General features: G+C 37.0%; 1 protein-coding gene across 6 annotated transcripts; it reads right to left on the bottom strand.

Moving 5' to 3' along the window:
• Window positions 1-931: 931 nt before the first annotated feature.
• On the bottom strand, window positions 932-168,205 carry NIPBL (NIPBL cohesin loading factor). Of its 6 annotated transcripts, XM_048932553.1 has the most exons (48): window positions 167,087-168,205; window positions 159,347-159,454; window positions 107,276-107,419; window positions 105,334-105,499; window positions 104,149-104,279; window positions 94,435-94,534; window positions 92,627-92,778; window positions 91,407-91,558; window positions 85,583-85,676; window positions 72,650-73,282; window positions 59,260-60,807; window positions 41,855-42,037; window positions 39,945-40,142; window positions 39,693-39,764; window positions 39,513-39,602; window positions 38,236-38,339; window positions 36,939-37,025; window positions 35,253-35,484; window positions 34,405-34,556; window positions 33,878-33,958; window positions 32,766-32,866; window positions 30,871-31,009; window positions 30,573-30,655; window positions 29,776-29,908; window positions 26,158-26,301; window positions 24,435-24,524; window positions 22,863-23,077; window positions 22,642-22,744; window positions 21,696-21,794; window positions 21,450-21,596; window positions 20,325-20,459; window positions 19,042-19,140; window positions 17,467-17,520; window positions 15,998-16,106; window positions 15,309-15,445; window positions 13,664-13,804; window positions 12,730-12,823; window positions 12,482-12,636; window positions 12,123-12,213; window positions 8,915-9,088; window positions 8,163-8,353; window positions 7,321-7,428; window positions 5,706-5,906; window positions 5,163-5,309; window positions 4,379-4,674; window positions 3,905-4,079; window positions 3,099-3,284; window positions 932-2,519 (listed from the first exon to the last, which is right to left on the bottom strand). In XM_048932553.1, exons 3-48 carry the CDS (start codon window positions 107,337-107,339, stop codon window positions 2,154-2,156), a joined length of 8,352 nt encoding a protein of 2,783 aa, XP_048788510.1. In that variant the 5' UTR covers window positions 107,340-107,419; window positions 159,347-159,454; window positions 167,087-168,205; the 3' UTR covers window positions 932-2,153. The 6 variants fall into 6 exon arrangements, with proteins under 6 accessions (XP_048788510.1, XP_048788509.1, XP_048788508.1 ...); XM_048932552.1 differs by lacking the exon at window positions 167,087-168,205 and having other exon boundaries at window positions 159,347-161,925; XM_048932551.1 differs by lacking the exons at window positions 159,347-159,454; window positions 167,087-168,205 and adding an exon at window positions 157,882-158,205.
• Window positions 168,206-217,448: the final 49,243 nt, after the last annotated feature.

The raw sequence follows: 217,448 nt of genomic DNA, 5'->3' as shown, positions 1-217,448 counted from the left end.
CTTTGGCATATCACACAAAATGGAACCAGTTCAAATCTTCTCGACTAAGACAAATTTAGACATCCGTTTTTTATAGTTTAATTATAATTATACCGATAATTTTATTCTAATAAATATCAAACAAATTAATATAAAGCAAAACGAAAAAATCCCCAAACAAATGAAAGCAACAAAACAAAAAATCCCCAAAAAACGAAAACTTCACAACTCTTTGCTATTGGGAAAGCCAGATGACCAGGAAAAAAAGAGAAAACAAAACTGTTAATGAACATGGAAATGCTTGTATTACATATGAAAAATGATGCTTTGATATAAACCAGAAATGCCTAACAGATGAGTGACAGATTTGAGGCTGCATCTGTGTAGCAGTTCTTGCTTCAATCACCAGGAGTTCACCCTTGCAAGTATTCTCAACTTTCTACTTAACAGGGAAGACAAAAGGCTGGGAAAACATTTCTGTTCCAGTGGTGGAACAGCAAACAGGAATTTCCCACAGGAACAGTTACTAACTAGATTCTGAGGAGTTATCAATCGTTTCAGCTTAACATCATTTCTGTCCTCGAGTGTATTTTGGAATGCTGTTACTATTCCTCACAAATTGGACAAAGCATTGAGAGTTCTGCAAACTAATTTCAATAAAAATATCCTACCACAAATGAAGTTTGCAGAAGGAAATACACAAAGAAATATTAACTTACTGAGAACACCTGTTTAGATGAACAGATCATGGAACGCAGCAGGGTTTAATACACTCTTTAGAAAGTTACTGTTTTAGATTAACTTCTTTGCAATCTTCTGCTTTTGTTGCAATCTAGAAAATCAAACTCATGAAAGGCTCGAGGCAATGCAATTGAAGCAAATGCTTCCAAAAGCTTTCAACAGTAATTTTTTTTTTTTTTTCAATTTACAAAATGTGAAAATTCAATTCATTAAAAAAAAAAAAAAGTCTAATATACAAACTTGAAAAAAAAATCATTTGTGAAGGAATGTAGCATAATTGCCCAGATCCATATCCATTCACTCCTCAGATACTGGTAGCTATTTCCTTTTTACACAACCTCTACTTTTCAACCCAAAGAGATTCATACATGGCCAGTTAGCCCAAGCAGAAGAGTCATTCAACTTTCCCAAAACTTAAACTATCATAAATTACCATTTGGACAGTATTAGAAAGAAATTGAAGCATACAAGGAATAAACTATAGTTTCTTTTTATATCAAAATGTACTCTTGAAAATGTGTTTGGCACAGTGCTAAATCATATAGTTAATACTAAATATTGCAGGATACAATCAAACCCTGGAGTTAACTTGTGTTTACACCCTTTAAGGGATAAAAATAAAAAGATACCAATTATTCAGAAGTCAGCCTATACAAACTGTATAAACAATATCTTATGTCTTGTTTTGAAAACCACTGCTATAGTAAATTTTACATAAAAGACTGCAAAATAATATAAATGGATTTAAACAGATCTTTACAATAAGAAATTCAAATGGAAACAGACAAGTAACAAAGAGAAGTAAAAAAATTTATTGCAGTATTCGTTCCACCAGATTTGCTGGGGATCCCTTTTCTTGTATTATTTCAGGGTGACCTAATACATCAAAATCTACATTTACAAAAAACTCCTCCTGCAGATAGGTCATAGATACTGCATGCTTTTTTTTTTTTTTTTTTTTTTCCTCTTTTTTCTTCAACAGAATAAATTATATATCCAGGAGATTCTGCCATTTTACAGCCTGGAAAAACAATGCTTCCCTGGAAACTGGGCTAAGCTAAAGAAAGCCATCCGCTGCTAGGTTAAACTCCAAGAACACTTTATTAAGAACATTAACAGACTAATTTCCAACATTCACTTGTTTATTTTTTTTTAAACAGAAAGTTTTTTTTTCAAGATATAAACAATTTTTTGTTAAACTATAATACAGTGGGAGTAAAAATGAACTGAGAAGTTTCTGCTGCACAACAGCGAAGGAAGCTCCCACAAAAATGTTTACCAAACATTTCCTTCTTTTTTTCCTGTGTCCCAGGTTCCATTCTTACTCTTCATTTAACTGATTTTTAATTTTTTTTTTTTTTTTGCCAGAAAGTTGATATTTCAAGTTTTTCTGTTATTTCAATTCATGTAAATTTGGCTGCATGTACAAATCATTAGCTTGAAGTTCCATCCTTGGCGGCATACAGCGATCGTAAAGTCTGAACAACTTTATTAGTCAGCTTATTAGCACTCGTTAGAGCAATTTTTTTGTAAATAATGTCTGACTCTTTAATAGTGTCTACCCAAGGCACCAGTTTGCGGCCATCACGGCGCTTAGCCTCAGTCCAGGAGCCACTGTAGGAGCCTGCCATCCACTGAACACTGAAGCCATTGCTGGTTTTCTGTACTACTCTTGCAATTTGTGGTCGATCTTTGTACTTTGGACAGCAAATAGCGATGACATCCATGACATCAACACTTTCATTCATCTGTGAAGCCAACTCCGTAGAGTCTGAATTTCGTTTTGACCTTCTCAATGACTAAAACATTGGGGGGAAAAAAGACCATGTGTTACACAAAAGAACTTTAGTGAAATTATTGCTTTTATTGCTTTTAATCCCTTGACGCCGGGAGTTGGGATTTCCCGGCACACATTCCATTGCCGGCAATGAGACGCACCGCGACCGCCAGCGCCAAGGGGTTAACATATCCTTGTAAAACCACATACTCTTAATTTGTACCCGTGTCTTTATCTCTTAATGATATATAAAATTATATATACACATGAATCATAAAGCTACATAAAAACTTGGCAACAATAAAAAGGATAACACACAGTACATTCCAAAGGAAATTAATAACTTTTTATACTGGATAAATCTCATTTTCTAGTTTGTTTGTTTTTTTTTTTGTTGGTTTTTTTTATTGTCTTTTCTGTTAAACTTTCTACAAAAGTTGTATAAACGGTTAAGTAGAGAATCTCTATCTACAAAATGCTTTCTTTCATGTGGATTACATTACTCGGTGTACATTTAATATAATAGACTGACATTTATAAGCACATAAAAATCATTTTACGTAATACGCTGCGAAATACGTTGACTCCTCCTCCGCCTCACCCCTGAAGTGCCTCCTCCTCTATCCTCCCCATCACTTTCATCGTCCTCTGTCTCAGCTGCATTGTTTTTAGGGCTGCCTCCTCCAAGCAGCGAGGTAATTGCTTTGTTCCGAGCATTTGTGCTAGCTGACACCTCTCCATCTTCTTCTTCTTCATCAGGATCCAAATGTTCCATAAGGAGCTTGAACTAAAAGAGACCACACAGGTCAGTCTACACTGTAACTTTTAAAATACATATTTATAAGATGCGACATTAAATAAAACCAAAAGGCAACATAAGAATGCAGTAAAACAAAAGGCAGCTTCAAACTTGAACAGCTCCTGTGGTCTCCTCTACACACTGCTTTCTGTCCTCTCATTTCCTACTGGATATCTAAAGCTTTCTTCCCAAGTTTCCATAACTTCCGAGTTTTCTCTAGTTAATATTTTAAAGAACTGCCAAGAAGAAAAAGAAAAGATAAATGTGCTGGATCTATTCTATTTTACTCTGATGGAAGCCACCAGGGTCAAAAAGAACAAATTACAAAGGAAAAGATATCAGAAATTCAAAAATACTTTGTAAAGATGAATATTGCTCAGCTGAAATTATTGTTTATTGTGTTTAAATTTATTAGGAGACTTCGAAAAATAACACAGCTAAGCATTCTGAAAAGAAGCTGTGTTATCATAATATTGCATAAGATTACCAGGAAAATAACATTTTGAAATTTGAAGTGTTCATCAATCCATGAGCATCTTCTTTCAAGTTTGTATTGTGTTAGCTAGTTTGGAAGAGTTTTAGATATCCTGCTGGGCAACTTTACTTACATCTAAGTACTGTTTTACTATACTCCTCTTCACTTCTTCAGTGATCTTGGAATTAGCCATATCACTCCGCAGAAAATCCAGAGTTTGTTTTGGATGAAAATGCACTCCTGTCTTCCTGTTTATCGCTTTATCATAAACTTTTGCAGATTCAGATGGAGAATATTTCTGAATTTTACTGTTTAATGAAAATAAGAGAGAAGCTTTTGCGGACGTTGCAAAAAATTTCAAAGAAAAGCTTTTAAAATCTTCAGCTTATGCAGATATATTTGCATTATTTCATATACAACAGACATCCTGATAAGAAATGAAGTCATTGCTTTTTCTAAGCTAACATTTCAGTTTCTTTGCATCGACCTATTACACCTACGCTTATTCCCTTATACAAAGCTGCTGATTACACTGAGTTACAATCAATTTTTTTTTAAATGTCCAGACTTAATCCTTAATAAAACTAGATTATCTAAGCATCCTTACCTATCAGAGAATCCACAAAGGTTCTTCAAATGCTGTTTCAGCATCAAAAGTAATAATATGCCTTGAGAGACATTTGCAAATTCGATTAAAGGAGCTGAGTTTTCTGGTAAACATTTCATCACAGCATTTATATCATTTTCTTCATCAGAATCTGAATCAGAATCTACTCGTTTTCGTAACCTCCGAGGCTTAGAAGCTTCCTCTTCACTTTCACTCTCACTGCCACTATTACTGTCACTCTCAGTCTCCTCATCTGATGAAGGCTTTCTTTCCTTTTTTTTGTCTTTCACCATAGACTGTGAAACAGAATTAACACACAATGCATAATTAGGGTAAAGTAGCACATTTCTAAAAAACTTTTCTAAAATCATCATTGGCTGAGATCAGCATGAATTCCCTGAACAACGTTATTAATTCATAAATTGAAAGATTAAAATTACTTATGGTGAAAAGATACTCAACTGTCCTTTGAAAATCAGCATTTTATAGTGATTCACATGACTTCTTATTTCTCAGAATTACTACAGAATTACAGGTATTTCATATTAGTGTCTCAAAAATCATCATTCTTTTTTAATAACATAAGCAGCATTGTAAGGAAAGTCTTAATTAGCATCTTCCAGATCCAGGCCAGAGCAGAAAGGGGTCGTTTATTTTTCAACTAATGATTATAAAGCAATGCTGCTTGCCCATATCATCATAATCATACTACACTCACTAAAAAGTGCTGAAATTATAGAAAAATTTATGTTTCCACTATGATAAATATATTAAAGGCACATACCTCTTTAAATGACTGCAGTAGGTTACTACCAGAAACTGATAGTGTAATGTCTATATGATGCATTATAAACAGTGGCTCTTCCTGTGTTTGATAAGGAAAACAGGCTAGATTGTCTGCTATGTACAAGAGCATATTCACCTCTGTTTTCTGGAAAATAAATTAAAAAATATAAGTGTACATATAAATACACACACAAATACATTAGACTCAAACACTTGCACGGTGCTCCTAGCAACCTCGAGCAAAAATAATGATCACAGATTTTATTCTAGGTACTTCCCATTCAACTTTAAAGAACATATGTTGAGATGAACATACATTATTTCTAAACAATCCAAACTGGGATATAGAAAGATACAGACGGATGCAAAATTAAGAAGCACATTCTGTTACACAGGTAAAAGCCTCATATTACAGAGTAAAACAAAACATACTAGGGAAGTAAATTATCAATAATTATGTCATAAAAATACATTGTGAAAGGAGAATTTAATCTTGTAATGCTATATCAAATTTCTTTTTGGAAGGAAAGACGATGCTTACTGCAGTATCATCAAAGAGATTGAGTAAAGAAATTAGAAATGCTCGTCTGTGCTGACGGTTCCCTCGGATCATAGAGTATAGGTGTGAACACAATGCACTGGATGATTCATCGTGTCTAAAGCCTCTTACGGGATCCTTTGGACAGGTATTGATTGCCTGTTGTACCTGGTAAGACATCTTCATACCAGCCACTGCTTTCATCTGAAATGAGAAAGTATTTATTTTATTTAAATTGCTTCTGGGGAGTAAAACTGAAATGTGAAATAATATAAATCTTGCCATGGGAAATTTTAAACAAATGTCGGTGAAAAGAAACCACTAGCATCTATATTAAGAAATAGCTTATTTCCTTTTAAGCAGCTGCTCACCTGAATTTTAGCTTTCAGACATTCTATGTAATGATACTCTCGAGTTCTTGATCTGCTCTTGATTTGCTCTTGTGTTGCTAAACAGGTTATAACAGAATTTGTGGTGGAGATCAAAATGTCTTGCAAAATGCTTTCACCACTTACCCATGTAAGACATTTACAGCTAATCTGCTTACCAACCGCAGCACGGTATTCCATTTAAGCTGCTTTCAAGAATAGATAAATGTTCATATATCTGTAGAATAATTTACCAAATATGTATGCTTATGTAAACTGTAGTGAAACCAAAGCTGAGCCCATATTAGTGGAAATTAACCATCAGAAAATGAGATTTTTTTTGCACATATAATAGAATTTCTTGCTGATTTTGCTTACTTCAGGGCTACTACTCTATTTTCAGAGCAAACTGAATCTTTAGGTAGGCTGCAGATACAACTCTCCTCATAAATCCTTTTCTTCATTTCAATATGATTATCTCCTCATGTATACAGTGTTTTATACCAGAACTGCCTACAAAGAAACACCATAGTTGGCCTTCACCTACTGCATTAAGTATATGTTTGGATACCATGAACAATACAGTGTTTCAATCTCAGTAGAAATACAGGTAGATTTTGGAACCTTCATAAAGCAGTACACAGGTTGAACCAAGAACGGGATCTTCTGCAATGAGGTAAAAGTTCTGCAACTCTGCTTCACATCTCAACCAGAACTAATGACACTATGCCACGAGTCGACAAGTCCGCAGACTCAGCCCTCAGATTTTCCTTTAGCAAGATCTCCCAGTTCTAAATACCTTTCTATGCTGCCAATGATCAGATTACATGTCAATAAAGTTTCAATGCTCTAAAAATTCAAACACAAACTACTCTAAGGACCTCTTCTTTGAGCAAGGTGTTCTGATCCTTTGTATACAGACATAGGTAAGTTACTGCTAAACTTACTGAAACAGCTATCCTTACCTTTTATAAAATAAATACTCTTACGTACTATCCAGTGCAGAAAATATTGTGAATTAGAAACTAAAGGAAATTATAAATTGAAACTGATGCTTCATATGGTTGTATTCTATTACACATTTCATGTTTTCAGGAACAAAAACCTTCAAGCAGGAGAAAGAGTTGGGATCTTCTTTACAATTGCTTATATTGATTGTTAGTTTACATTCTTCTTCTGCAGCTGTGGCACATTCAAGCTAAACCATCAACAAACAGTATGGTATAAAACTTTACATTAGAATTACTTACGTGAATGAAACCAGCATACTTTTTGTCTATTTCCACCAACTGCTGGTCAGCTTTGTTTCGCATAGAGGGCTCTGGATCTGTGCCCATAGCAATTAAGTATGGCACACACTTGAAAAACAAATGAAATGATTATTTGGTCATTATACTACCTCTTTCTCACTTTTTGTTCTTCCATTATACTGTTCTTGTATTCTGACTACTGCACAAATTAGAATAGTAAGCCCTCTGCAGCTTAACCTTCAGAGTATTTTTGCGAGTACAATATACAAGAAAGACCAGCATTAAAAGTGATGTTATAAGTTGTGCAAGGTCTCAGGTTGTGATCCTATTTTTCTCAAACTCTAAAAAATGCCATTTAAAAAAACTCATATCGCTTCTGACTGAACATGCACGATGGCTGCAGCATTAAAAACAATACAAATAAATATAATATAAATAAAAACATTGTGTAAGAATAATAGTGATTACAACTGAAGACAGTTCGGACAGTGGAGGATATGGATACTGATGTAGAGGCAAGCCGACGGAGTTTTCAGTGCAAAAAGTAGAAGAAAAAGACCTGGCAGTTTACAATAGAAAAGTAACATGATCCCGTGACAATCTGCACGTGCTCTTTAGTTACTGGCTAGACATCTTGATCCAAAGGCAAGAAAAAAACATTTGGAATCTCGCTGGCTAACCAGCTAACACATATTTAAAGTATGTTTCCTATAAAGTGCCTTTGCTGTAATAAGAAATCACTGTAATACAGCTAGAAGAGGAACACTGGAAGTTCACCTAGCAAGTGTAAAAACCTGTAACAATAACAACCCCATTCTCCCTATCAGAAAAGCCTACCATACCTGAACAGGATGGATGAGACCCTGGTTTAACGTCAGTGCAATGACATTTAGAGCAAAGTGGCGTACATTGGACTGGGTATGAAAGAAAGCCTCAAGGACCTGTTTGAGATACAGCTGCATGATGGAACTACTCATCCCTGAGGAAATATCACCCATTTCTTTCAGGTCTTCCTGTTTCGCTACTTTTTTCCCTGTAGAAAGGATAAAATAAACAGCACACTCACAACAGTATAATAACTTAGTTTGCCATTAATTGACACATAATTGATAATTAAGTTTTACTATGTACACAAACATTTCAGCTGTCTTAGAATGGGTTTTATGACCTCATGAATAACAGAACAATTGGAAGGTAGATATTCTTCAAGATAGATAACTAGAGATGTGAACTTAATTAAATTCTTGTTCCTTAGTAAATGCTTTTAAAAATTCCTTAATATTTCTCATTTTGTATCTACAGATTAACCTCAGATAAGATTTTGAAGGAAAGTATTACTATCATCACTATAGCAATTACATATTTTGGATTTGCTTCCAGGATTTATACATCTTGAAAGTTAATAATAAGCTACACTTCTCAATTTACCTATGGCACATAATAAATTCTGAAAATACCTCTAGGATACTTCATGGACAGTATTATTAATAAATAACAATTTCAAGTGATTCAGTTAACATATACAGTGATTGTACACAAGAAAGTTAGATTTCACACAGATGAAGTAATTATCACAGAAGAACTCAACACTTACAGTCTCTGTCTGCCTGCTGCATACGTGTGTCCTCCTCCTGCAAGTAGGTCTGCAGGTTTTTTAACACTTGGATTTTTAGGTTTACTGAACAGTTCTTATCTGAAAGAATGCTGTTGTACAGAGTCTTTACTTCCTGTTCAAACATTAAGCTTGGGTGTTGTATAAACGCAAATCCTAAGGGTGGAAAAATAGGACATATTCCACATTATTATAATATTGAAATTGTATTACTATTTTTTCAGTCTTGCTATAAAATAAAGGTGTGAAATGTATGTCCTCCCATTCCTACAACAGTATTGCTTTCCTAGTCCAAACAGAACTGCTTCTTCACATGGTCATCGTCCAAAACTTATAAGGAGTTCTATCAGCTACAGCAAAACACTTGCAATACACTTGATAAATACGGGATGCTGACCCAGGGCAGCTGCAGAAAGAAGAGTTACATGCATCCAGAAGCACATCCAGTGTGGTGGCCTGCACCTAAATGATTAGAAGCTCTCTAGAGAACAAGTGAAGAACATAACTATAAGTAGCCGGTTATAGAAAAACTGATAAAAATTACAAGCACTTAAAAATAAAATCTTAAAAGAAAATAACATAGTGATCAGAATAAAATAAAATTTATACCTCCTGCTATCATCAGTCACATACCTAGTAAGGACTCTTGAAAACTCTCTGTAAGTGCTTCCAAAACTACAACTTTCAGAAGATACACACTACAAAAGTGTTTTCAGAAGCAGCTTTACCCTTCAGAAAGAATTGGCTACTCTTAGTCCGAGAAGTCTTTATTTCATAAAATCTTAAATATAAATTAGTAGCTGTATGTATCATTATAGATTATGTGTGTATGTTTAGAAGTGCTGCTGACCACCCTTCACCGCTCCATAAAAAACAGCAATAGGAACACTATGTCTCTATTTTAACTACGTTTAACTACTGTTTTACTTTTTCTTTTAAGGCTGTTAAGGAAAAGTGGACATTAAATGACTTACAGGAAGCTAATACCCTCAATGAACAAAGAGACAACATAAAAAACTGAATGGGAAAAAAGTGACAGCAAAAATAATAATAATAAAAAATTATGCAAAGTATTAGAGTAGCTGTCATGAAAGGAAGACTAAGCTAGATTTTTAAAAATGACTCTGCAGACACAGTATGTATAATGGCTAAATCTAGGGCAAAACCTCAATGTGACTGACCTCATTTCAATCTCAAAATAAGGAGAGTACACAAGGCAGAGGCAGGGGAAAAAGGGAAAAAAGAAGAAAGATAGTGATGATGGTCTCTGAAGTATATAGTATAATTGTGTACTCAGTACAACTGTATAATAATATTTATAAGTTAATCACGTCTGAGCAAGTTCAATCCATTTTTCAGGTTAATTTAAAACAAAAACAAAAGCATAGCACATGTATGTATAACAGCCCATAATCCACTCCTTCCTTCAGTCACTCAAAGGAGTTTAAGAACACCAGTATTCTCAAAGAGATGCTTACATTCCATATTCTGTAAGTGGGGAAGAAATCTTACTTGGTATAATAATTTCTCATAGGGGATGAAACATAAACATCTGCTACGTTCATTCTGTTAAGAGTCAGCCTTGGCCAAGTAAGTCTCTACCTGTTAGATAGTTGTAGGCATAGCTATATTTACTACCTAAATTTTAAATCCTCAACCTGACTTGACTTCTTGGAAAAGAACCACAATTACTCTTCAAAAGACTTACAGTTATGCTGAATTCCTCAACTGGAGTGATACATACCAAAGCAAATGCTAAACCTGTTTAGTGCCCTCTCTGAAAGGTTTCACTAGCAACTACTGATAGGAAAGTACAAGTTCTTCATGTGAATCTTTAACTGCGTATGAATGTTAAAATTGCTTGTTAGTCCTTTCAATCTTGTGGTGCACAAATGTTGAATGACTTGACAACAGTTCAATTAACAGCCAGTAAGATGGAACTTTGTCCTGTATACCAAATCTGGACACTTGCAACAGCTAGTCCTCAAATAGAATGCAAACACAGATTAGACGCGCCACTTAAAACAGTTGTCAGAAGTTTAATTAAAATGAGGAACAAGGTGATTGCAGGCAGAGAGTAAAAAAAAGCCTATTCTACTTCTACTCCATCCCCCAAAACTGATCACAGTTCACATGAATTTAGCAACATTTTTGGCTAAGCAATATTGTCAGCACCTGTGAGTAAAGCAATCATGCCTACAGTTAGTCCGGTGGCCTCTGTCCTACATGCAGCATCCTGGGGAGAGCAATTAAAGTAGACTGAAATAGGTAGTGTTGTGCACCTTGGTGAAGTGCTTTGAAAAGCTAGTGCAGAACACTGTAGCACTACTCCCGCACCTGAACCTATTCCAAAGCAATTAGCCAAATCTACCTGTTTGAAATGGTTTCTCACAGAATATCACAACAAGAATAAGTCTTGGTTCTCAGTCATCTAAAAAGTGACCAAAACATCGGCATTAAGGAGACAAATTCCTTTCCATAGTGAAACTACAGCTCACGGCTAAATTATGGCAATCTCACATGCATGAGAACAGAACTGCTTGAGAAACCAAGGCCTATCTGCCCAAACAAGGTCCTCTCATAAGTATATAATATATTGAGCAGAGGATGAATATGATGCAGAACACTCAACAGCAGTTTAAATACTACTGCAAGTCACATACACCACACTGCTGCCTTCAGACAAAGCACCTACTTAAAATTGAAATACAGACGAAACCCTAGGGCAGAAATCTATATTTAGGCTATGGCATTATCTCAATGACCAGTGAAATCTCACAGAACGTCTCCCACGTGGTGTAAGTTGCAAGAGTTGCCATGACTCCTGCAGAAGACCCAGCTATATTCAGAATGCTCAGGACATTCCCAGCACTTTTTCTAGTTATTCCTTAATCATGCCTTGAGGACTGAAAAACTAGAACTGAAGCTACAACGTATCTGCCTGTGGGGGAAAAAATAACATCTCTACTACTTTAGAAATCCACTAGTTTTTAAAACTTAGACACACATCAAAAAGTATTCTCTGTCAAAACCCTGCAGCAGACACATACAGCTACCGTCCCTTTGACAACATTTGCCTAGCAATTTGTCAAATAAACACGCAGTGAAGTTTGATTTCATATAAATTCCCCTTTCATTACAGAAAAATGTGTGCTCCTGCAGAAAAATAAAAACTATTAGCATGTCTTACCCAGGCCAATAATGGCTTTTGTCTGTACTTCTTCATCTGAATGCTTTGTAAAATACATCAGCAGTTCAAGTACTTTATCCTTAATGTTAACCTAAGCAAATTAAAACAAAAAAATAACAGCTATTTGGAGATGAAACAGATGTTTTTAATCTCTCACAAAACCCATTAAAAGAAACAAAAAATAAAGGAGATACACAATATTAATGCACAGTCTTTACGTGGACTCACAAATCAAAAAATATTACTGTATGCATTATGAAAAAACATAGCTTTGAGCAGCAAGGAATGCTGTGCTTTTAAATAAAAGTAAAGCATTCAATATATGTGAGATTTGGAGAGTAAATATGAGTTACTTTTACCTTACTGTTGCCCTTAAAATCTTCATGGTCAAAATCAAAATGCCGACACAGTGCTCCAACAGTGAAAAGTGATCTAAGGAGTGCTGGTTTATTGGCAGTAAGTATTGTACTGTTGGGGTCTTCTTGGTGTTGACTTTTTAATTTTGAAAGTGCACCTACAGTAAAAGTTTTAATTACAGTGTTTAAACATGGTGCATCCCTAAGGCTTGTAATCAAAACTGAAAAAATAATGTTATAACTTTACTTACCATAGTATCTATTAAAACAGGCCCACACAAACTTGTAATTCTGGGTGACCTTGTTCACAACAGACCCAAGGCAGCTCACACAATGTTGAACAACCTAGGAGCAAGAAATAACAAATTAATCATGTAATTAGAATTTAAACTTGAAATTTTTATGGAATTATATATAATGAAAACAAATGCTCCAAAAGTCAGTCTCCTAGACTGCTTTGAAAACCTGCCCAAACTCATAATCATTTAAAGTATGTATGTCAAACTAAAAGTAATGCCTCCTAATTTATTTTCATGGAAACTACAACAGACACAAAGATAGACCAAATTCTCAGCTACAAAATTATTTTTCAATGTAGTCACCACCATCAGATAATTTGTGTGGATGAGCTGATCATGACATTCTTCATTTCATGGCTTGACAACTGTACATGGCCGTCTAGAATGTGGCTTATCTTTCATGTTATTGTCATCACTGCAGAAAAGCAACATCCACCCCCTCATAGTGCTCACTCTCACTGTTCAGTTTTCATAAACATTCAGCAAGCGTGGATGAATGGCAGTGATCACCATTTATTCTGCATAGAGGAATTCAACAACTCATCTTCACTTTATACATACTTCCATGTCAGGTGTGATTTTGTCAGGCTGCCCCACTGCTGGCATCTGTCACATGGCAACAAAATCTAATGGAATACTGGAGGAAGGTTTCAGCCTCTACTGCCATTCCACCAACACCCGCCTCTGACATTGTGAGCCAACATAATAAAATAGAAGGCATTACTTTCGGAGCAGACGTTGTATATCAGCAATACGTAAATCTCCATCAAACCAATAAATCCTTTTTTGTCTGACGTAAAAGCAACTTTATGATGAAGACAGACTTTCTTTAAATTAAAACAGTGAAACTGAATCAAAAACTGAATATCAGCAATTTAAAGCTTACTGTCATGCCATATTTGATGATGAGTTTCATGAGGTCCTCCTCAATAGTGGCTAGGAAAGTCTCACTTGGGTGCTCCATTAGCGGCACTACAAGCTCTAAGATTTTTGCAACATTGCAGATCACCATGAAATCATTCTGAGTCTGAAACAACAGCATTCACAGAGTTAATTAACAACATTTCTGATTGTTAATTATAAACTAAGTTTTATTTATATACACCGACAGCCAAAAATTCCAACATATGTATAATATGACTGAGGCATTTCGTAAACATTTAGAAGGCTATTTAAATAGTTTTAATCTGCTATCTGCTTATTATTTTGAAAGCTAGTTCTGTTTTTATGGAACCTCTGGAAAAAAATCTGTAGTACCATAACTTTATCTTTCATTTGGGCTGTATGGAGGCTTAAAATTTTTTCAGTTTTTTTATCATAGCATTATATTTAACTAATAGACTTTTCTTTTTTTTAAGAGCTCTATAACAAGATCACAGAACACTTCCTGATACATACACCAGGGATCACAACATTGGGTAACAAATGAAGTCACACTATGTCCTCAAATGTAAAAATTACAATTAAAATGATTAATAGCTTGAATAATCATCAGGATTGTAACTGAGAGATCTGCGGAAAACACTGCATATATTTAATATATGTCCTGGCAAAAATTGACTTTTTTGACAAATCAGGTGTACTAATCATGATAATTGCAATACACTATATCAAGCTATTTAATATATTCTACAATTAATCTCAACTTCTAAAAGTAAAAAACTGATGAAATCCATGAAGGAGATGTTACAGCAAATAATCTCTTTTTAATCCTCTGTTTAATCAGAAGCAGCTTTGAAAGTTTGTAATGTGCCTACAGAATACTCCAGAGCTAAAAATGCTAAGATACACCTATAAGCTCATCTGATAACAAACTTGCCCTTTCACAAGCAGCTAACATAAATGTAATTGCAGTGCTGCCAGCCACTCAGCCATTCTCTTCTTTTAACCATAGCAACATTATCTGCCCTGCTTCTTCTGGCAAATCCATGCTTTGTCAAAACCTTCACTGTGCAAATCAAAATGCCAGAGAGCTCCACAGTTTTTCAGAGCAGGTGGACAATTTTACTGGTCTGAGTGGTTTAGCATTGTATCTCTCTAACATTTTTCTAAACTAAATTGTCTCATAAAGAAACACAAAAAAACAAGGCTGGATAGGTGGATGGTAGAGAACTGAGAGGTTAAGTGTTGAAAAGAACAGAGGATAGTCCCTTTCTGTTATATTAGATACAGGTTAAGTCATCGTGCCACACAGAACCATACCTTTAGTTGCAATATTAATATGTTAAATCTTAACTAAAGACTCTGACTGTGAGACAGCAATTTTAAGAAATTATTATATAATAGGTGAATAGCTGGGTTTCAATCCTTAAAGAGGCAGAATAAGTTTCTGTTTCATTTGACTGTAAAATTTATTAGCTACACAGACAATCAAAAGAACCTAACATCTTCAGCTCATGAAATAGAAATGCTATTTAATTTCTCTTTTCCTATCTTCAATTCCAACAAGTATTTAAAACAGCCTCTAAATTCTTTGCTTATTATCTGGGGGGAAAAAAAACAAGGCTGATATTCAAAGTTTCTCTACTTACACTACATTTAGTGGCCAGATATGGCTGCATGGTCATGGCATGTTTGACCATTAACTGGGGCCTGATTTTGCTGAATAAGAACAGAGTGGTTATACAAGCAACCAAGCGACCAGAATTCACTCCTTTGTTGTCAGAATCTGCAAAAATGAGAAAACATACAATAATAGAGAAAACATTCTATATTAGATGTATTTATTGATCTATTAGAAACATATGACCTAAACATCGTAGGAGTATATTTTTCAAGACTTATCGTTCCATCTTTCAATGCTGAATATCCTTATACATTCTTCTTAGCTAAGAGCATTGGAAATGAGAACATAATTTGCTAATACTTGCATATAATCACAAAGTAAATGAAATAATAAGAACAGACATGATTCCTATTACAACTGTAGAACATATTAAGGCAAATAATATTTTTTTTTGCTTTTAGTGATCTAAAAATTTTAACAAATATTTTTCAAGTAGTACTGTTATTCTAGTTACATAGAGAAAATTAGGGAAGCTTTATCATTATACAGTGCTCAAAAGTACCTAAGGAGTTTACATGCAATAATTCACCACTGCTCACTTTTTAGTAGCAATTCTGTAAAAGTAACTTTTCATTAAAGTAATTTTAACTATCACTGTTGCAGTTTTATATAAAATTCAAAGCAGTTTAGATACTGGATTCTAAATAGACTTACCTGATAAAGACTCTTCATATTTAAGGATGTGCTCAACCAAATTGTCAACAAGTTGAGTACAAGCCTTCTTCACAGGTTTATATGAGGCATCCTCTTCTGACTTCAACAGCTATAGCAAATGAAACAGAAAATGATTTAACAGTGATTCATGTATGTATGCATACTGGATTTATCATAGAATCATACAATGGCTTAGATTGAAAGGGACCTCAAGGACCATCAAGCTCCAGCCTCTCTGCCACAGGCAGGACACCCAAGCTTCTGATCTAATACTAGATCAGGCTGCCCAGAGACCCATAATTACTGCAAGTAATCAAGGATTTTGCATTACTAAATAATTTCTTTATCTATTCCATAAAAGTTATGTGATGAATAAAATCTTAAATGAATTAGGAAATCAATTCAAAACACAAGAAAAGTTAAAAAAACAACAACAACAACAAAAAAAAAACCAAAAAAACAACACCCTACATCTAAAGGACATAAGAGAGTAATTCTGATGATGCTTGGACTGGAACAAAATCTAACATTAAGCTTCATGAAATTGTGAGGAAAACAATTATCCACTTATATTGGAAACAGTAACTAATAGAAGGTTAAAAATGTTCAGGAAAGAAAAAAAAAAGGGCAAAGAGAAAAGGAACATTTTTGACATAAAGCAAAAACATGAAAATAAGATGAAACAGTTTGAGCTTTCTTTTGTATGACTGAGGGTATTGAAATTATGCCCCTGAAATCCATTACTATTTAACAAGGATTGATCCTTTACAATAGCCTTTTCTCCATCCAAGCTTTCAGCCAGTTGATTTGGCAAGCTATTTTCATGGCACCCCAGACTAAAGTAAAGTATTTTGAGACCTTTAGTTCCTCTAATCATGCTTTTATACCTTGAAAATTAACCATACCTTGAAAATTAAAGCATATACAAAATAGATGAGAAAGATACCACAGCTAGCAGATCTAAACAAAGCATGCTTATTTCTCATAAAAATGAGTAAAATATAATGTAGAAGTAAGCAATACTCTAAATACTCACTGCTAACATTCAATACGTTAGATATGAAAATACACTTATATACAATTGAAGAAAAATAAACCAACATTACATCAGATACTCATTTCAGAATTAAGTTCCTTGCTGTGGACTTCACATTATGTTAGTCAATACTGAAGATAACATGAATTTAAAGAACAAAACAAAACAAAATCCTAAAAATTCCCAAAATGAAAATCAGTACATAGAACATTTCTAAAACAAATCATACAGAAATACAGAAACTAGCATAAAAAAAAAAAACTGCAGCAATAAAGCCAAAAAGCAAAACAAAGAAAGGTTGAGTTTAAAGAACATCAACTGAATTTACTTTAAAGGATTTCTCCTATAGTCTCCTTCCAATGTGTCTTAGTACCAAAAGAAATGTTAATATTCTTATAACAATAGTCTCATACCTTAAAATTGTAATACTCACATTTTGAAGAAGCTGCTCAAACCAATCATACCCTGTATCCCTACAAGCTGCCACCTAAAAGCAGTAGTGAAAATAAACCAATTAAAAGAGGAACCCGAAGAACTTCAATAACAGCGTACATATATTTTACTCGCTATGTAAACTGTATGTGATGAGGTTTTGGTAGCAAGGTGGCCATAGGGGAAACTACCAAAAGCAGAGCCCAGAAGCTCTGCTGACAGATCACAGGCAGCTTCAACTGCTCCAAATGGGATCTGCCACAGACAGGAACTGAAGCAATAATATTGGTTGTACCTTATTTAAAGGCAAAAACTGCTACAGAGCAGCAGCGACTGAGGGAAAAAATGTAAAAAAATTTTCGGAGTGAGAAAATGTAGATAGAAGCAGCCCTTCAGGAGCTAAGGTCAGTATAGAATAAGGGCAGGAGATGCTCCAAGCATGGAGCTGAATTTCTCTGCAGCCCTGGAGAGGCCCAAGGTGGAGCAGCCTGTCCCCTGCAGCCCATGGGCACCACACACAGCAGATTTGCACATGCAGCCATGGAGGAGACCATGGTGCAGCAGTAGATGAGGCCTGAAGGAGGCTGCAGCCCATGGAGAGCCCCCACAGGAGCAGTCTTAGGATAGGAGCTGCAGCCCATTGGGAGCAGCCCTTGGTGGGGCAGGTAGACTAGGAGTGCTGCTATCTGTGGGGAAAAGTCCTGGAGCAACGAGCTTCTGAAGGGTGAACCCCATAATAGAGAACTGTGTTGGGACAGCACTCATAGAGCTGCCACCTTGCAGAAGTCCACAAGGATCAGTTCAGGGAGGATGGCATTTCATGGGATCTCACACAGAAGAGGGGCACAGTGACTATGGAGAATTGGTAGAGAAGAAGAACTATGGGCTGCCATTCCCTGTTCCCTTGTTTCCTTCAAGGGGAGGATGCAGTTGAGAGTGGAGGGGGGGAAGGTGTTTTCAGTATGCTTTTAATCCTCACTGCTCTGGTCTGCTAGGAACAAGCAATAAATTGCTCTGATCTCCCTATGCTGAGTTTTCGCCCATGCTGAACCATCTCGCTGTCCTTATCGTGACACTTGAGCTCTCTTCCATTGTATTTTTCTCCTCCTCTTCCTTTGAGGTGGGGGAATCTGAGAATAGCTGTGGTGGATTTCAGCTGTCTGTCAGGGTGAAACTACCACATATGCACTGAGTGCAATGCTTTTGTATCTTCAGAGATTAGAAGTAATTTTATGCATTTGAAAATAGTTCTTATAATTTAAGCAGTTTCAGAATATATTACTGGCCATTGCAAATTTTGGTTTTGTAGAACATCTTGTACAAATCAAAGCCTGACATATCAAAAATGAAGTTGTATACATATACATTTTTTTATAAACAAACCAATCCTTAATCCTCATCATGCATTAACATCATCATGCAGGTGCTCTGAAGTATAATTATCAGAACTCAGTTAAGATGAAGTAAAAACCACCTGACAAGCCAATTTCATACTTTTTTGTTTCTAAAAGACTACAGATAATGCTTCTAATATACAAAAAACGAAATCAATTTAATTCAAATTTATACAGCATACCACATCAGTGATGTTCAGTATTTTCCTAGTCATTGCTTCTTTATCATGGTGTGGAGTTGGAGTAAACCACAGCTTCTGGAATGTCTCATTTACTAATTTCTGAAAGGAAAAAAAAAAAACCAAGTCTATCTTGGTACGTAACTATTCTATCCTATTAGGTTTGCCCATGACACGTGATTTCATAAGAAATTACTCAAAATAAATAAGACAATTGTAGAGTCTGAGGCAGACTCTTACCTCCTGGGAGTTACAATGGCTTCTAAACAAGGAAAAGTGCCAACTGATCGCTGAGAATTAATACTACATTCTGTACATACGATTACAAATTTTCTTCATTCATTTGCATTTTTTGGGAAAAGAACTGAACACAAGATTATGATTTCTACAGCAGAATTAGCACAGTGAAAGATTACTTTGGAGTTTTCAGAACAGTTGGGTAAGGTGGAGTAGAGAGACAACCCAAGTCAAATTTAGGAAGCAGGTTCTCTTCCAGTGTTTTTGATAGTGGAAAAGGTGGATTAGAATGGAAGTGAGATAAAATTATTCTTGCATTGCTTATACAGTTGTAAAATCTCTCCTGATCCACAGAGACATAAAAATATGTTGCACAGACACAGCCACACTTTTCTGAGGTTGTTGAAAAGCAGCAGACAGAATAAGGTCATCCTTCTTTTGTTGCAGAATCTTGGATTCAGCCTCCAGTACCTTGGATCCTACATCTTGATTAACAGTCTCTTCTGAATGCCACTCGACATTAATGAGTCTCAAGTGGTAAAAATACTTGCCATGACTGTAAAATTGAAGTTTTCTAATCCTACTGTATTTTTATGCAAAACTACTACAGGTGTATTCTTAATTACCCAGTTATTTTGAAAATTTTGTTGCCAAGTTAAACAAAAACATCAGTGTCAAGTTTGTGATTTATCATTTAATCTTAGTTTTCTGCTCTTCAGCATATACAATGCAGGAAGAGTAGAATGTGATCATATAAATCACATTTGAGGTTAAATAACAGATTTATTAAATGTTTAGAATAAATGCAAGATAAGCACATGCAAATATCTCAAAACGATTTATAAGCAGAACTTCCACATCTGGCATATTCTGATGTGAAGTAATTAATTTTGTCCTGAGCTTATTTTCTTTGCAGAAAGGATTTTTATATGTCAATTTCACTTGTTAGTAGCTCCCAAAAACCAGTTACAAGTACTAGGTACAATATTTACAAACAAAGCAATCTTTAGAAAACAATGTTCATTTTGAGGATTGTGCATTTATTCTACCTTAATGCCTTCTTCATCATTGACTCTCCGAATCATTTTGACACACATCTCTGTAATTTTGGGAAATGTTGGTTGTTCAATGCAGATATCCCTAAGTATCTTTATGACTCTTTTTCTGACACTGATACCAGTATCCTGTGAGGAGAAAAGCATTACTCTTGAAAACAAACCAGACAAATGAATTAATTTATGAGATAAATTAACAAATATTTGAACATTAAATAATTTGGAAAATGTATTTAGGAAAAGCAGCTAAAATATTTTAGAGTGTACTTATGTGAAAGGTCAGCATAAACTTCTACCACATTATTTGCAACAATTCTGAAGGGCTGGCTGACCACTCAGTATGCTGAAATGCTTCCTCCACTTACACACTCTGCTTTAAGAGCTCACAATGTTGCAAACACATAATTTCATTTCCATGGCTTGCAAGATAGATGCAGTGATGCTTTAACTATATTACTGGAAGACACAAGATGTTCTCATGCTTATAAGCATAAAGTCCCTCACAAACATTTCATGCCATATCTACAGCAAATGAGTTGTACTTGACTAAAAACTTGCCTGACATGGATACTAAAAGCTAATGTTATCTCACAGTTAAGTTAACATTCTATTTTATTTGAACATCTAGACAGAAGAAAGCAGTTTGTATAAAAACTGACACCTTTCAAAAAACACAGTACAGAAAAATAAAGCGGTTTTTCTTCCCTTTTTTTAAAAAATTTAATTACAAATGTCAACTTTAGATTACTGTGCTGTAGATCTTTTTTCACTGTCCCCCAAATGGCTTGCAGTGATCCACATCTCAGACTTCAGAGATATGGAATAATTCCTCATTATACCTAGCTTGTTCCTCATCAGTGGAATCAAAAGGAACATAGATCCTGGTTCTGCTGCAGTACAGCTTTCTGCACATATTACATTTTCTGATGTAAAAACGCCTCACCAGAAACAAGAATACATTTCACAAGGTTGGAAGTACCAGGATGATGCTACCCATTTAAAACAATACAATATAATTTATTTTTTTGGGATCAAAATTCTAAATTATTAAACATACAAACTCTGCTGAAAACAAGTTTCCCAATGTCATTTAATCACAAATATCAAAAGTCACCATACCAATATTCTTTCAATCAGCATGTCATAATACTGCTCAGCAAGCTGAGGACGACAGAGCACAAATCGGCCAAGCAGCTCCACAGCTGCTTCCCGTACACTAGTGGAGTTATCCATTAACCGTCCATGAACACCCCGCTGCATATCAGGCTAAGAACAACAGATAGAAGAAATACAAAATAAGAAATACAGATTTCTTTTAGGCATGACAGATTTTATGCATATGCATAATGGATATTTTATTTTTACCCTGGCTAGAATACTGGGATCTACAGCAACAACCTCAGACAAACACTTCATGGCTTTTGTTCGAACAGCAATCGCATTTTCACCAAGTACACGCAGAATCTAACAAGAGAACAAAAATAGTTTAAGTTGCTTTAGGAAGGCAGTAAACAATGCTTAACATAGGCAAAAATGAAGAAGAGTAACATGCAAACTATTCACTTAAAACAAGAATATCCGTCTACCAAAAATTGAATATATCTTCTCACAGGTGCATGTAAATGATGTTCCAAGGCATGAATTTTCGCCAGTGTCTGCTAAAACTAGTCCAAATAGGACAAGGGCAATATGTTTATTCTACATCCCTTTACTTTAAACTCTACTTTTGCCATTAATAAGCAGCTTTCACCATTTTCTTTAAAAACAGGAAAACTAGATTTAGACAATGTAACTACAGTTGTCTCCGTATGCAAATCAACATAAAGTAGTGCAACCTAAGCCATTGCTGAAGTTCAAGTATGTCACCATTACAACATGTCATTCCTCTTCTCTCAGAAAAAGGAAAGAAATCACCCTGGTCAGACAACTTCCAAAGTAATAACATGCCCATGTGCAAATAAATGACCAAATTGGCTTATATTTTCAAATCATATTATGATACATTTCATGAGTGTGCATTACCAAATGAAAGTGCATCTGACAGAAACTTTTACATTTCCACTGTGTATATTTAATATAATGATTTTGTTGTATTCATACACAAAATAACATATGCTCAGTATGACATATAACAAGCATGAAAGAAAAAGAAGCGCTTATGTCATCATTACAGAATGTGAAAGCATGTGATCAAGCTACGATAACTACCTGTACTCAACAATGAACAGGTATTACTCCACACTACTCTAAAATTGTTCAGCATCAGAAAGAAGCTATGTTTCAATGTACTAAGACTTCTGGCACAGTTTACCTGTGTTAAATAAATATCGAAGCTCTGGGCAAACGGCCTCATAGAGGCCAAGTAGCGAACAATCAAACATGCATCCTCGTAGTCCACAGTATCAGAATAAATCCTGCAACAAATTAAATGTGATAATTAGGATATGCTTATTAAAAATAATTTAAAACATCAAATGCATAAGATTTATGCACATAAAGGTTAATGAAGAAATCAGCAGTACTGAAACATACTTTAATGTACTGAACTGAGATGGAGCAGTTTTAATGATACTGCGAAGAAACTTCTTGCGACTTTCTGCTCTGTGCATGATTTGTCCTGTGGTCTCAACATCTTTTGCATGATGAGTTCCTTCAGATGAATCCTCATCCTTCTGAGATTTAATTGCCTTCTCTGTCTCCATAGTCGTATCCCGAAACCACTGAGCTATATAAAACTTCCGAGAAAACTGGATAGATAGAGAACACATAGAAATAAAAACAACAGATGGAAAAGAAGGAAATTAAAGATTCATAATAAGACTGAGTGAGTCTGATGCATCAACTATGTTCTGGAAAACACAATCAACAACAGATGTCACGGTAACAATTGAATTGAAGCACTAATAAGCATGACTAATATGCATACCTCTGGACAGGTATACCCTTCTTGGACAAGTGTACCCTTCTTCGGGTAAGAAACTGGCTACAGGGCTGTGCCCAATGGGTAGTGGTTAATGGAGTTAAGTCCAGCTGGTGACCCGTTTCAAGTGGTGTCCCCCAGGGCTCGGTACTGGGGCCCATCTTGTTTAATATCTTTATTGATGACCTAGATGAGGGGATTGAGTGTATCCTCAGTAAGTTTGCTGATGACACCAAGTTCGGAGGTAGTGTTGATCTGCCTGAGGGTAGGGAGGCCCTGCAGAGGGATCTAGACCTGGATCTCTATGCTGAGGCGAATGGGATGAGGTTCAACAAGGCCAAGTGTCGGGTCCTGCACTTTGGCCACAACAACCCATGCAGCGTTATAGGCTTGGGGATGAGTGGCTGGATGAGTGTGAAGAGGAAAGGGACCTGGGGGTGTTGGTTGATGCCCAGATGAGCATGAGCCGACAGTGTGCCCAGGTGGCCAAGAGGGCCAACGGCATCCTGGCCTGCATTAGAAATAGTGTGGCCAGCAGGAGCAGGGAGGTGATCATCCTCCTGTACTTAGCACTGGTGAGGCCGCACCTCGAGTACTGTGTTCAGATTTGGGCTCCTCACTACAAGAAAGACATTGAGGCCTTGGAATGTGTCCAGAGAAGGGCAATGAAACTGGTGAGGGGTCTGGAGCACAAGTCTTATGAGGAGCAGCTGAGGGAGCTGGGATTGTTCATTCTGGAGAAGAGGAGGCTCAGGGGAGACCTCATTGCACTCTAAAACTTCCTAAAGGGAGGCTGTGGTGAGGAGGGACTTGGCCTCATCTCCCAGGCAACAAGCAGGACATGGGGAAATGGCCGCAAGTTGTATCAGAGGAGGTTTAGGTTGGACATAAGGAAGAACTATTTCTCTCAGAGAGTGGTCAGGCAGTGCAATGGCTGCCCAGAGAGGTGGTGGAGTCACCGTCCCTGGCAGCTTTCAAAAGGCATGGATGAGGAGCTGCAAGATATGGTTTAGTTTGTGGTAGCATGGTAATGGGAGGACAGTTGGACTAGGTGATCTTGCAGGTCGTTTCCAACCTTGTGATTCTGATTCTATGATTCTATGACTGAAAGTCATAAGTCATTCAATAGATATTTAATTGAAATTATTTTTATATATACTCAACATCAGAAAACTGAAATTTACCACTAATGATGCATCAGTTTCAGTGTTCTCATCCAGATAATCCAATAAAGCCTTTTGTAGTTGTTGAATATCATCTTCTCCTCCTGAGGCCTGTCAGAAGAAAAAGTCAGCTATGAAACAGAGTATCAACTCAGAGGTAATAATTATCTGACAATTTACACATTCATCAATAAAATACAGTGAGGTTCATTGTTTTGATAATTGTCAAACATTAACAGCTTTTTAAGGAATTACCTGTAAACTGCATCCAAACTAAATCAAACAGTGAAGTCAAAGTCTAAAAGGGATTGAAAGCAGCATAGGACTGTTCTTAAAACAGATTGATTGATCCAATTAAATCTCATTTTGTAATCACATGTTAAGACTCCATCTCAGTGAGAAAAAAAAAAACACAACTGAAATAATACAGAGTAGATTGACACGAGTTTTAACCTTTAAACATCATCACCAACAATAAAATACAGAAACAGAACAGTGACATCTCAGATGAACAAGGCATTAAGGGCAAAAAGTCAAATAAAAAGAAACATGAAAACACAGATAATAATAAAAAACCAATACCAAAAGCCTGCAACAAGTCATACTCAAAATTGATAATAAAACTCTAAATAGAATAATTTCTTACACTTCTTTAGTTAGAAAACATTTTTTCTTCTTCAGCGATAAATCTCACAACTAAAAGCATCTTAAATTCAGCATGAAAAGCAGAGATTGAGAATTTTGTCATAACTGCAACACACAATATAGCATGCAAACATCAGCAAGTGGGAAAAGGCACAGTTACAAGTTCACAAGATCAACGCATAAGGAAATAAGCTAATGAAAAGCATCAACAAGTGTCATCAAACATGTCAAACTGATACATTTCAAAGAAAAGTATCTATTATTTAAAAACATCAAAAGAGAATAGATTTTCCCAAAGATCTAATTATATGACTGATGAGTCCAAACCACAGTAAACAGTCATAAGCATTCATCAGTCATTGTGGAATATCTTGAAAGACTGAGGGAGAGCTGGGTCTCTCTAGCTTGGAGAAGAAGGGACTGAAGGGTGACCTCATTGATGTTTATAAATATGTAATGGGGAGTGTCAGGAGGATGGAGCCAGACTCTTCTCAGTGACATCCAATGATAGGACAAGGGGCAGTGGGTGCAAGCTGGAACACAGGAGGTTCCACATCAATATGAGAAAAAACTTCTTCCATAGTAAGGTAAGAGAACACCAGAACAAGTTGCTCAGGGATGTTGTGGGGTCTCCTTCTCTGGAGACACTCAAAACCCAACTGGACACATTCCTGTGTGACCTGATCTAGGTGTTCCTGCTCCAGCAGGGGGATTGGACTACGTGATCTTTCAAGGCCCCTTCCAATCCCTGACATTCTGTGATAGTTTTAATGACTCTTAAGATAGAATTCAGCTGCTACTGTAGCTCCATTATTTACTCTCTATTGTTACAACACTGTAAATAACAGTCAATAGGGAGCTGATACAAGAAAGACACAAGAACTAAAAAAATGTGATTCTTATAAAGCAAACACATTTTGTTCAGATTCCTGAACAATAATGAAAGCTGATTCTTCACATGCCAGTTTTTTTATAAACTTTTTCTTTTCAGTTTTCTCTTTACTACTGTTATGTTAAACAAATCTTCATGGATTTCAAACATTTGAATAGATACACAGCAATCCAGTCCAGTCCACCTGGCATGGGACTTCTCACATACCTGTTTGAGGATTCTAGCTATAGATCCTTGATCCATTTTGCTAGTGACTGCATCTTTCCTCAGTCTTGCAGCTACAGTTCCAAGATAGTCAAGTGATGCAACTCTTAAAGCCATTTCTGTTGATTTATTACTGAACTGGTGAACCTAAGAAAAGCAGATTTAATAATAATTTATGACGCTGTGATTCTTCTCAGTATTCTGTGTGACCTCATTAAGAATTATACCTAACTTGCATACTCAATTATGTCAATTACTATCACACCACAGATACGCAACTCATTTTGTATTAATTTTTCCCTTTATTGTCTCTATCTAAAAATAATAACTGTTAGAATTTTTTAAATGTTATACTTTCATAAAATAAACTAGATATCCAACAGAGCAGATATCCTTTTCAATAGCATCTTAACCACCACAATACATCTTCATTATTCACACAAGTATAGTGAAAGTTACACTGTACTAGGAATGGGACCATAACATGTTTTTCAAAAAAAAACAGTTAAATCAGTTGCTAGCACAGGTGACAGAAGCAGTCAACAGATGCAGCTAGTTACAGAGCAGTTTTGGGCTTTTCTTTGGGAAACCTCAGGATTATCAACAAAAGGCTGACAGAAGGTAGCCAGCAGCTTTGTGAAGGAATGATGGACAGGATTACTGAACAAAAAGTATGGAGTGATGTGAAAAGAAAGGATCATAAAAATCAACCACATGAGTAATAACTGGGGCCACCTCCAACATATGCAGGCTAGCAAGGAAATGCCATACAAGGCAGCACTATAAAAAAATTTCCCAAACACCTTCTAAGAATATAACATGCTGAGGAACTCTTCTTAAGTCTCTGTACACCAATGTAAGGGAATAAAGGAGTTAGAGACATGCACCATTTCAGAGCTATGATCTCACTGGCATCAGAAATACAAGGTAAGATGGCTTCCCTGACTGGAGCAATGGAAGGACATGGGATCTTTAGGATGGACAGGTAGACAAGAGAAGGAAAAGGTTTTGCTTTCTTGTCAATGACCAGCTGGATGGAGTGCATGGAGCTCTGATTGCGGATGCACAAGGAACTTACTGACCATACAGGTTAGGATTAAAGGGAAGACAGAGTAATTAACACTACAGTTGGCTTATGCAACAAGCCACGTGACAAAGAAGAACAAGTGGATGAGGCCCTCTACAGACACAAAGGAGCATTCTTTTCATGATCATAAGCATTGTCCTCATGGGGGATTTTCAGCCACTCTGTTAACCAACAGGACAACATAGCAGGATCACCTTCTCCAAGTTCAGAAATGATGCATCCAAACAAAGAGGATGCCAGGAGTCCTGCATGGAAGAACAAAAATTGCTCCTGACCAAAATCAAGCACAAAACTGAAATCTATAGAGGGTGGAAGTAAGGACAGGTAATATGGCAGGAGTATAGATACACTGAACAGCCGCAGAGAGAGTTAAGAGTTGAATCTGGCTAAGGACATAAACAACAAGTAACTTAATGACAAAAGGAAGACTAGGGAAACTGTAGGCCCTCTGCTGAAGGAAACAGAAGACCTGCTTACCCAGGACAGCAAAAAAGCTGTGGTATGCAATGCCTTATTCAATGCCTTCAATATTTACACGTGAGAATGATCTTCAGATCCCCTGGACCCAGAGACCAGGGTGAAAAGCTCAAGTAAGATTTATTTCTGGCGATAGACAATCATGTGAGGGAATGCTTGAGCAAACTGGACAAATCCCTGAGCCCTGATGGGATGCATGTGAGGGGGCTGGCAGATACAATCACAAGAGCACTCTCAATAATCTTAATAATCTTATGGCAACTAGGAGAGGTGCCCAAAGACTGGCAGAATGGTTTGAGTTGGTGGTCACCTAAGATATCACCTTGTTCCAAACCCCCTGCTTTGGCAGGGTTGCTGCACACTAGATCAGGTTGTGCAGGGCCCCATCTAACCGGGCCTTGATCACCTCCAGGGTTGGGGGCACGCACAGCTTCTCTGTTCTTTTGCCTCAGAGTAAATAGAGATGATCCAGGAAATGACAGGCCAGTCAGCCTCACTAGGATTCATAGGAAGTGATGGAAGAGATAATTCCTGAAACTGTTTCCAGGCACATGAAGGAGAAGACAATCATCAGGAGTACTCACCATGGATTCACCAAAAGGAAATAACACTTTATTGACCTGAAAAACTTCTATAAAGAAATGAGCTGCCCAGTGGATGATGAGGGAGGACAAGATATTGTCTGCCCGGACTTACAATGACAAAGTCTTTTACACTGCCCTCCATGAGATTCTTATAGAGAAGCTGTTGAAGTGTGGGCTGGATGAACAGTGACACAGAGACACAGAGAAAACTGGGACTACTCAACATGGAGGAGGTTCACGGGCATCACACTGATGTCCATAAATACACGAAGGGATGGTGCAAAGAACACAGAATCAGACTCCCTTCAATGCTATCTTGTGCCAGGACAAGAGGCAGTGGGCACAAACTGGAAAATAAGGTTTCTTCTGAACAACAGGAAGTGCTTCTGTACTATGTGGACAATGAAGTACTGGCACAGGTTGTCCAGAGAGGTTGTGGAGTCTCCACTCTTGGAAATCTTTGAAAGCCGTTTGGATATGGTACTGAGTACAGTGCTCTGGTTGCCCCTGCTTGAGCTGGGTTATTATAGCCGATGACTTCTAGAGATACTTCAACACTAATTATTCAGTGAAATTACCATGTTAATTACATCATAAAACCAAAGAAGATCTTTGTAGAAACACGATAGCAAAAATATATGCGTTCCCCAAAATTTCATGTTCCGCAAGCAAATATACTGTTATTGGTATAAGAATTATCTACTTCATTAACAGTTTTCATGATCCACGCTAAACAAAAAATCAGGATGTTTAAAGTGAATATCTACAGCCATAAGTCTGATTTTACTCAAAATGAATATCTGCACTATCATCTAGATGTTATAGAGTATCTTTTTTAATGTGTAAAAAGTCATGGAATAGTAGAAGTGGACTTCGAGTACTGCATTTGGTTTTGGCCTCTCACTACAGGAAAGACACTGAGGCACTGGAATGTGTTCATAGAGTGGCAGTGAAGCTGGTGAGAGGTCTGGAGCACTTACGAGTCTTACAAGGTGCAGCTGAGGGAGCTGAAATTGTTTAATCTGGAGAAGAAGAGGCTCAGGGGTGGGAGTCAGCCTCAAGTTGTACGAGGGACGGTTGAGTTTGGACATTAGGAAATGTTTCTTCTCCAAGAAAGTGGTCAGGCACTGGAATGGACTCCCCAGAAAGGTGGTGGAGTCACTGTGCCTGGAGGTGTTCAAGAAATGTTCAAATATACTGAGGGATGTGGTTTACTGGGAAGTATAGGTCATAGGTAGAAAGTTGGACTGGATGATCTTGGAGGTCTTTTCCAACCCTGGTAATTCTATGATTCCATGACTCTTCCCAAGTTGTGTATCACTGATTTTCTGACCTAAATTTTATTATCTATAGCAACAAAAGAAAATCCTTGTATGTTGCATATACATCAACTATCAGAAAGCATTCCTGTAAATAACTGGAGCTGAAGTAAATACGTCCTGTGTTTACATATCATAGTCAAAAGCAACTTACCAATAATCTTCCTAGTAAGCTAAGCAGCAACTCTGCAGCTGGCCATTCTGGTTTATTGACAGTGGAAAGAAGATCTTGAATGAAGTTCTCAAACAGAGGCCTGTAATCTTCTTCTCCTTGTTTACTACCACATCTTTTTAAAAGAAAATGCATTATGTAACCAAATTTTAGAATCATCTTAGCTTTTCTCCCGATGTAAACATGAGTAATCCTATCATTAACTGGAAAAAGGAGTTTAATATGATTCTAAAAGTTAAAAAAAAAACCACTGGAATATTAGTAGAATTATGGAATAATTTTAGAAGTCAAGGATAAGTAAGAAGAAGCTGCCCAGAGAAGTTTCAATCCTCCTCCTCTGGAGGTTTTCAAAACCTGCCTGGATGCTTTCCTGTCAACCTACTCTAGAGAAAATCCCTTAGGGGGGTGATTGGACTGGATGATCTCCAATGATCTCCTTCAAAACTTACAATTCTCAGATTCTGTAAGTAAAAAAGATTTTAGTTTTTCTACATCTGCTTTCATCACTTGTATTTTTTCACTTTTGTGCTTCAGATGAGTAACAGACTGCTGATAGAGATCCTACATAAAATATCTGACAGATTCTTAAACATATTAAGAATTTCTGTGCTATAAGAAGTGTTGTTTAGAGAAGAAAATTTTTAAGGATTTATAAAGCACATTGTTGTAACCTCACTAGTAGGAATTTAGCGTTGCTAAGTAATTAGGTTTATCTCAAGGTGCGAGATTTCATTCAGAGCTGGTTTCATCAATATACTAAAGAATGTAACAGTACTTACTTCTTAAGAAAAATAGAAAGGAAATTTTGTGCTGTTCTCATGGCTGTTTCATATGAGTTAGTAATAAGCACATCTTGATCCACCTAAAAATAAGAAGACTTATTAATCTAGCACTTCAGCATAGACAGAAATATTAACATTATTCTCAGGTCAGATCTTTCATCTATCAAATTATTACTGCAGACAAAATTACACTCCCTAGTTACTGGACCACCATCACAGAATATAATATCCATAAATACACAATTATTCCTGCACCAAATAAAATTATGGAGTTTTTTGAAAATAACTTCCTTACTTTTTTGTTCAATTCCTCATCCGAATTAGAATCTTTTTCTGCTGATGGTAAGTGCACAACACATTGAATGAGTTGTAGAACTAGTGCTGTTACCATCTGAATATACATAGGCTCTCCATCTGTGTCACTGCTATTCAACCTGTTAATACGACAAACAAAGCATTAACACTAAAATAAAACAAAACTATTATTTTTTGTTCATAAACAATTTTAAGATTTCTAAAATTTTTCACCACCATTCAAAATCTGTATACTATAAATTAAACTAGTCACTTGCTTCTGTCTTAAGAAGTGAAAGATTGAGTCTAGCACTATTCTCAAGTAGGAGAGAGAAGCTGAAACAGCACAAATGACTATCAGAATATCTGTGAAGCTCAGTAACTAAAAATCTGCAGAATTTGAAATGTATAAAATCAAACACCTACCATTCTACTTTTTAATAGGCTTACTGTGTATAATAAACAAGAATATCTATTTCCAATAAAGTATTAAAAAAAAAACATATCAGACTGTAGCTCTAATTCGCTACTTCTGTATTATTTAATATAAATAGAATGTGCAGGAGAAAATAGTGACTATGGGCTGGATTGACTTCTAGAAGAGTTACAATCATGGTACTTACTCCCAGGTAGCATAACAAACTATAGAATTAAAAATTCAATGGTGTCTTTATGTTTGTATGACCAACGTGAATACAATCCACCTCACATTTCTCCCCTTCTAAGTGATTTAATCTGACAAATGTTATACTGTTCATCTACCCATACATCAACACTTTTAAGCAATATGAAATGGTCATACTCTGATATCATTCTTTCCAAATTATCAAAATAATAACTGAGCCCAAAACAAACTGCAGTTATTCTTTGTTATTTATGAGTACATATGGAGAAAAGATTTTTTCATACAAAATTTTCGTAAGCTGCTCCCTTCATGACTTTAAGAACAGATAGGAAATGCCCTTTAATGGATCCTGCTAAAGTTCTACAGATAGCACAGTCACTTGAGATGATGACTTCCTTCTGGCAAGGACCCCAGTTGAACAAGCTATCAACCAATTATGGTCCCATTCTTACTGAGCATTTAATAGATGTCTTTGATGACTATAACAAAAACAACATGAATACTAGGCGTAAGCACTGACTCACATTTGAGTGACTCAAATGAACTTCAAAGTTTCACTGCATTTGATTTTCCTGACCCTGCTAATCTACCCTGGATGAGCCAACCTATTTCATGGACAACTTGTCTCCAGAGGAAAGATGTATGCAAGCAAGGTAATACGTTATTTTTCTAATTATTGGTCTGATAGGCAAGCAAGAAAGATGGATGGCAATCCAAACAGCAAATATTTTAGAATGGTTTAAAGTATCCATCAATTTAAACTGAAATTCTGTTCAGATTGAACGTGAACATATTATTTAGAAGATATACAGTAGAAGTGAGCTGAGCAATTCCTAAATGAAAACTCATTCAAAGCTGTATCAGTGTGAAATCCTGCTCTGAGTATGACCTTGAAAAAGTTCACCCAACATTCTCCTGTTAAGTTCTAGCAATTAAGAAATTAAATACCTCCATATAAATAGAATCAAATATTTTTGAATCAAAATCCCCCTTGAATGCACACCAATATTGCACTTGTTTACATTCTTAGTGAGAAGACTAATAAATATTTCAATTATTTCAGTATCCAAGCATAAATACAGTGGCACAAGAAACAATGACTATTACATGACAGATTAGTCAGAAAACTCTGCTCTCTATGTAGAGATTTTGAAATATCAATATCTAAGAAACTGTAGCTTGTTAAGTTGCAGATTTTTAAAGACATGTTTATTCTGAAGTGTAAAATCATACATATACAAAACTGTAAATGTTCCCATGTCAGAAATTACCTGAAGTTTCTCAAACTCCTCTTGCTAGTTGGTAGTCTTGCAAGGGAAGTGAAAATTTCTTCTAGTATTAGTTGTCTATGTTTTTCATATCTGGAGAAGACCTATTTAACAGTTACACCACTGTTAAAATATTACTGTTACATAAAATATGTAGTAATGTCCATTTGAAATGCATCTGAATGCATACCATGTTTTTAAGGCATTTCTTTATCTTTTCAAACCAAGCATGTCTTTGTAAAATATTACATCTTTTTCAAATAAAGATTTTTAAAACCATCTAAAAACATGAACGTCTAATAACTGCTCTTCTAAGTACCATATGCTTTAAAGATTTTTGCTAACAGTAGAAAGGCACTGTGTAGGAAAGTAAGATAGTGTAATAAAAAGTTTTCAGATCCCAGCATACAACAGAAGTTGAACACATACACAATTTTAGAACATATTTGACAAACCAGTTTTACTTTGTATCTCAGTTTTTAGTATTTGCCCAATATTAGATATTATTTCTATTTATGGTCAAGATTACTGAGTTTGCTCTCCTTTTGTTCATTCAGAATTCCATTTAAAAATTCTGGTGAATGTGATCCTTACAAAGATAAGATACTCCTACTTGAACATACATATATACATAACATACATACTGCATTTTTTCTGAAACAACATTTGATTTGTTCTAAGAATTTTTCATGTGTCCATCTCTTCCAAGGAATATGAACTTAAAAAAGTATCCTGTTCTCTAGCTTATCTCACTTCACAAATTCAAATCTTAACAAAAGAAATGAGACATACCATATTGCTAAGATTTCTTAGCAAGAGAGGACAAGAAAGACATCGGGGTTTGTGTTCACACTTTTAACCATTTAACAACTTAAGAAAGTTCTTTGCTGAAGTAGGAAACTTATTCTATAGGAAGAAGTCGCTACTCTACAAATAGCAGCAGCCCAGGTGAATTTAATACTGTTCCTAAATTGTAATACCAAACTCTAAAACTGTGAAAAAGTAAAATCAGTTTGAAGCTCTACTTCTATGCCAGCAAAAATACAGATGATGTAAACATCCTAATAACTGCTAGATGTACAGGGACATGTAAGAACAAATAAAAAATTACTTACTGCAGTCACTAATTTGATGGCACATAGCTGTAGTTCACTGACATTTTCTACAAAGAAAGGCGTTATCCCCATAGATGATACCTATCAATGTAAATTATAATTATAATTTATTATTACATTATTAGTATTATAAGTGTATTATTATATTATTAGTATTATAAGTGTATTTGGCTGGGAAACTGATCTACATGCAACTTTACAAGCAACTTATTCATTCAGCAGATAAGGGATTCAATAGCAAATATTACTTTATAGTTGCAAAAAGAACACAATCACATTAAGCTTTTCGTATTTTTTTTTCAATAAAAGCCAATAAAAAGGTAAACATTAAATGTTCTTTTTCTGCAGAACAGAGCAAGAAGGTAACACACTACACAAAAGATTATTCAGTTTAATATAATCAATTAATTAAAATATTATTTCATATTTCATGTCATTTACATAGCTATACTTCACACTCTCTCTAAGCAAAGAAAAAACTAAAAAACAACAAAACCCCCACAACAGACTCTTCTGATAAAGCTTACCTGAAGAATTGTTGTATCAGTAAGAAGTTGTATCTCTAGCAACTCTGACAAACTGCTGACAATATCACAAACTTTGTTATATAACATCACTATAACTCTTTGCTTGTGGGTGGAACACTTGGCACGTTTTGCTTTTGAACTTAAAAGACCACCTAAAAAAATCAGAAATATTTTCATTAATTTTCCAGTGTTTCAGTTGTGTCAAATATTAGAAAGATAACTGTTTTCTCAAGAAAACAAAGTTGCCCAAACAGCTTGGTGAATGAAATCATTTGCAGAAGAAAGAATATTTAGCAGCAGCAGTTGGAATTTCAAATGACATTTGATTTTCATAATAGTTCTGAATTATGGTGCAAGATTTTTAAAACAGTTCTTGATGTTGGATCTCCATATCTGAGAATATGAATATAACAACAAACTGCTTTAATTTTTATGATTTAATTTTCATTAAATTAAATCATTCTATCAAGATTATGACTACAAAATGACTTATTCATCCACACAGAAACAATTTGCAAAAGACTAACTTTGGACTAATTTCTCAATACTTTTGTCTAAGAAGTAATACTAACACTATAGCTATTGCAATAAACTTGAATAAATACAACTAAGTTATTTGGGGAACACAAAAAATTGTTATTTTACATTTCATCATCATTAAAATAACACCATATATTAATCCAGATGATGTATGCCATATGAAAGAACTACCAATAGAGCAGTTACATATAAAAATCTTCAGGGAACTGTATTACTGTAATCATCATACAGTAGATAGGAAAAAAAAAAAAAAAAAAAAAAGCAAGAATAATGTGAAAAGGCTTCTAAAAATCTTTCATCATACTAACCACCAAGAGGATCCACTCTATACACAGGGTCATACTGAGGATAGAGAGTGTTCTGCAAATGAAATTTTGTGTACTGAATAACTCTTTCTATTACATCCTCAATATAGACAGCTTTAGGCATATTTGGTGATGTCATAATATTGATAGCAGTAAGACAAGCATCTGCAGATTTTGTTACTCTCTCCATTATAAGATCTCTCCATAACCTCTCCTCATCTTCAGTGTCATTGTTCTGCAGTATACAAGAAAAACAGTTCAGAGAGAAGAAAAAGTTGAATTGCTTTACAGTACTTGGTAAGGATAAAATTGCCATTTTAATATACTTTCATACAAGCACATTCCTCTGTGATACAAAAAAACTGTCTTACAATCAACTACAATTTGTTTTACTAGCAACATGTTTTCAATCATACTTCTTCCTAAGTTAGAATTCTACAATAACCCACCATATTGTTCTGGTAAAATACAAAGAAGTTTTGTATTTTAGGGAAGCTCTATGAAGGAATACCGCATACTGTCTGCTTAAGACTGATGTGCCTTAAGCAAAAACGACTCAGTTTTGCTTCATGTTTACACACACAGCTTCCTGCTCTGACTCTGCTCTGTTTTTTACCACTAGAGGGAACTGTCACACAGCAAGACTGTTCTGATTCACAGAAACTGGTGAGAACAAGACTTTCCTCAGAGATAGGCTCAACTGTTATCATGATCTTTTATCATTGGGTTCAGCTTCATCTCATCAAACATACCCATTTAGTTTTAGCACTGGGCACACAATTCCTGTATGTTGGTTTTTGTACAAACTATAATACCAAATGATCAACAGGGTATTTACAAACTACAAGCATTACTGAAATATTGTTTATCACATTATCAGTTGGAAAATCAGAGAGAATTTCTAATACACTATGCCTGCTACATATACAGCCATACAAACTACAGCTCTCTAACAGCAGTTCAACATTGGCTTTCCTTATTTTTACAAAGAAAAACTGTTGGCGAAACAACAGTTTCTAGTCGTATCAGCTTTCTCCCTTTGAGGTAAGAAAATCTAGAAGTATTGCATTATGTATGTGTTACAAGTATTTAAAGAAAAGAACCACAAACGAGGAGATCCCTTTAAATTTCTCACATGGAATAGTTTTAAGCCACGTGTTGCTTGAAGGATGTTTTTTTTATTAAAAAAGATGGTCCCTTCCAGCTCTAGATGTTCTATGGTTCTATGATTTAAAATACGTGCTTAGTTTTTAATGCTTAAGGGGAAATACATTCTAAATATTGCTGTACTTTCCTCCACTGTGTTAAGGAAGGTTTATGAACCACTAACAAAGACATTTCCACAATACATATTTACCATATATATAATTACCAGAAGCATTTCAGATAGAAACTTTAGTACTTTAAATTAAGTAAAAAGACAACTCAATTGCTCTCAACACATCTGTTTTTAATAGAACTACAGTAAAACTACTAGTATTGAAAGAATATCATCAAATGAACTTTATTTCAAATCATAAAACTTGACAATCTGTTTATCACGAATATCTAAAATAAAAAATTCCATTCAAGCATTCAAACACACACATAAACAAATCCCAGGCATTTGAAGTTATCAAATAAACAGAACCCAAGTAAAGAAAATCTGGTGCTGAAGAGTGCTGTGAAATGATGCAATTTGAAACTCACGTGGTTAAGTAACGTAGAAAGCTTTGATCCATCTTGAATATTCTTCTCCAAAATATTCAGGACCTTTACTATTTTGTCTGTTGAGAGCTGTAACAAGAAAGCAAATATATCAAGGAGCCGTGGTATGAGCCACATATTCTAGCTAACCATATACAGATTTATTAGAAGATCCAGACCTTGCAGAAATAAATTTCCTTGGTATTTGAGAGCTAATACATAGGAAATGTATTCTTACTAATTTTAATAACATTGAAAAATTAGCATGCTGAAAAACTTAACACAAATTCTCTTACTGATATCTTACAGCATTAAATTAACTGTAGAACACACAGATAAAAATACAGCAACTCCAGAAAAATCTCTTTTACTCATCCAGATAATACTGGTGATCCTTTCCAGAAGTAACAGAATTCTGATTTTACACATACATGCATGCACATATGTATTAAAAAAAAAAAAAGTAGGAGAGGTTAAGGGTGAGAAGTATGAAGTAGACAAAATGCTCAGGGTGAAAACATTCTACAGATAAAGATATGGAGGAATGAAGAAAAGGCAAAGAAGTATATCTGAGTCTTGGTTTAAGGAAGGTCTTTCAGTGACTTGCACTTGTCACTTAACAGACAACTCGTAAACACAGAGGGTGATCAAGAGCATGCAGACTAAGAGCATAACATAAGACTGCCCAAAACCAAGAGTTTTACATTAGGAAAGCAAGAAAATTATTTCTAAAAGTGCTATACCAACACAACATCACAGAACATTCTTTCAAGGCAGGAAGAGTATAGTAAACAACCCAGCACAGACAGTCTACAGAAACTGAATCTTGTCACCAGAGACATTAAATATTTTGAGAGGCTTTTCTGGAGACATAGGAAGAACTAGGTAATTCAATATGATGGACATCTGCATATTCACAGTGTACTGACAGCTTATATTAGAAAGAGTGGATGTCCTATTTCACTGGGTTTGCTCAAAACTAGATGCAAGGAGCAGACAATAGATCAGTGTTCTTTTGTGAAAGTAAATTAATTTACATTTTCTGCTCAGGCATATGTGTTACATATTAGTACACAGTGCTTAGTTGTCACAAACACAAAAATACCTCAGCATCAGAGAAACTAGCAGTTGATATGCGGTAACTATTTAAGTACTTCAGTTAAGTTCAGTGTAAGCATTACTGTTCACAGTAAGTCACATGCTCTAATGAAGGGATTGAAATGTCATCACAGTGAACACATTTTTTGCAGGTGTGATGAAACTGAATGATCAGGAAGAGGTAAAGACTATGAAGATGTACCTTGTCCATGATACCCATTGCCTTGATTTTTGCAGATTCACTACCCAACTCATTAAGCTGATGTTTTCCCAGAAGCAATTCCTGTGGAATCTCATCATCATCACCTTGGGAAAAAAAAAAAGAAAAAAAAAGTAAACAGTCATATTTTTCATAACACTTCAAAGAATGCAGTACTGACAGCCAGTGAGAAAAAGCAAAAGCAAGAAAATCTGTTAAAGAACTGCTTCACAAATAGCTAGGATCTAATAGTTCCAACTAATGATGACAACGTTAGGTTTTTATAAAACAACAACTTGCTCAATGTGTCTGATTACATGCTCTGGAATTTCATTTAACAGCCTAACATGAGACATCTATTTTTCTTATACAGCAACACATTTATTGCAGTACTACCCTCATTTGGCAAAACAAATCACAAATGATCATAGTTATAATTCTAAAGTTCAAATCTCAGTCAGAACAACAGTTGGAAAAATGTATACTATACCTAAGGATGCACAGAAAAAATGGCATGTATTGACATTTGTCAACATTTCTGAAGACCAATCAGTGGATGTGAGCATAATGGGGCAGTGGGTGGTGTGTTTCAGCAGTGATGCCTGCAATATGAAACATAAGCCACGTTCTGTACAGCCATGAAGTTATTTATGAAAGTGGCATGCAGGTTTTTGTCCACGGTTTGCAAAATTGCATTGCTAACGGTGGTGACTATGCAGATGAATAGTGTTTTTCTTTTGTAGTGTTTGAGAATTTGCTCTACCAAATAGTGCTCTTGAGCTTTTTTTATCTGTTACAGTTTCTAAGGAAATGAAGAGGAGGCATTACTTATGGAACAACCTACTTGCATAGAAAGAATGACAGTTTTAAATCCAGGGGTATAGACAAGACTGCTTTAAAAACCATAGTGATTTGTTTACTGCATCTCTCTCCTCATTCTAATCCTGTGATAGTAAAAAGTGTGTTAAGCGCTCAGCCACTTGACAAGAACAGTAAAGCAGCAGATACATTCCAGTAGACTATTATTTGTTTCATTATGATTTATAAATCTTTTGGATTCTGCAAGGAAAGGAAGAAGTTCTGCCTCCAGTGGCAAGTGAAATTGAAAAGGTAAAGATACCCACTCAAGGTGGAAGCCATACGAACACTATTTATTCTAGCAAGTATCAGAGGAAATTAAATTAGAAAGAAGAAAGCCTGAAAATACTAGAAATGCAATTTGTTTGTCATTTCTTGTGTCTAACTGGGGGGAAGCACTTTGAAAATTTCTGACATATTACCCAAGGTTGTAAAATCCATGTCTTCCAGATTTTCCAAAATGTTTTCTATTGAAGCAATAAATCTTTTGAAGGTTGAAGAATCCATCATTTCTGGTGGGAAACAAACAAACAAATAAATAAATGAATATTTTATATACAATGTAGAAAATAAAAACTGAAGAATATAAATCCAAAAATTACCTTCAGGTGTTAGTTTAGGTTCATAAGCTCTTCTCTTCTTTTGTTTTTCTTTTTTCTTCATTTTTCTTGCCACTAATAAGAGAGCAAAGAATGAAGCTAACAGTTTGTCAAAATGAAATAAAGGAATAGTTACATTTCTTACGTTTGCATTAAACACTACATGTAAAAATGTTTATTTCACAATTTTCAACTTGTCCTTTAAAAATGCACTTGTATCATGAAAGAAAATGAATTTTTATAACGATGAGTTACCCTCACTGAGGCTAGGAGGAGGAGAATAATCATCCATATCAGAGTCATCAGGACTGCGATTACGGTAACGGCCACTACCAGAAGTCCTTCTTCCTTCATGATAATGACCACTTCTCCTGTGGTCACCAGAACCTCTTCTGTCATGTTCTTCATACTCCCAAGCTTCGTCTCTATCCTTTTTATGTCTTTTTCGAGAAGCTAGAAATGAAATGCATTTTCATTCTAAGTATAAAACATCCAATTTTAATATCTCAAGATTATAGGTTTACAAACAAAACGTAACCATATAACTGCTTCATAAAACAAGTGAATGCTCCAAACCATTATATAAAATTCACTTATGGCACCAACCTAACAATTCATTTTGAATTACATGAAAAACAAGCATGAAATCAAAGATGCCCAGCAAATACTTAAAAGCATGAATGTGAAGGAGACTTGCCCTTTTAAACAAAGGAGAATGAACAAAACAACTTTAATTTTCTCCTTTCTTAAAAAAAAAAAAAAAATTAGATATTCTTCACTTACATAATTGTGGCTATTATAAAGTGCAACTCATTGTTCATTTTGCCCATCTAATAGAGGAAATTCGAATTACAGTCGATTTTGCCAAGAAATCAAAAAACTTGTCTTGATATATATTGCACATAATTCATTGTAAAGGAGAAACAATTCTGGACTAAACAGTCAGTATTTACCACTTGTGGCTTTTATAACCACTTTCCAGTCAATACCAAAAAGAACAGCAGAACTAAATGCTGAAATCAGGATGAGTGTTTTTATCAGAAACAAAGATTTGGTGAAAATACAATTTTCAGAGAAAGGGAATGGAGATTTCTCTGTTATTTTTGAAGACAGTCTTGTACATCTTTGAGAAGAAAAGGTGCTAAGATGTAATAGAAAGAGGATATTTCGTAGTTTCCTCCATGAAACTTTCCATTACCTAATGTAAGACGGTGACTGGGCTAACAAAAAGATATAGAAGCTTTGAAGATCAAAATGGTTTCAAAACATTGCACTCTAGACTACCAAAGTTTACTGCTCTCATGAAGCAGTACTGAACAGCCTTTACATTTGTACATGTTTCTGTCAAACTCTCCTGACATTTAAAAATGTATGACTGTATACTGAATTGCTTTAGAGAAGAATGTCTCCAAGGATTTATACAGAACTGGAACAGAACTGACAAATTACTTCTACAATTCCAGTTTCTTGATAAGCATAGGAAAGAAAACATTATTCATATCAAAATATAGCCAATAAGCAGACCAGTCACAGGCATTATGAATAAAGAACTATTGAATATGAGGTGATACCACACTGCACCCTAGACAGTTTCCATTTCTGAAAACACAGTATGAAATTTCTGCCAACAGGTGGTTTAATACTTTAATAACTTTGATCAGGCTTTGAGCTGTACTACTTCTGGATCAGAACTGCTTCTGGAGGCAGTAGAGTCATGCTCATGATGCCTGAGATACAGTTCCTGTTCTAAATGGCTGAGAGTTAACTGCAACTGAACCTGTGCTATCTGAACAGAATGCACTGGATAGAGAAATAAACGTCTTATGGAAATGGATTTTCTACATTTGGTTCTCTTCTTTTTCCTCATGAGACAGTATTTTGCATAAATGTTGCACAGCATAACTAAAAAAAATCTGGAGAATGGCTTCCCATAAGGTAAGTACAGAAACAAATTTAAAGGGTAGCTGCTTTTCATCTTGAGTTACAAATTCAAATGGAGTAATTACTCTTTCTTTTATAAAGTAAAAAACAAAATTTTCAGACAAATTGTTGCCTGTATAGCAAACTTGTTTTCATTTAGACTAGCCAACTTAAAAAGAAACCTTTCTGAGAAAGCAAAGTATTAGCCTTGTTTTGCCATAGGAACAGAATTATGTACTACTTACATTCAAAAGCTTCTTCACTGTCATTGTCTTCATCAGAACTGATTTCAGCATATTTTGGTTTCTCATTAACTGTGCTACGTTTGCGTTTGTTCATTTTCACACGTTCGCAAAGAGGCATGGTGGATTCAATTTCTGCCAGGAGCTCAGGAGGCAACTCCTTTAACACTGACTGATCTATGCTACCTATTAATGAAAGTAAGGAGAGTCAATTTGAACCCAAAGATAAAAAAAAAAAAAAAAAAAAAAAGGAAAAAAAGAAAAAATAAAAATAAAAAAAAGTGCCCAACACTACAATTATTTTTCAGAAACCACTTACAGAATATCCACTAGCAATACCACAGTTAGAAGTTAGATATATCTGGAGGTATTTGACAGGCCTTTCTAGAACTTTATACATTGTTCACACTGCAAATGAAAATTAACATAATAAATAGCATAAATATTTCCACTGTGTTAAACATGAAAATAAAAACAAATTCAAACTGGTGAATTACATTTGTAAAACGATACTTCTGCTGTTTCCACAAAACAGTCTATTTTTTGTTCATCCTCTGAATTTAACAAGTTCTTTTGAAAGTGTAGGTAAATGAATGATTCATTGTGCTTTACCATAATTTGGATTAGACAGATTAGTTCATCTGCATGTACCACCAGATGAATGGAGGCCAGCCAGATCTAATCTGGAGATTATACAATTCTGTTTACAGCTATTCAGCATTTAGAAAGAGGCAGCTTCCACCCAACTCTAAAAGAGAAATTTGCATGTAGGTATTTTGGCATAATTTCCACAGGTACAGACTATTCACTAAAGAGTCTTAGATCCTGATTCCCTGAAACATACACTCAATTTTATGTACTGTGGGTAAATACACTGAAATCAGTAGAAGCATTCATAGAGCATAAAAAACTATAGAACATTTGGTCAAATGAATGCCTTGCAAAAAACAGCCAAAAGTAAAGGAACAAAAGCTGAATACAGATTCATACAGATGTTTAAAAGCTACATCCACATACATCAGCAGGATTATTTTCTACAAATATATATTTAAGCCTTTCTCAGCCTACTAGGAAAAGTATATTTAAAACAGAATGATTATTAGAATACTTGGAGAAGAAAGAAATCAGTAATATACTGTATATTCTCTGGCACTTGTTCTCAGGCAAAGAAACATACACACGTTTCAAAATTCATGATGTAATATTAAGTTTGCGATTACTGTTTTGAGAAACTATTAGAACTGATTTTGTTCTTCATTTTGCTTACATTGTACACAACAAGTGTCTTGGTAAGATGAAAAGTGATGCATTTTAAGTAAGAAAACACTTAAGATTAAAAAAAACAAAACAACCAACCATGCCAAAACAATAAATAAAACCCACAATGCCCACATTGTGTTTGAAATGGACTACAGTCATCAGCGTTCTTCAGACATCACTTAAACACACTCTCAAAGTTGCCACAGCCATTACAACAAAACAAAACAAAACAATAGGAAAACCACCAGAAAGTACCACCGTAACCAGACCTTTTCTCTACTCACACTGGTGAAACTGAAGGGCAAATCATAGAACAGCTGTAAAACAATTCATCCTAAAGAGCTGCAAGCATAAATAGCCATTTCTTCTTCAGTGCTTGTCCAAATCTAACTGTTCATGACTTGCATACTAGTTGATTGCTGAAGGAAGAATGTATTGCTGTTCTTGTTTGATCACTGAGATCCAGAAGTTTCTTACAGAAGATATTCAAGAACCTTCAGAAGTTACTGAATATCTACTGACTGTAAAAATATTTGTCTCTCACCAGCAATTCTTGACAAAATATAATGCAGATAAAAACAAACCAGAGAGTCTTAGCTAACAATGAATTAATCCAGAATCTACTCCCCACATTTTGGAAACTTTTCTTCGAAGTGTGGTTTTGCCACATATAGTTGAAAGGTTTACAAATACTTGAGTTAATACAATAGGAACAATCAACAACAGCTTTCTTTAAATACATGTAGGTTGCTCTGAAAGTAATGCCTTCAACTTTTTCTTCATGGAAATTACAACAGATATGAAGAACACAATAACTGTACTTGAATGAGCAAAATCACAGCTACAGTACTATTTTTCACATAGACACCACCATAAGCTATGCATTTTCACCAATGACAAACAACAGCCTGCATACTGTGCTCATAAATCTATACCAGTACAGGTGAGCCACTGTTGCTGTTGCCATTGTTGAGACACACCACTCACTGCGCTCACCATTTACTGCCTGGTCTTCATAAATGTTCCACTGTCATTTTTTCTGCAGGGAGCAATTCAGTGACATACATTTGCTTCCTACATACTTCCATGTCTGACATCACTTTGTAAGGCTGTCCCTCTGCTGCCACCTGTCACACAGCAACAACATGTAACAGGATACTGGTGGGAAAGTTCAATCCCTAGTGCCATATCACCAACCCAGATGTCATGAGCTAATATTATAAAATAGGCGGTGTTACTTTCAGAGCAGTCCTCAGAGTTGCTTCGTGCTAAACAGCACAAAGCTAAATCAGGGAAGTGTCATGTTAGGGGTTAGGAAAAAGCTCTTCACCGGAGGGTGATCATACATGGAACAGGCTCCCAAGGGCAGTGGGCACAGCCCTGAACTGTTGGAGTTCAAGGAGTGTTTGGACAATGCTCTCAGACATAGGGTTCAAATTTTGGGTGTTGTCGTGTGGAGCTAGGGGTTGAATTCAGTGACCCTTCTGAGAGAAAGGACTGATTGAATGACTGTGTGATGCCTAGCTGCCTGCTGAGTTAAACCACAAAAATTTTCATTTGGTAGATTTCATATCTTGAATGATACAGATTGTTTCTATTTTTCTTAATTTCACAAGAAAGTAAGGCTTGTGATTCAAGCTGTCTCTGCTCATCATCTTGTCCCTGCAGTTGTTCTCTGCAGTGCCTTTTGAAAATATGGACTACTTTAAACCAAATTTGACAAATAAACTGTGTATTAAGTAGGCTTAGAACATGTCTATACATTACTCACATTGTGATTCTTGGATGTGGTTTTGCCTTAGATATTGTAACAGTATTTAGATACTGGGTAGATTTCTAGGCCTAGCTGGTGAGATTCTGTCTGCTTGACCATATATAAATTTTGTCAAACTACTTAGTTGCTTTACAATGATCTAAAACTGCAAAAAGAGATAAAAGTTTTTGCTATGGAGTTTCACAGCAAGCCATATTCTGCCAGAAACAATTTAGGTAAAACTATTTTCTTGATACTATTTAAAATGGCAATAACAATATCAAACTATGCAAACCTGCTTGAATGGTAAATAATGTCACCAATCACACTCTGAAGACCTCAGAAACTTCTGCTATCAGTTGTAATGCATTATTACTTTCTTATTTGGCCAAAATATAAAGAGGACATAAAACTTAGTATGTGCTGAAAGGTGGGCTACAATGATGTTGAAGAGTCTGGAGAGCAAGATGGATGAGGAGCGGCTGAGAACTTCCAGTTTGCTGGGCCCAGAGCAGAGGAGCTGAGGGGGGCCTGATGGCAGCTGCAGCTCCTCACAGGGAGCGGAGGGAGGGCAGCGCCGAGCTCTGCTCTGTGTAACAGCAACAGGGCCCGAGGGAACAGCATGGAGCTGTGCCAGGGGAGGGCCGGGGGTGAGGGAAAAGCTTTGCACCAGAGGGTGGTGGGCATGGAACAGCCTGCCCAGGGCAGCGGGCACGGCACTGAGCTGCTGGAGCTCAAGAAGTGTATGGACAACACTCAGACATAGGGTTTAAATTTTGGGTGAGTTTCTGTTGGAGTTCAATGCTCCTTCAGTCCCTTCCAACTTGGACTATTCCATGATTCTACGACTCTGTATTCATGATGTCTAAATAGTTTGTGAGTACGAATACTGTGGCAAGTGAACAAGTACTTGAGAAAAGCTGCCCCAAGGTTCATTTTGAAAGTGAGGTTTACAATTATGAAGTGTTCAGCATAAGCTGGCTTCCCATATATATTGTATTTCCAAGTCTGATGTGCTAATATGTTGTAAGAAGGAAAAATTAATGAAATTAATCAAATTTTGTATTTTCAATCTCAGAATGTACCCTGTATTTTAAAAAGTAATCTTTCCAAACATTAACACTTGAAGTGAAAAACCACAGAAAGGTGGAAGACGGAAAAGGACTGCTTGTTTATGGTGGAGATATTTACCTTAAGTTTGCATTTCTCAGTGTTCAGAAGTTTAAATTTAGTCACTCTCCACATTAGGAAACTTGTACTGAGTACTTGTCATACACTTTCTTTTTGACATTACAAATGAAAACACTGTCCTGGTTTCTAAGGCAGTGTTCATATCACAACAATGTTTTGGATGCTCCCGAGATATGTGCAGTTGGCCACTCAGACGAGAAGAGCTGCAGCCTTTACTGAAAAGCAGCAGTGATGGAGTGAAGGCCAGGGGCCCTGAAATGAGCAAGGGGGTAGTTCCATATTATGTGACATCATGCAAAAGCCCATAAAGGCTGTGGGGAGCTGGCTGGTGGCAGGCTACTGCTCAGCCATTGGCTGGCTGACAGCAGGTGGAGAGATGTTGCTAATGGAACATCCGAATTAGAAAGAAGTAAGTAGATCCCTACTGTAAAAAGATGTTCCGAAAATAAATGTATTTTTTAAATACTTAAGTACTACTATGGTTCAGCAGTCAGGTACTACAGTGCAGAGAGTTAAATAACTGTATGTATGTGACAAAAAGCTTAATTGTTAAAACTGTGAAATTCCAAATATCAGTGCACAAATTAAAAATATGCTTTGAACTGTTCTTTTCTTCAAAGAACATTAAGAACATTTTCTTTAAAGAACACTTAAAAAAGTGTTCCATGGCATGCTAAATCTTGGGGATCCTAGTCCTGTGCCCATGTGAACCTCTACAGAAATAGATTTAGAGGGAGAGAAAAGTACGTCCTTTATCATTCCATACAATCTGCTTGAACACATCTTTCAAATTTTCTTTTCTTCATCTGCCCTAGTGAAAGTTCCAGCAGTATGGCTTACAAAAAGAGAGACTGAGACTCTAGAACTCAGCTCTGGCTTTGAGAAAAGGAACCCATAAAAGTTGGGCAGAGAATCTGGACACAGCCAATGAGTAATTCTACAACGCTGTGGAAGTCATCACTGCCCACAGAAAAGCAGCAGATATTCAAGAAGGATTTTATAAAAACATAGGATACTCTCAGAAGCAAGAAGTATTTTTTGGTGGAAAGGAAGACTTCCAAGGAGCCTTATGAAAGATCTAGGCAAAGAACAGAAAATACAAACAACATAATCTGTGAAAACTGCTGAAAATCAACAGGACTTCCACTGAATCGGTGACAGCAATTGAACTACAGGGGTAGTATAAGTTATTTATTCCCTACTGCTAGGAGTTCTCATTCTTACAAACTGATAAAAGGACACTGGTGAGGTCTAGTTTCGAAATACATTTTACAAGTACAGCATTAGTAAGAATAACATGGAGCTACACAAAACAGCTGAGATAAAAGCACTGTTGCAAGATGAACCTCAATTTTTTGAATGAGTTCTCAGGAAAACACCATATCTGACATATCAATATCTACATTACCAACTGTCCATTTTTTCTTGTCACTCCTACCTAGAAGATGAGCACCTAAATGACTTTTGAGCTTGACAAATCAAACTGTTTCCAGTAGTGCTAGAACTCAAACATAAAATGTTGTGTCACACAAAAGCAACAGAATTTGACATTGCTATAAACTACCAGAGTAAAATAAGAGTCACTGTAGGCTCAAAGAAAAACCACACAGGTGTAGAAGGGAAATCTAGCTGCACTGTTGTAACTCTAAAACATGAAGACGACCAAAGTGCAGCGCAGCGAAACCTTTAGTTCCTTATGTAAGACTATGCGTGAAGCACACCTTTGAAGAAAGGGAAAATCTGCACTGAAATTTCAGGTGTGCTGGTGGAGAATTTAGTGTGTTTAGAAGACTGATATTGAGCAACCAAGTTTGTGTTTACACAAGTCTTGAATAGATAATGAAGTCCCGTAATAGCCATCTACACACTGAAGGAGTGGGAACGGGCATTAGAATTTTTTAAAACAAACTTTTAGAGATTATATTTGAAGATCCAAATGGCATTTCTGCACAAGTCTTAAAAACGCTCTCATTTGTCCTAAACTAAAACTTGCATTACATACACCATGCTTGTTTTGGAAAGAGAGTCTTTCACACACAGCGAACCACAGACGCTGCCTTACGCTGGCAGTTAGTTTCTCTTACGGAACATATCCTATTGTGCTTTAATAAAGTAAATCTTGCTCTGAATACAGTAACTAAGAAACTGTTCACATAGCTGATCAGTATGGCTCAAGGAAGTAGCGTAGAAGGCATTTGCTGAAGCCGGGTAAAGAAAGCATGGCACACATGACCTCACAATCTCAATATTGAAGGGAATAGTTCCAAAGTGCTCCCACAACACATTTCAGAACATACAGAATAGAAGGCATTCACAAATGTTAAAACCAGAGTGTTCATTCTGACCTGCTGAAAGGAGGCTACAGTAAGACCCCTCACAAGCACACAAACAAACGAACAACTCTTTGAAAAGAAGCTCCATAACTTTCCTCTGAGAACAGACTACATCTTCCCAAAAAAATAAAATAAAAAAAAAAGCTGAAAGATCAGAAGAGAGAAAAACATTGTTTCTTTCCTGCAAATGCCAGAACTGACCATCAGGATGATTCAAGAAGATTCAAGTGTAACAGTCCTGTGCTACAGCTACTCCTTCCCTTCATTCAGTAACTTACAGATCTACAAACTTGTCAGCAAAATCCAACAAAAATGTCTGTCTTTTCACACAACAACAAAGGCTTATACACAGGCACAACAACGGCACAATTTTGAAATTCAAGATTTATTAAAATTTGTATAGATTGCAAAGATGTGACAAAACATTTAGCCCATTTGAGGCAGAATTATTCCTTGAGACAGAATGACCACCTAAATGGTGTTTTCAACTAGGTGAACTCACTCTATTTCAAACCAAACAGCAGTGATCCATTAAGGCTGGAATAAGATATTTTCTTGGGGGAGGGATGGAAGACAATGGAAAAAAATAAAGGACAAGAAATATGAGCACGTAAAAATAGAGAATTCAAAATGTTCTCAGCTACATGAAATAAGAGGGATGGAAGAAGAAATGGATCAGTGATGCTAAGGGCAACATTAGAAAAGATGTGCTACACAATCTACTAAGAAGTGTAGGATGAATCAAATAAAGGATGCTTATGAAAATCACGTTTCAGTGGCATTAAAATGTTTATAACTGAAAACGGCCCTGAGTAACACAGCAAACACTATTTCTCTAAATTAGAGTGATGACACTGGAAATCACGCAAATACTTTTTGTGTTAGTTTAAAAATATCAACCAGTTGTTTTCTGGTTCCTTTCCTCTTGCCACTTAAGACAGACAGAAACGTCTACGCTCCTCTGAAGACAGCACCTTAAAACAGTTTATTGTCAAAAGACCTAAAGTGTGCAGGCTCCCCAGAAGTGATGCACCTGTGGTGTAAATGCTGATGGCATTTTGTAACCCTGTTCTTGCTTGTGTTGCGTTAATACATCTCCAGAAAAAGACACATTTCAGTCTAGTAATTAAAGACACAGAAGAATCTTGGGGCTTGTCTAAGTAGCAGCTTCCAGCGCTCCAGCTACGCTGGTTTATACAGACACACCACTTTAGGTCACGCATATACCAGTTATGTTTATCTACATACATACCCAGATGAAGTACAGTCTGAAACCACCTAAGACTTCCTACATTAGGTACTTGCAACAGAATACATCTTTTCACTTACACTTGGGCAAAACATCCAGAAACAAGTCGTTAGATGAGTTTCACTTTGATTTCTAATATCACTGTATAAGCAAGCAGGCATATGAACAATCAAGCTTTTAGGTTTACTTTCCTACCCAGGAGCAGCAAATCTAAAAGAAAGTCAGAGGACAAAATACAGTGCAATTAACAAAAATAATCTTACCTTTATTAGATTTGGACGACTTGTTCTTGTTAGGTTTAAAACAAGAGCCCCTTGATTTGTCTTCTCTATCCTTAATAAATTTCTGTACGTCATCCAAAGAAAGCTTCTGAAGGACAACTACAGGCTTAGCTCCTTTATTCAGGTCTTCAACTAGCCCAATCTTCTCTACTTTGTCCTTCTGTTCACCTTTAAATTCAGTTTTCCTTGACTCCTGAGTGACATTGCCATCTTTGTCACGCTTGATTTTTGGAATGACAAAATGTTTCAGTGCACCAGATCTTGCCCCCAACAAATAACTGGGAAACTCTGCTTTATTGTCAGGATGTGCTTTATTACTCTCAACTTTACTCTTACTACTGTCTGTCCTTCGTTCATCCTTGCTGTTGGGTGACCTAAAACCAGGTTTATCAGCTCTTGATTTGCTAGAATCTCCTTTGCCATCCTGTTTTACACAAGGGCTGTCAGGTCTTCTGATTCTCAGAAGAAAGCCTTTCTCTCCATTCATCAATCTCGTGTCTGAGTTTCCTATCAAATATTTTATGTTTTGAACCATCAGATTTAATACCATACTCAGAATCATCTTCATTTCTATGTGAGGATCTCAAAAATTCAGTCCTTCTAATCTTTGATGGATCTCCTCTGTCTCTTTCTGACTCCCTGTCCACAGATATGTGCGTAAGGTTATCTGTAATTCCTAAATCTGCAAATAGACAAAGCACTGTATTTCTGTTGAACAAACATATAAAGAAACAGGTGAGCTTTGTAGAATATATTGCTTTTTTTCAAGGATTGAATATGCAATATCTACGTTTCACTATTGTTACCCAGAGAAGTGTTAGGAATAACTATGAGAGCAAGAATCAGAGCATCTACCTTAATGGCAAAGACAAGGGTAGGAAATAACTCCATCCGCCTCCAGACAAAGTAACGCACTGAAAAATTCTCCTTTTTCACAGGTAAACTACCAACAGAAATAAAAGCTGCATCATGTAACTGCTGAATTTTCCCAACATTTATTTATGAAAAGTTGAAACAAAAAATGAAGGCCTCAGAGACTACATGATTCCAACACATATTTCACCATACCTTTTGGGAAAGGATGGATATATATTGCCAAAAAACACCTGCAAATAGAAATGACCCATTCTGGTGCAAAGCATGCTAAATAACTGCAAGTTTTCTAGACTATCGGAATTAACTCATTATATACATTTGGTTTTAGTTTTTGATGAAACTGTACCTAGCGTATTTTCAAAATGCAACCTTGTTCACTACGAGAAAAAAAAGACTAACGGCTGAATGAAAAAAAGTATATATTAAAATGGATCTTCTACAAATCCAGTGTATTTATAAATGCCATAACGGAAGCCTTCTGGTCCAGTTAAGCTGAAAAGAGGTAGTCATTAATAGACACCAGGGGAGCTGGAACTAGATGATCTTTAACATCCCTTCCAATCCAAGCAATTATGTGATTCTATGACAACAGAAAGAGAGAAAGGCTGTACATTTCTTGCAAAAGAGACAGGTTTTTTTTTTCCTGTATGTACAGACACATTTAGAGTTTACAATAAGTCTTCAGTCCAAAAGAATCATAAGAAGTCCCTTTCTGTAAAGCATAAAATGTCCTTTGTTTCTCTGAAATGCCGTGTAATTTTCAAGTAAACATTCAATGAAAATTATAATTTGCTCAGTGCAACTGGCAGTGTATGCAACTTGGAAGATGCTTAGTGGGCTACTATTTCTCCATTTACACCTGCAAATGCAGCTTCTCTTGGAAATTCCAGACAGTGATCTGAAAATTTAGGCCTGTGGAATCAAAAACTTTTACAATTGTACCCTTTACAAAAGTACAATCTGTACTGTAGTAAGGAAGCTGCATCACAATTGATAACTTTCAAAAGTAAATATCCTTTGACTGCAGTGCTTCATTGCCACACTGATTTCAGTGTGCTCATTTACGATAAAAAAATTAGTTCTGTAAATAAGCTTGAGTGAAATTTGTTTTCTTCAAGTATTAATATCCACAAGCTGTTTTTTCAAAAGGTTGGACAATCTATTCCTTACGTAAGCCCTATACATGAGGGATTTAAACAAATGCTCAAGAATCATACACCCTTTTTCTCTATTGTTTTCATATATACAAGAGAATACAGTTGAGAAGCCCTGCCAAACTGCCCAGAAAACTGAGGTTTGAGTTTGCTCAAACAGCCAACACAATGTGGATGCAGTTTGTTATCCGAGAATATTTCCTTTCTTGTCACTCCTACCTAGAAGATGAGCACCTAAATGACTTTTGAGCTTGACAAATCAAACTGTTTCCAGTAGTGCTAGAACTCAAACATAAAATGTTGTGTCACACAAAAGCAACAGAATTTGACATTGCTATAAACTACCAGAGTAAAATAAGAGTCACTGTAGGCTCAAAGAAAAACCACACAGGTGTAGAAGGGAAATCTAGCTGCACTGTTGTAACTCTAAAACATGAAGACGACCAAAGTGCAGCGCAGCGAAACCTTTAGTTCCTTATGTAAGACTATGCGTGAAGCACACCTTTGAAGAAAGGGAAAATCTGCACTGAAATTTCAGGTGTGCTGGTGGAGAATTTAGTGTGTTTAGAAGACTGATATTGAGCAACCAAGTTTGTGTTTACACAAGTCTTGAATAGATAATGAAGTCCCGTAATAGCCATCTACACACTGAAGGAGTGGGAACGGGCATTAGAATTTTTTAAAACAAACTTTTAGAGATTATATTTGAAGATCCAAATGGCATTTCTGCACAAGTCTTAAAAACGCTCTCATTTGTCCTAAACTAAAACTTGCATTACATACACCATGCTTGTTTTGGAAAGAGAGTCTTTCACACACAGCGAACCACAGACGCTGCCTTACGCTGGCAGTTAGTTTCTCTTACGGAACATATCCTATTGTGCTTTAATAAAGTAAATCTCGCTCTGAATACAGTAACTAAGAAACTGTTCACATAGCTGATCAGTATGGCTCAAGGAAGTAGCGTAGAAGGCATTTGCTGAAGCCGGGTAAAGAAAGCATGGCACACATGACCTCACAATCTCAATATTGAAGGGAATAATTCCAAAGTGCTCCCACAACACATTTCAGAACATACAGAATAGAAGGCATTCACAAATGTTAAAACCAGAGTGTTCATTCTGACCTGCTGAAAGGAGGCTACAGTAAGACCCCTCACAAGCACACAAACAAACGAACAACTCTTTGAAAAGAAGCTCCATAACTTTCCTCTGAGAACAGACTACATCTTCCCAAAAAAATAAAATAAAAAAAAAAGCTGAAAGATCAGAAGAGAGAAAAACATTGTTTCTTTCCTGCAAATGCCAGAACTGACCATCAGGATGATTCAAGAAGATTCAAGTGTAACAGTCCTGTGCTACAGCTACTCCTTCCCTTCATTCAGTAACTTACAGATCTACAAACTTGTCAGCAAAATCCAACAAAAATGTCTGTCTTTTCACACAACAACAAAGGCTTATACACAGGCACAACAACGGCACAATTTTGAAATTCAAGATTTATTAAAATTTGTATAGATTGCAAAGATGTGACAAAACATTTAGCCCATTTGAGGCAGAATTATTCCTTGAGACAGAATGACCACCTAAATGGTGTTTTCAACTAGGTGAACTCACTCTATTTCAAACCAAACAGCAGTGATCCATTAAGGCTGGAATAAGATATTTTCTTGGGGGAGGGATGGAAGACAATGGAAAAAAATAAAGGACAAGAAATATGAGCACGTAAAAATAGAGAATTCAAAATGTTCTCAGCTACATGAAATAAGAGGGATGGAAGAAGAAATGGATCAGTGATGCTAAGGGCAACATTAGAAAAGATGTGCTACACAATCTACTAGGAAGTGTAGGATGAATCAAATAAAGGATGCTTATGAAAATCACGTTTCAGTGGCATTAAAATGTTTATAACTGAAAACGGCCCTGAGTAACACAGCAAACACTATTTCTCTAAATTAGAGTGATGACACTGGAAATCACGCAAATACTTTTTGTGTTAGTTTAAAAATATCAACCAGTTGTTTTCTGGTTCCTTTCCTCTTGCCACTTAAGACAGACAGAAATGTCTACGCTCCTCCGAAGACAGCACCTTAAAACAGTTTATTGTCAAAAGACCTAAAGTGTGCAGGCTCCCCAGAAGTGATGCACCTGTGGTGTAAATGCTGATGGCATTTTGTAACCCTGTTCTTGCTTGTGTTGCGTTAATACATCTCCAGAAAAAGACACATTTCAGTCTAGTAATTAAAGACACAGAAGAATCTTGGGGCTTGTCTAAGTAGCAGCTTCCAGCGCTCCAGCTACGCTGGTTTATACAGACACACCACTTTAGGTCACGCATATACCAGTTATGTTTATCTACATACATACCCAGATGAAGTACAGTCTGAAACCACCTAAGACTTCCTACATTAGGTACTTGCAACAGAATACATCTTTTCACTTACACTTGGGCAAAACATCCAGAAACAAGTCGTTAGATGAGTTTCACTTTGATTTCTAATATCACTGTATAAGCAAGCAGGCATATGAACAATCAAGCTTTTAGGTTTACTTTCCTACCCAGGAGCAGCAAATCTAAAAGAAAGTCAGAGGACAAAATACAGTGCAATTAACAAAAATAATCTTACCTTTATTAGATTTGGACGACTTGTTCTTGTTAGGTTTAAAACAAGAGCCCCTTGATTTGTCTTCTCTATCCTTAATAAATTTCTGTACGTCATCCAAAGAAAGCTTCTGAAGGACAACTACAGGCTTAGCTCCTTTATTCAGGTCTTCAACTAGCCCAATCTTCTCTACTTTGTCCTTCTGTTCACCTTTAAATTCAGTTTTCCTTGACTCCTGAGTGACATTGCCATCTTTGTCACGCTTGATTTTTGGAATGACAAAATGTTTCAGTGCACCAGATCTTGCCCCCAACAAATAACTGGGAAACTCTGCTTTATTGTCAGGATGTGCTTTATTACTCTCAACTTTACTCTTACTACTGTCTGTCCTTCGTTCATCCTTGCTGTTGGGTGACCTAAAACCAGGTTTATCAGCTCTTGATTTGCTAGAATCTCCTTTGCCATCCTGTTTTACACAAGGGCTGTCAGGTCTTCTGATTCTCAGAAGAAAGCCTTTCTCTCCATTCATCAATCTCGTGTCTGAGTTTCCTATCAAATATTTTATGTTTTGAACCATCAGATTTAATACCATACTCAGAATCATCTTCATTTCTATTTGAGGATCTCAAAAATTCAGTCCTTCTAATCTTTGATGGATCTCCTCTGTCTCTTTCTGACTCCCTGTCCACAGATATCTGCGTAAGGTTATCTGTAATTCCTAAATCTGCAAATAGACAAAGCACTGTATTTCTGTTGAACAAACATATAAAGAAACAGGTGAGCTTTGTAGAATATATTGCTTTTTTTCAAGGATTGAATATGCAATATCTACGTTTCACTCTTGTTACCCAGAGAAGTGTTAGGAATAACTATGAGAGCAAGAATCAGAGCATCTACCTTAATGGCAAAGACAAGGGTAGGAAATAACTCCATCCGCCTCCAGACAAAGTAACGCACTGAAAAATTCTCCTTTTTCACAGGTAAACTACCAACAGAAATAAAAGCTGCATCATGTAACTGCTGAATTTTCCCAACATTTATTTATGAAAAGTTGAAACAAAAAATGAAGGCCTCAGAGACTACATGATTCCAACACATATTTCACCATACCTTTTGGGAAAGGATGGATATATATTGCCAAAGAACACCTGCAAATAGAAATGACCCATTCTGGTGCAAAGCATGCTAAATAACTGCAAGTTTTCTAGACTATTGGAATTAACTCATTATATACATTTGGTTTTAGTTTTTGATGAAACTGTACCTAGCGTATTTTCAAAATGCAACCTTGTTCACTACGAGAAAAAAAAGACTAACGGCTGAATGAAAAAAAGTATATATTAAAATGGATCTTCTACAAATCCAGTGTATTTATAAATGCCATAAGGGAAGCCTTCTGGTCCAGTTAAGCTGAAAAGAGGTAGTCATTAATAGACACCAGGGGAGCTGGAACTAGATGATCTTTAACATCCTTTCCAATCCAAGCAATTATGTGATTCTATGACAACAGAAAGAGAGAAAGGCTGTACATTTCTTGCAAAAGAGACAGGTTTTTTTTTTCCTGTATGTACAGACACATTTAGAGTTTACAATAAGTCTTCAGTCCAAAAGAATCATAAGAAGTCCCTTTCTGTAAAGCATAAAATGTCCTTTGTTTCTCTGAAATGCCGTGTAATTTTCAAGTAAACATTCAATGAAAATTATAATTTGCTCAGTGCAACTGGCAGTGTATGCAACTTGGAAGATGCTTAGTGGGCTACTATTTCTCCATTTACACCTGCAAATGCAGCTTCTCTTGGAAATTCCAGACAGTGATCTGAAAATTTAGGCCTGTGGAATCAAAAACTTTTACAATTGTACCCTTTACAAAAGTACAATCTGTACTGTAGTAAGGAAGCTGCATCACAATTGATAACTTTCAAAAGTAAATATCCTTTGACTGCAGTGCTTCATTGCCACACTGATTTCAGTGTGCTCATTTACGATAAAAAAATTAGTTCTGTAAATAAGCTTGAGTGAAATTTGTTTTCTTCAAGTATTAATATCCACAAGCTGTTTTTTCAAAAGGTTGGACAATCTATTCCTTACGTAAGCCCTATACATGAGGGATTTAAACAAATGCTCAAGAATCATACACCCTTTTTCTCTATTGTTTTCATATATACAAGAGAATACAGTTGAGAAGCCCTGCCAAACTGCCCAGAAAACTGAGGTTTGAGTTTGCTCAAACAGCCAACACAATGTGGATGCAGTTTGTTATCCGAGAATATTTCCTTTCTTGTCACTCCTAACTAGAAGGTGAGCACCTAAATGACTTTTGAGCTTGACAAATCAAACTGTTTCCAGTAGTGCTAGAACTCAAACATAAAATGTTGTGTCACACAAAAGCAACAGAATTTGACATTGCTATAAACTACCAGAGTAAAATAAGAGTCACTGTAGGCTCAAAGAAAAACCACACAGGTGTAGAAGGGAAATCTAGCTGCACTGTTGTAACTCTAAAACATGAAGACGACCAAAGTGCAGCGCAGCGAAACCTTTAGTTCCTTATGTAAGACTATGCGTGAAGCACACCTTTGAAGAAAGGGAAAATCTGCACTGAAATTTCAGGTGTGCTGGTGGAGAATTTAGTGTGTTTAGAAGACTGATATTGAGCAACCAAGTTTGTGTTTACACAAGTCTTGAATAGATAATGAAGTCCCGTAATAGCCATCTACACACTGAAGGAGTGGGAACGGGCATTAGAATTTTTTAAAACAAACTTTTAGAGATTATATTTGAAGATCCAAATGGCATTTCTGCACAAGTCTTAAAAACGCTCTCATTTGTCCTAAACTAAAACTTGCATTACATACACCATGCTTGTTTTGGAAAGAGAGTCTTTCACACACAGCGAACCACAGACGCTGCCTTACGCTGGCAGTTAGTTTCTCTTACGGAACATATCCTATTGTGCTTTAATAAAGTAAATCTTGCTCTGAATACAGTAACTAAGAAACTGTTCACATAGCTGATCAGTATGGCTCAAGGAAGTAGCGTAGAAGGCATTTGCTGAAGCCGGGTAAAGAAAGCATGGCACACATGACCTCACAATCTCAATATTGAAGGGAATAGTTCCAAAGTGCTCCCACAACACATTTCAGAACATACAGAATAGAAGGCATTCACAAATGTTAAAACCATGTTAAAACCAGAGTGTTCATTCTGACCTGCTGAAAGGAGGCTACAGTAAGACCCCTCACAAGCACACAAACAAACGAACAACTCTTTGAAAAGAAGCTCCATAACTTTCCTCTGAGAACAGACTACATCTTCCCAAAAAAATAAAATAAAAAAAAAAGCTGAAAGATCAGAAGAGAGAAAAACATTGTTTCTTTCCTGCAAATGCCAGAACTGACCATCAGGATGATTCAAGAAGATTCAAGTGTAACAGTCCTGTGCTACAGCTACTCCTTCCCTTCATTCAGTAACTTACAGATCTACAAACTTGTCAGCAAAATCCAACAAAAATGTCTGTCTTTTCACACAACAACAAAGGCTTATACACAGGCACAACAACGGCACAATTTTGAAATTCAAGATTTATTAAAATTTGTATAGATTGCAAAGATGTGACAAAACATTTAGCCCATTTGAGGCAGAATTATTCCTTGAGACAGAATGACCACCTAAATGGTGTTTTCAACTAGGTGAACTCACTCTATTTCAAACCAAACAGCAGTGATCCATTAAGGCTGGAATAAGATATTTTCTTGGGGGAGGGATGGAAGACAATGGAAAAAAATAAAGGACAAGAAATATGAGCACGTAAAAATAGAGAATTCAAAATGTTCTCAGCTACATGAAATAAGAGGGATGGAAGAAGAAATGGATCAGTGATGCTAAGGGCAACATTAGAAAAGATGTGCTACACAATCTACTAAGAAGTGTAGGATGAATCAAATAAAGGATGCTTATGAAAATCACGTTTCAGTGGCATTAAAATGTTTATAACTGAAAACGGCCCTGAGTAACACAGCAAACACTATTTCTCTAAATTAGAGTGATGACACTGGAAATCACGCAAATACTTTTTGTGTTAGTTTAAAAATATCAACCAGTTGTTTTCTGGTTCCTTTCCTCTTGCCACTTAAGACAGACAGAAACGTCTACGCTCCTCTGAAGACAGCACCTTAAAACAGTTTATTGTCAAAAGACCTAAAGTGTGCAGGCTCCCCAGAAGTGATGCACCTGTGGTGTAAATGCTGATGGCATTTTGTAACCCTGTTCTTGCTTGTGTTGCGTTAATACATCTCCAGAAAAAGACACATTTCAGTCTAGTAATTAAAGACACAGAAGAATCTTGGGGCTTGTCTAAGTAGCAGCTTCCAGCGCTCCAGCTACGCTGGTTTATACAGACACACCACTTTAGGTCACGCATATACCAGTTATGTTTATCTACATACATACCCAGATGAAGTACAGTCTGAAACCACCTAAGACTTCCTACATTAGGTACTTGCAACAGAATACATCTTTTCACTTACACTTGGGCAAAACATCCAGAAACAAGTCGCTAGATGAGTTTCACTTTGATTTCTAATATCACTGTATAAGCAAGCAGGCATATGAACAATCAAGCTTTTAGGTTTACTTTCCTACCCAGGAGCAGCAAATCTAAAAGAAAGTCAGAGGACAAAATACAGTGCAATTAACAAAAATAATCTTACCTTTATTAGATTTGGACGACTTGTTCTTGTTAGGTTTAAAACAAGAGCCCCTTGATTTGTCTTCTCTATCCTTAATAAATTTCTGTACGTCATCCAAAGAAAGCTTCTGAAGGACAACTACAGGCTTAGCTCCTTTATTCAGGTCTTCAACTAGCCCAATCTTCTCTACTTTGTCCTTCTGTTCACCTTTAAATTCAGTTTTCCTTGACTCCTGAGTGACATTGCCATCTTTGTCACGCTTGATTTTTGGAATGACAAAATGTTTCAGTGCACCAGATCTTGCCCCCAACAAATAACTGGGAAACTCTGCTTTATTGTCAGGATGTGCTTTATTACTCTCAACTTTACTCTTACTACTGTCTGTCCTTCGTTCATCCTTGCTGTTGGGTGACCTAAAACCAGGTTTATCAGCTCTTGATTTGCTAGAATCTCCTTTGCCATCCTGTTTTACACGAGGGCTGTCAGGTCTTGACTTCTGGTCCGACTTCTGATCCCCAGAAGAAAATCTTTCTCTCGATTCACCAGAGTCATGTCTGTGTTTCCTTTCAAATTTCTCAGGTTTTGAACCATCAGATTTAATACCATACTTAGAATCATGTTCATTTCTGTTCGAGGATCTCAAAAATTCAGTCCTTCTAATCTTTGATGGATCTCCTCTGTATCTTTCTGATTCCCTGTCCTCAGATCTCTGTTTAAGGCTATCGTGGTCACGTCTCTGAGCATCAGAAACTGAACGCCCCTCAGGCCTTTGCTTCACTGGATCTGATCTACTATCAGGTTTTAGCTTTGAAGTATCAGATTTCATATCAGGTTTATGCCTAGATAATTCAATTTTCTTTTCTGACAATGGTTTACTGGAATCCCTCCTGTTATCATGTCTATGTTTTGGTGTTTCAGGCCTGACTTCACTCTTCTGCTTGGGTGTTTCAGGCCTGCCTTCACTCTTCTGCTTTGGTGTTTCAGGCCTCTGTCTTATTTCTTGTTTACCATTATTTTGTTTTCCCTCATTTTGTTTCATCTCCATTTGTCTGCTCTCATTCTGTTTTGACTCTGCCTGTCTGTTCTCATTTTGTTTCATCTCCACTTGTCTGCTATCATGCTTGATTTCATACTTAGCGTCTACCTGTTTACTGTCATTGTATTTAATTTCCAACCTTCTGCTCTCATTTTGCTGAAACTCCATTTGTCTGTTCTCATTTTGCTGGATATCTGTCTTTTGAACCTCAAATTCTGACTTTTTCCTGAAAATCTCAGGGTGGTTTTCAGGTTTAAGTTTAAGAACTCCAACAGTCTCTTCTTGGGGAATACACACAAATCCATCATTATACTGCTTAATCTCTTCAGGTTTTTTGATAGCCTCAAGTTCCTGAGTTATTGTTGCCTGAGAGTCTGCTCTTCCTGCTTGCTGAAGATCAATACTAACCATCAGCGCTGGCCTTGCCCCATTTCCTGCAGAACCTGTCTCCTGAGAAGCTGGCCTATTTCCTCCAGCAGCACCCCCAGCCTCCTGTGGTTTGTTTTCTTGTTTTCGCTTCTTCAGAGGCTTATCTGCAAATTAACAGAGAAAAATAACAAATGATATATATAGAAAAAGGTTAATTGTATAAGCAATAATATCTTCCTGGCCATTCTCAGCATGTATGATCATATATAAGAAAAGTCATTGAATTTAAAAGCAAGAATAGATCTTCTCTAGCTAACACTTTTTAATGCATTCATAGACTATTGTTCACTGCCAGCCAAACAGAGATTCCAATTATTCATTAGAAAACCTCAAAACACATGAAATCAAGGCTCCTGTAAAACTTGCATGAGAACAACCTAACAAAGCAGTCACAATAAATAATGACAAGACAAGCAAGCAAACAAAAATACTTAATGTTGAAGCAAAAGTCTGCTAAGACAAGCTTAAAGTGCACCTTCACATCTACTCTTTGATGAATACTACTACTGTAAAAGATTCTCATTTGCAAATACAGCCTGCTTCATTATACACAAAATTAGTAAGGATCTGCCATGATTAAATCAGAGGCTCTCCCTGCATGGTTCTGTTCATTAGTTGGATTTCATGGATATTAATGACATGAGTAGAGGAACAATGTGCAAAAATGATTAAAATAACTCCAACACTCTGTGCTTCTCTTTGAAACAAAGCAGTATGCCAAGAGTTGGAGCCTACACAATAACATGTATACTAATTAGGGGGCAGCTATACAATTACAAGATTGAGTAATTTTCCTTCAGAACCATAGCACTTTGCATAGATGAAATAAAAAGTTAAGTGATAATTTTACATAGTGTAAAGAGCTTGAGTCTTCAACAGTCCTTCCACTTTATATAAAAAAGTTACCAAGAGTAGAATACAGAAAAATAAAAAGCGAGCCAACCATACACTTTGTAATTTGACAGAAGTCACAGAAATGAATAGCACATGGAAATATCAAAATGAATGTGTTTTGTACAGCTATTACAAGCTATTTATTTTACCAACGTGGTATATAAAGTAAAATTAATTAATGACATTAAAACTGTAAGTCCTACCTGTGCTCATTTGTGAACTACCATCATGTAATTTATTGAATAATAATAATAATAATAATAATAATAATAATAATTTAAAAAGCAATTACCTTCTCAATAATCAAGGAATATAGTTTTAAGTTTAAGGAATGACTAAATATAGGTCAGAAACTGTTCTGTAGATCTATGGTCAGTCCATACTACAAACACAATATAAGAAAAATAATTTATTTGGTGCCTACATTTGTGGTGTCTTAGCTCTCTTTTAGAGAGCAGGGGAAAGTTAAGAAGGATGCAATCAAAGATACCCCTGAAACTGTATAGATTGTAAACCAAAATGACAACATATGTCTTATAATTTCATCTGTTTTAGAAGATTCTTTTTCAAAACAGTGAAAACTTGGAAGAATCATCTTCAAAATTAAAATCAGAACAAAGGAACAAGGAGAATCACAGAATCACAGAACTGTAGGGGCTGCAAGCACTCTCCAGAAATCAACAAGTCCAGCCCCACTGCACAGCAGGTTAATTTCAGTAATGTGGACAGGCTTTTTTACCCCATCATTTTCATTCTCATATCTATTTGTGCACTTCTATTTCCTATAATTTTAAAATTATATCCAGCCTTTAATGGTTGGTCGGCAGTGAAGACATAGATTAAACTCCATGCAGAGAATCATGAACTCATGGATTCTGAATTGAATCTCATGAATTCATGGAACTGAAAACAAGGAATTTTTCAAAATTCTAAACAAAATCCTGTAGGAAAGTCTGCCATAGTTATTATAGACATGCTACCTAGAAATTTATGATAAAATTGCCACTTAGAATATGCAGCTTTTCAGTACAGATGTATTTTTTTGTAGAACATATCAATTTCCTTAAACTACTAATTAAATATATATATATACATATATATAAAATTTTCATAGAGTGACAAAAATTCTTTTTCTCTCTGTGACTTTGAGGCCTTTGAACTTTGACCTCAATGAACTTCATGGTAGGTTTCCAGAATAGTCAGGAAGTGGAAGCCTCCAAAATGAGAGCTGATAAGTTTCAAATTTGCTTTTTCTTTTCTTTTCTTTTTAAATTTAAGTATACACACATATACACACTACCTTCTCAACTGAAAACTCCATTTGAAACACTAATTAAGAAAATTTTGCTCTTAAGAAAAAGTCAGTCAGCTTCTTCATTTTAACCCAGAAATATCAGCCATACGAAAAAAGTTTCTATAGCTCTAATCTAACTGTAGCCTTTAAGACACTATTGCTACCACTTAACTGCCCCATTCCTTTAAGTGAGTTTATCATCTGTAGCAGAAGGGAACAAACATTCACATTTCCACAAGTGTGTTTCTTTGTCCAGTGCATCAGCTTAAGGCACTAGTGAAGATGATTTGCATTAACCTATCAGACTGAATAAGTCAGCTAAGAGTCAAGCAAATGTTTCCTTCTGCTACCCCTACTGGCAAGCAAGGCTGATGGCTAAGAGCTGTGATGCCTTAAACTGCTTTAGCTGGATCAACCAAAACTCACCTTTCAGAGCCCTCATGCTGAGGGCTCCAAGATTAAACAACCAAAACAATTCAGGTAGGACCAATTTTCACTCTTGAACTTCTGTAACTGACCAGGCTCAAAATGCTGTTCATCTTCATCATCCAAAATGTCAACTTGTTAATTGTTCTTTGTTCTAATTCAAAATGTCAATGTAAATTGAGAACTTATAAATAGAAGATCACATCATGATTTGGCACATTCTCTCTAAACACAGAGCAATTTTGATGGATCTTCATTTCTCTTGACAACTGAATACTGATGTTTGTCACAATCACAACCTGTTGTGTTCTTATCTGAGAAGAAGATGCCTTCAGAGTTTTCTTTCCCTAAAGGGCAAGGTGGCTGTAGACAGAGTTAAAGATTACTCATATATTTTTTCATATTTCCAGGGCATCTTCATGGCCATCTTCAGAACTAGATTTGATCATTACGGTTCTTCCTCTAAGAGATTTGTGGATCTAGGACAAAAAAGTTGGCCCAAGTATACGAAAATACCAGATTTAACAAGGGCATCCAACATAGGTAGGATGAATACATAGACCACTATCTTCATCGCAAATAAGTGAAAAAAAAATCCACTGAATCAGCACAAAAGCTTTTTAAGATGTCATGATGGCTCAGAAGTGTGGAAGGTGAAAAACACCCCTAGGCTTCAAGAACTAGATCAAATCTTAATTGCACTTTGAATTATATGAGCTTAATCAACAGATTATTGAGCAAAGAATAGTTAACTTCTGCAAGCAGATGTCTTGAAATCTCCTCTTTTACAAGAAGATATATGAAAATTTACATAAATTTACTTTGTTAAGGAATGAGTTCAAGGACCCCTCATGAATCGTGATGAATAAATAAACTTAAGGACTTTAAAAATGTCCATTCAAATGCACTTCATATACTTCAAGGCATCAATATCCAATCTTCATCCACTTCAGCCCAGAGACACTGGAATTTCTTTTTGTTATCAGGATCTAGGATTTTATCTAAACATCAGACAAATGTTTTTCTTTCAAATTCCACAGACCTACATTCAAAACTTGCCAGAATTCTGAACAGGTAGGCTGAGAAGCTGGAGACTAGTAAAGTGCGATTTCTTTTGCTCACTCCGTAACAGTTTTCGTAACAAAATGTACATGTTGTTAAAACAGCTTTCTGACTGTGTTGGAGCCTGGGCATCCAAGTTCGTCTTCAGATTCTTCTATTTCTAGAAAAATTATTCTCTTTCTCTATCTTTATATCACAAATGTAGATACATCCAAAATGATTTCTTGAACAAACTTATGACAATTTATGACATGGATATTCTCTTAACATAGCAGCACACTCACCATTTTGTAATAGTTTAGTACCCATAAGCTACCTCATTCTACATATATACATGTACATATATTACATATATACAATATATGTAATATATACAATAGAGATGATGTACCAAATTAAATGCCATTGTAGTTTAAGAAACTAAACATTACAGGAACTACAAGTTTGAGGAAAAAAAAAGAGGCTATGTCTCACCTGTCCTGTTATCAATAGTATTCTCAAAAGCAGGTGTGGCTTTCTTCTTGGAAATGTCTGTGTGTCAAAATGATGAGTACTTTCAGATTTAGAAATTATTTAATTACTGTGGAACTTTAGTGCAAAATCAAATTGCACTGAAATAACTACAGATACCTCCAAATACATTTCTGCTGAAAGGATAAGTCAATCACATGAAGAATCATCATCCTGAAAACAGATGTGTTTGGAAGGTGAGCAAATGTTAGGGACAGAGACTGGATATGGGGAGCTGGATTAAAGAAATATCTCAATTTTTCCATTTAACCTGAAATTTTTCCAAAGCAGCAGCCAGAATATCACTAATGCTGAAATCTCCAATATTACTGCTTTCATGAAAATCCTATAATTGCCTTAGATATCACATTAAACTCACTCAGCAAATGAATAAAATAGGGCTGTAGCCTAAAAAATGCATGGTCTAGCAAACAAAAATGGGTCTTTTAAAAATATATGAGAAAAAGTAACATCTCAAAAAGAAATACAAGATTGCAGAGCTTTGTTATAGCAGAGTTGTAATATTCCAGACTTAATGCTGCTTCACAGACACTAAAATCCAGAAAATTCTGAACGATCATGAATGATCTCGAATAATCAACAGTAAAGTTATTTCTTCCTCATTTACATCTGTAAAGAATTAAGTTGGAGACTTCAGATCTGAGATGGTTAAATGTGTAGGTGCTCCTCTTTAGAACTGCAAAGACAGTTCTAAAGTAGCAAGACGGACCCTCAATACTGAATTCTGGATCAAGATCTGGATCAAGCAGAATGGATTCCCACAGCACAAACTCCTTGCAGGAGAGACTGAGCAAACAAAGCTCAGCAACTTCAGTCTGACAGTTTGCTCCTTTACAAAAAGAAAATGGCAATGATAATTCTGGTACAGGAAAACTTTTAGAACTGAACGTAATTCCAAATATTCCATAAACAAGTAGACTGGAGGGCTAATTTTTAGCAACCTGTCAAAAGAATTTAACAAACTTGTCTGCCTTGTAAAAAACAAAGCCAACTAGAAGAGATTTGCAAACTCACTCAGGACAAATCACAAAAAGAGTAAAGCAGGCTCTGACATTCCTTGGAGTGTAGCAGACTTCAGAAGCTTCATTTTTGTAAGTTCCACTCATTTTCTTAAATGCAACAATAATGTAATCAACATTGCTAGAGTATAAAATATGATCTTAAGAATCATTCTAATTAGAAAATGTCTTGCAACTCCTTATTCCCTGCCGACTACAATACTACAGAAGAAATAATACACTGGGGATAACAGGAACTGAACTACGGAACAATATAATCAAGCATCTATGCTTTTTGTTTAGAGATTGGAAGCCATTGCTAAAATTCCCTGAATTTAATAATATTCCCTAAAAAAACAAGTATTTCAATTCATTTATAATACAATTTTTTTCTGACATGGATGCTGCCTTTATCTATGTGAGAATTACAGAAGAATTATTGTGAACAATTACCGTTGCCTAAACTCAGTTGTTAAAAAACTGAGCAAAAACCTGAAGTGCAATTACTTTTAACATGCAGAGTACAGCAGCTGATTTCACAAGACAGCAAAAACATTAGGCTTAATGAATGCTACTTATTTCATGTGTCACATATTAACATATCCAATTATTTTTATTCATTTCCATGAACGGTAAACCAAAGGATTTTAACATTTATTGGTGAATACTTTTAATTTCCTTTTCAGATAACTACATTTTGAAATCTTAACTTACATTCAAAAATGCCTTCAACTGACTAGATATAGTAACATTCATATAGTATGAAAATGTAAAAAGATCTGCATCATTTTAGGATGATGTCAGAGTGAACTCAGTGACTATCATCTATAGAAAAGCTGGGCTTAAACTTTCAATAAGATTTATTAATTAACACGCCATTTCTTTATCAAGATTTAAGTCCATCACAGAAAAGTGACTGGGTAAGTAATATTATAGATCCTCCCATTTACCATGTACAACCAAGGGGATATGGCATACACATTATATTTAACTTTGTCATCTTTCTTCGTGCTACAGACAAAAATCAAAATGGACTTCCTATATGATAAATTCGCTTCCATGTTGAAGAAAGTACAAGTTACTTAAAAAGCATTTCTTTTTTATATAAATGAGTGAATGCATTTTTAATGCAATCAATATTTTTTTAAAATAATTTTTCCCAGACAGATGAAAATTTACAACACTTTATTGTAATTTCTCTAGATAGAAAAAGAATTTCTATTTTTTCTTAAATGTGTCTGAACACAAAAGAAGTCTCTCACCCATAGAAACTGAATATTGCAAAACCATTTTTTCTCGGGACAGCTACATAAAGTGCCAGCTTGATCTACTACAAAACATTGCTGAATTCAGACCTTCTTAAATTTTATATGCACAAAAGGAATACCTAATTCTTACATTTTCCTTCTACACAGAGACATAACAATTTAGATTTTACACTGTTTCTTCTTATCTTGTATTAGCGACTCTCATCTTCTTGCAAATTACTATACGAATGCCTACGCTTGTGTCTTCACTGATAAGGAAATAAAATCCCTATAATATTCCCCAGTGTAAGGTATATTTGGAAATCAAGGGTAATAGTGAATGATTATAACTACATATTCTGTCATTTCCTTCATTGGCTACATAATATTAGACTTAAAATATTAATTCTTAACAGTGTTCTACTGAATTCCTCTACAAGAGAATTTGGGAAAGATGGGGTAAAGGGAGAAAGGGAGAGGAGCTGCATAAGAACTTAAAAGGTTAGAGGAAAAGCTTACTTACCTATAACTGTAGTTTTGATAGTTTTGCTCCTGCAGATTCACACTCTTGTGATGTGTGTCTCTGCTGCTATGGGCTAGGAATGAACTTAAAACAGAAGGGCCCGTAGCAGGCATCCAAATGCCCCCTAACTGATCCACTTAGTGGAAATAAAATTATTACAGCTTTATTTCTTCCTAATTTAAAGCATCTAAATTAAGATCCCAAAGAAGTGGGTATAATGAATCCTCAGATGTAAATCATACACAGAAAAGAACCATAGATATGAGTATGTCTTATTTTAAAGAATGTTTCTAATTCTCTCAACTCCTTTCAAAAACCACCATGCACTAGCCTCTCCAGTAAAACAGTTAGCAATTAACATTTTACTTAGTCTCTTATGAATGTTGCATTATAGAAACACTTCTTGGAACTGGCCTAAAAATCTAACAGTGAACAGAAAATACCATGTATGGAATAGCTTAAATTAAAAGTAAACAAATCTGAAATTTAAAAAATCTAGTGCAATTGAAGAAAGAGTCTACGAAAAAAGATGGGCTCCTCTCTGCATATTTTTCCAAGTAATTTTCAAGACTATTTTCCCTTTTTGAAAGATTCAGGGCTCCTTTTAGCACTACTATCTTACAAATTCTACACAATGTTGGTTTGCAGTATGTGATTTAAAAAAAAAAAAAAAAAAAAAAGCATGAAAGCTTTGGAGGTAGAAACTTTGAACATGAAAATTAATTCAGGAATAGGTCTAAATCTTGAAGAACATGAAGAGCTTAATGTAATGTTCTGGGAAAAGTTTAGATTATCAGCTTTGAATCTGCTTGAATATACACAAAAATAATCCATTTGTATCTGAACAGCTCCAAAAGACAAGTTCATACCGAGGTTACCAAAACAAAGTTTCTCATTGAATGCCACCCTTCTTGTCTGCAAAGAAATATTACCAAGAAGCACAAAAATTATTGGGAAAGAAGTTTCTAAAAATCTGTTGGATTTCCTGTACTCTCTTAGTGTTGTCAATTTCAGAATCCGAATTATTTATAACTGTAGATGTGTGAACAACATGGATTCAAGAACAGGGATCTCCACTCTTTTTTAGAAGCATTCAAAAGCAAAAAGTACTGCAGGAAATGTGGCCACTAACGGTGATTACAAGAGAAGGATATCTTGTTGTACCTAAGCAGAGGATGGTTAACTTCTTGTTTACTGTTGTGGAAAAAGATAATACTCTTATAAGATTATTAGCGCTTCAGAATCACCCAAACTATGGCTAGTTAGATAATCCAAGTCTTGATAAACAGCACCTGGATCAACCATGATACTATATACCTTTTCAAAACAGAAGATATGACCTAGATTTACTGACAACTTGTATCTGATGGGGATATAGAGGCCATTATGAGAAGGGCAAAAGGAACTAAAGACCTGAGCAGTTATTACTTTGTTCTAAAGCAGCTAGGCATAACAAGCATATTAGAATGAAACTTCTGGTGTTTCCCTGATATTCAAAATTTCCAATTAGTCCTTTCATTAACTATACATACAACTTGCTTGCAAAATTAGTCCGTACCAAGAGAATTCTTTGGAAGTAGAAGGAAGATGTGTAATCTTGTCCTTCCACACAGAGGAAAAGGACAAAATGAATCTTCCAAACTTTGTACCCTTTTACTGTGATAAAACCAATTAAACCACTCAAATTCAAGAAATCAAATACACTGAAAGGATAGAACTGTAAAAACAAGAGTACTGAAAAGCACTCATATATGGAGACAAGAGTTCTATCTTGTATTACCTGTCCTTATGCGTACCTGATAGACATTAAGAAAAATCAGCCAGATTTTGCATAAGTGATTTCTGCTCTTTTTCAGAAAGCAAAAGCATGAGAATCAGGCTCCAGAAAAAAAGTATGCTGATTTTTATAAAAGAAGGCACTTCCGCAAAACGTAGTGTTCCCTCTATGGCCTCCCATTTTGAGAGACTTCGGCTAAAAATTTCTGATGTTTTTATTTAGATATGGGGGGGAATGAGTAAGGGGTTATACTGCAGAAGGTACTATAATTTCCAAAGAGCCCTAAATCCCTATTTTCCAAATATTAAAAGTCCTCTTTTAGTGCTAAGGTCCTTATGTAACATTGCCTTAATCAAGAGTAGAGGTTGTGTAATTTTTAACAAGAACTCCCAGAAAACCATCTCTGCTTCTTGCCTAGAATAGTTCCACCACACTGCCAGTTCCAAACCTCAGAAAAAAAAAAATGGCATTCCATCTAAAACCTTATTGTTTTAAAAAGAAGCATCTGATATCTTTGATGAAGCACTGCACTATAGAGATTTCATGTCTAAACAGTGGACAGAAGAGATCACTGATTTGCTACCAGAACTTGAGAGAGTACAATTCTACTCAAAGTACTTACGAAAGGCAACAAAGACTGCATACACAGAAAGTGTAACATGACTGTAGTATGTATTCCCATGTGTCAATCACAAAAGCATCAAAGACACTTCCATGCAGATTTCTGAATGTGCTAATATCTACAATAAAAGCACTAGAGGGATGCTTGCTTGCTATGTACAGTATCACTTATGCTATGCCATCCTGCTGTACTTAGTCCAAACACATGCTACACTCGCTTGTTTTCTGGACATAATACGATCTGAATTAGTAATAAATGCTCTAAAGTGCACAAATGTGAGGTTTTTTGCATCAACACAGTAAGCAGCTTCTCAAAACTTCACAACAAATTTAGGAGGTACAGGACATATTTTGAACAGACAAATTTTGATAGGAGCCATAGAACTTTCTTGATCTCACACCAAACCAAACAAATAAAGTATTGAACAATCCCTGAGCATACCAACTTGTAGGGATAGGACCAACTTAGCAACAACAAAAATGCAAAAACGTTACAAAAAAAAAAAAGAACTGTATTTCTCTAAGGTAAGAGGCTTTCAAGTAACCTGCCATGAAACTGGTAAAAATCTTTGTACTCTGTACTTACTTTAATTGTGACTAAAACTCTGGCAGTCAGGGAGAAAAGAGTTTCTATCTGGACTGAAGCACCTTAAGACCAGTGAATAAATGGTGATTATTTATCCCAAAATAAGGCAGTAACTCCTCTACCTGATCCATAACAATTGCAGGAATTCTGGAAGAACTGAGATCTAGCAGAGGATGCAGGTACAAGTGAAGCATAAAGTTGGAACACTTATTTCGTGAGATAGTTATCAAGCACTGGCGAAGGAGAGAGACTGCATCATACAAAAAACTCATTTCCCCAAAGAGAAACAAATCAGTCTACCTGTGGCTATGTAATAATGGTATGCAAACTTCACAAGTTAAGTATATAATTTCTTGAAAGCCAGAAAAAAGAAAGAGTTTTAGTCTTGTTTGATTGTTTTGAAGGCTACAGTACACCATAAAAAATACACTGCATTTTTCCAGATGTTTCTTGTCCAAAGCATGTTCAATCTACCTACCACTACAAAAGTAAAAGTAACTTTAGTGGAAAAAATGTTAGGAGACAGACCCCAAGCTCTCCATGAATAAATTTAAAATTACTGATCACAAGATGATATAAACAGAGCACAAAAATGATCAATTTCATTGAAACAAAATTAAATGCAGTAAAGATCTCTTGAAGTGAGCACAGATTTTCTACATAGATTGACAAACATTTTCTAACAAGACTTGAATTAGTTACCAAATGACGAATATCTGAAGTTAAAAATTTTAATAACCTCAGCAATTATATTTATATACACACTCTCTCTCTTTACTGATACCTATGAAATAGAATAACAAACAAAAACAAAAACAAAAAAAACACCCTGGGAGGGGAGAAAACATGCTATCTCTGCTGGCTAAAACCCAAACTCTATATAAAAATAGTTGCATCCTTGCAAGTACGTCCAAAATCAGCCATTTCCAACTACAAGCTTCTCAAATTAGAATTTGCTCAATTTACACATCTGCAAAATTGTTCCTGAAATTATCTAGTAAATTTGCATTATATTATTATACCTGATTTTTTTTTTTTCTCGGAAGTTAAACACAGTGTAGAGGAAGCTTTTGAGAAATACTCACATTAACATATAGCTATCTCATTTATAAAATAAATCTTAATTTGAAGATTTACATATGTATCTTGAATCCACTTTGAGATTTTTGAAGCCTAAAGACCATCAAACCACCACACAAAAGCAAAAAAATAAAATAGATTCAAATGAAGTCAGTTACGTCAAAAAGTATAGCCACTGAAATGAAAACATTTCAAAGGCTCATCTGAGAGATCAGAGTATCAGAGAGATCATGCAGATATGGCATTCCTCTAAAAATTATAATACCTGCATAATAATGAATAATAACAACAAAAATCCAGGTGAACACTGGATACAACATGGTATGTTTTAATCAATCATTACAGTGGCTTGAAAAGAGTAGATGTGATTGTAATCTAATATCTCCTTCAGATTAGGTTTAAATGGGAGTATCAATAGATGGGAGTACAGTTTTTTCTGTATTTTCTTATAGTAGGTAACATCGGCATGAATAATTCAGCTATCATAACTTACTGCTAATTTTGAGTTATGGTACTGCTGGGATTTTAGAAACTTTATAAACGATGTTAATCATACTTCATTCAGTCCCATGGTTCAAGTAAGAATAGGTTAGAAAGAATTTTGAAACATAAGAACTTCACTTTCCACACAGTAAGACCCCAAATAAAGAAAATCGGCTACTAAAAATATGCATATATGAGAGATTACAGTTCATTGCTGGAGGGGAATGGAGATGAATGTTGTATAAGAACCTACACTGAGTAAACAGAATTGAACTATGTGACAATGAAAGGAAGTTGTTTTGTTTTTTGTTTTTTGTTTTTAATATATATATATATATATATGAGTTTTGCAGGCATATATATATATATCTATTTATATATACTGGTATAATATATAGTGTATACACACACACAATCCTTTTACCTTTATCTTGCACTTCTTTTGAAAATCGCTCCCTTTCAATAGCTGATTCACGTTCTATCCGCTCAATTTCAGCCAATGCATCCAATTCTACTTCATCATATGACGTTATAGTTCCTTGTTGCGAAACCTGTTGCTGTGTCTGTACCACAGGAGTTTGAGGTTGTTTTGCAGCAACTGAAGTGTTCTGTTGTAAAACAGGCACTTGTTGTGCCTGAAGGAAAGCTGTCTGTTCATGCTGCGGCAAACACTGAGCAGCGTTTAGTGGGCGGTTAACATCCTGTGGAGTAACGGGTGTTTTAGAAGTCTGTCCTGGGTACTGCACATTAAAAGGAATATCACCCTCTGACACACTGCTGTTTTCCAAACCAGAAAGCATATCATCCTGCTGGTCCAAATCCGAAGATCTTACACGAGAGAGTCTTAATGTAAGCTTAGTGGAGTCCTTGGAAGGAGAACTAATGATATCATACATTGCAGCTTTTTCAGTCTGGTCTTTTTCATCCTTGCCTAACTTCATTTTCTTTTGTTTCTTTTGCTTTCTTTCTGGAGAATCTAACAATATGTCTGGGGGAACATCTCTAGGTGATGAATAAGGTGGAGGCTGAGATTGTAGGATTAAAGGTGGTCTTGATCCTAGAATAATAATTCAGAAAAACTGAACAGTTATGTTGTTTCATGTTTATATAAAAACACACTAAATATAACCTACATATTTTTAATGTGTATTTGTAAATATATCTGTGTTCACAAAAGATCTAAATGAGATTGGTAGGAAGCACATTATTCCTAGATCAAGATGTAATCCAGATAGTAGCACTCTACTTCCTAGGAATTTTTGGCAACTGCAGGTGGAGAAGGGATCATTTCAGAGAAAAAGAAACAAAAAACCCACAACCACACACACACAAAATAGTACCTGCAGATTTAGAATATCATCTATTAAAAATAGTGGATGTAAGCAAATTGACTGCAGAAAAAGAAAAGATAAAAAAGAATCTTCATAGGGTCCAATGATGAAGGATCAGTGGATAGATACTAGTCATTTCAGACATATATTTTTAAACAATTATTTTAAAAAAGAAAGACAAAAAAAAGAAAAAAAGAAAAGAACAAAACAAATGTAGTTTAGGGGTGTTCCCCTACCTTACAGTTCCATAGAAAGGTGAAAATACAAACCATATTAAAAGATCAATGTGCCTCTCCTTCTTGCTTGACTCTGACACTTTTTTTTTTTTTTTTTGTAAGCTCACTCTACCCCCTTCCCATTTCCCCATTAATACCTACAAAATACTAATTGTCTTAAGGCATTATTTTACCATTCTCTGCAATACCTCACCTCTTTTTTTTTTTTATTTTTTCTCATTTTTTTAAATGTACAAATTTTTACTTCTACATGTGGTAATTCCAGACTTTGAGCATATCTACAAAAAATTTAAAAAGTGGACATTTTTCATTAAAAACATTCTTCAATTCAGCACATTTAATTTTTTCTTTCCTCAAATTAAAACAGCTCCCCATAACTATTAGCCCAGAAAAAACTTTGAAAGGCAAGTAACTTACACTTAAAAAAAGAAAAAAGAAAATTAAAAAGAAAAAAGAAAGAAAGAAAGAAAGAAAGAAAGAAAGAAAGAAAGAAAGAAAGAAAGAAAGAAAGAAAGAAAGAAAGAAAGAAAGAAAGAAAGAAAGAAAGAAAGAAAGAAAGAAAGAAAGAAAGAAAGAAAGAAAGAAAGAAAGGAAAAGAAACCAAGAGAAAAAAAAGAAAGAAAAACAAAAAGAGGATGGACCAACAGGCTCCAGCCTGCTTTTGTTTAAACAAAGGAAACATTTCTCTGATCCCATTCACCCACTAGGAAATACTGATCTTCAGAAAGAGGTGACTGAGGTATTGTTAGCCATTCTGTTTTAGATCATCGTAAGTCAGTACTTCTAAAAACATTCAAAAATTTATTGGAAGACAGGACCCCCATATGCTTCATTCAAGAAACACTACTAAATAAGTGAGCAGATTTATTCTGCAGCTTAAATGTATAGTAGATATTTTAAGAAATATTAATTATTAAACAATGTACTGGTCTGTAAATGAAAGAAATAATGGTAAATCCTGCAAAGCTTCAGTTCAAATGAAAGTTGTTTCCTTACTGACAACTTTGCAGACTGCTATACATTAGTTCCTCTCTCTAACAGTATATTCTGCGGGATGCGTATGTAATGCTGGGTATCTTACACAGTTCTCCTTGACCATGAGAAACAAACTATTTTCTGCCAATATCTACAATGTTGGAAAGCCCTGTTTTGATTTATCCTGATTCTCAACACTTTTCTGCTGCTTCATTTTACCTCCTCAAATTAGATGCAAAATACCAAAGTCCTGGCTGCATCCTACAAAGCTCTCTCACTTGCCTTCCACCAGATTTCTGTTCTGGATATGCATGTAGATGTGCGCACACACACATATCCTAATTACCATCTCTTTAGACAATAACTTACAAGACTGTCTCAGCATAGCAGAAATTGTTAGCGATTTACTTCCTTTAAGGTAATGAATACCACTAGGTGGAAACAGAGGCTGCATTTTGTCTACAAATATTAGAGGCAGCTCAAAACTTTTCAAAGAGGATTTACTGACATCTTTACTCTTGAATAACTTAAATGAATATCTCTGAAACTGAAATATTGAAATGCTTATTGTTCTATTGTTCTCTATTGTTCAAAGATGGACAAAGATATGATTCTTCCCTGCCTAAACTTTTAAATAAATATGACAAGATCATTCTGATTTGGTATTATTTTTTTCATGCTGAAAAATAACACTGCAGCACCAGATGAGTGCAGATGAGGTTGTTTTGTTTTTTTTTTTGGTTTTTTTGTTTTGTTTTGTTTTTTTGTCTTAATCTTGTTTAATCTTTGAGTTGACTTGGAGTTGGAGGTCAGAAGGATTTCAGTACATTACATTCAGCATTCTTAGAAAAGGAAGAAATAAAGTACAGTCTTCCCTCTGCTAGGCAGCACTACGAATAGCTATCTTCCCCCTGAAGGTATTGAAGGTAAAGTCTATAAGCTGCATTTTAAATGTGTATGTTCTAAGATATTCAAAGATATCTAAAAATGATGTTAAGCCTTTGGCAATAAATGGATGTAGGTAGTACAATACCTAGATTTTGAAGCAATTAGGGGAAAAAACGTGTATTCTGGATGAGTTTAATTGTACCACAGATGTTAATAGCTTTGAATACGTATCACACAGTGAACACATACCACACTGTTGGATGCTTAGACTTTAGACAAAACATCATTCATTAGACAGAAAAATTTTGTCTACTGCTACTGAAGTAAGCCTGGAATATTTCCTATCGGCACAGACTTAAGCATTATACATCTGAGAACAAAGCTCTCACGAGACTTTTTGACAATAAAAAAAATGTTTTTATGGAAAGAATAGACAGACAGATATGATATGTTAGCTGAAACAGTCAAGATTGCAAAGCTGAGAAGGTAAATGATGTCAGTATAGTGAAACATATGATGATCATTGGAAGTGACCTCTGTGAATGACTCCACTGCCATAATATTCTTTTAGAATAAAGAAATATATAAGTAGCTTTCCAGTCTAAATGTAGAGCTGTGTACTAATTCGTGAGGGAAAAAAAACAACTGACTTTCTGTTGTTGAACTTCCACGGTAACAGTAAAAGAACCTTGATCAAATTTCATGTATGACAAGAACATACAAAGGTTGTGAGATAAAAAGACACTTTCCTCTGAAGGTCATTCTATCATTACTGACCAATGATGATTCAGATAATGCCAAATATAAATGACAAGTAGGTAACACCAAGTGAATTAAAGACTCTACGAAGAACAAATAGACCCATAAACAATACGTCCATAGATTCTCTTTTATAAAGTCATCCTGACCACTCATGATAACCTAAGGATTGGTTATATTAGTTTTCTTAGTGATAGAAGGCACTGAGTATAGAATAAGTTTTTACAAACTGTGTTAGCACTTTTAACACCTTTTTTTCCTTTCCTTTCAAATGATTTTTTTCATATCCTTTGTAATGCAAGCAACTACAAAATGCATTACATTAACACTGACTTAGTCACCTTAAGAATTTTAAGTTTCAAAAATACTTTCCCTCCCTCTACTCCCCCATGTGAAATGGTTTCACTTGCTCACTGTACAACTATAATTTGGGTAGCAAAGAAATAAGCTTCTGTTCAGGAGGTTACACACATCACTAATATCTAAATCTTACAGTTTTTGGACTGCATACTTTCTAATTATGTCATAGTACTTGCAGCTTACCTAACCTTTCATGATACTCTCTCTGATCATCATGGAGCCTTTCTAGAACTAGCTGCCTGTCAAAGTTGGTGCACCAAGTCCCATCACTAATCACATTGTTGGTTGTAACCCACGTGATTAAAAAACAATTCTGCAGGTGATCAGGAACATAGAACTCATATTTGGAAGAATTACTAGCTTTTCAGTCACATAACAACAACTACAAAAGATTCACTCCAAACAGTATCTTCATCTTCCTTTAAATCGCTTTCAGGTAAAGGTTCCCAGATGTTCAAAGAAAATCTTTCACCAATCCTACATGCTCATTTGCTGTTATGCATCAAGACCAGAAAAAAAAAAATACTAGTGAACAAACAAAGACTAATGTATAATCCTTGCTACATAGTTTGCTTCTGGAGAGAAACACAAGTTTTCAAAATGCTATGCCTTTTAAAATTCATTATAATGTGATTCTCCAGACATTACCACAGAACATTACCATAAGGAAGCGTGCTGCCTCCCTGTAATATTTCTAGGAAACTTGCTAGTCTGATTCACTCCTCTGATTATTATCCTTTACTGTCAATTCAGGCCAGCGCTGAGAGAACCTGAGGATTACCAAAAAGGACTTCTGGGGACTGGGACAGTTAGTGACAAAGAGGGAGCAGATGTAGAGGTGTTATTTTCCTCTATCCCTACAGTGGCAGGAAGGGATATTTGAGAGGACCAGGAAAACTCCATCTCATAAATGCATGGCTGAGAGGCTGGTGCAATAGCAAGAACTTAGGTTTTTTTGACCATGGGATGGTTTAGTCAGTGCCTGGCCTGATGGCTGCTGATGTCTCAAAGGAGGAAATGGATCCTAGCCCAGGACCTGGCAGAGTTTGTTGAGATGGCTTTAAACAAGATAAAGGGTGCAGGGGATAAAACCAGGCCCACTAGAGATAAGCCTAGACAAACAATGATGGGTTTGGGGATGAGATAAGGAATTCAGATGAAGTGCAACTATGCCATTGCACACAGCACGGGCAACAAACAGAAAGAGTTGGAAGCCATCATGTAACAGGCATACTGTAGCTTAGCTGTCATTACTGAAACATGGTGTAATCCTCCCACAGCTAGAGTAAAGTAATGGATGGATATAAGCTCTTCAGAAGGGATAGGCAAGGAAGGAACAGTGGTGGTGTGGCTCTCCACACTAGAGAGTTTTGATGTTAAGCTCAGGGCTGGGAATGATAAGGTTGAGTCTCTAAGGGTAAGGATCAACGGAAGGGCTGACAGGGCACACGTCCAGGTGGAAGTCTGTTACAGACTGCCTAACCAGGATGAAGAGACAGATGAGGCATTCTACAAAGAGCAAGCAGAAGCTGTTATCTCATAGGCGATTTAAACACCCCTGATTTATGTTGGAAATATAATACAGTGCAGAGGCAGCAGTCTAGGAGATTTCTAGAGTGTATGGAAGATGACTTCCTGATGCAGCTGGTGAGAGAGACAACCAGGGGAGATGTCCTGCTAGGCCTGCTGTTCACAACTAGAAAAGGATTGGTGGGAGATTTGGAGGTCAGGAGCTGTCTTGCACAGAGTGACCATGAAATGGTAGAGTTCTCGATTCTTGTTTAAGTAGGAGGGAAGTCCGAGGTAGCAAAACTGCTACCTCGGACTTCCCGAGAGAGGACTTTGAATTGTTCAGGATACTGTTAGGGAGGGTCCCTTGGGATTTAGTCCTGAAGGGTAAAGGGGTCTAGAAAGGCAGGTCACTCCTCAAGAGGGAAGTCTTGAAGGAGTAGGAGCAGGCTGTCCCCTTGTGCTGCAAGATGGCTGGCGTGGAAGAAGATTGAATTGAGTGAACAAGGAGTTTTTCCTGAGGCCCCAAGAGACAAAGAGAATCTGCTTCCTGGGGAAGAAGAGATGGCAAATCATGGAGAGTACAAAGAAGTTGCTAGGACATGCAGGAAGAAAATTAGAAAGGCAAAAGTCCAGTTTGAATTCAGGTTGGGCACTGCAGTAGAAGAAAACAAAAAACTGTTTTACAAATATATTAACCGTGAGAAGAGGGCTAAGGATAATCTCCATGCTTTACTGGATGCAGTGGGGAACTGAGGATGAGGAAGAGGCTGAGGTTCTCAATACCTTCTTTACACCTATCTTTAAAAGTCAGATCAGTTACCTTCCAGCTACTCTCCCCTGACTTGGAAGTCTCGGATGGGGAGTAGAATAAACCCCCATGATTCAGGTAGAAACAGTTGGAGATCTACTACTCCACCTGGACTGCCACAAGTCCATGGGGCTGGATGGGGTCAACGTGGGGGTACTGAAGGAGCTGGCAGAGGTGATATCCAAGCCATTTTCCAACATCTTTCTGGTCCCAGCATCTCTGGTCCCACAAGGCTGGAAGCTTGCCAGCGCGACTCTTATCTACAAGGAGGGTCATAAGGATGATGCAGGCAACTAGAGGCCCATCAGCCTGTCCTCAGTGCCAGGAAAGGTTATGGAGCTGATCATCTTGAGGGAGATGTGCGGAACATGCAGGACAACTGGGGAACTGAGTCGATCCAGCATGGGTTCATGAAAGGCAGGTCCTGCTTAATCAACCTGATTTCATTCTGTGATCGAGTGATCCGCCTGGTGGATGAGGGAAAAGCTTTTGATATAGTTTGCCTAGACTTGAACAAAGCCTTTGACACTGTCTCTCACAGTATTCTACTGGAGAAGCCGGCAGACCATGGCCTGGACAGATGTACCCATCACTAGGCAGAAATCTGGCTGGAGGGCCAGGCCCTGAGAGTGGTGGTGAGTGGAATTAAATCCAGCTGGAGTCTGGTCACAACTGGTGTTACCAAGGAGTTGGTACTGGGGCCTGTTCTGTTCAATATCTTCACTGATGACCTGGATTAGTGCACCCTCACTAAGTTTGCAGATAACACCAAGTTGGGAGAAAGTGATGATCTGCTTGGGGACAGGAAAGCCCCACAGAACAATCCAAACAGGCTGGATAGCTGGGCAGAGGCCAGTGGGATCAAGTTCAACAAGACCAAATGCCAAGTCCTGCACTTTGGCCACAACAACCCCAGGCAACACTACAGGCTTGGGGCAGAGTGACTGGAAGGCTGTGTAGAGAAAACAGACTGATGCTCAGTTACACATGAGCCAGCAGGTGGCTAAGAAGGCCAGTGACATTAGAAACAGTGCTGCCAGCAGGAGCAGGAGCTCACCGTCTATACTATACTGATGTTTGTCTGATGGAAAGGCTCATAAGCTGTTGCTGACAGAGTCTGAGGAACACTCACAACTTACTGCCAGAAGATCTTAAGAAGCAGCAATTACACTGAACAAATGAGAAGAACAAAATATTTTTTTTATTTAATATGATCTTATCACCTTCACATAAATTGAACTTTTTCATTATAATAGAATCAGACAAATTCTCCCTGTAAATCTATCTAAAACAATCTCACAATCAGTAATAATAATTTGAGCCTCCACCCCTCTGAAAGTGAAAACACAGACTCTTCAAAAGACCAGTAAAGTACTGTCTAGTATATTATGCACAGCCTGTATAATTTCAGCACATTCTAGAACAATTTCTCTGGAAGAATTGAGAGAATAATTAAGAGGTAATATTCCAGGGTGAGTTTGCTAAGAATAAATCAAAATCAAAATAATTTGATTTTATGAAGTGGTGGGCTTTGAGAAATAAAGAGAAGTTAATGCCACATTTGGACTTAAACAAGTTCAAGACTGGTCCAAGAAATTAAGTCTAAGAAATTAAGACTTTCTAAACAATTTATCATAGCAAGTTCACAAATAGCTGAGGAAAGTATGGGCAAAAGAATCATAAGACTGCAGTACACCATACTGGAAAAATGTTTTCAAAGAAAGAGTATCAAGTTTATGGTAAAAATGGATGAACAGAATGTGGGCAAACCAGTGCAGAGCACAGTCCTAAGAGTAGCAATAATAAAATATTTGTCAACGTCAACTTTTCAACTAATAGAATTAAAGATTACCTTCGCTAATCTAATGATTATACTGAACTTTTCGGTGAGTTTTTTGGTTGAGACCTGCACCTGTTTTTAAAGAAAGAAAGAAAATTACAATTATCTTTCTACTGAAACAAAATGAATGGAGTAAGAAAAAGCACAAACTTTACTCATCTGAGAAAGAGCAACTGTAATAACAAGACGGGAAGATGGAGAAACTCCACACAAAGGCAGCAGTATGTTTATAGCAGCTTGCAAAAAGAATCTAATTTGTTACCAAAGAGCAGCTATTTTCTCATACGTAGCAGGAATAAAATACAAGATGTCATTTTCTAACTACTCCTCCTTCTAAATCTTCAAGGTGTTATATGCACAACTTAGGGCAGTACAACATCAAGACAAATAGACAAAATAGAATTCAAATAACACAAAAGACATTTAGAGGCTTAGAAATGTTGACTTATGTAAAGATGATAGAAAGAAGCAGCTATGTTCAATAAGTAGATTAGATGGTGGAAGATGTTGTAGCAGTCTTTGATATGTGCATGAATGTTATATGAAAAAAGGGACATAAATTGTTTTTCCTTGATCTCTGGAAAGAAATCAAGAAGTGTTATTCCTAACTCCAACAAAAATGTTTCATGTAAAACATTAGGAAAAGTGCTTCCTAGCAGTGTGAATTAGAACAGATTGCAAGAGAAAATAAACCACTGGTGATATTTTAGCAGAAAACTAGATGGAAATTATTGGGAATGACACTACTACAGCTCATTCAGGGTGAAAGTAAGAAGATAGGAAGCCCTCAGTTCCTTTTGTGCTTTATTTTCTGAAATCTCAGAGTCTTTCTCTGGGAATCTTCCCAAAATTTGTACTATATTTTATATATATAGTACTAGATATATATATATATATATGTATGTATGTATGTATGTATGTGTATATATATATATACACATACAGTGTGTATATATATACGTATACATATATATATACACACACACATTTATTTTGATTAACAAACTATGCTAATGTCTATTTTTAAACAGTGTAACTTCATTTAGAATTCAGACTTAAACGGATAGTATACTAGACACATAACGCAGATTTGGGAGTTTTCTTGGAAAATATTCATTTTGCACATACTCTTTTAAATAAACTTCAGAGAAGAATCCCTCCACTTTCTCCACAGTTCGAAAATAAATGAATGTATGAAAAAAAATCAGGCTGTTCCAGCTTAGAACTCCTGCATTTGGAAGCATCCTTGTGTAAAAAGTTAAAACTTGAAGAAGTAAGAATGAACACTTCTTTTGGCCCTGTCAGAAAACACTTCAGAATGAATTTCTTCCACTTTTCGAAGGAGAGAGGAAGAGATTATATTCTTTCATAAGTATCTTTGGCAGCACTGAAGTCTGCAACAGAGATTTGAAAACATTTGTAATTCTCTTTACAATCCATTATATACAGAGACCAAATAGAAAAGAATCTTCTCTGGAGAAGTCTTAAATAAAAGTGATCGTGCCAAATTATTCAGAAAATAATCAAGTACCCACGCTACTTTGTTAGACAGCAGCTTCTAAAAATATTTTTGGGTATGACTGTAATTCTCACTGTCTTATAAAATGTTGAAAGATTATGTTGAATTATTTCCTCTATGACAAATAGTAACAATTTCTGGAGGAAATGCAAGTTATTTCTGGGGGGAAAAACAAGGTGCCAAGGTTTAGTTCAGCATGGGTTGCTATTATTTCCTACAAATGTTTCCCTGGGATTTCCCGAAATTATATGGAAACAGGACTGTAAAAATAAGAACTCTTCTCTTTGGAAAGCAGTGGTTTAAACCTCAAGGAAGACTTTCCTTTATATAAATCTTTAAAAGTTGTCTTTAAATATGTATATGTATATACATATTTATATACATATATATATATTTATATTTTATATATATATTTATATATATATATATATATATATATATATTTTTTTCTCTGAAGTTCAAGAGTGGTAGGAAAGTAGAACAAACAGACAAAGGACTTTGATAAGAAATCCATTTTGGATAATGCATTCCACAAAATATATTATGAGAAGAAGGAAAAAAAAAAAAAAAAAAAAAGGAAAAACAGAAGGAAATTTCTTCTTCACAGAAGAATCATAGGAATGAATTTTCAATGATAGTTGATAAGGCAGTAGACAACAGCAGAAAGTAGAGCCAAAACTCTGTTTTCGTACTGAGAAGACTAAAATTTATACTAACAAAGAAGGATAAAGTCCAACCTAAAACCTTCTGCATAAAACTCCAGCTGCTCTGGTACCTTTACTGAAGCAAAAGAAATGAAGCAGAAATTTCTGCATCAGGGAAACTGTACTCCATTTAGTAAGTGAACAACCAACCCAAAGAACAAACATAACTTGTCCCCTCTCAAATATTTTCTTGAGTTACAAACCAAACTTATTCCTCATTCAATTTCTGTCAATTAGACAGCTATCATTCAGTTTTGAAATGATCCAAGACTTTGCAACCACAGTCTCCAAATCACCATACGCCTTTGCTATTTCCATGTCAAAAATACAGAAATGTCTTGCAGCCTTTTATCTTCAATAATTCCCTCACATTTCTATACTACATAAGAAAGTATAGATATTGTAATACCCTTCCCTGAGATCTATTTCTTGGCTCACATCTAGTGCCATTCTTTCTGTCCTCCCACACAATTACATATTTTGCTGATTTTCTTTATCACGGTTTGCAACATGTCAACCAAACTTTCAAAGGCTACTGACAGCAGCAATGAAAATTTCACAAATTTATAAGCACAATCAACAACCTTCACTTCAAATCAAGACAAAAACTCACTGGAATTACATACTCTAAACAGTACTGTTATTATCTAGATGTCTTCAGGACATTTATAAAATTAGATTGGCAGAAGTAAATGCAAGGTTCTTGGAGCATCAAGAACTCATTCTCTTAATCAGGATTCGTTAATCTCAAGGAAAGAACAGTGGTACCACCACTAGTAAAGTATTTCAGTTATGCGCTTTATCATCGAGAAAAATAAATCTTACAGGTAAGTAAATAAAAAAATACCTCTTGAACTTTTTCAGTACCCATAATGCTGAAACATTACAACATGAACAGCAGAATCAGACTCTTTTCAAGAAGAAAAAAAGAGAGATCTCTTCAAAATGGGTTCTGAGACAGCCAATTTAAACAGCTGCAATTTAACAAAAAATAATTTAAATATTCTGGCTGAGTAGTTATCACATATCTAAATGGAAGAAGCTTAGTTTCACAGTGTTGTGAATGTTCTACAAACATGGATTTTGTGTAATTAGTTTAAGAAAAACAAGCACGTTTAGTCTTTGGCATTTATATATGTCTTACAAGTCCTTTAGCACAAGATCTCCTAAAATAATGATGCCACTGGCACGCTATACAAAATTCTTTTGTCTTGCATTTGAGTCACATTTTTTTTTACATCACTGCCAATATACATATATATTAGATGAACCACAGCGATCATTTAGCAGTCACAGAATCAAAGAATAATTCAATTAAGACCTCAGAAGGTCTATAGTCCATCTGTTGGCTCAAACTGGGGTGAGCTAAGTCAAATCATTATGCGTGATTTTATCCTTGAAAACCTCCTGGAATGGAGAATGCACAGACTCTCTGGACAGCCTTGATTGACTATCCTGATAATTAAAAAGGTTTTCCCTATATTCAGACAAAACCTTCCATTTCAATTTATGTTCGTTTTAGCTCATCCTTTTTCCAAACCGCTCTGAAGAGCCTCTTCATAGGTTTGGGAAGGCTGCTCTCCCTGACTCTGAGGACTTGATTTATCCAAGCTGAAAAAGCCTAACAACCTCACCTTCTCTGCAGTCACTCCCTTCTCCTTATCAACCTAATCTGAGTATCCAGAAATAATCAATTGTGTTCCAGGGTTAAAAGGGAACGACGAACTCTTGTATCTTTCTACTATTTCTATACAACACATAAGCACTAAAAACCTCTGCTATCAAAAATACATTCAAACCCCTGCTTCACTAAGTCTCATGCATCTCCATAACTGCTTTTTAACAATAACATTATCAATAGTGGTATGCTTTCTAGATTTTAGCATAAAGAATTATTTTGAGCAGATTTTTTCTGTTCCATTTCAACTGACATTTTGCCCTATTCCTTCTCCATAGCTAAGGTGTTCAGGCCTCATTTATGCTACGTGTATTGTGTTCATTGAACTACTTTCAATTTCATGATCTTTCAATTTGATGATTGCAATTACGAAAAAAGTTGCATGTTAAAACACTTTCAAGGTGGTCAAGAGTTCAATACTCGTAATGCTGCCTTGAAACTACTTGTTATGCAGAGCAACTGAATCCATTCTTATAAACAATTCAAATCCTCACTTTAGAAAGGATTTTGAATCCTTCTGTCCTCCATTAATTTAAGATATGTTTTGAAGTACCATTTGTCAATTTTTGGACCTCCAGAAATTTCTCCTGGATGAGGGCTCAAAATAATTTTGTTACTGAAATCTAATTACATACTCCTTAATTCTACTGGAAAACAGAATTCAGAAGGACTAACTAAATACCTCTTTAAACTCTCTGTTCCTTTAAATTAAGAAAAATACATTGATACATATGACTGCTAGACTACCTTTAGGGGTTCCATCACTTCCAGCTGGAGAACAGACTGACTGTGGTGACCTCAAGGAAAAAGATGCAGCATTTCTTATTGAAGGATCGCCATCCTAAAGTGACAATAATAAAAAATACCATTATAAGCATGAATATTTCATAAAATAAAGTAAAATTAGTACATACATTGATAAAATCAACTACCTGAAAAACCAGACAATAAATATTATAAAAATATTTATTTATATAAAAATTTTTACAATTTAGGCTGTCATAAAGTAATGTTCCAGAGCACAAGAGCTCTTAGAAGAAACAATCACCAGAATATGCTCAGAAAAATACATTCATATGCAAAACTTTCTTGTTACAACCAGTTATAGCAGAATAAGCAAAGTATGAACTCTATATAATAACAACGAGAATTGAGCATAAAAATTAGAATTTTAAAACACATTAAACAGTTTTTCCACTTAGCCTACCCCTAAAGCATATCTAGAATACAACCACAGTTTTACATTTAAGCAATAATAATATTTTCCTTAAATCGCTGTCATGGAGCCCTCTGCTGGCCAAGAATATATATATCCAGTCAATGAAATAGATTTAAACTTTGATAGAACAGTATTTCCTATCATAAGCATTGTTTTTTAAACAACAATAGGATTGCTGGGGGGGGGGGAGGGGGAGGAACACAAACAAATCAGCAACCTTTTTAACTATGAGAAAATAATTTCTGTAGTATAAATAAATTGCAAAAAGTCAATTCTTTTAAATTAAATCTTTTAAAGATTTCATTCATATAAATCCTTATATGAAAGATTCCTTTCATAGAACTCCTTTTTATCTCTTTCCTTTTTTTTTTTTTTTGAATCTGAATTTTCTGTCCCTTATCATTATAGCCAATTTCAACTCAATTAATAGAACATTAGTTGGTTCAACTGTAAGTTTCTACATGCTTCTACCAAAAAAAAAAAAAAAAAAAAAAAAAAAAAAAAAAAAAAAGATAAATAAAAAGAAAAACATCAGTAAGTCAGAAAGCTAAACTGGCATTTGAAGGAGATAGAAGCCTACATAGATGGGCAACTGCACACTCCCTTTAGTAATGGCTAATGGCTAAACAGACAGTTCTCCAATGCATACTAGCAGATGAGCTACAATACATATTATGTCACACAGAGGAATAGTTCATGCTATCAGATCAAAAGAAAGAGCTTTTCACCTGACAGTAATTATAATTGAAATAAAAGTGCAAGTTTACACTGTTTACAAGAGCCATAGAACATATTGAGCTGGAATCCATGACGATTGCCAACTCCTGACTTGAAAGAAGGCAACCCAATAGCACTGTCCAAATGCTTCTTGAACACTAACAAACCTGTAGTCATGACCCTGGGGTACAGTATCTGAACCCCCTGCCAGGGAACAACTTAATATATAATCTGAACTTTATCTGACACAGCTCTAAGGCATCACATCCTACCACTGGTTCCCAGAGAAAAAGGATCAGCACCTCCTTCTCTGCTCACCTTCGAGAGGAAATAGACAGCAGCCATCTCTCAATTTCCTGTGAGATGCACAAAACAAAATTTCTCAGCTGTTGCTCATACGTTACGCCTCCTAGTCCTTATAGCATCTCTGCTGCTCTTGTTTGGACACATTCTAATGATTTTATACCATCTTTATATTGCAGACTCTCTGCAATAAAACAGCATTCATTATTTAGGATAAGGCCATTCTGATGCTGAGTCTAATGGAGCAACCACTTCTTTCAGCTGGCTAGTTATACTGAGCTTAATGTACCCCTAAAAAATGGCTGGCTCTTATGGCCAGTGAGGTAGATTGTTCACTCATATTGAGCTTATCACAAACAAACAAAAACTAGTGATTGCCTCATGCTCAGATCTATGAATATATCACTGCAAGGCCTATCTACTCTCAAGGGAATATATCATTCTTCCTCCTCCCAATTTAGAACTGCCTGCAAACTTAGTGTGCACTCATCTCCTGTGTCCAGGTCACAGATTAAAATTTGGAAGAAGACTGGCCTAAAATTGAGTCATGGGGAACATGACAAGTGCCTTGCCACCAGTATGATGTTACTCTATTTACTACAACTCCTTGAGCGCAACTCTTCTCTCAGTTGTTCACTCATAATATTGTATACATATGTACAGTATCTGGCTGTACGTTGGATATTTTGTTGAAGATATTATAAGAGACACTACCAAAAACCTTGCTAAAATCCAAAAAAATTCATTTGCATGCACTGCTTTTCCTTTGTTAACTGGGTGAATAACCTTGTCATACTGGAATATTAAGTAACTAAGTCATGACTTTCTCTTCATGAATCCATGTTGCTTTAGAATTACTGCCAACTCTTTCATATGTTCTTCAACAAGTCCCAGAATAATGTCCATAGTTTTACTAAGCACCAAAGTTAGAGTAACAGTACCGTCACTACCAGGATATTCTTTCTTACCCTTTTTGAAAATTGGAATAACATCTGCAAGCTTCCAAACAGCTGTGAACTCTCCAAATTCCAAAGACCATTGATAAGTAACTGAGAGAGGTTTGGTAATAATTTCATCTATTTCCTTCAGTATCTTGAGATGAATTCCACTGAGTCCTGTAGACTTATGTGCATTTAGCTGCAGCAGCAAATCCCATACATGTTCAGTGTCAACTGCAAGCTTATCACTCTCACAAACACAGGACCCCAAGAGTTTCAGGACCCACCAGTGGCATTAAAAACAGATGCAAAAAAAAAAAAAAAGTCTCACTCTCTCTTCATCCCAATTTGTAACGTGACCAATTGTCAAGTAATGGACCAATGCCTTTTTTAGATTTCCTTTTGATGTTAACATACTTTAGAAAACCATCTTAGTTATCCATTACAGCACTGGCCAACTTCAACTCTAACTGAGCTTTGGCTGAATCAATTTTCTCCCTATAGTGACGAAGAGTTTCCAAAGTCCATACTATTTCTTTTTCCCACCTTTGTTCCTGAAGGAGAAAACTGTTCAGCCAAGCCAGCCTTCAGCCCTCATCATGGCTAAGTGATCTACCGTAGACTCACATTAACAATACCTGCTTAATTAGTTTTTATCCTAAATCCTTACAGAGACTTTCAGCCCTGGCAGCAAGCACTGTACAATCCAGCACTTTCTTTACACGCAGCATTATCTGTCCACCACACCTTTTCATGCCTGTTTCTTCAGTATCATTCCCTACAGCTGGAAAGACAAAGAATAGTATTTGCATTTCTGATTCCTTCACCAATTTCCTCAGTGCCATGAAGTCTCTTCTGATTGTCCTTGGACTTCTCAAAAAAGCAATTGTAGATGATAACCTAAGGTGACATACAAGCCTGTATGCAGGGGAGTTTTCTGATCCTATAGAGCTCAATGTTGATAATGCTAAAATTGGATCCTTATAAGTAAGGATCAGAGGAAGGCCAACAAGGCAAATAAAGTGACAGGCATCTGTTACAGATCATCCAGCCAGGAAAAAGTGACAGAAGTAGTATTTTATAAGTAGCTGGCAAAAACCACACAGTCACTTGCCCTTGCTCTTGTGAGGAACTTCAACTTATCAGACATTTGCTGGAAATATAAGTACAATCCATCAGAGAGGAAACAGTCTAGGATGCTTGTGGAGTGTGTGGAAGATGACTTCCTGACACAGCTGTAAGAGAGTCTATCAGGGGAGCTGCCTCACTAGACCTGCTGTTTATGAACAGAGAAGGCATGATGGGAGATGTGGTCAGAAACCCTTTTGGGCATAGTGACCACAAAGTGATAGGTTTTCAATTCTTGGTGAAGTCAGGAGGAAGGCCAGCAAAACCATGGACTTCTGGAGGACAGACCTTGGACTGTTTAGGACATTGGTTGAAGAAGTCCCTTGGGAGATAGTTCTGAAGAGCAAAGGTGTCCAGGAAGGCTGGATGCTTTCTCAAGGACATCTTAATGGCATAAGAACAGGGCATCACCCTGTGCTGCAAGATGAGCTGTCACAACAACTGCAAGCAATGCTACAGGTTTTGGGCAGAATGGTTGGAAAACTGTATTGCAGAAATGGATCTGGAGGTATTAGTCAACAGCCAGCTAAACACGAGCCAGCAGTGTGCCCACGTGGATATCCTGGCTTGTATCAGAAATAGTGTGGCCATCTAAGGAGATGACTGTGCTCCTGTACTCAGCACCGGTGAGGCCATTCCTTGAGTGCGATCTATTCTGGGCCCTTTACTACAAAAGAAAAACACCAAGGAGCTGGAACGTGTCGAAAGAAGGGTGATGGAACTGGTGAAGGGTGTGAGGAGTATCTGAGGGAACTGAGATTGTTTAGCCTGGAGAAGAGGAGGCTCAGGGGAGATCTTATCATTCTCTACAACTATCTGAAATATAGATGTAGTGAGGTGGGAATACATCTCACAGATAACTAGCAATAGAATAAGAAGTAATGGCCTCACATTGTGCCAATGGTGGTACAGGTTGGATATTAGTAAAAATTCCTTCTCTGAAAAGAGTGATCAAGCATTGGACCAGGCTGCCTAAGGAAATGGTGGAGTCACTGTCCCTGGAGGTGTTCAAGAAACACGGAGATGTGGCACTGAGGGACATAGTTTAGTGGGCACAATGGTGATGGACTGACAGCTGGAATTTTTGGCCTTAGAGATCTTTTCCAACATTAACAATTCTATGATTCTTTGAAGTAACCTGGAAACATCCTTAATCCAATACCCAGGGAGTCAGCAAAATTTGCTAAATGACTAGTTGGCAGATCAGGCCCCCTGCTCCCATCTGAAGAAAGTCATGCATGCAATAAACCACACTTTTTTCTTTATGGAGATGGTCACGATGCTGGTAATCAGTTGACCTAACCCTTGTTTCTCCTATACCACAGATGGGTCCTCAACCATATATCTTTATGGGTCCTCCACCATGTCATTATGTCCCTGTCCTTCCAATTCCAGAGACTCACAGTTGTTGTGAAAGAACACCTGAGAAGGCAAAACAGACCAGCAACTAGCTTCTGATGAAATTTTGTAACTACTGTTACACTGTTACATTGCAGGCATCAATACTTACAGTACAGTAAGTACTCACAGTTCAAAGATCTAGTAAAAAAAATACTATTGGAAACAGGTACTCTCTCTCAAGAGCTGTTAAGAGACTGTGTTGAGCTTTTAAGGAACCTCCATCAAACTACATCTGCATGATTAAGATGAAAAATAATCAATAATTTAGAAAAAAAATCACCACAGACAAAAACTGGGGGGAACTTCGTTCAGATATTAGAGTTCAAGATATCAGAAAGAATTACTACCACATAAACTAAAGCCACGAGGATAAAATGTCTTGAAAAGAAACCAAACCATAATACACATGTAAATCAGTAAGAAAAACTGTCTATGTGACTTCTTGCCTTTGGCAATACTATCATGCTACTGGATACGTTGCTCAAATATGTCAATTCTAATTGAGAAGTATGAGTATTTAGAGAGACAAGTTAATCCTACACCTACTTAGAATCTAGTATTGTTAGCATCAATATACTGATGTAATTACTGCAGTGACACTTTACCATTTTATTAACATAAACTTGTGAATAAGTAAAATTTTTTGCTTATCATAATTTCAACAGAGTGCTACAAACTGTTGAAAAGGAAAGAGGTATCTTCTACAAGAACTGAAACCTCACATGTTAGAGTTGCACAGTTGAGTGAATATGTCTGAAACTTAGATGTTTTCAAGTGGTTTTATAAATCAACAACAATATAGTAAAACATCTGTCTTACAAGGCAACTAAATATGTTTTATGATAAATTGATTTAGGTAACATACATCACTACTTAATCTGTGCACCATCTGTAGGTAGTCTTCATTTGATCCATGTCTAGAATTATCAGCATGATGATTAGCTGAATTTCCCGACAACTGACTTGAAACTTTATTTTCATGGAGATTCCTCATCCCTGCTGTGACAATAGGACAAGCTGAAATGCAAAAACAAAACAAAACAAAAAAGTAAATAATTGTACTGATATATATATATATGTATATACACTCCTTAGCTCTTAAAGTTTCATGAATATTACCATAAAAGAGGAAATCGCTAAGCTGTATACAAGAGGTCTGGAATCTGAACAAGAATAGGGTTGTTTTTTTTGTATTTTGTTTTTTTTTTTTTTAATTGTATCCTTTAGCCACAAGTACCCTGAATAAAATCAGGTGTGTAAGATTTGAATTTTCAAGATTTACAATCCAAGTTCCATGTACATTAGACAAGCTCTTTCCACACCTACTCTGGGTCACCTTAGTATTAGTCTCATTTACACTACAAAGGTTTATTAAAGTGAGGTAACCTCATAGCAAAACTTAGTTACGCAGGAAAAAATGAATTTTTTTGTCTGGTACAGATAAATGATGGCCATCAAATAAAAGCCTTAGGGTTTGCTTTTTAGTTGCTATATATGTGTGATAACTATGCAAAATAGGTGTACACTGGGAAGAAATGTCACGTGAAGAGGCATTTTACATTTTTTTCCTTTTTCTTTTTTTTTTCCTTTTTTTTTTTTTTTTAATACTGTAACTTTTGGAGGAGGTTGAAGGGAGGCCTCATGGCAGCCAACAACTTCCTAAAGAGAAAAAGTAGGTAACCAGGTGCTGATCGCTTCTCTCTGGTGACAGCTACAGGACCCAACGAATGGCATGGAGCTGTGTCAGAGAAGGGTTAGGCTGTGTGTTAGGAAAAGGCTCTTCACCATATGGTGATCAGCCCCTGGAACAGGCTCCCTGGTCATGGCTCAAATTTGCCAGAGTTCAAACAGTGTTTAGGCAATAGTCTTAGAGATAGGGTTTGATTTTTGTGTGGTCCTGTGTGGAGTTTGATTCTTGTGGAAACCTTACAACTTGGAATATTCTATTATTCTGTGATGTTCTGCAGTTAGGTAAACAAAGATAAATATAACAACAAAAAAATTCTATCAGTACAAAGACTCACATTAAGCTTGTGACTCAAGAGCCATGAAACGTGCACATGAAAGCAAACATCACAGACTTACCTTGCTGCAGCTGAGGATGCGGTGTGTAACTTGGAGGATGTGAATATGGCATGTATCCTGCAGGGCTTTGAGGAGCATATGGACTAGGCACTGGACTGTTCTGTTGTGCCAAAAATCTGTTACCAGAGCTTGTCTGTGGTGGCACAAACCGGCTAAAAATAAAATTTTAAAGGATTTGAGAAGTTGTAAAAATAAATTTAGACAATGTTGTTATTCCTTTTGAAATAGTATATATCTGGAACATTTTAACTTCTGGAAAAGACATTATTCTAACGCGATGAAGAAACCTCTTCAAAAGCAGCATTTAAATCCATCAATGCCGTCTCAATTTCAATTACTACTTAGGAGTCAGAAAGAGGGTACTGTATTAGTAAAAAGATAGAAAGCATTCCATCTAGTGAAAGCAAACAATAACAGAAGTTATAGATATTTACCATAATAAGGCAATTTTCAATAGTTGTATCTTATTAGAAGTTTATTGGAATCTTTAATGAAAACGACAGCTAAGGTCTTACTATCAAATAACCACAAGCTCCCTAGAACTGACAAAGTAGTAATCTTATTTAAATATGACTTTTCCAATAAGATTTCAAATAACTTTATCTAACACAACTATACTGCTAAAATATAGGAATATAGGCAGTTAGGCAGGACCTGATGTAAAGGTTACTGAATATAATTTATTCTTTCATTGGATTTATCCTGGACTGATCCTAGAGATAGAATGTTATAAAAATCAAACAGGCTTGTGATGATAATGTATACTATAGCTTACATTCTTTCATCAGTTTTGTGTTGCTTTTTAAAATAAAAATAAAACAAAAACCACAAAAACCATTCACAGCTCTGTTTTAGACAGTAGCTCTATGGAGATAAGCTTCCACAGAAAGTCACAGCAAAATATTTAAAACAACAATTTTGCAAGGATCTGAGAAGACATAGCACACTGTAACATTCTCAATTCATAAAACCTTCTTCATTACCACTTTTCAATATAAAACCAACAAATAAAATAAAACCACTACTCTTGACAGTGTAGTGGGTTTTGTAGAGATAGAAAGCATTCTGTTTGTCAAAATAAATACTTCACTAATTTGAAATGAAGTGTGAAATAACAGTTAATTTTAATATTGATGTTTAATATCTGCTGATTCAGTTTCAACCCAGCAGCCCCAGCTAGTGAAACTGCATGCGGAACTTCCTCCTCTATTCTAAGGTACTTTCTTATTTTTAGAAAGACCTAAAAGCCTAAAAGCCTAAAGGCACATCTTGCCTGAAGGAGTCTGAAAAAGTACAAAAAAGTTGAAGAGGAAGCCAATGGCCAAACAAGTGGACCTATCTTCCTATGAGTGGCCCTTTGTGTAACAGTTAGAGTAGTATTCTGTGCTTTAATAAGACCTTTTTTTCCACTCTTCCACCATACTAGTACTGCTACCCATGCTGGAACACTCATTCTCTTCTCCTTTATGTTCTGATACAGAAAGAAAACAACTGGAGGGGTAGGAGAAGGTAGGAGGATTCCTTAAGAAAGAAAATCTGCGAAAACTATCTATGCAAGAGAACAGAGACTGGAGAATTCTGACTTGTCCTTACAACACAGGATTAATGCACATGCATAAAGCGAGTAAATGCTAAATTCGATTTTTTCAGCAGCAGAAACTCATCCTGCTGTCAAACAAATTCAGGGTTAATCTTGACATTGATCTTCTAACTTCTACTCATTTACTTACAACTGGAACTGAATGTAACTGTAGGAAGCATTTTAACTTTGCTGCCCCCTCCCTCCCTCATTTAAAATATAGCATTACCTGGAAGGGCTATGTGAAATAGTGGTTTGTTGATAATTGGAAGATGCTGGACTACCACGCATAGAATTCTGAGAAATACTAAACTGTGGAATCATCATCCCTATTGAAAAGAAGACAGCAGTATTAAATATATGCATTTCATTTCAGAAAGACTATATACCAAGAGATCTATAACTTTATAGGCAGAAAATGTTACGTCTGCAACTGTTAGAAAACATTAAATAACATTCATTCTGTGTAAGAATCTATTTTACATTGCAAAATAGAAAAGCATTCCTAAAGGAATTCAGTTACAGATTTCAACAGGACTTATTTCCTTTTACGTTCTTCAAACTTTGCAATCCAAAATCTGCTAGTAGATAGAAACATTTTAAAACAAACATACACTCACACTCCAGTGTGTACAGTATTTAGTGTGCTAATGACTAAAAGATTCAGGAACTTCACAAACCAGAAGACTCATTAAATTTATATCCTATTTTTTTAGCAAGTAGAGGTAACAATCACCTCATACAGAAAGGTGTGAGACTCCTTTGGTAATACCTAACAGCTTCCTTTCTAATACTTACTATAACATCTTTCTGTTCTGTCTCTAGTACACTTATAAAATGTATCAGTGTGCTGAAATATTTTGGACTGCAAAGCAGAGCCAATTTCCCGAATTGCAGATTCCCACAGTTTGTACAGTTCAGACCCATGTTTTGGACATTCAGAAGCTGAACTATCTATCAGGTCACAAGTACCACAGTGCTTGAAACTAACAAGCATCTTTACCAGTGAGATTTTAAATCAATCTTTTTTCCTTTTTACAGTACCATCATAAAGAATTTGCTAACAACCACATGACACTGGAAGTTAAAACAGTGAAAGCACATTAAAACTTTTATGATCTTTAATCACGTGATTTTAATGACAGAATAAAGTATCTCATATTTAAACAGAATCAGAATCCATGTACAAACTAAGGTTTAGGAAGCCATAACAAGTGACTCACAGAAATGGGTGAAAGCATGTCAGTGTTGCAATATTTTATACTATTGCTATTTTATACTATATTCTATTTCATAGAATGCTTAGATTCTATCTTATCAATCCTCCAAGTACTGTCACAGAATCAGAGAATCTTAGAAGCCTTAGAGTTGGAAAGGACCCTTAAAGGTCATATACTCCAAATCCCTGGCAATGAAGGGACATCCGAAGCTAGATCTGGTTGCTCAGAGCCTGGTTTAGATTGGCCATCCAGCCCACTATCACTGATTTCAATGACTGCAATATTTACAGAAGAAAAGCTTTTTTCAGAAATCTTCCCTCTCAACCTTTTTCCTTTCTTTTTTTCCCAACAGAGATGAGATGTGATAATCCCTCAAGAATGCAGCTGTTATCACCTTCCCAGTAGGTGTGAAGTGCTGCATTCCAACCAAATTAACACATTTAAACTAGCCTAGATTAGGAGTGAAAATCCCTAGTTGTGCTGAAAAAAATCAGATATCTTCATACTTCAGTAGAAATGTTATTTCATTATCCTGAGTAACAGCAGAGAATGCCTCAACTCCTGCAAAGCTTGCTTCAGTGAACACTGGCTGTCTCTTACAGAGGAGATGAGAAATAAACTCCTGTCCACAGGTACAAACCACAGAAAGGAATGTGCGAAATATTCCCTGGGCATTTCCTGTACAGTGATTTTCTGTTTGAGGAAGATCCCTCAGTGCCCAGTTCATGTATTGAAGACACTAACAAAGATATACTAGTCACCAGGTAGTTATAATTTTTCTCTCTTTTTTTTTTTTTTGCCAAACTATTTGAACTGTGAGGGTGGTGAGGTACTGGACCAGGCTACCAAGAGAAGCAGTGGATGCCCCATCCCCGGAGGTACTCAAGGCCAGGTTGAGCACTGCGCAACCCAACCACTAAGTCAGGGCAAGCATAACCATGGCTGGGTCATGAGAATCAGATGGATTTAAAGGTCCCTCCCAAACTGAACCATTCTGTGATTCTGTGACAGAGAAATCCAGAAAGATACATAAAAAAATCAAGTCTTGTCACCAATTAAGTTGAAACATGCAGGACCAAACCTAGAATTTTAAACTTCTTTTATAAGAATATTAGCAAGCCATGCAGGTAAGTAAGAATTAATTTGCCTTATTCTGAGAACAGTAAATTGATTGTATGATTAGTTACCAACATACGGAAAGATGACAGAACACGCCCATATTAAAACTATACAAATGCCATGCAATTTTATATGAACTATACAGAAAAGATTTCATTTTGTGTTTAAAGCAGAGATAGCATTTCAAAAATACTTCTATCCTCAAATTTAAACTAAACTAAACTAAAATTGATCCACAGATGTGGTAGGTTTTAGTTTAACAGAATAAATTATTTTTTCAATGATTTTTTTAAAAATATAATTCAAAAATCTTTAGCTTGTTTTGTGGCAGACAGCTCTCACAGCTCTATTTATATTGAGAAGGGCAAGAAGAGAAAAAGATGGCATAGAAAGAAGAGAGTGGCAGCATGTTGGAGGGATGCAATCTATATCCTGCAGAGTAAAACTGTATCTCAAAAGTTTTCAAGTCTTCATGATAATGAAATAACAAGAAAAACAAGGAAGGGATAAAAATAAGACTGCATTTAGACTGCAAAGGAACTGAACGTAGTTTGAGGTCACCAACTCTAAAATATCTTGTACAATGTTGTCATATCACAGCAGATTTATGGCTCCATTATGTATTTCCAGATCTTAAACATCTAAGAATTTTTTAAGTGCAACTTTAATTTTGACATTTAAGTCTGGAAAAAACTGCGAAGGGATTTTATCAATGCTTATAAATAGCTAAGGGGTGGATGTTAAGTGCATGGGGCCAGGTTCTTTTTGGTGATGTCCAATGACAGGACAAGGGATACAAACTGGAACACAGGAAGTTTTCCATCTGAACATGAGAAAAATCTTTATTTTAAGAGTGACAGACCACTGGAAAAGGCTGACCAGAGAGGTTGTGGAGTCTTCTCTGGAGATATTAAAAAAGCCTGCTTGGATGCTTTCATGTGCAACCTGCTCTAGGGAACCTGCTTTAGCAGAGGGTGGATGAGATGATCTCCTGAGGTCTCTTCCAAACTCTATGATTCTGTGGATTTGGTAGCATGTAGTACTGAGAAACTATCATCCCAATAATAACATTCTTATAAGAAGTTTCTTTAACATACACTTCTGATTGTGACTACTTTTTTTGCTTAGAGAAAAGTAATAAAAATAATTTCAATTTTTGCACTTCAAGTAACTGTCAAAGAATATACTACACAAAGAAGTGGCTCACATAAAATGCTTGTTAACTATGACTAAACTGTTTTATAGCATCATGCATGTTTAATCTGTGAATGCTGACCTACTGGTGATTTTTCAGTAAGACGGACACTCAATTGATAACATTCCTCTGCAATGTTTTCCTACATGCACCTCTGCTTGCTTTATTGTATAAATGGAAAAAAAAAATCTAATCAACACAAACTTTTTGAAAGACATAAATATTTTAAGCCCTCAAAAATGAACAAGTTATATTATGAATTTTAAGACCTTTAGAAGCTTAAGCTGTGCTAAGGATACCAGCCTTCAGCAAAACACTAATTCAGCTTCCAAATATCTGTCAAAATGCACAAAGAACTGAGAGGGAAAAGAGGATAAGGAAAAAAAAAAAAAAAAGGTGTCCACATACTACATACTATCTCATTCTTGCATTCTTAAAATAACAGAATGGTTGAGGTGGAAAGGGACTTTCTAGCCCAAGTCCCAAGCCCTGCTCAAGCAGGGACACCCAGAGAAGGGTGCCATACCTAGGACCAGGTCCAGGCAGCCTTGAAGATCCCCAGGGAAGCTCCCTCAACCTCTCTGGGCTAGAGTTCAGTCACTCACACAGTGTTGTGATACTTAGAAGGAAATTCTGTTCCAGTTTGTGCCTACTGCCTCTTATCCTGACACAAGACACACTGAAAGGAGCCTGGTTCTGTCTTCTTTGAACGTTCCTTTCAAGTCTTTATTTAACACTGATGAGATCCCCTGGGCTTGCTCTACTCTGGACTGAAGAGTTCAGCTCTCCAAGCCTCTTCTCACGGGAGAGATGCTGCAGTTCCTTAATCATCTTAGTAGCCTTCTGTTGGACACTTTCCAGTGTGTCCATGTTTCTTTTGCACTAGGGTTCCAAGATTCAACAGAGGACTCCAAATGCGGTCTCACTGTACTGAGCAGAGAGGAAGGATCACTCTGCTGACTGAGTGATCTCTCAACTAAGATATTTTGCCTATTGCAGCTAAGAGTACTTAAGTACTAAGGAAGTACAGCCTTCCTTAGGAGCAAGAACACACTGCTGACTCCTGTTCAACTCAATGTCCACCAGGATTGCTAGGCCCCTTTCGGTAGAGCTGCCTTTGATTCAGATTTCCACAGCATGCACTGGCACCTGCGGTTGTTTCTTCTCAGCTACAGGATGTTGCATTTCTCCCTATTGAATTCCATAACACTTGTCAGCCCACCTCTCCAGCCTGTCCAGGTCTCTCCAGATGGCAGCAGGGCCCTCTGATGAGTCAGCCACTCCAATGAGTCTCATGTCATCTGTGAATATGCTGAGAGTGCACTTTACCCCATCGTCCACACTGTTAACGAAGATGTTAGTCAGGACTACAACCACTTTTAACTATTGGGGTACTCCACTCCTAACAGATCTCTAAACTGACTTTTCACCACTGACGATTACACTATGGGCCCAGATCTCAATCCACTTTACTGTTTGTTCATCCAGCCCATAGTTCATCAGCTTTTCTGTGAGAATCTGATGGGGGCAATGTGTCAAAAGCCTTACTGAAGTTCAGGAAGATAATATCCTGTACTCCGCCCTTATCCACCATGCTGGTCAATTCCGTATAGATTTTTATCAGGTTGATGAAGTGTGGCTTCCTTTTGGTGAATCCACACTGAGTACTCCTGATAATTTTCTTCTCCTTCAGGTGCCTGTTCCCATCATCTTCCTGAAGACCTTGGTGAGCCTATAGTTTCCTGGATCATCCTTCCTGCTTTTTTTGAAGATAGAAGTGACACTTGCTTTCCTCCTGTCTTCAGGCTTCTATCTCTGTTGCCACATCATATTTGTTAATCACAACGAATATCATTTCTAGCTCTAGACTTGTTGAACTACAGATGAAAATGAATTTTGGGGGGAAAAAAAGAAAAACAGCAAAAAATGTGCTTTAGCTTGTATTTATGGAAACTGAAAACCTGTCTAGCTTTCTGGAGCCTTTGCTTTCTTTGAAAAATTGTACTGAACCGATAATTTTACTACATGTTTTAGCCACATGGTTTTTCTGTTCCTAAATAAGAAAAGAAGGTGGGAACAAATTAACTTGAGTTCACTTTGTCTATGCTAATGATGAATCTGACTGAAGTGAACAAAGAGCTGAGGCCACCCTAAGACTGAAGGTAATCCAGATGTCGGGGTGTCCCCCTTTGTTCACTTTTTCTCAATTGCATGCACTACAAATGCTGGGTCGCAGCACCTAGCACTGATTTTTCTGCACACTGGATTCAACAGAAGGTAGAAAGACAGTATTTAAAAAGAAGACTGAAGAAATTACAATAGATGAGCTTGAAATATTAGAAAATATTGGAGGTTGGAGGCTGTCTTGGACAGAGTGACCATGAAATGATAGATTTCTCGATTCATGGTGGAGACTGGAGGGGGAATAGTAAAATTGCTACCTTGGACTTCAGGAGGGCGAACTTTGAATTGTTCAAGGGACTAATAGGGGGAGTCCCCTGGCATTCAGTCTTAGCGAGTAAAGGGGTCCAAGAGAGCTGGTTGCTCTTCAAGAAGGAAGTCTTAAGGGCGCAGGAGCAGGCAGTCCCCCTGAGCTGCAAAATGAGCTGGCGGGGAAGGCCGGCGGGGATGAACAGGGAGCTATTCCTGAGGCTCCGGGAGAAAAAGAGAATCTACCGCCTGTGGAAAGAGGGACAGGCCACTCAAAATGAATACAGGGAAGTTGTTAGGATGTGTAGAGGTGAAATCAGAAAGGCAAAAGCCCAGCTTGAATTTAACCTAGCCGCTGGAGTGAAAAGGAATAAGAAACTCTTTTATAAATACATTAACAGTAAGAGGAGGACAAAGGAGAATATCCACTCTTTGTTGGATGAGGCTGGGAATGTGACCACTGAGGATAAGGAAAAGGCAGAGGTTCTGAATGCCTTCTTTATGTCTGTCTTTAAAAGTCAGACCAGTTATCCTCAGGATACTCCTCTCTCTGACCTGGTAATCTTGGCTGGGGAGCACACTAACCCCCCTGTGATTCTGGAAGAAACAGTCAGAGACCTGCTACTCCAACCAGACTGCCACAGGTCAATGGGGCCAGATGAGATCCACCCAAGAGTGCTGAGGGAACTGGCGGAGGTGATAGCTGAGCCGCTTTCCATCATCTGTCAGCACTCCCTGTTGAATGGTGAGGTCCCAGAAGAACGGAGGCCTGCCAATGTGACTCCCATTTACAAGAAAGGTCATAAGGAGGATCCGGGGAACTACAGGCCTGTTAGCCTGACCTTGGTGCCAGGAAAGGTTATGGAGCAGATTGTCTTGAGGGAGATCATGCGGCATGTGCGGGATGAGCCGGGGATCAGGCCTAGCCAGCATGGGCTCAGAAGGGCAGGTCCTGTTTGACCAACCTGATCTCCTTCTATGATCTAGTGACCCATCTGGTGGATGAGGCTGTTGCTGTGGTCTACCTAGACTTCAGCAAAACCTTTGACACTGTCTCCCACAGCATTCTCCTGCAGAAGCTGGCAGCCCGAGGCTTGGATGGGTACACTCTTGGCTGGGTAAGGAGCTGGCTGGAGGGCCAGGCACAGAGAGTGGTGGTGAATGGAGTCAAATCCAGCTGGCGACCGGTCACAAGTGGTGTTCCCCAGGGGTCAGTGCTGTGGCCTGTCCTCTTCAGTATCTTTATTGATGACCTCGATGAGGGCATCGAGTGCACCCTCAGTAAATTCGCAGATGACACCAAATTGGCTGGAAGTGTGGATCTGCCTGGGGGTAGCGAGGCCATACAGATGGATCTGGACAGGCTGAAGAGCTGGGCTGAAGCCAATGGGATGAGTTTCAACAAGGCCAAATGCCGGGTCCTGCACTTCGGCTACAACAACCCCAGGCGACGCTACAGGCTTGGGGCGGTGTGGCTGGAGGACTGTATAGAGGAAATGGACCTGGAGGTATTGATTGATGCTCGGCTGAATATGAGCCGACAGTGTGCCCAGGTGGCCAAGAAGGCCAAGGGCATCCTGGCTTGCATCAAAAACAGTGTTGCAAGCAGGAGCAGAGAGGTGATTGTTCCCCTATATTCAGCACTCATGAGGCCACACCTCGAGTACTGTGTCCAGTTTTGGGCCCCTCACTGCAAGAAAGATATTGAGGCCCTGGAACGTGTTCAAAGGAGGGCAACAAAGCTGGTGAGGGGTCTGGAACACAGGCCATATGAGGAGAGGCTGAAGGAGCTGGGAATGTTCAGCCTGGAGAAGAGGAGGCTCAGGGGAGACCTTATTGCTCTCTATAACTTCCTGAAGGGAGGCTGTAGTGAGCTGGGGGTCGGCCTCTTCTCTCGTGTCATTAGTGATAGGACTGGAGGGAATGGCTTCAAGCTACGGCAGGGGAGATTCAGGCTGGACATGAGGAAGTATTACTTTTCAGAAAGGGTGGTCAGGCACTGGAATGGACTGCCCAGGGAGGTGGTGGAATCACCGAGCCTGGGGGTGTTCAAGGAAAGGCTGGATGTTGTGTTGAGGAACATGGTTTAGTGGGAGCTATTGGGAATAGGTGAACGGTTGGACTGGATGATCTTTTAGGTCTTTTCCAACCTTGGTGATTCTATGATTCTATGATTCTATGAAAAAAAAATAAGGTCTTCTAGCTGAAAAAAAAAAGCATTCCACAAAATCTCTACCAAATTCTTCTACAAACTTTGAATAGAGATTACAAAACCTGCACACAAAACAGAAGAAAAGCAAATCTTTCCTGACCCAATAAAACTATATCAAGCACTTTCACCTTGGATATCTGAATGGGATATATTAACACTTAATAAGACTATCAAAATTTTCCTGAACTTATCTTAAAGACCCACATATTTCAAGATAAGAGAGTACCCCTTCCCACTGAAACTGATGTAACGCTTTGTCCATCTTTTTCAAACATTCCTCCCAAGATCATCTTCATCTCAAAATAGCTTTTTTACAGGTATGCTTCACTTTCTTCCTTCTTTCTCTCTAGTTTTCCAGTTTCACACTTAAGACTTCAATGCTTCAAATAATAAATGAATTCAAAGTATGTAATACAATGGAATGATCTAGAATTTTTCAGGTCTGGTCTCTTCTGGTTCTTTGAAACATTGTGTTAACTATATTAAATAGCATCACCTGTTCTTTTGTATTTCATTTTACATCATTTTTAATTCTGTATCAATACCTTCCTTCTGAACAACACCATTAGCAAAATTTAGAAGGAAAGTATCTGAGTTTGTTTTCTTTCTTTCAAAATCTTCTTGTGGAAGAAAGAATTCCAAAACTATTATCTTACTTTTCCACTGGAAAAAATTTATTTTACCATACAAAACTGGTGCAAAACACTGAGGCAGAGTCTCTTTGTGGAACCAGTCTGTAAATGGGTAGGACAATTTCAACAATTCACACAGCTGGAAGAATCATTCTACCACATTTACCACTGAACACAGCATACAGTAATTGCTATCGGACCTTAAATTTCAGGACCAGTGAAGTTTTAAATATTTAGAATCAGGCCTATTTTTCATTCTATAAAATTTCTCCATTCTCTAGTGTTCTGTCCTACACAAGTCCTTTCCAAATCTTATGTGGCTTTTTATTCATCTAAGTGAATGAACTTAATCATTTAACATTTTTTCCTTTCCAAAATACCTCACACTTTCCATCTTCTGTAGACTCTTATGACACTTCCATCAGTATTTCTAAAATGCTAGCAATATTTGCATACTGCAAAAAATGGAAATTCTCCTAATCAATATATAGTTCGCTACTCAAAGAACAGACTTCAAGTGCAAGAGAAAAAGTCTTCAGATCTAAATCTAGAACCTGTCTCCTTTGCTTGGTGTCTCCTCCAATCTTTGCTATTTACCAATACAAATTTCAGAAGAGAGTCTGCTTAAAAGATAGTAAGACCTGTATGGCAACAGAAAATGCTGAGAAGAACAGTAGCAGAGAAAAGCTTTTACATATGGTTCACTTACCCTTATTCTTTAAACCTGAACTACTGAAGAACCATTGGTATTAAAGACTAACTGTAAGTGTACAGATCTTCAGTAAAATCAAGGTGTATTTTTCCAACTTCAGTTATTTACTAAGATAGATATACAAACTTAGCCAGAAAAAAATTCAAATAAATTATTTTAAAATCAAATCCAATCAAGTATACCACAGCTTAGCTTTCAGCAGGGAAATAAAACATTATTTTCCAAAATTCCCAATAGTTATTTCACTGCTTACATTAATACAGTCTCTTTTAGAAGATGTCAAGATACATAACTCACTATTATTATCAAACACATAGTAAGGCATAGATACCACAGATGTAGTCCATATGTGTTTGTTGCTAGTATTAGGCCCTTAAATATATAGAACACAAATACAATCAGTAAATAATAGAAAATTCTTACCACTTTGTACCCCATATCTGTTTTGCATGCTTTTCTCCCTGAAAACATTAGGATTCCTTGCCAGGATAGCTTGCAGCAAAACTGGTGTATCACCCTCTGGGTCATCACTGCCAAGGTTATCTTTCAGTTCTCTGTGATTGTGGAAGAAAGCAAATTAAGAATGCAACGTATTTTCAAATTTTAAAAAATGATTGTCAGATTTTAAAAAAATATGCTAAAATGAAAGAAAAAAATGTATTGCTAAAATAAAGAACGAAGAAACCAAGTCTGCAGAGCACTGTCCCTCCCTGTCTTAATTACTATTATTATTTTTTTATCTCTTTGTTAAACATCAGAAGAAACACTAGCTGTAGGCTCTTCAAAATTAATACACATATATCCATGGTTGCCAGTTTCAAACACTTATGAAACTATCTTAGGCCTTAGACTTTCATATCTTGATCTTCCCCACTGATGAAGAACTCTTTGGGTAATAACAAGAAAGGAGTCTAAGAGTGAAAATAAGGTATGCGTGAAAGCATAACATTCAGGTTATATATTTTATTTTAAAAAGGGAAAATGGCATATCAATTCCCTCTGAACTATTGAAAACGTAATACATTTTCTGTAAATACATCCGTGATTTTATTCTTTGTTTTGAAGACTTTTAATAGCTACTTCCATTTGATCAAGATAACTTGGAATATGTAGGAAAAAACCAATGCTGTCAACAGAAAGCAATTCAAAGGACATATTGCAAAAAGAGACAAAATACTCATAAACAAAAAGCAGACATTTGCTGATTCTTTTAATGTCAAAGTTTTCATAACTAAATCAGAATTCACATGGATCTTACATGGTCATCACCAAAACTCTTCTTTGGGTAATGTCAGGTATATAATTTATACATTTTACATTATTCAGCTAACTGGAACATAAGTAAGTCAAGAACAGTCAAAACCATCAAATTTGAACTCACAACCAGCTCAACCAGATCAAAAAGAAAAACAACAAAAAAGAACGAAGTTATATTTCAGAGTTACATGAAACAATTGAGTCTTACACAGTAGTGATCTGCTAAACAAACCTAATAAAAAATTTCCCAATTCCATTGCTCAGATTCTCACATCCTTCTCAACCTTAGTTCATTTTAATCTCAAGGAACAAGGACAGTGATGGCATAAAACTGAAGTACAAAATACATACATGTGATCTGTTGACACCTGATTGAGACTGTGGATGAGCTGTGAAACCAGATTTTCATCCCTGCAAGCCAGAAGGCAGTTCACTTCTTCAGCTATTCGTCCATTGAAAAGCAGGCTCTTTGTTGTTGTGGCAGGTAAAGGTGATGGAAGAGGCAGCTGGTTCAAAACTGTTATCAGAGGAGTGAAAGAAGTTCAGAAACATTGCGCAGAACACAGTCACACAAATATTACTACCTCATATAATTAAGAAAACAAACAATCCTGACAAATACATTTAAAATATAGAGCCATTATTACATTCTCAGTTTATTCTTCTGTTGTATTAATTTCTATATAAGTTATCTTCTCAAGAGAAGGCAAGTGACATTGGTTGGTATGACTAGGGTAATTCACTGAAAATATCTATTCACAAGCATGGGAAAAAGGATTGAACTTATTGAATTTTATTGAATTTCATGTAAAACATCAATGTTTCAATTGGATTACAAATAAGCATAGAACATTTACAGGGGCATTCTTACATCTATATGTCAAAGAAAGAAGTACATCAAACCATAGGCCATGACCAGGTGATTGGTACAAGAAGAATAAGCCAAAAAGAACAAAAAATTCTCAAATGGGTCCAAGAAAACAAGCTGAACCTGACTACTCAAACTTATTAAAGCTCCAGGATGAAGGTTTCAACTGATCAATTAGAAATAGCTTCAAAAAAGAACAACGTAAATCAAATACATTCTTTCAGGTCCTCTATTTTATACTTGGAAATTCTGAAGAAAAAAAAAGGGGGGGGGAGATGCCAGTTGTTTATGTTATTTTATTTTTCCAATATAACATATATAATCACTGTATGTGATTCCAGCTGCTTCTTTCCACAAGAGGGAAAAAAAAAGGGTTGGGGGAGAGTAGTCACAAGTTATCGTTTTTTACCTTCTCCTAAGTCTCTAAACTTTACATGAAAATTACAGATAAAAAGCATAAACACACCTAAGCACAGGGTCTAATACCATCTAAACTAGTTCAGTGTTTCAAAACCCCTTGTGTGAAGAAGTTTGAGCAGTGATTTCTACCAGTTACATATATTGACTTTTCTTAGAATCTTGTGTGTAAAGACTTAACTCTAGAAAATTTTCCATAGTTTGGAAACTCATGATTTGCAACCTGATGGTCCACTATTTAGCTTGCATAAACAAATACATATACACATAGATTTATATAAGTAGCATCTTTCAATTTGATATTTTCGAACAGAAAAACACAAAAAATATTTCAAGATTTTTTTTACTCAAATATATCAGTTTTGGTTTGTGTTGTCCATTGTTTGTTTGCTTTTAAGCTAGGAAATTAAATTCAATTTTGGGGTAAACTTTAGTTGCTCTTAGAAAGTTTTTCCAAATTTCAACAGTATCACAATAATCCATTTCCTTTACATGGTATACAATCAAGAAAGAGGCCTCATAGGTCAAGCTGCTTATTTTCATTAGCATCTAAATTTTAGAGCAACTCTAACATAATTGAAGGAATATTCACACGCACAGCGTATTTCACATTTCTTTTTTGATGAATGTATGATTTAAAGACGTCTTACTTTCTTCTTTATTTTTATGTTACCCATATATGTTTATGATGCATTAATTTAATTCTGAATTATTTAAGTGCCAGGTTTACTTCAGATTGCATTGTTTTGTTTTTAACTTACATTTTATTAAATGTTAGAATTAGCGTTATTTTATTTGAAAATACTCTATTTACAAGTTAAGTTAAAAATTTAAGTTGCAACAAAACAAAAGTAATCTTTTAAATGCCAAACCTAATTTAAATCAGATTTTTTTTTTTCTTTTTTAGTAAGTAGCGTTTCATATTTTTATAGTTTGAAAATACAAATATTCACCAAAAAGGTAAAAAGCAATATATTAAAGACCAAAAAAAAAACGAAGAGTACTTACGGTCAGTAAGACTAGCAATCCCTGCAAGAGTAGTGATGGGAACATGAGGCATATCCCCATTCATCCTGAAGTTCTGGGATGGTAGTGCCTACACAGATATCTTAGTTCAGGTGCCAGCTATCATTACTTCCCATCTCCCAAGCACTGAAAAAAATGAAAAAGAAAAAAACCAAGAAATTACAATGTTAGGTTTACTTTCAGCAATATAAATGAAGTGCAGGCCATAACCTCAGTTACATACTAAATAAAATTTGTCAAGAGTAGGTAGAACAATGTTAATGTAAACACTAAATGGCATAAAGCAGTCAAAAATCTGATGTCAAAAGCAAAGCCCTTCAGCAAAAACACTGCAAAATAAGGCAAGCAAAACATTCTATCGGGTTATACAGTACCAATACTCAATATCTGACTATTAGAAGTACAAAATATTAAAAGAAGTAATGAATTTTACATCTTATTTTGAAAGAAAATTGGTAGCAAAATTTCCATTGCATTTTAGTACAGTGGTGAGCACATAATCCATAACCAGCTTAAGGGATGAGCTGCTACATTCACTTCTCAATTTTAGAAAAGAAACTATTTTTCATAGACTGGGTGGCTGCCAAAAATAAAATCAATAATATACAGACATAAAAATGAAAAAAAAACAGTGAAAATTATTCTTTTTATGTCATACCAACAGCAATATATTGGACAGTCTTACTAACAAATACATGGAGATTCCAAGCAAGAGATGAAAACACGATATGAAGTTGTCATGAACCATGGCAGTTAACTTTTCAGTTTCCCTACCTACACATAACTGAATTATTTAAAAACAAACGAACAAAAAAAAGCCAACAATAAGGTTAAAGAGACTTATTTCATTTGCAGCACTTGCCACAATCTTATTATTACCAACAAGTTATATCTGTTTATTAAAAATATAGTTTATTAGAGGTGTGAAATCAAGCTAAAGAAATGGTTGCAGATGCATATACTGGATAGTCTGAATTTTTAGGTTATTCTGGTTTGCTTTAACTAGAAAGAAAAACAGCCTTTGTGAACAAAACAGCCTTTGTTCACCCAGTATAGTTTCAAATACGTACTTCAAACACCTGAAACTAACACCAACATATGCAGAATTTCAGTGGTTTCTTAGTTCCATAATAAAATTTTCTTTAAAGAACAAAACTACAACCTTACTTATACCATGATGAGTCTGCAACAGCAAACCCACAAGTACTACTAATACTTATAGTATTTAGCCATGTCAATATTGTTGGAAATTCAGTGAGCAACACTGAAGCAAGAAAAAAAAAAATGTTATCACTTTCACCTCCTGATTGCCTGTATAAGGTGTAAACATCAGAGGCAGCCACTATCAGTAAGTGTTCTTTCCTGGCATTACTGCCACAATAATTGAATTAGATGAATGGGAAGAATTCATCCAGACCATTAAATTAGAAACTTTCTCCATAGCTATGCAATTTAAAATGAGAACTGGTAAAGTAGCAAGCTTAGGATGGTCAGTGGAGGAGGAAACTTTCATTCTAAGAGAGCTGAAGGAGTTAGTTTGTTTAGCTAACAAAACAAAGGTTAAGAGGGAATGTGGTTTCTTTCTAGCAGATAAATAAGGTTGAAAAGGAAGAATGCTAAAAAACAATGTTGATATAATAATAAACAGAGGCATGAATACTAGCAAGCAAGGTAGGTTATCAGAGCTGCCCACCAGCAAAGCAGCCACTTTCTGAAACAGCCTTCTCCTTGGAGAAGTAATAGACTTAATCAACATCTTTAATTTAAGATGGATCAAGCAGATGTTAGAGAAGGGACAGGATGTGGTTGCCTGCATCAGCAAGCAACTAAGCACGGTGACTCAAGAAGACACTTAGAGTGCTATGTTTTTGTAAGTATGATGATGTGAGTAAACAGAGCAGAGTAGGAAAAAAGACAAAAAAATTGGGGTTAAGTGATGATACTAATTTATACTACAAACATAATGTGAAGAAACTACATGGGAATATCTGAGTCCAAATATTGCATTTGTTATGTTAAGTGCAAAATTGAATCTTACACTTTTTTCTTTTTTTTTTTTTTAAATGGGAAAAAAAAAAAAAAAAAAAGCTAAAACTCAATTCCAGAACTGGAGACTCGGGTCCATTGAAATTATAATTGCAATTTGTGGAAAAAAAAAATGAGGAATGTTAGTAAAATCACTCATTTAGGGAATTTAAAATATCAATCAGTTAGGGTAGAAAAACTGACAACTCAAGAACAGGCTCTTGCCTTCAAACCACCAGAACATGCAAGGATTAATGGTTTGACAGATGGACATGGTTGTATTGTTGCTTTTTCTTCCATGCCTGAACAACAAGAAGTAAAAAGCAATAAATTGTAGCAACTCACTATTAGTCAAGGAGAATCAAAACGTATTAATTTTTAGATAGTACCTTACATTATCATCTTTGTAGAGTAGCTACTATTGAAGCTACAGAATTCCTACCTCCAGATTGAAAAAAAATGAAAGTATATTGTCTGAGTTATGGAAATTAATGAACTGCTGCATTATTTAGCTTCTAAACAATGAATAAGAGTGTAGCAGTTCAAACAGAGAAGTGCACATCCAATTTACATATACGCAAAGCACATCTTGCATGTTCAGAATACACTTAATTATTCTTGCTCTCTCTTGGAAACAGAGAATATGTAAAACTTATTCCAGGGAGAAAAAAACTGCGGAACACAATGGAAGTGATACAAAGAACCCCTTAGTGAGGAAAAACAGTGAAAGGACGACATATGTTAAGAATAATATAGGAAAAGACATCATCATAAGACATAGCAAAAAGTGCAGTCACGACAAACATTAAAAGTGATATTAAAAGAAAAAGTTTATCCTATTAATAATGTTTTTTAACTACCCTTTTTAAGTACTACTTTAATATGTTGGTTTTTACCTTCATTTTTTGTCAGTTATATATATATCCTCCTTTACTGTAAAATAAACATTCCAAAGAAAATTTCTAACAGAAAGATAATTTTTTAAAGCTGATTGCTTATTTGTTCTTAAAAGGGATGATAAAGTTAATACCTGGTTGATAGAATAGTTCACAAATAGAAAATACTGACTGCCTTCAGTACTGACTGTGCTGCACTGAAGGGGGGTGGAGGGGTGGGAGCGGGAGAAAAAAGGGAGGGAGGAAGGGAGGGAGGAAAGAAACGAGCTGAGTTTGTTCTGTTTTCATTCTTATTTTTCTTCCTCTTCCCAAACACTGCACCATCTGACTTTCAAATAAAATTGCAGTACTCTGACTACTGATTAGCACACATAAAGTTGAAATTCTGCATTTATTAAATGCTCCTCCTTGTTGAAATAGTTCTGATCTCCCTTAACAAAAATAAGTTTTTTTTCCATTGCTTAACTTTGTTCATGCATGAGCTTGTACACAGTAACACACATGTTCAGTAAGTCAGTATGTACCGTCAGCTTTGTAACCAAACTCAGGATTCAGAAATTAAACATACATGCTAATATGTTTAAACATTTCACTCCTCATACTACAGAGTTTGCTTTAACTTTTAAACTAACTTTTCTTTAACTTTTAAATCTCTAGACTTAAAAATCAAAATAACAACAACAAAATACTTATATATGACTGACCTAATATGCTCCTGAAAAGATTAAAATTAAATTGCAAGAATGACTATGGTATTACTTCTCTATTTTTTTAAATCATTCAACTAAAAAAAATATTTTAAATACATCACATTCCAATTAGTGCAATTATCAAATCTTTTAAATATTCTCACTCAAACTAAAAAGCAGTTTTCATTTCTTATGGAGCTGAACAGTATTGGTATAACCACAGTACCATGATTAAAGCTGATGTCTGCAACTGCACCTCAAAGTAAATCAGCACAACTCATGTATCAGCTATCTTTAATTTAAATGAGCAGTGAAGTTTTTCTTATCTTCACAAAATCATCAAATATACAATAAACCATAAATTGTTTAAACTTCCATATTTGGCAATAAATTGCTTTTCTCATTAGATACTATGTTTATATGAATCTCTTCCAGCTATCAGTCTGTAAAGTAGTGCCTGAGGAAAAAAATATCACTTCAGAAATGAAGCGAGCCAAAAGGATCATGAATTAACACCCTCTAATTCTCACTTGCACAAGACAGTCAGAATAAATAACAATGCATATCCACAAGAGGGCAGACTTCTGGCTTTCAAACCAGAGCTACAGTTTAATACAACTACACGAAGTCTGCTCCAAGTTTCCTGATCTAAATTCTTCCCCGATCAGTGCTTCATATTAAGAAACGAGTGAAGGTTCTTAGCACTAAATCTGTCCTTGGAAAGTCAGCATCAAAAGTGAACAGTAATTAATCTGTAATTAATTCTATAATTTCACCTATGGAAGGGAAAAAAAGCGAGTAGGGGAAATTAAATTTGAAAATACATATGTGGAAATCCCAGAAGCAAAGAATCAGATGAAATTCAGTGTTCTAGTGAAAGCTGTGTTTGATTCATAAAATGATCAACTGGTGGAATGTGAGGGATGTTGATAAACCAAGTGAAAGACTAAAGATTTCCAAATCAGCGTAACAGTATCTTCCTAAAACAATTCCAGCAATAGCTCTTCAAATCACTAAATAACTACTACGAAAACAGCTGTAGGGACATGGAGTGTACTGAGCCAAGCGTAGGTTCTTCCTGGACATAGAACTATTTCAGCAAAAGCATTAAAGCGATCAGCTTCTTCCTCTGTGACTGCAACCACCATCCTTTGCTCTGATGCCTTGTGCAGCCCAATTGTTACTAGCTACAGTAACACCACTGTACATGACAAGAAACACCAGTAAAGATGGAGGAACCATCTGCTCTACAAAATATCTGTGGATTCAAGGACAGAGTCCTTAAAGCAAGGGTGTATGTATAAGTTGTTTTTTTTTACCAGGGTAAACAAACAAAAGACTTAATTGTGCTTTACATCTATAACCACCCTTCTTGGCATGGGAGGGAAGGGGAATTAACACAGTCAAACAAACAAAAATAATTACATCACCAAAAACCAGACAAAGTCATGAGGACAAATTCTGCAGGTAATCTGCAGCATCTGTGATCTACACCACATGAATGTATAGAAGGAAATGTTGACCATTCATTACCACTTTGCAATTAAAAAGAGTAAAAATTCATAAGAACAGTTTCCTGAAAAGAAGGAGCAAGTCCCCAAACAGTATTAGGACCTTTTCTGTTAAAGCCATTTCCTTCTTTTACACACAGGAAACTTTTCCCATTCGTTCATTTTAATTTACATAAAAATTAAAAAAAAAAAACAAACAAACAAAAAACAAAAAAACAAAAAAACAAAAAAACCCACACATTCAAAAAAAAAAAAAAAAAAAAAAAAAAGGCACACATACAAAGCATTCTACACCTCAAAGCAACAATTTAATATTTAATTCACACTTGTTCAAACTAAGAACTCTTGAAAGGGAGCAAATACTGAATCCTCCTATATTAAAATTTAAAAACTAATTAAAAGCCTATTCATTTGGCAAGATGATATTTCAAAAAAATTGTAGAAAAAACAAATTATATTTATGAAGTGTTGTGACGATCAACGTGTGAAGCCTATTGCAGCAAAATAAGAAAACAGAAGTTCTGCAAGCATTAATTTTCATGGAAAATGCCAAATGCACTGATCAAGCTTAATAACCAAGAACACTGCTCCATATTTCCTGCTATTCATTAGAGAAGTGAGGCAAGATGAGCCTTTTTGAAGACCAATTGCTGTTAGGTAGATCAGCTGTCTGAGAATTAAAAATCTAAGTGAATGGGACAAAAATCTTGCACCTGGATGCAAAACAAGATGCTACTGGTTACTCCATATGAGAGAACTCATGCAAGATAGAGTCTCGCAGATAATCCACACCTAACCCAATATCTGATATGCTTTAAAAACTGTTATAACAACAACAACAATAATAATAATAAATAAAAGTACAACATTTTTTTTCAGGCATAATTACTTAAAGAGCTATTAGACATGAAATATGTCAGTTACGTTCACCAGTTCTGCAAAACAAAGCTGAAATTCTTTTAAGGAAGAATTCATTTATTTAGGGAGTTTAGCACTGGTCCTTTGATATCTTTTCAAACTCTATGAATATCCTCTTCAAGAGCCTCTCCCTTCATGTGGAAGATTCAGACATCGCTGAGAGCTATTATTTTTGTCCTTCACAAGCAAACACAGAATTAAGATGTTAAAAAAAACCACTTCTTTACTTGGAAGCACTCATGATATCAAGCATAGCTGAGAAATTTGCAAAGGGAAGATCTCAAAACACTTCAGTAGTTCATACATTTTATTTCCCTTCTACACCACATATTCCTCATGCAATTTTTATTGCAGCTAACAACACTTGTACTTGTTTAAGTGAGCACAGCACTTTCTCTTCCTCAGAAAATAAGCAACAGCTGATATTAGGTACAGTTCATAGATGTGCATAACGGTAAGATAAATCAAAATGTTTCTGTAAGCCAGTACTATCCAAAGGAGAGTACTTTAGACTAGAGAACACATATTTGTTACTGAAATACTTGTGACAGAGAGAGGATGTACTTCAGTTGCTGCAAAAGTAATGCCTTCTGGTTATTTCCACGAGAACTACGACAGATACAAACAGCACAATAATGTTATTTGATAGAGAGAACTCTTAGCTAAAAAAACACTATTTTTCAACATCTTCAATGCCATTATCTGCATTTTCACTACTGATGAACCTGCATGCTGTGCTTGTAAAAATCTGCACCAGCAGAGGTGACCCGCTGCTGCTGTCACCACTGCTGAAATCCAGCACTCGCCGCCTCACTCTGTCAACATCCACTGTTCAGTCTCCATAAACACACGGTGGAAAGCTTAATGAAACACTGGTGGAAAGGTTCAGCCTCTACTGCCGTTACCACCAGCACCTGCCTCAATGTTGTGGACCAACATCATAAAACAGGAGGTATCTTTCAGAGATGTCCCAGTAATAACTTGTTTTTTCAATCTTTTCCTAAACATCTCATTTGTTAGCTGGCCATAATGCTGCCCTTTTCTAAAAAATGCTGTGTACTTAGTTTATTTATATTTTACAGACTTTTACAGACTTTCTTTAATTATGCTGGATATTCAACCAGGAATGGTTGGCAACAAAGCGATCAAAACTAACTTAACTAACTTAATTATGGAGTTTTTTCTAACTTCTATTCTTAAATTCCTGTCCTTGAATTACCTCAGATGATTCAAAGACTTTACTAAACAATACTGGGGAGCAATAAGCCTGCTGAGGCAGTAGTTAATTTTGCACAAGTTTTGCAGTCTGTTTATTTTTGCCTCTTTTTCAGATTTAGAAAACAAAATACCTATGAACTTTTTTACGCACTAAGAAAACAGCTGTACAACTACAATATTCTTTACACAACCACAATATCAACAAAAAGAAATATTTATAAATATACTTAGTGTAGTACATTTCAAAAGTAACTCACTGTTTTCATACTGGAATTAATACTGACCGTTAACATATTCTCCTTTTGCCCCAGTACTCATCTTGTTACCTATTCTTCCGCTCAAGCTCCATACATATCTAGGATAGATGTTCTACAACACTGGGGATGGTAGGATGACTTTTATTTTTGAAGTGGTATGATAGTTACCTTCACTGTCTTTGAAACTTCCACCCCTTGTAAAAGTATAACTGGAATGCACCAAGACTTTCCAAAATTCTTTGAGTGTGGCACTTACAGAGAAACAAATGCAATGACCATTTGGCAAAAGATGATTAAACAAATTGGTATTTTTGCTAATTATGTGCAGAACAAAGCAAAACAAAACAAAAATCAACAGGACAGTGCAATTACTAGTAAAGCAAATAGCTTTTATAGCTATACAGTATTCACAATGCAAAATTTGCTGTTTGATTCATTTTACAAGGGGTATATTCCTCATCTAACATACAGATTAAAAAAATGGAAACTAAGAAAAAATACATTTTCTAACATTTAAAAAAAAATCACAAAAATGTCCGTGGAATTTAATATTTTAATTAAAATTGCTAACATATTGCAAAAACACATCACTCTGAAAGACTGAACACAAGAGCAAAAGTAACCTTCTGAAAAAACAAATGCAATGTTAGCATTTAATAAATAAAATAAATGTATTAAGACTTCAAACATGTGCTGGGTACTGCATTTGGGCACAACAACCCCAGGCAATGCTAAAGGTTTGGGGCAGTTGCCAGAAGACAGTGTAGAAGAAATGGAGCTGGGGGTGCTTGTCAGCTCTTGGCTATCCATGAGCCAGTGGCATGCTCAGGTGGCCAAGAAGGTCAATGGCATCCTAGTTTATAAAATAAATGGTGCAGCCAGCAGGAGCAGGGAGGTGATCATCCCTTGTAGTCAGCTCTGGTGAGGCCACACCTCAAGTACTGTGTCCAGTTTTGGGCCCCTCACTGCAAGAAAGACATTGAGGCCCTGGAACGTGATCAGAAAAGAGCAACAAAGCTGGTGAGGGGTCTGGAGCACAAGGGAGTGGTTGAAGGAACTTGCATTACTCAGTCTGGATGAAGCTCAGGGGGGACTCTACTATTCTCTACAATTACCTAAAAGGATGTTGTGACAAGGGTGAGGTTCTTCCATGTAAATAGCAATAGGACTAGTGGGGATGGCCTCCAGTTGCACCAGGTAAGGTTCAGGTTGGATATTAGGAATTTTTTTTTCTCTGAAAGAGTGGTCAGGAGTGGAACAGACAGCCTCAGGGAGGTGGTTGGATTTTGAGGGACATGGTTTAGTGGGAAAACTTGGTGGTAGGTGGATGGCTGGACTCGATAATCTTGAAGGTCTTTTCCAAACTTGGTGCTTCCATGACTATCAAATTTCATCTCAATAACTGACTTTGATGTTCATATTGTAAAGTTGATTATTATACATAAACTTTTTCTGGCACATACTACCCAATTTACCAAGCCTAAAAATGTAAAGCTCCATGACTGTGATAACAAAAGGCTGGTTAGTGTCAGGACGTTTTTCTTTTCCCTCCAAGAATAAAAGCAAAAACCAAACCAGAACCCTCCAGAGGTTGTCAACAAGCATGTAAAACAATAATCACTGGTCAGCCAAGATACCCTTTTTTTTCCAGCTGTGCAGACAGTGTAGTGACTAAACGCTTCTCTTCATAGAAACATGATGGTAGCCTAAACTTTTGGAGCTCAGTGAACTCAAAGACATAGCAGAGAAAACAAATGAAGTCTACAGTTGGGAAAGCACATACATATTCAAAGTTATTAGTGTGCCCTGATGCATGCACGTAGACCTATTCTGTTGAAGTTACTGTTAAATCAAGCAGATGATTACCAGCTCACCAGGAACACCTGGAGCTAGATAGTAACAAACTATCTCTCAAGAGGTAGGAATATTATTATATTAGGGTATGGCCTTTGTCAGTGTTAGGAAGGATTCGAGAAGCTCCTTAGGAAAGTGTCCTACATCCCACTGAAATTCAACTGCTATGCTCGTTTTCTTACATCTGCAGCTCAAAGGTGAAAGAAGCTTCTAAAGTTCACAAACAATGCTGAAAGGAGGGATGCAGTTCCAAGAAAAAAAATTCTCTAAAGCAATGTCTCTTTCACCTTTCTGATCACCTCTGTATCCTAGTCTCAATAGGCTGTAGATATCACAAATCTCAAAACAAAGAGATCAATTGTGGCATTTATCTCCAAGCTGGTCACAGGCTATGCACTCTTCAGTCAAGTTTATACTTTCTAACTTCCATATTTTCCTAAATTTACAATGTCACAGCATAAACAAATACTCCATCTGTAAATATCAGGTGGCATCTGAAAATTACAATGCTCACACACAAAAATATATGGGGACTTTCGACGTCTGACCTCAACATGTCACAGCTCTCAGCTCAGCTCCACTGGGTATGGCAGGAATAATTTTACAAGTTATCAAGTTTAGCAGCAGTACAAAAGAACACAGAGTAGTTGTCAAGAGCAAAAGCACATCTGCAGAAGTAAAAACGTGCAGCAAAATAACGACTAAATGTTTGTCTGGGTAGGACTATCACATCCTAGCTAGTATTGAACAAGCATAAGAAAGAATACTATTATGAAGAAAATCTCCTTATCCATAAAATTCCTGGAGACACTAATCTGATGTATTTATTTGTTCATAAAAGAGATTCAACTACCCCAAAATAGTCTGGAAATTTTCTTCAAACTTAAATAGTGTTCATTTGATGAAACTTAATTTTTTACTTTACTTTACAGTAAAGTAAAAACAATTGAATTCAAACAATTCATTTTGAATGAAAACATAAACTCTGTTCTTAATGCAGTCCAACTAATCCACTAAAAATAATCTATTGCGTTAATTTACATTAGAAGACTTCTTAAAGTCTTGATGAAGACAAGGCTTGTGTAATGCCTTTACTTTTTGGACAAAATTAATTTATACATCTTCAAATAGATCAGCCGAATAAAAACATATCGCTTATCTGTGATCTATTTTCAACTAGAAAAAATGTAAGCTCCACACTGTGGACTGTAACCATAACTTCTATAACTTCTACTGTTAATGTTAACAGGATAAAAATGCACAGAACAAATAGAAGATTCACTGTGACTTTTCAGCATTGAATCACTATTAATCTTGAGGGGAAAAAGTGTCAAAACCAAGGCATGTCACTGGAGACCAAGTAAAACACAGGTCATACAGATTAGACTGCAGGTTTTCCATAGTAAATGCACTTCATTTTTATTTTTTTCTCCACATACAAGAGCAATGCATAGCCATAACACAGGGCACACAAAATAATTGAGAAACTACCCCTCTGAGAAACTGTGCTAAAAGTATAAGCGCTGATGCCAAGCATATGCTGCTTCAAAAGTAATGCCTCGTATTTTATGATGTTGGTTCACAGTGTCAGAGGCAGATGTTGGCAGTAGAGGCTGAACCTTTCCATCACTATCCCATTCCATTTTGTTGCTGTGTGACAGATGACAGCAGATGGGCTGCCTGGCAGAAAGCCATGTGACATGGAAGAACGGATGAAGCAAAGGTGTGTCACTGAATTCCTCCATAAGAAAAAAACAGTACCCACGGATATTCACTGACACTTGCTGAATGTTTACAGAGACTAAACAGTGAATGTCAGCACAGTGAAGTGCGGGTGCTGTATTTCAGTAATGGCAACAAGAATATGAAAGAAAAGCCATGTTCTGAATGATCATGCACAGCACAAAATGGAAAGCATTTTTAGGTGTCTTAAAGAATAACAGGCAACCTTACTGTTTTCTGACCTGTCTCCTCCCTACTCTGAATGCTTACTATTTTCACTGTGTCCATGATGTATGCATTAATCCCCTTCCTCCAAAATGTGGTCTGCATTCAAGCAGGTATTTCTGCAGAGCTCTCCTTTTCAGTACGCAACATGAGGAACAGCAGAAAACAAGTCACCTAAACTTGACAAGACTAAAAATTATCATCAAGCTGTGTTGTAACTACTCTTCACTACATTAAATGCCTTTCAGTACCAAGTAGGTACATTGTCAATGCCAATAAACATTACAAAAGCACTGCAAATACTTGTTCTTCCTTCACTCTCTTCTCCCTGTCCCATTAAAACCCCTGAATGGAAAAGAAGGAATAAATAACTACTAGTGTGTTCACAAATCCTCAAGTTTGTATATGTTTTTCTAAAAAAAATCAGGGTATTGTTGAGATTGGAAGAGAATTCTGGGGCCACCTTGTTCAATCAACTGCTCAAGAAAGGACTCCAAGAGTACGCTGTCTAGACACTTGGAAAAAAAATAAAAATTAAATTATTAAATTTGTATAAAACAATAATGCAGTTGAATAGACTACATAATTTATTTTCTTGAGCAGTAATCCTCATGTATGATACATAGCAACCTGACTTTCTCAGTAACAACATAAATCTAGAGACAATTCAGCCACTTAGACAACATATTTGATAAAAGTAAGGAAGGAAGTATTTTCTAAAATCTAAGGCTACATATTCCAAAGATGAAATATGTAAATAAACATTGAGGAATATCAGGTGCAACTTAGTATTTTCAGCATTTCCAGAATACTGTTTTATTTTCCCACAGTAAAAGAACAAGTATGTTCCCTAAAGTTCATCACTAATCCATAAGAAGCAAATCCATATGGAAAACAAGATAATATGCATTATCACAGAAACACAGAATGCCCTGAGCTTCTTTATGAACAGTAAGAGAAACGAAAAGCTAAAGTAAGATTAGATTGAATCATTTCCATTAAAGCTGTGCTGCTGGATAAAAATCTGTAAGATCTCCCCTTTTCAGGTAATCTTTCTCCAAGATTCGTGGCTGTCAGGTGAGGTCCCGGATGACTGGAGGAAGGGTCACGTCACTCCCATATACAAGAAGGGGAGCAGGGAGGACCCGGGGAACTACAGACCGGTGAGTCTCACCTCCGTGCCTGGGAAGATCATGGAACAGATCCTCCTGGACAACATGCTCTATCACATAAAGAATGAGCATGTGATCCGAGACAGCCAGCATGGCTTCACCAAAGGAAGGTCATGCCTAACTAATCTTGTGGCCTTCTATGATGGAGTGACGGCATTGGTGGACGAAGGGAAGGCGACCGATGTCATTTACCTGGACCTGAGCAAGGCCTTTGACATGGTCCCCCACCACATCCTTATCTCCAAATTGGAAGGAAGTGGATTTGATGGGTGGACGACCCGATGGATAAGCAATTGGTTGAAAGGCCGCAGACAGAGGGTGGTGGTCAATGGCTCTATGTCCAGGTGGAGGCCGGTAACAAGTGGTGTCCCCCAAGGGTCTGTCTTGGGACCGGTGCTCTTTAACATCTTTATTAATGACATCGATGAGGGAATTGAGTGCACCCTCAGCAAGTTTGCTGACGACACCAAACTGAGTGGTGCGGTTGATACGGTGGAAGGAAGGGATGCCATTCAGAGGGACCTCGACAGGCTGGAGGGCTGGGCTCGGGTGAACCTAATGAAGTTCAACACGGCAAAGTGCAAGGTTTTGTATTTGGGCCGGAAGAACCCCAGGCACCTGTACAGGCTGGGAGGAGTGGTCCTTGAGAGCAGCTCGGCAGAGAAGGACCTGGGGGTCCTGATGGACGAGAGACTGAACATGAGCCAGCAGTGCGCTCTGGCAGCTCGAAAGGCAAATGGGATCCTGGGCTCCATCAGGAGAGGGGTGGCCAGCAGGGACAGGGAGGTGATTGTCCCTCTCTACTCGGCTCTTGTGAGGCCCCACCTGGAGTACTGTGTCCAGGTGTGGAGCCAAGAGAATTTGGAAAGGGTCCAGATGAGGGCGACTAAGATGATCAGGGGGCTGGAGCACCTCCCCTATGAGGACAGGCTGAGGGAGTTGGGCTTGTTCAGCCTGGAGAAGAGAAGGCTGCGGGGTGACCTCATTGCAGCCTTTCAGTACCTGAAGGGAACCTACACCCAGGAGGGGAGTAAACTCTTCAAAAGGGCTGACAATAGCAGGACTAGGGGAAATGGATCCAAGTTGAAGGAGGGAAGATTTAGGTTGGATGTTAGGGGAAAGTTCTTTACAAGGAGAGTGGTTAGGCCCTGGAACGGGCTGCCCAGGGAGGTTGTGGATGCCCCGTCCTTGGATGTGTTTAAGGCCAGGTTGGACGGGGTCCTGGGCAACCTGATCTACATGTGTATGTTTGGTGGCCCTGCCAGGCAGGGGAGTTGGAACTACATGATCCTTGAGGTCCCTTCCAACCCGGGTGATTCTGTGATTCTGTGATCACAAACTATAATGCCTTTGATCTGCTGAACTAACCATTATTAGCAGAGAATGTATAGATTCTCATACAAATGGTTTGCTTCTGAAGTCAAAATTTAACAAAATGTTTTGGTCAGTTGCCCAATTCTTTCAAAGTAACTTTTATAGTGTGAAAGTGACACACCTGATTTTTTTGGCTTGTTTGTTTCAAAGCAACGGTCACAACCCTTGCATATAATTTAAAAATGCATATGGCTGCTCATAACAACCATCTGGCTTCCCTCAATTCAATTCAGCCTGCCAGGAAGACTTTGCAAGTCAGCATCTTCTCCTCAAGGTGTTGTTCCTTCAAAGCCTGTCCTACGATTAAAAAATAAAACAAAACAACACAGAAATAAAATTAGCTTTTTAAAATACTGGTTCTCAGAAATGCTGTTACCAGACTTTGGTACTTCTCAGAAAAAACAAAGTCCTTTGGAATCACCCTTTTGCATAGATTTTGAAACTTGATGGGAAAGGAACTAGGGCTTGCTATATTCCTTGAGCTTTCTCCAAGGTCCTCATTTCAGGAGGCAGTTTTGGTATTTAGCCTTCATAAAGCATCCAACGCCCCATATAAATTATATTTCACAAACAATATTATATGAGATGTGCACTTTTGGAAAGCTGTAAAAAATCACTGCCACAAAATTTCCATTATGTTTTTCTATCTCTTTAGAGGTAAATTTAACAAGAAATACTTCACTGCTCATTAATACATGATAGACAGAAAGGTATTTTAATATTAAAGGAAAGTTAAATTCCACTACATATCATACAAAAATAAAGTTTAGCTGGTAGCCAATTCAAGGGGATAATTTGAGGAAACTGGACACATTCACAGCACTAGTCTACAGACTGATAGCTTTCTCTGTAGTCACCTAGGGCATGGCTCAATTATAAACAGCATTTAGCAGAACTATTTTTCCCCTCCAGATTAAGATTGAAAACAGAAGACAATAAGTCACAGGTACATTTACAGATGGTTTTACGAGTAAAGGCATTATATCAGTAAGTACAAAAGTTGGAGAGCATAGCCACTTACAGTGCAGAATTTTTATGAAAAGTTAAGCTCCAATGACATATAACAAAATCAAAGATACAGTTCAAAGGCAAGCAACTCTCTTTGGTTTCCATGGTATGTCAGTATCACTTTTTATAATCATGTCTTGTCCTCTCAGAATTGATACATCTACTTTCACACTGAGATCCAGAAAAAGCCTAAGTCCAGTTTCTCATCACCATGTCTGTTCCTTACTATGAAGTGTCAACTCAAACTGCATAAGGATAGTAGTGTATGGTCTTTAAGCTCAAAGCAATGCTCTTACATGGGAGAAAGTTGCCTTCACAATTTCCAGTAACACAAGGAAGATATTTTAGATGGTTTAAATCAAAATTCTGTTAATAAACTTGCTCTAGATGCCATTGAACCAGAAGAATCCAGTGGAAATTGATGGTCAGTGGCAATTCAGTTAGTGGTTTGTATCTTTGCAATGCACATTTAGTCTCAAAGCAGAAACACTGAAAAAATGAGCACATAATAACTTACTGAATAATTGGTGGCTTTCCAAGGAAAAAGAAGGGTGAAAAAAATACTTTTAATTAATAAAATTAGCAGATATGAAAAAATATCGTTAAAAATTGTCATATGCCATAAGGCTTCTTATTTTTCCTAATGTAAGTAAAAAGTTGATGAAGTATCTAAGCAATAAATTGCCATTTCTAAAGAACATGTGAAGCAAGAAGCATTTCCTGGCAAAAAAAAATATACGTGAAAGGTAAGATACTGAAATCAGAAAGTGATGCTACAAAAAAATTCTATAATAGATAGCTAACACTTGACAGCTCTAATGACCTGCACAACATGAGTAAATGTTCCGTCTTCAGAGAATTTGTCCTGATTTGAGCCAAAATAGTTAATAGCACACTGATGTTAGAGTAATGGGAGCACATCCATAGCTAGGCTAGTCAGTGGGGAAGAGCCGTTGCCTTAAAAGTGCAGTGGCAGGAAGTGGGGGCGAAGGACAGGGTTGAGTAAGAGGCTATTCCATATCATGTGACCAGAAAGCTGTGGGAAGTCTGGGGGACTTTGTGCATGAGTTGGCACTGGGGTGGAAGTGGAAGCTGTGGAGGGGAGAGACACAATCTGGTATTTGTGTTTGACATTGCAGTCATCTTCGTACTTCAGATACCATATCTTGGAAATGATTAATAATAAATGATTAATTTCTAGTCTTCATTTTGTCTCTCTGAGAAGCCAGGCTACGGGGACACAAACAGGAATGTAGAATGTTCAAACCAGCATGTTCCTACTGCTATGCCTACTGAATGTATTTCAGGTTTTGTTTACGGTTAAACTGCTGTATACAAATAACCCCCACAGATCTTCCCCAAGCCTGGATAGTTACGAGTGGCAGGGAGAGTGGGATGGTATAGAAGGAAACCTGGAACAGTGGGCATCTCCAGATTTGGAACTTCATGTCTGAAAAACAGAAGAATCTTGAGAAACTAGGGAAATATTTGGAGAAGGTGTGCTGTCATCACGGCAATTCTTGAGAGCCACAAATCACTGCAAAGATCCAGTACACCTGGAATTGACTGCTCTATGAGTTGAAACAGCTCTACCACTTGCCATAGGCTGATCCAGAAGGCACTGGAACAGGGGCAGAGACCCTCGGTTGCTGGCAGGCCATGAGGCTGTTATATTGCTGCTGGGCATCAGTCAGCAGGTGGCAAGCAACTGCATTGCATCTATCACTGTGGTTTTGTTTCCATTTTCCTCTTCTGTCTCAGTAAATAGTTTTTATCTTAACACACAAGTTTTATTTTGTTTCCAGTTCCCTCCTCATCCCTCTTTGGGATGGGTGGGGGGGAAGTGACCAAATGGCTGTGTGGTGTTTAGCTGCTTACCTTGTTCAACCACAACAGAATTATATCAAAGAGAAGAAATCAGAGAATGGTAGGTTTAGAAGTACCCTCTGGAGATGAAGAACTGAAAGTGGGCTGCTAATGCGTTTGCAGTCCAGAAAGCCAGTTGCATGTTGGGCTGCCTAAGAAGCCAGTCAAGGGAGGTGACTGTACTCCTCTACTTCACTCCCATGTACTGGAGCATCATGTTCGGCTCTGAGGCTTTCTGCACAAAAAGTATATGGACTTTTTGGAGCAGGTCAAGAAGAGATGATGCACCTCTCCCTATGCATATGGGTTGTTCAGCCTGGAGAAGGATTTGGGGAGACTTCATTACAGCCTTCCAGTACTTAAAGGGGGCCTACAATAAGGCTAGGAAAGAGACTGTTCATCAGGTACTGTAGTGATAAGAGAAGAAGTAATGGTTAAATATTAAAAGAGGGTAGATTTAAATTAAGTATTAGGAAGAAATTCTTAACCATGAAGGCAGTGAAGCCCTGAAACAGGGTGCAAGGAACAGACTGTGGCTGTCCCATCTCTTGAAGTGGCCAGATTAGATGGGAGCAGGCCAATATGATCCAGTAGAAGGAGGCCCTGCCCATGGTATGGGGTTGGAGCAGAAATAGCAGAAAGGTCTCCATGATTACCTGAATTTTACATCATCACTAGAGCAGAGCTATTTCTCCCTTATTACCACGTTTTATGTTCAAATATCATCCAAAACATGAGCTGCTTCAAGTAAAGTGATTGAGTTACTAAGCACAAGTAGCTACAGTATAAATTTGAGATCTGTGACAAGACAAAATGATACTGCATGCCTGCAAAGAACAGTAATTATTTTGTTAATTTTAATGTAAAACATTATTTATTTTCAATGCTAAGCCTGCATAAAACTGTCAAAGAAAATTAGTATACATAGATTCCTGTTAGAGAATAAATACATTAAAAATTAATATTAAGGGAAAAAAAAAGATAAAAAGAACATGTATACTATGTTTATATACATATATTGGGCTGTGCATACACATTAGCCTATATATAGCCAGTATTAGCTACACAAATCCTGGCATTTAAATTTTCAAGTGGCAACTATGACATCTGAGAAAAAACTAGACAAACATACATAAAAAGTTTTTCAAGTCTATCAAAGGTTGAAAGTGCTGAATTTATGTAATACCTGCAGACAATGCAGAAAAAACAAACAAACACCTACAAACAACAACGCATGTAGAAGAGTATTTCAGAAGCTTTCAAGTACTAAACATATAAAGGATAACTATTTTTCAACCATTTTACATTTTATTTACCGTAAGTGACTAGGATTTGGTGGCATTCAACCAACAGTTTTGAAGGGATTGAAGATCAAACTACAAATTGAGAAGAGGTTCAAAAACACATCTCTCAAGGGATGTATAGAAGGTACAAGCATACAGCTCTTTCAGTAAGGCACTAGATGTGGTTTATACACCAGTAAACTACTAAGTCCTAATTTTGATATCTGAAAAAGCAGTGTATATGCCCACTAAAAACTAATAAACACACAGCTATGAAACTGAGAAACCAAATTCCACAGTTCATAAAGACTTAAAACTATGACTGTTAAAATAATTATGTAAACATGATAACTATGTGTACAGATGGTGATTGTGAATAAGTAATTTACATACAACCTATTTCAGGTTGTTTCTAGAGTAAGGAAAGAGATTTAGCAATAGTCTGGTGACCAAAGGAAAGAAAAGAAGGCAAATAAATTACAATGTGATTACAGCACAAAAACTAAAGCAGTGAGAAGAAAATGATCAGATCTTTACACAGAAGATTATCAGGTACTTGACAATGCTTTTAAAGGTGTTATCAAAATCTGTGACACATTGTTTCCTTATCTGGTTTTAACTACACCATTCAGTATTAAATGTCTTTCCCAAACTAGACAACTAGCTAAATGACAGCTGAAGAGCAGTACAAAAGAATAACAGTAAATCAGGAAGAATCATATGTAATTTACACCAACTAATGATCAAGGGAATAAAGTCAGGAAATAGCCTGCTCTTCATTGCTAATATCTTGCAAAGACTCTCTTTTTCATGGTCCAGTATTAAAGGGCACAGAACTTTCCAGGTTGCCTTTAACTAGAACAACTAACTACAAAATAAGGAAAGAGACATCACTATGAAATATCTAAAGACAAAAAAAAAACAAAAACAAAACAAAAAAAACAAAAAAAAACCATCACATTTTTCCTCTCATTAGTAGTTCATTCTCACTCTGCATAAGATTTAAAAATCATAGTTCCTTAGTTTAATAAGTTGGTAAGATCACATTTTTATATATTTTACATCAACTTACTGAAAGAAATGACACAGCAACGAAAGTTACACATCTACTAGGACTACCAAGAAAACATCACAAACACATACTAAATGTGTCTGCAAATTTCTAGTGTATAGTTATATCTTAATAAACTATATGACTTGGGTGTCCTGATGGACAACAGGTTGGCTATGAGCCAGCAGTGTGCCCCTGTACTCAAGAAAGCCAATGGCATCCAGGAGTGCATTAAAAAGATCACCTCCCTCAGCCTGCTGACCTCTCAACATGCTCCTCCCACATCTACTTTGCCCTGGTGAGACAACATCCGGAGTACTGTATTCTGGTCTCCCCGGTTTAAGAAAGTCAGTGAACTTCTGCAGAGAGTCCAGCAGAGGGCTACAGAGATGATGATAGGCCTCAGAACTCCCTTCTGAGGAAAGGCTGAGAGACCTGGGGCTGTTCAGCCCGGACGAGAAGACAGAGTGGATCTCATCAATAGTTATAAATATCTAAAAGGCAAGTGTCCAGGGGATGGTGTCAGGCTGTTTTTGGTAGCATTCGACAATAGGACAAGGGGCAATGAGCACAACAAACCGGTACACAGGAAGTTCCATCTGAACATGAGGAAAAAAATTATTTACTCTGAGCACAGGAACAGGCTGCCCCTAAGAAGCTGTGGAGTTTCCTTCTCTGGAGATACTCAGAACCTGCTTGGGCACTGCTCTGTACAAGCTACTGTAGGGAACCTGCTTTAGCAGGGGGTCGGATTAGATGATATCCAGAAGTTCCTTCCAACCCCCATGATGATTCTGCAATTGTTATAAACAGTCATTAGTTGCTGTTCATGTTTTACAACTGTCCTCTATGAAGGACATGTTTTCCTGTCTCAAAATAAGTTCTCTCTGTTCTCTTCCTCCTGAGTCAGTGATTCATCTGCTGGGTTAAGATCTTCTTAATTGAAAACTTCACATTGAAGTATCAGTTGCTTGAGAAATTGACTACTCACTTGGCAAGAAAAATTTCATAATCAGTACCTGCAACCAGAAACTCTGTATACCTTGCTCTGCTGAAATTATCATATGGCACATTTGTTGCACAATGTGTTACTCATACAGGAAAGCAAGAAGTAGGAAGGAAAAGGACAGCTAGATTAGGAAAGGGTAAAAAGGTATCAAATCTTACAGATCTCAGGCTTTGATCTCTTTGTTCTCCATCTTATTTTGTATACCTTCCACTAAATTTCTATAACCAATATCCGCTCAGCTCTGAAATAAATAAATAAATAAATAAATAAATAAATAGTACTGTCAACAGGACAGTGCTGTAGAATAAAAAATGATGAAACAAATTGAAATTGTACATTGATTGAACTTAGGTTCTTCTTCTGAGAAGGATATGCACAGTATCACCATAATTTCTTAGAGAAATTACAGAAATTGAAATATATTTTTCCTTGACTATTAAACCAAAACCAAACTGAAATGTTAAAGTTAACTTTAAGATTGTATTTCAGTCATCTGCCTTTACTAAAGCAACATAAACTTCAAGCACGAAATTATGAAATTTACTTGTGTACTGTATAATAAGGATTTTCCAAGAATTTATAAGGAGAGAAAAAGGATAATGAGTGATGACAGCAGTGTAGCAATATTATGCAGTGCAAAAGATCATGATGAACAGTGCTGCAGCATGGACTAGGCTATGTTCAGAACAGCCTAGGATGCTGTGAGGGTACTGCTGGCTACATGCTTTGGGACAACAGTAATAAATTCAATATTTCCATGTTGTGTGCTAAACATGCATGAAAATCATACTCGCACTTTCAAAAATGTTTTTTCAACTTGCATTTAAAAGGTCTGCATCACAGAACTGAAAATATATATAGAGAGAGAGAGCTAGAATAAGTGAAATGACATTCCCTTTATATAAGTTGATAACTTTAGATGTTCTCTTAACTTACAGCACAGGACGATTTATGATGGAGCGGTAGAAGGTTTCACCCATACATTAACACTTTAGACCAGCACTTAAACTGGAGTTTGTGTCCCACTGTATCTGTATCCTGACTACTGAAGAATAGAAGCTTATCGCATCTCCCTCATATCATATTTACACGTTTTTCATAGTCAAAGGATTCATTTTGCAGGAAGATAAATTGAAAAAAAAAAAATTATAGGGACCCAAAGGTCCTGTGACTCCTCAGACTAAGTAATTCACCTGAACAGAAGCTTATGGAGGTTCAACTTCCAGCCAACAAGTTAAATACCTCATCTAAATTGCTGAAAGTTTTGTCTCTTCTGTGAATTTAAAAACAATCAACAATTAAAAAAACCCCAACCCTCAAACCTAAGAGCTAAAAAAAGAAACTGTTGGAATAGTTAACATTCTAAATGGTCAAAACAAATCTTTTACAGAAAGAAAGCACTCAGTGTGTGAAACAGAATCTCTCTGCAACTAAACGACTCTTTCTGAGAAAATACTTGAGAAACACAGTTTAAAACACTGTTACAACACCAGTTCAGACTTTCTAATGTAGGAGTTGGTGAATAGCCTCAAACTGCCTTGACTTCACTGTTGATTAAGATGGTTTTTAGTGGCTACAGAACTGATTATAGAAACAGACTAGGGTATAAGGAGATAGTGATGATTCTGTACAGGATGGTGCACGTGCCAATTATTATTAATTTTTAATTTAGCTTAAGTTAACAGGAAGGAAACAACATGATTTCAGTATTACTCTCCCAACTGTTCTGCAATCCAACATTAGGTAAAACTAAAATATGCAAATAAACAAAGTTTGCCAAACATGCACAATCTAAACGTGCTTTACTTAACTACACTGAATTCTTTGATGGTCAAGAAGAACAGGGGGAAAAAAAAACACACTTCTTCGCAGATACAGCTAGCAGGTCATCAAAATACACCACTTCATAGGCTGAAGTAAGCCTAATAAAAAGGTCCCTACAAAAGTAACATCCTCTAGCAGCTACCATTCCTTCAGTGTACCTGTACAATCTATATATCACAGTATAATTCACATGTACCTTTCACAATGCTGATCCAGAAAACTTACTGTCTATAATGGATTTCTAATTTTTTTAAAACTATTTTAAAAGTAAGACTTAAAACAATGTGACAAGCGGAAAAAGGCAGTGGGAAACTGCAGGAAAGCAATTTGTCTCCTAAGTGAGTTAAGGTGTCTTCAAATGCACATAACAAGTCTTCCAAAACAAGAGAATACATCTCATGACAAGATTTTCATTCTCTGCTGAAAGTTCACAAAATTCTACTTGACTTCAAAGCCCTGAATTTTATTTTTTTACGTTGACATCATAGTTCTACATATTAATTATGGGCCACAATCCTGAGGGACTCAGGCTCAATATTCTAAACAGGCAAGCAACAATGCAAGCTCCAAGACAATTAAGCTATATACAAAAACAACACACATTGAGCACAAAAACTATCTACAAAGGCTTAACATAAGGAAGACATGGAAAAAAACAGGAATCAAAGCTACTACTTTCAACATCCATCCCTATTTGCTTGACCTAAAATAACAGCCTTGGCATAAACACAGCAGAACTGATACTTATGCAGTATATTATGCACTTCAAATTCTTAATCATTTAACAAAATTTAATGGGCAATCTGAAAAAGAGTGCTAACAGTAATTTTTTAAAGATCATTTGAAAAAATGCAGAAATCCACTGTTAAATGTAATCTGATTAAACAAAACAAAACAAAAAAAAACCTCTGAAACACACATTAGTTAGTTATATGCCACTTTTATGTTTTTAAAGCACCAAAGATGAAACAATGAAAACAACTGTAACAGAAATGAGAACTTCTAACACACAAAAACCTTTATAAATATATAAAGAAGCATTTGACTGATAATACTGATTCAATAATACCAACGTGCTTTTCAAAAAGTATCTCTCAGAGCTTATTCAATTTCACAAATTACAATATAAAATTATTTTGTCAAATGCTTTGTGCCCATTCTTGCATAATATATTCCAATCTGCAGAAATGCAACTTCTTTTGTAATTATGGCTGGATGGGGCCCTGGGCAGCCTGGTCTAGTATTAAATGTGGAGGTTGGTGGCCCTGAGTGCCACAGGAAGGTTGGAGCTTGATGATCCCTGAGGTCCCTTCCAACCCAAGCCATTCTATGATTCTATAGTTGGACAAGTAAGGCATATAAAAATCTGGGGTAATATTTAGTACCCTTCTGAAAGGTAAAACACAATTAGTAACAATCATAAAGAGTCAGAATCTCAGTGTAAAATTTCCTTAGAGCTGTTGAACTGTTTACCATAACTTTCAAGGCAAATAAAACCTTGTCTTTAAAAACTTCTATGAAGTTAATGACAGATCCTTTTTTATTATCTACCTAAGTTCAATTTACTACCAAAGTACTGATTGATTTCTTATCTATCTTGATATTTAAAAAAAAAAAAAAAAAAAAAAAAAAAAAAAAAAAAAGTCTTGTAAGAGGGAAATCAAGCATCTGCTCAGGTTTGATGCATCTTTCAGGTTCAGTTATCTAAGGATAAACAAAATATTGAATCCTTCCATCATCTAAAGACATAATTCCCAGGAATCTTGTATTAAAAAACAACTGTTCTAAAAATCACATTACTGCCTCCTTCTCAGAACATGGTTAAAAACACCAGATACATTCTAAATAGATACATTCAGATATCCACTTACGGAAGCATTTAAACTTCGGAAGCAGCCAAAATAAAAACTATGTGTAAGTCTTTCACATTTATTCTACACACTTTCTACTAGTTTCTGTCAGAACCTCAGAAAGCTAAACACTCACTCCTGCAAAACAGGGCCATGTGATAGATAAAAACAGATTTACCACAGAACTAACTACCAGTAATCCAAGATTCAATTTCAAATGCTTCTGGATGCAAAGAATTAAACTGCCAACTTTGTGATTTCTGATGTTCTACCTCTACTAATACTGACATTTTAAGTTTTTCTTCTTCACTAGATTAGTAAGGGCTAAATAAAAAACAGGTTCTTGCAAATTAAATATTCTATGAGAATTGTTTCAAAAGTAATATCTTCTGTTTTATTATGTTGGCCCATGACATCGGAGGCAGATGTTGGCAGATGTTGAACCTTCCAACCAATATCCCATTACATTTTGTTGCTGGGTGGCAGATGGCAGCATAGTCATCTGCTGACATGGAAGTGCATGTGAAGCAAAGGTGTGTCATGGAATTCCTCCATGTAGAAAAAATGGCACCCACTGACACTCATTGATGCTTGAACAGTGCACGTGAGCACAGTGAGGTGATGGGTGGTGTTTTTCAGCAGCAGCAGCACCACCAATGTTGTTTTGCTCTCTTTATCACCGATTTTTCTATCGAAATAAATAGGCGGTATTACTTTCATACCAACATAGCAAAACTAAAAAGGGTTTCAAGAATACAGTACAGCTTTATCATGCTGGAATTGCAAACACAACACAGCTTTTATTCAGGCTGTGCTGGGAAGTATTTTAAAAACTGCAAAAACTTGAAGCTCTGTTTTTTTGTTTTGGTTTGGTTTTTTTTGCAACAAAACTTACATACACAGAGTAGGAGAAAAAGATAGGCAAGTCATTCTACCTTATAAATTACCTTTTGCCAACCATAAAAACTGTCAACAGTTGCTTCTACATGTGTAAAGGAGAATTTTATTTATTTACTTTTTTTTTTTTTACTATTGTACGACACTCTGAAGTTTAATGCAAAAAGAAACTCATCAAGTTGAGTAGAACTGTACATGTGAAAAAGTAACCAGAAATGTGGAAATGAATTTCTTAATAATTCAGGCCAGAAATATTTCTTCATACAAATTCTATTTTATCACAGTCTATGAGACATTTTATTATTTTAGAAAGATAGCCTGTGGGGATTTTTGCAAAACTGCTTCAGATCAGGTGCAGCAGGGGAAGAAAACATTTAGCTCTGGGAGTTTACCTCCTAGTAACAAAGTAGCCTAAAAATGTGACACTTACTGTCTCAAAGCAGAGTTTTTGTACTTCCACAACAGTTCTAAACAACTGCTCTTGCTCAAACTTGTAATCTGAGAACTCTGGCACACTTCATCATAAAATGCAAATATTTTGCCAGGGATGGAAGGAAGTATTGTCATCATACATTCTAGATATGATACAAGACACTTTCTCCATTTCCCTCCCTGGTGATAGGGATGAAGATAAAACCAAGTTGTTACACACAGCGTCACAGATAAGCTCTCCAAGGCTTCACTTCATCCCACTGGCCTCAGCCTAGAAATCCAGCCTGTCCAGATCCCTCTGTAGGGCTTTCCTACCCTCGGGCAGGTTGACACTTCCTCCCAACTTGATATCATTAGCAAACTTACTGAGCATGCACTTTATCTTCTCATCCATGTCATCAGTCAGAACTTGTTTTATACAGATTCCTACATATACTAACTTGAACTTCACCCTCTAACCTCGTTGTAGGTGCACTACATATAGATATACAACATAGATATATCTCTCGTGACTAACTCAATGCTACATAGATGCTGGTCAGTGCTATAAAGTTATGACTCAGTTATGTATAAGTTTACTCTAGCATAACATTGCAGGGGAGGACTATTTAGAACTTTTATCACATTAAGCCAAGACAGTGCTCATGAAGCCTGCAATAACAAATTGTTTTTAAAAGTTAAGAATGTCACTCCTCTTCCAGATACAGCTGATATTGGCAAAAAAGGAAAACAAAACAAAACAGAACTCCTTCAGAATTTGATACAATCATTTATTTCCATAACAAATCAAGATAAAGAATCAGATTTGTCGGTGGATGAGGAAATTCTACAGAGAGTTACACAAAACATTCAGCAAGTTGAATATGCCAGCAATTTAACTCTGAGTTAGAAGTGACTCATGATATCCCTGATTCGAAAGAACAGGGTTCAGTGATGAAATACTGTTGTAATTTGACATGTCAGGAAATGAAGGTGGTATGACCAGGTGTTACTTAGAACATAAACGCAATACAATCAAAGTCTCATCTGAACAACTCGTTTGTTGCTTTACTTCAGTGATACAATTCAACCTGCGTATATAAACGAATTATTTCAAAGCTTGAAATTTTGGCAAGTTTCACAATAATATTATGAACTTTAAGAACTTTAAATGTTTATCTTTCTTTAAGTGCTACAAACTCAGAAATCTTCTTTGCTTGTTTTTGTATTTTTTTTCCCTCATTGCCACTTCTAAATCATTCTGAACTAATAGAAATAATAATAAAAAAACTTCAGGAGAAAAAAAAAAAAGAAAGAAAGAAAAAGAAGAAGAAGGAAAAAAAAAGATTAGAACCAATTAATACTTTAAAAGTTGAGTCGGCGATTTCATCTATCTGGACTTCAGTAAGACATTTGACACTGTACCCCACAACATCCTTCTCTCCAAATTGGAAAGATATGGATTCGATGGGTGGGCTGTTTGATGGATGAAGAACTGGCTGTAGGATCAAGTCCAGAGAGGTGGTCAATGGCCACCCAAAGGGACCTAGACAGACTTGAGCTGTGGGCCCAGGAGAACCTGATGAGGCTCAATAAAACCAACGGTAAGGTCTTCCACTTGGGCCGACGCAACCCTCACTACTAATACAAGCTAGGGGATGAAGGGATTGAGCACAGCTCTGCTGAAACGGACCTGGGGGTGCTTGTGGATGGGAAGCTGGTCATGAGCCAACAGTGTGCTCTCACAGCCTACAAAGCAAACTATACCCTGGGTTGCATCAAAAGAAGCATGGCTGGCAGGCGGAGGGATATGACCCTGCCCCTCTGCTCTGTGCTGAGGAGGCCCCACCAGGAGTTTGGATGTGGAGTCCTCAGCACAGGAGAGACATGGACCCATTGGAGCATGTCCAGAGGCCACAGAAACGATCCAAGGGATGAAACACCTTTCCTACAAGGACAGGCTGAGAGAGCTGAGGCTGTTCAGCCTGGAGAAGAGAAAGCTCTGGGGGTACTTTATAGTGGCCTTCCAGTACCTGAAGGGGGCCTACAGAAAAGTTGGGGAGGGGCTTTTTATAAGGGCATGTAATAACAGGATGAGAGGAAATGGCTTTAAACTGACAGAGGGTAGATTTAGACTAGATATTAGAAAGACATTCTTTACAGTGAGTGTGGCGATACACTGCAACAAGTTGTCCAAAGAGGTGGTAGATGTCCCCTCCCTGGAAGCATACAAAGCCAGGCTGGATGGAGCTTTAAGCAACGTGGTGTAAAGGCAGGTGTCCCTGCCTATAGCAAGGGGTTGGAATTAGGCGAGCTCAAAGGTCCTTTTCAACACAAACATTTCTATGATCCAATTACCCTCCTGATTATAAGTTCCCTTCAATTACTGGAATGGCTGCAATTTGGTTTTCCCAAAGTTTCCTTCTCTCCAGGCTAAACAAGCACATCTTCTTGAGCCTGTTTCCAGGTAAGAGGCACTCCAGTCCTCAGATCATCTTTGTGACCTTCCTCCATACCTAACCTAACAACTCCCCACATGCTGGGGGATCCAGGACTGGACACAGTACTCCACTCCTCTTCTGATGCAGCGCAGGATACTGTTGGCTTTCCAGGCTTCAAGTGCACACTGCTGATTCATGTTAAGATTTTCATCAGCCAGAACTACCAAGGACTTCTCAGCTGGCCTACTCTCAAGGAGTTCTTCTCCCAGTTTATATATATATATCCGGGACTGCCTTGACCCAAGTGCACAACCTTGCATTTGGCCTTCTTGAATTTCATGTTCACATGGGCCAACTTTTCGAACCTGTCCAGGTTCCTCTCGATGGCAGCTCTTCCTTCTACCATATCAACTGCACAACTTTGCTTTGCATGGCCTGCAAACCTACTGACAGTACACTCAATCTCACTGTCTATGTTGTTGATAAAGATGATGAAGAGCACAGGTCCAAGGACAGATCCCTGGGGGACAGAAATCATCAGTAGCTTCCACCTGGACATAGAGCTGTTGACCACAATCGCCTGGCTGTGACAATCCATCCAAGTCTTTATCCACATCACTGTCCACCCTTTGAACCCATATCTCTCCAAATTAGAGATAAAGATGTGGTATGGGACCACGTCAAAGGTCTTGCAGAAGTCCAGGCAGATGACATCAGTTGTGCTTCCTTTGTCCCACATCATGTTCCATTCCAGCTCATTCAGGCTGTTAGTAAGGTAAGCTCCCTCTACTATTTGTCATTTTCACAGTAAATTCCAAATGCTTTGTTCAGCCATCTGTATACAAAGTAGATTTCTTAGATTCATTTTTATTATTTTGCCATCTCCACCCAAAAATTTCTCATGAACAAAGTTCTCTTTAGAAAGCAGTGCTGACTGTCATAAACAAGGTGCAACTAATACACCTTGTTCATACAAACTCTTAAACATAACTGTATTTATCTAGTCTATATGCCCACAATTTATCCCAAATTTCCTCAGACTGAAAACTGATCACTACATGCCATTTTAGAAGGTAGCTGCAAAGCTTAGGTAATGTGCTACTCTTTCACCCCTTTTTAAAACTGCTTATTTCAGGAATTAATATTATTATTTTCCTGATGAATTTCTGAATGAGTTTTAATGTAGTTCAGTGCAAGAACTGTGGACAGCACGTTACGTAGAAATCTAGCCCAGGGCTGTTCTTCAGCTCAGTGTTCATCAGCTGACCTATGAGAACTGCCTGTGACTTTCTACAGCTTTCAAACTGAATACAGTGAAAGAGCAAACATTCCTATCAATATATGTAAGTATGCTGCCATGCCTTGACACGCAAAATTTAGCCCTTGAAAATTTCTTTTATACATCAGGTAGAATTTGGTATCACTTTTTTTTTCTTTAGCATGGTCATTTTCTCAATAAGTATTTCATAATTTAAATTTGGATTAAAGAAAAGACAAGCAAGAAAAAGTCTGAATCACTCCACTGCTGTTCATGTTTTTAATTGAGAACATTCACTATATAAATTAATTGAAATTGTTTGATGTCTTCTGTAAAGGAAGATTAGAGCAAGCAGTAGAATGATCAACTAACATATGTTAGTACCATTACATTTTCTAAATGAATGCATCAGTAAAAAAGAAAAAACAGAAATGGATGTTAAAAAAAAAAAAAAAAAAAAAAAAAGATGAATAAAGAACAGCCTGAAAATCAGAGAAGACAGGTGAAAGTAGTAGCACTAAAGGCACTCACAATGTGCAAGATGAAATTCCATGCAACCACTAAACTGTTTCAGTGGCTTACTGACACTGAAAGCTACTGTTTCTCACAGGACTGTTGCCAATTCATTATTCACTTAAAAGTGAAAGTAAGATGCAGAACACAAATAGGAGAGTAAGAATGAGATGAACTAATTTTATACTTATAATTTTACTATATATACTTATAATTCATATATATATATATTTACTCCAAAACTTTTTATTTTCTAATCGTAGAATGGCTAGGGTTGGAAGGGACCCCAAGAATCAAGTTCCAAACCCCCTGCCACAGGTAGGGCTGCCAGCCACTAGATCAAGAACTAGATCAGATTGTCCGTGGCCTTATCCAACCTGGTCTTAAACATCTCCAGGTACGGAGTATCCACAGCCTCTCTGAGCACCCTGTTCCAACACCTCGCCATTCTTTCAGTAAAAAACTTACCCTTGAAATCTAATCTAAATATTCCTTCCTTTAGTTTAAAACCACTTCCTTTTGTCCTCTTGCTATCTACCCAAATAAAAAAATGGCTTCCCTCATGTTTATAAGCTCCCTTTAATTACTGGAAGGCCATAATGAGGAAACCATGCAACCTTTTCTAATCCGGACTGAACAAATCCAGTTTCTTCAGCTTACCTTCATAAGAGAGGTGTTCCAGCACTTTAGTCATCTGTGTGACCCTCCTCCAACAGCTCTACATCTTTCCTGTGTTGTGTGCCCTAAAATTGAACGTTGTACTCCAGCAGGGGCTTCACAAGGGCAGAGAAGAGGGGGACAATCACCTCTCTCATCCTGCTGTCCACTCCTCTTTTGATGCCACTCAGGATACTGTTGGCCTTTCGAGCTGCAAGTGCACACTGATGGCTCATGTTACAATTTTCATCAACCAGGACCCCTAAGTCCTTCTCAGCAGAGCTACTCTCAAGGAGTTCATTGCCCAGTTTGTATACATATCATGGATTATAACGACCCAACCGCAAAACCTGGTACTTTGCTTTGTTTAATCTCATTACATTCACATGGGCCCACTTCTTGAGTTTATCAGGGTCCCTCAGATGACGTCTCCTCCTTCTGCTTTATCAGCTTGGTGTCATCAGCAAACTTGCTGAGGGTGCACTCAATTCATAATCCACGTCACTGATAAAGACATTATAGAGTACTGGACCCAAGATGGACTCCTAGGGGACATAGAGCCATTGACCACAACTCTCTGGCTGCAACCTCCCAACCAATTCCTTATCCATCAAATACTCCATCCTTCAAATGTGTATCTTTCCAATTTAGAGAAAAGGATGTGGTGGGAAATCGTGTCAAAGATCTTGCAGAAGTCCAAGTAGACAACGTCAGTTGCCTTCCTTTCGTCCATCAGTGCCATCACTCCATCATAGAAGGCCACCACATTGGTCATGCACAACTTTCCCTTGGTAAACCCTGGCAAAGGCAAGCTGGCCAGCAAAGGCAAGCTGGCTGTTTCAGATTACCTGCTCATCCCTCATGCGTCTTAACATATCTTCCAGAAGGATGTCCCATTACCTTCCCAGACACAGAATGAGGCACACCAGCCTGTAGTTCCCCGGTTCTCTTTCCTCACTTTCTTGTAAATGGGAGTGGTGGTTCCTTTTATCCCGTTCCCAGGAAGTTGCCTCCCAGACACAACTTTTCAAATATGATGGAGAGTGGGTCAGCAACCACATTGGCCAGTACCTTAGGATGTTGGGATGCATGCTGACTGGCCCCATGGACTTGTACACATTCAATCTCATGAGTCAGCCTCAGACTCACTCCATCTTAGCAGTTAGGGGGCAAGGGAGTTTGCTCCCCCAATTTCCACCTACAGTTTCAGGGATGTGAGGTTCAGGGACATAAGAATCCTGGCTGTCAGTGAGGACTGAGGCAAAGAATTCACTGAGTACTTCAACCTTCTCCGTATCTGTTGTAGCAAGTTCTCCAACAGGTCAATGCTACTCCTGCACTGAGGACTCCACATTTGGATACAGTATTCCAGGTGAGGTCTCACAGAGGAGGGCAGACCAGCAGGATCACCTCCCTCAATCTGCCGGCCACAGTACTTTTGATGCAGCTCAATATTCAGTAGGGTTTCTGGGCACAATGATAGCTCATGCTCAGCCCGCCACCTTCCAGTACCCCCTAAGTCCTTTCAGCACAGCTATGCTTTTGATCCCCAGCTTGTATTGAGAGTGGGAGTTGCCACAACCCAGGTTTAAGACCATGCACCTGTCTTTGCTGAATTTCATGGGGTTCTCATTGACTCACTACTTGAGCCTGTCTAAATCTCTCTGAATGTGATCCTCTCCCTCAGGTTTGCACAATACAGCTTGGTGTCATTCTCAAACTAGCTAATGGTTTGCTCAATCCCACCGTCAGTATCATTGGTGAAGATATTAATAGAGCACATGGTAATAATTTAAACTTGAAAATAATTTAAACTTGAGCCCTAGAAACATCTAGGAGTATCTAGCCCTAGAAACAAAGGGACAAAAAGCTACAGAGGAAAGAAAAAAGGGGGTTGAAAAAGACGTAAGACCTTTGTTGTCAGTGACGAAAATGAAACTCTAGTGAAATGCCCCTCATCTCCAAGTACCACCAAGACTGTTAGCACCTAAAGCAGTTTGTTTGTTTGTTTTTCACTAGCCAAGAGCTAGTCTACACAATGAAACAGGTAAATTTTAATACTCAAATCCAAATGTTCATTTCACTGTCAAATCCCTACTAGTCCCAAACACCAGACAAAGCAGCTGTTCTAACACAACCCTAGCACTGTTAGTACTTCTCCGATGACTATTATGCAATGGTAAGCATCATTACATGAAAAACCGCATGCAAGAAAAGAATGAAATAAGCTGGAATTAAAATAGCACCAAATGATATGTCCATATCAAAAAAAAACAAACAAGACATACAATCACTATACCATCAACTATTCAAATGAACGTAAGTCACCAAAGAATCTCTAATGGGCTGTTCTGCAGAATCCAGGAATCCTTACAACTTCTGCAATACAGAAGCTTAATAGCACTGGCAAACTGGCTTTTTCCTAACAAATATTGGGAAAAATGTCTAAGCATTATCTAAGTTATTTCTTCTGCAGACTAGAAGTCAGCAAAATTGGCACAGCTATTTTTATACTGTACAACAATTACCCACGTTGGCCTCTGGAAAACACTTCTAACAAACAGAAACTCCAGCTGACATTTTACTTGCCAACAAACCCATAGCAGTTCATTGGAAGGAATGAACTACCCATCTACTGAATAGATTGACTGAAAGCAACTCACAGCTGATTTCAGCAACATCTGTGTATATGCAGACAGTTAACCTGCTGCGTAACATTGCGTAGACAGCACATATTTAACATACAGCATACTTAATTTAATCCCCACTGTCTACTGAAAATGGCTCATTTTGTAAAGGTATGGATTTCAGATATCAAGAGCAAGCTTTCTCTATCATGAATTATGTTAAGAGTATGCACACAACCCTTCAAAGTAGAAAGTGATTTGGGGAGAAATTTCAGGAATACTTTGGCAGTGTCTCTGACATTGCCAGGCTTCTTCAAAAAGCCTAATGATCCAAGATGCTTACAAAATTATTTCTGATCCACAAATAGCAGTAATAGTAAATACTAGAAAATAACTAACACTCTAATGAAGAGGCAAGTAAAACCTAGATTTGAGTAGCAGTATTTTTTAGAAGCATTTATGTGGCCTGCAGGCATGTTCACTGGCTTGCCAAGGAGTAAATAGCTGTTTAAGTTTCAAGAGGCTGTAGCCAAATAAGTATGATTAATACAAAATGTTGTGGAAGAGGCATCTATTAATTAAACTGTAGGTAGCTTTTTTTCCATGGAAGAGGCATCTATTAATTAAACTGTAGGTAGCTTTTTTCCAGCTATTAGCAAAAGTGAACTGTGTTCAAATTATGAGAACACAACATTACACAATATTACACAACATTAGCATTCTTAAATCTCTCTCTTCCATTCATTTGTTCAGAAATTAACGTAAAATACTATTGGAAAAACATATAATACTAAAATATGAAAAGAAACCTTTGACTCTTATTGTTCAGGAAAAAAGAAAGCAGAGAAAAATATTGTAAATGAAAATGTATGGTGTTAAAAAATTCCAAGTTCATCTGGGAAGAGCAAAATAATGGAAACAATTCTTCAGGCAAGGTTTACTTGTCTTATATCTCCTATCTCTGTCCTTAGAATTCACAAGATCAAGCCTACAGAGCTTTCCATGTGACTAAGGAACTGTAGAAACAACTCGCTTGCACAGGTAATACATAACTTCCAGCAATGTGAGTTTCTGCAGTGAACTAATACTGTGGCAGCTTCCATCCCATACCAAAGTCTGAACTACACTTCCTCCATCATACTAGAATCATGATGTATCAGTTGTACACTGGTGTACATCTTTTTGCTTCCACTTCCTCCACCTCACAGGAAATCCTCCCGATAAAATACAACACTATCTCTATTAGGAAAGAAATAAAACAAAAATAAACAAACAAACAAGATGCAAATTTAAAAATAATAATGACAGGAAAAATAATGACTAGGGAAAACTTCTGAAGAATGATCGTAGATTTGTCAGTTTTCTCTGTATTATATATAGACAGAGAGACATACAACACAAGTATGATTGACGCTATCAAGTTGATCATGAAGATTTCTGGCCAGTAACATCTCTGCTATAACAGTATCTGAATTAACAATCTATTTTATTTTATGAAAATTAAAGCTGTAACTAAACTAAAACTGTAAGTTATAGGATTAACTGAACAGATAATATCAAAATGATGTTTAAGAGAAAAAACACTGCAAAACTAGGAAATCATTAGGGAACTTCAGGTTATGTGAGTATTTTTCTCAGTCGAACATATGATGATCTATTTGTTAACATAATATATAAACAAACAACAACAACAAAAAAAATCACTAAATTTTCCACCTAAAATACAAACTCTGGTGAGGGGGAAATAAATAATCTAGAACAGACTCAAGTCGATATATAACAATTGCATCCAATGGTACTATACTTGATTGTCCAAACTATATTCTATTTTTCAATCTTTCATTTTCAAGTATAAATTTAACTAAAGTATTAAAAAGGATTCTGAACACAAAAAGTAAATACAACTTGATGAAGCCACTTCATCCATCTATTTTTATACGAATTTTCCTTAATTTTCCGTTCTTAGAATCAGAACAACATGGCTATGTAAATCAACTTCTCAATACAACTCAACAGTTCTGAATAAACTAGATTTACACAATTCTACTAGCTTCCAAACTCTTTTACTGTGGAAAAAGCATTTCTGTTCAAGTAATCAGACTGACCAAATATAGTATCAAATAACTTAGGATGACTAAACATGGTTGTTCATAATAAACCCCTACACTCCGGAAACATATTAACTTAATTTCAAATAATTCACAAAAATTATATCATGTTCTCCAAGTACTACACCTGTACAACAAATCCACCAATCTGGAGAAAGTACTTCTCTTCAATTCTCAGTTTCCTAAATTCACACTTGGTAAACAGAACTTTTTTTTTGCTAAAAAAAAAAAAAAAAAATAGGGAAAAAATCCATATTAGCACTAACAGAATTGAATCTATTCCAAAAGTTCCATCCACCTACTATAAGAATTTAGTATACTGACCTACTTAGCCAAATTTTAAAATCAGGCATGATACTAAAGCTGTCTAAAGCCCTTTGAGATGGGCTGTGATAGATCCAGAAAATGGCAAAAAAAAATCAACTAGCAATTCCACTATGTGTAAGATATCCTACAGGTATTATTTTAAGCATGTATGAAAAAGAAATCATTTAACAGGAAGAGGTTTAAGAATATTACCCAGACTACATAGTAACATGTGAGCGGTAAATAAAGTACAGGGGAGAAACAGTGAAAATACTATTTTCCTCACAATAGGAAGATAGGAGGGATCTAAACAGATCCTTTTTCCCAGAAAGTTGCCCATTAAATTGATTGGGGAAAAAAAAAAAAAAAAAAAAAAAAAAGAGTTGAATATTTCACTAAGAAGCAAGTCCTAGTCCAGGGACATACTTCAAAGATATTGACTAACTACCATGCTGTCCATAGAATCATAGAATGGCCCGGGTTGAAAAGGACCACAAAGATCATCCAGTTTCAATCCCCCTGCTATGTGCAGGGTCACCAACCACCAGACCAGGCTAGCCAGAGCCACATGCAGCCTGGCCTTGAATGCCTCCAGATTGTGGGGCATCCACAACCTCCTTGGGCAACCTGTTCCAGTGAGTCACCACCCTCCGTGTGAAAAACTTTCTCCTATTACCTTATCTAATTCTCCTGTCTCAGTTTAAAACCATTCCCCTAGTCCTATCACTCTCCACCCTTGTAAACAGTCTTTCCCATCCTGTTTACACGCTCACTTCAAGTACTGGAAGGCCACAATGAGGTCTTCCCAGAGCCTTCTCTTCTCCAAGCTAAACGAGCCCAGTTCCTTAAACCCTTCCTCATAGGAGAGGTGCTCCAGCCCTTCGATCATCTTAGTGGCCCTCTTCTGGACCCATTCCAGGAGCTCTGTGTCTTTCTTGTGCTGGAGGCCCCAGGCCGGGATGCAGTCCTCCTCACAAGAGCCGAGTAGAGCAGGACAATCACCTCCCTCTCTCTGCTGACCACCTTTTTTTATACAACCTACACAGTTGGCCTTCTGAGCTGCAAGTGCACACTGTTGTCTCATGTCCAGCTTCCCTTCCACCAGGACCCTTCTCCACAGGGCTGCTCTAAAGGGGTTCTTTGAGGAGTCTGTATGGATTGCCCTGGCCAAAGTGCAGCACCTTGCACTTGGCCATGCTGAACCTCATTAGGTTCTCATGGGCTCACTCCTCCAGCCAGTCCAGGCCTTCCTGGATGGCTTCCCTTCTTCCCATAGTATTGACTGCACCACTCAGCTTGGTGCTTGGATCTGCAAACTTGCTGAGGGTGCACTCGATTCCATCATCTATATCACTGATAAAGATGTTGAAGAGCACCGGTCCCAAGATCGACCCTTGAGGGGCACAGCTCGTGACTGGCCTCCACCCTGACATAGAACCACTGATCACAACCCTTTGGCAGCTACCAGCCAATCAATTCTTAACCCACTGAACAGTCTGTACCTCTCCAATTTAGAGAGAAGGATGTGGTGAAGGACATCTTCCAAATCCATACTTCTTCAATTTAGAGAGAAGGATGTGATGAGAGACCATGTCAGAGGCTTTGCAGAAGTCCAGGTAGATGAAACATGCCCTTCCCCTGTCTACTGATACCATCACTCCATCACAGAAGGCCACCAGACTGATCAGGCAAGATCAGTCCTTGTTGAAGCCGTGCTGGCTGTCTCAGATCTGGGAAGATCCATGATCTTCCCAGGCACAGAGTTGAGGCTCATCCCTGGGACATCCTTTCTCCCTTTCTTAAAAATGGAAGTAATATTTCCCTTTTCCCAGTCACCAGGGACTTCACCTGACAGCCATTTGTGCAGGAGCTGCTCCATTAAGGTTAGGTCTGGCCTCACAGGATCAAGCCAAGGCAATCCATACCTTTCCATCTCTTCTTGTAACCAACACATATTACCTATGTACTTTATTCTTCAGACACTTTACTCAAATGATGACCATCTTCTACATTCTTCTTTCTTTAAGGATCTTAAAGTCACTGGAACACAGGAACAGAGAACTAATTATAGCCCTTAATTTCTCTAACGCATTACTATAAAGCTTCCCACTCCAGCACTGAGACAACACCATTGTCTTATTTTTTACCTGACTTTCGGTAATGCAAAGGTGAACTGTGGTCCATATACTACAGAGACAGATAGCCATAACTGGCAATGCAGATAAATCACAAATTAAATTGAAGACTAGGTTACTCAGACATGCCTAACTTATAACAGAATGTCCACAATTCCATGCTGAGAAGTTTATTTATGTAACTTTCAATTGCAGTAATTTGCAACAAAGTATTCCTACTTTTCTATGGCAGGGATGGATTTTAAAATATTTTTTATATGTTGTGTAATGTTTTATGCATGATGGAAAAAAAGTAAAATGCCACTGATTATCAGCACTGTATCTTTCAATTATCTAAAAATCAAATATTTGAAAATATATTAAAACAGTTATGTATTTCTGGTTATAAGAAAGATACAGTTATTTGCCTGCCATCATTCACTGACGAATGAAAATGCATATGTGCATGTAAGACACACTACGATACACATGCCTATATACAAATGCCAGTAAAGGAAAGCTAAAAACAACCAGCTGTACTCTACAGGTGATACACACCTAACTTTTAGAAAGGTAGCTTAGTCTTTCTCATGTGAGGCATCAATTTTATTTCATAAGAGTCACTGATCCATTTTAAAGAAGATGCTGTCCACTGCAGCCTTGCTATTGCAGAAGGAATAGGATCAATTTGCTTTTTTCCAAACTGGAAATTGCCTTAGCACAAACGAGACCTGAGACTATACATCCATAAGAGAAAACTTTGACAACACAGAAACATTTGAAAGGAAGCACGGTACTCTTCCAGCTTTATTCAGGTCATCCAAAAACAGACCAGAAGGAGCTGAAATGGATCAGGCCTCAACTCCTTGAAACTAGCATCAGCATGTATACTCTTTTATATATATATATATATATATATATGTATATGTATATATATATATATGTATATGCATATATATATATATATATATATATATATATATACACTCACATATATTATTACTTATATATATTGCTATTTAAGTAACAATAAGGAGTAGTTATTAACAGTTTCTTGTCTTCCCTTTTTACACTAGATACTCAAGTACTTTACATTGGTAGGAACGATTCTATTTGCTAGCCATTTATCTAGGGTTTCAGCTACTGAGTTACTGCCCTCTTTCTTAGTAATGTTGAAACTACCACCAACCTCTGCAGTAAAACATACAACTATGAGGAGCACAGATAAGAATGAGAAACAAAAAGATCTGTTCCTGTGAAAACAAAGAGGGCCAGCACCATTCACTCTCTTCAAACAAACAAACAAATTGGAACCAAAAAAAACAAAGCAAAACTTTAAACTCACAGGGTATGATCCAGGGACAAATCTCAATTCATAATCCTTTTCTTTCTCTAAGCTGCCAGAGGAGACCATAAACTAAGGCTTACAGGCCACGTGTTTAACATGACTGCCTGCATACTTTGGCACACACGATAATATTTATACCTAAGACATAAGATCATATTGGCAATAGTATTGCGTATAGTAGTAACTTGCAATCACACATCATTCAATACTCATTTACATGCATGTTTTCCAGCTTCATATTACATTTAACTTGAGCACCCTTCATTGATAATTATTCCTAACATATAGAAAACACCCTCTTCTAAATCTTCTATGGTGATGGTGTATTTTAAGTTTATTTTTCAGTTCCCAAAAGACTTTACGGCAAGTTTTTGAAGATGATGCTGTCTTTTTCTACTGAAAAGTATATGTAATTATATACAGAACCATACTACAACTCTGACAGAATCATTAGTGTTGGTCTTAATGGGTAAATCTATAAAATGATTACAGATTAGCTAAAGAAAAACAAAAGCACTTCTTACAGAGTCTCATGTGCCAATTTATAATTACTGAGCTCAGTGATCAAATATTTATTCTGTTGGAATACCCTAAGATTTAGGAACTAGCCTAGTTAAAGTCTGGTTGACGATTCTAACTTATTTCAGGAAGTGAATGTTGCTATGTTCCTGTTTCAAGTAATCCCATATGTGTAAACCTACTGAGGGCAATGCATTTGTATGAGTAACATTTTAAAGCACTGACATGCAACCCCACTAATAAGTTCATGCCCAACTTATTTACAGATATTTAATTCACTGCATTATGTACATGAATCTAAACTGAATTCTGTCAAGATGTCATTTTTCTAATGAAACCTCTATGTCTTCTACATTGAAACCAAAGCATACTCATCTTCTGATTTTTGTTTCTTTTTTTGTTGCAAAACAGTGTAAGCATGTAAGTTTAATGATCATAAAACAGATGATGTTTTCCTGTTCTTGCCTACAATAATGACATTTATATATCTATAAAAGAGTTTTATGATATCTTCTGACAGGATTTCAAAAATCAATGCATCTTAAAATGAGGTAATTTTTCCATTTTTGCTATCATTCTCTAGTTCAAATTTACACCTGTATATGTAACTAGGAGTAGATAGAAGACCTTCAATAGTTTTGATTCTGACAAACACTGTTCTCTCCCCACATTTCACATTTCGGGGTCTCATACTCAATGAATTGTAGGCACATTCAGGTAAGTTCATTAGCCTACTCTTAGAAGTTATTTTTTATCACATGACTTCCAACAATTGCACATAGATACTTAAACTGTGAAAAATGCAAACTAATTCAACCCAACCTTAGCCATCAATGAAAGAGTGCTAAATTAAATCAAGTTAAAGAGGTATTGCTACAAGTTACATATCTACAATTTAACATTTACTGCAGCTGAACACGCAATAAGTTAAAATTACCAGGACTTAACAAGTTACATGGAATCTTCAAGAGTTCATCTAAAAAGCTGTTTTGTAAAACTTTATTGGCTAATTAATTACCAAGATGTGCTTAAGAACTTAATACAGTAACATCATAAGCCTACTCTGAGCTTGAAAAAGGGTTTGACAGAAATAGGCACGAACATTTAAAGAAAGAAAACTCCTGTTCTGAAGCCTACTAATTCAATATAATTTCTTAACAGGGTACTAAATTAAATAAGTAGTTTTCATTATTCTTCCTTCAGGTTGCAGGATAATATTACAATGTGATGTGAAAACTTAGAATGTCTACCTTGTGGAATTATGATGGCTTGATCATGTGATGATATTCAGAGTATTACAGACAAAACAGCCTTTAAACCAAACTGTTTTTATTGCAATTCCTCAAATATTTTAATGATATTTTCCACGGTAAAAATAAATTATCTACTTCTGTAAATAACATGACTAAACTTTACATCATACTAGAAGAACCAGAGCGAATTACTCTAGTGAGTAAAAATGCAGAGCCATAACTCTAAATAATATTTTATAATAGTGACCCTGGAGTGCACAGTATGTTCCCACAATTCTACATCAAAGCCACTAGTCACCTAATTTATTGTTGCTATCACCTACAGCTTTGTTTCATCGTATGCCAGAACTACCACTATTTTGCAGAATTAAACAACTCAACATCCGTTTTGCACCTAAGCATGAGCAAGATCCTTACAGCAGGAGAAGTCCAGTTAAATACATGTCTCAAATATGCCTTACACACAAAAAAATAACTACTTTGCATCACAACACCTTCACCTCCATCCCCTCACTCAAAATGTCATCAGGATAGAAGAGCACTTGCTCAGGATATCAGAAACTGATATTCTAACATCCTCCCCAGTAGCAATTGGTTCAAACATACATCTGCCACATCCTTCAGAATCACTTACTGCAATTGGTTCAAACATACATCTGTCACATCCTTCAGAATCACTTACTGTCTCTACGATTATAAGGAGCAATAAGCTTTCCCTTCTCCTGTTGAAGGAGTAGTGCACCACAGTGCAAGGACAATTTAGAAGGAGGAAAGAGCCTAAAAGAGAGAGTATGGATGTCAGATAAATTTAAACTCTTTTAGGAGGTAAAATTTTATTCAGTGTTTTCTATTGACTAACCTAGCTATTTGGACCCCTTACTAAGCACCATAGTCCAATTTTACATGCTCACACATCTCTGACTTGTGATTGACACTCATGGGCTAATCTGTTCAACAGCAGAACCACAGCTAAAACCCATTTTTACTTCATTTTAACTCCTTTTTATGATGCAGAAATCAAGATTACAATTCTACCTACTAATCTGTGACAGCTGTACAAGGCCATGCTTAAAAACCAACATATTAATTACATTCCTATACATCAGAGTTCATAATGTTAAAAATGTTGAAGATGTAACTTTAAAAAACCCTCTAAAGCAGAACATTCAACACAGAATTCAGCCTTCACATCAACAGATTCTCAAACATTCAATTTTCTGTGCATCAACACAAAGCCTTCTAGACCTCTACCAGGAAATCCCACACCCCCAGACTAAAAGATCGGTCAATCAAAAGTTAATAAATGTCCCCTGCACTCAGGAATTCTGACACAGTCTTTTATTATTATTATTATATAAGCATGTAACATTCCTCTCCCACCCACAGGCCCAATCTCCATTCACTGTACAGAAGGGACCTGATCTGGAAATGAATCAGAAGCTATTCATAAGACTGTAAGGTCTGTTGCATACATGGCTATCCAACTTCAAGTCAAAGTGAAAGAGAAATGTGAAGAAAAGGAGATGAGAGATCAGCCTTCTAGAAGAAGAAAAATGCCACTCGTAGGAATCTGATTCCATTTCTAATAGAGATTATAAATTTTTCTGTGTTCCTTTGTTCCTGCATTCTCCAAAACCTAACTTAAAGAACTTTTCATTAATCATGCTATAATCAAATTAATGAAATCTGCTCTAATATTACCATATATGTTACGATAAAAAAGAAAAAGTCAGACTAACTTAAATGTCAGGTCCAGTTGGAATTACAAAGTTACAAAGACAGCGACCAACTTCTGCATCTCAGTTTCTAACTTGTAAGATCGTGCACTCTCCTCAAAAACATTTTAAAACCAAATCTGTGAAGCATTCCAGTAATACAGTACATAGCACATAAATGCCTGTGAGAATTCTATCTCTGGAGCAAGGTTTAACGATGTACAGCAATTAAGATAAAAGACTATATACACTGAGCACCAAAGAGAAAATAAAAGCTAGGACTGGAAGCAAACTTGAGAGTTCATCTGGAAAGCAGAACACAGGAAGTTCCATCTGAATATGAGAGAGAACTTCTCTATTTTGAGCGTCACAGAGCACCGGAACAGTGCCCAGAGAGGCTGCAGAGTCTCTTTCCCTGCAGATATTCAAAACTCAGCTGGACACTTTCTTGAGTAACCTACTGTAGAGAACCTGCCTTAGCAGGAGAGTTTGACTAGATATGATCTCCAGAAGTCCAGAAGAAAGGATACCCATCACCATTCCTAGAAGATATCAACATACTATCAGTTTTTTGTTTTTGCTTTCAATCTCTATAAAGGAAATCACTTTCATTCTACATAGCCACTAAATAGGCACTGAAATTACCGTAGAAAAAGTTACAAAAAATTAAGACTACCTACCAGAGTGCATTCACAAAAATGACAAATGCAGACTACACATATCTAAACTACAGAATTTCCTCCTATTTTCTCTTATTAGATGTATTCCATATTTCTGAGGTTTTTCTTTTCATTATATGCTCTTCTTAGTTAATAACAAAAGAAATAAACAAACAACAGACAGACAACTCAACAAATTTCTGCATGTGAAGTATCACTTATCTGACTAGCTAATTCTTGTTTTGTAGTTTTGGCTTCTCAAGACTCTCTCAATAGATACTTCTCACATACTTTCACCTCTGTAGAGATTCCCTTGACTGTATACCTAACTCCAGTCCACCCCTTTACCTTGGTTTCTTGCCAAAACCATACTACAGGTCTTTCTGTACCTTTACAGGTCTATCTGTATCTTTACTCAGGACATCAGTATCTATCTCACAAGCTTTTCTATTCAGTTCCAATCAATTATCATTTTCTTAGCAACTTCCTCCATCCCAACTTCTTGAACATAAAACTCCCATTCCTTCCCCATCTGTCTAAGTTCAGTGCCAATCCACCACCCTTCTCCTCTACATGTTCACCCTTCCAAACATCTGCAACCTCAGTCCTTCTCTATTCCACATTTGAACAAATCAACACTACGTATAAGCAGTGAGTGGATACCAGGAAACTACGTAGGCTGCTCCAAAGTAACGTCTCCTAGGAATTTCCATGAAAAGTATGACAGCTACAAAGAGAAAAATTTGGTAAATTAAACTCTTGGTCACAAAACACTGTTTTTCAACAGTTTAGTCACCACCATTACCTATGCACTTTCACCAGCAATCAACAAGAGCCTGCATGCTGTGTTCATAAAATTCTGCACCAGTGGAGGCAACCTATTACTATGGTCACCACTGCTGAACCACACGACCCATCAACTCACTGTGCTCACGTCTACTGTTTGGTCTCTGTAAATGCTCAGTGGGCATCAGTGAATGTCAGTGGGTGTCATTTTTTCCACGTGGAAGAATACAGTGACACACCTTTGTTACATTTACATTTCTGTATCAGATGCTGTTCTGTCAGACTGCCCCCTCTGCTGTCATCTGTCACATGGCAACAACAAGTAAGAGAATACTGGTGGTAAGGTTTACCCCCTTCTACCATACCACTGATATCTGCCTCTGATATCAAGGGCCAACACCATAAAATAGATGGCATTACTTTCAGCATAGTCCTTGTAGGATCCATAGCATATCTCACTACAACAAACTATACTTATTTTTTTGCCTTTAAAGCCTATGGTAGGAGAGATGAGATAATTTGGAGATACCTATAATTCGCCCAATTTTTCACAATTTTCAGGTGGCAACAAGATGTACATCCCAACAGCAGAATTCACTTCATGCTCAAATGCTAATATCCTCTCTCAGAGAATGGAGATGTTCAACTGATTTGAAGAAAAGGTCAGAAATTATTTTTGAACACTGCTTTCTCTAACCTGACCCTTTGAAGCCAGAAAAACATTTCAGCCTTTCAGTACTCAAAGAGAGCTTATAGATAATATATCTGCCTGAATGGAAGAAAAAAATGCAAGAAGCGGGACTTTGAAATTTAGACTGAAAACAAAATTTTTGAGACAAAGTACTTCTAAACGTATCCTTTCTGAATATGTGGTCAACACAAAGGTGAGCTTGTAGCTCAGACATAATAGATAGAAGCTGCAGTGTCATAGACACATGTCTACATTCCCAGAGTTTGAAAAGTTACATTATGAAAAAAAAAAGAAAAAAAGAACAAGAAAAAAAAGAAAAGTTTTGTACTATAAAGCTAAACATGAAAGTATTAAGAAATGTCAGAATTGACAGAATTGACTTACACTTATATCAAAATGCACTAAGGACTGAATTGTCTTCATGAAATGATCATATACTGCTTTTGCCACCCACAGCATCTCTGCTTTATGTATGGCACGTGACAGACGATGGTCATGAAACAAATCATAGTTGCATAGTAAAAGGAGCTTTGTTCTGTGAGATGTCACATCTTTTTACTGTGAAATTTGAACAGAATACAGTTAATTGAAAAAAAAAATCTCCCCAAAACAGAGGTGATGTGCTGGAAACTGCCAGTTTGTCAAAAACAATTACTGTCTGCAAAAATAGTAATAAAAAATAATAATAATAAAAAAAAAAACAGAATAAAACCAAACAACAATAACAACAACAAAAAACCCACAAACCCTTATAAACTCAGAACTACTTGTTCTACCTGTTCTATAATATATCTTGAGCCTCTGGGTCATGATTAGAGCAGATAATTAGATTATAAAAAGCTGTATGGAGGAAGAAAAACTCATGAACAACTCTGATACAAATTGAACACGGGAGTTTCTACATCCCAAGGAAAGCTCTGGCCAGGAACACACATGTGATACCTCAAAACAGTCCTGCTTTCCTAACACGGACACACAGTTTACAATAAATACTAATTGGATGACTGAATGGCATTGCAGTGAAATGGTCTGACCACTAGGTTGCAAGGATTTTCACTCAACCAGTTCACATGAACTGCAACAACTACCACTTTCAAGGGGCAGAGTCACACCCCAATGGTTCACCAAGGAAGGCTTAAGACCTTCTCCATGCTTGCTATTTCAGCATGCTGTTCAAAGTGTGTTTTGAGAATCTTAAATACAGCAAGCAAGTTATTTAATCATTTGAAGATTTGGTGTTACGCTACAGTTGCTGTCTCTGATCTTTTGTTTCTACATGTTTTGGAGGGAGATTCTTTTTAATTTTTCAGGACAGGAAATCTATTTTTGTCTAGTTCCTGGCATAATCAAGACAGCTAACACTGAAAAGATGTTCAAGGCCATCAGTGAAAACCCACTCCACATTTTTTATGGGTGCAGCAAGGAAATAGCAGGCCTGATACGTTGAAGTGTGAGACACCACAATAACAAACAAAATAAAATAAAAACAAATTACAAATTCATTCCATGTTGTGAAGTAACTCTAAAGATCTCAAGAATAAAACATGTCAAATAACATACTCAGGATTTATAAGCACTTTTAAAACACAATTTTGATTTAGTTTCAGTTTTCTGTCTGTAAAATGGAATATTCTATGGACATACCAAAGAACTTCTCTAACATTGGTGATACAAGTATGTATTTTTATGATAATTCCTACAAATGAATAGATGAAAACACTTCAACATTCATTAAAGATGTGGATGTAATACAGCAGGTAATAAGTCAGGAGGCTGCACGCTACATAACAAAGCCAAGCAAATATATAAAGTAGGTTATAACAGTATACTGGTCAGCTATCATTTCCCATGCATTGTAGGAAGCACTGAATTGGTAAGGAGAAAATACAATAATGTAGTTGATGATCCAGTGTACAGAGAAGGGGGCTAGTTTATGCTTGTTTCTTAAGTCTTTTTCTGTTTCCTTATCTGAGCCTCTGACTTTACAGTCTAATGTTTTAAACTTCCTGTAAAATGCATCACAGGTCTACACATTCACACTGCTGAAAAGACAAAAAAGAAAAAGAAAAAAAAATCACCACCACAGAAGTTCTTTATATCTACCATAGCAATAATTTGAAAAATTGGAATATCTAATTACATAAAGAACTACTATGAGCCCCCTGATAGTAAGAATACAGTCTTCTGGAATCTGGTCTGACTGAAAGACTTTAACATGAAAAATGTTCTTCAATGTTTATGTTTTTTATTTCTATAAGCCATGTAGTCACCTTCAAGAACAGCACCAACAACTACATTTAAGTTGCCTTTTAGTTCCTACATACAGCTTGGCCAAAATTCTTTCTCTCCTCCCTGTTGTTAGTGAAATTTTCCACAGTGAACAGTTGGGACAGGAAGCGAGACACAAATCATAGTTTCTGCACAATCTCCTCTAACACTATTGCCTCACTCCTGGGGTGCAGCAGACAGCAATATAAAGCACCTCTCTCACTTGTACTTTGCAGGTCAGGAACATCTACTAAATATGCTTATAACCCTAATGAAATAAAAGCACAAATATAGATAAATTGTATTAAAAGGTTTTATAACAATGACATGACAAAAGGAATTCTTTTCTTTTCCTATTAGAGATGATCACCTTTAAATAGGATTATTACCAATAATATACAGGTACCACCAATTTCAAGCACTTCCTTATAGGTTGATACCACTGATTATTGAAAATCAGAAGCTAACCTAATTTGTATTACGTCTAATGAGGGCATATGAAAAGGAAGACTGAAAATAAGTTGCATCATACTGAATGGCCCTATTTTTCGAATGTTGAATATTTCTAACAAAACAATCTGCGACTGTAAATAGCTGTTCTAACACTGGATGATACACCTCATGCCTACCAAACATCAAACTCTAAAGTTAAAATGACTTATATTTTTCCAATTACATACATTCATAATTGCTATCAAAATGTACACAAACTGACGAACATACAATAAATTCTTTTAGAATAATAACTAGAAAGCATAAAGTTATGAATTTGAAAACAATCTCTTTCTTAGGTCTACATACTCAGAAAAGAACCCTAATTTCTTTTTCCAGTTAGTAGCAGTTGTCCACTAAACTTGTCTAACATTTATGAAGTCAATATTAATTTATATTAAATAGGATGACTTTTGCACTTCATAATGTACTACACACAAAAAAGTACATTTACTACTGAAAGCACAGACAATTGCATTAGGAAACTTACTGTACCAATCTCTGGCTGAAATCAACCTACACTACTGTTTCATTTAATATCCTCCAGAATATGGTTTGTTTATATTACAGAGAGAAATATATACATGAACCATTGGAGATTAAGGCTGCATTATGTCTAACATCATACAAATAACAAAAACATGGTTCCAGCCCAAAGACATTGCTACATATTGTGTAGATTCTGCAAGAAGAGGAACACTATTGTCAATGGACTCCCAAATATGTAATGAGGTTGCACCCAGATTCATGTACCCTTCTTTAAAACTGCAAATGGTTTTAGCTGCATAATTTTGCTTCCCTGCTTATTCTTCATTTTTCTCCCAAATGAAAATATAAGCATTCCAAACGTAGAAAATTAATGTTTGGATTTTTTCGTGTCACATGCCTGTTTCTATGTCTTTATAATATATATATATTATATACATACATATAGATATATATGTACACACAGACTTAAAAAAAAAAAAAAATCAACTTTACAAGATAGCAAAAGCTTCAGGGATATTTATTTATTTGTTGGAATAACTTCAGATAAAACATTTAAGAAGTTCACCCAAAAAGAAAAAATTGAACTTGTACATAAGCGAAAAATTCAAAACATACAAGGTAGCCAAAGTACAAAGTAAAAGACAGCCAGAAGAAAAAAGTGTTCCTTTCTCCTCTTTCAGTTAAAATAATTTTTAAAACTAACAACTCAAGAATAATTGATTTTCTACCATAACATCAATAAAATAACTAAATCCTTAGGCTGTTGTGAAAAGGAAAAGACCTCTTAATGCTATGGAAAATGAAGTATGAAGGTGAAATACACAATTCTATATGTTATAAACATAATCTTTAAAAAAAAAAAAAAAGTCACCTTACATTCTTACATTTCTTCATTAAATAATTCTACCTAAAATTTACAACATAAACTGCAATAAAGCAGGTAAATGAGATTTAGCCATCTATTGCTCAAAAGAACAAAAACTCATTACAAACCATCATAAGCAGGCACCATTATAATGTTCCCTCCATAACTATGCCTAGTTTTGATATCAGAGAAGAGCATGCTGATTTAAAAAAAAAAAAAAAAAAAAAAAAAAAAAAAAAAAAGCTGTAAACACAACCCTGGAGAGATAAACTTGACAGGAACTACATAACTACAGTAGCTCATTTCCTGTCCATATCTCATATATTTAAAACAAACCCCCTTAAATTAAAAGTCAGTCAAATAAATTCCTCGTGTTAACTCAGCAAGCACATTTCTTTGTTAAAGAAAGAGTTGTTTGAAACAACAAAATAAATGTTTCGGTTAACGTCACTTCCTAATGATCAAAACTACCCAAGAACTACAAGCACTTCTGCACAGTCCTTTCTTTCCTGTGAAGCAAAGTTGCACTCGGCCCCTACGCATGCTACAGACCAAAAGAAAACAGCAATTCAGCTACGCGCAGAGATAGAGACAGTTAAGAGACAACTAGCGGCTCCCTCTGCAATTCGTGAAGTTTAAAAATAAAAAGCTGATTTTTCGAAGAGTAAATGGTTCCTCTCCAGGCACGTAGGCCTGAGGCCCTGTTGCAAACAGCGTCTAACAGGACCAGGCAGCACAAAGACAGGAATGGGAGATTAGTGGGAGGGAGGGAGGCCGGGATTGGGGCTCAGCAGGATCTTCAGGCTTTTTAAAATTCAAACTGCTCCCTGACCAATACAAATCACGGACACGCTACTGACTACTACACGGATTTACAGCATTAAAAACACGCCTTCTACGTGACAGCTATATTAACTTCACCCTTCTAAACATGTATCAGAGCACTCAAAGCCATCATAGCACACTTTTTACAACTCTAAACACGATGCTCCAGAAAGTTACTTTATTAGATACAATAACCACTTACTATTACAACAGATCTGCCTAAGCAACTCGAAAAACTATTTGAAAATTTAGAAAGTATTAGTTGCTTGTCATCTATTAATTTTCTGACTAAATGAAAAGTGAAACTCATTATCTTAAACTTTCCACCAATTATGTAATTTCTGAAGGAGTACTTTTATTAGTTTGGAGGATGTTTGTTTTAAAATCTACCTCAATTTATAATAACACTCTCAACCATACTATATAGAAAGTGCAAAATTTATTTAACTGAAAATTAGCTGCCATTTATTTATTTATATACCATTTATTTATAAAGATCTGACACTTAATCAACAGTCATTTACAAAACACACTTGACCTGTTAAAGTGACACCTAATTACATATTCAAACATCATGGACACAAACAGCCAATAACAACCTCAGGTTCTCAAAGTGATATGGCCTGACAAGAAAGGATGGCACTTTTAAAACATTCTTCACTTTTTCACTTAATTAAAATCATGTTTGTTTCTCACAAACTTAAGGTAAAATCTTACCTTCACCTTGGGCCATGAGGTGTCATAAATGTACCACTTTACTCTTAAGCCCTTCCCAATTATTATTATTATTTTCTTCTAAGAAAGCACAAAATAGTATTTCTCCTGAATTTAGTACATATTTCCATAGTGCCTACAGCACTGAGACTCTGTGGAATACCCAACACAATACGCTTCCCTATGTTTTTCCTAGGTCTGCAGGTGTCCATATTGTGTCAATCTGTCCACAAGATCTAGTTATGCTATAAATACACAAATTGATTAACACCCTAATCAATCGCTTTATTATTTAGAGATCAAACCCTTAAAGGTTATAAATTCACGTCCACTCGAACTTTGAGAATGGAGTTTGTTAGAAGATCAGAGCAGCGAAGACAGATATTTTTGTTTCCGTATATTTACATTGTCTCTCTTCCCCTGTCCCTCCACTTACTCCTTCCTCAGTTCAGAGGGCTGTCTGCGCCGGGACCTGGCTCCCTCGCTCTGGCGAAGTTGTAAATATGGCACAGGATCAGCGCACATTTGCGGCTAATGGTATTGTTTCCTCCTCCTCTCTGGGCTGAGGCCTGTCACCGAGAAGCCGCTTCGCCTTTCTAATCCCCGAGCTGGAGTAAAGGCGCTGGCCGGCGGGCCTGCGCTCTCCACCAGGCCTAGGCCTCCCAGCAGCCTGGGAAGAGCCGATCTCCTCCGCCAAACCCGAGCGAGCAAGAAGGGGGGGACGCGAAACAAACACCTCCTGTGCCACCTACTCCCCCGGACCCCGGATAAGAGCTAATCTCCTCCGCTCTCGGCAGCGCCGGGCCGCCCCGGCTCGGAGGCCCGGCCCGGCTGATAGAGAGGGCAGGGAGGGGAAGGGGAGACAAGGAGGGGGGATTACCTGAGCAAATCGGCGTCTGAATCCAACGAGAATCCGAGAGGGGGAGAGAAATCCGCCCCCCTCCCTCCTCAGAGGAGCCGCCGCCGCCGCTGGGCCGCCGCCGCCGCCGCCGCGGAGCAGGAGGAGGAGGGGAGATAATATAACAACAATAATCCGGGCCGGGAGGGGGGCTGGCTCCTCTTCCGTCTCCTCCTCAGTGCAGCGAACATGTAGAGCCGGGGGTGAGCGGCACGGACGAATCCCTTCCCCCTGAGCCTGCTTCACAACATCGACACGGGCCGCGCCGGGCCGAACCGGTTCCGAGACGCGGCCCGAACAGCGGGGGGGAGGGGGGGGGAAGTCGGGGGCGGGGGGGGCGGAGGGGGGACAGAGCTGCCGAAGGGCCGCCGCTCCCTCCGTGTGAGCGAGCGCGGGAGGGCGGAGGAGGGGGCGGCCCAGGCACGGCGAGCCGGTACCGAGCGGAGGGGTGGGGGGAGGAGGAGGAGAAGGAGGGGGGAAGGATCCTGTGCGCGTCGCTCTCGCTCCCTCTCAGAACAAAATGCCGACCGGAAGTGCAGCTGCAGGAATGACTCCCTCCACCGGCGCCAAACACCAACAGCCTCCCCCTTCCCTTCGCCGCCGCCTCCTCGCCCGCTCGCTCAGCCGGCGCCGCTTCCGCCGCCGCTCCGCGCCGCTCCCTGCTAGAGCCGCCGAACAGCGCCTGGTGGCGGGCGCGGCCGTCCGCGTGCGTGGCTCTCCCCTTCCCCAGCCCTCTGCCCGCCGCCGGGGCTCTTCGTTTCCTTTTCCTTTCCCTGCCGGTGTGCGGTACGAGCCCGGAGTTCGCGCGCAGGCCTGCGCTGAGAGGAAGGCACCCAGCGATTTGCGAAGAAGTGGCGGTTGAAAATAATATTAATAATAATAATGTACATACACATGTTTTGGGTTTCTTTTTCGCTTTCCTTACGGATGGTGGGGAGGACTGCAAGTGACCGCAAAACGCCAACTCGCCGGAGGCAGACGTAGAAAGGAGCCGTGCGAGGAGCCCGCGAGGCGGCAGCTCCCCCTGCCCCAGGGCGGGACGCGGCAGACCTGGACACCGATGGAGTTACTGTTACCGTGACTCGGCGTTCGTAAAGAGACTGTGTCGCAGGAACTGAAACACCGAATGCCGAAAGCGTCGCCGGTGCCAGGGATTTCCAGGCGGACTTCGCGAAACGGAGTGGCTTTGTAAACAACGATTTTAGACGAGCGTGAGGACAACTACAGATGTTAAGGTGAAGGGTCTTTCGCTGGAAGGTGTTGCTCCCCACCCTCCTCCAGGTTTACTGGAGATATTTTAACGGGGGATTGCAAAGGACAGGCTTGGAATGTATCCTCCTCTGAGAGACTTTTTGTTTTTCTCTACACAGGTAACACTGAGTAAACATTCACAGAATAATAGAAGCACTTACGTCTAATGAATCCACCGTATTTTTTTCATACTCACTTCTTTTATGAACTTCTCAGTACTTGGACAAAAATCCTTCTCTATTCTTGCTCATCTATGGAATGCAGGATTCAGCCATACACTTGGACACAGCAAGATGTAAAAGTCCTGTGACATACAAACACACCCTTTCAATTCTGGATGGATATTATTTGCACAAAGATATTATATCTTACACCAAGCTACTTGAATCTCTCCAAGACTTAACAATTTCCTGAGCAATGCTCTATATTTAAGGCAGATTTCAAGCCTGGCTCTCAAGCTTAACTGTTACATTCATTATATTGGATTAATCAAAGTTTGCTTTACAAGTGTATTTGTTTGAAAGTACACAAGTGAAGACGGCACTGGAGAACACCGTAATTCAGTACTTCTATCTAATGGGCTTAAAGGAAACAAAGTAAACCAGATTCTGAAAGAAATGTATTGCGTGCCTTTGTTATATGTCAGTTTAAAAGGCCCCAACCCTACAACTGTTTAGGCATTTATAATTTCAAATTATCCATTTCAAATAATTAGTGTAGCAGATGAAGCACGTTCATAAATCTTCATGCTTTATTTAATACAGTGCAACTCTGCAAGATAAGGGGGGAATTATCTCTTTTTTTTTTTTTTTTTTTTTCTGTGAATTAAAACTGAATTTTAAAATTGCCTATTTCAAGGCAGCATATGTGTATTATGTCAACTTACCTCTGAGTTCAAAAGAAAATTTGATTCTAAAAGGACAAGGCTGCAGGAATGTTATTCCAGTCTACTTCCAACTTACTTAAATAATTCATGTTGTTGGGCTGTTTCTGTGATTTTATTAATTCATAAAATGATTTTTTTCTTAATTGATTTACCATATAAATAAAACGTAAATACTCATTGTTTTCAAATGCCAAGTGTCTTCCATATCAAATGTGTTTTAGGCAGTAGAAATGTCATGTAAGACACACCTACTTGACTATTCTGCTTCTGCCAGAATTTTCCAGTGAGAACATCACTAGCAATACTTTAGGCTTTTATGATCCTTTTTAAATAAAGGAATTTTTGGAAGCACCTGTTTTGTTTAAACACTATGATGTTACTACCTGCACAAGAAACCAACTAATTTATTATTTGTTTTAGAAAGTGTTACTGTAACACATGTGAGTAATTTTTTTTCCTTAAGGAATGAAACTGTTAAATATGTTCTAGTCTATTAGACGTTACTGTAGTTCACTTTTTAAAATGATTCTTCAGCTGCATTCAGACAAGGATTCCTGTATCCCTTTTGTCTTCACAGGTCTACTCACAACAAATTATTGTTTAATGAAAGCTCACTAGTTCCTAAAAATATTTTAGTACATATGAGTTATATCTCTTTTTACGTGAAATGGACACAAAATGGGGTAAAAACAAGTACTTCTAAATATTATCAGAAAGCATAGCAAAAGATACTTCAAGCCTTATTTCTGCTCCAGGCCTTAGTCATGGGGTGGAGGTAGTCCTAATCGGTATGGGAGGAGTTCTGCAGTCACACAACCGTGACTGTGGCACATTAAGGAATGTACACTTCACTAAACAAAGCTGGTGGCAGTGTAGAGCAGGGCAAGGCTCTTCAAATTCCTGTGAGAAGTCCACACCTATATAGTTGTGAAAATGAACTGCAAATTTCAGGGTACAGCTACCACCTAATCTGCTCCCTTTGAAGTCAAGAGAGAACGTGTTTTATTTTTTTCTCTAAACAAATGATCGGGCTCCCATAAGTATGAAGTATTTGCACAGCCAGTTATTCTGAGACTTATTTCTTGTTCTTTAAAGAGAACATATTATTCAGTAATTTTAATGTAACTTTAAAAGGCAGGAATTCTCAAACACTTTCCACCAAAACACGTACCATTCTTGCTGCTTTTTACAGCTTTCTGCTTGCAAGGCCATTACCATTATGTGCATGTACACTGTTTAAAACAGGGAAAGGACTCTTCTCTCTTCATTTGATGTAAATGTTCCTGACAGCTACATGTTTCTATTCAGCTTCATAAATCATAGACAGTAAAAACACACCTAGAACCAATGTTTTCTTAACAATCGCTTGTTGACATTTAATTTATTTTTCTCTAGAATGAATGAAAAGCGTATTGTACTTCTCCACATTATGCTTTCTTTACAGGCTAGTTAACATACAGCTGCATGCCATTTCAAGTAATTAATGGAATGCACAAATATTATTATGTTGTTAGTAATTTGCAAATAGTATGTATTTCTGTGCAGAATTTTTTTTTTTAATTAAAGTTTTTATTGTTGTTCTTGTTTTGTTGTTTTTTAATAAGTGGCCTTGAACAACCTGATCTAGTGAAAGGTGTCCCTGCTTATGGCAAGGATTGGAACTAGGGGGTTCTTTAAAACTAAGCCATTCCATGCCTCCGTGATTCTATGACTGAATTTCTCAGGTAGTTGAAAGAAACTTTCCCTCCTAATGTTGTTAACTCATTATATGAATTATATGAATATGTTTGCTGTCATCCTAAACTCAAGTACTCAAATTTTTGGAAAAATGCTATTAAGACTGTACTACAACACTGAGTGGGATTAATGTAACTACAAATGCAGCATGTGAAGTAACACAAAGTTACATTCTTTGCATTAACTTTAGTTCACAGGAGCAAATAATATTAGCACTAAATTTATTCACTGGGGAATATTCATCTTCAGAAGTAAGCAGTCTGAATGTCAGATAATGACTTCAGTGATACAGGTAAGATAAAAAGCAAGCATGTAGACTAAGGTGTAAAATCTTCACACAATTAGTTGCTGCAAGTTTACTAAATGGTCACTGCTTTTTTTTTGCTTTCCCCCACCCCCCTCCACCCCTTTTTGGCAAGCCAGACAGAGATAACCATTTCTTACCCTCACTCCAAATATCTAGCATAAATTCTTAACAAGAGTGTCATGACATGAAGTAATACTACCACTTTTTTTTTTCTAAGTTAAAAAATTGCACAGTCTGTACTATATTAATGTGCTTTAGACTGTATAGGGATCAGATATGAATCTTATGGCATACATTTTGAAACATACTTGCTAAAAAATAGTTCTCTTTGAAGGAAAAGTATAGAAGATGTAACCCTAGTATTTTCATTTGAACGTTATGGTCAGTTTCTGATTGTTCAAAGCACTTGAGATTCTGAATAATTTAGTTATTATTAAATACAGATAGTGGATAATATGTAATTTAGACTACAAAATGTAAGAATAAAAGATACAATAAAATAGTAATGGAGATCAGCGATGGATAACTCTGCTAAATTAGTTTTCTATCCCAGAATTGCTGTATAAAGGTTATAAGAACAAACAAAAGCTGATTTTTTAAAGATGGTTAGTTACTGTACGTTGTCGTTGTAAGAAATCTGAAACCTGGAGAAAGAGGTTCCTTTGGTACTTTCCTCTGGATACACATCACCATACATAAACTTCAGAAAGGAAGAAGGTACCATTCCTACTATAACCTCCCGAACTTCCTAGAACTTCTTTAAAATTATTTGCAGATTCAGTGAAGGCCAATATGAAGTACTTTTAGAGAAAAAAATAAAAACACTCAAGCAAGCTTTTTTTTTTTTTCTTTTTTTTTTTCTTTTTTTTAAAAAAAAAAAGATTTAAAGGTGAGCCAATATAGCTTCATGACCAGCAAGTGAATGTGGACATTCATCCTCTTGCAAAGGACGGTATTTAAAAATTGGCCTAAAGGTCTGTTGTGTTCAGCACAAGCTGAAAGCCACACTTGCATGGATTAAAGAAATGTGAGAACATCATATCATGCTTAAAATGCCTTACCACTCCCTTTTTAATGAACTTGCCAGTAAAAAGAAGATTTAAAAGAGATTATTATCTAAATCACATATTCTAAAAAAGTCCTTGGGCTTAGGCCTCTATGAGCTGCTCCTTCAAAACAATGGAGAAATTTCTATTCCTCAGATAGTGAAGCGCTAACAATCTCAGCCAACGCATTCAATGGATACACATAAACTAATAGGTTAAACATGCCTGGGACTGTTGTCTGGTATTAAGGCTACTAACTGCATAATGTCTCATGCCTACATTATTAAACTCCTAATGATTCAAAATAATATAGTCACATGCATCTACTGCCCATTGGTGATGGTTCCTGACTCACACAAACTTCCAAATTGTGCCAAGAATTGTCTGGGAGAGTGCTGGGAAGCTAGTATGCTTTTAGCCTGTGCCAAAGTCTGTTCAAACACTAACATACAATTTTTAGACAAATTATTTCCAGAGTTTCTGAATATTTTGTGGCAGTTTCATTTACATAACATTTTAGAGACAGAGCTAATGCAGTCTCTTTGGAGTGACAAACCCGAATACAGGCAAGTAACTGTGGTCCCCCACCTATCGATAAATCACCTTCATATTTCCAATTAATTCCTAATTGAAACAATCATCCAATGTTTTATCAGCAAAACGTTGTAAAGGAAAGTTGATTGGAATTTGACAATCATGTTAGATACTATTTCATGCGAAGATGTCTTAAACAGTCCTGTATGGTGGCTAAAAAGCCTTCTAAGCTGAAGCACATCCCTTTTTCAGATATCTTGCACCTTTTAGTAAGGGATATCACAGAATGGAAGGAGAAAGCACAAACTGTGCAATAAAGTAAAAGAATTTCTGCATGTCTTTAAATTGTGGATGTTAACATCAATTTGAAATGAAAAATAACTTATAAAATGTAATTGTTGTTTTTAAGTGAAACACAGAAAAGGAATACAGATAAATAAAGCATCACTGGGTATTTTCTGAATTCTGACTATTCCTCTTATAAATTTTTTTTTCAAGACAGGAAAAAAAAAAAAGAAAAAAAGATTACTCAATTTTGTAACTGGACATATACAAGCAACTTGATTCCCAGTGTAGCCACAGGGACAAACATTGGTTCATCTGCTCTGTCACCACTTCAAAAGACATGTGGGTGCTCTATTAGTGGCCCAGAAAGCAGTATTAGTTTGTCACAGATTTAATTTCTTGCAGACTTCCAACATTGTATATTCTAAAGCGGAAAGTCTTTGTTTAGTGTTTGTTTCAATTTTTTATAGATGGTCCTGAAAGCTGAATTAATGACTTGGACAAGCTGCCTAGACTTTTACCTACAATAAATGCCTCTGCCTAAGCAATGCAACTCTGCTGCAGGAAAAAAAAAAAAAAGAAAAAAAAAAAAAAAAAAAAAAAAGATAACTGTGTGAAGAATGTATTTTTTAGAAATGGTTAACATGAAAATTTCAAATACACATAGCTTAAAAATCTAGTAACAATAATCTAGTTATGGAAAAAAAAATACACTTTTTTTGCATAAGGATGTACTTAAATTCCAATTTTCAATGTAAATAATTTTGCTTCTGTCCTCCCACTGCTTTAAAATATCTACAAGACTTCCTTTAAGTTTCCTAAACATCATTCATATCCTTCCTTGTAGGTAAGAACAGAATAGAAAATCTTGGCATAAGAGATACATGTTACAAGAAATAAGAAGATGAGCATGTGTGGTTATCTTAAAGGTTACAGATAAGTGGAAATTGTTTACAAATCTTAACTACAGTGAAAGAGCATCAGTATGTACAGCATTGTTAATTATGTTAATTCATAGTTTTAAGTTACTATTGAACATTTTGAAAACTTGTCTACTTCCTCAGCTGAATTCCTCATAAAGATTCTGTGTAAGTAGCAATCCTGTGTAAGTAGTGTACTCATATAAAAAAGACAATCTGGCCATTCTAAGGGGCTGTAAAATATATCCTTTTGCTTGGGTATTTCCATATAGACTTTAATCCATTAAGATACTTGTTATCCTAATACTATTATTAGATAAAACATATTACAGCTAATGGTCACAGATAGTGCTTTTTAAAATCAGTATTAGAAGCAGTTAAACTTTCACAAACAAGAATAGCCTCCACCAAAACATGCGTATATGTCACCATACAGAATAAGGACATGTACAGGTGGCATGTTTTGTTGAATATTAATTTGAGGATATGCACATGTGAGAAAAAAAGATGTAAAACAGATTCAGACACAGAACCTTACACCATGATCAAACACCAAGAGTGTAGCTCTGAGTAAATGGAGAGAGATTCAAGATGACTGTCAACCAAAAACAACTTGAGATTTTGAGAAAAATTCTCCATCAGTTCTTGAGGACAGGAGCATAGGTACAATCTGTGTAAACAGTATGCAGCAAAATATCTGATGCCACCATATATTTCATCTGACAATCAACTAATCAAAGACTGTACCAACAGACTTCCAGCTTTAATCACAGCTGACTTCTAAATAGATCCATAAATTATAGTAGCCTGTCAGCATTCAAAATAAGAATTTTCCCAACAAGAAAATATATACACATGCCCCATAAAAAAAAACTTGCTGTATTTTCATCCACTAGATATTTTCCTGAAGTTATTAATTACTTTCTGTGGTTCAGTAACTGCTTCCCTTCGTTTCCAGAATGAAGTCAATCCTTTGCTTTACTTTAGGATACTCCAGTGACCATTCTCTTCTGGTCAAAGTGCTGGTTTCTCCTGTATTTCCTTACACGATGCTTATCTTTTCCTTGCCATCAGACTGTATTATCCCAAACGTATTGGAGTGTTTCCTCTCTCTAGCTCCCAAGAACAGAGGCAACATATAAAAGCCTTTATTCACCTTCTTTCTCTATTTCAACTTTTTTTCATTTGCAAAAATAATCCAAAATCTAGATTGCTCCTTATTTCTCTTAGAGAATCCACTGGCTTAAGGCAGATTATTTTTTTTCTGTAAGTAATCATTTTACTGCTTTTACTTGTTCTGCTAGTTATGTTTGTGGTCTAGTTAAGTACCCATACAGACAAAAGAATAGTGTACCCTTTGAGTTCATTTCAGTGGATATGCCACTTTGATTCCATTTTGCCTTGCAGATTTTATACAGAAAATAATATGTTAAAATAATGTTCGGATTAACATATCAGTTAAATAAGGGATAATCTTTTGTAAAGAGATTAAATGTAAAACTTACATTAGAAAAATAATATTTAAAGTATAGCATAGCATAAAAAGTACTTACATGAAAACAATCAGAAAAATTGATACAAATGTGTATTTAAAAATATGGTCTTTCTATTTACAATTTTTTTCACACCTTTAAGTTACAGAATCCTCATTTAAATTACCCAGTGTAAATGTTTCACTTTTTTTTTATTTAAAATGTAAATGTTGTGCTATGTTTACAGTTTTCTGTGATGATCTTAACATGTTACTTATACTACAGAAACATCTGTGTTTCTATGGAATCTTCAGAAGTACTCGAGTTGATTGTGCAGACTAGAGGCATATTAAATAGAGACATACAGGATAATTTTGGTCACTTTATTTCCTAAATCTTCTCATTTATACCACATAGAACTTGAAAAGATAAGAAACCCTATTCCTATATTGTTGATAATTAACCCAAGAACATAATATGAGTTAAAGGAGATGTGCCATATAAGCATTTTATGGTCTACCCCTAAGGCTTTTGTTTCATTATTGGAAGTAATGATGAACTTCTAGAATGTGAATTTAGTATAAAACTGCAAAATTCATCAAACATTCAAGACCTAACAATCCAATTACCCTTAGCAGTTACTTACATTTTTTCTTGTGTATGTGTGTGTGTTTCTCAGTTCTTATTTAATAATCTTCCCTCCCAAAACTAATAACAAATGTGTACATTTAAATGAAGGTTTTTCTTACCAGGCCTCTACCAGTTTTGCCCTCTTCTAAAAGCAGTTCAGAGATGTCTACGTGAGACTTCTGTATGGATGGGGCTCTTCACGTGTAATAGATATAATTTGTCCAGTTCCCCAAAATGTCACTGAAAATGCTACATACTGATGCCAAAATGCCTGAAATAGAAAATTTCACATGTAATTTAAGGGAAGTTACAGAGCAGTAATAATCTGGTAATAGAAATAAAATTACACGCCTAGGTAGCTGTAGAATAATAGCTGGTTCCTGGTTTTAGGAATGTTTTCTTCTCATTGGCAAAGATTTAAAGGCTGGGTTCTTGCAGCTCAATATGTGCCAAGGAAAAGGTTACTGTACAATTAATCTAATACCTTTTCTTCAGTATATACATTTGACTTTGATTACAAAAATATACTGCAGCCTTTTTCTTAATTAAATTCTATTCTTGGTTGCCTGTTAATTAAGAGCTCAAGAAAGGTTCTGAATTGCCAGTGTAGCAGACTGAAATCCACTTATCCATAAAAGCAAACAGAGCAAGAACAATGATTAATGCAGACTTCCCCATGCTGCTTTGCTGTTATGCCCCAAAGGGACCGCCGTTACAGTTATAATGCACTCCAATCCCTTGTATGTGGACTCCATGCACTTAGCATGTTACGATGGCATTACTGCTTACACTACTCAGCTGGCACATAAAACTGGATAGACAAGACATACTCTTGTTAACCATGTAACTATGCAGAGAAAATAAAATCAAGCTAAAAAAAGAAAAGTCAGGGGAAGGAGGAGGTCCTTCTCAAAGAGTAGATCCCTCCCATTCATCTAATTCTAGGCTCCCAGTTTGTTTATTCTGTGTGGTTTTGATTCACTTTTAAGGTTCAGAGATTCTCAGAGGAAGTGGTCTCGGCATTTTATAGCTGCCTGGGAAGCAGTGCACATCCCCATGGTCTTACAGAATCACTTTCCGTATGACGGAAACTCTCACGTTTATCACTAATAGCTACTCTTACAGCAGCTTCACGACCATTTTAAGCGCCCTCCTCTTCTTTCTATTTATGCGCAGATCAAATGACACGGTTCCTTACTTTCTTGAGAAATTCTTATTATGGGCCTCCGAATCAAAAGCTCCACGGTAAAACCGCTTAGAAGTCAGAAGCATTTCGTGTACAGGCTGGCGTTTCAAACAGACCCCAAAGCACACCACCAGCCTTTCTAACCCACTCCGCATGTGCTCGCCCGCGCGCAGGATGCCCGGCGCAGAGCACGGCTGGGGCGCTGCCCGCGGCGGCTGGCAATGCACGGCGGCTCCCGCCGCTCAGAGCGGCAGCCGGTCTGGTGACTCCCATCCAGTTTCAGGACTCCACAAAGCCCAGCCGGTTTGTTACACTGCTGCCGCTGAACAGCTGGCGGCTCAATACACCACGTTACCGTATTTTCACCACAGAAAGCCGCGAGGCTGCTGGCAGAGAGGCACCCCGGGCTGCCCCGTGGTGGCCGCTGCCGCCCTTTTGTCACTTCAAGCCCCGCTCCCACCACCGCACCCCTGCCCTCCCTTTCTCCTCTCCTCCGAGTGCCACTCAGGTAACCGGGCCGGTTACGAGAAGCGGGTAAGGAGGGAAGCTCTGTCGATGCTGGAGGAAGACATCAAAGCCGATCTAAAAGCTCCTAAAACGCCCTGCCAGCCCCAAACACGCTACCGAGTACCGCCGCGCCGCCTCCCTCAAACCGGGCTGCGACACGGCACGGCGGCGGAGCGGGACGTGCCCACGCACTGGAGAGCAGAGAGGAGACCTGAGAATTTCACTTCAGTGTCACAGGTTTTAGTTCACAGATCTCCTCCTCGTGATTTATATTGCCCATTTTCCCCTCTTCTACTGAAATTTTACGGTGAATTTTACAGTAAATAACAAAGAATGTGGAAGCAGGATCCTCCCCTGCGCGGGTAATGGAACAGCCCGATGGGTTCCTCCGCGCCGACGCTGCAACTTAACTCCTTCTTTGCCAAATCAACCGCCTTGCGTGAAGGTTTAATTCTTCCAAAGAAATAGTCCGAGTCTTGCCTCTGTCATACTTCAGCGCCTCAGAGAGGTTGTAAGAGCCCTGTCCCGTGGACAGGGTGCAGTGCGGAAGATGACTGCGCGCTCTTCAGATGGACTTGAATGCCACCAGATAAAGACACTGGCTGCGTTTTCTTCTCACAAGCTTTTGCAGAAATAAGCAGCGATGTTTAAATACTGGGTGGCTAGGCAGATTTTTAAATTTTTTTTTCACATGTTGTGGGGTAAATTTCCATAGACTCTACTTGGTGTCCACCTTTCACCCTTAGTGATTCCCCTCACCAGAGGACACATGAAAGACTCCTCTCAGGTGGGCTCACCCACTCATCTTCTAGAAACATTTTGCCTCTTGATACATAGCTGGAGAAGTGGAGATGTCCCAGCCTGGGACCTGTGCTGCAGTTCTCAATTTAAGCAGCTGAATGTCCATGGTAAGGTGGTGCAGATTTTTATATTGTCTTTTGCAATGACCGTTTCTGAGGAATTACAAAAAATTATACTAAACACACTTACATTTTAAAGTAATGCATTGTGAGAGGTCGCTTATATCAGATTTCTGTTTCTTCAGCGATTGTTCCATTTCTCTATTTCTGCTTCCCCTCAACTTCAAGAGTCAATTCAATTCTTCAAAAAGCTTCAGCTATACCAAATAAAGCATCTGAAAAACCTATTGACTCCTTTCCTGCCCTCAGTCTCTTCAGTTTCTTGGCTATATTCAACACTAGAAGCCCCATCTCCACTCCTCAGCCTCTCCTCTAGGGGCCTGAGCACCATCTCTCTCTTGTATTTTCCCTGATTTTAATGACTGCAATTCAGTGTTTCACTCTTGCTATTTTCCTTCTCTGACATCTTTTTTTCTGGATCAGAGTTTCTTCAGTAGAACACTCTATTTTCCATTTCATTACCTAATTCCTACATGATACTATTCTCAATCATACTTTTTTTTATGAAAAAAAAAAAAAAAAAAAAAAGGCACATAGCTTGAAGTAAGTGAAAAAGAAAATTTTACATTTACTCCAGGTTATTAAGTTTATTAGGCACGTCTTGGCAGTGGTGAACATGCAAAAAGAGGTTCTGGTAAAGGAACTTCTGCAAGTCCATGTCTCCGACACTCTGTGGGAGAACTTTTTCCAGAAGTTTCCAGAGCTGTATCAGTGAAACTATATATTGCAGCTCCCAGAGTGCATAAGGCCGAGCAGGGTTAGTTACTTGTACTGCTGTCTGACACTTCATGAATACTTCATCTTATTTCCTATAACAAACTAAGTATTAGAATATTTAAATTTACTACAGCTTTTTTACTTTGCACATTTGGTTTATATTTTACTATTTGGCCTAGTATTCTAATCTAGAAAGCACACATGGTACACAACAGCAACCACAGCCCTTAATATAAAAAAAAAAAAGAAGGAAACAATTTTGCTGAATAACTTCAATAAATTGCAAGACTTTGATCAATGCAGTGCATATGAGAAATGTCTGCTTTTGCTTAGAAAACCTGAGCAAGTTTCTTTAAAAAGTGCAATCAAGAGTGTTGTATTCACTCACAATTTCATTGTTTGTGTCTGTTCAGTCAAATTTTGGCCTTTTTCTTTCCATATGAAGAAGACTTAGGAGCACTGGGAACTCCTGAGGTTGTGAAGTTATGGCCAATTCTGTTGCACTCCCAATTTCCCTCCCCCCCCCCCCCCCCCCCAGTGAGACTCCAGAGAGGACCTCTTCTCTCTCCTATTACAGTCTCACAGATGTTGTGATCTGTAGTCTATTTTTCTTTCTTTTTCTGGATTCAGTCTGAAAAGAACAGACATAAATTCCCTATAGCAGGCAACTTGATGTCTTTTTTATTGCTATTTCAGGGATAGCTATTTCAGGGTCTCTATACCAGTGCTTAAAACCAAATGTCCCTCACAGTATCTGTCAGCTTCTGTCTTGTTCTGACATCAAGAAATCCAGTATTAGAACTGTATTTGCATAAATAAGAAATTTATCTAGATATGGAAATACATATGTCTACAAGAGGATAGAAGTCTACCTTATTAAGAGCCAAGGAAGAAATAACATGCTTTAGTAGTTCAGTTCTGGTCTGGAAAATACCTGAAAATACCCTAGCCACAGTAAATTTTTCTGAATTACCTCATCCCTTTAATGTCCCAGAAAGTATCAGTAAAACTTTTAAATTTTAGCTCTATTTGATGTAAAATTTATCCTGCAAATCATTTCCCCCCCTTTCATTACTTTGATAGGGCTATTGTTTTACAGTTGTAATAAGAGGGTTTTTTTGTTTTTTTTTTTTTTTTTTTTTTTTTTCTGTAAGAACGTGTTTTTCCACAGTGTTTGTCTTTTTTTTTCAGGGTTTGAGAAAATTATATCCAATTGTTTGATTTTCCTAAAATAATCATGTTTGCATTCAATGCTATTCACAGGAGCAGAATCAACAGAAAGCAGCCACCCTGACTGCTGGTCCACAGCCACTGCTCTGTTCTCAATGATTCATGTTTCCTTCCCACTAGATGGTGATGTTGGAAAAGCTCTGGCTCCCACTCTTGAAGGACAGCGGCTTGGTTTCCTACGAGCTAAAAGAAAGCAATACATTCCTCTTTCATAGTCTTTTAGACATATGTGAGCAATTAAAAATATTCTTCAACAGAGTTTTTCTCCTGTTTCGTAGACAGCACAGTGTATGGTATGATTAGGAAGAAAAAGGAAGAAAACTGAACTTAGGAGAGTTTGAGTCTGAATTATTCACGTGTAAATATACTTGGCGATACTAATGAGCAAAAATTATAACAACAAATAGGAAGAATATTTCGGAAAATTATTTTAGAAAATTATCTAGAAAGCTGTTTTAGAAATGTGACGTTCTGAGCTGCCTCAGTCAACACCTTTTGTCTAACTGAGAAGAATGATTTCTTTCCATACGTAGCCATCATATAGCACGAATGGCTGTGAAAGGCTTCAGTGGTAATTGGAAAGAATAGAGGCTGGAACTACTTGAGTTTCAGGGACTTCAGTACACAAAGACTGAAGCAGAAACTGAAGCTGTGAACACATTTAGAAAAACAGGGGTTTGTGACAAGAAATACAAGGTATATCACTAGGCCACTAGGGGTTACATAGTTGTGCAAAAGTAACAATATATACTGAAAATAACTGGTAATGATTCAAAACCTTACACTTCTTACATGTGGAACATCTTTCTCTTCAATGTAGAAGGCTTAAAAACTCATTCACTTTAAAGGTTTGAAAGTGTGGGTTGGATACAAAAGGTTTACTTCACAGCTCTCCCTCCCTAATAGTCTTCCTACTTCCTCATTCTCTGCATGTTATTTAAGTGCTTATTCTCAGGCTTGGTACATCTAAAAGGGTGAGGGTAATCCAAGTTGCAGCCTACTCTCAGGAAAGTATAAAATAGAGTATATTAAAACATTGAACTGTAAGATGAGAATGGAAAGTTTAGGGGGGTTTTCTGGAGGGGAGGGGTGAGGCACGGAAGGACCTTCTCACATCTAAGTAAATCAACTAAATAGAGGAAAAAACACTAAATGCAATCTGACATTGAAACTATCATAGTAAAAAAAGTATTTTTTAAGTATTCCTCTCTGACACCTGGATATCATTCACAGTATTTTCTAAAAAAACAAATATGATCGCAAGAACAGTTGAGAACCTTCTCAGAAGTAGTTCAGTGTCTCTAAAACGGGGGGGTCAGGATTCATTCCCTCTTTGATTGAAAAGGAAATCTGAATCCTGCCAACCACAGAAGAAGAACATTAATTTCCTTCATGTTTCTTAAGGCTTCATGAATAGCTAATACTTATACTATCACTTCACAGGTTAAATAATAATTTTATTTATAATATTGTTAGAGAAAAGTAGATACTAAATTTACAAATTAGTTGGAGAAAGAGCTAAATGTTTTAACATCTTTGTAATAGCCAACTGATTTCAAAATGTTGAACTTCAAATATTAAAAGTAGAGACTAAAGAAACTAAAGAAAAGTAAACATCAAATTTGTATTTTTATAGTATTGCAATCACTTAGAATTAGACTTGCCTGAACGACTTTCATTTTCATAGATCTCATATTACTAGAGATTTCATTATCTTGCCTACAGAAAAAATTAAAAAAGATCTGAAAATGCTGCATAGAAGACTTCAATTTTTAATATACTGGTGTCTGAAAATCAGTGGATTTCTCACTCAACTATTAGATATACACACAAAAATACTGTTAAATTTTAACTAATGTTTTCTACAGATCACAGAGCTTGTATAGATTTCTATAGTTACTGTTAACCAGATTTTAAAAGGTTTATTAATCAGTGATAAGTTAGATATTTTTACAGAGAGAAAAAATCAATTGCTTAGAGTGGGTTTTAATCAAACAGTAGCTTCTCTGACTGCATTGAAAATTTTAAATTGAGCTTTGCTATTTCGTTTATCAGCATCTTGTTGTTTGTTTTGTTTTGTTTTGTTTTGTTTTGTTTTGTTTCTTTCTTTGTTTTAAACATAAGCGTATGTTGAAAATGTTCCAGTACAAGTTGTTGCTATTAGAAATAGACAGGAGGGGAGACATTTTAGGAGGGAAGACGTTTTCCTGTATGGCTGATTTTGTTATTAGTATGAATATTTACATCAGATGCCAAGACAATCTGTCTGAGCCTTAGCACTTTGAGCCTTCCCTTTGATTTCCTTGAGAGTATCTTATTTATACGTCGTTACATTCTACCATATCTTTTATGACTGCAAAAATGTCCTCTTCACAACAAAGGTAATTATCTTTAAGGTATGTCTTTCAAGGGAAATTTATAAGCATTTTTCTTTAATATTATTGCCCTGAGTGGGACCAGGTGATTATACCTGCATCCTTCCTACACTGTACTTACCACTGTTATAAATATCATTATATCTGCTTTAGTGCAAGGAAAGCAACAACAACAATAACAAAAACAACAACTCTATGCAGACATTTCTTTAAGACTGTGCATACATTTAGTAGAATTTCTAAACTCTATTTCATTCTATCTTACGTTGACTGAGACAAGTTTTCAGAAATCAGCTACTGCAGAATGGCACTGTTCACCTTGCTCTTGGAATTCAAGTATTTTCAGCACATTTTTGTAATGCCTCACTTGGCTCCCTAATTGCAGATTCGAATCCAAAGTTGCTGCCTTCATCTTTATGGCATATCATAGTTTTGCATTTGAGAAAGACAGCTAGATACCCTCTATGTAATACATTATCATTCCACAGTCTTATCACTGTTGTAAGTGATTTTTGGAACTATGGTTATGGATACTATATTTCCAAATTTGAAACAGACAAACTTAACATAGGAATAAAGAAGTGTAGCAGTAATTGTATATCAGGGAAGTTAAAGCATTAAAGCATCAGCATTATAAAAGTAGACAGTGCTGAGCAAAGTGATTTTTTTCCAGCTTTTGATCATGTGTTCCAGCTACCACCAAGTCTGGGCTTGTGCCAGTAGCCAACTGAAATGTGCAAATATATTTGCTTCATGGAATAATACAAAAAAGGGTATAGAAGCATTCTGAGCAAGGCTGAGATGAGATTTGATAATGCTATATGTAATAGAAAAATGAAGAACTGAGATACACCTAGAGTGGCCCAAAAGATCTGTTAAATGTGGTTTGCCTCTAAAGAACCAAGTTCATGCTTCTTCTTACACCATTATTTATCCACATGTTCATTATTTTTGTATTTTATTGTAATTCCTACTGGTTTGTTTGGGAGGAACTGCAGACTTTCTAGGTTGTGGTCTAGTAGCAGTGGGAAAATAATTACAACAATCTTATTTGATGATGACTGTGTTGTGAGTGTAGGAGCTTTATAAGATGAAAAAAGAAGAAAAACATCTTACAATTCTATCTTGAAATAAAACAAGTAATACTATTGCAATTAAAGAGGTAGAAATAATGACTTTAGACAAAAATTTACAGAAAGGAACAGAGAATCAAGTCTTAGTCAACCACATTTAGTGCTGAATTTATTAAGACAATGTTTAAAACTCTAGTTGTGTATCATAACAGATATGCATAGTAAATACTGACACTCAGAACTAACAACTTGTTAATGACCTTCTGCAGTGTGATTTCAGTCTTAAAAAATGTGAACTATATATTCTTAATGTATTATAAATTCTATAAATACAACCATGAAATGATTGTTCTCATACTGTGGCTATTCTATTTTACGTGTGGTTGACTATTTGCATGAACGAATGACTCTTGCATCAAGTTTCTGTCTTAGTGCATACCATTGTGAACATAATCATTTTTAAAATCAATCCATAATACCTAACAATCTGTTGATTGTACAGTGTTTTCAGTAATATACATATATTCTTTATTTCCATTTTGAACCAAGTCACTTATTTTCTAGTACTGTTGGTAGCCATGACATATTATTTCTCTCTTTTATTTTCCAAATACAGAGGAAGAAATGGATTGCACTGCAGATAAAGATATCTGTATATATTTATAAAATAAATGTGTTACTGCCTCTGTGATATTGCTGAAATGGACACTGGAAAAAGGACACTCTCCTTCATAGTTATTACTGTCTGACACACAATCTTAGGTAAAGCTTGGAAATTTCTTCCAAGAAATGCTCTGGCTTGAACAATTTTAAGTATCTGGGAACTATATAGTATCAGTTAGAAATATTTTGTTCTCTGAAGGAGAGTGAAATCCATGCTGCTGATTCACTTGTGTCTGATTTTCAAACCTTTATGGGCTGTACAGCCCTTTAACATTAACCTCCCCTTTGTCCTTTCAGTCTTTCTCAACTGTTGGCTTTTTCACATTCAGTTCCTTGATGTTAGGGATACACATCTTCTATTTCTTCCATCTCAGCTAATTTCTCATTTCCTGAGCTGAAGTATAGAATCTATCTACTAATCTTTATTATTGACTGTTAAAAAATCCAGGGAGCTTGTATGAAAGTGAATATACCTGTCATTTACAACTGTAATATGTTAGGACAGACCACCAGCAAATTTCACTGGCAACTATGAAAGTGAGAAAATGACCGTCTCCCCTCTTACAGTTTAGATGAACAGCTAAAGATTGGATGAAAAAGAATGCAAAAGTAGAATTAATGAGCAGGTGATTCTTTCAATTCTTTTTTTTAATTTTTTTTAATTTTTCTCAGATTTTTAAAATTCTCTCCTTTTTAAAAATGAACAGTACTTTGTATTCTCTAGCTAGTTTGTGAACATTTCCTCACAAGGAGATCTGACATCTGTGGATCTTTGAGACAAACCTTAAAGACAGGAAAAATCTGGACATTTTCTCTTGCAGAACGTAAAAAATTTCTGTAACAAAAGAGAAGCAAATGTTTTTAACAAGGTGTTGCTATGAATTTGATGAACTCATATATTAATGTTACCATACCAGATAAATCTTATTTCTACTGACCATTATATTATTCAAACTTTGGTTTGGGACAACACTTACTTTAATCTTTACTATAAAATCTTTAATCTTCAGAGAAATATACTCTTTCAAAGAAACTTCGTTATGATTTACATACACTCCTAATTTGTGTGGTGTTCTGCAAATATGGAATTTCATAATAGCAAGAGTGTCAGAAATACATAAAAGACATTCAAAATTGTTTTAGAGCATCATACAGAGTCTATCCTTTACTCCAGATAGAGAAATCAAGGACATATTCAAATGTTTCGATTTACAGTAGTTTCTATATTGTGACTCTCATACAGTCAAAACAGTAAAGAAAACTTCCCCCCATAAAATCTCAGGAAGGCTAATGGTGCAAAAACTGTCTGCTTTCCTGTGAAGATAAACCACTCAGTGGGCAAAGTACAGCCACAGCTGGAACGAAGAGGTTTAATTTGCATACTGTATACTTGCACAGATTTTGGACATTCCCTTAGAAAAAGCTTTTTTGAGATCATTTTATTACCCTTCAGTTGCCACTTCAGACAGTATGATTCCCATCAAGTTTGATTAAGAAAAGAGTTTTTAAAATAATCACATAGTGCTTTAATCTGTATTTCTCTGAGTAAGTACACATCTTACACATCCTACTAGGGAGTCTTATGGACTGAAATGTGGATTGTCAAGGAATTTTTTATGGGCACATTTTTGCAACTAAGTTTCTTCAGAACTCTGAGTAAATATTGCTCCAGAGACAACAGATAACTGTACTATCATTATTAAATCATATTATCTAATAGAAGTTTCATAGATAATCCAATAAACAAATCATAAAAATAAATATTTAAAATAAACAGTAAATTGAAATAAAATTTAAATTAAGGTGGACTTTCCAAAAATATATATTGTAATTTACATTAATAAGGGAAATATCTTGCAAAAACAGTAGTTAAAGCAGCCCTCAGTAAAAGCCAATGTGCTTAAAAGGTTTTCTTTATTTCTTAGGTTTAGAAATTAGATGAAAGTGTAAGGAGAACGTTGAAACTGCACCAGACAATTCATTCATTGGTGCTGATGTATTTTGGAATTACAGATTTAGAAAACAACTTGAACTTAAAAAGAAAAAAATTCCAAGGTAACAACACTGTAATATTATATTGTCAGGTTGGAATAGGCTCATAATGACATCATCCTAACTTAACACTGATATTACCGAAATATTGGAAAATTTTCCACTGAATATTTACTTCAGATATTTTCCCAGTTAATAAAATAAAGCCTTCTAAGTCTCAATAAAAATGTAAATGTCAATAATTTGTCCTACTGCTAGAGTTTGTGAGGTACACTGCAACATTTTGCACTGTTTGAAGTCTATTCAATAAGGCATCCATTTGTGCAGCAAGAATAAAATCAAATTAAGCTCATAACAATTGTCTCAAGTTTAATTAAATTCAATTTAATAGGAACAGATCTGAGCTTATATTTTACTTACAAAGCACTATCTTAAGATACTTCCTCTAAAATCGTACACTTAGACACACGCAAAAGAAATCAGAATAAAGGAGGAGCCATGGGAAATGTCAATTAAGATGATGATCTGTCAGATCTACCATGACTTCATAGGCTAAGACTCACGATTGAGTATGAACAGGGAATACTAAGTCTTACCAGGAAGCAAAAACAGAATAAATAGAATGTTACTCTGTATATCAGTGTATACAAAGTCGGCTTAAGAGGCAGAATCTGCCAGGAGATTAAAGTATTTAAAAGCTATAGAAGAAATAAAAGGCACTTTTGTAGTTAGTTCTGTAGTTCTGTATCTGACTTTTGTAGTCAGATGCAGAAAATCAATCCAATTTGATCGAGTAGATGAGATCATTTCAGAATCAACTGAACTTTGGTACTATTTTAGCATGTGACAGGATGCAAAGTGTTCACAAATTTTCTGAGCATACTGGCCAATTTTTTTATTCCAATTGTTGAAATCACATATACATTTTTCTGAGAATTGAAGGATGAGAAGCAATAAAGGTGAACATAGTCATGAAATTATACAATTTCTGGTTCCTAGAAAGAGATTAAAAGCAGCAAATAAAATCATATATAAGAGGATTCCAGTGGAAAAAGGAGCTTAGGAGTACCAGCAGATATTTAGAGAATTTATCAATGTGAATGAAATTGGAATAACAAAATGCAAAATTTAGGTTAGAAAACAACAATTCTGTAAAGGAACATCCCAAATTTGTGCCAGCAATTTCATTCTATGGTCTAATAAACAAACACAGTATTTAGATGCTTAAATGTCCTGAGTAATATGTAGGAACTTGTCTCTTGTATTTGAAACTGCTGAAGGCCAAGTTGGAGTCTTTTGTTCAGTATTGATCACTGTACGTCAAGAAAGTTGGGGACAAATGGAGAAAACATACAAAGAATCAATGAAAAAAAGCCTGGAAAACATGACATGCATTACTACTTTGAATGAACATACGCTGTTCAGCCAAAAGAGGGAATTTTTGAGGAAACTATCAGAACTATATTCAGATGTGAGAAGTATATCATATGAGAAAGACATTGAGGCCCTGGAGTGGGTTCAAAGAAGGGCGACAAAGCTGGTGAGGGGTCTGGAGCACAGGGCTTATGAGGAGCGGCTGAAGGAGCTGAGATTGTTCAGCCTGGAGAAGAGGAGGCTCAGGAGAGACCTCACTGCTCTCCGTAACTACCAGAAGGAGGCTGTAGTGAGCTGGGGGTCGGCCTCTTCTCTCGTGCAACTGGTGATAGGACTGGAGGGAATGGCTTCAAGCTACAGCAGGGGAGATTCAGGCTGGACGTTAGAAAATACTACTTGTCTGAAAGAGTGGTCAGGCACTGGAATGGGCTGCCCAGGGAGGTGGTGCAGTCACCGACCATGGAGGTGTTCAAGGGATGTTTGGATTTTGCGTAGAGGGATATGGTTTAGTGAGAACTATTGGTGATAGGTGGATGGTTGGACTGGGTGATCTTGAAGGTCTTTTCCAACCTTGGTGATTCTGGGATTCTGGGATTCTGTGATATTTGAAAATATAAAGGGGTATAACAGCATTTGCTCTAAATGAGGGAAGAAATAACAGTTCATTCTGCTAGAAGAAAGATTTAGGTTAAACTTTAAAGAAAAATAAAAGCCCAGCATTTTTACACAGTGGTAGTTAAATTCTGGAATAGGTGGAAATAGATGGTGTAGAATCCTTGTCACTGAAGTTTTAAGGAAGGGTGCTGCAGAGGATTAGACTTGGTCTTTGGGTAAGACGACAGAGTAAATTAATTTCCCTTCAATTCTTTCGGATTTTTTGATTTTATATTTACAAAATTAAGTCAGCTGGAAAAAAAAAGTTTTACCTTCACGGCTGAAAAACAAAAAACAAACAAAAAAAACTACATAAAACCAGAGGAAAAAAAAAATGAGGAAAAAAAAAAAGTCATCGTTTTCACCACTCTTTTCCAGATCTTCACTCATGACAGAACTTTAAAAATTATACTCTGCTCAGTTCTAGCCACAGTTCCTTCATTATGCATAATTCTTCGTTGTTTAACTGTTACTTTGTTGCTACTCTTAGGCTTTTTTTTCAGATGAAATCAAACTGGAATGTGCACACCAGTGCTCCTGATGTACCCTAACCACTGATGGTCATTTGGTTCATGGCACCAAGGTTTGCAACACAGACAGAGAGAGCATTGCTTGTCACCACTGACCATTTACTGCACAAATTACCCGCTACGGTCCTGTACTATTTCTAGCATAGATAGCACTTACCTCATCCTTTGAGGCTTTAGGTTTCTTGTTTGTTAGAACTCTCAGAAGTATGTAGTTATTTTTCACTGTCATGTGTCATTGTTAGTCCATTTTGTAACTACAATATCTGGAAAATTAAAAAGAATAAACTGTGAACTAATATCATTAAGATAAACTTGACCTTCCTGGAAGTTTCTCATGTTTATTCAGGGGAACACAAACTTCTTTATATGCATTTTCTCCATTGTTGCTCTTGGGTCTAGCCAATCGTAATAGCAGTTTACAAAAGAGTTTAGTTTCTTCTAAGGAAAAGGAGTACTTTAGAAAATACCTGAAACAGAAGTGTGGTCCTTAGATTTTATTTTTTCCCTAATGCTGTTAAAATTCATGTACCAATATATAACTGAAGCTATATCTTCTTTGAATGCATTATTTCAGTGTTTACCTGTTCATCCATGCAATAATTCTGAGTAGTCAAAAATAAAAGTTTGTTACAGGTAGTCACTTTTGAAAACAAGTTTTCAAATTGATGAACTGAGAGAAAGAAATTACTTCAGCTCTTGAATTATTTGATTTCCACAGGGAGGAAACATTTTGAAGTTCATGCAAGATCAATTAATTTTCACCATAAAATTTCATCACTTCCATCACTTCACCACGTTTAGAATATAAATTCTACCAGTATACACAAAACCAAAGGTCAACCATTTTAAACACTGAATTTAGGTGTTGGAAACATATTTCTGTTTTGATGACTGTATTTTTAAAAGTTATTTTAAGTGAATTTGGCCTGAAAAGTACTATGGAAATGAAGATGTGTGGTCACAAAGAAATGAAACTTATGAGAAGTACAGTGGGCCAACAAAAAGTTATATGTGATCTAAAGGTCAAAGAAATGTGAAGAAAAAATAAAACTGGGTTTGTGGTATCTCATTCTGATGCTCTGCATTGAAAAAGTTTGATGACTCTCTTTCAGAGTTTGAAAGAAGAACGTACTTTCTATTTAGTGTAAATCTTGCAGTTTCCAGGTGGATGAAAAATATAATTGCTGGTTACAATAGTACTAAACCGAAGTAACAGAAATGTAACCAGGTCTTGGCTATTAAAAAATACCATAGCCTTTCAATATCAATACAATGGAGTATGTTTGGCTTTGTACTTAATGTTATAGAGAGGAAACATCAGATGATTTATATGAGCAGTTATACAAACAGGTAGTCAAGCTATATGTGAAATCTAAAGCATACATTTTATAATTAATTGCTACTGAATGTCATGTTCACGTTACTGTTTTTTTTAATTCAATAAAGAATTTGACTTTGTAGAACTAAGTACAAGATAAAATTTGCTGAGTGCCAAGTTTTAAAATGAAGCTGTGGAGAATCAGGAAACTTTTAAGTATATTTACACCACAATTCTTGCATAGCAGTTGAGTAAAAGGAGACTAGAAGTGGATCACATATAACTTTCCTGTTACTGCTATGCAACATAATTTTTTTATGCAAGCACAGTTTCAAAGTGAGATTCTTTTATTCTCTTTTATATTATTTCTCTTACCTTTTCAATATTCTTCTCTTCATTGCATGAACATCATTATCAGTTATAGTCCTAAACTAAGTTGTACTGATTTGATGATGAACAATAATATAGTGTCTTTTTAGGTGCCTTCTGTGAGTGCACAGTACCCATGCTTCATTCTACTCCTCCTCTGAGTAATGTCTTTTATCTTCATTCATAAGGAGGCTAATACTAGGTGTTTCACAAACAGCAGAAAGCCTATGTCAGCAGTGAAAAATAGGTTGCAAAATTATGTATGTAGTGCAAATCATGCTGATCTCATCTCTCCTTATTCTGAAAATATCCACCTTAATCTTCACTGTACAATTTTGGTGATCTACCCTTGGAATTATAACATCAGTGATGTACTTTCGTGGTTTGCTTGTTTAGATTTGTTTGCTTTTTCGATTCTAAAGGATCTGCATTATGTATTAGACTTAGAGGGATAATTTAGCACACTGAAGAGGGGCAAACTCTTAAAGCTCATGAATCTTTACATTTGTTTTTGAGATATGTAGGCATTTAGGAGGAGTTTATTACAAGGATTATAGGAATAAATAGTCATTGGAATACGATTGTGTTTTGCCTTCATCCACCCAAGAGTTACATCAAATATCTGATTATTGTACACTTTGGAATGCCTAATAGTTGGAAAAGCAAATGAGAAACAGTCTGTAAGAAACTTTCACTTCAAATTTTTGAGACACTTGCCATTTGTATTTACTATTTGCTAAGTATAGCCATTACAGAAGCAGTTGTAGCACAGGATTCAATGCAGGCCTTTTATTTAATAGCTGTGGAAATGTTCCAACTTGTTTCCTGCAAAACAGCAAAGCAAAATAGTTGGGAGAACCACGGACTTCTGCTGAAGAACACTTTCTGTATGTGGAACATTTTCATTTTCTGTCCCTCATTCTTCTCACTTTCAATTCTGAAATGGTTTTAAATTATCTTTTTATATATTGATACTATTTCTCCCCTCTCTTGCAACTAGTACTGCAAACAGTGTTTGCAAGTGTCATTCACTGCTAACTTGTGATTATAGCTGAGCTGAGCAGTGCTGACAATTGTTATGTGGCTATCCCATTCAGAAGTCAGAATGGAGCTTTGTAGTGACAGTGTGCGTCATTTTGGTTTCAAAGTGGTGAATAAGAGCCTGTGGTTTGCACTGGAAATGTGAGAGATGTATTGTGGTGTGAAGAAATATTGGTACACATGCAAACAGTGTTTGTCAAGCACCTCAGGACCAAACTTTCACCATTTCCTTTGGAGACGCAAGATAAAGATCTCTTATAAACTGTTATTGTTATCCAATAGATACATGCATGGAGCACTCAATATATAAACACGTATATATGCATTCAGTCTCTTGAGAATTAACACCGGAATTAAAAATGTCTCTGGTTGTATCTCTAAGCCAGTTTGTAAGAAAATTACTGACATACAAAAGGAGGAATCTTCTTTATTTTTTTAAAATAGGAGTCTCTTCTTTCTTGTGACTACACATAAATTTTTTGCTCTAAGAGAAAAAAAGTTTTTTAGTCACATCTTCAAGCTATGGACATAATATGGACAAAAAGATTTACACAATATTTGTAAATCATGCTGAGTTCCAAATATCAAGGGAAAATATGTCTGTACACACAGTGATATTTGGATGATGTGGGATATCCCAGACTATGTGTTGCAAATGTATGGGGCCTACATGATGAAGTCTCTGGGATCCCCTGAATAGAGAATCAAAGTTGAAGATGGTCTGTAGAATATTTATCCAATAATTTCTAAATTAATTCCTTGTTAGCCTTCTCACGGAACTTCCTTAATTCTTTTAAAGGTTCCAGGAAGGCATAACTGGTATGTAACATCTGCCTAGGAATCTGTAATAGGCTCTAACTGTTGTAATATCAATATAAAAGGGATAAAGTTATGAGGAAGATCCATTTTCCCAAAACATCCTGATAAAAGCTTTGCATTCTTTGCAGTACTTTCACCTTCCTAAAAGGTGACTGGTATTTCCCTCCCACATTTCTGTGCATTTTTATTATTTTTAAAATGATGTCAGCTAGTGATTCGGATCTGTAGTCTAACTGCACTTGTTTACTTTTCTGTAATACTCTCTTGTTTCAGAGTTCAGGAATTTGTTCACCTTCACTTCTATTTATAAAAAGTCTGCTGATGATCCTTGTACTTTTCTTGTCATCAAGCAAGGTGACACATCTTGTCATCAGAGGCAGCAAATACTACAAACTCCGTAGATAGCTTACATGTTTTTAAAACATTGAAAAATATAGCAAATATTTCCAGCACAACTGCCTGGGCCTTTGTTCAAAGAAGATACAAGCAAAGTAGAACGTCTTTAACAAGTGCGATGGCTCACTGAAATAAGGCTGAAATAAAGAGAAATGAGAATCCTTTCCTTTTTTGTTTCTTTTTTTTTTTTCAAAATCCTGATTTTCCATTTAAAAAATGTAATCTTAAACATCAGAAATGAGACTACATCAGTAGAGAGTTTGATACAAAATAAAGTTCAGACTGAAATAACTAAACCACAAGCACAGTATATGGGGGCTAAAAACTACTGTTTGAGGCAAATAGACTTCTAAAGGTTAAAGTTCTTAGATTAAGAATGCTGTTGTTTCTCTTGTTCTCTTTTATTGTTCTTGATTACTATTTCCATGCATGATAATCCTGCAAAAAGTATGAGAGTGCTAGTAGGAGAGCTTGCTTACAAAGTTTGACAGCAAAAATGGCTGGTTTTAAGATTCAGATGATAAAAAAAGAGGGCTGTAATAATTGTTTACAAGCTGATTATGTATTACACCTACAAAAAAGACAGAAGATAGACTGCCATGGGTCAGATAAAACATACTCTAGTGAAACAGAGACTAATTAATATACAAATGCAGGCAGGACACTTACCAGCCCTAATCTGGGTCATCTTAGGCAAGACTTGTCTTCTATATTTAAAGAAAATTACATGAAAATAAAAGAAAATTCAAAGATTTTTAGCTATTGAAAAAATTATTTTTCCTGGCAGATTTCTAGTAGTAGAAACGATAGTAAGCAACCTGTTTTCTCTGGAAGAAGAGTTTGGTAACTGTATGAGAGAATACATATTATATAAATATTGAAGTTCAAATGGAACTTTTTAAAGAATATCACCGTTTCCTTTATGATTGTAAAATTCTCATTTTTCTGTAAATGTCCCTCAGATACACCCAGCTGTTCTCAGTGCTGGACCTTTGTTCTTCTTACAGCAGTTCTTGTTGCAAATTGGTATAACTGAGCAAGACTCAGTGCAGTCAGGCATCTCTGAGACATGTACAAGCACAAAAGAAATCTTAGAAAGAATAAATCTGAATTTGGGACAAAGGCAGTTTTGAAGTTGTTATATGACAAATTTAAATAACTAACCAAATTATCTTTGAATTTCCCTGTAATAACTGTGAAAGATTCTGCCTTTGTCATGCATTTGGATGGGAAATGCATTCCAAAAGTACCATGCACTCCATTAATCTGTCAAATTGGCACTATCCTATTTTAGTGCTAATTACTTTTTTTGTTATACAATAGTTAAGACATTCTGCATGTGATTTTTAAGTGATTTACTCTTCCTTGTAATTAGATGGTATGATTAAAATATACTTTACATTATGTCACTGTTACTTTTAAAAAATGACATCTATGTTGGGGGAGAAGAAGCTCGTAAAATAATGGCAACCTGCTTTGATAGAATCATCCATTTAGTGAATTCCTATGGTATCAAAAGTCCAATAATTTTTTCACTGTTCAAAAGTTTTGAACAATATGTAAAAGGGTAATCTACATTTAAAAAGTTATTTGAGAGCTTATAAAAATGCTTGGAAGATGTAGACTATTCTCTCAGCAAACACAGCTTACAAAGCGAACACAAGAAGCTCTTTTTGGCATTCTCAACTGGTTTACATAGATAGGTATTTTCTCATGGATGACTCATTTTTCTGTATTTGGGACCATCTCACAAATATTAAGAGATAAATGAAAAAATCGGATGGGTAATTATATTCTATTATTATACTACTATTATTATTATATTATATTATGCCCTGTACTCAGCATTGGTGAGGCCTCACCTTGAGTACTGATCAGTTTTGGGCACATCAGTGCAGAAAGGACATTGAGGTGCTGGAACAGGTCCAAACAAGGGCAACAAGGCTTGTGAAGGGCTTGGAGAATATAGCCTACGAGAAGAGACTGAAGGAACTGGGGCTGTTTAGTCTGGGGAAGAGGAGGCTGAGGGGAGACATTATTGCTCTCTTCAAATATCTGAAAGGTGCTTACAGTGAGAGCTGGGCTGGCCTGTTCTCACTGGTGACTGGTGACAGGACAAGGGGCAATGGCCTCAAGTCGCACCAGGGTAAGTTCAGGTTGGATATCAGGAAAAAATTCTTTACAGAATAGATTGTTAAGCACTGGAAATAAGCTTCCAGGAGGTGGTTGAGTCACCATCCCTGAATGTGTTCAAAAACTTGGATCTGGTTCTCAGGGACATGATTTAGCAGAGGGTTGTTTGAGTTAGGGCAGTATGGTTAGATCATGATTGGACTCAGTGATCTTTAAGGTCTTTTCCAACCTGAGTGATTCTATGACTCTATGATTCTTTATTGTTTTTTGTTACTCTTATACATGTTGCACTATTCTGCATGCAATATGCCTAGGTCACTCTGAAATTAATGTTTTCTTATTTATTTCCTTGGAAACTACAATAGATACAAGGAACAATAACACTATTTGATAGAGAAAATTCTCAGCTACCAAACGCTATTTTTCAGTATAGTCACTACCATTGCCTATGAATTTTTGTCAGCCATGAAGAAAAACTTGCATGCCTCACTCCTAAAATTCTGCACTGAAGGAGGTGACCCACTTTTTCACATCTGCTATGACAAATGTTGTCCATGCTGTCCATCTTTATCAGTGCATACAAATGTTGCATTAAAAAGAGCGTGGCCAGCAGGTCAAAGGAGGTGATCCTCCCCCTCTACTCTGCCCTGGTAAGACCTCATCTGGAGTACTGCGTCCAGTTCTGGGCTCCCCAGTACAAAAAAGACAGGGATCTCTTGGAAAGAGTCCAGCGGAGGGCCACGAAGATGGTGAAGGGCCTGGAGCATCTCCCCTATGAAGAAAGGCTGAGTGAACTGGGTCTGTTCAGCCTTGAGAAAAGGAGACTGAGAGGAGACCTGATCCAGGTCTATAAATATCTGAGGTGTGGGGGGCAGAATGGCGAGGCCGGACTCTTTTCAGTGGTGAGTGGAGACAGGACAAGGGGAAACGGCCGGAAACTGCAGCATAGGAAGTTCTGCACAAATGTGCGCAAGAACTTCTTTACAGTGAGGTGACGGAGCACTGGAACAGGCTGCCCAGGGAGGTGGTGGAGTCTCCTTCTCTGGAGATGTTCCAGACCTGCCTGGATGCCGACCTGTGTGACCTGCTGTAGGGAACCTGCTTTGGCAGGGGGGTTGGACTCGATGATCTCTGGAGGTCCCTTCCAACCCCTACAATCCTGTGATTCTGTGATTCTGTGATGTTGGAAGGGCCAAATCCAGAATATAAAGGAGCAGTGGTAGGAATGTCTATCCAAGACTGGCAACGTGCTCCACTGTCTTTAAAGTGGTAAGGAGCTGGGTGTGATCATGTTGCAAAAGAATGGTAATCTTATTCTCTGGCCTGGCTCTGGAAGTTTGTGCCTTCAACTTAGTACCACAGTGTAGTAGTCAGTTAGTAGCTTATCTGGACTGCAGGACATTTGGAAGGATACTCCTTTCCTAGCCCAGAAGACAGTTCGTATCACTTCTCTCACTGAGTTCAGTGTCTTGAACTTTTCCTCTGATGGGGAATTCACATGCCACCACTCAAAGGACTGCTGTTTTGACAGTGACTTGCAGTGGTGACACCACATACTCTCACCAGTCATGATGAGGTCCAGGAAACTGTCACCTCAGACTTGTATTTATTCAATATGTCCTGACAAACTTGCATGCAGTGTTCCTTCTGCTCCTGTCTGAGCAGCTGGTGGGACCACCTGGCACGAACTTTGTGATATTGCAGTGTTGCCACCATTGTTTCTGATACGTTGAAGCTTATATTCAGCTCCTTACAAAGTTCCCTGGTTGCAATCTGCTAGCTTGTGTGGACAAACTGATCAAGTTGCTCTTCATTTTGTGGTGAGATACCTGTGCCTGGCCACCTGGAATGTGGCTTGTCTTTCATGTCACTGTTGCTACAGCTGAAATACATCACCCACCACCCGACTGCGCTCACATCCACTGTTTGATCTCCATAAATATTCTCAAGTATTGACAAATGTCAGTGGGTGACATTTTTTCTTCATGGAGGAATTCAGTGACACAAATTTGCTTCATCCACACCAAATGTCAAATTCCATTCTGTCAGATTGCCTATCTGCTGCCACCTGTCATAGGACAACAAAATGCAATGGAATATTGGTGGGAAGGTTCAGTCTCTACTGCCATAACACCAACATCTGACACAGATATAGTGGGACAAAATAATAAAATAGGAGGTGTTACTTTCAGAGCAGACCTACTATGCAAGACATTTAATTTCTTTTATCTGGCCTCAGCCCTCCTCTTTTGTCCATCAGGCACTATGCTTAGTTTCAGACAAGACAAAAAAATTGATTTTGTCTTGTTCCCATAGAAATCCTTTTAAAGATCTCTATACCTGGTTTTTAGACAGGGATTTCCAGCCACCTGTACCCTGTGATTCAATTAAGCAGTAGCACAGTCAATTTATAAAGTTCTAGCAAATATGACATCTTGCAGCTTGTACTATCACAGCAGGAGCTGTCAGTGCAGAGGAAGGAGGTATTTCAGTAGTAGTTCAGTCATTCACAAAGTAATTAGCAGACGTTCTACTTGTTCAGTGTGCCTCAAGTAAAATACGGATTTATTTCTAAGGAAAGGATTGATCCTGGCCTGCAGGACTGTGCCTGTATCTGCCAATAATTTCCTTCAGCACCTTGGATATAAGACATAAGGGTGGTGTCTAATACTTCTGAGGATGTCTTACCAGGATTGTAAGTGCAGTAATGCAGGGGGAATTTAGGTGATCCTTGGCTGGAGAATCCTAGGTGGAAATATAAAGTTAATGTAAACATTTTCTGTTTCTCTATTCACAAGTCACATGTTCCTCTGCAAATGTGACTCCCATCACAGTTCTGCAAGGATTTCTCTGCAGGCCTTGTGGTTCACTTGGAGTTCAAGTTTTCATTTTTCCATGGCTGTAGGCCACATATTCCTGAGAGATCTATAGAAAGCTGTGTCCACCTAAAAATCTAAAAATACTTATTTTTAACCTGTGTTCGTGTGGAGCTATGGTGCTGTCACCCCTGACATACGATTAAAGTATGTCTGAACAATAACTAAATAGAGGTCTTTACTGCTTGGAAAGCTCCCTGACAATGATTTAAAGATACAGTTTTGAAGCTGGACATCTTCACATAAAGAGACAAATATCTAGTTCAGGAATGTCAAAGCTGCATTATGTCTACCAAGAAGACAAGAGCACAGTCTATCTGCCAATTCTACAAAAAGTTGTATGGCATATTCAGGAAGGAGTAGAACTTTCAATTTCTGACAGTCCCAAACCCTGTGCATTTAAGACAGGTTGTAACTGACACTACTGACACCAAGAATTCTAGAGCACAGGATCCTTATTGCCAAATCTCCGCAGTCCTCTGCAGAAGCATCATCATCTTCACCATCAGAGAGACTGGATAGACTAGAGCAAGTCTCCGGTCTACCAAGAGCCTAGATATAATACATTTTTACATAGATTTCTTACAGCATCCTGAATGCAATTCTTTCCAGGGAACAGGATCCTGGCAATCATCTCATTAAGCAGTTAACTGCAGCCCCATCTGATCAGTCAAAGGAGATTAGCACACAATTCTAAGACAATTGTAACTAAGTAATGTAAGTATCTGTATTAAGTAAGGAATGTAAGTATCTGTATCTAAGCTCTAAAGATGCAGGAAAGCATAGTGAGTGACATCTCACAGAAGAGTTATCACACAAGGGTTTGTATTATGTTAGTTGTGTTCAGCTAAACTAAAATGATAAGATGAGATCACTTTCACTGAGAGAGAAAGGAGGAAGACACAGCAATTCCTTAATTATTCCTTAACAACTCCTCTCTGCCAGGCCCATGTTCCTTGAGATTGCAATCTCAACCAGGCATGGCTGCTGCAGTGTAGCTTGCCTCCAATCTCAGTTTCTACTCTGCACTGGTGAAAACCAGAATTCTTTGTAGAATCTTGATAGAAGTACGAAGTTTCATGAACGGGTGATTTATGACTCCAGAAATTAACTGACTGATCTGAGTTAGCTGATTTGAACTGGTAAAAGTTAACATTGCCATAATGATGCTGTCCTCCTCTCCTAATTCACTGCTGCTGTCTGCCCCCTGTGAATGAGACAAACACTGCTGTTCTAAAAATGAACAGTAGAAGTATGTTCTGAATCTGTTTTGTAATTAATCATCAAACCATTAAGAATGGAAAAAGATCTAAGATCATCTAGTCCAACCATCAGTCCAAACAACAATCCATCACCATCACTTTGTTCCAGCAGAAACTCAGGTTTATCTCCTATACTATTAATTATTGTAATCACACAGAAATCTAAAGAATTTTTGTAGCATCATCTAGCATTTTTTATTTTTAGAACACTGAGTAAAATGGGGAAAAAAAATGGCTGAAACAGGAAAACTGTCTGTTGTTAAGTTTTATAGCGGCTTCTATGATCTGTGGTCAACGCAAATCCCAGCACTCTTATGTATAGCAACACCTGCATTTCAGAAAATAATAATTATTACAGAATTGATTGTTAAATGTGAAAAGCAAGCACAGACACGAACTTCTGAGGCATGTTTTCAATAAGCTCTAGTGAAAGCAAGGATCTTCCTGAGAAAAAAACCTCATGGCCTTCAAATTTTCAGAGCAAAAATTGAAAATCTTAAAGTAAAATCTATCTCAAGACCTTAAGAGAGAAATTGCAGATAGATGCTCAATGGAAAATTTCCCAAACATGTGGAAGGAGAGAAGTGTAATGAGGTTATTGAAATGAAATTACTTCTGGTTATGGCATTCTGTCCAAAGGAGTATTCGCATTTTACAGTTCCCAGGAAATTGTTGTGAAGCTATGCTACAGTCACAAACACCTTCATTTCCTTGTGATTGAAGTAGTCAAATCAGAGACTTTCTGTAGCAATGTATAGTTTACGTATATTAGCCTGATTTCTGTAGTGGATTCTCATCCCTTCTGACAGTAAGACTTGGAAAACTGCTGTATCACCAAAAAAGAGGATTCTCTGTTCTGAAAGTGTGCTGTTAATCATTCACTCAAATTTAGTTTTGCACTCTTCTGAACAGACACACCCCACCTCTTGTGAAAGATCCAGGAAGTCCGTCTGACTTGCAAGCTCCTGTGTAAGAAATATGCTATTAGTATTACAGCTAGAGTACGTTTACAACAGTGCGCCACTCCCCACAAACAGGAAGGTTGTTTTCATTGTCAAGGTCTTGTTTGGAGCATAAAATCATCCTTCCAGCACTGTTTTGGCTTTATTTTCAAGATTTTAACAATGGTAAACATTTTATACAGAGCTATATCTGAATCTACTTAGCTACGTGGTAGCCAGCAACAGCTGCTGCCATCGGGAATGTCCCTTGTTTGTTTTATAAAGTTGAACCTACTGTTCTCTGCTTAGTTATATGGGACCTACACGGTAGTGAAGAAAATTCAGTGAAAAAACATAGATGCTGTATTTTGAATTATAAAGTTATATAAGGTATTTGCAAATACTTGTGCATGCAATTTCTTTTGCTGCAATGGTAGTTTTTGTGTGTGCCACCTCTTCCTTTTCTCATGCTTGCACGTCAGAAGCGCCAACTTCCTATTCTTCCTTTTTTTTCAAGCCTTGTGTTTTTTTTTGTTGTTTTTTTTTTTTTTTAAGCCATTTATTAGAATATGTTAATGTTCTATTTCTGATACCTATTCTTGGGATACCATGACAAGAGGTTGGGAAAACATTTTTGTATTTTGAAAATATTAAGTGTATCCTGCATATTTTCATAGCCATGTTGAGAAAAACAGCATAACATGCAAAGAGAGACTACAGAAATAATATATTGTTTCTGCACATGAGACCTCAACTGCTGTTTTTTATTTTTCACAGACATTATAGTGCTAGTGTACAAATATCACACAGTGCTCTGTAATTTTGTACATTAAATGTTGATTTAGTTAAAACCTTTTGTATATAAATATTTACTCATGGTAGATGGACAACCACATGCACATCTGCCCTCCACAAAGGCAAGATTTTAATACATTACTCTCAGGAGAGTTTGCAGTGAAAATTTTGTGTCCAGACATTGCTGCCATCTGGTTACCAACCCCGATGCTGGCCAGTCGTTTGTGATAGGAGAGGAAAGGTGTTCTATCACCAGAGTAAATAATGAAAGAGATGATGTAATCTTGATAGATAATCTTGTTAAGATGGAAATGTGAAAGTATTTGAACATCCTACTAGATGCTAACAAAATATTCTATAGGGTTAGATGTCAGATTAATGCTCAGTATTCATAACCATAATTTCCACTGTAGAGCTACAAGCTTCTCCCAAGTTTTAGGTGACTTGATTTTTTAGCAGGTAGTACGTACTTAAGTTTATCAAAGAAAAACCACAATTATTTTAGGAAATAAAGTAGGATTTATTTTGTAAGGAACTGGCATTATTTTATTTGTTGTCCTATTTCGGAGGCATAGTTGATTTTCCATTAACAGTTGACCTAATTAATAATTTTTCTGAGAGCAAAGTTTTTTGTTTGTTTTGTTTTGTTTTGTTTTCAGTTGTAATGAAGGCAAAGAACCTTTCTTAGGTAACCAGATCTCCAGGTACTTGCTTGATTCTCTTTTACACATAAGCAGAGGGAGGAATGGCTCAGGAGTCTGTCCTACTTGGGGTGGCCCATGGGAATGCCAGGTAGAATTGCAGCCTTTTTTCAGACATCACTTTGCATTCCTTCTCTTTCCAGTGGAATGATGCAGACCTTCACCAGACTTAAGCTACTTAACTTACTCCCCATGTTATTTTGGGTCTATCTCAATATTGGATCTATACTCATAATGAATCAGTGATATATGAAGGACTAAAATTGTTTGTGACTACAATTCTACGTTCTTCACTAACATGATAATTTTGTGATCTGGCTGAAGTCTGAACAGATTTTTGCATAGCTGAATTCATCTATCAGACTTAATTACTCTGTATAATTAAAATATTTTATGGAGAGCAGTTATTTCAATCTGCTAGTTTTTATGAGTCCTAATAATTAAAGTAATTTTCATATTTTAACTCTTTATTTTAAAACTCTTGGTGGAAAATTGAGAACAAGAAATTTGTGAGAGTAAAAATACCTGAAGAATGACACTCCTGGAAGTAAGTCTCATGTTCTGTTGCAGAAATCTGATAAACTGAATTTTGAAACTTGAGTCTAGGGGCAAGTTTTCAGAACAATCTGTGTTGCCCATGCATTCGAATTTCGGAGAAAAATACAAATGTCTATAGAGCAGCAACTTGATCAGTGGTACAATCCTGAAAGAACTGATGCAGCACAATGTAGTATGCATATTTGATTCCCTGCACTTTCACTTAATCATGGTACACTATTTTTACTTTGCATGCTCCAGATTTCTGTTACAGAGTGAGCAACCAGGAGAGGGAAGGAGTCTTTGGAGAACCTTACTTTGCCAACCTGAGAGTAAGATTTCTGCAGTGTGAATGCTGGGAATGAAGTGAGAGCTCTGAAAGAAAACTGAGAGGTTGTTCTGAAAGTACAACCAGTGGAATTTGTATCATGTCAAAATCCAGCATGGAAACTATAGGCATTATGTCTGGAAACATATCCAGTTACTGCAAATCAGTAAAAAAAAGTCTGAAAGATTTTGCAATACTAAGTAAAAATACTTCATATAAGAAAACACTAGATTATGAGTTAATGAGAGAATATTGTAATTGTAAACATTACTGCTTTTGTTTTGCATTCTTTCATTCTTACTGAAAAGTTTCCTGCTCCTCTTCCTCTTACCTTCTACTCTGTGCTACTTCCTTCTTTTTTTCTCCTTTTCTCTTTAACGTATCAAATATATTTTAATGTGTAATTTCTGTGATTTTATGTTATAATGTGTTTCATGTATTGTGTTAATATATACACTGGATTTTATTGTGCATTTTTATTGGAAGTGGAGCAAAAATGAATTGAGTTATGGATGGGCATATTGAAAGGAACATGAGATTCAGACATTAGCGTGCTCTGAAGGCGGAAGATGGAAAGAGTGCTGCCCTAGGGAAACAGGCCAAAGGCCTGACACTGAAGAGTCACTACAACCCTTCCCATCCAAACAGGAGATGCCATTCAGAATTTTTTCATGAGATTAAGTGTTAAGTTTCCTGCAGATTTGAAACAAAGAGGTATACCTGAATGAAGAGAACAGTATAACAGAAACTGCAGAGCTTCAAAGAGGCATCTCAATACGTAGTTTTATCTTTATGATTGCAGCTACCCTTCATTTACACAGGTAGCGCAGCAAGCCTTACATATAATTGAACAGTATGTAGGGCAAACAAACTCACAATCTTCCAACCACAAGTTATGGAACTAAGAACAAAACAATTTTTCTGAAGCATCAGGTTTGCATGGAAATGGCAGTTTCTTGTCACCTAGAAGCTATTGCCATTTTGCATTAGCAAACCAGAAGAGTATAAATGTTTTTTTTTCCTCCCTCTCTGGGGAAGACAGATTTATAGTGTATTTTGAGATAGAAGAATTCTTACAGGAATCGAAACATGAAGCATTGGAAGTGAAACATTCCCTAGCAATTGAGGCAGTTGATATCACTGAATTTTGAAGGAGAGAAGGAACAATTCTGAAAAGAATCTGAAAAGAAAAATTCTGAAAAGAAGAATGGGCAAAGCTTCGGTAAGAAAAATGAATTAAGAAAAAATGAATATGATCAAATTAACTTACTTCTTATAGCTGGGTATGGTGCTGTTTAAGATTTACGATGAGAATACAGCTTATCATTCTGTGTTTTTTTCAGCTGTTGCTGAATTGTGCTCATGCAGATCCAAGAACTTTTCAGCTTCCCACTCTGCCTTGCCAGGGATGGGTTGGGGCTGCACAAAGACATGGGAAGAGATAGAAGTAGGACAGCTGACCCAAACCCACCCAAAGGATGTTCCATACCATATGGCATCAGACTGAGCAATAAAGCTTAAGGAACTGGTTGGAAAGCTGCTTCTGCTCGGTGAAAGGCTGCATCGCTCAGACCATGATGAGCAATTGCATAGCACAACACTTGCTTTGTATATTCTGCAATTATTGTTATTATTATTTGTTTTCCTTTCATTTTCTGTCCTTTTAAACTGTCTTTGTGTCAACTCATGTGTTTCACTTTCCCTTCTCTTATTCTCTCCCCCATCCTGCTGGTGGTGGAAATAAGCAAATGTGTATGTAGTGCTGAGCTGTCTCTTGAGTTAAACCACAGCAGCCTCTAGACCAGCATGCTCTCCAGTGAACTGCTGATGTTTGTTCTGTCCAAGGAGGTGTAAGTTAATTGCAAATATTTGCTTTGCATTTGCAGGTCTATTTCCAACAAAGAGATTCTAAATGACACTTCTCAACATCTCAACATCTTTCATATTCAAAATTCAAATTCAAAATAGATAGATCCCTCCAAGTGCAAAACATTTTCTCAGAGGTGCTGCTTCTCAAACCTAACCTCTCCACATCTTAAACCCACGACAACTATTTTATTTTGCTTTAATAGTAGTTTGCTCTTGGATTGCTGCTGAAATCCTGGGATGTTCAGGGTTTGGAGATTTGCTTTGCTGACAGGGATCAAGACAAGTCCTGTAGATCAACAGCATTGCCTCATTCCCTTGTAGTGTTTGGGACCTCTTAACCCCTGTGGGGACAGTCAGTGCCCTCCTGCTGCCCAAGCAATGCCATGGCTTTTGGGCTGGAGGAAGTAAAACTGCTGTTGAAAAGAAGCATGCCATATTGTTGATATCGCCCTGAAAGAATGGGCAGATATGGTGTTCTGATGTCTTCAATGGCCCTGTCTAATGTTCCTCTTGATCATCATGCTAGTTACTTTCCTTCTGATTTTCTGTAGCATCTGAGGCTACTTCCTGCAAAGAAAGAGGAGCTAAGGGCCTGAGCTTGCCTCATGCTAGGGAGAGACCTCCAAAAGGTCTCCTTGAGGGCTGACAAGCAGCAGCATCTCTTGGGCCAGCCAAAATTGTGGGCTGACCTACACTCCTGCCTGTCCCCTTGGTTCCCACTATCCCAGACCCCCAGATCCCTGCATTCTCTCTCACACAACCAGCATAGATTCAGTTATGAGAGAGCATGCCAAGGGGGTGTTCAAGGAAGACAAACTTTTAGGGATTCTTCAAGCTGAGGAGGCAGGAAGCCGGGTGGGCTGAGCAAGAAGCTGCTGGTCAAATTAAGAGACATGAAATAAATATACAAGCAATGGAAGCAGAGATGTGTGGACTGGTAAGAATACAAAGATGTCCATGTAGAGATACAAAGATGTGCAGAGATGGGGCTGGGAAAATCAAGTCACAGATGGATCTAAAGTTGGTAAAGAATGTGAAAAATAACAAAAAGGGATTTTACAGGTGCATTGGCCAGAAGGGACAGGCAAAGGAAAGTGATCTTCTGATAAATAAAGGAAGAATTGGCTTCAAGACATGTAGAGAAGGCTGAAGTACTCAGCAAGTTCTTTGACTCAGTCTTCATTGGCTCAGTTTTCAGGCTTCCCATGCCTCTCACATCCCTGAACTTCTAGGTGCAAGTGAGGAGAGCAAAATCCCCTCCACTGTAAGAGCAGAGCATACAAGGTATGCAAATCTATTGGAGCCCCGTGATGTGCATTTCAGGGTTCTGAAGGAATTGACTGATGTGGTTGCCAAAACACTCTCCATCATATTTAAAAAGTCATGACTGCCAGGTGAAATCCTTTGTGACTGGCAAAAGGGAAACATCGCTCCCAGTTTCAAGAAAGGGAGAAAGAAAGAACAAGTTGATGAGATTCATGTCTTTGCCTGGGAAGATCATGAAGCAGATCCTGCAAGAGGAGACATTCAGGAACATGTGAGATGAGGAGGTAATCTGAGACAGCCAGCACAGCTTCACCAAGGACAAAGCTGGTGGCCTCCTGTGACGGAATGATGGCTCTTATGTAATAGACAAAGTAAAAGGAACTGATGTTGTTTACCTCGCTTCTGCAAGGGTTCTGTAGGAGTCCCTCTCCTACAAAGAAAGGTTGAGGCAGATAGGCGTGTTCAGCCTAGAGTTTGTGGTGGATCTGAGGAGATCTCAATGCAATATTTCCAGTACTTTAAGGGAGTTTATAAAACAAGATAGAAACCAAATTTTTACAAGGTTGGATACTGATAGGACAAGGGGGAACAGAGATTAATGTTAGCAGCTAAGAGGAAATCTTTTACACGGAGCTCCCTCTCTGAGGCACTGGAAGAAGTTGAGAGAAGCCGTGGATGCCTCATACCTAGAGACATTCTAGGCCAGATTGGATAAAGCTCCCTGGGGAGCTTTATCTAGTGGGCAGCCACTAGTCCTTGGTATTGATTTGGAACAAAGTGGTCTATTCTATGATTCTATTTTATGAAAACATAAGGATTGTGACATCATTAGCATTGTATACAGATATTTTGATAATGCAATTTCAAAGACAATAATGATAAGTATTCTCCTTTCTACTATAGGGAAGTAATCTGGAGCTGCCTAGTCTTTGCACTGTTTCTTTGCTAGATTTGTAAAAGGCATGTCAGATCAAATCTTCAATTAATGTAAATTAGCTTATTTCCACTGAAGACAACGGCTCTATAAAAAGATCTTGGACCATGTACATAAATAATGACCAAGCCTGTCAGTTTTTTGAGGCTGTTTGCTTTCAGTGAGTGATATGCAATATTTCTTCCTCACCTTCCAGGCGGTAAAAAATGAACTGTCGACACATGTCATCCAGAACTTGAAGGCACGGGCAATGACAGAGCAGGACTGGGAGGCAAGATCAGAGCGACTGAATCATTTACCAAATATCCCACTTAGCTTTGACTGTCTGAGCTGCTTTTTGGAATTTCTTAGGTATTCTTTTATCAGTCTTAATCTGAAATAATTTAAGAAGTTCTGAGGACTGGTTTAAGATTATTGTCTTTTTAAGATATATTTCAATAGCTTTTCTTGTTTTTAATCCTTTTTCTATTTATGAAATTTAACAATATTATTGTAATCTATGATAATTATTCATAAATTTACAAAGTAGGATTAATTTCTAAATGTTATTTTATTCTATCCTAGTTTGGTGGATCACTGTGGCATGACTAGATAGAATATTGCTTATTTTAAGTAGCACAAAGAAAAATTATCACCTTAGATAGAGTACTAATACATCCTCATAGAATATTACAAGCTAATACGGATGCTTTAAATCCTACCAAATTGTAAGCTTGTTTATCACCTTTGAAATATAAAAAATAAGGATATACATGGCATACATAACCTCAAATTCAATTTTTTGTTTTTACTTCTCCTCTGGCCCTCTCCTGCAGAAGGAAAGATTGAAATACATTGCTATAGGATTGCAGGCACCTCAAATGCCAGTAAAAATGCTAGTTACAGTACAATATGAAAAAACCCTTAGCTGGTTTAGAATTAAGAGTACAATAAAATAAATCAGTCTTGAAAATAGTTTGGGATTCTAACCTATTTATTACAGTGTGACTATTCTACCAACATTCTTCAGTGGAGATACATAAGAGAAAGCATCTAAATCGTAGGATAATTTTAATATGGAATATATACTACAGTAAAATGAATCACATAGGAGAAAGCTTCAGAAGCAGATATGGGACACAAGTCAGATTTCATGGACTGTCAGTGTAATGGGGTGTCAGACTGACATTTAGACCAGCCAGAGGAAAACTGGGATGACTTTTCCATTAAAAATGTAAGGAAGAGAAACTATGAATATAAACTCTTACTGGTGTTAACTGTGAATCTTTGACAAAAAATTTCCCCAGATTTTCCTGAGAATTTGGTGGAATAGCATGAGAATATCAGAAAAATTACTAACCACTATTCAGTTTATAATATTTCAAATTATTATAAATGCAGTCCTTCATTGTTTGCATTACTGTGCTGTACATAGACCTCAGTCAGGACTCAAATTCTATATGTATTTGTATTGAAAAAGTCATTTATCTGTGGAGGAGTTAAAATACAATGCTAGGAAAGATAAATGACATCAGCAAGACTTTCAATTCACTGAATTCCTCCTTTCTTGATTTAACAGAATTTTTCTGTAGTTACAATAATTTTCATGTAGCAATTTTCACTGATAGATTTTACAATCTGTTTAATAAAATTATCTTTATATAATTACTGTATAAAATACACTTAGTCAAACAAACCACTGAGCTTAATGCAACAGTCCTTTTGGCCTTAAAAATTGTGAGATATCTATTCTTAGTTTACAAATGAAAGAAAAGAGGATAAAAATCCATCAGCAGCAAAGCAGAGCAGATGAGATATGTCTCAAGCCCCTGATGATTTAAACCAGAAACTAGTCTAAAAGAAGTTAAGGGCACAATTAATACCTCTGAGTGACTCAGATGAAATCAGAATCTCACTTTCTATTTAAGGAACCAATAACTCCATTGTTGATAATCAGCACTTCCAGCAGTAAACTGCGTCAGAGTCTACCTAGACAATATTTGGTTTGCAGATCAATGACTTGGAAGACCGTAACTACTCAGATGTCATTGAGTCCATGGATCAATAGAAGTGCTGTTTACTGACAGGCTGTAATGGTTAAGTAGGAGATTTTTTATCACTTGTGCCAAAGATGATTATTATGTCATCAACTTTATAAAGATCCCTGAACTTTCCATTCCTTTCCTTTTGATCAAGGAGAGCGACATTTCTCTGTAGCAGTAGCAGTTGTTACTCAAAACTGTTCCACCATGTTGGTGACCAAAGGTTTCTCAGGTGCTGCAGATATGAAGAATGATGTACCACACTTCGAACTGTCAGATACAGTGGTTTTATGCATGGAGATGCCTCTCTTTTCCCCTTTGTCTTTCTACTCAGTACTGAAAATGCACAGCAGGTTTTTCAGTTTACTATTATTATTTTAATTTAATAGTAGTTATGTGAACTAAAACTAGCATCAGCAAAAAATGTCACTCAGAATAATGAAATCAAAATAAAATCTGTTGCAATGCTGCACACTGAAAATTACTTGCTTTAGGAATTACATCCCTAATGGATGTAAGAAATAATGTAAGAAATTTCCATGGCCTCTACTTTAAAAATATTCTAAATTAATAAATATATAATGTGGGTTTTTTCTATCTGTTCTGGGAAAGGGTGAGCAAATTTAAATATATGTCTCATAAATTTGGCCTATTCTAAGCTCAAAATCAAAAAGAGATCAGTATTCCCCAAAACAATCTGTATCCTAGTATCTGCAGTAGATGATCTCCTGAGGAACTGAAGGGAGGTCATTCACCAAGTATAGACATCAACACAAAACATCAACTTTGAAGATGCTTATGCTGTGAGAGCTTTCGTGGATGATGAATAAATAACACCATCCTTATGAATCTGAATAGGAAATTGTATCTTCAGATTCTCTCAGGCCTCTCATGTAGGTCAGTGATAGGCAAAGACTACATTATTCGATCTGCATGATTGCAGAGAACAGGGCTTCAAGGTGAAAGCAAAAAGAAAATCATCATAGCAAGTGAAATTGGATGAAAAACATCTAGTGAACATTCAGACATATCATTTTGGTGTCTTAAAATGCAGAATCACTTGAAGTAGTCCAGTCCAGATGTCAGAGGAATGGGGAACTGAGGGAGCTCTGTAATGATAGGAGATGCCTACAAGAAATGCCAAGATATGTGGAAATAATTAATGCCACTAATGCAGTGACAAACAGATCTAAAGTGTGTTGCAAGCCAAGCAAATTGCAACTCAAGCAATCATTAATGGGACTGGAAAGCTGTGCCTGTCAAAGGTAGGATACTGTTATGCAAACTAATGGTGTTGCATTTTGTCTACATCAGCCCTCCTTCGGTCCTATTTAGGAAATAAACTTTCAGCTTGCTAATTACAATCACTCTGTGATTTCTGAACTGAGCAAAAAGTCTGTATTTTGCTTGGTTTGTAGCATGCACATTTGAACTTCGGTCAGTTGCAGGTCCTTTGCAAGCTCAAAAGATTCAGAAGTTGCCATAGAGTGAGTTATCTCTTTGGAGGAACTTGATGGATAAAAGAGCCATCCTGATGACTCAGCATGGATCAGACTGCCACAGAAGCATGATAGATACACCTTTCCTAACATGCTGGCAGAACTGAAGCCATCTTTGCCAAAACTGAGGTGTAACTATGTTTAGAGTGAGATTTATGCATTTTATTATTTAACATACAAGCAAAACATGAAAAGGAGAATATATATACAAGGGAAAGTGATCTTGTTCACTTGGAAGTTTCTGGAAAATGGATACTTTCACTTCATGTAAAAACACTTCTATTGTCACTATCTGTATTGGTGCCTGCAAATATCAAGTCAGTTTGTAGAGGTATAGCTGCATGGCTGTGGAAAATATTTCTACAGTTACAATGTTTATGCATGTAAATGGTTGTAATAGCAGCAAGAACATTATGAGATGAGAAGAAAAATTAAAAATGTATTCTTGAGAGAATTAAAACCACAGATTTGTCACCATTGAAAATATATTGAACCACTGGCTTCTGAGGATTCTTCTGTAGGGAGAAAGTAATGAAGGGAGCTTGGATTTTTTTCCTTCAAATGGTCACATTCCTATTATGCTTCCAATTCAAATAATTTGATACTTAGTTTAAAGCATTAGTCTGGCTGACTGAATTCACATCTCCACCTTGGAGAATTACCTGCTGATATCTCTTTTTCTCTTTGACAGCATATTTTTATGTCAAACTGCTTTTTCTGCCTTCTGACTTTTCTTAGTTGACTTACTCTTCATGAAACAGAAACACTATTCTAATAGCTGTGGTGGCTCTCTGTCAGAAATTAATGTCATTGCAGCCTCATCTAATGATGTGGGATGGAAGAAATGCAGAACCGTAAGTCAGCCACAGAAAGGTGAGGAAGCTAGCAGACCTGCCTGGATCAAAGTCTGGGAGTTCCTAGGCTTTTCTCTTAGAGAAGGAAGAATTACCTCAGTGAGAGGACTCTGATCTGAGGAAGAAGTGCAATATAAACAGTGAAGGCTGGTAGTACTGAACGGCAGTACGCAGCCAACAGCTCTGTTTGGACAGGGGAAAGATAAATGTTGGTTAGTACCTAGAGAACCTAGATGCTAAGGGTTATGGAGAGCTTCCTTCCAGGGCCTTTTGAAGGAGTATTTTGTTCTGGCTACTTCATTGTACTAAGACTCAGACTTGATGAATGACCATCTTCAGACATGTAGAGGTGTTTTTGCCTCTGTCTTGCTAGTAGAAACCCCAGTATGCAAACATTTTTGTGCCGAGAAAGCAAATCTAGTACATCATTCACTATGATGTCAGTAAGATGAGTATCTAGATTTTTTATTAGATACAACTACTGTAAATGTATATATATATATTAATATTCATACATATGTCATAGGATTAATAGTGTCTAAAATGTTGTGTTTAAAGGTGGATAAGCCTTAGTTACTTTTCAGTACACCAGAAAACAAGATTATTTCCAAAATGAAAAATGTAGGATAGAACATCCCAGATAACACTAAGAGGAGGAGAAAATGCAGATACAACTGTACTGAGTTTGTTTAATATTGCAGAATTTTCACAGAAATCTTGCTATCCAGAAAACTGGGCATGATGGTGAATGTGTATGATACATGTTGTATGTGAAAAAAGCAAAAGAAAACAAGAAAGAACTGGACTCCCCTGTACAATGTCTCTCAGATAAATCTTCTGGCAAGAAGATAGAATGGGTAGAATTTATTTTCCTTTCCTTGTGAGTGGCCTTTTCCAATACACATTCACAGTAGCTGTGCTATGAACTTCAAATGCAAATACAACCAGTTTTATAACTTTGTGGAGTTCAGCAGATACTTTTGTTCGTACAGAGAATGTTACCCAGATGTAGCATATGACTGCTAACTGTTATTTTTTTGTTACTTAACAGTTCTAAAAGGAGTATATTCATTCCCCCTTCCATTCTTTCCTCCTCATTCTGGGATATAACCAAATTGAAAATTAAGGCTGTCATTTGCAAATTAAGAAGACATTGCTCTCATTGGCACTGGAAATATAGTTATTAAATGTTCATAAGTGTACAGTACAAAACTCAGAAATATATATGCTCTTTGGGCAGGTGGAACATTTGCCACATCTTTGTAGTAGCTGCAAAATCTGATTAGCTGTAATGAGAAACTGTCTGTATAAAATTCAAGCATTTAAATTAGCATATGCTGTAAGCAGGCTTGGCCATGTGGCTGAACTTAATTAAAGCTCAACAATTCTCTTTTGGGTTCTATGTCCAAAGTCTATAAAAACAACAACAACAACAAACAAACAAACAAACAAACAAACAAACAAAACAGCCATGAGCTGTTTGCTCACAAGACTTCAAGCAGTCTCGATCTCTGAAGTTCTGAAACTTCTGGCAAAATTTTCTATACTTTCTCCATTTCTTTCACACTCTTTATGTTTTTCTGTTATATCTAACTGGCAGAGTTTAGAGGGTTGTGACTGATGGTGCAGATCCTAGCTGGAGGCTGGTAACTAGCAGTGATCCCCAGGAGTTTGTTCTGGGTCTAGTCTTATTCAACATTTTCATCAATATCCTAGATGAAGAAATAAAATGCACTTCAGCAAGTTTGATGATTTTGATGATGATACAAAGCTAGGAGGAGTGGCTGACACACACAAAGGCTGTGCAGCCATTCAGCAAGATCTGGACAGTTTGGAGAGGTGGGCAGGGAGGAACTTGATGAGTTTCAACAATGGCAAGTGCAGAGTCTTGCATCTGGGAAGGAATTACCTCAAGCATCAGTACAGGTTATGGAATGATCTGCTGGAAAGGATCTCTGCAGAGAAACACACGGATATACCAACGAACAACAGGATGGCCATTATCCAGCACTGAGCCCTTGTGGCCAAGAAAGCCAATGGTACCCAGGGGTGCATTAAAAAAAGTGCAGCCAGAACAAGGAAGGTGATTGTCCCCCTCTACTCTGCCCCGGTGAGGCCACATCTGAAATACTGTGCCCAGATCTGGAAAGACAAAAAGACAGGGAACTGCAGAAGAGAATCCTGCAGAGGGCTACAAAGATGTTGAGCAGCCTGGAGTACCTTCCTTGTGAGGAAAGACTTATGAGAAAGAGGGATAATTTGTTTCTTTATATTTTATCACAGCAACATAAAATTGTTGGAAATATTTATGAGAAGCTCCTGAGAGGCAAGCTGTAAACAGTATTATCACAGTTATGTGTTAATCAGAATAACAAAAGGATATGCTGCACTGCAAAGCACAAAGATACTATATAAGGCAGTTGTTGTTAGAAAATGTGCAGTTGTGGTAGAAACAGTAAACTGGATCATTTTTCCGTCCTCCAATTTTTGTTTGCAAAATTCAGAAAAGAGACATCTATGGAGGAGGCCTATTTGGCAGATTCTACAGAAAAATGGTTTTGCCTAGAGCTCACTGAGCATCATCTCTTTCCAAGGTTCTTTCCATTTAAATCATTCATGATTGAATGAGCCTGTCTAAATGATGCTCATCCTGGAGAAGGGGAGAATTCATTGTGGCCTTCTAATATCTGAAGATCTTCTTGAGGGAGATCACACAGTATGCATGGGACAACCAGGAATCAGGGATAGCCAGCATGGGTTCATGAAAGGCAGGTCTTGCTTGATCAACCTGATCTCCTTCTATGATCAAGTGACCCACCTGGTAGACAGGGAAAGACTGTTGATTTAGTCTATCATCTAGCCTTCAGCAAAGCGTTTGATACTGTTTCCCACAGCATTCTTCTGGAAAAGTTGGCCGCCCATGACTTAGACAGATACACTCTTTACTGGGTGAAGAACTGGCTGGATGGGCGGGCCTGGAGAGTGGTGGTGAAGGGAGTCACATCTGGGTGGTGACTGATCACGAGTGGTGTTCCACAGTGTTTGGTACTGGGGCCTGTCCTGTTTGATATCTTCACTGATGTCCCAGACGAGGGCATTGAGTGCATCCTCCTTAAGTCCTCTCAAAAAAAATCAACAATATTTGAAAGGGGCATTTATTCTGCTCTACTGTGCATTAGGAGGAATCCTAAGTTCTTTAACTGTCCAATACTGCACCCCAGAGGTGAAAAAGCATCATCAATTTTCTTGCATGAAAGAAACCAAAGCATAATCCCTCGGTGCCTTTATGGCCTTTAGTGTTCATTCTGAGCACCACAAAGGACATTTCTGACCTCTAATTACAGTTACGTATTTCCATTGAATGGCTTTGTTTTGCATTTCAGAATTACTGTAGGTAGTTCTGTTTCAGCCAGAACAAAGAACTTAGCTGCTGCAAGTGCCACTGCACTGCTGTGATTAAAAGTAGGTACTTGGATGGGTAAGCAGGTTCTCGCTGCAGTATCTCCTGGCAATGAACCTTGGCTCTACTTCTACCCTAGCCCAAGTCCATAATAAGTGATGGTAGAATTCCAGGTACACCATGTTCCTAAACCTCTTTCCTCATTTCTTCCCTTTTCCTCACATACTTTTTCTTTGTCACTAAATTCTGCTGGACTAAAATCAAGCCTGAAAGAAGCATGGAACACAGACAGTCAATCAGACCTTTGAGTTGTCACATGCTTTACTTGCCATGATGGGCTTAGCATTTTGTGACAGATATGTTCTGCAGACATGGCCCTGTAGACTTCTTGAAAGACTTGCTTAAGCATGGATTTAACCTGTGCAAGCTTTGTACAAATCTGCTGAATCCTAGCTTGATTCTGAATGCCCTGTATTACCCTCCAGAAACTGAACAATCTTGTGCTGCCCCACAAGTGACTGAAAAACACACAAAGTACAAATAATGGCAAGCAGAACATCCAGACAGGTATGCATTCAATACAAATGAGAGTTTAAAATCACATCATACAATGCACTTGACTTAACACTGCAGCACACAAAACAACTGTGTCTCAGAGCAACTGAGAGCCCAGTAGGCTTTGGTGTCAGTAGAGTTAACTACTCTTAATGACAGGAAAATAAATGTTGCAAGAAAACAATGCTCTTTGTGGAGAAATGTGATCTGGGAGCAGATCAGGTAACTGCAGATGTGAATTTGTGTTCCTGAATCATTATTTCATGGTGTGACCTTGAATAACTCAGATCCTACACCTTCATTCTCTCAAGATGTTTATCCAACTTTTTGTAAAATGCTTTCAGATTCCTAGATGTAAGACAGCATCAAAAAGAAAAGCATCACTACTACTGCAGTTCTATTGCTTTCCAAGAATCTTCTGTTTGCTTCTGGTGAGTGTAGTCTACTGCAACTCTGCTGAGCACAGCTTGCAGTCATTGTCATTGTCTTTCTTTTTGATTGACAAGCAGTTTTTTAGAAACTGCTGTCTATCAGTACAAAATAAGCACTTCATCTGATGTTTATAAAATGCAGCTGATTTTACTAGGTTTTGGGAACCCTGGAAACCCATGAATGGAACATATCTTTCATTCTCCTTGATAACGATTCCCATATTATATATTGTCCATTTTATACATGCCCATGTTACATTTACATAAGTTTTGGAGAGGGATCCCAGCCAAGTTCTTCTGGACATCTTAATGACAATAGCATAAATGTTACCATCCTGAAACCAAAATGAGTTTTGTTTCTGTAATAGTTTCTATATGTGGGAAAATAGACAGTCTTTTTTGGATATAAACACAAACTTTTAAGAACTCTAAATGGACTTCTGTTCTTATGCTGGTATGCTTGTTGTTCCACTGGAAGGAGACTAGAACCTCCTGCTGTCATTGGTCTTGGTGTAAATGTCCTTCCTTTCTCACATGACCTGCATGATCTGAAATGGACCTCCAGACTGTTTAGATATTGATTCTATGTAAAATTTTCTTGTTCTTGGTAGTTCATGCTTTTATACAAGTACCCCTCTGCAAGCATTCCTCTATACATTATCCCTTTGTAACATGAGTTTGAATTTTGTTTGAAATCTAAATCAATTACTCTTCAGGCAGATGATGAAATGAAGAATCTAGTCTCAATTTTATAAAAATAAACTACATCTCTCAATTTCTTCATTCTTTTATTTAGCTACAAATTACCCACAGCTCACTCTCCCCATTTTGATCAGTAATTTGATCAGTTGCATATCCGCTTTATTAATTTTAATTTAACAGTCAGCTCTGCAACAAATCTGGTGTCAGATTTGTTCTGTAAGGAAATATCTGGATACACAAAATTTTAAGAGATTCTGCATAGAAGTTTTTTTTGTGAGGGGTAGTAAAAGCATCATGTGCTCCTAAACCAGATCCCTGTATATCAACACAACTTTTAAATTTACATGTTTGCCCTTGGTTACAGTTAATAAAGCACCTCTTTATGCCTGAAAATGTACTGAAAGATCATAGGTTTACCTGTGTGTGATCCTCAGCATCCCACACCATCTCAGGGTACGTTTTCAGTGACTAGGAACAAAACAGTTCATCAATTGCCATCGATGCCCAGTTCCTTTTTTATTGTACTAATCTCCAAAAGACCTTATTTCACATATTCTGGTCTGCTCGGTATTTTTGATTTGGTTTATCGATGTTCAAACCAGTTTTCTGTTTTCTATGAGAATTAGAATGATGAAAATATTGAATAAAGAAGATAATATATTTGGAGTTTTGTACGAAGTACCATAATGTGCAGAAGGTTGTCATTTAGAGCTCACCGTTTCCTCGCAATGTACCTCGTGAAATCAACCTTAATGCATAGCCCTCTAGTGGCATAAATTGGTATTTCAAAACGCTTTTCTGTGAGGAAAACAACTGCTTTCAGGGATTAAGCAGAGACAGTTCAGTTAATGAACTATTTGATAGTTCAGTATTAACATAAAGCTAAACATCATTTGAGTATATCATCATTTAACTGATTAAACTTGGTTAGAACAATCACATAACATGATACTGTGATAAATCTGCAGTCATTTTATTGTCCTCTGGCATGACCGTTTGTCCCACACATTTTCCAATATGATGCTGTAGAAGAGAAGATTACATTGTAAAACCTAAGTTGCAGGAATAGTCATCCTCTGTGTTGAACACAGAGCATAAACACACACACATAACATAATAAGGAAATAAACAAGAAAACACTCATACTTCTTGTGAAAGAGAACTGAAGCTTCAGTAATCTGTCTGCTGCAGATCTATTCCTATTTTCATGAGGAATAAACTGTAGATTTCTGACTATAAGGTCAGAATTTTTAGCTGTGTATTCTTCTTCAGAATCAATTTTTACCCACAGGAAAAAAAAAAAAAAAAAAAAAAAGAAATAACAAACAATGAACGATAATCTGCCATATTTCTTACTAAATCACACTTTCGTATCATGTCTGGCAGATATGCTTGGTTCTGCATAAATGTCTATCCTTGCTGTAAGGAAATTCCTGCATTTACTTCACGTGGGAAAGCAAAGTGGAACTTTCTTCTAGTGTTTGAAGTTCCTCAATGTGTAATATTGTGTCTGAATGTTCAGTTTACTTGACATAGGAGTACTCTCAAAAGTGTTGGTTCTGTATCTGCATTAGTGAGCTAAGTTTAATTAAAAAGGTGCACAGAACGATGTGCCACGTTTCTGTCTGGCACAGCATGCCTACAGCCTATAGCTGAAATAGAAACCTCTGCCTCCGTCAGCCCAAAAGCAGAGACTGTGGTGCACAAAAAGTGCTTGTGCCATGTGAGCTGCGTGCCCTCAGCACACTGTGGGTACATGCTGCACAGCCATTCTCCTGCTCCCTGCTCCTGCAGAACGTGCAGCTGCATATGGCTGTGAGCTGTGGGCCCTTAGCCGGGGGCAGGCAATGTGACTATCAGTGTTCTTCCTCCTCTTCCATCACATCCCTGCTGCTGAAGTTAGACCAGTGAAAGCTGCCATCCTCTGTGAGCTGGGGGTGCCAGCATTGTACTTTACAAGACCTCTACATGTCTTTCCTGCAAGCAAAATGTGCCCATTAGAAAAGGAAACATAATGAACACTGACAGGTAAACGTGTATTTAGAAGACAAGTTATGGGCACAGATAACCAGAATTAGCCTTTAGATTGCTTTTGCCAAGGAGCCTTGCGTCATAGGGAAATGAAAGTTTGTATATGTGTGTACGTCAGTTAAGTCACATCCTCAACTGATGGTGCTTTTTAGAAATGTATTGTACTGAAACACAGCAACATGCCAGTCTCTGTTATTGCACTTCATTATTTCTAGAGCATTTTAAGGTACTCATTTGCTCCAGCAGTGAGTGAATCGTCTTCTCTGGAAGGAGGAATGAGAAGTAGTAGAGTTTAAACGTTTCCAAGCATGAAGCTGTTTCAAAACACCTAGCTTTGAAAATCATCCCAAAAAGTCCATCTGGGAAGGAAAGCAAAACCACCAAAGCAGCCTAACAAGTTCGATGAAGACATTTGTTTGGGTTAAAAATATGCAGCATTGTTTTTTACATGTTTCAGATACTGTGTACAGAGCTCAGTTTTTCATAAGTATAAAATGAAAATATTTCTGTCATCTAGAATAAATCCCATCAGACTAATTCTCATATCTCTTAGAAGTAGTAAAGTGTGCTGTACTCTAACACATTATTTTTGAGGTTTGCTTAGTCATTTTTCTCTTTCATTGTCATGCATGAAAAGACTGACTTTAAATTAGAGAGAATGGGATGGAGTTCACAGGTTGCTTGTGTCTGAGGTCAGGTTGAGAGGTAAGGGCAGAGTGCAGTTAAGTTGAATCTGTGTTTTTTCAGCCAGTCTCTTGGGTCACTCTGGCTACTGGTACAATCACTACAAAACTGCAGTGGGGCAGGTGTTAGCAGATCACTGCACACACGTCCAAGTACCAGTGCAAGAAAGAGGCACTGTGCAAGGCTCATGGCTGCACTGTGAGGGGAGCAGCCACTGGGGCACTGACAGTGGAATATACCATGTTGCAAAGTCAGTGGAGGTGCTTTCTAGAGTGCTTCCAGTGATGTCTTTATAGGTCCATTCTCTGAAGATAACTGAAATAGCTGAATGTTGCCATGGGTTTTTTGGAGAGCACGAAGCAAGTCTGTTTACATTCCTTGTAATTGCTTCACTCTTTCAAAGCTCATTCTGCCTGTTTCTGGCACACTGGTCAGTGTATTTCCAGAGCATGTCTGAGGAAGGCAGAGGAACACAGCAGCAATTGGAAAAATCAGATCACATCAGATGCAATTGGAAAAAAACCTTGTACTTGTGCTTGCCATAACGCTCAGCTATTTCGAAGACTATGCTAGGGTTGTTGGATTCAACTGGACTGAATCTGAAGATCTGTTTTCAGTTCTCCAACACCTTACAAGCTTGGGCCTGCAGGAACAGCATATAAAATCTCCTTGGAAAGAGTCCAACAAGTGCGTAACACCATTACACTAAAAGCACAAATTAAAATGATTTATTTGAAGTAATAAGTGCAACAAGTAGACCAAAATAAACAATTTTGTCATTGGCAGTATTTTATTTTAATATCTGCCTTCTGCTACTTCTGTCCCTTTTTGTCCCCTGATTGCTAGAACCATAGCTACTGTCTGTCTTATAGCCAGAAGGAAATTTTCATTGTCCCACAATTGATAATGCTCTTCTCACTTACTCTCTCATTTTTTTCCTTCTCCTTCCCCCAAACTTCCTTATTTTTAATGAGGTTTTCTTGGTGTGCTGAATGCTTCAGTAGTGAATAGCTTCACTAAGTGTGGAGTGGTGGAACCTGACCCTGATCTGACGCTGTCTGACCTCCTTCTGACCCCACAGCTTGAACACGTTACCCTGTGTCTTATTTCAGCCCAAGTACCCCAGCATTTACCGCAGCCTGAGATTAGTCTTGCCTGTGGGCAGAGAGGCTGTAGATGTTGTTGATTATATATCCCTGATAAGTGGCAGGCCCCTTTGGCTGGAAAGGCTGATAAAATGAGTAGATATGCTTTGCTGATTTTCTTATGGTCTTTGTTTTTATGTGGTGCTCACATTAGATCTAACGAAGGAGAACTTTATCTACTGACATTTTGTCTATCTACCACATTCTGACACCATGAAAGTGCACTTATTTTCCTTAGCAGATGCCTCACCGCCCTCTGAAAGTCCCAGCTATGAATCCAGAATACACTGTGTTGGGCAACATTGTGCTTGCAACTTTAATATCTATCCCTGATCATTGAGAACCAACTTCTCCGTAGCATTTCTCCTACTTCCATAGACTTGTCTTTGGTATGTTCTTCCTGTGAGGGGCTGGAAAGAAATCTGCAGGAAGAGCACATTATACACCTAAGGGGTTTTAAATTCTTTTTAAGACTGCCAAGCAAAATGTTGCTTTTCCAATATGAGGTTTATAACACTTCTATAAATAAGTTTAGACTGCAGTGAAAGAAAGTTAAGCTAAGTCACGTTCCTTACAATTGTTTTGCACTCAGAACATTCAGTCACCTCCTGCTTTTCACCCAGGGTGCAAAAACTTGTTTGCCTTTGTCTGCAGGAATGATGTTACTGTAGCATTGGTCTAGAGGCAAAATATGAACGTTCTTTTCTTGCACGAAGTCTGTGCCAAATATGTTGCAGGAAGGTCAGATGTAAATGAAAAGCTGGGCATAATGCTGCACAGCAGTAACAGCAATGGATTCATCTGCATCCAGCATGAGTGTTAGTTTAGTGTTTATTTTCTCTCTTACACGAAAGCCAAACCCATGTTTAGTTTGCATCCCCAAGATTCTCTTCCATGTAAAGCAGCCTACAGGATCAAACCTGTACAGAGGCTGATGAGTATGGACAGAAGACTGCTTAAATAATTATTTGAACAAAAGAGCTGATAAAACATCTCTCAGCGCAGAATATATACTATAATCTCACTAAAATCAATAGAGGCTGGAATTCTGGTCTCTTAATTAACAGGATGGTCTTAGATCCACCATTTCATTTCTAAGTGATGGCATGTCTTCAGATTCTATCTTCGTATTAACAGGTCACAATCAAGCCTGAGTCCTTCTGATCCACCCCCCTCTTGCCCTCTCACTTCTCTCCTGGCTCTCTTAAGAATGTTCATACACTTTCACCCAACTTTCACTCTTTATCTTTGTTCCCAATCCATTGCTGCTCCTCAGGTACACAGCCTTTTCCCCTTCCTGCTGTACAACCTTCCAAGAGCCACATTAAAAGGGGCTGCTTTTACTTGCAAAGCTGGGCCTAAGTAAGGGATATCTCCACCAGCTGCTGATGATCTTAGGGGATAGTAAGGGTATCGCCAGCTATTACAGCATCTCTGTTCCAATACCAGAAATTAATCTGCAGACTCCAAGTGAAGGTGGATATGTCATCCCACCACTGTCCTATATTTCACCTTGCTCTGAAGAAACTATTTTCCTCTGCACTTTGGTGAATTTTGGAGGCACCAGTGGAGTTAGGTCAGGCTTTGTACACAATTGAGACTGATAGGATCTCCTGCTAGAGATCTATGGGATGCAAAACAGATGACTGTTTGTGGTGAGGCTGTTTCCCATGGATGTGTTCATTTATAGTTTCTTAGCATTTTATTTTGAAGGTGGTGATAAGTTCCTTCCTCAGAGCAGAAGAAAGTGCTGCTGGAACCACAGGCCTCCCCATGGCTACAGGGAACTATGCCACAAGGATTTGGCTGTTCCCTTTGCTCAGAAGGTCTCCACATATTCTTCTAGCCATGAATGTGCCAAGGTAACCCCAGAGAAACTTTCTGTGAGGGTGAGGGTTGCACTGCAAGAACTTCCTTGTGCTCCGCCTATTACCCTATTTGCATTTGTCTTTGCTCAAGTGCAGAGCACACACGAAAAGGGAATGGAAGAGCCAGATTTAATCCTTAATGTTCACAAAGTGTTTCAAATATGCTAATGCATGACTGCCATTGCTATTTAAAAATTATATCTTCCATCCTTGCCACGTATACCATATTCAGCACTTGCCTGGTTTGAGGGTGTTCCACCTGCACATGATATCCCATGAAGCACTGTGCTGCTGCCCTGCTTACCAAATCATCCTTGCTTACCACTGACTCACACAATTTTCTGCTGAATGAATAATCACTCTCTGAAATTCAATTTGTTCCAACCCATGCATGGCAAAGATTTCTTAGTTCAGATTAACATTAAGCATTGCATGCATTAATCCGGTAGAGACTGGAAAGGGAGGAGGTAGCTTTGTGGCACGCACTTTGCACATCAGATCATATGCAGATTTTCACAGATCAGTGTAAAGTCTTCAGTGTGGAAAACAAGTAGTTTCAAATATGACTTTGGCACAATAATGAAGACACTGGAATATTAATTTGAGTGAGTTCTAAAGGCTTAGACAGAGGCAGGCATGCTATTTCTACGAGAAACAGATTCCTCAGGACATCTGCTTGCAGATTCAGATTGGGGTCATTCTCAGCTTAGAGAACTTTCCTCCACCTCACCTCTCCTGGTATAAAAGCAGAGGAGCTGTGAGATAAACAAACAATCTGTTCAAATTTCTAGTTACCTGCTACTCATGAGAACAATAAACATTTTGCAGGAAATCTTAAGATCTATGCAGAGAACTGAGTACACTGTGCTAACTTAAAAATGGGCTGTGCTGTCCACATTCCTTTGCAGTTCACTGATGTGCTTCAGTAAAATCCTGACAGTAAGCAGGAGATCTGTCCCCATGGCTCCAGGATATTTACATGTAGGTCCTGCAGGAACATCCATAATCCCACATAGATCATAACACAATATCTGTGTTGTCCACCCTGCACTTTGCAGGAGTTACTCAGCTTGTTCCTAAAGCAAGGTGATAATTTCCCTCAGGAAGTTTCTCAGAGGTGATCTTGGGAATGTCTTTGATCATGTGAGGGCAACTCAGCATAGCCCGCTGCTGGCACTGACTCTGGAAGGACTTGTAATTTTGTACTTGTACTTGTACTTTTGTACCTTGTCCTTTCCCAGCTGAAAAATGTCCTGCAAAATGCTACAACATTCCCTTTCTAACTTTCCCAGCCCTCTTCCCTTTTCTTTCTCTCCCTCTGCCTGATACTCAACCCAGTTTTAATGAAGATACTGCTGCCAGTAAAATGGTGGCTGTATTAGTTTAACAAGCCTGTTCCAATGTGTTAATTGCTCCATTATTTCCTTTGTCAGCATTCTGGATAACAAAGTTAATGATTTTGGCTAATTTTTCATGCTTGAATTAAAATATATCAGTAAATACAATACAAAACTATATACCAATAAATGCAGTACAATACAATACAATACAATACTTTGCAGTAAACTGCAAAGACGAACTACCAGCAAACTGTGGGGATTTAGGGACATGGATGTTTTCTCTCCCTCTCCCTGAGCAGTAATTACTGAGATAGAAGAAACTTCTGGGAACTGTTATTTCAAATTGAATTTTAACTACTTGCTTCCTGGAAGGGAAGACATCAAGCTTACTGTTTGTGTGAGGCATAAACAAGAACAGTGTGGAGATATGTAATTGAAGGACTCAGGGAAGGCAGGTAATGAGATTATGTTAAAGGTTATGCCCCTCATATGTAGGTTCAAAAATGAATTAACCCAAGCAACCACTACTAAAGTGATGTTTTTATCTGTGACTGCATCATTTCCCCTCTAAAAAGACAGGTTCACAGGACATTCCAGGCTCATTTCCTTACTTCTTTCCAAAGGAGGAGGTGTTTATTGCATGATCACTGGGGAATTAGAGCACTGGGCTCAATGAAGAAAGTGTGCTGTCCCCCTGTGGCCACAGCTGTAAGGGAGAGGTCCTTCCTCCTGTTCTACAAATGCTTTCCCCCCACAGGGCACCTTTCTGATCTACATCTGCTTCTTCAATTCCTCCTGGGAAGGGAATCAGTCTAAAGCTCTGCTGACTTTTTTTCAAGAAAATACTTTGAAGTAGAAGTGACTCTGAAATTGCCTCAAGTAAAAAATAGCTCTTAAGCTATGAAAGGCAAAAGTTTTCGTTCTTGTGCAAGCCCAGACTTCTATAACCCGTTTGAGACATCCTGTCACTGATTAGCCTAGAGCATCACAAATCTGGAAACTTGGGAAACTATCTGGGACTGGAACACACCCTCATTATAAAACCTGTGTTTGCTTTATAGTTCATTTCTTTTAAGCACAGGACATCTGAAATGGATATGAAAACAAATAACTGAAAGTCCTATGGTCAAAGTCAAAACAGTGAGCAGCAGAGGAGATGAGGAGCCTGAAGATGGGGACTGCAGTGTTCACTGAGACAAATGAGCAGAGGAGTTCATGTTAAAGTGTGTAAATCAGGACTAGATGACACCTGGGGATGTTGCTATTGCATCAGACACTCAGGCCATTTCACCATGGTTGTTCTGGCAACAAGACTGGAATTTAAGTCTGTGAACTGATTCAACAGTATTTACAGAGCAGGCACCAAGAGATTAGTTTCTTTGTGATGGGAAGGAGTGGAAGAAAAACGCATAAATAAATACACCTTAGGCTCAGAATTATAATTAGAATACAAAGAATACTGCCAAAGTAAAATAGTTCTGCAGAAAACAAGTGTCAGTTGAAATGATGCTGAAAGTCAAAACGCTACATTGATCTTAAGAAAAAAAAAGACAAAATCTAGAAAGTGATGGTGCTTCACTAAGGTTTTTATGTGAGGAAACACTACATGAGAAAAACATTAGGAGTTCCTTATGAAAATGTTGGTTCAAAATACCTACCTTATTTTAAATGGAGTTTTGGTGAATTTGTGGGCAGGAAATATAGCATGGCTGTTCATTCACTTGAGAGAGCAAACCTCTAGATTTCAGTTCTGTCTTTAGGTGGTGTTTGTGTGTCTGTTTTCTCTGATGGTTTAATATAAATATGGAATTGTACATTGTATTAGAGGGCGAAACATAAATGTGTATTTGAATCACTGACCAACAGAATGATGCTGGCTCTAGGTCAGCATCTTAAATTCTTTTCCAAGTAGTGGCATAACTTCAAGCAGCAGGAGAAACCATGCAGCATTCATCCAATGCCCTCTCCCCCCCAAGAGCTTTTTCCAGGCCAGATCTCACCTAAAAGATGGATACACATTCTTCAGTTGCTTAATGTAAGATACCTTCGTTCTGCTTTATCCAAGCCAAGGAGAGAACAATATCTTTTTGCTGGACATGGACTCGATCCTTGTGGATCCCCTTCAACTCAGGTTATTCTATGACTCTAAGATGTATTTGGTGAAGCAGCAGCCATTCACCAAGAGCAGCCTCTTTCAACTGGAACATGGGAGTGAATTCTGCACCGTCCATGAACTGACTTTATTTTTTTAAGTCTGTAGGATCTGCAGGATCTCTAGATATGTAGAAGAGAGAAAACAAAATACTTTGAGTGAGCAGCAGATGTATCTATCTGACATGTAGACAGTGAAAGAATGGCTGCGCAGGTTACCTGACTTAGGCAAACATTGTGTGTATTGTACAGGAACGCATGTACTGATGTACATGTTGCACAACAAACACTCACTGTACTGGTTATCAAATTTCATTCATGCTTGAAGCAGGAATTACAGGATTGCAAGGAAATTATACTATAAATTATAATGAGTAGATTATTACATTAAATATTTATTAAATAAACTGGAGAAAATCCCAGAGGAAACAAGATGAAATGTAAAAGATTTGTAAAAGATGCTGCTAGGAAAAGCTGGGGGAACTGAGTTTGTTTAATCTGCAAGAAAGGATACTACAAACACAGCTGTGTCTGATTACAATGAGGCTGTACTAAAGAGGGAGATGATCAACAGTTTTCTGTTCTGTGTGGGAAAATAGCAAGAAAGAATTATCTTCTGTTGCTGCAGAAAGGGCTTGAATTGAATGATACAAGCTGCTTCTAACTTCCTGCTGTAGGGAGCCTGCTTTGCAGGGGGTTGGAGTGGATGATCTCTGGAGGTCCCTTCCAGCCCCTATAATTCCGTGATTCTGTGACTCTGTGAAATGTAACACTGGTGTGATTAATCACAGATTTTCATAGCTATGCTAGCTTCAAGAGCAGGTCAGGCAAACATCTGTCAAAGATAATGCTCTTACGATTTTGCCTCTGTACAGGTGCTTAGTCTCTACAGATATCTGAAAACCCCCACTGTTGCAGTGTCATTTAAGCCTGGTTTAAACAGAATATAAGGACTTGGGAAAAATGAGAATTAAGATGTGAAGAGAAAATGAAA

The sequence above is a fragment of the Lagopus muta genome, chromosome Z, assembly GCF_023343835.1.
Source record: "Lagopus muta isolate bLagMut1 chromosome Z, bLagMut1 primary, whole genome shotgun sequence".
NCBI classification, from domain to species: domain Eukaryota; kingdom Metazoa; phylum Chordata; class Aves; order Galliformes; family Phasianidae; genus Lagopus; species Lagopus muta.
This window is presented reverse-complemented; position numbering and strand designations above follow the sequence as displayed.

Bases quoted from the DNA above. Each gene is read 5' to 3' on its own strand.
- NIPBL (XM_048932553.1), bottom strand. From the start codon at position 107,339: ATGAATGGGGATATGCCTCATGTTCCCATCACTACTCTTGCAGGGATT. The intron at 26,302-29,775 runs GTAAGTTGCTTT...TGCTTTTCTTAG, and splicing joins GCTTACTAGGAAGATTATTG to GTTCACCAGTTCAGTAATAA. The intron at 5,310-5,705 runs GTAAGCATCGTC...TTTATTTTCCAG, and splicing joins ATCTCTTTGATGATACTGCA to AAAACAGAGGTGAATATGCT.